The sequence below is a fragment of the Oryzias latipes genome, chromosome 23 (assembly GCF_002234675.1).
Source record: "Oryzias latipes chromosome 23, ASM223467v1".
Classification (NCBI taxonomy): Eukaryota; Metazoa; Chordata; class Actinopteri; order Beloniformes; family Adrianichthyidae; genus Oryzias; species Oryzias latipes.
In genome coordinates, this window is record NC_019881.2 from 1,576,785 (window position 1) to 1,817,666 (window position 240,882).

Sequence of the window (240,882 nt, forward strand, 5' to 3'; positions counted from 1 at the left end):
CATTTGTTTGATTTACGATTTATTAATGTTTTATTTATTGATGGGTGGTTTACAGGATCTCTTCCTCCATTAAAGAAAAGATCTCTACGTCTGAGGAGGAGCACTTTCTGGCATTTTCAACATTCTAATGTTAACATAACTATTTCCATTCCTCTTTGTTGTTTTATGTTGAAACAGGACGTTTCATCTGGAGGAGGGGGCAAATGCAATTGTTTACTTCCGCATTGATGTTGGGATGACCGGTTCATGACGTAAGGTGACAAATTAACTTCAGGTTGTGTGAATGAAAAGGAAAATAAAGGTTGCAGCGATTGTCTACACCCAAACGTGTCTCTAAGCTCCTTATTTTACAGATGACACTCCGCTTTGCCGACACCTAACCCCGGAAAGGCGGCTTCACTGAAAATAATCTGATTTTGAGTCGCTTAAAGGTTCCGAATCTTCGTGTTTTTTTAACCTATCCGGAAATAAAGCTTCACAAAAGGCTCCACGTATTTCATCGTCAAGCTAGACTCAGATAAACGAAAAACTTCTGTGTTTTTTCCTCATTAATCTATGACTTTTTTCTCGTAAAAGCTCGTCAATTTACGAGATTTTTTTTCTGTAAATTTATGACTTCGTAATTTTACAGTTATGTCTGTTCTTGTAAATTTACAACTTAAAAGTCGTAGTTAAAGACATTTTTGTTGGGGTAAACTGGCCCTAAAACTCCGTCGTAGAACTACAGATAGGGTGCACTTAAAAGCCACTTTTTTATTTTTAAAAAAATGGCTCTATAATCTGGAGTTCCTTAAATATGGATTCATTCTGGTTGTGTTTTTGATATCAAAGCGAATTTGAGGGAAACACGGTGGTTTTGTGAATACGCTAATGCGGTTAAAGTATCCTGGTGTGTTTTTATTAACAAGGCTGGGAGTTAGTGTAGACGCCCAAATATTTTTTGTGGTATTAGTCTGTTTTATTTACATGTTGCAAACTAGGGTTGTGTCCGAATTCCCACCCTAACCTCTAACTACTATAAACTAAATAGTGTGGGTCTATGTAGTGCCCTGAATTTTAAAAGCAATGCGGAGACCACGCTCACTACTTCTTTTTTTCAAATGCCGGATATGACATCATCGATTTCACGAAGTTAAAATCTTTTTTATAAGAGTGTTTTGCTACGATTATTTATGATTCCACTGTCTTCTGAAGATAAAAACGTTGATAGTTTGTTTAAAAAATACATTTAAATAAATTTTTAAGGCAAAAATTGTTCCTACGCAATGCATTGTGGTCTATATCCACTATGTGAATGGTTCGCTGTGTAGTGCACCACATAGTGCACTAAATGCACTGTATAGGGGTTAGGGTGGGAATTCGGACATAGCCTAGGTTTGGAGTTACAGGTATTGTGAACACGCTAACGTGGCTAACGTGTAGCGGTGTCAGACTGTATCACTAACAAGGTTGGGAGTTAGCGTAGGCACAGAAACATTTGTACGAGGTGAATCAGTCAGTAGTTTTACGTGTTGCAAACAAGATTGGGATTTACACGGATTCGGAATACGCTAACCTGGTGTAACACGTCTAACAGGGTTTTTTCACAGTCACTAGTTCTTACTTCGCTAAAACAGAAAGTTTCATGTTTTCAATTGTTTGACTAAACACTTTTCCTGAGACATTTTTCAAATACTTTTTTTTTATTTCTGTCTTCGATTTTAACTTAGTTTTTGATTTTTTCCATTTCTCATGACTTTATGTGTCGTTTTTCTTTTTTCCTGACCTTTTTTTTCTTTTTCATGGTTAACGTGTTTGTTTGTTTCTTTACTTTTTTTGTAATATTTTTTTATTTGTTGTTTTCTTAAGGGTGTTGTGACGAAGCAGCGTCACGGTTTGCAGGAAAGCACCTGAAGTTTTTAGGATTTTTTCTGTCATCGCTCAGTCCAAATAGTCTGTGTAGTTCCCACAACACACCCATCTCTCACACGCACACAAAAAAAAAAAATCACATTTCAGCACACAACTGACATCAATGTTGTTTGATTCTAACGGCGGACACTTGGTTCTAAATAGAATTAAACTCACCGTCTAGGATTCCATCCACATACTTTCACAGAGGAGCATTTCACATGTCATCATCTACATCGCTTTACAACAGGAAACAGGAAGTGACTTCACATGTCAGAACTGTTGGGGCTTCTTGTCTTTTTGTCCAAATTATTATTTTCTTTCTCTATCTTAAAATTTAAAATCCTGTTTAAAAATATTTTAGTTTTTGATTTGTGTGAATATTGTTTGGATTGGAAGGTAGAATTTGAAGACTTTCTAGGTTAATTGGCCTGTGGGAGGAGCTAAGCCGTACATAAAGGGGGAACTTTTCCCAGGTAGGAGGTAGAGCATTCTTGGCTACAGTGATGGTTATAAGCTCTACCAGAATGATGCATTCTGGGTTTTGCTTTGGAACAATAAAATACCATCATGTTTTTAAGGGTCTTTATTTGCAGATCAGGTTTTGTCTCTCCAGGATAAAAATGCAGAAACGCTGCAGTTTTCATTTATGTGTCCCCCTTTGGACCCCTGTCATTTAAAAAAAAAATAGAGTTACTGAGGCTCGGAGATGCCTTGAGATGGACTGGCGAGCAGTCCAGGGTGCCCCACAGTGGGCAGGGATAGGCTTCAGCAGCCCTTTGACCCCAAACGGGATTTAGCTGGTTTGGAAGATGGATGGACGGACGGGGCTTTAGGATGCCAAATAATAATCATAACTCAGCAAAAACTAACATCTTTGTATGATGGCTGCGGGTTTTTTTTCATCTGAGAAGCACAAATCGAGTAAAATGCGTTCAAGTGCTTAATGGTTTCCTCCAAACGGCAAAAAAAGACCTTTCAGCAGGTCTCTGATGTTATCGACAGGAGCCAAAGCACAGCCGAGGGCTCGTGTCTCCTTCCCTCGCAGTAAGACGCTTGCTGTGCAGCTACCTTCTCAGGATTTAGCAGCTTCTGCCAGATCCCCCGGGGACTTGAAGCTTAAGAGCCTGTCCAAATGACAAGGACGGGTCTTTGCACCGCTGTACACCAGGGGGCCTCACCAGAAAAACTCAAAATGAAGCCAAAGGGAAACAAGACTACCTGAGAATCAGTTCTAAAAAGGAACAGTTTCAGCATCATTGGAATGTGCAGTAAAATTTGACCAGAATAAAACTTTGCAGTGTTTATACATCTATGATTTTGCAACTCAAATGGAATCTATCGGATCATATTTTGGATTATATCATACTTGACATTTTTGTTTTTTAGGTTTCTACAGCAAAAATAGCAGAACTGGACAGTTATAACTCAAAAATGCATTTTAAAGTGGCTATAAACGACATAAAAGTTGTACAAACAGATTCCACTTTATCTAAATATCAATGAAATTGACAGGGTTGGATAAAAAGTCAACAGTGGTACCTTTGGATGAGCTCTGCGGGGCATTCCCGCTCACATTGCTCAGACTTAACCTCCCTCTAGTGTCTGAAACGGGAAATGACACCGCCAGCCTTCCCTCATAAAGGAAGCAGAGACTATTTCTACACATGTGCTGAGCCAGACAAATATATCATGATGCAGCCATGCGCCGGCGGGGCTATTCCATGCAGGAGAAATACAAGAGAAATGCAGGAAGTTGTTGGAACATAAACAAGGCAAATGGAGGAAGCAAGGGTCAAGGCAGCACTTCCTGTTCCAGCAGCCCCTCTGCGGGACCATGAATGCACCGCAGGCAGACACAACCTGGAAGGGCCAGACCTCGTCAGGGAGGGAGGGTTTTCACTTTTTAGAAACTTTATCTTTTTTTTATCTTTTGTTAGTTGCAACATTTGATGACAAATGAACTTACCATATATTCTGCATTATAAGACGCACCCTTAATGAATATTTTTAAACTTGTGTCATATTTAAGACGGACTGAACTATAAGGCGTGTTAAGTGAGACAAAAGACTCAGAGTTAAGTCGGTCAGTCAGTCAGACTCTCCCAACTTTGTTAGTAACACAGAAAAAACACAACACTGCTACACATCAGCTGCACTGTTCACAAAAACGTCCAACCTTGTTAGCAACTCCTAACAATTAGACTAATACGGCTAAACAAGCGTTATTGGGATTACGCTAACTCCCACATGTTAGTAACACGTAAAATAACAGTACGGCACCACTACCTCTCAACATGTTAGTAACACGTAAAAGAACACGTCTGACACCGCTACACGTTAGCCACATTAGTCTATTCACCGTAACAAATGTTAAAGAAAACAGACTGACATTTTGACAGAGCACCGTGTATTTTTCAAAATCGCTTCAGCATCAGTGAAAACATTTTTGAATGCTATAAATCCTTCAACCGTTGTTTTCCTGTTTCTCTTTTATTCTACTATCTTCCACCATTTTCTGCTGCTTAACTCCTACAATTGTTCAGCTTTTTCCAGCTGTGACTTCTGCTCCTTCAAATCCTTGAACTTTTCATAATATTGCAGGATTTCCAGGATTTCTGCCTCCATTGAAATAAATGGGGAATCCTTGGTGTAGAAGCTCGCTGGTTCGATACCCGACTCTGGCATTTTTCACAAACATATCGTTTTCCTGTTAATGTGCTGTTTTCACTTCATTTATGGTCAACTTTGATCATTGATTTATTTTCTACCAGTTATTTCCTTTAAAGTTTTATTTTCATTCAAGATAGCATCAACCCTGCAGTTTCTTCTGGAAATTCAGCTCCTTCTAGTATTTTTTTTATTTTTTATAAAGGCTTTGAAATACGTCTTATAGTGCAGGAAATACCGTCATTTGGTCTGAAAATGTTAAAAATCAAAGTTTTTCCGTAAATTACTATCTGGGTTTTTTAACTAAACCTTTTTTTTACGGGGCTTCAGCCTTTATTTAGGTCAACTAATCGATTTAATTTGACGAACAATCTTTTAAAACTATATAACGATATTAATGAGTATGTAAGCTGTGGAAAACAGAAAGTGAGTCATTTTTTATCCCCTTTTGATTCTGTTAGATTCAAACCACTCCCTGTGATTTTTTTCAGGATATAATTAACATTTCAACCACTGAAAGGGGTTCAAAGTCGTTTCAGGATTAGGAAACCTCCATTGTGGCATGCCCAGCTTGGATTAGGCGGAACTGCTGGCCTAACAAAACCACAGCATCTGGCCAGCATTATCATATCCCAATGATTTTATAATCTGGTATTATTTGGTATTATTCTCCAACTCAATTACAGTAATAGGAGCGTAATGACTTCAAAGGTTTTACGCTGTTCTCACAGAATTATCTCGGACAAATCCGTCCTGTTTCACCTTTGATTCTTGCTTGGAAAACAATTTAAAGAGGAAAAGATTTCAATATTTTGTTCCAGCCCATTCCATATTTTGAGATCAGAAACGCAGAGGAAGACATATGGTCCTCTGGCGAATCGTCTCAGCAGACTTTTGTTGTGTGTGCACAGAAGCATCTGTATCCTAATAGTCTATCAAGGCTTGTGAAGAGAGAAAATGAAAGCTCTGAGGGATTTGGGGAGAAAAAGATGAGATGCATTTATGTCCCATCAGGCAGCTTGCTGGATCCAGGGGAATGCCTAATATATCTCAGTATTTGGTCGCCAGCTTACATCTGTCTGCTTATGGATTTATTACTTCCAAACTATTTGGGAGGGGGTGAAAAAAAGGCTGCTCTCCGCAGAGCCACTGACTAATAACTAAAGCCGACGGGGATGACAGGCAAACAGTGACGGGCGCGTGGATAGACATGACGGCGAGCGCGGCGACGGCGAACAAAGGACTGCAAATCTGACACATTCTGTCTGACAGTGGGAGAAAACTCACTCGCCCCTCCAGCCACATGCACAATCTATGTCTTCCTGTGTCGCACACAGTTTGGTTCGTTCCAGTGGAAAACCGTCACATTAGACCTTTAGGAGCTTCGTACAAACATGCAGGTAAACGAGTCTGTAAGCCATCAGCGTGGTTAGCAGTTCCAACCAAAGGAAGAAACATTCATTTGTCTCTATAGTTTGTTCAAGTGCAGCTGCACTAAACACGTGTTTATGTCCTGAAGCAGTCCCGATGTAGGTACCAGACCCGTTCGGCCTGCAACAAGAGTTCGGGGGCCTGACACTAATGATGATGTCACACTACGGTATCCCCACTTGGACAAACTACGTAGCGTGGAGATCTGATCGACCTCTACATGTTTTTTCATTTCACGTTTCCTTTTGTAACCTAAAGTTCTTTTCCCTCTCAGGTTGTGTCTGACATTATTCTTTGTAGTTTTCATAAAAGGATCTGTGGCTGTTAGAATGAACCTGCAGCTCCACGTTAGCTAGCGTGTCTTTGAGCAGAGCAGCCGGACTCGTAGCTTTGCGTTTGATGATAAAGCACTGAGCGCACGGATTTAAAAAGCTATAACTCAACATGCATTTAATGATAATCATAACAACAAAAAAAGCTCGTTCAGAAGATCATCTCGCTCTATGCTGTGGCTTTGTTCGTTTGTTTACGACGGATTACAACGCCATTTCTTCTGCTACTGCTGCTCCGTAGTTTATCCAGACCAATCACTATCTGACACGTCATGGGACCAACGGACAGCCAATCAAATAATGTGATGTCATCATTGGTCGCAGGCCCCCGAACAGTTTTGGTACCTACAGCGGACTGCAAGGGCCAGATTGCAATTCCTCTTCATACCGTGCGATTGAGTGAAATTCTGACCCACCCCTCCAAATCTCATCATAATGGACACATTGAACATATTGAACAACCCCCCCCCTAAAAAAATATGATACCATCACAGCAGAAGAAACAGTCAACAAAATAAGAGGGGCCAAAATCTCCTAAGGAGTTCCAAAAACCCCGAAGAAACCAAAACACACTAGTCAGGGGTTCCAAAGGGAGTTTGAAATTATTATGGGATGGCCACAGAAACTACGACTTGGCTACTTTTTGGTGACAAAAAAGTTGTAACTTTTAATGAATCTGTCACATGCAGGAAGGGGCAGAGGGGCAGGGGGGGGGGGGGGGGTGAGGGGCGTGTAGCAGCGGCTCAGCCACTGAGGGTGGTCAAAAGGGGGCAGCATGGGCCGGTTGCCCCTGCAGGCCATTGTCAGGTGGGGAGGGCTGGGGAGCATGAAGGACCCAAAATGCAGAGACGGGAGCACACAGTTCCTGACCAAGGGATTTATTAACTTAACAAAAAGCGCTGCTAAGCAGGGAAACAAAAACCAAAACTCACTGTGGGCGTAGCATGATAAACAGGCCAGAAGACGTACATGGAAGAGACATTAATGACGTTAATGGACCAACACAAGAGGAAGGCAGAGACAAGACTTATATGCAGACAGGACACAGGTGAACATGATCAGGGCAGATTGGGACCAAGGAAGTAAAACTCAAAAACATGACACAACAGGAAACCTTTCAAAATAAAACAGGAAACAGAACTCAAGCATGACAGTGACAAAAACGGAAAGAAAAACCAATACAAAGAAACCCAAACCATGACAGCCATACAACAGAGCACACCACTGTTTTTCACGACAAACTATCTGATAAAGTTTCTCAACACGAGGAAACAACCATTTCTACTTTTAGCAGTGGGTTTGATCAAAAATGTTTTTTTTTTAAATGACAAGGTTCGTATAAAAACAGATGTTTTGTGACGTTTTCATTGCATTAAGCCTCAGTTTTTGGGATCAGATGTTTTATATCTTTTGTTAAGGTTACAATTCAAATCAAAGTCCTTTAAGGTTAATAGAGAAGGTTTTTTTCAATATACCGAGCCCCAAGTGGAAACTTGGTGAATTGACCTGGTTTCAGTTATGATTTGTTTTCAAATGTGCTTTAGATCCAAAATTCACTCATTTTTAGACTGACAAAGGTTTTGCACTTGAACACAAAAAATTGGTTTGTGGGCAACAAAACCTAAAAACAACAAAAATATTAAAGCATGTTGAATATTGAAGGCGAGGGCAGCCAGCTAACGAGGAAGGAATTCTCACTAAACCGTTAGGATTGTTTGCCAAAAGTCATGAATAATGGAGAGTCATTACAATTTAGAAAAATCTTCATTGAGAGTAAAAACATTTTCTGAACCTCTTTTGGGGTCATGGGGTTGCTGGAGCCTATCCCAGTTATTGTTGGGCCAAGGCAGGGTGCGTCCTGAACAGGTTCCGTGTCTGTTGCAGGGCCGCACACGCTAACATTTACACCAATTTCTAATCAACAATTAAACGATGAAGTGTATTTTTGGACTGTGGGAGAAAACTGGAGAAAATCCACAAGGAGAGCAACCAGAAAAAACCCAGCTGGGATTTGAACCCTCTTGGTGTAAGGTGAGAATGCTAACCACTACGCCATCGTGCAGCCTAGAATAAACACGGGAAGAAATACAGATAAGTCCAGGAGGTCAAAGGTGTTCAGGAGACACCTGTCCATTAGAAAACGGATCCTGCTGGCAGCTGTTCTAGACAGATGTGGACGACGGTAAACGGGTGACCTGGCGTCCTTTCAAGCGCCGTCTACAATCAACACAAGGTAGCGAGCTTGGTTTTGATCTGTGACAATCTAATTAAGTTTTTCTTTTAAACTAGTATCCTCTGTTAAATGATCAGATATTTCACTGTATTCCCTCCTGCAGCATTGGAGGTTGATGGTGAAGATGTCTGGATGGATTTTTGTCCACTCGTGTTTAACAGAAACTCTTTTTCTGCAAGAAAATTGTTTTAGGGACAGTTTAGGGCCTAAACCTCCTTACCATGGATGGCGTAAGTATAGCCTCCAGTTCCACAGTTAGAAAACTGCATTTTTTTCAACCCGTGAAGGTTCTGGAATATGTTTTTTCCCAGAATCGTTTTAATTTTTACTGAGAAGGAGGATCTAAAGGCAGGAATGCCCAGTTAACTTTAGTCTGTTTAGCAATCAGCTATTATATTTTATAATTGATTTTTATGTTTTGTACAATTAGAGAAGGCCGTTGAGACGGGCTATAAAAATAAAACTCAATTGAATTGAATCGTGTTGATCCTAAAGGTTCTGCGTTATATTTCTCTCCACATCTGACAGATCCGACCACGTAGTTTGGTTTACGCCACCTGACTCCTTTGTCCAGGCATGGGCCTTTTTTATTCTACTCTTCTCACCATTGCTTGTGCCACTTTCCATCCATCCATCTTCAGAACCTGCTGAATCCATTTCAGGGTCCTGGGGCTGCTGAAGTCAGCCCAGCTACTGTTGGGCGAAGGCGGGGGGCAACTTGTTGCACTGCTCAGTAAATACCTCTGTGTTGAAGTTGGAGGGCAGGGGGTCAAACTCATTTTCACAGAGGGCCACATCAGCATAGCGGCTGTCCTCAAAGGGCCAGATAGAACTTGTATATATAACATGTATATGTAATGAAAAATAAATGTAACTGCTCCTTAATGTTAAATAACTCATTATTTATTTACTATAACCTTTTAAAGTGACAATTACAGTTGCATAGAAAACATGTGTTTAAATTTGATTCTGTCAGGTTAGGTTATTTTGACAGTGTTTAAGTTCTGAATTATAGTTGTCCAATCCGATATTTCAAGTCTGATTCCCCCTAGTATTAAAAAAATACACATCAATTTTTTTTTTTATTATAAAAAATTAAAAACTTTTATGCTCTCGCGGGCCACATATAGAGGGCCACATTTGGGCCCCGGGCCTTGAGTTTGACACATGTGTTGTAGGGGATTCAAAGCCCTGACATTTTCCTACAGACTACTCAACTCAAGCCCCGTCCAAGAAATACCCCACCTTTGCCCAAGAGTTGCTGGGATAGGCCCCAGCAGCCTTAGGACTCCAAAAAGGATTAAGTGAGTTTAGAGAACGGATGGATGGTCCAACTTGAACTTGTTCATCCAGGTCTGCAGTCAGTCCTGATCATCAGCTGATGATTGGTGGCATCTGGTCCGTCAGCTAAAGATCCCAAACTAAACTCTCCTGCTCTGTCAGAGCTCTCTAACCTCAAATGCACAGTGGCTTCACTCCCACCATTGAAAAAAGGCTGAAGCCAAAGCTTCCTCTGCACTATCTACTCTTTGACATTTCTTTCAACTTGGGTTATTTTCCCACAGCGCTCAATTTACGCGTTGACGCTGACTGAATAACTTCTTGTTTCGTACCTCATCTGTGAGGTGTTCTGCTGAATGACTGGACAAAATCAAACAATACTTCTTTTTGTCGTCTGTCACATTCTTGCATCTTTCACCATTTTTTGACAAAGTTGTTTTTTTTACACTTCAGGCGCCGATACCTTGTTAATCTATCATCACTGGTTCCATTTAAAGGTGGAGGATTTATTGTCAGCTCAGACGTGGAGGTGAGGTCACGGCGTATCGGAGCGCTGAGGTCGGCAACAATAGCTATTGTCTGTAGGACCAAGAGGAAGTGCCTGCGCTGGACTTCCTGTCACAGATAGTGTACCTCCAGAGAGCAGAGGTGTGTGTGTGCATGGCTTCATTATTTTTACTTTCTTAGCCCTTAAAAACTGGAGATTTAGCTCCAATGTTGACATGCTTGCGACTACCACAATCTTTAACACATTTAATAACATCGTTCTGGCAGATTCTTAACTTTTTGGAGAAAAGCAGCTTTTTTGCTGATATGCACCACATTTTTAGGTGCTCTCCCAATCAATACAAATCAGCTGATTCATATTGGTCATGTAAGCAGTTGTTATGTCAAAGAGCATGTGTTCTTTAGGGGTCTCCGCTGACATCTCCTGTGTTAGAGGGTAAGTGCATTTAGTGTTTGCAATTAAAAAAAGGTGTTTTTGTTGGTTAATGATGCATCTGTTGTGAGGGTGGAACAGTTTACGTTGATTTTCTCTATGTTTTTGGTCTTGTATTGAGTTGTCCCCAGTCAATTACTTCAGGTTCTTGTTAACAATCATCCACAGCAGTGGGGGTATCCGGGGATACGTTTATGTTCCCTGTCTAGTTCCTAAGAAGAGTTGCAGGGGCCGCTCCTCTTCATGTGTCTGATCCTGCGGAGGTGTTTTCCATTTAACCCCTCACCGCTGCTGGCCTGCAGGAACCTTCACTGTTTTCGTTCTGTTGCCCCTCCAGGTCCCTTCCTCCCAGGGGTCTTGTCTAATAGGGCATCTGTGGGGGGGGTGCTGTGAGGGACGTACAGTTTAGTTTATTTTTTTAGTGATGTCTTTGGTCGTGTTTTGAGTGCCGTCCCCTGTCAGGTACTACAGGTTACATCATTGTCAGTTTGTCATTGTTGGGTGACCAGTTCTGTTTCTCTGCGGGGTTTTATCATGTTCGAGTTTGTGAAACGTTTACGTTTCTGCATTTTAAACGAATGCCATAAAACAAAACCCTAACGATAAACCGGATGGAGAAATGTCTGACAGAGCAACAGACAACATGAAGAAAATAAACCGTCTTCAGAGACGGGTAGACCTTGGCTACTCAAACCGAGTTCAGATGTATAAAAGAGTTGATATGATTCTGAATGGGTAAAGTCACAAAACATTTTTGAAAGGTTTTCTGAAGGAAAAAAAACTATTGGCAACCCAACAAAATTGCCACTTAACAGCTACAATACGACAGTGTTGGATCTGTCCTGGTGCAACAATGGGCCTTTCTGCACCTGCTTCGTTCTTAGTGCCTCTCCCTTGAAAATTACAGGCACAATCAATTTTGATAATGCGAGGGAGCAGTGGTATCCTGTGGAAGAAATAACCTTGATTATTCCTTGGCAAGAAGAACATTTTCTCCACTCTATCTTTTGGCTTTCCAAGGTAATGGTAATAATTTTCCCTTGTCAGTCTCGCTGGAGGCCTTCGTGTAGAACTCAATAGAGAAACGCAGAGCCGTTGTACCCCCCCCCCCTCCATAGACACACACATGCACACCTCCCTGTCTTCTGCTGCTATGCTGAAAGCCTTTTGACCCACAAAGTAGGGTTTTGTTGACAGATTGATGCTTTCACACAGTGACATTAGCTGAATCACTGACGTTCAGGGGCCTGCAGTGCCACTCTGGAACAAATGCCCTGGAATTTTCCCAAATAATCCCCCTGTGTGCCTGTCCATGTGTGGCACGGAGTTGATCTGAAGGGAAAATAGAAAGCATCTATTCTCTATCTGACTGTCTGCCCGGCTGCCTTTTGCTAATAGTCGTCTCTATCAAAGGGGGAGGAGGAACGGAGCCGTGGTAACCTTTGATGTAACGGGGTTGGAGAGGAGCGGAGGAAGGAAACGTGGGATTTGGTGATGACAGCTGAGGTATTAATACTCGGTGACACTGGTGCAACCTGGTATTACATCCTGACAGAAGCTAGAGGAAAGGATGGGGAGAGAAATTATGAAAAGGAGAAAACGTTGAATAAAATGTGAGTAAACATTTTAAAAGCTTCGTACAGGCCGCCACTTATCTACACCGTATACGGCATGCTACCACCGGCAGAAAAACCCACCTTCTCAGGTATTTAATGGAAGGGTGGTTTAAAAAAACTGTTTATTATAAATACTGATTTCTTTATTTATTAATTTAGTACATCTTGTTCTGATTCATGAAATAAAGGAACATTTATTGCTTTTATTTGAATGAAATCGAAGGAAAACCACTGTGATATTTGTGTCCAATTTGAACATTAATGATGCTTTGTGGAACAATGAAGCAAAATATTCTAATAAAACTGGTTTTTAAGAAGAAAATAAGAACAATTATTGAATTAAACTAACATTTAGTTTATCCTAAAATAACCCATTGTTCCTCATTTTTAATGAGCTCCTGCTACACTGCAGAAAATCTCAAAATGATGCAGGCTTCTTGATTTTGGCTAAAAACTGCACAGAATGGCGTCCGGCATTAAGGCATCTTAACCGTGAACCCTAACCCTAAACTTAGGCCGTCCTCTGGCTAAAGGGAAACTTTGGAGAATCTAGACTGTCGGTCGGTGTTAATACCCCCCCCCCCCCCCCCATGTCAAACTCTTCAGTCATGCAAGAAAGGGAGGGGCCAAGGGCGGGGCTACTGAGCTCAGTACGGATGATGACATTATGACATTTAGGTCCTGGGATTTTGAAATCACACTTTGAAATCATAATCAGAAACCACTTGGAACCTTTTTATTAAAAAGAAGACGATCATAGGGGGACTTTAAGCATAAATACTTTAAATGCATCGTTAAACTCAAGTCTACCTGTTTATAACCGTTTACGGAAACAAAGTTTCAGTAAAACTTTTATCTTGTAATCAGGCTGTTCCATACAAACAGGTCTTTTGGGCTGTTTCAATAACATCCCAACTTACATGGTCTATGAAGGCAACAAAGACTGGCTTGTGTGAGCTTTTAGCAGAATAGTACAACATTAGCATTCAGCTGAAGTTGTGTTTGTGCCGTTACAACTAAAGAAACACCTAATTGTCTTTGCTTTTGCCTTTATTTATGAGCAACACTTGTCACAGGCTCAATGCACCACCTTGCGCCTAAGCTAGCAGCTAGCTAAAATGTGGTTTCTTTTTTTTTTAATGAACTTAGTCATTTTCTGTGGAAAAGTACTAATGAATGGAAAAGATGTCAACGTAATACCAAAATAACTCCTGGAATGCAACAAAAACCTCACTTAAACTGATCGGCGGCAACAAAGATGCACTCAACTAGCTAACAGCCCCACCACTGTGTCGCTAAATGCATGGCTGTGTGGAAATAGACTTCTCTCTTTGGCTTTTTGATTCTGTCCCAGGCAGGCGGAGAAATGTTGTCTTTATACACATACAAGGTATTGTCGAGCTTTGCTAGCGGTGGGTCACAGTTGAGGGGAGTTCAGAGGGTCCAAGACCTGAGCTGGCAGCCCCCCTTCCACACCGCAGCGCCTTGTCAAAGGACTCTTTGTGTGCTGTTGCTTTTCCAGGAGAAACGCTCTCTTTATTCCTCTTTGGAGAATACATAGAGAGCACTGATCACCTAATCACCAGAGCTCCACACAGAAAAACAATCAAACGTACAGAACAGACAGTGAGCCTGTCACATGTTAACTAGAAGGTGCTCTGAAAAACCTTGTTGTTTTTTTCCAAAAATGACAGTGTGCCTTAGAATCCAGAGTGCCTGAATTACTTGTTTGAATGCTATAAATCCTTCAATCCATTGTTTTCCTGTTTCTCTTTCTTTATTCTAGCATCTTCCACCATTTTGTGCAGCTTAACTCCTCCTACAATGTTTCTGCTATTTCAACCTTCCAACTATTCAAATGTTCAGCTCTTTCAGTTTTTTCCAGCTGTGACTTTTGCTCCTTCAGATCCTTGAACTTTTCATAATATTCCAGGATTTCCAGGATGTTTGCCTCCATTGAAATACATGGGGACTCCTTGGTGCAGAAGCTCGCTGGTTTGTTGGATATTTCACAATATTCTTTATTTTTTATTTCTTGTCAAATATTGCCCTTAAAGTTTCATTTTCATTCAGAAATATAGCATCAACCCTGCATTTTCTTCAGGAATTCCGCTCCATAGTTCTGGTTGTGTCACTGATGTTGAAGCGATTTTTAGAGGCACATGGCGCTCTGTCCAAATGTTTGGTTGGGTGTAATTGTAAATACGCAGCTAACAAGTCGGCTCCTTTTCAACCCACGGAGGAGCCAACCGTTTTGACTATGAAGGAGACATTGACAATAGCAGTTTGTGTCCGGACGCAATTATATGACACCAAGTCTTTTATATATCGGAATAAAGTTGGTGCAAAATTTGTGAGATTTTGCACCGCTTTGACATTTTGTACCAAACGTCCTCCAACAGTAAGTGGTGGAGATGCTCTAGGCTAGTTTGTTCTGTGCGCCTTATATATTACACACGTTCTTAAGAAGACCAGTTACTGAAGGTGCAACCTATGGTGCGTAAAGTACAGGACTTTTTGGTCAAAAATGTGAAAATTCATGTACTTAATTGGTCATTTTGGTCAATTTTGATGTGGGTGAAGACTCGGAAAATGAATCAAATGCAAACCTTTTGTACCAATTGTTACAGTTCCTGAAATAACCACTAGAGGCTGGTATCACAAAAGAGCAATTTGCCATTGATTCCCATGTTAAAATGTCAGCTTTTTGCAAAACAATTAAACCATTTTGCATTCCGTTAATCGTACTTTAAGCTTAACTTTTGCTGTGTGAGATTAGAGTGTGTATATTTATGAGGAAAATGATTGAAACTCTTGTTCCCTCAAAAGAGGAATTGATTCTTCAAATGCAGTTAGTGGGCAACATTTGAAAACTCTTCTAGGAAAACTATAGAAGGGGGGGGGGGGGGGGGGGGGCAACAACAACTACTAGAAGCTGTGAGGCTGAGCACTAACGAGTTTGTTTTTCCGTTCATGCGATCGCTTTTGGATTAACAGAAGAGGTCCTATATGAAGGAACGTGTGAGCGGACCGCTAAGTGCTCTGCTCTCCCACGGGAGCACAAGCACAGCTGAGAGTAAACGGCAATTACCGTGTTTAACCGTTTCATCCGCGCTCTCAGGCGACCGTACACGGCAGATTCCACACGGCATCATTAAAACGCACGTTACCGAAGCTGGCACACCCACATCGTCACGTCTGGTGGGTTGTTCATGCCTGTCACATCGCCGTTTCCTCAGCCGTGATGGAGTGATACAAACACCGGCCGACATATTTCAATAATCTGCCGGAGCAAACTATGATATCTGATTAGCAAATGATGGAGGGGGACGTGATGACTGCGCAGACACACACAGCAGTGGCTGAAGCGCACACGCCTGGGGTTCATTGTGAACCTCGCAGCTGATGGATAGACCCGTCACTTAAGTCTTATGATGTGCTCATTTGCTGTGATGATTCGGGATGCCTGGGCACATTTGTTTGTGTCCATCTTTGTTAGTGCTTCTGGTTTTTACTGAGGCATCAGAGCTCAACCAAATGACAGCTCAACGTTTTCATGGAAAACATAAAAAGACTCATCATTGTACAGCACAAAGCTCCTATGAAATTAGAATATGACTAAACTGCTGTGAGGGACGGACTCCCTCGTAGCCACACAAATATCAAACATGTGAAAGTGTCTTGTGTGTGACAGGATGTGTGTTTAACCGGCTTCAGTCAGCTTTCTATGTTTTTTTTTTAATACGTCTTTATAGTCCCACTCTGATCATCCTTTGATCTACTTTCAAAGCGTTCCCAGCAGTCTTTAAATTAAGATTATGCCGTTTTTAGCCACCATCCAACAACCTGTGTTGTTTTTTAGGACGGGTTCTGCAGGGCCGTAGTAGTTTTTTTAGCCTCTGAACTGTGGCTGGGAGTCCCCCCCCCTTCCCGTCACCCATCTGTTTAAATGCTGGCTCAACACCCCCAACCTAACAAACCGTACGGTTTGGAGCCAGATGCCGGCTCGGACGAGGAAAACGATGATTCACACGGATCCGTTTGTCCGGATGTGTTGGAATGGACCGGAGCGGGGAACGTGTTCCACCCAGCGTGTTTCTACGACACAAATTTGACATTTTACAAACGTCCAATGCTTCCCATTCACAAAGATTTGAATAGAATCACTAAGAAAAATGTAACTTTGAGCTTAAAATATTTCAGCAATCCCTCTTCACACTCGACACACCGTCACAGGCCTCCAGTTAAGGAGAATGTATTACTGTGGAAACATAACCAAAATTATGATGTCCACACATGTAATTTTCTAAATATATGTCCTCCATTATGCAAAAAAGACACTAGAACATGTTTAAAAAGCACCAAAAGCACAATTTTATTGCCTTTTTTTTTTAAATCAAATTAAAAGAAACTCACTTTACTTGTTTACTTTGTAAGAATTTAACAACAATGATAATGTGGATTTTTTAAAAATGTTTTTCAATTTAAAATTTGAGATAGAAATGATTGTACAAATAAAAGTTTAGGTTGAATCAAGTCATTATATCCTTAATCCATTTGTATGAATTGATTCTGTAAATTAGTGATATTGAATCATTCAGTCATTAAAAAAACCTTTTCTTCAAAAAAGCAACAGTTTACAAATAAATAAAATGTATTTTCCCATATAATAAAATGATTTACTTAGAGAAATGAATATACATTGCATGTCACCAAATCAACGCCATGATTTTGAAGAAAATTGATTTTGTTTGTTCACATTGTATGAGTTTACATCAGATGGTGATTTTGAGCTGAAATTTCTTTATATTTGTCCACCATCGTCAGAAAAAAGCCCCAAAACATGTTAAAAGCACCAAAAATAATTATTTGTATTGTAGCCGGAGGCAAAAATGAAGCCAAAAGAAATGTAACAAGTTGATGTTTAACCAACGTTTGACAGGTAGGATCTGTCCACCTAAACACACGCTGGGATTCAACACTGACTCACTAAGTGATGTCAGTGAATAACTTTAGATATTTATAAATGTATGTGAGCATATCTGCTGCTGCGGTTTCCGCTGCCCCACAGGCAGACAAACAGGCTGGCACCACGTGTACATGTATGTTTGCGCGAGTGAGGAGAGCGTGTGCGCGTTTGACTCACTCCCACCGGCAGGGAGATGAGGGAGCAGCGCCAGCCGCCGGTCCTGGAGAACATTACTCACCACCAGGACCCACGTCTGCATGGAATTCACACGCAGTCGCAGCCGGGCGGGCACACGCACACGCAGGCACATGGAGGATAAGATCAGACTTTATTTATCCCTCGATGGGGAAATTCTTGTGTCTGCAGCAGCAAAAAAGAGCAAAAAGTGACATTCAGGCAAAATCAAAGTGACCTCCAGGTTCAACAACAGAAGAGCATCTGCAACCTGCATAACAGTAAATTAAATCAGACCAAAAGAGAAATAAAAAATGCACCAAAACAACCGTTATAAGAACAAAAAAACAACTAAAAACAACAACTGTGACAATAAGTGAATAAATGAGTGAAAGTGTCACTCTAACACGGTGTTGTACAGTCTGATGGCTGTGGGGGGGGAAGACCTGCAGTAGCTCCTTCTTGCACTGTGGGGGTAACAGTCTGGTGCTGAAGGAGCTGCTCAGCACCTCTACAGTTTGGTGCAGGGGGTGGGAGGGGTTATCCATGATGGATGTTATCCTGCCTGTACTGCCCCCCGCCCAGCACACGACCCCATAAAGGACCACTGTAAAATATTCTCACTCCACCCCTGGCTTTTTCAACACATTTTGAACACCTTCATCGACTCAATCTTTACATTTCTAATATACTGGATTTGATGGATCTCTATAATTCCTGCATTTTTTTGAAGAATAGGAATTGATCTTAAGTACGTTTTACATGTGTTTCCCCAAATGTCAACACAGTAATTTAGTTATGCAATAAATGCAATGTTTTGTTCTCAAGCTTAACTTTATGTAACACAGCAGTTTTTGTGTGGATATTATTAATATGGGATTTCTACGTAATCACTGATGACACCAGAAATGTCACTTCCTTCACTCTCAATATTAATACCATCTAATTCATTTGAAGTATTTGGATTATCCAAGCACTTCAATGCAAATAGTGATGCTTTTTTATACATTTTCTTTGCAGTCTTGAAAAAAAACTCATTGAAAACATCCCACAGATGCAGTTTTTCTTCCTTTTTTGGGTTCCAACTGTTAGAATTTAGCGGTTCTGTGAAACTACAACCACGTCGTGGTTGTAGTCCACGGCGTCTTCCTGGCGGGTCAGAAGGACTGGATGTTTGCCTGACGTTTTGGTGCATCTCTATTACCAGCACTGGTGAGACCTAAAACAGCTTTTTTTTCCCCACAAAGCACATCAGGCTTTGCAGCTGAGGCCCTGTGAGTGACACTGATCTCCTTGTGCGTGTGTGTGTGCGTGTGTGTGTGCACGTTTGCATGCCTGATCTTCATCCATCCATCTACCCATCCATCCATTTACTCTAAGCTCTTAAGCAGCGCTGCTGTTGAAAAAGTCTCCTAAAACTCTAAGCCAAGAGTGATAACATGAGCGGCAGGAGGATAACGCTGATGTAAAGTCAGACACACACAACTGACACCCAGTGTTACTCTCGTGTTAACAAAACCCATCACTGTCCGACTGAAGGCGCACTAATCTGAGCTTAATCGCAAGCTCTTATTTACAAAAAAAATGCATTTTTTATTAAGGCATTAGGGAGGAAGATGAGGATGATGGTGACAGTGGTGATGGGGATGATGATGTTGTGATTAAACGATGCCGCCGTTGTGCTGGTGGATTAGGATGACCGTAGAAATGGATTCGTTCTGCGGTGGTTTCTCATGGTGACTGGCAGCTCTCCAAAGGCTCCGTTTCTCCACAGATCTGCCTCGCAGGAGCCGCTTCCTCCAAAGGTGTGTCATTTGTAGGTGGGCAGCACCACCGCCTGGTAACCAGAGGAGCAGCATCTCCGTTGTGCAGCTGCTGTAGCCCTGCATGCGTCACTACAACAAGTCTGCAAGGTTACAGAGACTACAGTGTTTTTTAGTGACTTCACTACTGGAAACCTGTTTAATAATAAACAGAAAGTGATGCACAATAGGATTTTAGTTTAACAAGGAAGGCAAATCTTACCCAAAAAAGCATCAATTTAAGAAACGTTAAGGATGTTTAAGGATAAAAGGCTGTCTTCAACTGGTCTTATAATGCAAATATCTTTGTGTGTAAGTTAGAAGCTGTGGACAGATGAGACCCAAAAAAGTCATTTTGTAATATGCATTTTCAGTTAGCCCTGGAGAATCCAGGTCAGTTTTCACTTGAGTTTTTATCTTATTTTTTTACTTTTTTTCAAGTTTTGGTGGAGGATAATTGCTGCTACCCAGAATAAACAAAAAATGAAACTGTCAAATTAACTTTAAAAGCCCAGAAGAGAATTGTTCTCAGGTTCAAATAATCTCTGTTTACATCAGTTTAGTAGGTGAAAACACGGAGTAAGTTCTGATACTCATGTTTACATTTTATTGTAGATTTGAAAATAGCACATGAAAGTAGCTATCATGCACTCACCAGCCACATTATTAGGTCCACCTTGCTAGTACTGGGTTGGACCCCCTTTTGTCTTCAGAACCGCCTTAATCCTTGGTGGCGTTGATTCAACAAGGTTCTGGAAACATTCCTCAGACTTTGGTCCATGTTGACATGACAGCATCACAGTTGCTGCAGGTTCGTCAGCTGAACATCCATGATGCTGGTCTCCCGTTCCACCACATCCCAAAGGTTCTCTATTGGGTTCTGGTGACTGTGGAGAATGTTTGAGTCCAGAGAACTCATTGTCATGTTCTAGAAACCATGGAACCATGCTCAGTTGATACTAAGTGGCCCAAAGTGTGCCAAGAAAATACCCCCCACACTATGACACCACCACCCTTAACCGTTGATACAAGGCAGTATGGATCCATGCTTTCAAATTTTGACCTTACCATCTGAATGTGGCAGCAGAAATGGAGACTCATCAGACCAGACAACGTTTTTCCATCTTCTATGGTCCAGTTTTGGTGAGACCGTGTGAATTGTAGCCTCAGTTTCCTGTTCTTAGCTGACAGCAGTGGTACCCGGTGTGGTCTTCTGCTGCTGTAGTCCATCTGCCTCCAGGTTGGACGTGTTGTTCTTTCAGAGATGCTCTTCTGCAAACCTCAGTTGGAACCAGTGGTTCTTTGAGTTCCTGTTTTCTTTCTATCTGCTGGAACCAGTCTGACCTCTGGCATCAACAAGACATTTCTGTCTGTCTGTAATTCTGGTGCCTGGTGGCCAGCGATCAATTGATCGATCAATCAGTGGCAGATCCACCTGTCTGTCTGTTACTCTTGAATAAAGACTATGTAGTTAGATGTAATGTTTTGGTCACATGTACCTGTAAGGAGACTGAGTCTTTTCAGGTTATAGAGGGTTGTAGACCGTAGCGGCTGTACCTTAGAGGGAGCGCCAGCGTGTCTTGAGACTTGTGCGTTCACCCTAAGGGACATCATGAGAATAGAACGTACTATTGCAGTGCGTGTGATCTATTTGTAAGGATAATGTAATCTACACACAGTTATGGCGTACTGGGTATGCCGTCGTATGGTACTCTAATGCAGCAGTCTGGTCATTAGTAAGGTCCACGTAACGGTTTGTTACTGAGCACGCACAATGCTGAACTCACAGAGTGTGTATCTGATATGCTGGTAGACACAAACTACACTCGGATTGTCTGATTTTCTCACTTCTAACAGCCGGTTCAAGCACAGAGTGTGCAACGGGCCTGCAAGGAGGGCTCGCTTATGATAAGCACTGATGGGCTCAGTTTGGGTCAGCACAGTTTGGGGAGGATTGAGAAAATGAGAAATCCGTACGACACACCTGCGTCTCACCTACGCCACCCTCATGTGTTGCATGAGTATTCGCTATAACCTGTTGCCCACAGAACGCCTGTGGAAAAAAAAGTACGACATAAAAATGAATTAGCAGTGCATCATTCAGTCATTGAAAACAAGAAGTTATAACCAATTAATAAGCAGCTCAATAAAAAATGCATCATGTATGTAAAAAAGTGTTAAACACAGAAAGTACTTGAAAACATCCCATGACCACAGAACAGTGAAATGTAAAAACGTCCGACACTGAACAGCTCCAGTAGGTCCAGATTCAAATGTTCTACTAACCATTCCAGCCCAACAGAACTTCTGAGTCTGTCCAGGTCCGTTTGGTTCTGCGATAAATATTAACCATCATCCCAGATTTTTTTCTGTCAGAGGTGAGACGACTTAAAAGTTGTGGAAAGACAAACGAAGCACTGCAAAGCCCTCAGCGTCTAATGCTGATCCTCATTAAAATAAGGAGACAAACAAAACCAAACCAAACGCTGATCCGGCACGCTGCAGGACCACAATTCCCCCAGAGCGACCTGCTGCACACTGACACCGCCACGACTAAAGGAGACGGAGGAGCGAGGGAAGGAAGGAGGAAGGGGGAGGAGGAGAAGACCAAGTACACAACAAAAGAAACACAAAGTGGCGCAGAGTTCATTAATTAGAATTTCAAATTGGACAAACTCAAGATGACAGCGGCGCGCTTGTCAAATCAGATCATGCCCCGACCGAGTGAGACAGGGCGATGGGAGCGAAGGAGGCACGCCGCTCTGAGCCAAACAGCACTCTTAGTGGCTGAACGGCTGCCATGTATCTCTCTCTTCTCTTCCCTCGCTCTTTCTCTCCATTTCCTCTGATTATGCCCGCCGCCTTCCCTCTGTCGCTGCTTGAATGTCAAGACTTTTTTAACGAGAAGTGACAATTAAAACATCGTTTGTGTCTTCAGGGCTGAACAGGAGGGGTCTGCCGGGCCCCGGGGGTTTCGTGAGGGTGGGGTGCTGGGGTCTTTTGTGTGGTGGGGTAACAGGATGAGGATCAAAGAGGGGTCGATGAGGAAATACTCTGGTTACATATCTAAAAGGCTTTTACACCCCGACAGTCCAGGGACGTTTGTGGTTAGCGGCTCGATCCAAGACTACGTGTTGTGAAAGGCGTCTGATGGCAAAGATCTTTAGAACCGTGAAGATCATTCTCTGGAAAAAGATTTTCAGGAAAACCATCTTTTGAATGTTGTTGGACCTGAGTTCAAGTGAATTTCTAATCTTGACACCTAAAGCCTTCTATCCAAAAAGAACAAGCTCTAGTGTGGACCAGACAGCTCAGTGTGAAAGAGTCCTCTGTGTGAAAAAACAAATAACTGCTCATATTTATGTCCCATGGTAGACTTGCCTCTTGAGCCAATCTTAAGCCTTAGTCCCAACTGCCCTTACAGGTGGATATGGGCTGTCTGTGGGCAAAAAATGGGCAAATGTGGTGGTCTGCATGAAACCTTAAGATCACAGCCCACTCAGGGAACCAGTAGAGTAGATAAAGTCCTCTCCTTCCTCAGTGACTGCTTGTAAAACGCACCTTCTATGTCATATATGTTGACGTATTTTCTTACTGTGAACGTGCGTTATCCCACGGGCATGTCCCCTTAAATATGAGCTAAAATGTAAAATTTTGAAAGTACAATGGAAGTGTTAATTTTGAAACCCAGACATGTCGTGCGGAAAAGTATGTGTGTATGTCCTTCGGGCACTTACCTGTACACGCCACGTGTCCAGCGTGTGCACGTGGTCAGAAAGAAGCCAGTGCTAGCACCTCACTGACGACTGCTGAGTGTCGTAAAGGCACCAAGTGAAGGCAGCAACTTACAGCAAACAGGAATAATATAATGGCCAAAAGAAGAGATACAGACCACGGAAGTTAAAACATGAAGCTCCTCACCATGCATAGAGGGTTCCATCCCAAATCCAGCACCCTGAGACTGTATGCTAGCCGCAAGGAAGGAGGCCGAGGACTAGTGAGCGTAGAAGCCACTGTCCAGGATGAAACATCCAAGATGCATGAGTACATCAAGCTCAAGGCCCAAATGAGGCCTGGAAAGACCTCAGACCTCTCAGTCCAGAAAAGAGCAGTGCTAAGAACAGCTAAGATACTGCAGGACCCTCAAGCTCCCAGGCCTCTGGTAGAGGACCCCAGCTTGGAGGAGAAACCACCCGCAGAAGGGTGAGAGGGGCGTTTTTTTTTTGTTTATATGTATATATATATATATATATATATATACATATATATATATATATATACATATATATACATATATATATATATATATATATATATATATATATATATATATATATATATATATATATATATATATATATATATATATATATATATATATATATATATATATTTGTTATCCAACTTAAATTACTTTAATTTTAACACGTTATTAAAATAAAAAAAAGTTTTACAACTCAAATTTACATATTTATCTAACTAAATGTCATATTACACAAATTCAATTAAATGTTTTTCCATCTTAATTATTTGTACTTCTTGAACTCTCATATGTCTACTTTTGAACCTGCAGATATACCGGTACTCATTTTTATAACAACAAAATGAATGAAACAAACAGATTTGTTACATAAATCATAATGTCTTATAATATTTTTCTGACTTTAATATACTCCACTATGCACTAGTGGTGCTGAATAAGCTCATCATGCTCTTCCTCCCTCTCACTCATGGTGCAGAAAGAATTAAACATAACAGGACAAATAACTAGACAAAACACAGTAAAACAGCTAAACACATTTGGTCAAAAACCCACACTTGTATCCAAATCCGTCCAGACAGGCAAAGGGAATGGTATCCCACAATCCCTTGCGGTGCCGATCTAACAGCAGCACCAAAGTTACACCTACTTAATTGAATTAATTTGAATGAAAGTAAAACAAATGTCTGAAAACTACGTGTTATTTTTAAGCCGACTTAACTAAAAAAAATGATTTATCTTAACTGAAGCAAATAATTATGTTGGATCAAAGTAAAAAGTTTATCTTTCCAACATCCATATGTGGTCTTATCACCCTTTCATGGTGGAAAAAGTATTATCTGAGCTTCTTCATCCACTAAATCATCTTCAAATGGACACGCCATGCTGCTTCACCTCTCTTTAAACAAACTAACCTTCAACTAAACCTGCTCCAGACCAGGTTATGTTCAGAGCATGAGTTGCTATGGCAACCGGACATACTCTGAAACATACCTCTGTTTTTGGAACTGAAAGCTGAGGTTATCCGCTTCTTTAGCCTCAAACTTACCGTGGGAGCTAGCATAACCTGCTTTCTGGAATACCCCCCTGTATTTGTTGTTGTCTGTTTTTGTCGTTTGCATAAAGCGACTTCCTTCCTGGGCGTGGCCAGCCAATCAACTTGGAGCCCATACGAGGCAGAGGAGCTCAGTGTGAAGAGAGGGCTGAAGGGGGGAGTGAGCTGTGCAGCCAATGTGGGTTCGTGTCAAATAAAGAAATGTTGTTCCTGAACTTTCGAGACATCTGCCTCCAATGCAAACCAGGTCACACTCCATAGCAATGGGTCTGAATAACCCAAAATCCCTTAGCCCCCGTGAGGGTCAACCCCTGTACGAGTGCATGTTTCACAATCAAAGTCCAGGAATAGATGCTCAAATTTTCCTTCTCTGTGCTCCAGAGGTATTTTGGATTTAAAGCCATCTTACAACATGTCAGTGTCTAATCTAGACACAATTAGGGAGCCTGAGAGGCTAATTTACAGGGATTGCTAAACAAATAGGTGGGAGTGAGGGGAGCAAAAGAAAGCAGGGCTGCAACCTCACAGAAAAGTTCTGTCACTCCCACTGCAGTCCAGATGGAGCAATTTAGAAATGTGAAATGTGTTTGTGCATCGCACAGGAAGGCTCTCCACCGGCTGTGCCAAACAGCCGTTGCCAAAATGAGTCGTCTTCCTGCAGACACACGTCCCCCTCCACATGACTGGGCTTCCCCTCACATTCTACAAACTGGAGGGATCAATGGGGCATTGATTTGAAAAAAAAAATACAACTTACCTGTTAGTTCTTCATTTTTAAGGCTGAACAGAGACCAGTTGCTCTCTGGTTTGATGGTTCGGTGTTATGTTTTCATTATGCGGATTGCTTTGGTTCTGTTCCAGATGGGGGGGACTCAGTGTGTGTGTGTGTGCAGGATGACCGCCTCTCCACAGCCCCAGGACTGAGGAAGCTGCCTTTGGTTGTGGAAGTGGTCTGACCCCCGGGAGGATTAGGAACGTCACCGTACTCTCCACAGTGTGCTTACTGCACAGACAAACGTCTCTGCTTGTGTACAAGTCTCTCCATGGCCGAGCACCAAAGTACATCTCTGACATGTTAGTGCCATATGAACCATCTCGTACTCTGAGGACCTCAGGGGCCGGCCTCCTGTTGATTCCCAGAGTCAGAACTAAACAAGGGGAATCAGCGTTTCAATATTCTGCAGCTAAAATCTGGAACAGCCTCCCTGAAGTCGTAAGACAGGCCTCTTCTGTGTTCATGTTCAAATCTAGACTTAAAACATTTCTGTTTAGCCGTGTATATGACTGAAAGGTCCTATCTGCACTTTTCCTTCCTTTCCTTCCTTTATTTTTGAATCAATTTTCAATTTTTTTTTCTTTTCTTTTAAAGTAAATTTTACGTTGATTATTTCTATGATGTATTGTGATTTTAATGCATTTTTCTGTTTTGTGAAGCACCTTGAATTACTTTGTGTACGAATTGTGCGATACAAATAAACTTGCCTTGCCTTGCCCTTGAGGCATTAAGATCTATTTTAGAAATAATCAGTTTAGGTTGTGGGTGAAACCATTTGACCTGAATTGGTTTTCTTGTATGCAGTTAAATTTGTGTTTGCAGAAAGTGCACAGGTCATGTTGCACTTCATACTCTGAATGGACACATGAGGATTCACTTAGATTGGTACAATAATACAAGATGCATAAAGTCCCACTTACATCATTTCTTGATCAGTGTAAACCTGTTCCCAGTGGTCTTTTAATAATAATGATGCCCTTTTAGGCGGAATCCAAAAATCTGTGTCGTCTCCTAGGACATAGTCTCTGCAGAGCAACAGTAGTTCATTAGAAAATTCACCTCTGAACACACAAGGAAGGTGAGGCATCTGATCTTCTGTCCCCCCAGCCCTGGTTGAGGGACCATTGAGTTCTGTGGCGCTGGTTCTGGTCTTTGCCCTCAAGTGCTGGGCCTCTCCAAAATGCTAACAGTGGGGGAGCCTGGATGGGCAAGGTGGGGACCCCCACTTCTCTTGGACATCCTGATCCTCTTGGGCGCTGGGGCCTGGCCCCTGCCTTGCTCTCTATTGGACCTCCTGTGGGGTGGGCAGGTGGTTGCCTGGAGCATTGGGGAGGGGCTACCTTGGGGACCCCTGGATGGTTGTAGTGTGCTTGTCTGGGGTTGGGGGGGAGGCACCCCGGTGGATTGGGCCATGGACCGGGCCCCCTGGCGCAGCAAAGGGCTGTTCTTCTGGCTGGGCTGGAGCTCCTGTGGGGTCTCTGCTGGTCCTGTTCTGGGTGGCTGGGGTGGGTTACCTGGCGTGGAGACCTCCTTAATCTACTATCCCATGTGAGTGTTTGGGTGGGGTGTGGGTACTGGTGCTGTCTTGTCTTCGGTGGGGGTCTTGGTGTGGGGGTGCACTCTCTCTCTCTTTACATTTCATCATACACCACAGTAGCTCAGCTGAGCACAGCTCCCAGCTCACATTACACTAATGACAGAATGATATGCTTGGCATGTGTGCGTTTGAGCAGTAGTTGCATTGTGTACTTGTTGACATGTTTGTGTGTGAAGATCTTTGGAGCCAACAGGTATGTTTGTAATACTTGAGTATGTCACTGGATAGGCCCCGCCCCTTGACTAACATCTACACCTGACAGTTGTGGTTCACCTTTCCGTCAGGCCGTGTCGCTGACACAGCAAATCAGCATTCACCACTTCACACGGGTGGTTTTTGTTCTGGATGCCCTACAGGCCTGAATTTTCAAAGCCCAGACAGATCCAGATCAGCAGTGGCAAGAAGGGTCTTACCTAAGAAAACACTCTGGGTTTTAGCTCATCCTGGGAAGCAAATGTTCTAATCCAACCCCTTAAGGCTGACTGTCAAGCAGGGAGACATTGGGTCCCTGATGAGATTAGTCGAATGCAAATCTATGTTAGTGACCACTTCTAATTCTTTAACTGTAACCTTTGGTCTATCCTATGCACTTTAACATTGGGAGTTGGGTCATCTAGACCCACTAGACAGTGCTCTGAACCTTTTTTCTTCAATGATTTGTGATCTTCACTGGTGTCCATGGATTACATGAAATCTTTCCACCTTTATCCACCTTTGTCATGGTAGGGAGAACATGTCAAAGTAAGGGTGGGGTCATCTAAGATAGCACGAGGGTTAAGTAGTGCTAACGTTTGGCTGATTCCAAAGTCTTGATACCGTTCTATCCTCCTAGCAAGGTTCTGCCTGCCAGTCCCTGAACAGGAACCACTCTGAATCATTTTCTGGCCTCAGGGTTGAGTTGCTGGTGCCGCTCCTCGTCATGTCTGCTGTTTCTAATGAGTTCATCAGGGCTGCTCACCTGTCCCTAATGGGGGGGTCACTGGGACCACCTCTTTTCTATTCCCTCGTACTCGTCCCAGGTAGAACTGGGCTTTATCTAGGTGTTTGATGACAAACATATTAGAAGCATTTTAGAGTAGTGCATCTGTTGCACAGGTGTTGATGGCAGGAACACGTTTTCCAACTAACCTGCATTGTACGTTTTCATGGAAAAAGTACAATGCAGGTTATCAGCAGCAAGTAGGACCGTGTTTCTAAAATCCACCTCTGTTCTATTGTGATCTGTTGCAGAAGGTTGTCTGTTTTAGTTTTTTTTGCAAGAGACAAAATATGTGAGACTAATTTAAGCTCTAAAGTGGTAAAAGACCCAGCAGCAATTTAAACTTCTGCAGCCCGTTTCTGTTCAAATGAAAATATTGCATGAAGATTATTTTGTTATTACTGCATGCTGACTGGGTTTGTTGCATAATGGCGTCTTTCTTGAGGCACGCTGAAGATTTTATCCTTTTTTTTACCAGGAAAGTCTAGTTGCCAGGGAAGATGGCTAGAAAGTGTTTTATCTTTTGGTCCTGTGGGGACCAAGTTTAAAGAGAGAAAACAAAATATTTCATAATGTCTCAGCGTAAAGCTTTTCTCGCTTTTCCACTTTATTGCGAGCAAAAGACAAATCAAAAAACTTAACTCAAACATCCATAAGCAAATCTGCAAACTCTTTCACTGGTTGAAGGCAACACAACAGAGGAAAAAAAAAGAAAAATAATAAAACTCAAAACAAAATGCTCCCCAATCCATGACAGCCGCAGTGACAAATCCAATTATTTGCGTCTCATGTTGCAAATTTGTTCTAATGGTCGAAGTGAGAAAGTAAATAAACGCCTGCGAAGGGGAAACAAAAGGATGTGATTTCTAATTAACTTGAAAGTGGAACAGCAGGGCGACTCAGTAAACCCATCTTTCATCTTCTGCCTCAGACCACTCATTTGTTTGTTGCACAATGTTGTCTTCAGGAGGGGGGGGAGGGACTGCGCGGTGGCGGCGGTTGGGGGTGGACGTCTTCCCTCCAAATGAAATGTCAACAGATTTAACGGCACTGTGGAAGAAACGCAGCGTTTTTCAGCGTTTTGTCAATTTTATTGTTCATTAAGCTTTGCAGCTTTCCCTAATTCCCCCTCAAATCTTCTTCCTGCTCTTCTCCCACTTGTTCGAGGCTTCACTTGCTGCTTCGTGGCTTTGAAGATCACAAAAGGCCGAGGCATTAATTGGGTTTGTGCAATTACAACAAGCTTAATAAGATTCAAGAGTAGTTTTCAAGCTCTGTCCTCCAACTTTTTCTAGTTTAAGTCCAACATCTGCAGCTGTCAGTCTCCCCAGATTACTCACTTTAGACAGAGAAAGAAGATTTACCACAGAGTACGGATAGAAGCCCCACATTCACTGTCGGTTACTGACTTGTTTTTGTTGTCTGCATGTTTTACTGCTACATTTGCACTTGTTTTACTTGTTTAAATAATAGTGTTTCTACCCTGCGACAGACTGACGACCTGTCCAGGGTGCTCCCTGCCTTCACCCACAAGTGGCCGGGATAGGCTCCAGCATCCCGTGACCCCGAAAGGGAATAAACGGAAGAAGACGAATAAATGAACAGTGTTGACCTGCAACAGACCTGTCCAGGGTGTGCCCGCTTCAGAAAATGGATGGATGGATGGATGGATGGACGGACGGATGGATGGGTTGATGGATGATGGATGGATGGATGATGGATGGATGGACGGACGGACGGACGGACGGACGGACGGACGGATGGGTCGATGGATGATGGATGGATGATGGATGGATAAACTTTCTTAATGGATTTTTCCAGCAGGAGAATCTGATCAAGTTTGACTGAGTAAATTGTTTTCATTCTGACTCTACAGACCAGCGGTCAGGAAACCATTCGTGGCCTTTTCAACTGTTTCATGTGGTCCGCCAAACTGAAATAAATTATTTTAAAAATCTTTTTTAATGTTTTTTTTTGTGGTCCACTACAAATAAATTGACCTTTGTTCAGGGGAAGAAAGTTGTTCTGCATTCATGTGGTGTTGAAAGATTCTGTTGCTTTGATTTGATTTGATTTGAAATGCTTTATTTCAAGCAATCAAGGCAAGAATAATGCCCAAAACAGCACAATTATCAGGTATACAGTCATACAAATATGTTTCAAACGTATGATAATTAGACATAACATTAAATATTGCTTGAAAGGGAGTAGAAGGAAGTGAATTTATATAACCCCCCCCATTCTACCGTAACCATTTTTTTACATGATTTATCATTATCGGGCCCATCAGTCCAGATGTTTGGCACCAGGATGTCAGAATAGCCTCCCCAGCTGCTGGTTGGATGTGAACTGCCCTCCACCTTCAGAGATATTGACTGAGGATGCTCCAAAGGTTCTAAATATAGGTTGAGGTCTGGGGAGGATGGGGACCTCAGCATCCGTTTATCTCCTTCTATGCCCACAGCAGCCAATGATGCTGAGGCAGCCTTTGCAGCATGAGATGGTGCTTTGTCAGGCATGAAGAGGATTTTGTTACAGACGGACGGTTCTTCTTTTTGGAACACAGAAGAAGGTGGTCGGTCAGAAACTCCGCCTACTTTTCAGAGGTCATTTTCATACCTTCAGGGACCCTAAAAGTGCCAACCAGCTCTCTCCATATGATTCCAGCCCAAACCATGACTCCACCACCTCCTTGCTGACATCACAGCCTTGTTGTGACATGGTGGCCATCCACCAACCACCCACCACTCCATCCATCTGGACCATCCAGGGCTGAACAAGCTCTCATCAGTGAACCAGACTGTTTGAAAAGGAGTCTTCATGTGTGTCTGGGTCCACTGCAACCGTTTCTGCCGGTGGGGGGGTCGTTTAGGGGGACTGAAGAGGTTTACATTTTGCTGTTTTCCTAATCCAAAGTATTTGTTCCTCCTCGTTCTGCCTTTATCTGCATGACCTGTGTGTGTCTGAATCAGCCTTAAATCTCTCACAGTGCGATGATCATGCTAAGGTTTTGGTGAAATATCCAAGCTTTTCATACCTTCTCTATATCATTGAACTATTTCATGCTTTTCTGCAGCAGAGATTCTTTTTTCTTTGCCACATTACTTGAAAATGTTGGTCTGCTTAATAACATGGAACGTCCTTCTTTAGTTTTTCCTTTAGTTTAACTCACCTATCAAAGAATGATCCCTTCAGTCCACGCCTCAGCATAGCAAGATCAGGATGAGGTCGCTGTAAAGCTTGCAGAGCACCGCCGCAGGGGGCTGGACAAGGCTGGGCAGGGGTCCCACTAGTGGATCCCACCCCGGGATATGAAACTCTAGAATCTCTCTATATTGTTAACTTAAAGTGTACATAAAATGTCTGCTTTAAAATGTGTTTTTTTAAGCTAAATCGTTTTATATGTCGTGCTGAAGATGTTACTGTGCCTCACAGCATCAGTGTAGCTTCAAATCGAGCTGTACTATTTTCTTACTTATATTTGTAATTAGTTATTATTTGATAATAAGGAAATAAAAAGGATTTAATATCATGTTTAATTCCTGTTGTTCTTTTGAAGAGCTTTGCAGGGATGCCTCCCTTTCTTGGATTGGACAAGTAATGAGAACGTTAAGACACCAAGAACAATCACATCTTTGATTATAGTTTTGCTTTTTATTCAGGAATGAAATGACGCCATACAAGTGATCACTTAAAATACCATAAGTTTCTTATTTATTGACCAATTCCAATGAATTTGAAATGTTTTGTCACGGTGCCTCTGTCAGCTACCTTCCCCCTCCCCTCTCTGCCCTGATCACGACCAGCTGGTTCCACTCACCTCATCAACCTGCAGCATTCTTAAGGAGCCCTCGGATCATCATTCGACGCCAGTTCGTTGTTCCTCTACGGTGCTTAGTCTGGTCGACTCATGTTCTTGCTCTTGTCTGCCTTCGCCTCGCTAATTGCTTCTGTGCTGCTCACCCACAGGAAAAAACCTCCACGGGTGCTCCTCTGGTCGCAGACCGCTGTTCATGCTCCTCGTCTGTTCCTGGGATCCAGCTTCATCCGAGCTCACTGATTTCTGCCTCAATACCCTCCAGCCTGCTGCGCCTACGCATCAAGATCCTTCTAACCTCAAGTCTGCTCATTCACTGGCTGTGAATGAAATCCCTCATACTTACCTGACGATTCTTTGAGTTTTCTTCCGGGTTTTCAGCATTTGGGTCTGCTAAGTCTCACGAGATCATGACATGTTTAGTCCAATACCTACAATACGGTGTCCAACTTTAGGCTCCTTTGTAGCACAGCGACTCTAGCACATATAAGTCATGGCTGTGGCCTCTGCTCAAGCAAGACATCCTGACAAAAACAGGAGGACCTAGCGGGAGGAAACTTAAAGGCACGCGGACATCATTAGCCACAACCAGAAGTTTCTGACTGGAACAGGAAGTGCCAAACTCTCACCCTTCAATTTTAGTTGAAAAACACTTTTTTCTTTGTAAAAATTTAACCCTAACAGTTAAGTTTTCTTTCCCCATTTTAAGCTTTAAAGCTTCAACACCAGAGACGTCTCTGTCAAAACCGATGTGCCCTTTGACCATAACTCCTTTTGCGATCAACGTGAATCAGCTGATTCGCAAAGAAAGGTGGCTTTTCAGCGATATGCAACACACTGCTTATTTAATATGTTTCATACCGGTGCAAAGCCGCTCGGAGCTGAAACTCCAGTGTAAAAGGGTTTTGCAAACCTGAACACTTGTTTATATCCCTTTTTGAAGGGAATACATTAAAATAAGGACATTTCTGGTCCCATGTTAAGCTTATCTTGCACGCTTAACCATTTTTTCACATCAAAAGGTTTTAGTAAAAGTGCTTTAATTCTGAAAAACTGTGGAATTTCCATTTCCTGCTAATAAACATCAACTTGTCTGCAGCCAGGCCCCCCCAACAGAAGAGCTCAAACTTCAGCTAAATTAAGACTTAAAAATAAAAACTAGAAATGTTATGAAATATTTTGCTCTGGACGCACTATAGACAGTAAACAAGTTTAGCTGAACTCTTTTTTTTTTTTTTTTGTTGAATACTTCTGCAGTTTTATTGAAAAAAAGGCAACAAGCTTATGTTTCCTCAAAACTTAAAAGTAAAAGTGCACAATTATTCCAGTTCCTGAAATCACTAAATGCAACAGCAGAAGAAGAAAACAGCAACAGCGTTAACACCGAAGCCTTCAGCCAAATCCCCATGAAGCCCTTTCCACACACACTGCTGAGCAGACTCATCAGGACATTTGTGGAGCCGGCTTTGTATCGACTCATTACTCACTTCCTAATAAGATATCTCACTAATTACACCATTTGAGGAAATTGATGCACGCACACATTAAACATTAACTAAACTGGGGTTTGTTCGTAAAGTAACGACTCCATAATTTCATCTCATTCAGTTACATAATAAGCACTCAGATAATGCAATTATGGACACGCAGGAGGAAGCGGCGCATGTGAGGGGGCATTCGTTAAAGTGTCGCCGCACATCAGACTTATTCATCATCCTAATAATTGACGTTAACTTCTCATCACCATAAGAAGAAACAATAACATATTGTTTGTTGATGTGCTCTATAACTGTACATCAGTGAAATATAATGATTCTCCACTTGTGACACAAAGTGTTATTATGAAAGGTGGAGACGCAGACTCTAAGACACACAGTTTAACTAATTTAGTTTATTTTTGTTAATCTTCCAAATTAAATAAATTATGGGGTGCATGTTGAAAATAATCTGTACTCATTATGCAAATGGAAAAATGAGCCTGAAGCATCTGAGGAGCTTTTAAGGAGGAATTCCATGATCAGGTGTGGCCACAGGAGGCTGTGAGGATCATTAATCACAGCAATCAACCTTAGAGAGTTAGAGAAACTGTTTAGGCCGTTTCTTAACTAAAGTCCTGGTAATATGGCTAAAGGAGGAAATACATTGATACAGCCATACTTGGAGTATTTATTTTGAAATGTATTGCAGCCATTTAAGTGAAATGTCTTGATTTGGGTGTTTTTTAGCTAAGTCTCCTGCTGGAATTTTATAAATTATAGCAAAAATATTCCAAAAGTCTATGTTCTTATCAGGTGTACTTCCTAGTATGACTTGCTTCTTGACTTGTTTCATCTAAGACGCACAAAGCCCCCAAAGTCATAAGCTGCGTTCACATCGGTCTCTGGACCTGGCGATCAAGCGCCGCTTTCATAAGAAGTCTATGTAAACACCCGTACATTCTGGTTTCCAGCTTCTGGGTTCAGAACTCTCATAGTCTTTAAGTCCGTTTTCAGGCTCTACGTACAAACCGGATGGTTTTTGAACACATGCTGGACGTCAATCCGCTGAACTTTGACCAATCAGGGACTCAGATTTGGGTAGTTTCCTTTTCAACGGACGGAACCGTTTGAAAATTGATCATGAAGGGAAACCAAATGGCTGCGGTTTGTCGGTGGCTTGTATTATTTGACTCTAAGTCTTTCTTACACGGGACAAGAAAAAGCTTGGAGCTAGATTCCCGAGGATTGCATCGCTTTGACATTTCGCTCCAAGCCTCTTCTAACTGCAAATGGCAAAACATTTGCTTGTAAACAGCAGAAAAAGAAGTTATCTGGTGACAACGCCCTTCACACCACAGCCAATCTGACGAAGGGCATCTACCAGGCAAAGAGGAAACTCCCGGTGCATTTTTCGCATTAAGATCAGGACCCGGCTTTAGGTGATCTTAATGCACCGGAATGTTCCTTTAGTGCCCTCGCGAATCAGAAGCTGTGAATCTCAAGCCAACTTCAGCGTCGTCTGACTGCACGGATTTAAAAACATATGATCAAGCAGGCCCTTAATATAATCATGACTGTAATAAAAGCACATTATGAAGATAGTCTCCTGCAGCTTCGCGCTGAGTGAGTGTTGGTCCAACCGGCAAACGTTAGCATGGAGAAATCTGTCTGCTAAGCTCCACTGCTCCTAGCATGTCTGTGTCTGTTAGCAGATGGACACACGGAGAAAGCAGTGACGTCATCGCCCCGCCTCCCCTCTGGAAATGCTTTTTCAAATTGAATTTTGAGACAATGTTCGCAGGGTGGATTTGAAAATGCAAATGCAATCCCCTCTTTGCATTTCCGTTTTAATTATGACACAGAATAAGCGGTTTTTAAGTATAAAATGAAAAAGCTTTTTGAAGTAATGCTTTTTCATTTTAATTTTGAGTCAAAAAATGCAGATTCATGTTGAAAATGAAAAAGCATTCCTGCTTTTGACTTTCTTTCCCTGTTTATTATTATTTCAGAACACTTTTATTTTCGTAAATATTTTTTCTAAAATGTGTATTTGTTAATTACTGTCTGTACATACTTGTGCCAAACTCCGTGCTACTGTGACGAGGAAATTTCCCATTCGTGGGATTAATATACAAATCTAATCTAATCTATTTTTAATTATGCTACAGAATCGCTTCCATATAAAACTGTGTTTCTGAGTATTTCCTCAATTAAATTTTGGTGAATCACAAGCAGACGAGGATTTTTAGGAGCTGTAAGCTAGTGGGAGAGAGCATTAAGAAAGGGATGATGGGAAATAACCATAGGCTCACTTCTAACCAATGGTCCCACCCACGACTCAGAGGTACGTTTCTAATGAACACCTGCCGCTCTGCAGAATATATTTCCAAAAAAATGAGCCAGGTTTTTGGTTTGGTCTAAAAAACTTCATTAAAGGACCACTGGGAACGCTTCTACAATAGATCGAAAGATAATCAGAGTAAATGTTTGTCTAAAAGGGGCGGGGCCTGTCCACACACGCACTCCAATACATATTACAAACCTACCTGTTGCCCTGCCCCCGTAGAGCCCCCTTAGCCCCAGATGAGCAACCCACCCCCACCCAGGAGTTCTGAGCAGCCCCCTACCCCGACCCCAGGCACGTGCCCCCCAAGGAAGACCCGCCCCATGGTCCAGGCAGCCATCCACCCACCTCGCGGGAGGTTCAGGAAAGAGGGAAGCAGGGGCCACCCACCACCCCCGCCCAGGAGGAGGAAGCCCAAGAGAAGTCGGGCGTTGTAAACACGGGCCGACCAGGCTCACCCACTGTAGGAATTCCGGAATGTGACCATATTTGTGATGCAGGAAAAATGCTGGGCGGGCCACAAAGTCCCGTTCCGTTTTATTTTGATGCATCCACTCGTCTTCATCTTCCTCGTTCGAGCTGGCCTCTGGATGGAAACTGTACGGATGGATGGCTCCGAGATTGCTCACTACTTTTGTTTTGCAGCAGTAATATTAGGTGGGGGTTGTGAGGGGCTGTAGGCTAGAGGGGGAGCCTGTAAACAGATGGATTATGGGAAGAAGGGGCGGGCTTGCACGCCAACGGTCCTGCCCACAACTCAGAGGTGCATTTGTGATGAACTGCGGCTGCTCTGCAGAATCTTTGACCTAAATTTTAAATCATAATTAAAAGACCACTAAGAACGCTTTGAAAATACATCACAAGATATTTTTTTGTAGATTTAAAACTCAATTTAAAGTATTATCTTTAACAAATAAAGGATAGACTTTGTTTTGAAAATGTTGAAAATGTAAAAAAGCTTAAGGTCCTCCTGAACCCCATTTTGGTTGGTTACTCAAAAAGTGGTAAACACAACGAGACAAAGTAATCCCTTATCTCACTCTGTTTATTTACCCAAGATCATATTTATATCTGTGTAATCCCAGTCACACTCTGGCTGTCCTGTTTTTGGGCTAAAACTGTGAAGGATTATGGGTAATTACAAGAAATACACACGACAATCTCAACTGCCTCACAATTATTTTAACAACTGGGAAATGTTGAGATTTTTTATTGCGATTAGGATTTTTTTTTATATAAAAAACTTAAAATTGAACAACAACAAACAGAGGAAACTTGTAACAATCTAAAGAAAGTGGCACCGATCTCACCCCCCCCCCCCATTTCCTCATTTGCCCTTACCCCCCTCTTCTTTTCTGTCCTGTCCAAGAAAAACGGATATAAATATAATCAACATAAATAAAGTTAAATTAGAAAAGGAGTTTATGCAAATATACACCTTGTGTATCAGAGGATTCATAAGAGTAAAACAACACAAGAGGCTCTCAGCTCTCATCTCTTTGCTCAGCTGTTGGACTGGACAGGTAAAAGAAATGTTTTTTTGTCTGCTCTTGATTCACAAGAATTTGAATAAAATAAAATAAAAACTGTCTTTCCTGGTCATTTCTACGTACAAGAAATGAAAAGCCAGCCCCGTCCCGTGTGTGAGTGCGTCTGCACATGTCCTGTCTAATCTCCATCTGAGCCTGCTGTCTCCTGCTCAGACAATCAGGGTCAGAAAACAGGCACCGCTCCAGCGACTTAGCGTGAGCTGGGAAAGTGGATTGTGCTGAGCGGGTTGCACCGGAGCAAGAGGAGGACAAGTGGAAGACTGCACTTGGCGTGCTCACACGACCCGTCCAGACAGACGCCAGGATGGAGGCGTCGGTGCTGCAGATGGAGCTCAGAAATAAATAGAAACCTCACAGGACGTGTGGCAACAAGTGGACTTTACCAAGACCTGTCTTTTCTTCGGATTAGCTTTTACCTGCTTGTTGTCACGGTAACGGGACCTTCCATAGAGGCCCTCGAGGCCCCTCGACATGAACGCCCCAACATCTCCCAAACGGGTCAACGGGGGGCATTTCTGAGTGTCGGGGAGCCATCGAATCATCAAAATGCTACACTTGGAGAGGCTTTGGAGGGTAAGAGCACAGCTTTAGATGACGAGGTGAACAAATCAAACTCACCTCAAAGCCATTTAGGTTTTAGTTCACCATGGAGGTCTTGTATTTGATTGACAGAAGCCAGTTTGAGTGACTCAGAAAAGGACCAAGAAGACCCTGCAGACATGTGACTGAGCCTGTCTTTACTTGTATTTCTAATTGGTTTTGAAGGAGCCTCGTCTATCAGGATTTCCTTTTTCGTCAATGGATGCACAACGACGACTATGGTGCTTTCCAGGTGTTTGAAAGAATGTATGAAAGTCAGGGATGGAAATAAAAATAGAAAAACTAAATGGAAATTTAGTGGAACGCATGTTAATGCGGTCTAGATTCAATGGAAACGACGAATGACCTAAAATAACTCTACTTTAGTCCATAGATTTTAAAGTTAAAATATACAAATGAGTGAGTAAATAAAAACGTAAAGACAGAGCAGCAGATTGTGATCGTGGGATAAAGTGTGTGTGAACGTGCTTTAGGGTAAAGTGCTTACAGACTGCTTTCTTGGAAACGTTTCTACTGACACCAAAAAAACAGACATTTAATAATCTACGCTCCTTGTTTGGAAGTTAATCTAAAGCTGTAAGTCAACGCATTCTTGTTATAAAAGCACAAACTCATCTGGAAATAAAGTTTCTCACCTAATAAGCTAAAAATAAAACTCAACAACAAGTCAACGTTTTGACCTTTTTAAGGCCCACTCCGATAAATTTTGATCTATTGTAAAAGCCTTCCCAGCGGGCTTTTAATTATTATTATGCCGTTTTTAGGCAAAATTCAAAAACCTGTCGGTTTTTTTAAAGGACGTAGTTTCTGCAAGCCACAATAGTTCATTCAAAAATCACCTCTGAGTTGTGAACGGGACGGTTGACACCGAGCAACGGCAACCAAACGTCCCCTGCCTGCTGCTGGGAGTTCTCTGTTTACATGCTCTCCCACTAACTTACAGCCTCTCACGCCCCAGACACAACACTAGCATGGAAAGCAATTTTATAGCCATCCAACCGTACATTTGAGCCAAATAGTATCTCAGACGAGGAAAACAAGACGTACATGGATCTAGTCATTTACAAGTGGATGCATCAGAATGGGGCTTGTGGCCCGCACAGCGTATTTTCTATGTCACAAATATGATCACATTCCCTATATTTAGAAGGTGAACCTAAAAGTCTTGCTATTTTTCAAAAAATTTCAGTGTGTTTTATAATCTGAAGCCCCTTATTTATGGATTAATTCTGCTGCAAGAAATGTTGGTGTTGGCGTAAATATGCTAACGCAGCTAACGTGTAGCAGTGTTGGACTGTGTTTTTTTTTAATGTTTTGCTAGCGAGATTGGGAGTTAGCGTAGTCACAGTAAAGTTTGTTATAGTGGTATCAGTCTTTTTATGTGTTGCAAAGATGGTTGGGAGCTACAGGATTGTGAATACGCTAACGCTCTTCTAATGCGGCTAACTCTTCTAATGCGGCTAACTCTTCTAAGGTGACTGACTTGTCTAAGCCGACTAACTCTTCTAATGTAACTAACATATAATGAGATACAAACAAGTTCTAGAGTTATCTCTGACCCTTTTGTCTCACTTAATGCACCTTAGAGTTAAGTGCACCTTATATATTTACCTTATATATTTCAAACTGCTGTATAAATTGGAAAACAGGCCAGGTGCACTTTATAGTCCAGTGCAGCCTATAGTAGAGAAAATACAGTAAACTCTTTTTTGTGTTGATTCACAGCAGTGTGAATGCAGAAATACTCGGAAATACAATTTTAAGCCTTTTTGTCCTCCATCATCAGAATAATGCCACAAGAACATGTTAAAGACTGTTTCCTTGAGAGTGGGACTGGAAATGACCTTTTGTGGGTTTAATGTCCCAGTTCAACCACGGGGAGGCAGTGTTGACCCGTTGAGCAATTCTGCAGGCTGCAGCCAGGGGTAGTTGTCTTTCTCAGGATTAAAATCAATCATCCGCGCGTGCTCGACGCTCGCGCTCTTCAACTGAGAATTGGGTCAAACATTTGACGGCGGATATTTGCTCTTCTGGAGTTAAAAGGTAAAAAAAAAACGGATTTTCTGCGCTTTCACGGCTGTTTCACGGCGGTCAGGTGTTTTCGTCATTGAGTTAATTGAGGAAACACAAGCGTTTGGGTTTTCATTATTATTTCCTGTACTAAATGTAAAGTGCCAACTTAAACAAAAGTTCTTAAAACTGGGTATTGGACCCAATTAAAAGTATTTCTCGAAATTGTGTCGTAATTTTAGCTTTAAAGGCGTAATTTCGATAAGTTTTATTTTATTTTATTTTTTAGCTAATTTAGCAGCTGAAGTGTTTGGCAGTGAGGGAAAAGTTAAGGGGAAACATGAACTGAACGGTTTTATATTTAAGTTATTTTTGGATAATCATAAATGAAGAGTTTAGTGTTCATTTCAAAAGAAAGTTATATTAAAAAATAGACTTGAATAACCCAGAACCTGGCCCCAACATCCCCTCATTAGTATTACATTCAATCAAGTATTTTCATTTGATGAAGAATATTCCAACATGTGACTGAAGTTAATGAGAACAAAAGTCATGACCCTGTTATGTTAATGTGGAAAATGAGCAAATGTTCCTTAAATCAGAATGTTTTTACTCATCAGCTGATTGAACAGGTAAACTAATGGAAGCAGTATATTATTCCCAATCCCAACATGAACTTCTCTTCAAAAAGTAGCCGTTCTTTTGAGATAATAATTTCTGACCTTTTTATAAGGTGGGTAATTTTATAAAACGAAACCGATGACTTTCCGGATTCAGAGGTACACACAGGCTCCGTTTTAAGACAAGTTCCAGTAACTCCATGTTTTCAGTCTGACCTTAAAAATGTGTTGCTGTGAATCGACTTTCTTAAAGTTTTGGAATACTTAGTTAACAGAACTGATCAGTTGAATACAAAGGTAAAGTGCTACATAAGCATGGTTTCTATGTGTATTTGGTTTCCTGATACAGAATTTAGAATTTGGAATGACCATAGACCTGTGGTCTCCAACCCTTCAGGCCACGGACCAGTTTAATGACGGATCATTTCACGGACCGAGCTGCACGAGGCTGAAGCGGCCGTCTGATTTATTTACTTATTTCTTTTTTCAGTGGCTTCCAGATTCCTTTAACTTGTGAAGGTAAAGTTTGTCTTCATCTTCTTTTAATGATCTGCAGCTGCTTTAAACTTTATTTTTACACTAGATTTCGTGTAGAAACCATACAAATGTGATATAGGATGTCCTTAATCCAAAATGGTCAGAGTGGACCCAAAAAAAATCAGAGCCCGACTTCAGCCTCGTCCAAATATTTAAGGTGCGACAGATAAATAACAGAAAGTAGTATTCTGTAGTTAATGAGTGTGAATCCGCTGTTTGATCAACTTTATCCTGGTAACGTTAGACAGCCGGTTGCTGAATGTTCTGTAGGCGATAACGAGAAGTGGACGACCCAAAGACAGAGTCTGTAGATGTAACGGACACTGCCAAGGGCGTTATCCTGCGTGTAGCGTAGTCATTCACCAAGGAAATAAGTATTCAATCAAATATTAAAACTTTCATTTGTTTAGTTGAAGCAAAGTTTATTTCAAAGGAACAAATCCTGCAAGTAGTTTGACTGAAGAGCTCTGGTCATTAAATATGGCTCAAGAAACAATTTCTATCAGTAATTGATAACCATGAACACATTCACTCTTTATCAAGCAATAAGGTGAGCAAGACGGAAAGACGGTGAACTCTTTCAAAATAAAGGCAACACTGCTGTTGATGGTCAAATTTGAGACAGATCTGGACATGTCCGTCATACAGTGTTTTCCAAATAATTACGCAAACGGTGCCAAAAAGATCATGATTGGTTTTCCTGGGGAGTCAACTACAGGAAAAACTCCAAAAGGAAGTTCCACATTATTCGGCAGACATTTTCAATTAATATACGACAGACAGAGAATCTCTCTGCTGCTGAAAAACGTTCAATGCGTTGGACAGACTCAAACCTAAGCCTGATCATCGTAGTGTTAGATCTGGAGCGGATTCAGATACACACCGGTTGGTGAAGGTAGAATGAGGAAAGTTTCTGCTAGACAGATGACCATCACAAAGCAGCACATTTGAAGCTGCCGCGGTCCCGCCAGCATCCAGGTGTGGGATCCTCCAGAGGCCCAACGATGGACGCTCCAGATGCTTTTCAGCTGCAGCTGTGGATGGACGGTCCGTCAGTCGTTCTACTCTTTTCCTAGACTGCAGCCTCTGCTCCCCCGCGGGCCGACCCCCAGCACCATGGACTGCTGCACGCCTCAGCCGCCGCGCCGTCACAACCCCGTGGACAGCATCTGCCGAAAACTCCAGACCATCCAGTGGCGCGGTGACCGAGAACCCAACTCGCCTTTCCAGATCCCCAAGCTGTCCTCCAGCAGCTACGACAGCCCGCAGTGCAGCCTGAGGAGCAACCTGGAGGCCATCCTGAAGAAAGGGGCGTGCCACGGAGACGGCGAGGGGCGGGGCAGCAGGAGCATGGGGATGCCCAGCTCCGTGGCGTCCCAGAGGAGCGGCGCCGGTCACTATAACCCGCCCTGCACCCCCACGCACCACCGCGCCACCCCCGCTAACGTCACGTACACCATCACCAGCACCCTGGGGGAGAGACATCGGGGGGAAGGGGGCGATTTAAGGCAAACCAGGACGTGGCAGAGGAACCACTCCACGCCCTCCACCCAGCCTCAGGACTCGCCTTACTTCACCTTCACCAGGGGACCCCAGGAGGAGCAGTCTGAGAGCAGCGGAGCAACTCCCAGCCCCCACCTGTGTCGTACTTTCACGCCAAGTCAGAGCAATTTCTCCTACGACCTGAACTTCTGCCCTGCCGGGGCATCTGAGGGCGAGCTGCCCTACCCCGCTCTCGTGGTGAAGAGGCTGTCCATGGGAGACGGAGGTATGAGTCCCGCCAACATTCTAGTCTGAACATTTCTGTCCTAAAACCTTTTGGTTCAGTCCCGCTGCTTCGGTAAGCGTGCCCCCCCCCACAGTCCAAAAACATGCCTCTCAGGTAAACCGGGTTCTAAATGTCCCTGGTGTGTGTGGGAGGGGTTGTGTGTCCCGCCACAGACTGGCGACCCGCCGTCACCCCACAGGTCCCAGCAACCCTGTGACCCCGAAAGGGATCCAGCGGTTTATGAAAAGTGAGACGTTAAAGTCACCAGAGGAGAATAACATTCACCGACAGAATAACAGCAGTCGCAGTTTTAAATGTTTTTATAGTAAAATCTGTTGAATGATTTTTTATTTCTTAATTGATTCAGTTTTTTCCTCAAATATTTGCCTAACTAGTGTTCAGTATTAGCATGGCATACATTTTTATGTCCAATAAAAGTCCAATAAAAGTACTTCTCCTCCAACTTCCTTTATTTTCCTGTTAATGTTTTAGGAATTGTTTGTAATCAGAGGGTAAAGAATGAAGCGACCGGCGGTTTCTGCAGAGCAGTGATGGTGTTTGCTAAAGCTGCTTCCCTGAAGGAAACACAGTCATGTGCTCGCTCTGCTGCACACTTCACTCCTTTGTGTTTGTGCTGCGTTCGTTCCTCCAGGAACGTCCGTCGCCTCTGAGAATGGAACTGGCATGGCAGAAATCAGCCTGATCTGTGAGGAGAATCTGCTGGACACCATTTTCCACGCCTGTGACACCCAGCGCAGAGGTACGCCCTCAGAAGCTCGGACAGTCTGTCTAAACCGGATGCTGCTCAGACTGTAGTTCAATTCCTCTTTTGTTGGTTGGAAGTTTATTTTTTCTGAAGTTTGTCTAAGATGCAGCTGGAAACTGCTGAGATGTTATCTTTAATGAAACCGTAGAGAACGTCACACGACTCTGACAAATTCTGTCCATAAATATCTCCGCTGGCAGTTTTGGCCTGAAAAGGATTTTAGAAATGACAGAATAAACATTTTTTAATGTAGAAAACACACTTCTGTGGGTTAGGAGGCGTGTTTGACCCTTCATAGACTGAGAGCTTATTTTTAACGTGCCTCTGCACGTTAACGTTGGGAGTGGGGTCATCTGGACCCACAAGATGGCACAAAGGCTACCATATACCATTCAAAAATCAAATTAGTGATCTTTTAAAGCAATCAACCTGTATGTTATGTTTAATATGAGCTCCTAGAGATTTCTCCATACTCTTCTTTATCTAGTTATCTGTTTACGCGTTCCATGAAAACAAAGTGTTCCCTAATGGGCGACAGTGGCTCAGGTGGTTGAGCGGGTCGTCCAATGATCGAAGGGTTGGCGGTTCGATCCCCGCTCCCACCAGCCAAAATGTCGTTGTGTCCTTGGGCAAGACACTTCACCCTCCTTGCCTCCAGTGTGGCTCCACTGGTGTGTGAATGCGCATGAATGATCCCGGTGATGGTCAGAGGGGCCGTAGGCGCGAAATGGCAGCCACGCCTCTGTCAGTCTGCCCCAGGGCAGCTGTGGCTACAACAGTAGCTACCACCACAAGTATGAATGAGGAGTGAATGAATAATGGACACAATGGAAGCGCTTTGGGTGTCTTGAAAAGCGCAGATAAATCCAATCCATTATTATTATTATTATTATTATTATTAATGCTAGCTTACTCTCTTTGTTGCTATTGGCGCCCCTCACACCTGCACTACTGTCTCCCATTACCCCCTAAATGCAGAGCAGAGCTCAGCCGATGCAGCTGTTGGTCTAAATCAAATCAAATCGTGCAGCACTTTTACAACTTTGGCACCCAAAGTGCTTCATACAAAAACATATTCACAGTACACAACCACAGGACCCCCCCCCCGATCTAAACCAAGAGCCAGACCCAGGAGATCCCATTGCAGCGACCCGTTCACTGAGAGGGATCAGTCACTGATGTGGAGGATCCCTCTGAGGGATCTTGTTGGTCTAGACCAGTGGCCCGAAGGCTGCTCCCCGGGGGCCAAAGGCTGGGGATTAAGTTACTGTTAAGAAAATGTGAAAAATAAATCAAATCCAGCATTTAATGTTTCAGAGGTGGTTTTTATCTTTGCACTGAATAAGCTATAAATTTAGGGAAATTCTCCCAGAAAAAGTGAAAATTCTAAGAATTTCTGGTCACCGAGAGGAACTTCTAGGATTCCTTTTCTTTGTGAATCAAGTCTCTGAAGATCTTCTAACCCAAGTATTTCCTGAGGATTCTGACCTGTAACTGGGCTGGTTTCCCGTCTCAGGTAAAGTGTACGTGTCTCACATCGTGGATTACTTGCGGCACACGACCAGCCGCAGCTCGGAGGACAGCGGCCTGGAGGAACTCTGCAACATGCTGGACCCCGAACGCAAAGACGTCTCCATCGACCTGGACACGTACCACGCCGTCATGAGGGAGTGGATCGACGACTGCCGCAATCACGGGTACTCGCTGACACGGAGTCTGTACATTTACTCCCAGCTAACGTCTAGTTTTGGGTTTGAGGGACGTTAACTCAAAAGTTTTCAAATGTTTTTTGAAATGGGAGTTCTTATCAGTATTTTTAAGTGTTTGCCTTTCTAGCATCTGTATGTTTTGTTGCCTGACAGATCTATGGATGTCCGTCACTGCTGCACCCAAGTTTTTAGATTTTCTTTTTCTAACGTTTCAAACTTTTTTTTCTTTTTTTTTTCTTTTTTAAGAAGAAAAAAGTAACGTTTGGTTGAAATTGGGAGCTGCTGTTGAAGAAAGTTCTGGGTTTTTAAGAAGATTTAAACCCATTCAGTGAGCTGGACATCCATTTGCTTCCACTATTTTGAATTTCCAAAGAAAATTCTTTCTATTTAAAGTCCCCGCTGATCATCTTTTGATCTATAATGAAAAGCGTTGCCTTTGGTCTTTTACTCACGATGATGCAGTTTTTAGCCCAAATCCAAAAACCTGCATCATCTTCTAGGACAGTGTTTTTCAACCAGTGTGCCGTGGGAAATTGCCCTCATTAACTGATCTAAAAACATTTCCCATCTCCAGGATTTCAGCTCTGTGTTCATCCAAACAGGCCCTGATAAAACACTGAGTAGTTAGGAATATAAAAGATCGTAAAATACTTTTTCTTTGCGTTTATTTTATTTTATTAAAGACATTTTGATAAGAATGACTGTACCGCGATTCAGCTGCAGCTCCGGCTGTATTTGGGAAAAGTCCCGTCCCTTTGACTGTCTCCACCAATCATTCTTGAGGGGCTTAATCACATGTCATCAGTCTGACCAATCAGAAGTGGTTAAAGTCTTCACTTCCTTGTCCCGATTTAGCTCGTAAAGTCTCTCAGTTCTAACAAAAATACCAGCTAAAGCTCGTCTTTAGCGGTGTAGCTTTCCGCAGAATCCGGTATCAGACCGTGGAACAAGTGAACAAAACAATGAAGCTCTGAAAACCGATCTCCGGCCGTTTTATGCACTACATCTCCCATGATGCATTGGGTTGTGAGAGTGACAGGGCACAAGGAGATCTGTCGTTAGACGTCTTGAAACCAACGAACACACATCAAACTGTTTTTAAATCTTCTAACTTAACTTTTATTGAATCTTTTAGAAAAAAACAGCTGCAGTTTCCAGCTTTTTCTGCAACAATTATCTCAAAAATGCATGTGAGATTGTGGAGGGGCTGTAGATCAATACAGACTATGAGTTTCTCCTTTTTTTAAATTTTTGGATGCTGGTGTGCCGCGGGATTTTTTTTAAGGTTAAAGTGTGCTGTGGCTCAGAAAAGGTTGAAAAACACTGGTCTAGGACATAGTTCCTGCAGAGCAGAAGTCGTTCATTAGAAATTTACTTCTGAGTCGTGGGCAAACCGTTGGCCTGGAACAGTCCCCTCCCCGTTGGTGAGAGCTCTCTGTCTACACACTCTTCCGCTAGCGATCCCGCCGTACAGTTTTGAGCCAGATGTCGGCTCAGACGAGGAATACAAAACCAAACATGGATCTAGTCGTCTGCAAGGGGATGCATCAGAATGGAGCGGAGCAGGAATCGCGTGCCCCCCCCCCCCAATGTAATTTCTACAATTTCTCCAAATCTTTTTCCAAAGAAGCTTCTGCTCCTGATTCACAACAATTTAGAGGAATACTCAGAAATGTCATTTTGAGCTTCATTTTCTTAATACGTGTCCTGCATCCTCAGAAAAATGCTACAAGAACATCTTAAAAACACCATCTTCACTGGAGCAGGTCTTTAACTTTGAACAAATATGAATTTATTGCACAAATGACATCATAGAATGGGCGACACCCACAAGGAGCGAAAGGCGGAACCTCAGAGGTCGAGTAGTCTTTCTTCTGGTTTGGAAAAGAGTTCAGGAAAATAACAATTTCATTTAAAAAAATCATTTTGTGTTGTGCCAACGGTAATATATGATTATATACGTGGATATAGTTTACTGTAGAATAGCATGGTAAGCCTTTTAAGTTGAATGAGGCTTTTGTGTGGCTGTGGTTGACATTTCTCCTGTGGTGAACTAAGCGCCGACACAGTTTCCACCTCTGACTGTTCTGCCTCTGATCAATTACCCTAGGATGGGTAATTGGATTGGACTGATCTAGGCTTCTTGGTAACAATCTAAAAAATCCTTTTAACCTTTCTCCAAGTCTCAAATATTAGATTATCTCAAATGTTATTAAAAACACCAAAACAGTCTTTAAAATTATGTTTCTGTTTTTTGTTTTTCAGTGAGGAGGAATCTGACGATATTACCCACGAAGACTCTGTGAAAGTGAGAGACGGTGTGCCAGGTATTTTCTCATATCAATCTTTAAGTCTATTTAAAGGCCTGAAGGGAAATAAATATATTGCAGCAGCTTAGGTCACCTCCGGGGTTAAATGGGTAAATATTTGATCTAACTATGATGTTCACTTAACAGCTGACTGTGAGCCTCACCTATAGGGCAGAAGCTTTAAAGAGATGGACTCAATGCAGCCGACTTAAAAGATTTATGTTTACTATTACCATTTATTCCTACTGCAAGTCACTTCAGAGTACAGTACAGATCACAGCAGCCAAAAAATGTACAATAATAAAGAAAAATATCATACAAGTTGCACTTTTGAGCAACTCTCACTGAATACAGTTTAAAGTCACCTCCGCCTCCTTTCTTTAGACACGCGTCAGACTTGCTGCTGCTCGTCCAACAACGTGTTCATGAACTAGACGCTACTGACGTGTGACACGTTGCCTCATTTGAAAAATATGCTGGATACATTATGCCCGTGTCATAAAAATAAAGTTTAACCTCAAACACGAGTTTATTCAAACACTCTACCTGTTGACAGAGGAGTTTATTCAAACACACCACCTGTTCAGAGTTTATTCAAACAAACTACCTGTTCACAGAGGAGTTTATTCAAACACACCACCTGTTCAGAGTTTATTCAAACAAACTACCTGTTCACAGAGGAGTTTATTCAAACACACCACCTGTTCAGAGTTTATTCAAACAAACTACCTGTTCATAGAGGAGTTTATTCAAACAAACTACCTGTTCACAAAGGAGTTTGTGCCAAACCCTAGTTGAAACAGAATCCTCTCAGCAGATGACATCATATCTGTTCTCTCAGAAACCTGTTTCCACTTATTCCACACATCCACACCAAGCACCCATCTATACAGTCCTAAATATTTTGTATTTATTCTGTTTTTTTTAGACAGGAAGTCCATGCTGCTAAATATGACCTCAGGAAGCTTGGAGGCCTTTGGAGGGGAGCCGTCCAAAGTAGAATTGTAGGTTTTTTTCTTGTTTGTGCAATTCAGCCCTAGACGATAGGTTTGCTTTATACATCCTTTGTAAGACGCTTTAAGATGAGCTTGGTTGTAAATGGCAGAGCGCTTTGTGTAAAAGTTGGAACGTCTTCCCTCAGTGAGACATCAGAGCTGGTGTACTGTGTTGCTGATCTCCAAATGAGCAACCAGAAGCTCCAGGAGGAGGTCAGGAGGCTGAAGCAGGTGGTGGAGGCCATGGAGGAGAGCAACCAGAAGCTTGCTGAGGAAAATGAGGAGCTACGCTCGCAGGCGAGGATGTAAGAAGCTCCCAGCCTGCCCCGTCTCTTCAGGCATGCTGGCGTTCACGAATGCAGTTTGTTCTGTGATGCAGAAACCAGCAGATGGCTCAGAAAGAGAAGCTGCTGGAGGAGGAGGTGGAGGAGATGAAGGCCACGCTGAGCTGCACCGAGGAAGGAAGAGCTCGAGCCTCTGCGCGCAGCAAGCATGTGGTCAGTCGTCTCGTGACTCGGAACCCCAACTATTATGTTTAGTTCAGTTTCACTGGTTTGTGGTTTTAATCGAGATAAATGTGTTTGCAAGCAAATGACAAAGTTAACCAGCCTTAACGGACCCAATGTGGCTGGTTAACCTCAAACTTTCTATCTTTTTGCATTTGCAGTTTGTGACTTTCAGTGAGCTCAAAGCAAAGCTGTAGCCACTTCTAATAAGACCCAGACTTTGGCTCTATGCACACTCACCAATGTTACTGTTCTGTGCAGTTTCAGCAAATATTACAAAAACATTTGGATAAAATAACTGAAAGGAGAATTATCAAGACGGTAAACTGGAGTGTTTGAGTTTTGAAGGTAAAGCAAGGCGATGTTTTAAATGGGAGATAGTTGAGATCATTTTGGAAGCTGGCCAAATAGGAAGTTCCCGCAAAATCCCCAGGAGATCTGACATAAACGGCTGTTACCAAGTCATTCTATTTTTAGAATAACTATTCTTGCTCCGACACCTTTTTTATCTTCTTGATAAAGTTTTTTTCATAATATTTTTTCATAAGTTATAAGCCGGCTAACCTGATGGCTTCATCAAAGTAGAGGGTCTTGTTGAACGTTTGAACGATTTCAAGTGGAAGGGGTGTGGATTTCCAAAAGCTCATTCCTGATTGGCTAGAGTGGTTGTCATAGAAACAATGACTTGGACCGAATCTCTGCTGACTGACGTTGTCTGGCTCCAATATGGTGAAGAAATGGTAACTGAATGGACTTCATTTGGTTGGAGCCGCATGTGAACCATTTTCAATGGAATGACGTCACACCCGCTCAGTCCAGTGCTCTTATACAGTCATTTGGGACTGCCGACTGCTCCCAACATGTTAAAGCCGTCTTAGGTTTGAAAAAATGTAGAGGTTGTCAATGTAGGAGCTGAAGAAGAGACGAGACATTCTCCTTGTTCTTGATTTAAAAAAACTGGCAGCAGTGTTTAGGATCGATCAGAAGGCCTTTCCAGGGCCTGCGGGGGATGAGGCTGTAATTTAGCTTTTTTCAAGAGAACCATCAGTAACTTTCTGCCTGGTCTTCTCTGCTTTTAGTCTTGTCTTTGCTTTAGGGAAAAAGGAATTGGGCTTCAGAAATGAAGCTTCTCTTCACCAAACCTCCACATCCAGTTGTAAATATGAACCAAAACTCCAAAGTACCAAATGTTGCAGTTCCTCCAACGACCATTGGAAGCTTAGTAATCTCCCATTTTATGTCTAAAAATGTAAATAGCTTCAGCATTCTGCCAGCATTTCCTAAGGTTCATTGTGTTATTTTTTTTTAAATTGGAGTTTCTTTTTAATGAACTGTTCTTATCTTATTATCTTTTGCATAATTAGGGGCGTAGGTTTGTTTGAACGGCCGATGAGGGTACCCATATTGGGGTCACTTATAATAAAAACCTCCACTCCTGGCTTTAGGGCGTTGAGAACAAAATGGCATTAAGTGTGAGGTTTCTCCGCTGTGTAATCTAGAACTGGCTGATACGCATAGCGGCGAGATGAATCTGTCAGATGAAAACATGATTAAAAGTTCCTCCGTCATTTGTTTTTCTTGTTTAATTGGACCCGTGAGTTCCAGGTTTGTCATGTTATCGGTGTGCCGTCAACAGAAACCTTCCATGTGCGTTCTGTTCACGGTTCTTTCTGAGTGACTGACCTCAGGTCAGAACATGAGGCACGCTAGCATCTCCATTATCTGCTAGGAATCCGAAAATTTAGGAGAAATTCAAACTTCTCTGTTTGGTGGAATACAGATGTGCAGTGAGAGAGGATGTTCGATCGGCCGTTCTGCATGTCAATCAGGGGATATACTTTACAGCGAGGAAGATGATTGGCTGACGGCAATTTAAAAAAAATGTCCCCATATTTCTTTATTTTTGATGACCCACAATCTATTCACACCTCCTTTGATTGTGATTACCATAGACCAGGGCCCCCTAGGTCTGTGCTCAATGAGTGACATGCTTGTGTAAAACCGCATATCATCTGCATAACTGATAAATTATGAGTGTGCATTTATATAATCCAGAGGTGTACATATTACAAACCAGTGGTCCAAGAATGGAACCCTGGGGTGCTCCCCCCGACATGTCAGTGGGTTCTGTTGTGTTTGAATTCTGCAGGTGCTACACCAAAAAATGCAAGGATAATCAAAGATGAAATCAAAGATCTTTTTTTTTTTAAACAATTTAACATAAATGATGTTGGTAAACATTTGAAAGTTAAGTTTCAAAAAACCTAAATTCTGTTCTGTGATTCCCTTTCAGGAAAGAGAGAACCAGAGTCTGATTGCAAAGATTTCCTCCCTTCAGGATGAGGTATTCCCTCACAAGCTGATTTCCTGCAACAGTCCTGTCAATTCTTTCTGCCAGAGCAACTGTTTAGGTTTTTAATTCTTTCCTCAGAACTTTAAGATCACCATGGAGACAGACGAGCTTCAAAAGAGGATAAAGGAGCTGTGTGATGTTAATGCTGACCTTCAGGTATTTGGATTGTTGCACTTTATTTTACTTTATTCTGTGATTTTACACCTTACCTGTCTTTTTTCTATGACCTACCTGTGAAGTTTATTCCATCAACTATTTTTATATTATTACCACAATATTGTTAAGTAAAGTTTCTCTTTTGTTCCTTTCAGGTACAGATTCATGCCCTGGATGTCAGTCTTCATGAAAAGGAATCTGCAATTCTGGAGGTGAGGGTCTTTGCTGTTTACAGTACATAATCACAATTATTTAGAAAAGGTGATTTAAATCCTTTTTATTAAAAAAAGTCTTTAGATTTATGCTTCAGAATATCAGAACACGTGTTCCTTAAAAACTTTTTCAGTAGATTCAAATGGCATCTCTCTACATACAAACAAAGTTAGGGTGAGCAAATTTAACATAACAATAGTGTTGATATATTTTGATAAATTACTGTAGTTTTCTTGTTTTTGTTTGAAATTCATTTAAGGCACTTACAATAATCAGAAACATAAATGTCAAGAATACCAAACAAAGGACGTGTGTTTTTTCATGTACATAAATAAAAGTGTTTACACAAAACAGGACTGATGACATGAGAAACGTCCAGATTTTCCATAAAGAAGAGAACATCAGGTAAAGAAAAAAAGAGGGAAAATTGAAAGCTTTGAGTGAATATTATTCCAGAATATGTTTATCTGGTTGCAACTATGTAATAAATGTTCTAAAGTTTCAGATAAACAGAAAATAAATGGTTCGGATTGAATCTTTTATGTAAAAAATCTCCAACCGGGTAAATTCTTCATATTATTTTAAAATGCGTTTCTTTCATTTTAGGTACAAGTGGGTATTTTGAAAATGTTTTGTCTATCGGGGGGGGGATTAGGTCGCGTCTATTGTTTGTACTAAAGTTGCAGAACATTTTTTGTTTAAAGGTTCGAGTTTCTGATTTATTGTTGCATTTTTATCTCTCATGGGGAAATCAGTAATGGGCCGCTCTGGGATTGTATTGTTTTGTAATATTTATTATGAATAAGATGAAGTAAAGCTTTGGGAATCGCTTTACAGACTTTGTTATAGCAGTTACTAGAATCATTTTCAGGGCCTACCTTCACCCACGATGGGCTCAGTGACCCTGAAAGTGACATAACGGGCTTAGAAGACGGATGGATTGCTTTAATTCAAGCAATCCCAACAAACCAACTAAAGAAGACAAACAAAAGAATTTAAATCTTGTTTATGATTATCAAATTTTTCTGAGTTTAGGTCTGCATAATTTTTCCTGAGGTGCGATGTATAGTTTGACAAATTCTACCAACGAAAGAGCTTGAAGAGAAGCAGGAAGCAGCTGAATTGTATATTCCCACTTCTTTTTCCCTCCACATAGTTACCAGTCAACTCTTGTTGTTGGTTCAATGACATCCTTGATGCACTCTTGACCTGAACAGCGTCACACTGCACCTTCCAAACCCTTTGACACTGCCTTCTTTTCAATGTCAGAACTCTTTAGTGTAAATCAGCCGATTCTGTGGTGAGGAAAAGAGGCTTTCTGCTGCCATGCAACACTTTGCTTTAGTGTTGTTTGCTGCAAAGCTGCAATGAAAAGCCACAGAAACGGTCAGAGACCTTCTGGTGTGTCACAGAGCGTCTGCTCTTTGGGTGGTGGCGGCTACATCTCCGGTGTTGAGGGGTGAAAGCTTCCAAAATGGGAAAACATAGCAGAAAAACAATTCAACCTTTAAAAAACAAAAGAATTAGAAATCTTTTGGTGGCGTTGGACTATAATCCTAGCAATGGCAGCCGTTTTTATGTTAGGCCAGTGGAAACGGCCCACAGAACGGGTCATTGTTGGGCCTTTGACTGCCTTCATGTTGTCTCTTCCTATCCACGTACGTGAATTGTCTTTCTTTGTCTTGTTATTTTACAAACATAAATCTGTTTCCTCCCACAGAGGGACCGGCAGGTGGAGGAGCTGAAGGCCACAATAGAGGAGTACACGGCCATCACACAGGTCAGGCTGTGCGTCAGCGTCCCACTGCTCTCGTTTGCTGTTTTACTTTTTCTTTCTTTTTCCTTTAAGCCAAAAAAACTGTTGTTTTTTTTTGGTTTAACTCCAAATCCAAACTGCTGCTTGTTTCTTTAATCAAAATCTGAGCAGGAAGTTCTGCTTTGAGTTTTTTATGCAGACCATTCTTCTGTAAACTGAGGTGGTCCTAAAATCGTACTTTTCGGATGCCGTAATAATAATAATAAAACATTTACGTCCTGTTTTGTGGTTTTAACTGCAATAAATAAGATGGACACTAAGTTGACAAATTGTTAGCAGACTGCAGGAAAGTATTTCCTAAAAACTGGTAGAAAGCAGTTTGAAGGGAGAAAAATGTAGATCTATTGACTTACAAGATAAGGACTGAACATGAATGATGTCTGCAAAAAAGGGAGGGAATTGAGCTTTTTATTCCAACAGCAGCATAAAGAGTTTTACAGTGAAAAACATTACAGCAAAGGGTTGTGTTGAGTTTTATGTGGGTTTTTTTGTCTGTTTGAGTTGCTTGTTCTTGGTGAGAAACCTTTAAAACAGTTTAGGGCAGCAGAACAGGTTTGAGGTTTGACTCTGGGACACAAAGCAGCAGCAGCAGCAGCAGCAGCAGCTGCCTTGTTGCCCAAAGGGTTGATGGGAAGACGCCCGTCCGTAGAGCTCCTGCTCTCATGTTTGAGTGACGGCTGTTGGGTTGTGTGTTGTGGCCTCCAGCTGCTGAGGACGGAAAAGAGCAAACTGGAGAACCAGATGCAGATGATCCTTCCAGACCTGGCAGGGTAAATTCCAGAAGAACAGATTCTACGTGTTCTTGAAGAACTTGTGTCTCAAACGGGTGAATTATTTGTCTTTTCCTCCGGTTGCTCCCAGGTCCAGCCTGTCTCTGTGTGGAGCCTACAGGCTGAATCAGAGCAGCTCCGGATCCCTGCAGACGGAGCTGGCGTTGGCACAGTCGCCACTGGAGGTCAGCACCTCACTGCTCCTCGCCACCTTCTGCCTCACTTTGACTTTACTGCATCTCCTCTCATTCCTCGCTCCACTGATATTAGTCACGCCGCCTGCAAAACCCATTTGTTGGGGTTTGAACCCAAACAAACCTGTGATGGCGCTGATTAGAGCTGGAGGAAGACGCCAGACGAACGTCAGTCAGTGCTGGAAAGGGGAGGATTCTACATTAAGACCAAGCGAAGGACGAGAAACGTCTGGCTAAACTCTAGCAGGAACCTTCCAGCTTTAAAATATCAAGAGAGACTTTAAGATAGAACAGATTTTTAAAAAAAAAAGGTGATTCCAAACAAGATAAATGTCGCCCTATGCAGAGGAAGAATGTGGAGCCATCTCTGCAGGAAGTTTTTCTCAAGAGTTCTGGATTAGTAAAACATAGAAACACCACAGCAAAAGGCAGATGACCACTGAAGGTCAACTGTGATCATATTAGCAACCAGAATAAACCTAGAAACTCTGTTTTCTATCTATGCAACTTTCCCTGGTTTTGTTGTTTTAGTCGTCAAGTTTCTCCGAAGATTCCCTCCATCAGCATCGAACCTCCTCCTGTGGTTCAAGCGTCACAGAGGACTCTGAGGGAAAGAATATTAAAGAAATCTGGTTCCCTGAAGCCCAACTCCTGCTCTGGTCTTCCAGGCTCCTCATCTGTCGGCAGCGACGAGTCAGGCCTCTGCTTTGGACGAGACGCTGGACAGGGAGGTGCTGCTGCTCCTGCAGGGACCCGACCCCGAACACACGGCTCTGGAGTTCAGAAACCTCCTCAACAAGATGGTAACTCTCCCAGATTAGTTCAACTTCTGAGCTTTGATATCAAAGTGCTGATGTTTGCAGTCAAAGTGATTGGAGGGATGGGAGTCAGACCCGGAGGTTGCATTGAGGGTTTCATGCTGTGGTCACACCGGGCCGCGACGTGCGGTCAGGTGAGGCAAGTGAGGCTCGGCCTCCGTCATGGGGGCCCCAGCCCCACTCATCCCTGCCTCCTGCCGTCTCAGAGAGGAGCTGCAACTTCTGCACATCTTGAGGGTCATTTGTGGGCCTTTGCACTCATGACCTGAACCAGGATGTGGGGCAGATGTTACCCTTGGTGGGACATTGTTTTATTATTTGGTGGTCACGGTGAGCTGGAAACTGTTGTCAGGTCTCACTTTAGCATAAACTATTTTTTTCAATGAAACACTTGCCAACAAAGAATCGCCTTCTGCTTCCAGCTGGTTTTGAAGTTCTGACATGTTGTTCCGTCCTTTGATTTAAGTAGAAGGTCTCTGTTTTTAGCAGAGAACAGGCTGATCTTCAGTCTGGAGGAACTGCGTGGGGGCATGCAAGTCCAACAGCAACTTTCCTTTTATCGCCTCAGTTAGTTACTGCAGTTCTTCTGCTTCACATGAGTGTTTTGCTGCAGTGGGAGGGGCTTATGAGGACTTCAAAGACTTCTTTGTTTAGGACTTTAATGAAACGTTCTGATCAGAACAAACTCTACCTCCTTCAGCAGATCTGCTCGTTTCCTTTTTTTTTGTGGAAAGAGCTTTTAAAAATGCTCTCCTCTATGTTCACTCTTCCAAAAAGGGGTTTATTTAATTCTTTTTAAAAAATTTGTTCATTTACATAAATTCCCAAATGCTCACATCTGAGATTAATGACGCTCTGAATTAGTCACAGGTGCTTTTTTTTACACACCAATAAAGTAGAAGGTCAGCAGAATTCAGCTCGCTCAGATTTCCATCCAGCTGGATCTAAACGGCTCGTCTTCGTGTCAGAATGTTTTTTATCAATGACATCAAAGTAAAAAGCGTTGAAGTGTTGTCTTCTGTCATTTTCTGTTTTTAATAGTCACTTTTACCTTTTAAGACATCATACAGAAGTAGAGAAAATATAACATTTGCCAAACATCTGTGGCCAAAACCAAGTAAAGTAAATGTCAATAAAAAAATGTCCATGATGAAGAGAAATTGATTATTTATTCAGTCATGATTGTTTTAAAGTTTTGTTCTAGTTGGATTTTGAGTAAAAAGTTACAGAATCAAAGTTTTGTCATTAATTTATCAGTGGGTTCGGATGCCTGAAGGATTTGGTATTTAGACAGAAAAACCAGGAGTTTGACACGTTTGTGACTTTGGAGTTTGCTTGTATTTCTGGATTTATCTTTAAGAATTTCTTCTCTTCTAGAAAAAGGATTTGGAAGAAGAAAGCTGCTCTGTTGTTTCCACTGTTGGGAGCTTTTTGGGAGAGAACTCAACGGCGGGCAGCGGCGTGGACCCTCGTCTGCAGGTCAGAGCCTCTTTAAGGTTCAACATTTGTTTAGATTGTTTATGTTTACAGTTCAGTAACACTCGTTAACACAACTCGACCAATCATACGGCAGCATCTCGATGCATGTAGACGTGGTCCAGACGTCCTGCTGCTGTTCAAACCGAGATCAGAATGAGGAAGAAAGGTGATTGAAGTGACTGAATGTGGTTGTTGGTGCCAGATGGTCATGTGATTGTAGAAACTGCTGATCTACTGGGATTTTCACCCACAACCTTCTCTAGGGTTTACAGAGAATGGTCTTTAAAAGAGAAAATATCCAGTGAGCAGCAGTTCTGTGGGTAGAAATGTCTTGTTGATCCCAGAGGTCAGAGGTCAGACTGGTTCTAGCTGATAGAAAGACAACAGGAACTCAAAGAACCTCTGGTTCCAACCGAGGTCTGCAGAAGAGCATCTCTGAAAGAACAACACGTCCAACCTGGAGGCAGATGGACTACAGCAGCAGAAGACCACACCGGGTACCACTGCTGTCAGCTAAGAGCAGGAAACTGAGGCTACAATTCACACAGACTCACCAAAACTGGACCATAGAAGATGGAAAAACCTTGTCTGGTCTGATGAGTCTCCATTTCTGCTGCCACATTCAGATGGTAAGGTCAGAATTTGGGGTCAACAACATGAGAGCATGGATCCATCCTGCTTCGTTCAGGCTGGTGGTGGTGGTGTCATGACCACAGTGGACCATCTTCTGATGCTACTTCCAGCAGGATAAGGCTCCATGTCATAGAGCTGGAATCATCTCTGACTGGTTTCTAGAACATGACGATGAGTTCTCTGGACTCAAACGGCCTCCACAGTCACCAGAACCCCATAGAGAACCTTTGGGATGTGGTGGAACGGGAGACCAGCATCATGGATGTTCAGCCGACAAATGTGCAGCAACTGTGATGCTGTCATGTCAACATGGACCAAAGTCTGAGGAATGTTTCCAGAACCTTGTTGAATCGGATCCACCAAGAATTAAGGCGGTTGTGAAGACAAAAGGGGGTCCAACCCAGTACCACCTTAGGGTCCTACTAAAGTGGCCGATGAGTGGACGGTACCTGTCGTTTTAAAGTGAAAAGTCTGGCACCAAAACAAAGTGATGCAGGTGATGTTTTTGTGTTTTTTGTTGTTTTTTTCTAGCGTGAATCACAGATTTATATAAAGTGAGCTCAGTCACCCCCCCCCCCTCTCTCTCTCCACATGTTGCATTCTTCCTTACTCTCTCTCTGCTTTTTCTCTCCTTTCCACCCACCGTTTCTCCTCCAGAGAAGCCACTTACATAACTAACTCTGATCTGTGCCGTTTACTCTGCACTGTCAACGCGGCCCACTCCCCTCCTCCGCCACTTCTCCCACCCCTCCCCTCCCCGGTCGCCGCTTTGCATTCATTAGCACCAACATACAGGATTTAACGCATCAAATGAGACGGAATGCGGCGGCCGCGGGAACTCGCAGGGATGCCGCTGAAAGGGTTTTCTGTCGGGGTGTTCGGAGCGGACCGTAACCACAAGCGGGCGACCGGCTGACCCTCCGCCTCTTTCCCACCCATAGACAGTGCGGGCCGAGCTGGACGCCCGCAGAGCGGACTGGGCCGCCAGCCTGGACCAGCTGGCCGGGTACACGGACTCATTAGAGAAGGAGCTGATCAAAACGGCCAGCAACATGAGGAGGTCCCGCACGGAGATCCTCCACCTGTCAGTCAAGTGAGTAGATGGCATCAAATACGTTTCCCTATTTAGTACTAAACAAAAGTGTGTCCCTGAGTGACACCCACCCGTGTGAGGTCCAGCTCTCCCTGCTGACTGCACTGACAGAGGAGGAGGCCTTTAGGCAGATACAGGCCTCGCTCACCTCTCAAGACTCGCTTCAGTAAGTCCAGAGCCTTTTCTGGATTCTACTCTGAGGCGCGTGTTCACACACCTATAAAAGGTCCAAACTGGTGCAGCGTCTGACCAGACGAGCTGGACGTTCCCTCTCACTCCGGAACGGCGTTTTCTTCTGTGTTTTCTGACCCACAGAGGCAAAACGGCTTTCTGGATCGTCCTTTTTCTAGAGTTTGGGACTTCAGTTCAGCTTTAAAAGTGCTGATAATTCTAGAATCTTAGGGCTGAAGCTCCAGACAGAATCGACCGTCACCCTGGGAAACGGAATGGGACACTGCATGGGCCTGCGGACGGGGTACAGTTAGCCCTCCTGGAATGGCCTTTGGATTGACCGCTCGGCGCCTCTGGTTTGTTGTTTTGTTGCGTGTTTTCTTTCTGAAGTTGATGAGGATTGTGTCTCTGCAGGGTGCAGGAGCAGGAGAGCCAGAAGCGGCAGCTGTGCGAGGAGCTGGAGCGGCTGAAGGCCCCCCCGGACGGCACCGAGGTTTCCTGCCAGACTCCAGAACCAGAGGAAGAGGTTTGACAGAAAAGGAAGCATTTGCAACAAAATCAAGCTATGAATGTAGTGGGGGGGGCTTTGTTGGTGACTGCTGCAGATCGGCAGCCGTGACGCAGATCTCAGATGGAGAAGCTGCAGAGGTTCCAGCGCGAGCGAGTTGGCGTGTTCCCACACAGACCTTCATGCATGTATTCATGCGTCGGCTTCACGCAGCACCGCTTTTCAGAAAATGAAGCTTTGGGAGCAAAACATTTTCATTTTGATCCAAGTGTTCAGTCAAATGATGGCGGTTATCTTAGCGACCATGTTTTCCACACCATAAGGTGCACCCAGGAGCCCTAATTCAATTTCATTTTTTTGTAAGTCGTTGCGCCTAACAGTCCGTTGAGCTTGATGGGTGGATTCCTTCTGCTTGTTGTCACTGATGTGGAAGCCACTTTGAGATGTTTCTCTGGATGTTATTGTGAACACGCCAACTCTGTGTTAATGTGCTACTAACAGGGTTGAGAGCGTATGAGAAGTGAACTGAGTGACCCCTCCCCCTTCGCGTTGAAAACAGGAAGTAGCTGCTGGTCCCAAAACGCCGAAACCCAACAGACTTCAATAGAGACCTAAACAGCTGTTAGTCAGTCGTTTTATTTGTCGGGATGATCATTCCTGATCTGCTACATTCCTGACACATTCTTTTTCAGCCTTTTTTAATGATAGTTTTGCGCAATTTATTCCAACTATGAGCCGACCAATCGCCTCAATAAAGGTCGGTGGCCTCTCGTCGGACAATCAAAGGGTTTGATTGACAGATTCTCCTGAGACTGCTTTCAATAGAAGGGGTGTGGCTTTCTAATATGGTCACTCCTGAGTGGAGAGAGCGGTTGCCACAGAAATGCAGACTCAGACGTCACAGACCGATCGCGGTCAGGGTCCAACATGGCAGCAGACATCACGAGAAAATGGCGACGGAACTGAACCTGAATGATTTAGTGACATCACACTGGCAGTTCTCATTCACAGTCAATGCTTGGAGTGATCATCTCCCCACTAATGTTTGGTTTAGTGGTATCCGTCTGTTTTTCTATGTGTTGCTAACAGGTTGGCTAACGTTTCTAACGCCTGTAATGCGGCTAACGCTTCTTTCGTGGCCAGCATGTGCAGTGAGGGTAAAAAGTATTTGATCCCTGGCTGATTTAGTAGGTTTGCCCTCTGATACAGACATGATCATTCTACACTTTTAACGGTAGATGTATTCGAACATGGAGAGACGGAATATCTAAAGGAAAATCCAGAAAAGAACTTTAAAGAACTTGTACAAATATATTAGTATTTCTCTGAGGGAAATGAGTATTTGACCCCCTAGTAAGCATTAGGAGTTCTGGCTTTCCCCAACCAGTCAGACTCTCCCAATCAACTTGTTACCTGAATGAAAGACACCTGTTCCCAGAATCAGACCCTCCAACACGGGTTAGACCAAAGAACCCTCTCCCCCTCAGAGACGGGAGTGTTGACCTGCACAAACCTGGAATGGGCTACAGAAACATTAGCATGATGCTGATTTATTAAAGGAACAACCATTGGTGCAATTGTGAGGAGTAGAACAACATGACCATCAACAGACCTCGGTCTGGTGGTCCACAGAGGATTTCACCGCGTGGGGCGGCAATGATCACGAGAACAGTGAGAAACCGACCTGCGACCACACAGCAGGAGGTAGTGGATGACCACAAGGCAGCTGGGACCACAGCCACCATGAAAACAATTGGCAGCACTTTAAAATCCTGCAGTGCCCCAAAGGTACCCCTGCTTCAGAAGGCACATGTGGAGGCTCGCCTGAAGAATGCCAAAGATCACCTCAAGGATGCACAAAGTGATTGGGAGAAGGTTCTGTGGTCAGACCAGACCAGAATCCAACTATTTGGCCTAAACTCTACTCGTCATGTGAGGAGGGAGAAGAGTGCTGCCTATGATCAGAGGAACACTGTTCTCACCGGCAAACATGGAGGTGGAAACATCATGGTTTGGGGGCACAGGGCTGCTGCAGTGCATCAGTCCTGAGAGACAAGCTCCTCCCCTCTGCTGGGAAGCTGAAAACGGGCCGCGGCTGGCTCTTCCAACATGACGATGACCCAAAGCGGACAGCAAAGGCAACAAAGAGGAACCATGCTAAGGTCATGCAGTGGCCCACCCACTCTGGACCTCCATCCAATTGAAAATCTATGGAGAAAGCTGACGGTCCGAGTTGCTAAGCAACAGCCCACCAACCTTATTGATCAAGAGGATCTGTGGGCCAAAATCCCCCCGATATGCGTGTTAACCTTGTGTTTGACTACATCAGACGTTTGACGGCTGTGCCTGCAAACTAAGGCTTTGCCACCAAGTATGACATGCTGTTGGATAAAGGGATCAAATACTCATTTTCCTCAGTGAAATACTAATACATTTATACAAGTCACTAAATCAGCCAGGGATCAAATACTTTCTACTCTACTGTAGTGACAGACGGACCTAAATCGGACTCTTTTGACCCGCTTAATGCGTCTTACAGTGTGTGAAAATGGTTCTTAGGTTTGAGGCGGTTTCTTTACATGTGGGTACACTCACCTGCAGCTTCAGGTGTTCTGAAGTTTGACCTGTCGTGTCTTCCTTAAAGCTTCTAGAAGACTTGGACTGGGAGGAGGAGGAGTTTGCCCTCCAAGACTTCCTGAAGAACGAACCGGCAGAGTCTAACTGTGGAGCCCAGGAGAGGGAAATGTCCAACAGCCGGCCAGAAGCTGCAGGAAAACCGCCTGACAGGTGTGACGAGGAAGAGGAGAAGGAGGAAGAGGAAGAGAGGGACTCCTCAACTCCTCTGTCTGCTGTCCTCCTGGCAGCTCCTGCTGTTCAGGCCTCTGTGGAAGACGATCGAGGTGAGAAGCGAAAACTTGATTAAGAATCAGTACGGATTTTCTTGTTAACGATCTATTCAATACAAATGTTTATTATTTGCATAATTTTGTGGAATATTTGATGCTCAGAGGATCAGCTTTTATCTGTGAAGCAGCCAAACGGATCAAATGAACTTATTTGCATCAAGTGTTTAGTAAAACAAACACATTTTTGTCGTTTTTTGACTTTAACCTTCAGATAAATGCTTTAATAGCACCGGTGACCTAAAAGAGAGGATTGTGGGTCGGTAATTATCTTCCGTATGGACGCCGTAGAAGGCAGCAGCGCCTCGCTGCTGCCTTCTACGGCGCCTCCGGTTTGGGGCTCCAAAGGTGGAGGAGCAGAGACTGCTGGGAAAACCTTTTAAGGACAGCTGCAGCGGTCTGAGGCTGTAATCCTCATTCCCGTCTGCCTCAACGGATGGAGGCACAGAAACCCAAAACAAAGGCGTGAGAGGCTCATTAACGCCTGCCTCCCCCTTTCCTTATTATGGTAATGATGAGGTTTGAACCATCAACCCTGAGATCAAAGCTTTTCTTCAGAACGACCCGCCTGATTCGGTCTCTTTGTTTCTGTGGTCAGAAGCCTTGTTCGCTCACGGTAACCGTTTCCAATCGTTTTGTTTCAGACGCAGAGCCAGAGGTGAACCATCAACCTTTGCAGGTACGAGACAGCCGCTCCATCGTTTAAACATCCTTTTCTTCTGAGGACGCTTCATTTTTTAACCTGCGAACTGCATTTTTTTTTAAGCTTAAACGGCCAAAACAAACCAACCAAATCCTCTGGATAAGTTTGAGTTTTTCAAGTTTAGCATCAACTTATGTTTTAATTGGATAAACTCAACATTTCAATCCAACAATTAAGTTCAGAAAATATTCATTCATCAAATCAAATGACTCTGCTCCCTGACTATTGCTTTAGTGCCTTTGAGCAAACTCTCTTTCTGTGAAAGAGTTCACAGAAAGGTTCTTATTTCAAAGCTGCATCTGATTTTTACAGCATAATCCTGCATCTGTTGCAGTTTTTCAGAGTAAAGCTCCAGACTGAAGCATTTTTCTCTTGAAGATCCTTTTTTGTGTCACTTCTGTGATTAAACACCAACTGCAGGCAGGAGTTTGTAGATTTTTAGATTTGTCAAAAAAACCTTGAACCCCTTCATGCTGTAATTCCCAACGTACCGTTAAATCAGAATTCCACTTAATCACCTGTGAGGAATATATTTTAATATAATTGGAAAATAGAAGGGTTAACCGTTTGAGACTTTTCCTTAAAAAAAACGGTGAAAATGGTATTTTTGTTATTTTTAACGTGTTCTGGAGGCTGAAGTAAACATATAAAGAAAATTAAGATTAAACCTGCACTTCTGAGTATTTATCGTTCAAATCAGGGGCAGACGGAAAAACAATGAGCCTTATTTTGATGTAGAAAATACTCTGGGCGGGGCCACAAACTCTCTGCTCCGCCCCCTTTCTGATCATCCTCCTGCAGACCAACAGATCCATGAACGGCTTTGTTTTCCTGGTCTGAGCTGGAATCTGGATCAGAACTGGATCTATCTAAAATAGATAGATACCATGTTGGTCACCATTTTGTGTTGCTGATGTGAGGGGCTGTAAGCTGGAGGGAGAGAGTAAACGGAGGTGGGAGTGGTTTCATATCACGCCAACAGTTCCTGCTGCTCCATAGAAACTATGTTCTAAAAGAAGAAGTTTTTTATTTGGGCTAAAAGCCACGTAATCCTAATGAAAAGACCACTGAGAACGCTTTTAAAAATGGCTAAAAAGCTGATTGGACTGGGACATAAAAATGCAAACATGGATGAAGAAGCGCCTGAGCGCTGCTCCATCTTTAGAACATGCATGCATGTTTGCTCTGCAGCCGGCGCTCAGCCGTGACTCATGACAGCCCGGCAGCTATTTGGTAAGCAAATGCTGGAGACAGAAATAAGCAGAGGGAGGATGCAGAGAAAAGAATCTGATGTTCAAACACATTTACATTTTTCTGAGAAAGGAAAACAAAAACCGGATATGGAAATGACTTCACTGTAAGCAGCAAAGCGCATTTCATTCAAAGTTCAGACAGAATTTAAAGGTCAACCTTTATCTTCTGAATTATGGTGATGCCGTTTTTAGCCACAGCCCAAAAAAACAGGACATAGTTTCTGCAGAGCGTCAGCAGTTCATTAGAAATCCACCTCTGACTGTTGACACACAGCGACCCGCCCCTCCACCCCCCCACGTTACTGCGACACCTCAGTTTGTGGCCCCGCCCAGCGGTTTTTCTACGTCACAAACACAGAATTTTCTCTTCTGCTTCTGATTCTCAGCGAATGTTCAGGAATGCAGTTTGAAGCTTCATGTTCTGCATACGTGTCATCAGAGAAATGCAACAGGAACATGTTAAAACGCCAAAGCCACCATTTATGAAAACGGCAATAATCAGAATCTTCAGTGCTTCACTTTTTCACATCAAACCTTTTTATCTTTTGATGTTTTCTCTCATCTTGCTTTGAGGTGATCATCTTTGCCTCTGCGATTTTTATCGTTGCATGTCAGAAAACGGCGCCTCTCGACGCCCACGCACAAGCTGTCGGCGTGAAACACCCCGAGGCGGACGCGCTCCCCGATCTGTCCCACTCTGAGGAGAGCGGTGAGAGCCCCCCCCGTCTGTTTGTTTCAGTTTCTTCTCTGTGCTCGACTGAAGCGCCGCCGCGTCCACAGCCGAACCCCGAGTGACTCATTTCCTCATGCCGCTTGTTGCACACAGACGGCTTTTCTCAAACTCCTGCGAAAGGCGGCGAGTGTTTGTTGACTCTGTTGAGGCGTTGGACCTGCAACCTCTCGGCCTGTGTCCTTCAGCAGATGAGGCCTGCTGGAGGCCAGAGTCCTCCTCCTGTGGAGCAGCACCACCTCTGAGACCATCATGTGAGCAGGAGCGCAGCATCACGTCTGCAGACGTGCGTCCACCCCACAGTGCAGCGGCCGACCCAGAGGAGACGTCCAGCCACGCAAAAAGGTACTTTGTCACGAAAACACACAACTTTTGTTTCTGTTTGCAACATTTTTCTGTGGATTTCATTCAGTTCAAGAGTCTTTCTTGCACACTTTGTTCACTGAGCAGAGGCCGTAGTGAAGCTGAAACCTCCTCACAGCTGCAAGTGAAGTTACCTTTTTCCAGAGTAGAACAACTTCCTGAGACTTTCCCGTATTTGTTAATCAAATGAGGGTTCTCTGGCCGTGGGAGGGGGCTCCATGGGGCTGATTGTCCTCTTCTGGGCTGTGCTTTGCATAAACACATGAAGGCTGCTGCTCGTCTTCCTGCACAGAAGCGGCTGCAGCCCCATCATGCTGGGCTCCCTATAAAAGGGCTCAGACGGTTTAACCCTTGACCTTTCGACTGCTCTCAGCTCCTGGCTGACCTGCGAGGAGCCCGAAGGAGACGAGGAGACGAGCGCCGCGGGTTCGAGCGCCGCAGATATGCGTCGTCACAAGGTTAGTGGCAGAAGGGCATCCAGCTTCCTCTGTTCTGTACCCACGGCTTCCTCTTTCGGAGGCGCTCTGCGGCCGCGGCGAGGCCGCTCTGAAGAGACGGGAGGTGTGATTTAAAGGAGAGGTGTTCTCAGTCCTCTGCAGCAACGGACAAACTCCAGACCTGAAGCTTAGACGCAGGGGAAGGTGCAGAAAGCCTAAAACCACCAACAATAAAGACTCGCTGCCATCTTTTGGGTGTTTTTGATGTTCTTATAGCTTTTCTAATGACATATTTGAAGGAAATTATCTTATTTATCAAACTATAAGTCACTCCAGAGTTGCAGATGCTAAAAAGATAATAAAGAAAAATTATGTATAAGTTTTATTTTTGGGGAAAACGTATTTAACAGGCTACAGAAACAGACCTTTTTATCGTGAAAGGCAAATCAGAATGAAAGATATAACAATAATTGACTAAATATCTTCCCGCTTCACTACCGTAACACTGATTCCTATGGAGCTTCATGAAACATGGTAGGAATCTAGTAAATTAGAGTTTTTCAGATGATCATGGAATAAAAACACGCTAACAAGCCAACTCCTTACATCACTTCCAGTCACTATGTCGGTTGAATTCTTCCTCTTCTGTCTCTTTGGAACAATGCCTCTCAGTCCACCGTAAGACTGAACGCCACGTCTTCTTCTTCTTCTGTGTTGCTGTCAGGAGCAAAGACTGATGCTCACCTGCTGTGGCCTGCAGTGGTTGCTGCTTCTTAGTTTTTAAAGACTCCCTTATAGGTCACATCCCTGACCAAACTATTCAACATCAAAAGAGCGACTTATTGCATTTCTAAAGCTTTCTATATTAAAATTGTTGTGACTCAGGAGCAGAAAAATGCAGTTTCAGGCGAATTGTGATGTAGAAAATACGCTGTGGCCCCGCCCCTTTCTGATCATCCACCTGCAGACCAACAGATCCATGAACGTCTTTGCTTTCCTGGTCTGAGCTGGAATCTGGATCAGAACTGGACGGATGGATGGATCTGATACTGCTGCCATTTCTGTTACAGTTGTGTTGGGTTGGGGGTGTGAGGGGCTGCAAGCTACCGGAAAAGAGAAAATGGGGAGCTCTCACTCCTGGTTGACGGGAAGGGGGGTGGGGGTCCCAGCCACAACTCTGAGGTGAATGACTTCTGAACTCCTGCTGTTTTTCTCTGTTGGATAAAAACATTAGAATCATAATTAGATCAGAGGTGATCGGGACTTCAGATCTTTTCAGCAGCAGAAGTAAAAGTTTCTCTTTTGAGAGATCTCACACATTGTTCAGGTGTTCCTCTTCAAAGAACCAACAAGTGGTAAAGCTGTGAGGTTTAACTCAAAAGAAGTTTCTTCCCCGACAACAGGAGGATTTGGATATATTCAAATTGTGTTTGGACATGGAAATGAAGGCAGCTCTGACGGCCTTTAGTCTGTGCTTTAAACAGGTGAGACTTTATCGTGTTCTCTTTCAGAATTATGATGAAAAGTGCTGCTTTGGTTCAGGGAACATTTACATTTTAGTGTAGGAACACCCCTCCAAAGAACTGAAATCATCTGAAGCTGAGCTCCAGGATTTTAGGTTTATTTCCAGCTGCGATCACTCGCTTTTATTATATAGTGGACGCTGACCTCCCGCCCATTGGCGGTATAAGATACCCAGACCCCCCCTGAAGCAGCAGGCGGGTCCACTTTTATGGGCGATCTGGGCTGAGTAACATAAACAGTTGACGGCCTCATTGGTTTAACTGCAGCTAGCAGAACTTTCCGGTCTTTGTGCGACTTCAGGACTCGGGTGGTTGTTGAGTCTCCGTTGGTTATCTTCAAACCGCGTGTTCTGCAAACCGTTGTTTGTTGACAATCCTATAGCTTTTATACCGGAAAGTAATGACGCCGGCGAACAGGAAGTGGCGCTTTGATGGATCATATTCATGGTTGTCCTGCATTTTGATTGGTTGGATGGTGTCGGATCAAACCGACGAGGAGGGGGTCGGGTGTTGTGCCGACTGCGCACATGGATGCACACATACAGACGGCGATGGCGGAGCGGTCTGTGTCAACAGGCTTTATCGGTTTGTGGGTTGATTTTTTTATTTATTTATTTTTCACAAGTCTCAAGTCAAAGTCTCAAGTCATGGCTCATGATGTCTAAGTTAAGTCATCAAAAGTCAGACGGGTGCAGACGGAGGAAAACAACTTGGAGCTGCAGAGGTGTGAACAGGTAGAGAGGTGGGGGCGGGGCTTAGACTCACAGTTTCCAGACAAACTATCAGCTGCTTCCTTTATAAAAAATAGTTGTCATCCATAAAATTAATTTACTTTATTGGGTTTACTGGATTTAAAGACAAAAACTAGAAAGGAGTCTGCATCAAAGTGAATTTGTTTCCATCATCTGAACTCTGGTGTTTGACAGACAGAAAAGTCTATTCAAGGTTGTGGAAAATGGACAAAAGATGACAGTAAACATCACACTCATAAAGAATTAAATAGTTAAATAAAAATCCTGACAGCATTTTGATCAATAAAGTATCACCAAATGAACCATTGTGATGTATGGGAGAAACCATTTCTTGCTAACACCGTAGTGTTTTGGCTCCCTGTGCTTTCATGTCTGTGGGAAACGGATCCAAACGGCTCTTTGAGAGGTTCAGGTTGCCGACCGCTGGTTTACTGGGATCATACATGTGCAGAGGATGTTTGATTGGGCAGTCTGCATGTCAATTACATGATGTATTTCAGTCAGTTGGCCGACAGCAATGTCTTTTAAACAGTGTTTTGGTTTATTTTTGATGAACTGCGATCTACTCACACGCCCTTCTATTGCAGCTTTGACGGTACCTCGATCTATGCTCTTAATCGAAAGGTGAAGAAAATACCTCAATGAGTGACAGTTGTGTGAAACAGAGTATCGTCTGCGTAACTGATGAGCTATGAGTGTGCATGGATGTTCAATTCAATTCAATTTTATTTGTACAGCCCAAAATCACAACAACAGTCGTCTCGATGGGCTTCGAAGTTGTTTTGGGTACTCCTGTCTTAAACCATAGCTAATCACAGACTTGCATTGTTGGAGTCTTAAATCTTTTGACATTTATCAATCACAAACCACGGCCTCTGCTATTTTTACAAATAAGGACGATGTTAAAGTTTGTAGCTGATTTTCTGTTGAGTCCGAAACTGATTCAAAAAGTGAAGTGAATAATTTATTGTCCTGGATAAACTAATTTAAATTGGTCTGAAGTGCCTTCAAATTGTGTTTTCTTTTAATAAATAAAGTACTCTTTCAAAAATATTTATGTTAAAAAGGAAAGAACCGGATGATTTGAACACTTGCTCCTCCAGATGGAAACTCTCGCCTTGTTCAGTTGTTTGAGTTTTGGCACAAATGTGTGCACACCGCCCGCCTCCACCACTTCAGACTGCTATTTATCCACACACTTCTCAAAGTGCAGGGCTCTCCACCATTATGTAAGGAATCAGCTGACTGCAGCTGCTGTCATTTCACTGCTTTTCTTCTTTCCACTTTGGTCTTTTCAGAGTTTGATCCGCGACAATTCCACCGAGAGACCAGGAGCTGAAGACGGGTGAGTGTCGGCATCTTTCACCTGCCGTGAAGGCGGAGGAAACGTCCCGCTGAAGGGTGGAGTTTGTTGTCTTTAGCTCCTGCCTGTTGCCTGTGGTGGTGGAGGAAGAAGAGAGCGCACAGGACACGGCTGCGCAGGCGGCAGGTAGGCGGAAAAACCCGCACGCCATTTCATTTTTTTATTTTCACTCTTACATCTTTAGCTTTTTTAGTTTAGCTTTTCATTTTTCTTCCCCTCTACAAACTTTTCCAGGCGTGAATCGCCTCCCCAGGAGTGAGAACCTCGTCTCTCCCAACAGCAGCTCTCCATCGCCAACATCCATCACACCCGACAACCAAACGGGGAGGAGGGGGAGTCGCTTGACCTCTGACCCCCCACAGCCAGAGGCTAACCAGGTAAGAAAAGGGAGTCGCTGTTAGGTGACCTGCATCGGCATAAACTGGAAGGACCAGAACCTTTTTTTTTCTAAGATCCGTATTTGTCGCCCAGATTGATTATTCTGTATTTATCCTGTTTTGGGTTTTTTTGTTCAAAACTTGATGAAATTGTGAAAATAATTCTGAAAATGTCAGATTAAATTTGAGGGTCATGCTGGGAGATTATTGACGGATGATGCCTCACAGAACCGAGTCCTTCTGTTTGCTACAACGCTGGTATTATTGTGCTGCAACCTGGATGTATTTACTAACTGAGCAGAAATGCTGTCATTCCTGCTATGCTGGCTTATCTGTGGGGGGGGGGGGGGGGGGGGGGGGTTACTTTGATTTTGAACCCTTCCTGCTTCTTGCATCATCCTGGATGCAGAAGGTCCAGACGCTGCTGGGATTCTCCTCGTGTAACGACTTGTTTGCCGGAATGAAGGAGGAAACAACGGGACTGAAGGAAATGTTGGTTTGTTTTCTGCTCGCAGGTTTTTATGCGAAACATGTCTGCAGCCGTGGAGCACCGAGTGACGGATGAGCAAAGCCAAAGCAGCAGAGGTTCTGAGCAGGACTGTAAGCGTTTCCACGTTCTCTGATGAAAGGCACAAAAATGAAACGAAAGAGACATTTCACATTTCTCTTTTTTTGTTTCACTATTGCCCTTTTTACAGTGTAAAATAAATATATATTGATAAATTCTTACCTGCAGCTGAGACATCGGTGCTCTCTGACCAAAGTGATGCCTTTAAGGAGAAAAGAAACAGGTAAGATGAGAAATAATGACCTTAAATTCCCACCTGTTCATGTGTGCCTTCAGAAATGCGTCTCACTGACCCTAAAAATGGTTTTGTCTGCAGCTTGTCACCTAACGACAAGGAGATTGAGGTATTTGCAGCCATTTCTAAATCATGCTGTTGTAAAACTGAAGCAGTTAGATTTTAAATTAGAAAGTCGTTTTCTGACATTCCAAAGGCAGATTTTAAAAAGCAAACCACAAATTCTTAACCCTCCTGTTAAGTTACGGGTCAAATTGACCCGGGGACACCATTTCTGTTCCTCACAAAGGAACAAAACAGGAGGGTTAAGAAAGGACAAAGATCGTTGTTTCAAGAAAATTGGCCTTTTTTTTTCTCTGGCAAAAAAAAAAACTCTTAAGAAAAGTTTCAATAGCAAAATAATCTTTGAGAAAAAACGTCTAAGTTACTAGAATCTCTTTTCCCCAAAATAAGAATTCTTGGGAAGACTATTTTTCTTACCCCACTGGCAAACATTTCTTTGCTTTTTAAATGTTTTTAATTATAAGAACGTTTGACTTATTTCAACGGCACCTGTTTTTGCAGTACAAATGTCATTTTGGAAGCAGCTTCTTTAGTCGTTTGCTTCTGAAACATAAAGACTGCCCCTCCAGGGAAGGTCTGTAACAGGCCGTTCTTCCTCTAGGCGGAGTTCCAGCGCCTGTCCCTGGGGTTCAAGTGCGACATGTTCACACTGGAGAAGAGGCTCAAGCTGGAGCAGAGGTCCCGGGACCTCGCCGAGGAGAACATCCGCAAGGAAGTGTCCAGCTGCCAGGGACTACTGCAGGTCTGCGCCGTGGGGGGGCGGAGCGTTTGATTCGAGTCCCGCTCCAACTCTATTGTTTCTATTGTAAAATCCTCCCCAGTGGTTTTTGAATTATGATCAGCAGTTTCAGCTCAAATCGAAAAGTCTTTTTTTAAGACATTTTCTCCACATCGGCAGGAAAAGTTTGGGATTGTGGGTGGGACTGTTAGTGTGGAAGTTAGCCTAGCTAATTTCCCAGCATGCCTTTGTTTACACTCAAGCCCAAGCTAGAAAAATACAAAACGGCGAGTAATATTGGAGATATCCAGCCGCACAGCTTAGAGGCAGATGGCAGCTCAGACGAGGAAAACGCACAGGAATCTGGTTGTCTGCAGGTTTAGAATTGGAGCAGAGAAAGATGGATTCTGGCAGCAGCTGTGTCAGAAATCCAAGCTTTTTTAAACATCCACTTTGCATCTGCTCCTGATCCATTTGCATAAAGGAATACTCAGAAACACAGTTTTAATCTCAATCTTCTCTCTATATATACATGTTCTCCATCATGATAAACATGCTACAAGAACACGCAAAAAAACGACTTTTTATTGGACTGGGTCTTTAAATAATGTGTGTTTGGACTTTAGCATGCAAGACTTATTGGTTCACAAACGAGTGTCAAAGTTGAACTGTTGTAATGTTACAGTTTCTATTAAGTGATTTTAGGGTTGGGCGATGTCCCTTAAATTGGCCGTTGACGATGTTTGCTGTCAACCATCGGGATGGACGAGGATATCGTCGTGGGGGGGGCTATTTTTAATATTTCGGTCTTATATAATTGCTATTCGTTATTTTACTTTATTACTTTATTTATTTTATTTCCCAACTAATGACTCATCCGCAGTACTGAGGGAAATAACTTTAACTCATGTTACATGAGCGGTATGTGGGAGATTTAGAACTGCGATCCGTTCCGCAGCTCTAGGGGAACGGCCTACCGAACTCAGAACCGGGTCTAAAAGTGTGTGTCTGAGCAGAGGATCTTGAGCACACACACAGCGCTTTGGGGCGGTGTGAGCTTTAAAGCAGAAAGGCCGCTCAGTCCTTAGAAATCGTTCAAACAATCACGTGGATTTGTGTTTCGAGTCGTGTCCCGACTAAATAAAGGCTGATGTTATTCCCACATGTTTAAATGCAGCCAAGATGCAGATTGCAGCACCAGCCAAAGCTAATGTTGTTAGCCCGTGTTAGCATACTGCTAATTCTGGCTTCTTTCCAACTCCGTTTTTCAACAGAAAAAGCAATGACCACACGGATTAAAATTAAAACGATGAGCGAACAGGCGTTTCATAATAATCGTAACATCATTAAAAGCACGTTTAGAAGATCGTCTTGTTACAGAGCTGACATATCAATGTATAAAGCCCCTCGGCAACATTGTTTTGTATTGAATTGTTACATTCAATAAAGTTTGAGAAAAAAATAGCCGCTCGGCGGAACTGATATCCGCTTCCGGTTTTTCAAACCCTACTGCGCATGTGCGAATGATTTATTCCGACCAAAAGTGTGAGCCATGTGAAGGTTTTTTATATTCTGAAAACATTTTTCTGGAACCATGTACACTGTTGGATTCTAATCCGACCATTGATCCGGTCAATATATTATTCACATGTAACCGCGGCTTATGGTGTCGACTCGCAGCGTGGTGGGGGCGTGGCATCACGATGGTGTCTCTCCATCGGGATGTCAGTCACCCATCACGATGGACGATGGTATCGTCCATCAGCACAACCCTAAGTGACTTATAGCAACTGTGTTTCTACAAAGTGCGTCTTCCGTTCCATACAAACTCATTTGTCTGTACAACGCTTGCAGTCGGGTTTTTTCAGCAGACTCCTGGCCCATTTAAGTAGTTGCTGACCAAGAACCAAGAGGAATCTATTCATTTTTCAAACCCACTTAACAGCTTTCTGGTCACAGAGGTTGCTGGAGCCTATCCCAGCTACTGCCACACCTTGGACAGGTTGCCAGGGGCCACACACTCACCAGGGGACAGTTTAGATTCAGTCATTAACCTATGAAGCATCTTTTGGGACTGCGGGGGGAAACCAGAGTGTCCAAGAAAACCCACACATTAACCAGGAGAGCATGCAAACTCCACACAGAGAGATCCCAGCCGGGATTCAAACCAGCGCCTTCTCACTGTGAGCAGAGTGCTAACCACTACACCAGAGTTCGGCCCTAAGATGCAATTTTGTGACAAATCCACCTTCATCCAAGCTGGCCTCTGTTGGGTCAAAAAAAGCTCATCGACCTTCATAGTTTTGTTTCTGTCCAAACAAAAACACGCTGCGTCCGCAGCTGTCCAGCGTTGGTAGAACCGGAAACGTCTTCCTTGCAGGCGTCTTGTTCCCCAAGACACACAATTTTCACCTCCTGAGTTCTCGGACAACGACACTGTGGTGTGTGGCTGTAGCGCCACCTATGGCCATCGTAGGTCATTAAAGACAAACACCTCAGGGGTTCAAAGCCTTTGAATGGAACGCAACCAACTGAAACGAGGTCATTCCTGCAAATAAGACCTTTTTTCTTGGGCCACATTTATTATTAAGAAACATTACTTACGCTCATATCCATCTTTAACTTTGAAATGATGGCTGATAACTGTTTGAAATTTAAATTTGAAATTGCGACAGTTTCCGTGTGACTTTTCTTCTCAGGCGCTGACTCCTCTGTGTGAGGATGAAACCCAATCCATGGAAATCATCCAGAGGCTCCAGAAAAACCTGGACATTCTCATCCAGTCCACAAACCGGGTGTCAAGCCGCTCTGAGATGTTGGGCGCCATTCACCAGGTCTGCATCAGACGAACACTGTCTGTGAATAACTTTATGCCGGTCGGGATGGTGAACCTGCGGATTGAGGATCCAGCAGAGTTTGGTGTTTTTCCGTAACAGGAGAATCGTATCGGTAAAGCCGTGGAGGTAATGATCCAGCACGTGGAGAACCTGAAGAGGACGTACACCAAGGAGCACGCCGAGCTGCTGGAGCTCAGAGAGGCGCTTGCGCAGGGTGAGAGGTCCTTTGGAGGAGAAAAAGGTTGGAGCCCCTAAATACATACGTAATCGACTTCATACAGCTTTTTTGTCCTTAGAAGGTACTTGTTATTCCAGCTTTTGTACTGAAATTAACCAAATCAATCCAACTGTAAATTTGTTTCAACCAGAGAACTGGATGTGGTGATTCCCTCCCCCCTCATTAGAAGTATTTCTTGGTTCCAAGAGGCCAAAATCCCACAGACTTCTATTGAGACTAAACAGACTTTAGTCAATTTAAATGAGAATTACCATGAAAATCCACTCGTTTTGTAGTCATTTTACCAAATGAAAGCTAAACTCAAGGCTTTCTTTTACAGCTTTTGTGATAAATATGTACAAACATTGTTTGTAAAGGAGTAATTTTCTCTTTTCAGATAAACGGGGCATACCAATAACACGTGACACCAAGGTGAGTTTAAAATGTGTAGGTTTTTATAACATTGTCCATGTAGAAGTCCTTATGATGTCGTTGTTGTGTAGTTGGCCCATTTCTTCCATCTTTTTTGACAAAGTTCTTCTTGAGTTCTCATCAAACAGTTCAGCAGTTCCATCAAAAGCATTTCCTTCACAACCTTTCCCATTCCTGTGGTGTTGTCAAATCTGTCTTGAACCACTGTCTGGTGATTGCTTTCTTGCATGCGGCTTGAAAATTTGACGTAATATCTGTCAGTTTTAAGAACATTTTTAGATATTTTGCCCAGATAAAGAAATAAGCTTGTCTTTGGTATATTGCAGCCCAGGATCCTGGTGATGTTAGGGTTAATGGCCAACGAAGTGTGTATTCAGAAAATAACACACGCAGTGGAAGCCGGCTTCGTGAAGTGCGAAGCTCTTGTTTAAAGTCATGTTTGAGGTCCTTCAGCTCTTTTGAGAGTGAGGTTAGCGCTTGGAGCAGAACCTGTTGGTCGGGCTAGCTGCTGCGTTTTCTGTTAGCATGGCTACTTAGCATGGTTTTCCTCGTTTTCGCAGTTTTGTTGCGTTTTACCTGTATTTTTCAGACTCCTGAGCAGTTTGCCTCCTGACATACTCAGCTTGCAAATGTTTTATTTTTTAATTGCTGAATAGGAAGCCCGTTGCAATGGGAGCTCACTGTCCTTCCTTCGTTGCCCTCGGAAAACCCCAATGTCATTTTTAATGCTAACGACAGTCTTTCCTTCTGAAACGTCTTCACAGAAACCGGGCAGACGCGTTAGCATCACAGGCATCCCATTTTCATCATACAAGCACTGCGAAAACGTAAGAACCGCCAACCCTTTCAGTTTTCCAAACTGTCTGTTTAATCCCGTTTAGCTGCAAATTAGCTTAGCTAAAGGTTTTTTCACATGAAAACTGTCTCTAGAGTAATGTCCTTGGATGTTAGAGCAGCTTTTGTTTTGTTCACTTTTATCATCCAAAGTTGAAAGTCTCTGTGGTCAACCCCAAAAACAGCTGATTGGGATGTGGACGGCCTCCTCTGGTTCTACCGTTTGCCTCTGAGAGTCGATTCAAACTCGTTGGGAGCCGCTCCTGTTGATGTAGAACTTTTTCCGGTTGCTAAAGTGGAACTTCTCTGCTCCTGCAGGTCCAAGAAGAGCCAGAGGTTGATGTGGAAAGCCTGAAAAAGCGCTTCTCATGGTAGGTCCTGGAACCTGCAGACGTGTGTTTATGATGAACTCTGCTGGACGACTTACTTCCACTCCGCCATAAATTATTTTATCCAGTGATATTTAAACATAATCCCTTTACCTTTTAAAATAGTACTACATCTGAACTGGTTATAACTGCAGAAGTAGTTTATCAGGCAAGGTGGAAATCCACGGTCTTCATCTTCATTTTTACAGATGTATAACATGTTAACAGCTGTAAAACCTCACACTGAACACTTCATACACTTTTCCCATACCTACATAAACAAAACATGCAAAACTTTAACCAGATTATAGCCTGGGAGCATAGTATAATGTACTTTGATTTTGGTAAAGTAAAAGTGCAGGAAGCTCAGCTGGAGGCTCGACCTCCAGCTTTAATCGGTGTCGTCCATAAAATGTACAGGCTCTTTATTTTTAAAAAAGAGGACCAGAGTTCAGTGATAAAGTCTCTGCACCGCGTTTTTAACAACACAGACAGAAGTTGGAATAAACACACAGTATTTTCACACTGTAGGGCACAGATTAGAAAGCGCACCATCGATGGATGGTTTATTTTCTAAATGAAGAGATATATAAGGCACAATAATGGAGACAAAAGAGTGAAAGATAAGTCTGTCACTCACTTTACACAGTAATTCGAGAACATGTTAGTAACCTGCTACACGTTGGCCGTTTTAGGAGGATTAGAAATGTTAGCTGTGTTAGAAGCGTTAGCCGCGATTAGCTGCGTTAGAAGCATTAGCTGCAGTAGCGTATTCACGACACCTGTAACTCCCAACATTGTTAGTAACACGTAAAAATACAAGACATATACCATGTAAATGTTACTGTGACCGCGCTAACTCCCAAACCTTGTTGGTAACACATAAAACTACAGTCCGACACCGCTCCGTGTTAGCCGGGTTAGCATGTTTCCAGTAACTTTAACTCCCAGCTGTGTTTAGAAAAAACCCAAACTGATGCCGCTACAACAAATGTGACTAATTTCCAGCCTTGGTAGTAAAACCTAAACAAACCACAGTCCGACACTGCTACACGTTAGCCACATTAGCATTTTTCCAATAGCGCCTAACGTTTTTTCCAATAAAAACGCCCAAAGCAGAATAACGTATTGACGGAGCGCCGTGTAGTTCTCAGAACCACTTACCCATAAGGCTCTCTGGATTATAAGGTGCATTTGTGTTTTTTTGAATGTTTTAGTGGCTTATACCATTAAGTGCACCTTATAGTGCAAAAAACACAGTATATGAAATACAAACACTGCAGTTTGGGTCTCTCAAAAAACGGTTAAGTTTAGTTATTTGAAGTCTGAATTCTTTTTTGAAAAAAGCTCAAAGTGAGTGCTCATGAGCGAACAAAGATTGTTTTTAGTGTTTTTAGTGTTTTCACATTCTTGCCTCATTTGAACATCGGGTGCATGGCAGCCGAGCCTCAACGTTGTTGTGATCATGGTGGTTTCCAGGAACAAGGCGGCGAGGGGCGCAGCCCGCCACCCTCTAAAACGCTTTGGTAGCTCCGCAGCCCGGTTCGACTTTGAAGAACCCCCCGACCCAGCCAAGGGGTAAGGCACGCCGAGGAGGTGAACTCTCACTAACTTCTGTCGCTCCTCGCCTCGCGCAGAAAGACGGAATTAGTTCAAACTAACGGGACATTTTCATGGGATAGACAGGAAGACAGACTGGTTTTTCAAAGTAAAACAATGCAAACACTATACATTTATATTTTAATGCCTCAAAATGTTTTGAAATGCACAAATGTCACTTCATAAAAAGTCCCTCTCCAGTAATCTTTTGATCTATGTAAAAGCGTTCCCAGTATTCTCATAATTATAATTATTATACATTTTAGCCAAAATCTAACTGCTTGTTGTATTCTAGGACATAGTTTCTGCAGAGCAGCAGGAGTCAATTAGAAATTCACCTCTGAGTTGTGGGCGGGACCGTTGGCGTGCGGAGCAACCCCGCCCCCTTACCTTCCCTGATGCTGAGAACTATCTCTCTCCCGCTAGCTTACAGCCCCTCACACCCCCAAGCTAACATTAGCGGTGCAATAAGAACAGCAGCAACATCAGGCCTATTTATCCGTCCAGTTCTGATCCAGACTCCAGCTCAGACCAGGAAAACTTTGATGCTCTCGTGGGCCACGTAAAATGACATGGAGGGCCACATTTGGACCCCGGGCCTTGAGTTTGACACGTGTTTTAGGGTTCAGGGAGCAGTGAGGGATTTATGAAACAACCTTCAAATATGTAGCACTCTTCAAAATAGTCCTAAAATGAAGAGCCCATCCCTGATCGGGAGAAAACATCCCATTTGGATCGAGTCTGAAACTATGATCGGGCCCAATATCGGATCATGTGATCAGATCGGGGCATCCCTAATTTGAAGTTTTTTTTTCCATCAATGACAGCTTTTTTAATCATTATTTCTCTGGAGTTTAGTAAATTGGCCTCATTAAAAAAGTGCTGCAGCTGTGCTGTGACTCCCTCTGCCTGCCGCACACGCCTCGCCGCACGCCGTGTTGACGCATGCTGCTGTGAGAACGCAGGCGAGGAATGTGTTTGTGAATGCCTCACCGTGCACACCACAGGCCCGGCGAGCCCCGAGCAGTGGTCCAGGAGCAGCAGGAGAAGACGAAGGAGACGAAGCGGAGGCCCAGCATCATTGAGCTGGGCAACAAAATCAGCGCCCTCATTCTGCCCGTTAAGACGTTAGTCCCACCCTAAAAGACGGAAACCACACCCACCAGCCTGTGTCTCTGTGTGATGGAGGAGGGGCTTCCTGCTGATGATCCTAGGAATTCTAACGCCGCGTTCACACCAAATCTGCTGCTGAACAACGTGTTTATAAACCAGACGCTCCACAGGTGTGGGAGGAGCTACTGTCCAAAGTTTAGCCTCATCGCCACACGGCAGCATCGACTCTAGATGTGTTTAACACGGATGGCGTTGAGAGATCCGGTTAATTTCTTTTTAAATCTGTATGAAAACATACCCCGTCTCCACGTCTGCGTTCATGACATCATTCAGAGATTGTCGCGTTACGGCGAGCTTCACCGTCTGCTGCAGCAGCCGCCGTCACCGTGACCCACTTTGACGACCTGCTGTCCCGCTTTAGTCAGAGGAAGAAATGCAATTAAACTCAGGATATAATAAGAAATAAGAAAACATCGTAAAGTTTAGGACAACTATCAGATTCTCCTCCATCTTGGTTTTAGACACGCCTTCAGAGGCCAAAGCTGAGTTCCTGATTGGTTGACGTGATTCTTCTCCAGAGTTTAGATTTATAAACGTATTCAGCCAAGTTCTCATTGCGCCCCCTGGAACGTACCGTGGCTGGATCACACCGTTAGTGCGATTCACGCGGTTCTCGTGTCGGGCTTCCAGTTTTAATGGTAAATAAATGTACAGACGACCAGAGTGCTGCAGCGTGGGTGCCGTGGATTAGCAGCAGCACCGTTTCAGAGTTCAGATATCTGAACCTTTTGACAAAGCATCGCGACAATGAGGAACTGTGCTTTTGGCGTGTGACGTGTGGAAGACTAGAGACTAAATCCACCAGGAGGAGAATTTGTCTTTGATATCTAGACATTCAGTGTCCCATTTTCATCTTTTTATTTTTTCCCTTCTTTGATGAATGCGGGACAGGAAGTCATCACAGAGAGGAGGAAGTAGCGCTGAAGGCGTCCGTCATGCAGACGGTGCAGCTCGCCGTCCCGGGAGAACCTCTGAATGATGTCATGAACGCAGACGGGGAGACCTGATTACCTGATCTCTCCACATCATCCGTGTCGACGCAGTCATGCTTCCATGCAGCGAGGAGGCAGGAAATGTTTGACGTTGGCTCCGCCCACACACGTCAGTGTCACATTTATGGACACGTGTCCAGCAGGGAATTTGGCGCTCATCAAGAGAGACACGTCGACAGGAATTGGACGTGCCAATCGTGTTTGGTGTGACGCAGCGTTGAATGCTTTAGAGGTCGTCGGCGTTGAGTGACGGTTCTAAACGTGGCGGAGGAATCTCCGGCGCTTCATCACAGGGAGCCATGCTGGTGCTGCTTCTCTGGTCTTCAGGCTCGGGGGGCTTCGGTTCAGTCCAACCTCTCTCTTCCAGTGTTTCCTGCAGCTGCTCCCTGGATCAGTGAGGGGTCCAAAACCCCATTGGGGGGTGCATGGAGCTGGGTTCTGACTTGCTAACGGGTTCTGCCTCCCTCACAGCAACTCCTGTGTGTTGTGAGGACTCAGGTGCCTGGACTGTCTGTGGTCCTGCTCATGTCGTCTGTCCATCATCTCCACGCCTGCTGCTGTTTCTCTGGATGACTGACTCTTGATGGGGGGGGGGGGGCATTTTCTTTGTCTTTAATCTTCATCTTATCGCTCGCACAAGTTACCACAAATGAAAGAGCCCCGCCTCCCTGTAATGAGCTCCCATCACGCCCCATTTCTGGTACCTTGGCTCCGCCCCCATGTTTCTGCTGATGCCGGTGTAACCTTTTTCTTTTGCCGCTGTTCTTTCCTTCCAGTCCCAGTCCTCCCTCCACCCCCACAGTCTCTGATCAGAATCCGGTGCAGCCTCCGACCCCCATCCCGGCCGCCTCCAGACGAGCCTCTGCGGTCGCCCCCAAAGCCAGCAGGGGGGTCTGGCTGTGGCTGGCCATCATGGTGGTGCTCGCAGGTACGGCTGCTTCATGTTATTAAGTCTGTTGTTATAAAAGCCTCTGAACCAAAATGGAAAAGATGAAATGGCTGATCAATGTGAGAAACGTCTGGAAAGACTGAATCTGTTCAACATTTTAAAGGAAATGGGAAAAGAGGAAAGCCTGTTGTTGACGGAGTTGAGGGATCAAAGTCCCCCCTCCCTCCTTTTTTTAATGTTTTTGTTCAGTCATCCACTGCAGAGTTTCAGTTTGTTCTTTAGTTACAGAAAGTCTTTAATCCCAGAGAAAGGAGGTGAGTTCTTTGGAGACCCGGCTCAGGATTTTGGATCTGCATCACAGCTTTGACCCTGAATCCTCAAAAATCTCAGATCTGATGTTGGGCGTCGCCTCGCTTAGAGCCAGAGTAGCGTTCTTAAAATATCCCGCGATAGGTAGTCGCCTTTGTTTTTTCCAGTTTTTAGATTGTAAAACTCCCCACCACACGTGTGATGCACTTCAACGCTTCAATAAAGCTCTCTTACTGATTCACCAACGAGAATCAGCTGAATCTGACGCAGAGAACGGCAAAAAGTGGACTAGTGGTGCGGCGCGTTGTCACAGCAAAGGAAAGCGACATCTATGCTGATGACCACGATGTGTCAGATAAAGCATCAGTTCTTCTCTCACCGCTTGTTTCTCTCCGGATGAAGATAAAGTTTGTTTTAAAGAAGCCAGCGCAGTGATACAGAACATTTCAACTATGTGACCGGAACTACTTTTTTAGGCGTGCGTTATCACTTTTTAATGCACACCCAGCAGCCAAAAAGGATTGAGAATTCACCTGGACTGTGGTATCATAACCATGAATTTACTGGTAACTAATGCATTAATCCACTTAGTGACTGTTTAATAGTTAACTAATGCTTAATTATGCGTTAATATTAACTCTTTTTGTAAAGTTTTACCCAAATACTGACGGTTTTTTTCCCTTTAACTCTCTGATGTTCAGTCTACAGACAGCCGAATCCAAAAAACGATGTTGAAAAGTGTTTTTGGGTGGCGTGTCCCATCAGGTGGACAGGATCAGATTTTCCATCTTCCTGTCGTTCGCAGGTCTCCTGGCTCTGTTGGCCTGCCTGGTGATGCAGCCGGCTGCAGACGCCGCCCCCATGGGGACGGGCGACTCGTGGATGACCATCCAGCAGCTGCTGTGGCCCTACACCGGACTGCGGCACAACGCCCAGCCCCCCGTCTAACCCACCCGGATGCTGGGAAAGCCGACATTTCCCCAAAAAAAGACTTCAGAAAGCCGGAACGAAGAAACTTCCACCGAGGATTTTACGTACGGGACTGAGGACGAACGCCGTGTGTCTGACGATGGCGCTTTTATTTAACCGTTTCCTCTTTGAACACGGAGGATTTTTTTATAAGTCTGGTAGAAACACTGAGGACAGAGTTATGAAAGTGTCCGAATATTTAAGAGTTTGTTTGTTTCTGAAGGAAACTTGATCTACTTTTTCCCTTAAACTGTGCAGCTTCAGGGATCTGAACCTTTTCTGCAGATTCTACTCATAAGAATTTCAGCATCAAAGTTTGTTTTTACTGTTTTCTGTAACTTCTACACTTGTACGGTCCAAAGATGGCACGGGTCTTTGCACAAATAAAGTAGCCTGTTCCACCTGACGGCCCTTCTGTTCTGTTCAAACCTTTTCACATCAAGAGGAAAACCGCAGCGGTCTGGTGGAACAGAGGAGGCTCTGCACGGCCTCCACGAACCGGTAACCGGACTCTCTGGTTCTGGCCGCTCCGTCCGGACTCATGGTGTCCCGAAGCATGTGGACCAAGGTGGAGTGGAACTCGCTGTCAGGATGATGATCCAAGGAGAAGGTCTCACTGTTCTCCGTGGCCTCCAGCCTTTGGACCCTCTGAGCTCCCAACAGGTACAGGCTCCACCGTCCTGCAGGTACGGCGGTGGGGGGCAGGTGCTCACACACCTGAGACGGAGACAGATACTGAATCTTTGTCCATGTTTGAGTCGCTGTTTTCTGTCAGGATGACTTTGATTTGAATCTGGTTTGTGAACCAAACTGAAGCAGTTTGCAGTGAACCTGCAGATGTTTTCTCCATCCTCAGCAGTTCACAAACGAAGTTCAATCATAATCTTGCAATTCCTTAAAAGGCCACTAGAGGCTGGTGGCAAATTAGGATGTTGTTCGATTTTACACTAGAAAAGCGTGTAATCTGGTTCTTTGGTCTGCAACCTTTGGTACTTGGAGCCATTTGGTTCAGTTTCTTACAGACCAAAACCCAGTGAGAGTTGCCCCGCCCACTTCCTCCATTAGAAAAATACACGTAGTTTTTGTGTCCATTAAGCCATTCATTTAGAAAATGTGGCTTTGAAATATTTACAATTGTTTCTTTTCAGATAAAATACTCCGTGTGTCAAATGAGATCCAGCAGATTTACTTCAATTAGAAATGCAAGAAGGTCAAAGGTGACGTTATGACTTTGCTGCTCATTTCTCTCCTTTTACTGCAGAAGAAAAACGTGACATCATCGATGTCACGTCATATTTACGAATAAATCTGTTTGTCAATGCAGTGATGATCAGCGTTGTGTCTGACCATCATCCAGCAGAAGAGAATGAAAAAAGCACAGGGAGTGGCGTTTTAAACGGCTCAGAAAGGCGACTGCAGAGGACTTCAGCAACGCCGCCGGTTCCTCGTCTTGCTTATTTGTCCGTTTACAGGAAAAGCTGCAGGTTCTGTCATCTCATCTTTATCCGGAAAGTCACGATTTCACTAATTGCAAAGAAGCCAGTTGTTGCCCGGCAACATTTTGGAAGGGGTGGAGCTCCAGCCCGGTCATTTACCTGCATGACCAGGTGCTCGTCTCCACACTGTGTGTTCCATTTGCTCCAGGAGAACGCACAGGCCGATGCCAGCAGAGCCATCTGCTGATAGGCGGCGTGCTCTGTGGTCGGGTTCTGAGGAGACATGAGCAGCACTTATGCAAAGATCTGCCGTTTTAGGAGAGAAACAGAAACTGAGCTTGTGGAACATTGGAACCATTTCCTCACTGAACACTGAGGATTCCTGTTTCTACAAACTCAGGTTGAACCGTGGTTTTGCCGTCACCTTCCTGCAGGTGTGGACGTATCGGTCGGTGTGTTCGTTCACAAAGATGTGGAGCCCAGCTTTGGTCATGGCTCTCTGCAGGGCGGCTCTGCTCATCCACCTCCCCAGGATGTGAGCCAAGCCTTTCCTCTGATCCGACTGCAGCATGCACAGGTTTTCCTGTGGGGCACGACAACACAACACTCTGCAGTCGCACTTTAGAAAGAAAAGATTCAATCACAGAACACAGCTGGAACTATCAATAAAATGACTAAACTAGGGCTGTGCATCTGTTTCTCTCTCATGGTTTGATGTGCATCTCCATACGTGGTCCACAAATCAATACAAAAGATTCTGTGGTGATGAGATAAGATGATCCAATCTAGATAGTTATTTATTTGGCATTTAAAACTATTAATGAATATGCTTTAGATACAATCTATATTTTAATCAACAAAAACAAAATGTCTAACGGAAATGGCAGAAATTCATTATTTACCTTTTTACCATTATAACCTTGTTTATATCTGTGGTTTAGACTAGACTGATTGTTCTATCTGTATCTGAACGTATCTTTCACATCCCTATAAAAATAAAATTAACATTAGGTTAAGGAGCAAGAGAAAAAAGAAGAGGGCCAGAGAAGTGAGCCCTGTGGGATCCCACATAAATATCAGGGGCTTTAAAAAACATTAGTTTCTGAGCGATTTTAGCAACAATCGCGTCTTCAGATCCGTTTCTCCTTTATGCAGCTAATCAATTAAAAACCTTAAGTCAACGGAGTGCTGAGTCCATCTCGCCACTCACTGCTGACCTACCTGTACGGTGATGCTGAGGTGGAGGAGAGCGCCGCTGATGGAGAACAGGGCGGAGTTGTCGCTCAGCGCTCGGAGCTCCCAGCTCTGAAACGGGAGGTTGGCGTACGTTTCCTGCATCAGCACAAACGGTCGAAAGGAGGGCATCCTGAAGGACACTTTGGCTTCGGTCTCCTGATAGGTCAGGTCCATGACTCCGCCCACCCACCGCGTTCCTGCGTAAATGCTGGTGAAGTCTTTGTCCTTTTCTGAAGGCGTCATCTTGACTGGTGCTGGGCACTCGTACCTGCAGCGTCCCAAAGGGCCACTTTCGGCGTTTTCAGGAACCGCGCCCAGTCGGGCAGAGTCACAGACACCCCCACATGAGGGTCACTGGGGGCCTCGCTGTCATCTGAGCTGGATGTCTCCGCAGTGTAGGGAAACGCCTTCAACCCCGAGTCCACAATCTGAAGAAAAAACCCCAAAAACAAAATCACCACCAGACATCTGAAGTCCAAAATGAAGCAAAAAGGATGAAGAAGTAGAAAAGTCACCTCTCGCACTTCTCAATGACTGACCAGATGAGCTTGAGGAGGAAGATGAAACACGCCATAGTAGAAAACGCCGCCCAGAGGCGAGTATTTCAGTAGATCAACCACCTCATCAGAGCCCATCTCTGTGAGCCGGGATTCAGTCAGGTGGCTGTTATCTTAGAGACAAACAGAGTCTACATTCATTTGACGTCTAATTTTACCTGAAAGTGTCGCGATACGTTCCTTCACAGCTCTATTCTGACATGTTAAAGACTTGGTGTCCTTTTTCCAGTCGGATACAAACCGGGATTATGAATGTCTCCATTATTCATTTTCTAATTGTTGACACTTCCATCCATACATCTCCACCAAATCCGAGTCCCTGGTCCAATTTCAACCTGGTTTAACTTTTTTCAATGGTTCGGTTTGAATGTAGAGCCCAGAATCAAATCATAGAAACTTAGGTGGCACAAGAGTTTTGAACACGGAAGTCTAAAACACACATGTACGCGTGGAAGTGGCCGCTTGAACGGGCGTTGAAGAGGACGTTGTGGATGAAACATCAGATGGAGCTTCTCACCTTCAATCATCTCCATCTGAGTGAGAATGTGGCTTCTCCTGCTCTCCAAAGAGCCGGAAGTGGTTTTAGATGATTGCAGACTTTCTGTACTCTGTGAGGAACAAAAACGTCAAACGTCATCGCTGATGAAGCACCGACAGGAAGCCCCTCCCACATCTCACCTTCCCGTCCTCTGACCCGGGGGTGGACTGTGTCTCATCTGATTCCACTTTTAGGATCTCTTTCTTCTCCAACACAGATGAGGCCACACCTCCCAGACCTTTGCTCCTCATGGGAGAACTGAGGATCCACACTCTGGAGTCAGCAGAGTTTACAGTTTGACGTGTTTTTTATGTAGAAGACTAAACTGGTCACCTGCTGCCAGACTCGTGTGTCGCTTTGTGAGTCATCCTGGCCAGTACGGACAAGTGGTCGTAGCGCGTGTGGAGGATCCCAATCGCGACGTCCTTCACAGCCAGAGACTTGGGGAGCTCAAAGCTAAGACCTGCTTTCTCAAAGTGGAAACCCTTAAACCTGAAGAACTCAGACGATAAGCAGATGATCAACCACCAACGACCAACAGTTTGGGATCAATAGATACAGTGGAGGAAATAAGTATTTGATCCCCCAGTAACCATTAAGGGTCCTGGTTCACACAGACCAGTTAGACTCTGCTGATCAACCAGTTGTCTGAACTGAAGACGCCTGTTTGGACTGATCACCTGTAGAAAAGACACCTGTCCACAGAATCCGTCCATCAGTCAGACTCCAAAGTCTCCGACAAGCTTTCAGTGGATTTAAGGGAGAGGATTGCAGACCTGCACAAGACCGGAATGGACCAAAAGCTAGAAGCTGGAGGTTACCATGACGACTGTCCAACATGACCATCAATCCACCTTTAGGTCTGGGGCTCCAAACCAGATCTGACCTGGTGGGGTTTCCATGATGATGAGAACAGAGAGAAACTGGTCTAAAACTAGACGGCAGGAGTTAGTCGATGATCTCAAAGCGGCTGGAACCACAGTCACCAAGGAAACCATTAGAAATACTTTACGCAGCAATGGTTTCACATCTTTCAGTGCTCCCCCTGCTTTAGAAGGCAGATGTGCAGATCCGCCTGAAGTTTGCCAATGAAGACCTTCATGATGCAGAGAGGGACTGGGAGAAGGAGTTGTGGTCAGATCAGACCAACATGGAGCTCTTTGGCATCAACTCAACCCATGTGGAGGAAGAGAAATGCTGCCTACGACCCCAAAACGCCATCCCCACTGTCAGGCATGGAGGTGGAAGCATTATGCTTTGGGGGGGTGCTGTCAAATCCTGGTCCTGGGGCGGTCCAGCCGGTCTCCAGACCTCAGTCCTTTAGAAAACCCATGGAGAGAGCTGAAGCTGAGAGTTGCTAAGCAACGGCCACCCAATCAGAATGATGCAAAGAAGAGTGGACCAACAACTACAAGAAAGCTCTGACCTCTGTGAGGTTTTACCACAAAGCACTAAGTCTGTCCAGCAAGAAGGTTCAAATACTTATTTCCCTCAATGAAATCCAAATACGTTGATATAAAAGTGGATTTCTTGATTTTCTATCTCACTGTTGAACCGACCATTAGGATGACAGACGGTCATTTTATGTGTAAGTGGCCAAACCTACAAACCAGCAGGGATCAAATACTTGTTTCCTCCAGTGTGGTATTTAGATCTGGATCCTCAAACCTCATTCTCTTCCTCAGGTTGGCCCACAGACACAGAGTTACGTTGTCATCCGTGATCACCGTTTGCATGTTTTCCGTTTCGGGGTCGATGTTTTTATTGGCTGCCTGCGATGGCGGACAAAAGTTACATCATCAACCAAACAAAAGCACAAATACGAGGGAGTTTTCCTCCTTCAGACCTTAAGGATTTCCTCAGCAGCCAGATTGAGTTTCAGGTGGATTATCTCCTGCAGATTCACAAAACTCTCCTGAAGCTTTTCTGCCTCTTCAGGATCAGAAACTTCTTCCAGCAAAACCTCCAGCTCCTCAGTCAGCTACAAACCCCAGAGAAATGCTAGTGGAAAGCTTTTTGATTTGTTGCTTTTTACTCATAAATACATTTCTGCACAGACCTGCAGAGCACAGCTGCACTGCTGGAGGACCTGAGAGATGTTGACCTCGGGGTCATCCCTCCACAGGCTGATGTAGGTGTTGACGTGGCGCCGCTCAGTCAGGTCTGGAGTGCCGTCGCAGCGCATGTATCGCTCCCACTGAACGAGAGGAGACGCCGATCAGCATCCGGAGGACAAAACCAGTCAGAGTTCTCTCAAAGAAAGAAGAAAAAGGATGAGATTGGAATCGCTGGCGTATTCTGGTCCTTCCAGCCCTGAACGGCGAGGACCGGATTGTTACCGCGCCACATCTGTCAAAAAAAGGAATGGGGCCAAAAAAATGTAAAATCTGCCACAGAACCAAAACACCTGATGGGGATATCCAAAGGGAGTTTTAAAGGTATTATGGGATGGCCTAACGTACCGCTTGGTAGCGTGAAATTTTGCAAATTTCCCCCCAATTTGTTCCAAAAACATTCTCTGACACAGCAGCTTACATGACCTGAAGGTCAGTTTGCCGCCGTTTTTGAGCGTTTTGAAGGATTCTGCTGTCGCTCCAGCTTCAGAGACACGACTTTCCAACCTGCCTGTCAGTTCAAAACGGTTTGTGTCGATAAAAACACAGCAGAACGACGCACCTTGGCGGTCTCTGCGGCCTCGCTTCTCCATCGAGTTACTTTCTCCTGGTTCTCCTGCAGGAGGAGGCGCAGCTCCTCCAGCTCCCCGTCTCTGCGCTCCTCGTCCTGCCGGCAGACATCCATGGAGGAAACGTCCCTTTTCTGTTTGTGACGGTTCTGGATCTCACCTTCAGCTCCAGCCGCCGAACCTCCCTCTCCTTCTGCTCCCTCCTGAGTCTCTCCTGTTCTTGTCTTTCTGCCTGCAGCCGAGCGTCTTCTGGAAAAACAAAAACATCACAAATAGGAGCTGGAAGCTAAAAGGAGATCATCCGGTGTCAATCATCCAATGACCTTCTTCTCGCAGCTTCCTCTCCTCCTCCTCTTGTTGCTGCCTTGCTCGCTGGGCCTTGGTCAGCTTGTGGCCTTTTTTGGAAGACTTGAAGCAAAATCAAAACATTAGCGGATAACTGTCTCATGGTTTAGCTTTTACTCACAATGTGACTTTGCTTCAGAGAAAGACAGATCTGTTCTCCTGCATTTGTCCTCAGATGGGACGATACCTCCAAAAAGTGATCAGAGGGGAAGTGCTGCCTGCCTTTATCATACCTTTTTTGTCTGGGACGGCTATCATTCACAGAGAAAAACAGGAAAAAGGTTACAGAGAGAAATGCTTCACACCTTTTAGAAATTACGTTTTTTTTTAGTTTTTTAATTATTTGTTTTTAAAAGTCTTTCATTCCTAACAATCATTTAAGTTCATTCAGAAAGCAGAGATGAGCCACGTCACGTCATTTCCGGGCCTCAAAAATGAGAATTGGCAACGTTCAGGAGTCACACTCACAAGGAATAATGTCATTATGTCGAATTTCTGACCATAAAGCTGTTGGTTTAGGCTAAAACGCAGCCTGGGCTATAAACTTACCCGTTTTATATATATTTAAATTCTTAAAACTTTAGGAGATGTGATTAATAAGGGAAAAAGACAGAAAACAGGTAAAAACGCACCATTTTTGCTCTCGAGCGTCCGGTAACCATAGAAACCTCTGCGCATGCGCCTCTGGCTATTTCATGCGCGACACTAGATGGACGCATTATGGCAGTAGCCAACAACTGAGCTAAGGACGAATAAAGGAGACGTTTCTGTCACGTTTCGTAATAACACGCTCATTTAATCATCGCGCTGGTACGATGCGATTTTTAAATATGAAACATTAAATGTTTATTTGTTGTGTAACACGTTTAGAGGCGGAATGCTAACCTTCAAGCTAGCTCTGAGTTAGCCGTATCTTTGCATCAAGCTAGGTTTCTGTTTAGAGTTTTTTTACCCCGTCATGTGTGTTTCATTGTGTTGGTTGTGCAGTCAGGAGGGCTTTCTGCGGGTTTTAACATTTCTTGTTAAAGCCGTTTTGAGTCTCACTGTTGCATGAAGAGTGTTTTATAAATAAAGTTTGTTTGGTTTTCATAGGTGGGCGTCAGTTTGTGACATGGCCAACCTTTTGAGGGGGGAGGTGTTCAGGCTGTACAAAAATGTGAGTATCTGCTCATGAGGATGGAAGTGTATTATGTAGTGCAGAAAAAGGTTTAAAACGACGGAATGAGAAGAAAACAAATAAATACAATCGTGGCACAAAGTCAACGTTTAACCACAATAATTTGGGGATTTAAGATGGTTATTTGTCTTTGTTGAAACAATTCAAAACCTAAATATAAGATACTTGTAAAATGTTTCCTTTTTCATCATTTTGTGTCTCTATTGTCACACATTTGTTCATGTTTTATTGCAGCTGTAAAACATACATGTTCATGTCTAACACATGTTTCCGTCTGAGCAGCTCCTCTATCTGGGCCGAGAATACCCCAAAGGCGCCGCTTATTTCCGAGAGCGCCTCAAGTCGGCCTTCATGAAGAACAAAGACGAGACGGATCCGGAGAAAATCAAGGCTCTGGTGGCCAAAGGAGACTTTGTCATCCATGAGCTGCAGGCTCTCTACTACCTGAGGAAATATCGAGCCATGAAGAAGAGATACTACGAGGAATAGAGGACCCACTTCTGTCTGTGAGCCTGAACCAACAACACAAACACCAAAGTCTGATTCTTTGAGTGAAATGAATGTTGGTGAGTCGTTGGTTCTGTTCAGGACTCTAAATCTGTATTTGAGCTCAAAATTGCTTTTTATGCTCCGATCGGGAATAAAATAAGGAGAATAAAACACTGTCATGTATAAGGAAGGGTCACATCAGAATGTTACAGAGACTTCATTGTAAATAAATGTCTGTTTTCTGTAAATATGATGGATTTGCTTGATGAATGAATGTACTCAGTTACATGTGTGATGCCAAAATAAACGTTTCATTTACAAGAAATACTGTCGACTTGTGTTTTCATTTGATGTAATAATACACCAATCTGGGAATGTTCCATTATTTTATTGATCACTTTACGTTCTCCTCTCACCTTCAGCTGATGCAGGTTTTAATGGTTGATGAGGTCAAGCTTCTCCTGAACCTGAGACCATCGGAGGCGTCTGAACTGGACGATGTCCCGGTAATCCTAAAGTGTCTCTTGTCCTAAAATTTGCATTTCTTTTTGCCTTTTTTCAGCTGTTTGAGGTCCAGTAAAAATATTCATTAGGTTTTGGTTTAGAGATCCTTTTATTTTTCCTTTCAGATTTTATTAAGACTTTGTCAAAAAACAGATAAACACAAAGGGAAGAGTTTACATATTTATTTAACATGTACCAATTAAATCACCTGTTAACCCTTGTGCTATCTTAGATGACCCCCCCCCCCCCTTCCATTGAGGTGTTCTCCCTACCATGACAAAGGTGGATAAAGGTGGAAAGATTTCATGTAATCCATGGACACCAGTGAGGTTCACAAATCATTGAAGAAAAAAGGTTCAGAGGACTGTCTAGTGGGTCTAGATGACCCTACTCCCGTAGGTGTGCCGTGGGAGATGGTCAAGTGTGCGGTGAGAAATTTCCCTCATTAACTGATCTAAAAATATTTTCCATCTCCAGGAAATCAGCTCTTTGTTCATCCAAACAGGCCCTGATAAATTAGGAATATAAAAGATCTTAAAATTACTTTTTCTTTGTGTTTATTTAATTCTATTAACCCTTGTGCTATCTTAGATGACCCCCCCTTCCATTGACGTGTTCTCCCTACCATGACAAAGATGGATAAAGGTGGAAAGATTTCATGTAATCCATGGACACCAGTGAGCTTCACAAATCATTGAAGAAAAAAGGTTCAGAGCACTGTCTAGTGGGTCTAGATGACCCAACTCCCAATGTTAAAGTGCTTAGGATAGCACAAGGGTTAAAGACATTTTGATAAGAATGACTGTACCGCGATTTACCTGCAGCTATGACAGTTTGCGGAAAAGTCCCGCCCCTTCAACAGTCTCCACCAATCATACTTGAAGGCTTAATCACATGTCATCAGTCTGACCAATCAGAAGTGGTTAAAGTCTTCACTTCCTTGTTCTGATTCTCTCATAAAGTCGCTCAGTTCTAACAAAAATACCAGCTAAAGCTCGTCTTTAGCGGTGTAGCTTTCCACAGAGTCCGGTGTCAGACCGTGGAACAAGTGGACAATACAATGAAGCTCAGAGAAGAGAGTCTGTCTGCAATTTTTCGGCAGTTTTCACACTACATCTCCCATGATGCATTGGCTTAAAGGGCCAGTGTCCCAGCGCACAATGAGTTGTCCTTGTGAAACGCCTTGAAGCCACAACAAAAAAAACAGTTTCTAAATTTTCTAATTTAACTTTCATTTCATCTCTTAGTAAAAACAGCCGCAACTTCCTGCTTTTCCGGCCACAATTATCACAAAAATGCACGTGAGATTGCGGGCGGGGCGGGGGGGGGGGGGGGGGGGGCTGTCGATCAATACAGACCATGAATTTCTGATTTATTTATTTTTCTTGGATGCTGGTGTGCCGCGGGATTTTTGTCAAGGTTAAAGTGTGCGTGGCTCAAAAATGGTTGAAAAACACTGCTCTAGATGACCCCACTCCCAACGTTAAAGTGTCTAGGATAGCACAGGGGTTACAGACCCAATAAAAATGGCGTTTTGCTGTTTTTAACATGTTCTTGTGGCATTTTTCTAATGAACACAAACATTTCATTTTTGAGTATTTCTTTATTCAAATCATTGAAGTTCAGGACCAGATGAAAACATGCAGTTTGAAAAAGATCGTATTCGTGACGTTCCACTTGCCCCGCCCCTTTCTGTTGCATCCACTTGTTGACAAGTGGATCCATGAACGTCTTTGTTTTCCTCGTCTGCGTTTAAAACTGGACGGCTGGAGGGCTCCACCATCGCTCGCCATCAATGTTAGGTTGGGGTTGTGAGGGGCTGTAAGCTAGCGGTACAGAGAGTGTAAACAGAGAGCTCTCAGCAACAGGGTGGGCTTACTCCGCGCCAGCAGTCCGGCCCACAACTCAGAGGTAGATTTCTGATGAACTGAGGCTCTGCAGAAACTATGTCCTACAAAACGACACAGGTTTTTAATCCGAGCTGAAAATGACATCATCGTAGTAAACAGACCGCTGGGAAGACTCTGACAAACACATAAGAACATAAAAATCGAGGAGTTGGTAAAAGAAAGGATTCAAATAAAAAGAAAATAAACACATTTAACTGGATTTGTCTAACTGGATTCCTGATCCGTCTTCACGAATCGCAGCCTCGCATTTCAGAGGAAGTGGAGGTTTTAAAGCTGGTCTCTTTGACCACGGACTCCCCGTGGAGCGTCTGCTCGGACCGGAAGCTGCAGACGTTGTTGCTCTGGGATGTTTCTTCGTCTCCTCTTAAGGTCCTCATGAGAAACCCAAAGACATGGTACAACGTAGAATCCTCCTTCTGAAAGGTCAGCGCCGGCTCCACCGTCTGCTTCAGGCCTCCTGAAATAAAACACGAGGTCATCCGAGGTCCCTCCAGAGAGGAGAGACAGGCGTTTGTGTTCACCTGTCAGGAGGCTGACGATCGTCCCCACGGTCAGAGCGGTCACCACCCCGATGATGTTGTAGTAAAGGTAGGACGGAGAGAGCCAGCCGACGGCCATCGGATGTCTGACATGTAGAGAGAAACATCGTTTCTGTCCTCCATCCCCACAGGATTAACAAAGAATGAGTAATGGTTATATCTCCATAGCAACCATTTGATGTTTTGGTCACCTGGGGATGACGAACACGTTGGTGTCATTTTTAGAACAATCGGCTAAACTAAATTGTTGGATTTCCTTGGCAACGGAGGTTTTTTGTCAGACACACTATTCTATTATAGTCATAGTGTATTTAATGATTGCTGTTTCCAAACTAGAGGTTGCATTTGTGGGCTGCTTACGTCACGGCGCCGCGACAAGTGCTGTCCAAATTCAACGACTCTTTCAAATGCGGCCGACAAGTACGGCCTTCTTTTCCATATCCCAAGATGCATTGCGGCCGAACTTTTTCTGACGACAATAGCGGACCGTGAAGCGGGACCCAGAGTTGGAGATAATTGCACCTTTATATTATTACTCCTCTAAGGTTAAAAGTTGCATCGAATCAGCTCCATGCCCGATTCCCTTCTCCTCTCTGTTCGGGACTAACCGTTGCTAGGCAACAGGACATTTGCCAAGGTATCTTTAAAGGCCATACTCGTCCAAATTCACAGCTGTTAACATCCAGTCTAGCCGCCAGCCGCCATTGAAGGACGCCGCCCTCCATTTTGGACACACCCACTGTTTCATTCAACTCAAGCCGAGGATTCATGTAACCCATTTTCACAATATTCCGGTAAAACACGTGTGACCAACAGAGGAACAGCCCTTTTTGGAGCTCGCCATGCTAACGGCGTCCATAATCTAGGACTTCTCATTGGATCCAAGGAGCTTCCCAATGATGCTCGAGTACGAAGGAGGAGATCGAGCCAAATTAGGAGGAGTTTAAAATGGGATTTTATTCTCAGGAAGTTCCAGACAGCAGCCACTTCCTGAGGTCAAAGGTCAGTGAGACTTTAGTTTTGGGTTGTAGACTCGTGTGTGAAATGTTGTGACGATCTTTTTGACACATATTGTGTAGAAATGTAAAAATTGCCACATTTCACATTTTCCCCCAAAAAAGGGCAGAGATCCTGTGGGCATCCCATAATATTTTCAATCCTTACTTTGGAAATTTTACAATCATTTATATGTGTGTGTGTGTTTAGGGGGGGGTGTCATTCACTATAACCAAAATTCATTTTCAGTGGCTACTTGGGGTGTGTACAATTTTTGTTAGATTTTTAATGGAAGTTTCACTTAAAGACGCTGAAAGAAAGAAGACTTGGAAAATCAAACTGGTCCTGAGAGTCCAGGACGGCTGTGGGACGTGATTGTGTATTTTACTTATTATATGAAAGTGTTGTCATGCCAGTAGGTGTGAAACACGTGTGTGTCTTCATCAGCAGTGCCTCTGCAGGCTCACATGTTCCCGCCGCTCTGCTCGCCTGTCGTAAAAACCAAACTCGTTGCTTCTGGGGCGGCTGTGGTCCAGTTGAGTTCTGGAGCGGTGCTGAAGTTGCAGCCCGCCGTGCTCAGGGGCAGAGGTCGAGTCATCTCCAGGGGGGAAGGTGAAAAGACTTCCCCAAGACTCACACAAAGGGCTGCAATGACCCCTGAGATGAGGCCTGACAGTCCTCCCTGAGGGCAAAGCACACAAACCGGAGCAAAAACTGCATTTCTCATCCTTTGATGTGAGTGTTTCACTTTTTCTGTACTATTGTTCAAAGTCACCGGATTATTTAGTAATATTTTAATTCTAATATGTTTACAGTTTTTATAAAAACAAGAAAGACTTCATCTTTAGGTACATTTAATTCAAGTTTGACCATGAAATTGACCAAAAAGTTAGCTTCAGGGAGGAACCTAAGCAGTGCATCATCTGTGATGTCCCCCACATGGACATGGAAGCATTTCTGTAGCAGCATTAAAAATAAAAGTCAACACCAGAAGTGCTTTTTCATTTTCAAAATAAAGCTATGCTACAGAAATGCTTCCATATATGGAATTGTGCTAACGCTAAAATGATAAATACATATAATAACGTGAAAATAATGCTTCTTCCTGGAGTTGTATCTTTGTCATCCATTAAGCCATAAATTCTGGAGTTGATCCGTTTTTTTCCACTTACTTTACAGTTTGCAAACGGACAAAGAATTCCCAAAGAGAAGAGGCCAAATAGAGGACCCGCAGTGACCGAGCCGATGACGATGTACGCCTGTGGACCAATGTTCACACGCCGTCAGAGACCCTTCACAGACGGTCTTGAGTGCCGGGACGGATCGGTTTTACCTGCAGCATCCCTCCCAAAACCGATGCCAGTCCTGCCATGGCGATGAAGACGAGCCCAAAGAAGAAACCTGCGCCGGCACAGGGTGGGACACACATTCCATCCCATGTCCTTCAATCATGCAGCACTTCTCAGACGAACGCGACGGACTCACTCAAGGCTTTGGAGATGACGAGCAGCTGCCTCTCCGACCTCCTGAAGTACGGTTTGATCAGGTCCTCCACGGTCACCGCAGCCAGGCCGTTGATCAGAGACGAAACGGTGCTGAAGACAAAGCGGTCAGTAGTGCTTCACTGAGGGTTGTACGTCCCGTTTCTGTGGGATTCAAACCTCAGGGAACCGCTGTACACAGCAGCGAGGAAAAGCCCGGGAAGACCCGGGTTGACTGTCAGGATGTCCATGACCAGGTTCGGCATCAGCTGTGAAAGAGGAGCGTTCACTGATGTCAACAAATGACAAAACACAGACGCTGAGGATTCTGTGCTTTTGGTTGAGTGGGAAACCTGATCAGGAGAGGAGATCAGGCCTGCGGTCCACGGGTCACAGTCCTTATAGACCGAGTAGAGGCACAGGCCGGCAAACACAATGCAGACGAAGCAGGCCCAAATACCCAACAGGTTGATGTACAGAGCTCTGCAGATGGAAACAAGGAGGTCCATGCAGCTTACTGCGTCTAAAGGGATGCTACCAGTCCAGGACTACGACGGAGTGTAAGGGCCACCAAAAAAAAAGGAATAGTACGAGATTTCAGTCACAGTGAGCATCAGAGCAGCAGGTGAACGCCACGCAGCAGCAGAGCAGACCCACTAAACTTAGTTGAACAGTGAGCTGAATGTTCATTGATAACGTTCCAAACGCTTGATTTATAAATTTATTCATGTTTCATTCATTGATGGGGGGCTTGCAGGATCTCTGCAGCCGCTGATGAAGACTTCGGTGTCCCTGCAGACGTCCACTTCAGTCCTTTCTTCTGGTTTTGAGTCGCCAGAAGGTTCAGAATTTCGTTGTCTTTGAAACTTCACAAAATGCTCCACATCGTTCATCTTCAAGCTAGGCTCAGATAAACAACGTTGGAGTTTTTTCTTTTTAATTTATGAAATTTTTTCTTGTAAATTTACGAGATTTTAAGTCGTACATTTAGACTTAAAATCTCATAAATTTACGAGAACAATTTAGCCCGTGACTTTAAAGTCAGAAATTTACGACTTTATTCTTCTAATTTAACAGTGATGACTTTTTTCTCGTGAATTTATGACTTTAAAGTTGTGATTGCAAAAAAAAAGTTTTTGTTTGTAAACTGGCCCTAAATCTCTTACAGGAAAATCTAAGTCACATGATTTGATTTTCTGTCCTGTTTTGATCCTGTTTGTTTGCAGATACTTCACTCTAGAGGGAGCTGCACCGTGACGATTTAGAGACACTAATTAGCCTATCAAGCTAGTTTGGGGGTTTTTGGACTGGGGTAAGAAACCGTAGATCCCACAGAGACTGGTTTTCATAAACTGACCTCTCTTCCTTTGTGGTTTTTGTTTAGTCCTATGTGCTTCACACGGTCGTGTAACCACACCAGGGTTTACCTGCAAACATATTCAGTCCTTCAATTCTAGATGGATCAGAGTTCTTCTTTTTTGGTATTGAATTCCAAAGTCACATGAGTTCAACACTTGTCAAATGGATCTACAGCTTTGGACAAAAAGTGCTTTCAGATCCACCTTTAAGTTCTCTTCCATTCATTGAAATGTAGAGGCAATGAAAGAATGTTGCAGTTGGGTTTGTTGTAGTTGCAAACAAAGCCAAACCATTACCCACCACCGCCATGCTTGACAGTTGTTCAGCAGATATTATCCAAACCTGACCATTGGTCTCCATCCATCCATCTTCTTAACTCACTGTATATATTTCAGAGACAGGGGGCTACCAGAGGATAATCTGGTTACCGTTGGGCAAAGGTGGGGTACACCCTGGGCAGGTCCCAGCCTGTCGCAGGGCCACACAATCACACACCCACACACGTTTTTGGACAGTGGGAGGAAACCGGAGTGCCTGGAGAAAACCCATAATTCCACACACAGAGACGTCCCAGCTGGGATTTGAACCTGGGCCTTCTCAATGTGAGGCGAAGGCGCTAACCACTGTGCAGCCCTACACTGATCTCATCAATCCAAAATACTACATTGATTGAAACAATCTGTAATTATTGAAGTTTTTGGGTCCATGCATTTAAATTACTAACTTAAGATCACACCGTTATTTGGATTGATTTCAGACGGCAGCGTTGGGACTCACAGTCTGGCCTGAGTGACGCTCCTGCACGCAATATATCTCTGAACTGAAGTAGGGGTGACCCCATAGCCAGCGCTGCAGATACTTGTCCCTCCAATGACGAACGTCCAAAACGTGTGTCTCCTCAGGGGATTGACATCAAAGCTGCAGAGACACACGTTGAAAGGAAAACGCGAGAATTTAAAATACTTGGATGCACAAATTCACACATTTAAATAAGCAGAAACGGTGTTTTATTGAATATTTACTCCCAAAAGTTGAGCCTTCCTCCTTGTTGTGCATCTGAAAAGATAACGGAGAATCCTCCTTGGATGATCACAGCTTTGATTATAACGGCCAGAAAACCTGAGAGCATAATTCCTAACTAAAACATCAGGAAAAAAAGCTTCAGTTCTTGATAAACTTCTTCAATTGAGACTTTTAAATCTGAATTTTTTCTCAAGAGGATTCCTAGTAATGAATAAAGTTGATTGTGTAGCGAAGACAAAAAAGTTCTGTTCTGCACATCGGCCTACCTGGAACACATCAGTCCACACCACGGCTTTGAAGCCCCCCTGAGAAAGCACAGACCAATGCAAAGACCACCTTTAGGAAATCTGAGACAAATGTCCAACACACTAACAACACAGAAGTGAAAAACATTGATATTGCACAAATAAACAAACATAAAAGTCAAACATCTTGTGATTGAGAGGTGGGAAAACTTAAAATTACATCCATCTGGTCGCTGGAGCCTATCCTAGCTATTGTCGGGCAAAGGTGGGGGTGCACTATGGACGGGTTGCCAGCTTGTCAGAGGGAGACACACACTCACAGTTGTGCCCCCATAGACAATTTAAAGACACAGATGAAGCATGTTTTTGGACTGTGGGAGGAAACTGGAGAAAAGCCATGCAGGTTCCAGCGTCTGGGTCTCTTCTGCTTAAGCAGATCATGACAGAACGAACTGGCCAAACTCCAGACCCAGCTGACCCGGAAGGTCTCCGCTTCACAGTTTCCCAGCAGGGAGTCATTCCTGGGTCGCCAAGCCGATGCTCTTTCTCAGATGGCTTCAGCTCAACATGACCTGTTTCGCCGTATTGACGGGACATCACAAACCCTGATGGGTTTGACCGGACAATTCTCCGCTAATCCCACAGCTACAGCTTCACTTCCGCCCTCTTGCAAAAGGACCGTCATCGCTTCTGCCAAGTCACCGGAGAACGTCCGGCTACAACCAGAACCCCTTTTCGGTGACGTAGAAGCTTATGGAGGCTTCCTCCTACAATATCAATTGATTTTCCAACAAGCCCCCAGGTACTATCAGACAGATCACAATAAAATCACCCTAAACTTTAACTGACTCAGAAACAAGGCTGTGCAGTGGGCCCCAGCATGCCTCTTTTCCAATCCCAAATCTCACCTACCTTTTGACCGGTTCATTGGAGAATTCAGGTTAGTTTTCGACCAACCTCACAAGGAGGAAGATGCCATCGATTGCTGAGCCTCAAACAACCCAATCCTCCTGTCAGTGATCATGTAATCGATTACCGTATTTTGGTGGTGGGCTTTAAAAAGTCTAGTGGGAATTGGGTCTAACAGACACGTTGAGGATTTGGAGGACGTAATAATTGATGTTATTTCCGCTTGATCCACAGCAGCGAAGCAGTCTAATGTTACAGAGGTTTCTATGGATGCCTCCATTTCTACCGCTTCAGCCTGTTCTGGGCTGATAGTAGGAATAACTTGATTTAACTTATGTCTAATATTTGAGATTTTACTGTCGAAAAATGTAAAAAAATCCTCAGAGCTGAGAGAAACAGGAACATGTGGTTCTACTGAGCTCTGACTGCGAGTTAATTTAGCTATAGTGCTAAAAAGAAATCTTGGATTATTTCCATTCTCTGATATTAAGGTTGAATAGTACTGGCTTCTAGCTCTACGCAGAGCTTTTTTATAATTTAATAGGCTATGTTTCCAGATATTCAGAGACTGCTCTTTCCAACTTACGGCTTACTTGTATTAGAGAACGTGTTTCAGCATTAAACCTCAAGAAGTTAAGTTTTTTTTTTTTAACAGAAGTTAAAATGTGACCTAAATTGTCTCTTACAGCATGACAATGACCTCAGTTCAAAAACTGTAAAAGATCAAACAAAAACACAAAAAAGAGTAGATAAACTGGGAAAAATAGCTGTTAAAGTCACAGCACAAAGGTTGGAGACGAAAAGACGACCTGTCCAAAAATGTACCATCCTTTTTATGGTGAAGACCTAAAATGCATCATGACCTGCTGTAATATTGGATTTTAGTTCAGGTACGGACTCTAAGACACAACAACACAGACTACATCGTAGACCATTAAAGGAGAACTGAAAACCACATTTAGATCAAAACTGAAAAAGTTGCTCATTGACCCAGTCGACCTCATGATGAACCCCCCAACAGGTCAGCCTTCATTTACTCATTTACTCACCAACGTGCAGTAAAATGTACAGACAGCGGCTGTTGACGAAATTCCAACCCAGAGATTCATGTTAATGACTGCAAAGAAGGGAAGAGACACAAAACTGATCAAGATTGGGCATTTTTAACGGTTGCTGTGACTGATAAGATGGAGATACCTTTGTTTAATGCTAACGCTGGACCATAAACGGTGATCCCTCCGACGAGAACCTGCAGCAACAAAGGAGTCAGACGCTTCCAACGTAAGACGGCCTGAAGAGAGCAATGCGTCCTAACTTACCATCTGAAACAAGAATATTCCAGTTCCCAGCAGACGGATGGTTTTATTAAAACGGAGCTCCAAATACTTGAAAAGCACAAGAAAAACAAATAAGAAGTCAAATCTTTGATGTGTTTAATGCAATATTAAGCTGCTGTAAGACCCACTCAGGGTCTATTTTCTAAGTGGTCTTTAATTATGACTGTCATTTTTCACCAAAATCTTTAGGACATAGATTCTGCAGAGTGACAGGACTAATTAGAAATTCACATCTGAGCTGTGGGCGAGACTGTTGGTGAAGAACAACCCCACCCTCGTTCCCCACCCCACAACTGGGAGCTTCTGACCCGCTGAGAGTATTTTCTACGTCACAAATACAATCTTTGTTAAACTTTTTTTGTCTGTTGCTGATTCACAACAATTTAAGTAAAGAAATACTCAGAAAGTTTAACCTTAATTCTCGTTATAAATTTCCTCCATCATCAGGAAATGCTACAAAAACATGTTAAAAACACCAGAAATGTGTTTTTTATCAGAGTAGGTCTAGAAAAGGTCATTGTTTAAAAAAAAAAAAAAAAAAGAAAATGATGCCCCACATCCAAAAGACAAGACTCACCTCATAGGTGCTGGTAAAGCCCAGCCTGTAGAAGACCGGGAGGAAGATCTCAGACGTTATGACTGCTCCCAGAAAATAGGAGATACAAAACAATCCAAAAATGGCTCCGAAGCGATAGACCTACAAATGCAGTTCTCAGTCAGTGATAACAAATAGAAAAGCTGTTTTCCCTCCAGCAGATAGAGTCAAGGCGAACTTTGCTGATTTCCATACATTCTAGACAGTTAAAAAGATTTCTATTGCTTCAGTAAATCTCCCTCAACAGCAGTTAGTTCAGTGTAAAAATCAATGTTTGTATATAAATGCTTGTCAGTTTGGTAAAAGATAAGTCTAGTAATCTTGGTTTATGCTATAAAGCATCCAAACAGCAGAACTTCTAACAGAAGCCTTAGATCCTAACATTGCTTCTCATTAAAGTCCCTACCATCATCTTTTGATCTTTTGTTAAAGCGTTCCTAGCGGTGTTTTGGTATGATTATATTTTATTTTGGGGATGTGCTTTAAAAGGGACTTTTCTATTTAAAAAGAAGGAAAAATGATTAAATACCTTATAAATTCTCACCCCCATGCCATAGACCAAATGTATTACCACTCCCAGTGCATCCAATAGATATTATGTTCCCTCTGTTCCCTCTCTAATAATACCTTTTCAATTCTAGATACTCGTAAACACACATGTAACTACACATGTAGATAAAAATACACATAGAAACCAAAATCCAATACACATTTGTCGTGTATAAACACTCATTTGGTTCCATTCAAACATTAATCTTTAACACAACCAAATGTACTGAAATGTAATGTACAGATTTACTTCATTTTATTTACGGTCTGTATCTGTATATTATTATCAGTAATTATATCTCTATCTTGGTTCATGAACTCCTTTCTGTTGGGACACTGGTGTTCTGTTTCACAGCTGTGCTCCACATATGCATTTACAAAATCATTTTTAGTCTGCTTTGTGTTTAATACATTTACTCTTTTTCCCGGAAGTTATATTTTTCCTCTCATTTGTAGAATAATGTTTGTATATATTTTTGGTAATAAATTTTGAATTTACCTTTGGATATTATTTGAGCTATTTGAGTATTATTCTCGGAGGCAATGGGGCAATTACCATATCAATCGTGAGCAGATAACATCACCCAGTGAGGGCCCTTGGGCAAGGCCCTTAACGCTACGGCCTCCTGAGCGCGGTTCGTCTGCAGCTCACTGCTCCCCCAGGGGAGGGGTCAAATGTAGAGAACAAATTTCCCCATTGTGGGATAAGAACAGTAACAATTATTATTATTATTATTATCATCATTCTTTATTTTGTTGTAGTACAAGTACAGTATTGAAAGCAAATGTAGGGTTGATTTATTATTATCCCCCAAAATTCTATGCAAAAGGAAGCATATAATCATATTAATGCACAATATCACGTGTGGAGAGATTTAATGTCCAGAACCATCTTTGTTTAAAACCGAGAGGCTTCTAGATAATTTAGATTGCAGATATCTGACATGTGCTTTTAATTATTATTATGACATTTTTAGCCAAAATCAAAAAACTTCTGTCTTTTCTGAACCTACTTTTGGGGTCATGGTGTTGCTGGAGCCTATCCTACTGTTGGGTTTAAGGTGTAGTTTCTGTCTGTCGCACAGACCGGCTGTTTTATAAATAAAGTTGGATTTGATACTTAGCGCTGCAAAATATTTTTCGATTCTTAAATTAATCCAAAAAGAATAAAAGTTAGGCTAAGGGTCTCCATCTGTTGGGAAATCTTTTTTAAGTATACGTATAAAACATTTTTCTTACATGAAACACTGAGCAATTGTAACTATTTACTAAGTACTGTGGGTATATAATTTATAATATATGTCTTGCAGACTTTGCCGATCTGGTGAGCATCGATACACGCTGGTTTTTTTTTGAGACTTCTGGGAAATTTCTAAGGCACTGGATTACGGAATTGTAGATTTGGACAGCACTAGAAAATGGTGAACATGCTTTAGAGTGAGTAGGGATGGACTTTGGACAAAACCCCGGTGTTGAAGTAGTAAAATAGCCTGTGGGAGAGAATGCTAATGGTTATAAACTCAGCCTGTGTCCAAATTCCCTCCCTGCTTGGTCAGATAGTCCGGGACTTTCTAGTGCCCTGGATTTTTAAAAGCATCCAGAGCACCAAGCTAACTTTTTTATTTGGTAAATATGACATCACAGTAAAAACTAATAAAAATTCATGAAGACTGTTTATGAACCCACTGATGAGGAAAACTGGGTTGATTTTCTTTTTTTTAATCACTGTAAAATATTTCTTTAAATGAAAGATTTTTAAATGCATTCTGGTCCATATTTGCCTGTCTTGGCATCTTCAACAGTCACAAGTTTTTTGCAGAGACTTCTGGGATTTTTCCAGGGTCCTTGATTTTGAAATTGTAGATAAGGACACAGCATTAATTTTTTTAGAGTAACTGTAAGAAACTAAAATTATCCTCATTTGTTTTGATCTTTGCTAAAAGCTGTTTTAAGCAGAGCTACAGGACGATCCAAACCCTGTTTATTTGATGCTGTTAGTTTGTTAAAATGTTTACTTATGTCATATTTTAAATAACTGATTTAAACTCAGAACTGCACATTAAGAAAATCCAAAAAACCCTACAGAAATGATATGAAGTCACAGGTTTGAGTCCCGTCTTCCTACCTCTGCAGGGTTAGACAACACTGCTATCGCTGACATGGTGCTGGCAGTCAGGGACATGGAAACGGGCAAGGCTGTCAGCGTGCGACCCCCGGTCAGAAAGTTCCCAGAACTCTTTTTCCTCCTGTCCACCCAGGCAAAGTACACCCCAATGCAGGCGGACGCCCCCAACATGAGGGTAAACACCACGTAATCTGTTACTCCAAAAGAATTGGCCTCCTTCTGATGGACTGACATCTTTTTTTTTATTCTCAGTTTTGATCTTTCTATCTCTCCTTCCCTAAAAGTCTATTGAGTTTCCCTCCTTTTTGAGGATGAGGAGTAGTCTCCAGTCCGTCTTCCTCCTCGCTCTGCAGGAACTCTTTGTTCAGGGTTGGATGGCACTACTCCAGAATGAACATAGGAGGAATTATAACCGTTCCCTAGGTGATCATTAACCAGAGTTTGACACTTTTTAATGTACAATTGTACTTTTTAGTCTATTGCTATTTTGACTATTTTATTGTTTTTTGATGTGTGTGTTTTATGAGTGTGAGCAGATGGGATTATTAAAGACCTATTCTATTCTATTCTATTCTATTCTATTCTATTCTATTCTATTCTATTCTATTCTACTCAAATCATTGATAAATACTAAAAACCACACATTTATAAAGCCAAATTTTATTTATTTTCAAATTCAGTCATTTTTTTAAATGAGAGCAAAAGAATTATTTCACTATTAGATTGTACAAAACTCTAAAAGTAGTCATATTAAAATTAAAAATACAAATAAAATAACAAATATAAAAAGGGATTTAACAAACCTTAAGGGAAGAATAAAAACATTTTTAGGTCAAATACATTTTAAACATCCAAATTATTACATGAAACAATTTATTTTGTACTCAAAATGTACACAACTTTTCAAAGTACACATTAACACTGTTCAAAAAGTTCAATAATGCAATAGTTATCAAAAAGTATAAATACTTTATTTATGTGAAAGTACCTTTAAAATGTGCGTCCTAACAGGAAAATGATTAGACACTCCTAAATTAATTATATTTTATTTTTAAATGATGGGGGAAAAAACATTTTAAGTTTTGAACAACAAATAATTTTACATTTTGTTGTTGTCCAAATAAGCCTAAAATATGATTTTAGACAAACAAAAACACATCACTGCAGCCCAAAGCTCCTTAGTAGAACTTTTCATTGATTTTATGACCATTTCCTAAAAAAGATTGCTCAGTTTGCTCAATAAAAACAGATATTGTTACAAACAATTTACTTTACCTACGGCAGCAAAGCTCCATATTAGTTTTCTATGCATATATTCTTTGCTCAAAAACATAATATTTATATTTAAAGCACAAATACGACATCTTTTGTTTTTACTCCCTGGAGCTGATTTTTGTTAAATCCAGCTCAAAATCAATAAAAGCAGGATTAGCATTCCCAGATTTCTTCTCCTGGTTCTTCAGCTTCAGTTTCCCGCTTCGTTTCTTCACCTACAACGAAACAGAAACTCAGGAGCTTCTCCAGAGTTGGTGTGACGCGTTGCAGTTGGGGTTTTACTACTTACGCCTCCCTCGAAACGCTTCATGAGGTGGTAGAAAGTTGTGTCCTCTTTCAGTAGCATGAGCTTCGGTTCCACTCGCAGTTTACATCCTCCTTAAATCAACAAAGCAAAGGTCATTAGAAGACCAAAGGAAGAAAATGTTTTTTCATTCAAAAGTCTTTTTAGGTTTGAAGGATTTGCCTGTTAAAATGCTGACGATCAGTCCTACAAAGATGGCCGTCATGGTTCCAACAGGACTGAAGTACAGGTAGGACAGGGAGTACCAGTCTGCCATCGCAGGCCTAGTGACGGAAGACAACCATAAAATCCACCTGAACACGTTACAATGCAGTGTGGCTGCGTTTATTTAAGCATGCATGCACATTTATGCCTCAGTCACACGGTCAGGGGGGGTTGCTGCAGGTTTTTGGGGCGTCCGGACCAGTAGAGGGGCGTAGAGCGGGGCGAGCACATCGTCAGGAACATCATGAAGACAAAACAGCTGTGTGGTAAGTGGAGGTGGCGGACAGGAGGATGTTAGCTAAGATGACATCCATCATGGATAACCCCTCCCACCCCCTGCACCAAACTGTAGAGGCGCTGACCAGCTCCTTCAGCACAAGACTGTTGCACCCTCAGTGTAAGAAGGAGCGCTACCGCAGGTCATTCCTCCCCACAGCCATCAGACTGTACAACAACGTGTCAAAGTGACACTCCACGGTCCCAGGGGTGTTTTTCTGTTTAGTCATTGATACATTTACTTTTTGTTGTAGTTGTTGTTTTTCAATTTTAAATTGTTTTTTGTTCCTGAACAGTTGTTTGTTTTTGTTCTTGGTGTGAACTTCATTAGTTATTTCTGTATTTTGAAAAAATTTGTAATGTTTTTTTTACAGTTTACATGTTTTGCAGACCGCATGTTTTTTACACTTTTGTAGCTGTATTTATTTATTTAATATTTATTTGTTTATTTAATAAGAATCTCATTTTTGATAATAATTTTTCATAATAATTTTAGTAATATTTTTAATGATCTAATATAAATGTCATTTGTGATGTCCTTTATTGATGTTATATTATATAGATTATTTCTGAATGTCGTGTTGCTGCCACAGATAAATGAAATTTCCCCATTGTGGGATTAATAAAGTCATCTATCTATCTATAAGTGAAGTATTCACACGGCTAATGGAAGTGACACGCACTGGTGATCAGGCCCGTATGGATCCAGCCCCAATGTGTGGTGCATGTAGAATATGGGGGGTTGGGGGGGTGCTAAGATTTGGGGGTTTCTGAGCCCCTAAAATGCATAGAAAACTGTGCTAACATGAAATCTCCTCATCTTCCCGTAGATCTAAGTCTCAAACGTCTCATGCTGAGTGATCCTCCTCTGCACTTGTCCGGGCTTGGGACAGGCACAAGAAGGACACCGGTTTGTACCCTGTTACGATTTGTTTTGTCTTTTTCTTTGTTTGCCCCATAAATGCTGTAACTGCCCCCCCCCCCCCCCCCCCCATGTGATGACCCGCAAAAATCCACAATTAACTAAAGAAATAAATGTTACAAAAAATAAAAGACAAAGAAACTTAAGGATATATGAACAGAAAAATGTACAGATAGACATAAAAAGAGAAGAAAAGAAAAAGCCTCTCTGTTGCTGAGAGCTCTCTGTTTACATGCTCCTCCACTAGCCAAAAAAAAAAGATTTTAAAAAATCCCCCCAAAATATGTAAGTATACAGTTTGTCCATTTTTATCTTACGAGGGAATTAACTTCTCTGCAGAGTTGGCAACTTTGACAAAAGCAAATTAACCACAAAATGAGTCAAAAATTTAAAAAAAATGGAATTTTAAACACGGTTCAATATAACCTTGTTAAAGAATGTTGACTATAAGGTTCAGTAAATTAAGGCAATGATTTAAAAATATATTAAGATGAAATTCTTCCACAAAGATATAAATCTTTTTTTTAACTAATAAATCTACAAGTTGTTCCTTATGAAAGACGAAACATGAAGCTAACAGCAGAGACTCAAACTTTAAGTCATCAAACCCAAAATATCTTGACTTTTCGTTAGCATCTTTGCAAGTGACTTTTTACTCACTTTATGGTGAATTAAGTTTTAGTTCAAACTAAAACAGTTTAAGTTCAAACTAAAACAGTTTTAGTTCCCCACAGTCCCTGATCAGTGGAATACCCACCTGTCACTGGTGTGGATCAGGGTCGTGGTGACGTTTGGTTGCTCTGGGAAAGGAGAAAACGCCAAGCTATGGTTGTTTGTTACGGTGAAGTTGCAGCCCTCAGTGTTCAGGGGCAAAGGTCGACTCATCTCGGCTGGGGGAGGGTAAATCTGAGCTCCAATGCCCACCCAAAGAGAAATGGTGAGCCCTGCCAGCAGACCTGACAAAGCTCCCTGAAACAGTCAGCAGAAGACTTTTACATAGTTATTGTAAAACTTAAAAAAAGTCCTTAAGGACAAAAGAGTTTTTTTGTTTGTTTGTTTATGTGTGTTTTTACGCATTTTTATGTCAGGGATTTGCTAGCGTTAGCATCAATGACAAGAAAACAATTAGGCTCCAACAATTCTTTTGACAATATTTACAAAATTAATTTCAAAATAATAATTACATGAATTAACCACATATTGGACAATTTGTGTAATTCGTTAAAGAAATTTTTTTGTCAAATTAACGTTTTTCTGATATTTTATAGCATAGCAAACATTGCTACAACTAGCATACTCGCTACCCGAAGTGGTCAAATGTTGATGTGCATTAGCTTAAAGACTGAAAGCACCATAGAAGAAGAAAGAAATCGGAAACTTAGATAGAACAAAAAAAGATTCATTTGAAAAAAATTCACAAAAACCTAAAATAACAGATAAAATACAAAATGTCTTGATATTATGGCGGACAATTTGGGACACCTTAAAGAAAAACAAATACAGTCGTAAAATTGAGGGAAAAAGGTCAAACTTTTACGAGAATTAAGTCGTACAATTATTGTGAAGTTGTACAGTTATGCTTCAGAAAGTCTTGATTTTCCAATAAATAGGTGTGCTAAACTAACAAATTCCACTTTTAAAATTATTAACAGTCAATCATAAGCGGTCTCTGTTATGTTGTGGGACATCGCACTGCTCAGAAATCTGAATGAATCTCCTTTACTTTTTTGTAAATGTAACTTTATTTTCATAAAATCATAACTTTGTTTTCAAAAAAGTAAAAAAAAAATTGTACGGTTTCCTTGTAAGTTTATGATTTCATTCTCGTAAAATGTTGACTTTCTTGTTGGAATTTTTACTTTTCTCTCATAATTTTTAAAAAATGTTATATAATTTTGAAACTTTATTCTCTGTCTTTTTTCATTTTTGGTGGCCCTGATACTCTGCCATAGAACAAAGTATTTTAAAACAACATTTCTTAGCTTTTCCCCAGAAGACTCGCCTAGGCTAGAGATGCTTTGTTAGACTCTCTATCCACGAACAGGGACATCTAGTGGCCAATTGACGTTATAGCAACCTCCCAAGGTGCAACTGGATCACTGGCACAGTTTAGTCCCATGTAGGCAGCACAAATGGGATCCAGTGCTCATGACAAAAATGGGCGTGGCCAATGGTGCTGAATGAAATGACCTTTTTATGACATTTGTTCTTTTTAAGAAAAATGGCACAGGTACATGTTAAAAACTCAAAAAACATGATTTTCATTGAAGGGGGAATTTAAAACCCTTGTGCTATCCTATAACCCCCCCCCCCCACCCTTGCATTGACGTGTTCTCCCTACCATGACAAAGGTGGATAAAGGTGGAAAGATTTCATGTAATCCATGGACACCAGTGAAGATCACAAATCATTGAAGAAAAAAGGTTCAGAGGACTGTCTAGTGGGTCTAGATGACCCTACTCCCAATGTTAACGTGCCTAGGATAGAACAAGGGTTACGGAAAATTTGAACCACTAACCAAAAACCACTCACAAGTTGGAGCTCCACCCCAAAGGCAGTGAATAATCAATTAAATATCAATGAATATGTAAACTAGCAATGTAAGAAAAAAACTCAAATATATTGAGTAAAGACTTACTTTTGAGTTTGCGAACGGACAGAGGATACCCAGCGTGAACAAACCCAGTAAAGGACCTCCGATGACCCCAAAGATACTGATAGTCGCCTAAACAGAAAAGGACACGCAACTGCTGAAAAACCAAATTCCGATAACTTAATCAATCTCCTCACGAGATCCACAATACCTGCAAGATCCCCCCCATGAGTGAGGCGATCCCGGCCATCCCAATGCACAAGACTCCAAACAAAAGACCTGCAACAAACAGGGAGGTTGGAGCCGGACGGCTCTGGCCTTCACCAAAGCAGAGGGATCTACTTACTCATCCCCTTCGACAACCAGGAGAGCTGTTTCTCCGACAGGTTTGTGTGCGGTTTGATGAGGTCCTCGATGGTCACTGCAGCCAGTGCATTGATGCTGGACGACACTGTGCTAGACGATTAGGGACAACCGTTACATTCAGCACCTGTTTGAGGTGGAGCTGCTCAAAACAGAGAGAATGTTTCACCGATAACCTTAGAGATCCACTGTATGCAGCTGCAACAAAGAGTCCAGGCAGACCTGGGTAATCTCCCAGGATGTCCATCACCAGATAAGGCATCAGCTACAGAGAATCAGGGTTGAAGATCAACAACATCTTTCAAAACGTGAACAAGAAACACCTCAACCAGCTTCATACCTGATCTGGAGCAGAGATCAGTCCTGTGGTCCACGGGTCGCACCTTTTATAGACCGAGTAAAGACACATTCCTGCAAACACTGAAGACAGCAAGACGGACCACAGGCCCAGCAAGTTCATGTACAAAGATCTGCAAAAAGACAGCAAAGAGAGGAGCATCGTCTGTCACTGCATCACAAAGGAAACATGGTAACCGTTTTGACCTCGAAAGGGTCAAAACAAGGTCGTTTGTCGGTTCATGATGCTGTTGGGAATGGCGTCGGCCCGAGAAGCCGGACTCACAGTCGGGCGTGAGTCACGCTCTTGCAGGAGATGTATCTCTGAACCTGGGCCTGGTTGATCCCGTACACGCTGATCCAGATAAAAGTCCCCCCGATGCTTAAAGTCCAGAAGGTGTTTCTCCTCAGGGGGTTTGGATCGAAGCTGGTGAGACAGAATTCCAGCAAACCATTACAGCCTGTTTCTGCTGCCAGGAAAGCAGCATTCTGGAGAGCATGGTCTTTTCACAGAGACCCACTCTGATCGTCTTTGGATCTGTCGTGAAAGTGTTTCCAGTGTTTTTTTTTATTAGGATGATGCTGTTTTTAGCCTAAATCCAAAGATCTGTGTTGTTTTCTAGTACATAGTTTCTGCAGAGCGGCAGTTTTTCAACAGAAATTCACCTCTGAATTGTGAGCTGGACTATTGGTGCAGAGCAACCCCGGCCCCTCTTCCCCTCCCCATTGCTGAGAGCTCTCTGTTTACACTCTCTCACTAGCTTACAGCCTTCACACCCCCGACCTAACATTAGCAGTGCAACAAAAGTGGCGAGCAAACTTCTTAGCCATCCTACCCGTTCAGTTCAGAGGCAGATGTTCAGACAAGGAAAACCAAGACGTTCATGGATCAAGTCGTCTGACAGTGGCTGCATCAGAATGGGGCGGAGCAGGAAGCTTGTGGCCCCGCCCAGTGTATTTCCTGCCACAAGCAGCTTTTTTTGTCTGCTCCTGATTTACAATTTGAATAAATTATAAATAAATTTGTTGACGTTCCTTGGAAGCACGTTAATGTTGGGAGTAGGGTCATCTGGACCCCACTCCCAACGTTAAAGTACATCGGATTACACAAGGGTTAAGCAGCATCTGGACAAATTCTGCACAACAACAAACTCTTGTGTGTTGTGTTTGTGGCACACGTAGGATTTCTCAGCTTTCATCTAAGCAGGAAGTTGAGACTTTTAACTCGTTTAGACTCATGGAAACACCCAGAAAGTGAGCTGTGTCAAAGGTTAGACTGTTTATGACTTCAAATGAGTCTGACCTGCATGTTACACCACTGCTATCCTAGACACTTTACCATTGGGAGTTGGGTCATCTAGACCCACTAGACAGAGCTCTGAACCTTTTTTCTTCAATGATTTGTGATCTTCACTGGTGTCCATGGATTACATGAAATCTTTCCACCTTTATCCACCTTTGTCATGGTAGGGAGAACACCTCAATGGAAGGGGGGGGGGTCATCTAAGATAGCACAAGGGTTAATTGCTTATTTTTTTTTAAATCTACTATTATTTTGTAATGTAATGTAACCCTTTACCACTGAAGCTTTAGCTCCAGTGTTTACATTTTTACGACTTTGACACAATTAACAGTATTTCATCAGATTCTAAAATATGCAACACCTGAAGCTCCGTTCACGCCGCCCTCTGCAACGCGTGTTCAAGCAACCACTTCCAATGAAGTCTATGGAAACGGATGCAACTATACACATTGGTACGGCTGGTGTGACCTTACCTACAAACCCACAGCCATTGAACACGCTGGGAAATTAATAGTTCCGATTTGTAAATTCGTTCATTATGGAAGCATATGGGTCTGTATGGAGAGAAATTAGACTCAGTCGGATTTGTGCGTGCGTAATTCTTGATTGAATTGATCCGACTGAGTCTAATTTCTCTCCATAGGTCTCATATTTCAAAATAAATGTCAATACCAGAGCGCACACCGTTAACAAAGCACCCTCCCCGCCGCAAACACAAAGCTGCGAGTCGGCTCCCCTCCTCGGAGACACGCTTAGCTCATGTGGACCGGTCAACCGGTCCTGTTCGCGCTCCAAAACCTCCTCTAGATCAGTGTTTTTCAACCAGTGTGCCGCGGCACACTAGTGTGCCGTGGGAGATGGTCAAGTGCGCCGTGGGAAATTACCCTCATTCACTGATCTAAAAACATATTCCATCTCCAGGAAATCAGCTCTGTGTTCATTCAAACAGGCCCTGATAAAACACTGAGTAGTTAGGAATATGAAAGATCTTAAAATTACTTTTTCTTTGTGTTTATTTAATTCTATTAAAGACATTTTGATAAGAATGACGGTACCGCGATTTAGCTGCAGCTATAACTGTGTAAGGAAAAGTCCCGCCCCTTTAACTGTCTCCGCCAATCATTCTTGAAGGTTTAATCACGTCATCAGTCTGACCAATCAGAAGTGCTTAAAGTCTTCACTTCCTTGTTCTGATTCTGCTGATAAAGTTGCTCAGTTCTAACAAAAATACCAGCTAAAGCTCGTCTTTAGCGGTGTAGCTTTCCACAGAATCCGGTATCAGACCGTGGAACAAGTGAACAAAACAATGAAGCTCAGAGACCCGAGTCTTTCTGCCCTTTTTCGGCAGTTTTCACACTACATCTCCCATGATGCATTGTCTTAAAGGGAAAGCGCACAATGAGTCGTCCTTGTGAAACGTCGTGAAACCACAACAAACAGTTTCTAAATGTTTCTAATTTAACTTTTATTTCATCTCTTAGAAAAAAACAGCCGCAACTTCCTGCTTTTTCTGCCACAATTATCACAAAAATCCACGTGAGATTGCGGGGGGGGGGGGGGGGGGCTGTCGATCAATACAGACCACGAATTTCTGCTTTTTTATTTTTTTGGATGCTGGTGTGCCGCGGGATTTTTGTCAAGGTTAAAGTGTGCCGTGGCTCAGAAAAGGTTGAAAAACACTGCTCTAGAGCGCCACACCGTCTTCTTTTAGTGACAGAAGAAGACGAGTGAGCCCTGACGTCATCGCCCCGCCTCCCTCCTGGCTGACTGGAAATTATTTTTGCAACACGTTTTGCACAGTGGATGTGAAAACAAAAATGCAGTCCCCTCTTTTGATTTTCGCTTTAACTACGTCACAGAATGAGAGATGTTGAAGTAAAAAATGAAAAAGCATTTTGGAGGACTTATTTCTAAATTGCATAAACAGACTTATCGTGTGTCAAGGAGTGTGTGTTATTTAAGCAGCTGCTACTCGCTCTCATCCACTCACTCCAGGAAGTTCAGTCGTCCTCCTTGATGTGAGTCAGAGATGATGTTAAGGACGCCGCCTTGTACGACCACAGATCGGATGATGACAACCAAGAAGCCTGCCAGCATGACACCAAGCTGTGGAGGGAAATGCCCATAATGACAGCCTGCTCATCAAACATCATCTGTTTTTCCATCCCAAACGGTCATTTGTTTGGTTTTCATTTTCGGAGCAGGAGCTAAAAATGTCTTCATGGATCCGTGGGTCATCTTTGCTCTGAGCGCTCAATGGAAACCACAAAACATGGTGACTTAGCCACAAGTCAGTCTATGGCTTCAGGAGAACTCTGCTTTAGGTGTTTTGTTTTACCTGAATGACATCGGTCCACACCACGGCTCTGAGACCGCCCTGCCGTCATGTAAACAACAACAAAAAACATGACCAAAATGGACGTAAACCAGCACAAATGAGGGTTTTATTTCTGTATAGGGGGAGTTCCATCCTCACCATTGTGCAATAAAAGGTGCAAACTATTCCTGTTGAAATGACGGCGCCCCACAGATCCATACCGGTCACTGTGGAGGGACAGGGGAGGGGGCATGTGGTCAGTGAGCCGTGCAAAGCCAAGCAGCAAAGAGCTCTTAGGTTTAAGCATTTCAGGAGGCTGAATGACGCAGCATACCTTGGTTTAAGGCAAGAGCAGGAGCATAAATGACAATCCCAGTGTAAAGGATCTGTGACACAAAATAACCACAAGAGGACAAATTTGAGGAATTAGCAACAGAAAACCTGTAGATGTTGGTTGACCTGACTGTTATTCACCGTTTGAACGATGAAGAGCAGCGTTCCCAGCAGACGGGTGGCTCTATTAAAGCGCAGCTCCAGGTACTTCACAGAGACAGAAACAAGAGCATTGGTCACGTGGCGTGGAAGACCTGATGTCTGTCGCTGTTCAGCTCAAATCCAAACATCAAAGACCATCAAGTCCAGAAAAAGTGAATGTTGGTGCTTTAATGAGGTGATAGCAGAAACACACTGACTGCATGTAGAGCGGTGAGTGTTTAAGTGCTTCAGATTTTAGGTGAAGTCCGGATTTCCATGTAAAAGCAACGTGATAGCCAAGAAAATGTACAAGCTAAACTTGGTCCACATCTACAGACAGTTTAGCCTTTGATGCTAACCCGTTCTGGCACAGGTTAACCATTGATGCTAACCCATTCTGGCACAGGTTAACCATTGATGCTAACCCATTCTGGCACAGGTTAACCTTTGATGTCAGGTAATGTCCAATGTTGTTTACAAAATGTGGCAGACGGCTCTTCATTTCTTGGTTTACAAGAAACCAGGATAATTCTACAATCGAAGTTTCCGTCAGAACTCAAATGTGTCTCAGTTCAGTCTTTGGATCCGAAAGTGCAGGAAAGGGGGGAAACTTTGAATAGATGCAGGACTGCATGACTACATTTTTAAAGACAGAAATGTAGATCTACAGTTTTACGCCTTAAATGTGTTAGAAGTTCAAAGTATCAAGTAGGTTTGCAGAAAACTGCAACAACCACACGGCCTGTCCAACGTAACAACACTGAAGCTGTTTTGTAGGAAGTTGTTGTAAATCTGAGACACACACTTGTCAAGCACCCTCTTTGATCATATTTTGATCTATTTGTAAAACTTTTCCCATTGGTCTTTTAATCAGGATTATGCAGTTTTTTTTTTCCAAAAAAAAAAAAGCTGTGTCCGTTTCTATGACATAGTTACTGCATAGCAGCAGGAGTTTATTAGAAATTTGCCTCTGAGTTGTAGGCAGGATCATTGGCGCAGACTAACCCCCCCCCCCCGTCTGCGAGCTCTCTGTTCACACACTCGTTCTTTCTTCATTTATGTCCTCTGTCATCAGATGTCAAAAACACCAAAACCAACTTTTTTACCGTAGTGGATCTTTAAGAGAGCTGACTCCACGTACTCAGCTGAAAACTCAGGGTTGATGCATGAACTTTTATTTTGTAGTCCTGCACAGTTTTAGCTTCAACAGAAAACTATTAATTTCTTTAGAAAATACATCTACTTAGTACTTTTCTTGCAAAATACTTTAATCTCTTGCAGTATGCCAGTATGTCACATTTCAGTAAAGGTTAAATTATTTTCAGGTCAATATCATTTCATTCTAGCCTAAAAGGATTTTTAGTGTCCTGAATTCAAATGGATTTCTAGAGTAGTGAACTGTTCACACATCAGTCATTTCTACCAAACACTTGAATGTGGTAAACCTACCTCATAGGTGCTGGTGATGGCCAGTTTGTAGAAGACTGGCAGGAATACCTCCGAAGTGACCAGCATGGTCAGCGCATAGGCCAGGGCATAAAAACCAATGTTGGCGCCATAGCGGTAGACCTACAGGAATCAGAGCTTTCTGATCAAGACCCCCCCACATCCAGGATGTTGTGAAGAGAGACAGTTTGGGTGAAAGGAGTCTCACCTCGGCTGGGTTGGACAGCACTGTGATGGCTGACATGAAGCTGGCGGTCAGGGACAGGGAGACGGGCAGGGCCGTCAGTCTGCGGCCCCCCGTCAAGAAGTCCCCAGAGCTGCTTTGACTCCTGTCAGTCCAGGCGTAGTAGAACCCGACGGCGGCGGACACCACAAGCATGAGAGCAAACACCACATAGTCTGCCACTGCGAAGGAAGCAACCGCCACAGACCCCCCTGACATTTTCCCAGAAAACCAAGAAACAAAGCTACTCAGAGGGTAATTCAAACTGTCCCGTGTGCAGCCCGCAGAAACTGTGAGTCCTCTGTGACTAAATGGACGTCCTGGCACATCACCTGCTCACTCAACACTGAGCTGAGAGCAGGACTGCAGCCTTTTATGTGTGTTCAAGTGTGTGCATGCATGTGTGAGGGGGAGAGAAGAAAAGAGAAACAGTTCTTGGGAAAGTACAGGTGAACTCTGCAGAAATATTTGTGATATCAGGGATTCCTCCAGAAGCATGGGATAAAAAAAACTTAATCTGTAGAATTTGTCAAGGAAAGTATATTTTTTTAATTTGAAAAATCTGTGTTTAACCGGGTTGCAAAGGATTCAGGGGTCTGAGGGGAACAGTTTGGTGGGTCTGGTTTCAGTGGACAGATGACGCTGATGTTTGTTTTGGTTTCACACTGCGCTCTTGAGAGTGGATCACCGTGCAGTTACAACAATGTTTTTTTTTCCATGGTGTTGTTGCCCAAACTGGTAAAAAAAATGCAACCAGCTTCCTGTCTCATAGGGCAGGCGTGGTGCAGAGGTAGAGCAGTCTACCTCTGATCGGAAGGTCACAAGTTTGGTTCCCACTTTGCCCACCCATGTGTCGAAGTGTTCTTGGGCTACACACTAAACCCCTCGTTGGTCCTAGTGGTTTTAGGTTGGGACCAGCATTCAGGGTGTGAATATGGGTGACTGGGACTGGGACTGAGACTAACCCTGGGACTGGGACTGAGAGATGGACTGGAAAGCACTTTGGGCCTTCAAGAAGGTAGCAAAGTAAGTATTTACCATTGACAGTACGTACCAACAAGCATGTTCCTCCTTGCTTCACCTGTTCAATAATAGGACATTTTACTACTTTGTTACCTTTGACTGTATATGAGAGCTGGACTGAGTGACCCCTCCCCCCTCGAACTCCAAAAAGGACGTACCCACTGGCTAAAAGAAGCCAAAATCCTGGAGACATCTATAGAGAAATAAACAGCTGTTAGTCAGTCGTTGTACCTGTCAGAATGACCGTTGTTGATCTGCTACATCTTTCCAACATCTTCTTGTTAATCCTAAAAAATGTTCATGATATTTTTGCTAAATGCAAGTTATTCAAGTTATAAATGGGCTCTTTGATAGTACCTTCAGTTTTACGTGTTTTTCAAAATAGTGAAGAGGACATGGGTTCCCTTCAAAGACCCACGATCCGTTGTAGGTGGAACAGGGTTGGCTTGTTTGCTCTGAACTTGAGCTCAGATGAGTGATCACATTTGCCAGACTAATGAGCTGCACGAAGACACACCAAACAACCACGAATCAAACACCTCTGCTCTGCCAATGGCAAGTTTATGTCTCCACAATTCTGTTCCAAACACTTTCAGAAGTCTAACCAGTGGGGGGGTTGAAGAGGTAGAGCAGTTGACCTCGCAAGTTCAGTTCCTGCCTTGTTTGCCCTTGTGTCGAAGTGTCCTTGAGCAAGACACTGAACCCCGCATTGCTCCTGGTTGTAGGTTGGCGACTGTGTAAATGTATGGGTGAATGGGACTGCGACTGTAAAGCGCTATACAAGAATCCTCTATTTACCAGTTTTAGCAACATATCAAAGTCTTTTTGAGACATTTTACACCCAACAAAGTTGAAGAACTCAGAACACAGCAATGTGTAATAGAAAATGCCCCAATTTGCACCAGTTTTTGAACCTTTCTTCGTACCCAGAATTACTGAACAGAACATGTGTGGCAGTGGTCCCAATCTCCGGGCCAGCCTCCTGCTGGTTTTCCAGAAATCCTGACTAATCTGCTGCTGATTACCTGGATCAGGTGTATTTAGCCAATAAGGAGGTTCTATGGCAAATGGCTTGGTTGGAAAACATGTTGGACACCGACCCTCGAGGCCTGGATTCTGACAATCCTGATCTATGGCGCCACCAGCTGGTTTCTAAAAGAAACCTAAACTAGGAGGGGCATGTTGACCCAAGTTTGCTCCGCCCATCTAAACACCATGCTAAAAGCGGCATATGAGGTGAGACACAGAAAAGTAAAAAGATTGTTGAAGCCACCGACCTCCCAATCAAAAAAGGTAAAACCCTTCATAAAATACAAATTTGGGCTCTGATAAAATCCAATTGGAAGATTTTTTTACCAAGTTTTTAAAGAGTTGAAATAAGCCTCCAAGAACGCGGCTGTGCCTTTGTTTACTTTGGGTGTAAAATCAGTCATTTAACTTCAGAGTCAGTGGGGAAGTTGTTCCTTTCTGGAACCAGCCTCTTGTGGTCATTTAGAGAACTACAGGCTACTCCTAAATTAGCATTCTAGAACGGAAAGTGAAGTATTGGATAAAAAAACAGCTATGAATCATGTCCAAAAACAGTTTTTGAAAAAACTGTTCTTTTTTGTGTTATACCTTATTAATTAAAATAACTATATTTTATCTAATATTAAAAAAAATATTTGATTGTTTTTAAATTACTACTCAAGACTCCCAGCTAGTGCATATATTTGAAATGTGGACAACCAGAGTCTCTAAGATGTTTTGGATTTTACATAAAATTTGAAGTTTTGTTTTAACCTTTAAACTGTTTGAGTTTGTTTTTTATCATATGTTCTTGAAGAATTGAAAAAGAATGGAAAGTTTCAATAATAGATTAACTAAACTTTATTTTAAATAAGCAGTGAGAGATTTCTTCCCTTTTGTTTCCTTCCAGTTCTTGTACGTTTTGTATTTTCTTGGTGAATGGGATTGGACCATTCCAAGAGAACAGGTGACATCAACACACTAAACCAGTTTTTGTTTTTTGCAGTGATGTTTTTGGGCTTTTTCTTTTTCTTTTTTAGAATCCCTATAGAAATGTTCAGCTTTTACCGTTCGGCTGCTTCTAACATGGAGAAGAAAACCAGCAGCCCTGCAGCCACCAACACACTACGATGTCAATTCTGAGAAAAAATAGTTTCCAGGAATTTCAAAATGTTTAGTCATCCGGTGACAAATGTATCAGTAAAATAACGGTTTACTCAGTCACCTTCCTAAATGGTAAAAGTGTATTTGACTGGGTTCTTATCAGCCTTTCAAACACACATTGCAGTGTGTAACCCAAAGTATTAAATATTGTGATATTTGGGGGGGTTAAAGCTCAACTATGTTTCTAAAATTGATTTGAGTTCAGAATAAAAATTGATTCAGGCTTCTTGATGGTGAGGTGGTCCACTCCATCACAACTGATGCCAAGGTTCTGGTATCTTTATTTAGTGACCCCAAAGACTGGATGATACCTGGAAGTGACTGGTAGAGGGAAATATTTTTGCTTTTGTTTTAAAGACCCACAATTTTTCCATATTTGCACACTAGAGCAACTAGAGCCTGGTCCTCGGACTCACTGTCCCCTGGCCTTGTCTGGGGCCTCTGCTGGTCACTGGTGCCCACCTTCCCGGTTTGTCCTCGGTGGGGCTGGTGGGTAGGTTACACAGGTGTCCACTGCGGGCTGACCATGTGTGGTCCTGGCCTGTCTCTGGGGGTGGGGACTCAGGACTCCCAGAACTTAATGTCAGTGGTGCGCCCTGTGAGGTCAGTCTTCTATGTAAGAATATACTTCAAACCTCTACATTGTTGTGTGCAGACTATTTGTTGGTGTGCTGATTTGTGTCTGTGACAACTAAGTCATGCAATTTACTTATGACACTCTTATGCTATGACTCCCCCACCCACTCTATCTCCCCCATCTTAACCCCTTACACCCTCATCTCTACCATCCCACTCTCTCTCTACCTGTTTTCCATCCCAACAAGGAATGCAAATAAACATAGTACTTGTAACGTTTTGCCACAAAGACAAAAAGGGTTTATACAAATATAAACCTCGTGTGTCTGAAGATCCATAAACCCCCATTGAAACAGTAAAATCTGCCCAACACAAGAGGCCTTCAGCTTCTGGACAGGACAAGTTAAAATGAATAAATAAACAAATAAACAAATAAATAAAGACCCACTCCCATGAAAATGGACAGTGGGTTAATATGTATCTATGTATATGTGTGAAGAAAATGAAGCTTAAAATTGCATTTCTGACTATTTCTTTAATAAATTCCTTGTAAATCAGGACCAGACCCAAAAAGTGTTGTTTGAAAAAGCTTGCAGCTGAAAGATAGAAGCTACTCCGGCAAACCACATGCTGCCAACTCTGCTCCATTCTGATGCATGCACTTGGAAAATAGATTGAACTGTGTCTTTGTTTTCCTTGTTTGAGCTGGAATCTGGATCTAAACCGTATGGCTGGATAGCTTCAACATTGCTCGCCATTTTTGTTTCACTGGTAATGTTAGGTGTAAACAAATGGGTGAGGGGAATGGGAGCGGGGTTGCTCCGACCGACCCAGGGGTGTACTGGTATTGCATTGGCATATATTACTGGACACAGCGGGGTGTGAACATGTCTTAACTTTGGCTACAGCAACATGAAGCCAGTTCAGTCACCATTTGGAGCGATTGGTCCGAGTAGGTATGAATACCGATTCTAGGGCAACTACTGTCACCAATTATGAGGAAGCTTGTTTGAAACCCTTTTACTAAAACAGAGGAGTATCTGTCAATCAAACGGTCGAGGTGGGGGCCAGCGAGCACCAGAGGCTTTTACTGAGGCATCTGATTGGTCAGTTTATAACTTGTGATTAAAAAAAGATATAATGAAAAAAAAAAACAGAACCAGCAAGAAGTTGTTGAGAAAAAGGTACCAGAGTAAGAATGGTTATTTTGACGAATTTAATGACTGAGTTAGGCTGGTATTTCCTATTTGGAAGGCGAGGGGGAGGGGTCGCTCAGTCCAGTTCTCATACACAGTTAATATGTAAAACTAAGACAAAACCGGAAGTCATTTTTTAAATTCTTTTTTTGTTTTACTTTTTTTTAACTTCAGTCGAAATATTAAAAAAAGATAAAAGTAAATGAATAATTGTAGCAGAAAAACAAAACACCGGAACCGAATAAACGTTTCGTTTTCTTTTTTTCTTTTAGTATTTATTATTTAACTGTATATTTGTATTTTTTATTTGTTATTTTAGAATAAACTAAGTTTTTGTAATGAAAAAAAATGGACGGAATTCGCCGGAAGCTCAAAGCCAAACCGGAAGTTGATCACCGATGTGCCTCTTGCGCTGCTATAGTCTTTCGCGTGTTCACCACGCGGATTCCATCTCCCGGCATGCTTTGCTCCAGCATGGTTGCCCCCTGAAGTCGGCGTGTGTGTAAACATTTGTATTTTTCCGGTAAAGAAAGCGGCGGTTTTCATGACACATTTTCGGAGGAGAACTACGGTTGAATCAAACACGAGGCGAAGATGAAAATCAAATCCAAGTCTTCGTACCACAAATCTGAGAACACCTTCAGGGTAAGAATCCAGAAACCGAGCCGAGCCGGGCGAAGTAAAGACCCACTCCGAGCAAAACTGTGTTTGTGGCTTGAAGGAGGACATCTATCAGTAATCTATCAGTACCATCAAGCTTCAGATCGCTTTTCTTACTCTCTGTATTTCTTTGAATCAAGAGCAAACGCTAATGGCGCGAAAGATGGTATTTGTGACGTAGAAACTACAAGCTTCCTGTTCCGCACCATTCTGATGCATCCACATGTAGACGACTAGACCCATGAACGTTGGAAAGGAGATTTTGGCTCCTTGGAGGGAACCGAATCTTCTGGATCTGTTTACAGAGTCTCAAAAATATTTATTCACTTGTTGAACCCAACCCAACCCCCCCCCCCCCCCCCCCCCCCGGAATTTTTTTGTTCTATCCTGGAAATAATCCCAGGCAGGATGGTGGTTGGTCTGAGGTATGGATCAGAATAATTCAGATTTCACACCAACAGTTGAGTTTCAATTGTTTTGGAAATATCAATGATAGCTTCATGTGACACGTGTGGACGAGACGTTAAAGTCTGATCTGGATTTATTGTAAATATTCTGAGTATTTGTTCTGTATATGAAGAGTGTGTTTGTGTTCTTTAAATGGTGTTAATGCAGCAGCTAAACCAGGAGTCTGCGACCTCTACAACCATCAAGTCAGTTTCTTACTGATAAATCAGAGTCGGAGCCGCAAAATCTCACCAAAGCGTTTAGAAAAATACACTTTATTTATGCGTTTGTGGCCATGAAGCCGTTTATTTTTAACACATAACTTTAAATATTTACAAGAACTAAATGATAAAAGTATTTTATTTTTAATTTCTTTTCCTCCGTACAAATCCCCCTTCAAAATAAAATTCCATCAAAACTTGTTGATTCTGCAGATTTTCTTTCAGTTGTCAATCATTGTGATGCAGTTCTGTGATTGAGGATCGTTGCTTGTGAGCAGAAGCTACAGACTGCAGTGCTGACATGAGCTTTAACCTCACTCAGATGATACAGTTCTGACCGTTCATGCAGTCGTTACCATCTGAGTGATGCAGCACATCTGGATCATCAGGGATGACTGCACTCGCTGCCACTTCACTTGGGTTCTCCTTTCCTGCGTAAACTATGCCTGATGCTGCGTTGGTGTCGGACACGCAGCGCACGTTCTTGAACGCTCTGTCAGCGTGAGGTCTTCACTCTGGACAAGGAGGGAACGGCGGATTCATTTTTCTTGTTCCTTTTCAGTCGGAAGAGCCTTGGTGTGAACCGTGTAAATGTAGTGAATCTCGCTCCAGGCTTTTTCTTTCTCAGCCCTATTGGGATAAATGAAAAAGTGGGCGTCGTCTTATTCCGGCCGCACACGAACGGCGATGATCAACTTCTCCTTCATGATCAATTTTCAAACGGTTGTGACTTCTGTGAATTAAAGGGGACGGCGTCCATCCTGGTTGAACAGAACCTGACCTGGTTTAGTTTACAGCAGGCGTGCTATGGCGGCGTGTTTTGTACACTGAGTTTTGAGCGCGGAGGCCTCGCTTTTCATGGGAAGTTGTCACTTGAACTTGCATTTCTGAGAACGTGAAAAAAAAAACAACATTAAACCTTGACCTGCTAGAAAACAAAGAAACATGATATAAAGTGTTCACTCTGTTTGAAGTTACCTCATCCTCTCTCTCTTGTTTTTTTTTTCAGTTTCTCACTTTTGCTGAAAGACTCGCCCAGGTCAACATCGACGTCATCCATCGTATCGACCGAACCGGATCGTACTCAGAGGTTTGTTCGGACATTAATTCCCCTCTTTGGTTCAGGAATGTCCCCGTTTCCATTGTTTTCTGTCGTTACAGGAAGTAGAAACCTACTTTTCGGAAGGGCTGACGAAATGGAGAGACCTCAACCTGTCGGAGCATTTCAGTACGTATCCATCATCGCCCGCCGCCGGTTTCCCTCTGCGATGGAGGTTTGAGGAGTCCTGTTGCCGTCTCTCTGTGCAGCTGCCTTCCTGAAAGAAGTGTCCAACAAGAGCCAGTCCTTCAACCTGCTGGTTTTCCACCAGAAGTCCGTCGTGGAGAGCCTGAAGACTCACCTGGCGGTCAGAAACAGTTTGGCGTTCCAGCCCCTGCTGGAGTGAGTGAGCGTGCAGCGCCTGCTTTTCCCCACAGCTAGGGTTAGGGTTACCGTTTCAGTCTCCCGCCTTTTCCCCAGCCTGGTGGTGCAGCTGGCCAGAGACCTGCAGACGGACTTCTACCCGCATTTCCCAGAGTTCTTCACTCTCATCACCGGTCTCCTGGAAACCAAAGACACAGAGCTGCTGGAGTGGGCCTTCACCTGCCTGTCCTACCTGTACAAGTACCTGTGGAGGCTCATGGTGAAGGACATGACCAACCTCTACAGGTGAGGCGGAGCCTGCATTTGTTAGTGGAATCGGAGGAGGAAGATGGTCTTTTGTTTTCAAGATGTTTTATTCACATATTGATGAACAAATCCAGTTGAGAGATACAGTTTACCATTTTTACAAAATCAACATACTTGTATAGAAAATACAATTTCAGAGAGTGTCCCCTGTGTAGGACCTGTGTAGGACCTGTGTAGGACCTTTGTGGGACTTGTGTAGGACTTGTGTAGGACCTTTGTGAGACTTGTGTAGGACCTGTGTAGGACCTTTGTGAGACTTGTGTAGGACTTGTGTAGGACCTTTGTGGGACCTTTGTGGGACCTGTGTAGGACTTGTGTAGGACCTGTGTAGGACCTGTGTAGGACCTGTGTAGGACCTTTGTGGGATTTGTGTAGGTCCTGTGTAGGACCTGTGTAGGTCCTGTGTAGGACCTTTGTGGGACTTGTGTAGGACCTGTGTAGGACCTTTGTGAGACTTGTGTAGGACCCGTGTAGGACCTTTGTGAGACTTGTGCAGGACCTGTGTAGGACCTTTGTGAGACTTGTGTAGGACCCGTGTAGGACCTTTGTGAGACTTGTGCAGGACCTGTGTAGGACCTTTGTGGGACTTGTGTAGGACTTGTGTAGGACCTTTGTGAGACTTGTGTAGGACCCGTGTAGGACCTTTGTGAGACTTGTGTAGGACCCGTGTAGGACCTTTGTGAGACTTGTGTAGGACTTGTGTAGGACCTGTGTAGGACCTTTGTGGGACTTGTGTAGGACCTTTGTGAGACTTGTGTAGGACCTGTGTAGGACCTTTGTGAGACTTGTGTAGGACCTGTGTAGGACCTTTGTGAGACTTGTGTAGGACTTGTGTAGGACCTGTGTAGGACCTTTGTGGGACTTGTGTGGGACCTTTGTGGGACCTGTGTAGGACTTGTGTAGGACCTGTGTAGGACCTTTGTAGGACCTGTGTAGGACCTGTGTAGGACCTGTGTAGGACCTTTGTGGGATTTGTGTAGGTCCTGTGTAGGACCTGTGTAGGTCCTGTGTAGGACCTTTGTGGGACTTGTGTAGGACCTGTGTAGGACCTTTGTGAGACTTGTGTAGGACCTGTGTAGGACCTTTGTGGGACTTGTGTAGGACCTTTGTGGGACTTGTGTAGGACCTGTGTAGGACCTTTGTGAGACTTGTGTAGGACCTGTGTAGGACCTGTGTAGGACCTGTGTAGGACTTGTGTAGGACCTTTGTGGGACTTGTGTAGGACTTGTGTAGGACCTGTGTAGGACTTGTGTAGGACCTGTGTGGGACCTTTGTGGGACCTTTGTGGGACCTGTGTAGGACTTGTGTAGGACTTGTGTAGGACTTGTGTAGGACCTGTGTAGGACCTGTGTAGGACCTGTGTAGGACCTTTGTAGGACCTGTGTAGGACCTGTGTAGGACCTGTGTAGGACCTTTGTGGGATTTGTGTAGGTCCTGTGTAGGACCTGTGTAGGTCCTGTGTAGGACCTTTGTGGGACTTGTGTAGGACTTGTGTAGGACTTGTGTAGGACCTGTGTAGGTCCTGTGAAGGACCTTTGTGGGACTTGTGTAGGACTTGTGTAGGACCTGTGTAGGACCTGTGTAGGACCTTTGTGGGACTTGTGTAGGACCTGTGTAGGACTTGTGTAGGACCTGTGTAGGACTTGTGTAGGACCTGTGTAGGACTTGTGTAGGACTTGTGTAGGACCTGTGTAGGACCTGTGTAGGACCTTTGTAGGACTTGTGTAGGACCTGTGTAGGACCTGTGTAGGACCTGTGTAGGACTTGTGTAGGACCTGTGTAGGACCTTTGTAGGACTTGTGTAGGACCTGTGTAGGACCTGTGTAGGTCCTGTGTAGGACCTTTGTGGGACTTGTGTAGGACCTTTGTGAGACTTGTGTAGGACCTGTGTAGGACCTTTGTGGGACTTGTGTAGGACCTGTGTAGGACCTTTGTGAGACTTGTGTAGGACTTGTGTAGGACCTGTGTAGGACCTGTGTAGGACCTTTGTGGGACTTGTGTAGGACCTGTGTAGGACCTGTGTAGGACCTGTGTAGGACCTTTGTGGGACTTGTGTGGGACCTTTGTGGGACCTGTGTAGGACTTGTGTAGGACCTGTGTAGGACCTTTGTGGGATTTGTGTAGGTCCTGTGTAGGACCTGTGTAGGTCCTGTGTAGGACCTTTGTGGGACTTGTGTAGGACTTGTGTAGGACTTGTGTAGGACCTGTGTAGGTCCTGTGTAGGACCTTTGTGGGACTTGTGTAGGACTTGTGTAGGACCTGTGTAGGACTTGTGTAGGACCTGTGTAGGACCTGTGTAGGACCTGTGTGGGACCTGTGTAGGACCTGTGTAGGACCTGTGTAGGACTTGTGTAGGACTTGTGTAGGACCTGTGTAGGACCTTTGTAGGACTTGTGTAGGACCTGTGTAGGACCTGTGTAGGACTTGTGTAGGACCTGTGTAGGACTTGTGTAGGACCTGTGTAGGACTTGTATAGGACCTGTGTAGGACCTGTGTAGGACTTGTGTAGGACCTGTGTAGGACCTGTGTAGGACCTGTGTAGGACCTTTGTGGGACTTGTGTAGGTCCTGTGTAGGACCTTTGTGAGACTTGTGTAGGACTTGTGTAGGACCTGTGTAGGACCTTTGTGGGACTTGTGTAGGACCTTTGTGAGACTTGTGTAGGACCTGTGTAGGACCTTTGTGAGACTTGTGTAGGACCTTTGTGAGACTTGTGTAGGACCTGTGTAGGACCTTTGTGGGACTTGTGTGGGACCTTTGTGGGACCTGTGTAGGACCTGTGTAGGACCTGTGTAGGACCTGTGTAGGTCCTTTGTAGGACCTGTGTAGGACCTGTGTAGGACCTGTGTAGGACCTTTGTGGGATTTGTGTAGGTCCTGTGTAGGACCTGTGTAGGTCCTGTGTAGGACCTTTGTGGGACTTGTGTAGGACCTGTGTAGGACCTTTGTGAGACTTGTGTAGGACCTGTGTAGGACCTTTGTGAGACTTGTGTAGGACCTGTGTAGGACCTTTGTGGGACTTGTGTAGGACCTTTGTGGGACTTGTGTAGGACCTGTGTAGGACCTTTGTGAGACTTGTGTAGGACCTGTGTAGGACCTGTGTAGGACCTGTGTAGGACTTGTGTAGGACCTGTGTAGGACTTGTGTAGGACCTTTGTGGGACTTGTGTAGGACTTGTGTAGGACCTGTGTAGGACTTGTGTAGGACCTGTGTGGGACCTGTGTGGGACCTTTGTGGGACCTGTGTAGGACTTGTGTAGGACTTGTGTAGGACCTGTGTAGGACCTGTGTAGGACCTGTGTAGGTCCTGTGTAGGACCTGTGTAGGACCTGTGTAGGACCTTTGTGGGACTTGTGTAGGACTTGTGTAGGACCTGTGTAGGACCTGTGTAGGACCTGTGTAGGACCTGTGTAGGACCTGTGTAGGACCTTTGTGGGACTTGTGTAGGACCTGTGTAGGACCTTTGTGGGACTTGTGTGGGACCTTTGTGGGACCTGTGTAGGACTTGTGTAGGACCTGTGTAGGACCTTTGTGGGATTTGTGTAGGTCCTGTGTAGGACCTGTGTAGGTCCTGTGTAGGACCTTTGTGGGACTTGTGTAGGACTTGTGTAGGACTTGTGTAGGACCTGTGTAGGTCCTGTGTAGGACCTTTGTGGGACTTGTGTAGGACTTGTGTAGGACCTGTGTAGGACTTGTGTAGGACCTGTGTAGGACCTGTGTAGGACCTGTGTAGGACCTGTGTAGGACTTGTGTAGGACCTGTGTAGGACCTGTGTAGGACCTGTGTAGGACCTGTGTAGGACTTGTGTAGGACCTGTGTAGGACTTGTGTAGGACCTGTGTAGGACTTGTATAGGACCTGTGTAGGACCTGTGTAGGACTTGTGTAGGACCTGTGTAGGACCTGTGTAGGACCTGTGTAGGACCTTTGTGGGACTTGTGTAGGTCCTGTGTAGGACCTTTGTGGGACTTGTGTAGGACTTGTGTAGGACTTGTGTAGGACCTGTGTAGGACCTGTGTAGGCGTGCACAGCAGGTAGACCGTCGAACCTTGTCAGAGGCCTGTTCCCAAAAATCAACATTCAATGTTAACCCCAGCTCCCTCTCCCGGTCCTTCTTTATCTTGGTGCTTGATAGACAACATAATGGAAGAATGAAACCATATATTTTTGAATTTAAACCCTTCATGCTGGGACAGTGTGAAAGCAGAGCCTACCAAGGTTGATTTTGTGGAACTAAACTAAAATCAAAGTACAAATCTGAAAATAGGGAAACAGATGAGTACCAGGGAGATTATGATTAGGGGCCAGACTGGTAAAACTTGCCAAAACACCATCTTCATAGAGATCCTTAAATTGTTTAATGCCTTTATCTTCCCATACATGGCTCTAATAAAGATGGAGGGAATCGGTGGTTATTGCTCAAAGGACCCAAAGGTGAAGCTGCCACAAATTTCAAACGCTGTCAGAACTGAAACCAAACCCTAAGTGTATTGAGGACCACTTGGTGTATAATGAACATTTGGTGGGTAAGGGGGAATAGAGCAGAGCGGGTATGGAGGTCCCGGTGCATGATGGTAATTCCAGTTTACACCATGGAGAGTGGGGAGACTTTAACCAATAACAGCTTTTGGATATGAGCAGCTCAGTAATAGGCCTGCAAATGAGGCAATGCCAGACCTGCACTAAGCCTTTGCAATAGTGTTTTACAATCCTCGGATGTTTTCCACCCCAAATGAAGGAGGATGATATTCTGACAGAAGTTCCCTTTTTCTCTTTATCCACAGTTTGTACAGCACACTGCTGGCGCACAAGAAGGAGCACATCCGCAACTTTGCCGCTGAGAGCTTCTCCTTTTTGATGAGAAAGGTGCTGCTCTGCTTTATGTTAGATTTCCTCACAGCTGGAGGTCATGTCTTTATTATTCTCTGCCTTTCATCTGCATTCTTTCAGCTTGGAAAGCTAAGAGAAAGAAATTCTATTTTGGATTCAAGTTTTGTTAAATTAAAAACTTACTTTTATCAGCTATCTTGCTGTCTTGGTGTTTGTTTTACCATTCTTTCTTTCTGTACTTTTCTTCTTTTTCTCCGACATCCGTTTAGCTAACCTACGCTAACCTATACTAACCCAAGCTAACCTATACTAACCCAAGCTAACCTACGCTACCCCAAGCGAACCTATACTAACCCAAGCTAACCTATGCTAACCTACGCTACCCCAAGCTAACCTATACTAACTCAAGCTAACCTATACTAACTCAAGCTAACTTATGGTAACCCAAGCTAACCTGGGCTAACCTACGCTACCCCAAGCTAACCTACACTAACTCAAGCTAACCTATGGTAACCCAAGCTAACCTATGCTAACCTACGCTACCCCAAGCTAACCTACACTAACTCAAGCTAACCTACGCTAACCCAAGCAAACCTACGCTAACCCAAGCTAACCTATACTAACTCAAGCTAACCTATGCTAACCTACGTTACCCCACGCTAACCTATACTAACTCAAGCTAACCCACGCTAACCTATGCTTACCTACGCTAACCCAAGCTAACCTTTGCTAACCCAAGCTAATTATTGTCCATAAAAATTAGCTTTGTCCATGTGAGCATTGTAGGGATGTAAATGTGTTTTTTTTTTTTGAGTGATGATATTTCTTTTATTTTTCCTGTTTGCTTTTATTGGCCAAAAGTTTTTTTTATTAGTATAATTCAGTGTTTTCAGCATCTTTGAACTACTGTATGCTAGCTTGACTGCTGCAGAGCTTGAATTACCTTTCTTTGTAGAATTTTTATTGTTTGCAGAATATAATTTGTAGATTTTTTTTTAATGCCTGGCTTAAACTTCCACTTTGATACCTAGAATTTACATTTCAGTCCAATTAAGAGGCCAAGATTGAAATGAGCTGCATTTGCATCTAATAAACATTTAGGAAGTCAGAAAATTGCCACTTTCCCTTTCTGTGGACCTACTAAATGATGGGAAATTGCCTGTTTTGGGTGCTGAGTCGGTGTTCTCCCTGCAGGTCCCAGATCTGGACGCCTTGCTGACTCACATGTTCTCCGATCTGGAGCAGCACCCGGAAAAGGTGGAGGGGACGGGCCAGCTGCTGTTCGAGATGTGCAAAGGCGTCTGCCACATGTTCCACTCCTGCGCTGCCACCGTGAGCTGTGCATGCACGACTTTGCTGCAGCTTTGACAGACCGTGCAGACGTTAACGCCGTCTTTCGCCGTCCCAGGCCCTCCCCGCGGTTCTGCGGAAGCTGGGCCCCATAACCAGCCCCGGGGCCCCCCTGCCGTTGGATGCCGTGCGGGATGCTGTAGATCACATGGCTCAGGCCGCTGCCGGTCACGTTCACAGAGAGCACTTCCTGGTTTTGTGGGAATCCCTGCAGGTAACTCCGAAAGCCTCATTCCCCGTTTTCCCGGGAACGTCCGTCTATCTCTGCGCTCTCCCTGCAGACCAGTGTGGAGGACGTCTCTGCCGTTCTGGAGGCGAAGCCAGAGGACACCAAGCTGGCGATGGAGCAACTGGAGAGGCTGCTGTTTGTTCTTCACACCCTGGTGTCCCACAAGGGCGGCGCCAAAGTCACACAGCCGGAGTCGGTCTGCCAGGTGGGGGAAGGCCTCAGGTTTGTCCGCCTGCGTCTGAAGCAGGGCGCCGTTCAGCTCGCTGCCTCTCACTGAATCTGCAGATGGTGCTGCGGCTGATCCAGAGCGCCTCCTTGGGGACCTCCTGCTCCCGTCTCCTCCTGCAGATCACCTCCTCGCTGCTGCTGGGGGAGAACGTGACCCTGCAGCCGGGGGTCGTAGCAGAGATGATCCAGAAGGTGGGAGGGTTTTTATCTCACAGACAGACCACACGCTCCGCATGGTGAAGGTCTTTCACCGTCCTCTTCCTCAGGTGTTCAGCAGCTCCGTGGGGCAGGATTTGATCTTGGAGTTCACCAAAGAGATGCTGACCATGAACCAGTTTGAACAGGTGTGTTCTCGCCGCGGCGGCGGTGGTCGCTGTTTCTTTCGGCCTCATGCTAACAGACGTCCCGGTCCCCGCAGCTCTTCCTCCCTAGTCTGCTGCGTTACACGGCTGCTCTGTTCGGCCACGGCGACGCCCCGTCTCGCCATGGCGGTCTGGAGGCGCTGGTCCATCTGATCCTCACCAAAGCCCCGCCCCCGACGGATGGCGCCCTGGCTTTTGAAACGTACCCGCTCCTCTTCAGCGTAGCAACCACAGAGTGAGTTTTGGATCCTGCCAGTCTAACAGGAAAAGGTTTTCTCCACGGACTCATTTGGGTTTTTCGTCCTCTGAAGAGCGCCCCCTGGGGAGCAGCTGAGCGTACCGCAGCAGGTGCTGGCGCTGATCCCAGAGGAGCAGAGCGGCGCCACATCCGACCTGTCGCTGCCTTGGGCCGCACTGGTGTTGCTGCCTCACCTCAGGTGACTCAATGAAATGATCTGTGATCTGACCATTGGGTGCCATATTAAACATGGTCTCAGACTGACTTGGACCAAACGCCACTTACATGGACACCTGGCTCCAACATGGTGGCGTCCTTATTGAAAATAATCAGTGACCGGATCGGCTCCATATTGTGGAGCTGGGAGTCGGCCAAGTGTCTGAGTGACATCACACTCAGTCCATCCAGTTCTCATGTACAGTCGATGGATGAGCCGTAAAAGGTTTAAAATTGAGTATTTACAATTTCTACAGAGATCAAATCTTCGTTAAGGTCAGTTTTTAAAACAAAAATTTGATTTTTGTGCTTGTGATTCACTGATAGGTCAGCAGTATGGGAGTGGGTGTGGTTAGTGTCCAAGATCCTGACCAATGACTGTATATAAGAACTGGACAGAGGGAGTGTGACCATACCTGTAATAAATGGTTTCCTACCTGTCCCGAGTAAATTAAGTCGATTTAGTCGCCATTTTTTCGTGGTACGTATGCCGCCATGTTGGAACCAGACATCGGGAGTAAGCAGTGATTGGTCTGAGTCGGTGTTAGTTTCTATGGCAACCATTCTCACCAATCAGGAGTGAGCCTTTTTGGAAGGCCACACCCCTACCACCGCCCTCTCAGGTGTTTGTATGATCTGAACGGGTTGTTCTTCTGTCGTTTCTCCAGACCTCTACCTGCAGCTCAGGTGGTTCCAGCTGTGGCCGCTTTCCTGAACCGCCTACTGGATCAGATCCAAGCAGACGGACTGGGAAAAGGTTTCAACCTCTTTTTATCATATACATAGTTAAAAATCTGTGTTTACCGTCACTGACCAGCAAATCATTTCATGTTCATGTTTAATGACTTAATAGAACTAGACGTAGATTTCTTCAGACTTTTTTTTTGCTCCAACCTGTTATTGTCACAGATACATGATGATTATTAATAGTAATAATTGTGTAATAATGACAAAATAAAAGTGTTTATTTTTGATATGAGGAAGACGTGACCGGCTGACGATCTGAATCTAGGAAACATTTTTTATTTCTTTCATTTTTTCTCTTCCTTTCTTCCCTTTCAAATTAAAAGAGTGGAAATGTACAAATTGAGTTTATATCTTATTAATCATCCCTCAGTTCCAAGTAACTTATCCCATAAAAAGAAACATATAAACGGAACTTTAAGACCCGTTTGCCTAAAAAGACCTAAAACCTTAAACATTATTCGTTTTTCAGAATAAATGCACGTAGAAATAATGAACTAAAACAAGAAATAAGCGAACAGGAAATGTATCTGCAGGATTCAAATAAAAACATTTTAAAATGAGGGATTGTTGGCAGAAGACGTTTTCTTCTTGTTGTGTTTAGTTGAGTTTTAGAGTTGAACCATAAATAAATCTTCTGGTTTTCTTCCCGTTAAACTCTTGTGGCGTTCATAAATCCTGGTTTGGTGCAGTGAAGTGTGCGATTGGGTGAGACTGACTCCCCCGCTGTCTGCCTCCCCCCTCAGCTGGTCTGTTTGTGGCCCGGCAGGCTCTGAGCTGCCTCCTGTCTCTAGATGGCTCCGCCCACATCCTGTCCTTGCTCCGCGCGGACGCCGTCAACTCGGTCTTGCGGTGAGTTTTTTTTTTTTTGGGAGAGTCGTCGTCTTTTATTTTGTAGGGAACGCTGAAGTCTGCCGCTCCTTCCAGGAAGTTCCCATCGGACGCGTCTGCGCTGCTTCTGGGAGACCTCTATTACACTCGCCTCTCGCTTTGCGGCGTCTCCGAGCATCTATCCCACAATGCACTGCTGGAGCTCTACCAGCTGCTGCACGCCAACTTCTCCTCCAATGTTTCAAAGGTTGGTGTCTCAAAAACAAACCCAAGTGCTCGGCGTTTTGGTGGTAATCGAGTTTCTCCCGGCTCAGATCCGCCTGCTGACTTTGAGGATCTTCTGTCAGTTTGAGGCGGAGCTTCCTGCACAGGTGGAGGTACGAGCTCGCCCGGAGGCTCTCGTCCATCTTAGTTCAGGATTTGGTCTTAGTTCTGCTCGTCTCCTCCACCCAGGGAGAGGAGAGCGCGGAGGTGCAGCCGGTGTTTGCCGTCTGCATGCAGGCAGAGCTGGTTCCGGCTTCGGTGCAGGACTACAGAGACAAGCTGCTGCACCTGCGCAAGCTGAGGCACGACCTGGTGCAGCGCAGCCTGCCCAACGGGCCGCCGGGCACCTTCCAGCAGGTACGGCCCCCGCCTCTGACAGTTTACCAGAAAAAAGGAGACATGCAAACGTCTGATTTCTTTCCTCATTTTGTTTCTAATAGTTTAGGTTTACAGATGATAAAAATTACAGGCCTCTCACGTTTTTAAGAGGGAGAACTTCAACAATTGGTGTATGACTGAATACTTTTTTATGAGTAATTCCACACAAAATGTAGTATCATGAATAACTGAAGTTTATATACTTTGGTACAGAAAATCTACAAACTTTAATATAGATGTAAAAAAAAAGACTGGAGACGGTTTTTGGGTTTTATTTTTGTTCATAAGAGTTTTGCACAGATTTGACTTTTTCATTTCATTAGAATTGAACCTTTAAAAGAATATATTTTGAGTTATTTTGTTCATGTGCTCACTACTTTGTTGTAGTTTGTTCTATGAAACAAGAAATGTAAGAAAATAAAAACAGTGTGACCATGTTAAACACTGACTTCCTGTTTGTGCTTCTCTGACGTCAGCAAAGCATTCTGGGTATGAAAATGGTTTTCTTTGTCCGTCTGCAGGTTCCTCTGCGGTATCTCATCGCTATGCTTTTCGTTAACTTCCGGCCGCTTTGGGACGCGGTCATTGAACTCATCGTGTGAGTCCAGCTGTTTTCAGAACTTAAATAAATCAGCAGGTTTTTGGGTTTTGAGTCTCCAGAATCACAGTTTAGTGTCTGAATTTGTGGTGGTTGAGGACTTTCCTGTAAATGAGTTTCCTCCGGCGCTGACAGGAGCCATGCTCGGGGGATGGGCAGCAAAGACTTCTGGGAAATCTTCCATGAACATCTGGAGATGGTTGCAGGCCTGGCAGGTAAGGAGGTCCACGGCGGCGGTGCCGGACGAGGTCGCCGACGCTCTTCATCGGAAACGTGCTGATGTTACAGAGAAGGAGCTGAGGGACGAGGAGGAGGAGGAGGAGGAAGATGAGAGGGGAAGGGAGGGGCCCGGCTGTGATGTCATCGAAAGCGGGGAGGTGGGGGTGCTGTTTCTGGAGCAGCTGAAGCTGAACTCCGACCCCTACGACCGGACGGACTTCCCCAACTTCCGCGGCCTCCTGTGGCGAGCCATGGCTCAGTTCCCCGACCGGGTGGAGGCGCGCAGCCGCGAGCTGAGCCCCCTGCTGCTCCGATTCATCAGGTGGGACATCCGTCCGTCGCTTCTGGAGGGGAATCCATCATCTGTGAGGTTCACGCCAAGATCTCGTCTTTTCTGCTCCAGGAACGAGTTCTATCCCGCCGACCTGCTGGTGGCGCCCACGCAGGACCTGAGGAAACTGCAGGACGCTGCCGTGGAGGAGTCGGACAAGGAGGAGGAGCTTGAAGAGGAGGTGGAGGAGGAGACCAAACGTCCCAGAAAGGCTCTTCCAAGAAGAGCTGCTGCGAAGTAAGACATGGAGTCATAATGATGCTGATTTATGCATCAAAATGCTTCCAAAAGCAAAATCCAGTGGATCTTTATTTTCAAATTTTCAGTTAAAGTACAGAGATCGCTGTTTCACGCCCTCCCCCCGTCCCCGTCCCCCCCTCCCGACACACCCTCACTGGCTCTCCCCCTCTACTCCCACAACCCTGGTCAGAGCTGGACATACCAATAAAAAACGCCCACTTTTTTCAACATGGCGGCTTTTCTTTTGGTTTTATCTCCATAGCAACATTAGCATTTTTTCCCTGCTCGTCCCCCCAGGAGAAAATGTGCCAGCAACGGGGGAGGGGGGCACGTTTGCGAGCTCGCCATGCGAACGCTGTTCTAAGCTTCCTAATGATGTTGGAGGAGTTTCACCGACTGAAATTCTTAGTTTATATTTGTACCTGTTACTAAAAGAGATGGCAGCCTCTTTCCAGGGTTAAAGGTCAAGGAAACTTCAGTTTTGGGTCGGAGACTTAGGCTGATGACGTTTTTTTTTACCCGCCTATTGTGCAAAAATGGGAAAACTGGCAAATTTCACTGGGTCTAAAATTCCTTTTCACTGAGTACTAAGTACAAGTCAGAGTTTTTTTAATCTCAGATGCTTGTGTTCTAAAAACATGGATGTATAGAAAAGCGCAGAATGAACAGATGTCGGTGAGTCTTCGTATTTTCATGTCTTGTTTTCTTCTTCCGTCCACAGACAGCTGATTACCCACCTGAAGGTGTTTGCTAAGTTCACCAACCCCAGAGCTCTGTACCTAGAGTCCAGCCTGAGCGACCTCTACCACCAGGTCCTCCACCTTAACACCACTTCCACCTTAAATGAAGGAGCTTTTCGTTCTCCGACATTGTCGATTTAACTCCTCCCACCCGTTAGCGAGATGTTGAGGGAAGAGGAGTCACTGAAAAACCTTCACTCATAGAAAATCTTTTGTCTGTTTTCAGCTGCTCTGCCATCAGGACCAGCAGATCCAGCGTGCAGCTCTGGAGTGTTTGTTCACATACAAAGACCCAAACGTCCTTCCATACAAGTAAGAGAAGAGCTGCTGTTCACCCGCTGGGAGAGAGTGACGGCCGGTTAGTGACGGCGGGTCAGTGACGGCGGGTTAGTGACGGCGGGTTAGTGACGGCTGGTTAGTGACGACTGGTTACTGACGGCCGGTTAGTGACGGCGGGTTAGTGACGGCGGGTTAGTGACGGCGGGTTAGTGACGGCTGGTTAGTGACGGCTGGTTAGTGACGGCTGGTTACTGACGGCCGGTTAGTGACGGCCGGTTAGTGACGGCGGGTTAGTGACGGCTGGTTAGTGACGGCGGGTTAATGACGGCTGGTTAGTGATGGCTGGTTACTGACGGCCGGTTAGTGACGGCCAGTTACTGACGGCGGGTTAGTGACGGCGGGTTAGTGACGGCGGGTTAGTGACGGCTGGTTAGTGACGGCCGGTTAGTGACGGCCGGTTACTGACGGCCGGTTACTGACGGCCGGTTACTGACGGCCGGTTAGTGACGGCGGGTTAGTGACGGCCGGTTAGTGACGGCCGGTTAGTGACGGCGGGTCAGTGACGGCCGGTTAGTGACGGACGGTTAGTGACGGACGGTTAGTGACGGCTGGTTAGTGACGGCGGGTTAGTGACGACTGGTTACTGACGGCCGGTTAGTGACGGCTAGTTACTGACGGCGGGTTAGTGACGGCGGGTTAGTGACGGCGGGTTAGTGACGGCGGGTTAGTGACGGCGGGTTAGTGACGGCTGGTTAGTGACGGCTGGTTAGTGACGGCCGGTTACTGAAGGCCGGTTAGTGACGGCGGGTTAGTGACGGCGGGTTAGTGACGGCTGGTTACTGACGGCCGGTTACTGACGGCTGGGTAGTGATGGCTGGTTACTGACGGCCGGTTAGTGACGGCCGGTTAGTGACGGCGGGTTAGTGACGGCGGGTTAATGCCGGCTGGTTAGTGACGGCTGGTTACTGACGGCCGGTTAGTGACGGCCGGTTAGTGACGGCCGGTTAGTGACGGCCGGTTAGTGACGGCCGGTTAGTGACGGCCGGTTAGTGACGGCCGGTTAGTGGCGGCGGGTTAGTGACGGCTGGTTGGTGACGGCTGGTTGGTGACGGCTGGTTGGTGACGGCTGGTTAGTGACGGCTGGTTAGCGACGGCCGGTTACTGACGGCCGGTTAGTGACGGCCGGTTAGTGACGGCGGGTTAGTGACGGCGGGTTAGTGACGGCCGGTTAGTGACGGCCGGTTAGTGACGGCGGGTTAGTGACGGCGGGTTAGTGACGGCGGGTTAGTGACGGCGGGTTAGTGACGGCGGGTTAGTGACGGCGGGTTAGTGACGGCGGGTTAGTGACGGCTGGTTAGTGACGGCTGGTTAGTGACGGCCGGTTAGTGACGGCCGGTTAGTGACGTTAGTGACGGGTTAGTGACGGCGGTTAGTGACGGCGGGTTAGTGACGGCGGGTTAGTGACGGCGGGTTAGTGACGGCGGGTTAGTGACGGCGGGTTAGTGACGGCGGGTTAGTGACGGCGGGTTAGTGACGGCTGGTTAGTGACGGCTGGTTAGTGACGGCCGGTTAGTGACGGCGGGTTAGTGACGGCTGGTTAGTGACGGCTGGTTAGTGACGGCCGGTTACTGACGGCCGGTTAGTGACGGCCGGTTAGTGACGGCCGGTTAGTGACGGCGGGTTACTGACGGCTGGTTACTGACGGCTGGTTACTGACGGCCGGTTAGTGACGGCCGGTTAGTGACGGCCGGTTAGTGACGGCCGGTTACTGACGGCGGGTTAGTGACGGCGGGTTACTGACGGCGGGTTACTGACGGCCGGGTAGTGACGGCCGGTTACTGACGACCGGTTAGTGACGGCCGGTTAGTGACGGCCGGTTAGTGACGGCCGGTTAGTGACGGCCGGTTAGTGACGGCGGGTTAGTGACGGCGGGTTAGTGACGGCGGGTTAGTGACGGCGGGTTAGTGACGGCGGGTTAGTGACGGCGGGTTAGTGACGGCTGGTTAGTGACGGCTGGTTAGTGACGGCCGGTTAGTGACGGCGGGTTAGTGACGGCTGGTTAGTGACGGCTGGTTAGTGACGGCTGGTTACTGACGGCCGGTTAGTGACGGCCGGTTAGTGACGGCGGGTTAGTGACGGCGGGTTAGTGACGGCTGGTTAGTGACGGCTGGTTACTGACGGCTGGTTACTGACGGCCGGTTACTGACGGCGGGTTACTGACGGCGGGTTAGTGACGGCGGGTTAGTGACGGCCGGTTACTGACGGCCGGTTACTGACGGCCGGTTAGTGACGGCGGGTTAGTGACGGCTGGTTAGTGACGGCTGGTTACTGACGGCTGGTTACTGACGGCTGGTTACTGACGGCCGGTTACTGACGGCGGGTTAGTGACGGCTGGTTACTGACGGCCGGTTACTGACGGCCGGTTACTGACGGCTGGGTAGTGATGGCTGGTTACTGACGGCCGGTTAGTGACGGCTGGTTAGTGACGGCTGGTTAGCGACGGCTGGTTACTGACGGCCGGTTAGTGACGGCGGGTTAGTGACGGCGGGTTAGTGACGGCCGGTTAGTGACGGCCGGTTACTGACGGCGGGTTAGTGACGGCTGGTTAGGGACGGCGGGTTAGTGACGGCCGGTTAGTGACGGCGGGTTAATGACGGCAGGTAAGTGGCGGCGGGTTAGTGACAAACAAAACACTGATAGTGATTAAAATCACTTAAATCAATAATATCTATAAGTTTAAATTTAAGTACCAGTAAAATTCCGCATTCAGAACTCCCACCTTCACGCGTCACTGTAAGTCTACCACTTGCACAGTGACGACCTACAAAATGCAGTCATTGGACGAACCTCAAAAGTTGAACGGGGTTGCAATTTGACCATGGAGGAGAAATGAATAGTTGTGGTTTGTGTCCGGTGGGAATTAAACGACACCAACTCTATCATATATCATAATAGATCAGAAAAAAAGCCTAGAGCTAGATTCACCAGATTCCCGTTGGCGGGCGTCTCTGGTCTCTCACCCCTTCAAATACACACCCCTACAGGGCCCTCTAGTGGCTGTTGCCATTCAGTTAAAACATTTGGTTAATAAATACTAAGTATATACCCCACCCCCCCACCAAACTCTTCAAAAACTGTGACTGATACTCCAGAAAATACCAAATTAGCATAAATGGAGCTGAAAATCCGTTTTTCTAAAGACTTGGGATGGTTGGAAGGAGGGTTCTGTCCAAACTCCCACCATAAATGGCCACATTCGTCCTTTCTTTCATACGGGTCAGTCGTGCCCTGAAGCTGTAAAGCAGCCCCAAACCATGATGTTCCCACCTCCGTGCTTCACAGTGGGTGTGGTGTTCTTGGGATGTAACTTCCATCTTGGCCTCATTTCATCACATGACATTTTCCCAGTCCTCCTCTGGATCCTCTCGATGGCCTCTGGAGAGCGTTAGATGGACCTGGACATGTGCTGTTTTAGCAGGGGGGGGCCTTTGGGGCACTGCAGGATTTGGACAATGTGGTGTGTTACTATGGTAACCATTGTCTATGTAGTTCTGCGCCTGTTCCTCTGCGTTCCTAAGGGTTTTTGCAGATCTTTCATGAAGCTCCAGGATCTCGTCATCAGGCTAGAAGGATACAAATGGAGGGTTTGTCGTTTTCACAACAGTGCGGATTCTTTCTGATATTCATTTATTCCTCATGATTCCAATTACCCAGCATTCCACCAAGCTGCAGACAGCAGGACAGTCCTGCGTGATGAGTGGACATTTAACTAAATGTCCTTTCACATCTACAATTGTGGGACCCAAAAACGCCAAACAGCAGAGTTTTATGGAGCAGAAGGTGATGAATGCCTGTTTGAGGGTCTCTCTGGGTGGTTTGTTCAGGGAGAATCTGGAGCGGCTGCTGGACGACAAACACTTCAAAGAGGAGATCGTGCACTTCAACATCTCTGAGGAGACCGGAGTGGTGGAAGCTCCTCACAGAGGCAAGCTGATCCCGGTGCTGATGAGGTAAGAGAGGCAAACACAGTGGGGGGGTGCGGGTGGGGGCGCAGACGGTCATGCTGGTTTTTGTTTTGACTCAAGTCGATTTATTGGGTTAAATGATCATGTTTTAGTAGTTTTAAATGTGCAATTATCGCTGATAATATTAAATACATATACTTTAAGGGTTTGAACAAACTTTATTTTAATGAAAACAAAGGTTTTGAAATGTAATAAAAGGTCCTGAACTGATGCTCGAGGCTCAATCCCTGAATCTGTAGATCTTCTCCTCAAAGACGGACTTCAGTTTCCTCCGTTCCATCCGTGAGAAACAGGAAGTCATGGATTCCTACTGAACTTTAACAACAGCCACTGATGCTCAAATATTAAGAACAAATAAAAAGGAAAGTAAAAAAAACAACACAAGTAATTCAACACTAAACAAGTTCTAGTTTAACTTATTAACCCTTCATGAACAGAAAGTGGAAATTGTTCTTGTATTTTAACTTTTTATGACTTTAGGTGAGATAAAATAAAAACAAATGCTCTTTTGAAACGTAATAAAGAGTATTGGATGTTTGAAAACCTGTTCCTGGGAACTCAAACTATACAAGTGTTAAATAAAACATTCAGAACTAAATCAATTATCTCCTGAGGTGATTCCAAAAAGTTCTATTGGTTTTTATAATTGTGCAACAGTAAAAATCCTCCAAAAACATAAAAAAAGCTCTGTTGTTTTCTTGTTTTCAGCACAACTTCATGTCAGATCTGAAGTGAAAGACATGAAATATCATATAGAATATAGGGAGGACAAGGAACATGAATGTCTAGAATGTTGAAGCTTTACATTATTAGCTTAAGCTGAGGGAACTGAAGGAAGCATCAACCTGACGTCACTCAGGAATCTCTCCTGTGGCAGAGCCTGCAGCCAAACAGACTATTGTGAGGATAAAAACCGTTAGACATTGAACACATTTAGTCCTTGTGCTATTGTGTGGGGTCCAGATGACCCACTACCAAGGTTAATGTGCTTTCGAGGCACTTTACCGTTGGGACTGGGGTCATCTAGACCCACTAGACAGTGCTCTGAACCTTTTTTCTTCAATGATTTGTGATCTTCACTGGTGTCCATGGATTACATGAAATCTTTCCACCTTTATCCACCGTTGTCATGGTAGGGAGAACACCTCAATGGAAGGGGGGGTCATCTGGACCCCATAGGATAGCACAAGGGGTTATTTAAATTCAGTAGGGTTTACATCTCGTGGCTGCAGGTGAGGAAGACGACAGGTGAAGCCCTGCAGGCCGCACATTTCTGCTTGATGCTGCTGAACCACCTGGAATCACCTGACGACCCTTTTTGTCTGAAGTGACGTCAGAATCTTTGCAGTTTTAGAAAATCCGCTCAGGTTCTTTTCCGGTCCACAGGATCCTGTTTGGCCGCCTTCGCAGTAAAGCTGGCAGCAGATTCCAGGGGAAGTCCAGCGCCGGCGTCCGCTCCTCCATCATCCTGCGCTTCCTGGCGGGTTGTCAGGCCGAGGAGCTGGGAATGTTCGTGGACCTGCTTCTAGAGCCCGTCCAGCATCACAGCCGAGGTTGTTGGTGGATCTGCTGCAGGATCGAGCCGACGCTCCGACATTTGTCTGAACCCTCGTCTTCCTCAGGTTCCTGTTTGGAGGCAGTCCAGAGAGCGGCGTCGGACGCGGACCCGGCCGCGGTGCTGCCTCTGGGCCGCCAGCACAGCCTGCTGAACGTCCTGGACGTGGTGATCCACAAACTGGGCCACCTGATCCACGCGCACCTCCCCAAAGTGCTGCAGGTCCTGCTGTGCGTCACGGCCTCCGTGTCCGCCGTCCTGGACAACAGGGAGCAGGTAACCTGTCCCAGCGCTTTGCTGCTCCAAACGTGCGTTTTGGGAAAAGTAACCCCTCCTTCCTGACAGCTGCGCCCCGGATGCATCAGTCCTCTGAAGAACCTGAGGAGGCTGGGGGTCCTGAAGATTCAGGACTTCTTCGATGGCTTTGATTCCTACGACTTCAGTTCAGTGGAGATCGATGCGGTCTTCCAGGCGGTGGTCTGGCCTCAGGTGTGCTACAGTCTTTTGTTTTGATCTGTCTCAAGCAAATAGCAAGCTGCCATGATGTCACTTCCTGTGCGCTGCAGGTGTGTCGTCTCCCCACTGAGAGTCCGTACTCCCCCACACCTCTGCTGAAACTCGTCCACGTTTGGTGCAAAAATGCCAGGTCAGTTTTTCTCAGTGCTGCCGATATGACCCTCATCCTGGACGACAAGCCCGGTTGTTTTGGTCGTTCTTCTTTCTCACGGCACCTTCAAGCAAAAGCTCCGCCCCCTGTCACATCCCACCCCAAGGGAGGGAGAAAATAGGTAACATAAAGAAAATAAAGTTAAGCCGGTTAAAGGCTGTCAGTGCAGCCATCTATTTGAATGACAGCTGCAAAGCTGAAAGAAGGTAACTTAAACAGACTTAAATGCTCAGGCACTAATGCAACAAATAATAAACCCAAAGAGGGACTTTAAACTAGCAGGACATCACCAAAACACTCAACATAACTGAAAACAAAGACCAAAGAGGGAAATCCAGGCCGTTTCCACAGGCTTCTAATGCCAACAACAGGAGGCAGATGATGAAACGGATTCCTCCCAGGAATCCAGCTGCCACTGGAACAGGCGCTGGTGAGGCCAGCCTGGTGATTGGAGGAGGGAAGGCGGCTGCAATCATCTCCTGCAGGAGGTGGAGTCAGGTGGTGGAGGCTTCTGGAAAGGACACACACACACCACACACTTCACACACACCACACTTCACACACCAAGTACCCGGGGGAAAATGAGCTTTGGGCGAAGTGAACGACCCCCCCCCCCCCCCCCCCCCCCCCAAACAAACGATGACATCACAGAGATTGTCAAAAGCTTTTGAGTCCAAAATCCTTTCAGCTGCTCTAAAAAATATTTGAAAACCAAAACACTCGTCAGGGATTTCCAACGAAAGTTTTGAAATTATTATGGGATGGCCACAGGAACTATGACTTGGTGACCATTTGTATCATATTTTCGGGGGGGGGGGGCTTTCCACGGAAACAAGTGGGTCCTCGTATTGTTATTGAAGAACAGCCCCTTCCAGGAAGAGTGCTGACTCCGCAGCCTTGACTTAAAGACTCTGCAGGGAAAACGTATCGCACTGCCATCAAACTTCAAAAATGAATACATGAATAAATAATATTTATTTTATTTTTATTGACACGCCCACTTTCTCAGCAGAGCTAGCGGAGGAAGACGTTTTTATAAGCCTCCGCAATCTGAACATCAGATGATCTGAACAAAAGATCAAATGTTGCTTGTTTTCGTGGGTGAAACACAGACGCCACAGAGGCCGACTCTAGGATGATGTCATGAAATGGGCGGGAACCTACAAGGAGTGAAAGGCGGAGCCTCAGAGATCGAGTCGTCTTACTTCAAAAATAGCTCAAATTTCATTAAATAAGTTCTTTACTGTGCCGAAAGTAATGTTATCATAAATATGCATATCGTTTACTCTGAAAGGCTTTAGAAAAGCATGATGTAGGCCCCTTAAAATCTACAGTTGACCTTTGACCTTGGAAAAGTGGCTTCAATCTTCGAAAACATAAAATTGTTGCTATGGAGATAAAAAGAGCAGAAAAGCCGCCTTTTTGAAAACAGTTTTTGACTCTGGATTTCAGAGCTGCACGGGGGCCATGTGGGCGGGACGGGTAGTTCCCACAATGCAGTTGGAGGCTTTCAATTTTCTTTTTTTTCTTACACGACCTTGTTTTATAATAAACAGCCGCGGTTTCTCATGGCTTTCTCAGGTATTTCCCCCTCCTGGCCAAACAGAAGCTGGACCAGCCAGAGTGCGACGTCCTCCTCAACGTCTTCGCCCTCCTCTCCGCAAAGAATGCGTCCCCGGCTACCATCGCCATGGTGATGGACATAGCCGAGTCTCTCGCCACGACTGAAGATTTTGTTCACTCGGAAACGGAGAGGGCACTGAATGTGGATGGCTGCGTGTTCCCGCAGCCTGAAGAGGGCGCTGCTCTGTCTGCAGGTGATGGACGGGTTCTGTTTTTTTTTTTTTACTATTGAATATTAATCATTACTTTTGTGTGAAGTCCGTTCTTCACTGGTTGACGCCACAATGTGAGGAACCGCTCGTTTTTTTGAGATGGGAGGGGCTGGTGGTTTTTAGATAAAGACACATGTGAATGCACCAAAATACCCCTTTGGGTTTGTTTATAGCAAGGATTGAAGATTATAAAACACTATAAAACAAGTGTATTTTTCATAATATAGGCCCTTTAATGAGAATCCTTCTCTAATAATCACTAGATGGCTCCATGTTTCTGTCCTTTAACACATTTCACTAGTAAGTTTTCATTTTATAAAGTATAAATAAATAGTCATTTTAAAATTATGTATTTATTTTTATTAAAAACATTTGAAGCTAAAATGATTTAAAATACAGATTAAAGATTCTTTTTTACTCTGACTTGATTTATTAATAAAAAAGAAATAATTCTTTAAAAATATTCAGTTGAAGTTTATTTATTTTTTTTTAAAAACAAAACTGGAGTTTTGTTTCATACTTTGGATGTTTAATAACCTCCAGTAATAATCAATACTGGGTTTATATGTCAGACATTGGCAGACTATACTATTTAAAATAAAAAGAATATTATTTATTCACGTATTCCTTTCTGAAGTTTCCTGAAGGTGTGACGTGTTTTCCCTGCAGACTCCTTAAGTCAGGGCTGCCGGCTGCTGCTGCCCCACATCTCCACCCTGCTGCACTACTTCAGCACCGTCGTCTGCAACGCCGACAGACTCAGGAAGAAGAAGTTCCGAGCGCAGGTCTCCAAAGAGCTCAACATCCTGTCCAAGTGAGTCCCGGCAGCAAAGCCTTTTGGTCCGACGGCGCCTGGTTTGTAGGCGGGGTCAGACGGCCTCTTTAGGACAGTTGCTGAGCGACTTTCATGTGAAGGAAATCCACGGTTCCAATCATCGACTCTGGAAGTGTTTTTAGATTTTAGCCATAACTGTGTCATTTTTTAGGACATAGTTCCTGCAGAGCGGCAGGAGTTCATTAGTGGGCGCCACTGCTGGCGCGAAGCAACCCCGCCCCCCTTCCCCTCCTGTTGCTGAGAGCTCTCTGTTTACACGCTAGCTTGCAGCCCCTCACACCAACAAGCTAGCATTAGTGATGCAACCCCTAATGGCGGTGCAGCCATCCAGCGGGAATGGGCGGAGCAGGGAGCTTGTGGCCCCGCCCAGCATATTTTCTACGTCACAAATAGAGGCCATTTAAATCCTAATCTTCTTATTTGTCCATCATTTTCATGAGAGGGGGGCTCTAACTGTTTCCTTTTGGACGTCTCCCCCTGTTTCTGCGTCAGGATCAGTCGGTTTGTGAGCGATAAGGAGCAGAGCTCGCTGCTCGTCAGGCTGCTGCTGCCGTTCCTCCTCAAAGGCCACAACGCTCAGGTGAGAACCAGCAGCAAACCTTCACCTTTAGGCCGCCTCCCACTGTTGCAGGGACGTCAGGACTTTGCCTCTTTTCCGTCTCAGGAGACAGAGATCGACATCCTGGCCACCATCCAGAACCTGCTGCGTCGGTGTGAGCGTCCGTCCGCCTTCCTGCGGCCGCTCAGCAGGCTGTTCGCCGTGGTTCACAACAAGCTGCCCCGGAAAGCCCTCACCGCCGTCTTCCAGGTGCAACAGGGGGCCAAAACATGATGAGGATTATGCTGAGTCAGCATGAGTCCAACATGCTGACTCTCTGTTTTTCCACATCCGTACGTTTGTAGGTGTTTTAACAGCAGAGCTTTAGCTCCAGCAGGGACGCCGTTTGACTCGTTTGAACTCGTGGGTCGTTTACGTAAATCACCGTAACTCCAGCAGATTCAGAAATGCAGCTCTTTACGTTAGTGATGTGATGCACGACGACGCTAAGTCGACATGAAAAGCCGTCCTTCTCTGCGTTACAATCGGCGTGTTGGCGGCGTCGGCGGTCCGAGTTACGGAATGTCAAAGATCGTCACGTCTGAATTCCTTCACTACGCACTATATGGTGTGTTTGCCATTTTCTAGTGCCGTCTGAATCTACAATCCAGAACCCTAGATATTTCCCAGAAGTCTCTGTGAAAAACCAGTGTGCATCAATGCTCACTAGACCGGCGAATATAGACCACAATGCATTGCGTCGGAACAATTGTTGCCCAAAAAAAGTATTTAAATTAGTTTTTTTTTATAAACCATCAATGTTTTTATCTTCAGGACTATGTAGACTCATAAATAATCGTGTAAAACGCTCATTTTATTTAGAGTTTAACTTTGTGAAATCGATGACGTCACATCCGCCATTGAAAAAAAGAAAAGTATAGAGCGTGGAGTCTGAATTACTGTTAAAATCCAAGGCCCTGCGTAGGGCTGCACCATCTAGTTTTTTAGAGGTTGGGGGGTTTATTTCAAGCAATTAAGTAGAAATAACACACAACAGCAATATAATCATCAGTTATACATTCATACAGTAACTAATCAAACTTAGGATAATTAGACATATTAATAAATATTTCTTGAAAGGGAGTGGAAGGAAGCGAATTTATATAATCCCACCCCGTTATACTATAACCATTTTATTACATGAATTATCAATATCCGGTTCCTGGCTTTTATCAGACAGAATTAAGAATCCTAAAATATCAATATAGCACATGACAAAGATGAATTACTTAACTATTATGCAAAAATAACTATTTTAGAAATCAACAAGGCAAATGCAGATCAGTCATCTAAAAAAAGGGTTAGGGTTCATGTTAACGGGTTAAGAAGCCTCTTAAACCAACGCAAAGCTGCTTTTCTACACTGGAATTACGTTGGTAAACAGTTAAAGAAGAACTTCCTGTTGGCGGGACAGCTCTGGTGTTAAAGGGTTCATTTTTTAAAGGGTTTGATGCTTCTACTAAGCAGCACAGCAGACACACTTGGTCATTTCACCAGGTGACTGCGGTTGCTCTGTACTGCCACCTTTAGGCTCACTTTAAAGGAATGTACCTGACATCAAACGTTCAGTGTTCTTGAGAAAAAGTCGTTCATCTTTTAAAGTTTTGACCTTTTTAATGTAAAAATTATTGAGAAGCAAAAAACAATCATGAAGGTTTTCTTTTAATGTCCATGTTTGAAGAATCATTTGGGGGTTTAGGGTTGTATTAATGAGGAAACTGTTGACTTTCTGCTCCTTTTGAATCTTCTGTCAGACTCTGTCAGATCTGGATCCATCGCTGTCCTACATCACCGACATGACGGCAAAGGTGAGCCTGTTTATGGATTGTCCTTAGTTGTGAAAATTATTTATTTGGTTGAATGCTATAAATCCTTCAATCATTGTTTTCCTGTTTCTCTTTCTTTATTCTAGTATCTTCTACCATTTTTTCTCCCTTAACTCCTACAATATTTCAGCTCTTTCATCTTTTTCCAGATTTGTCTTTTGCTCCTTCAAATCCTTAAACATTTCCAGATATTCCAGGATTTTTGCCTGGAGAATCCTTGAAAACTTTTGCTTCTTTCTGTGGTGGTTTCTGTGTCGCTGGTTCGATACCCGGCTCTGGCATTTTTCACAAACATATCTTTTTTGTTATTGTGCTGTTTTCACTTTATTTATGATCAACTTTGATCGTTTCTTTATGAGTTATTATTTTGACCCTTGAAGTTTCCTTTTCGTTGCACTAAAGTGTTTTTCTTCTGGAGAAGCGGCTCCTTCTCGTTCTGGTTGTTGTTTTTCATTCTGAAACGTCTGTTTTCAGCTCAACGCCTTTGACAGCCGCCATCTGGACGAGATCTACTTTGATGTGCGTTTGACGGCCTTCCAGGACGCCACGCGGCGCGTCCGAGACCTGCAGACTCTGGACCTGGACTTCATCAGCACCGTCGTGTACAACTGTTTCCACACCTACGAGGTCAGCAGACGTGCGGACACGCAGTTGCAGTCGGACATTTCCAGGTTTTCACGTGTTTTTTTGTGTGTGTGTATTTTGTTCGCTGTAGATCGGCGACATGTCTCTGGCGGACAACGCCACCCTGTGCCTGTCCACGGTGATCGGCCGGCTGGCGGCGGTTGGACCTGGAGAGCAGATTTACAGGGATCTGATCCAACATACCATCCTGGATGCCGTCCTGAAGGGGCTCCGCAGCAAGACGGAGGTCTCCATCTTGGTTTGATCGAAATCCGAAGCCTTTTCAGGTCAAGAAGACCTTCTAGAATACCTTTGCTCTCCCCTCAGAGTGTGCAGCACGAGTACACCTCCATCCTGGCCTGCCTGGTGAAGAACTTCCCCTCCAGGAAGGAGTTCAGAGACCTGGTGCAGCTCACCGACTACAACGACCCGGAGTCGGATTTCTTTGAGCACATGAAGCACATCCAGGTCAGAAGTTCGCCTCCTTTAACCCTTGTGCTGTCTGGTCACCAGACGGCACAAGGGTTAAGTGACGGAAGCCCTTCAGAACCTGGAGCGTCTGTTTGTGTCGCCTCAGATTCACCGGCGGGGCCGCGCCCTCAGGAAGCTGGCCAAGCAGCTGACGGACGGCACGGTGGCGTTGACGCCGCGCTCCCTGCAGAACTACATCATGCCGTACGCCATGACCGCCCTGCTGGACGAGAAGATGCTCAAGGTTTCCCCCTTTTTTTAATTTTATTTTTCACGTTTGTGTCGCACCCGTCCAACCTGCCGGTTTGTCCCACAATGCAGCACGAGAACATGACCTCGGCGTCCGTGGAGGTGGTGGGGGCCGTGTGCCGCCAGCTCACCTGGTCCAAGTACCTGTACTACCTGAAGCATTTCATCCACATCCTGCAGACGGGGCAAGCCGAGCAGAAGCTGGCCGTCAGGTTGGTTTTCGGGGACAAAAACTCAGCTTTTCCTCATTAAATACTACTGAGGTTTGGGTCTTTGTTCTGTTTGAAATGTCAGAGATGAGCAACCCCACCCCCCTTCCCGTCCCTGTTGCTGAGAACTTGGAGCTCGCTGCACATTTTCTACGACTCAAAAACACATTTTTTCAAACTGCGTTTTTTAATCTGGTTGTGATTCACAACATAAGTAAAGATTTACGGAGAAATACAATTTTAGGCTTTATTTTGGTCACATGTCCTCCATAAGAGGGAAAAGAATGTCTTTAATCTCTTTCTCTGCTTAGATTCAGCTCTTTTATTTCTGAGTGCAAATGTGAACCCAAAGCTCTTTAAACCGGTTCCCCCTTGTAGAATGATTTATAAAAACCAGGCGCACACACCTCGGCATATGTGTGCTAGCGTACGCACACACGGGAACACAAACGTCACGCTGTAAACCGTCTGGACGCACTAAAGTGCAAATGGTGCCAACCTGTGACTTTTAAGAAAAATGTGGGGTTCAGGGTCTGTGTGGACACAGACGGTCAGGACGGGAATCGAACCTGCGAGGTGCCGATCAGAGGTGGGCCGCTCCACCTCCGCACCGGGGTTTAAAAATAAAGTGTTGTCTGTCGTTTGACACAAAAGTAAAAAAAATAAACTGCCAAATTAAACCATTGCTGCTCTAGAATGATGTCACTGTTCTTTAGCTCCGCCCCCTCTTAAGGCTTAGAGGTAAACAAAGGGGCATAGCTAAAGATGAAAGTTGTTTCAATTTATGCATATTTGTCCCTTCATATGAATCAATGTGACAGAAATGACCGTTTGAAAGTGAATTTCTCCTTTTTGAATTTTCTGTCCCGTTTATTTTGCCGTTCCTTCACTTCATGCATTATTTCAGAACATTTTATCTGAAGGAGGCTGTCATGCTAGAAATGTTCCTGACGTTTCCTCTGCTCCTCTCTTCCTCTCCGTCAGTCTGCTGGTCGCCGTCCTCCAGTCTTTCCATTTTGACCATCAGACCCTCAGCAGAGAAATGGAAGCCGCCAAAGCCAGAGAAGGTCACTTTTCTCTCTATCTGAAGATGTCTTTTTGTCATCAGTGCATGAAAAATGATTTATTTTATAATGTGTGAAGAGGGGATCGCTGAGGAAGAGGAAGAGGAAGCAGCAGACGAGGCGGATGGGAGCGACGAGGAGGAAGCAATGGAGACGGATGGGAAGACGGCTGATGTCCCCATGGAGACGGACGCTACAGAGGGGGGCGGCGGCCCTTCAGAGGCAAAGGCCAAAGCTGAAGGGAAAGGGGGGCGGCGCGCCCCGCCCAGCGGACTTCCTCACAGCAGAGAGGAGCTGGAGGCCCTCGTCGCCGCCATCCACCAGACCGTCAACGACAGCGTGCTGCCGCGGCTGCACAAGTGTCTGACGGCAAAGGTGCGGCGTCGCCTAAAACCCTTTGACCTGAGGAAAGCTTCCTGCAGCGCGTAGCCTCACGTCAGCGTGTTCACGTGTGGAGCGGATGACCTCAGCTCTCCCCTCCCTCTGCTGCAGGTGCAGCGGGATCAGGAGCACAAGGCGGTGAAGTCCAAGGACGTGAAGGAGGAAGAGGTGGCGCGCGTCCCCATCGCGTTCGCCATGGTGAAGCTCATGCAGACGCTGCCGCCGCACATCATGGAGGCCAACCTCCCCGGGTGCGTCTTTCAAAGTCTGCCAAAGCGCCGACGTACGTACCTGTGGCGCGCGGGTTCTAACTTCCTGTTCCCAACCAGGATCCTGATCAAAGTGTGCGTCCTGCTGAGGAACCGCTTCCAGGAGATCCGGGACGTGGCGCGGGGAACGCTGGTGAGGATCGTGGAGACTCTGGGCTGCAGGTTCCTGCACTACCTGCTCAAGGAGATGCAGGCCGTCCTGGTGAAAGGCTACCAGGTATGCGCCGCAGGGACGCGCCGTCATAACGCAGGCGGCGAGCTCCAACGTGACTTCCTGTGTCGTGTGGTTCCAGGTCCACGTTCTGACGTTCACCGTGTTCCAGCTGCTGTCCGTCCTCAGTCCCACCCTGAAGGCCGGAGACCTGGACCCCTGCATGAACATGCTGATCGACGTGAGAACCCGCCCCCCCTGCAGCGTCGCGCCTCGTCTCGAGCGTCCCGTCACACGCCCCTCCCTCCCTCCCTCCAACAGGTTTTCAACAACGAGCTGTTCGGGTCGGTGGCGGAGGAGAAGGAGGTGAAGGGCATCGTCTCCAAGCTGATGGAGGCGCGGCACAGCAAGAGCATGGACTCCTACCAGCTGCTGGCTCGCTTCTGCAGCCGGGACAGCATCACCAAGCTGCTGCTGCCGCTGAAGGAGGCGGGTCTGCTTCCTGTTTCTGAAGTCCCCCCGAAAATGATGACATCACAGCGGGCGACGCCGTTAAAAAATGACTAATGCAACCAAAACACCCGTTATCACATTTTCCCACGATACGGAAAAAGAAAAGTTTTGTTTGAGTAATTACGGTAAAGGTCAAAGTTTTGTTGACCTTTGACCTCAGGAAGAGGTCGCCATCTTAAGGTTTCACAATAAAGGAACATCATTTTTTCTAGTAGCAGCTACAAATATCAACTTCTCCTAGAGGTGTCGATCCATCGCCTCCTCGCCCCTCACCGTCTTTGAGGGGCTACTCAACAATGCTGCATGGCGAGCTCGCAAAAGCGGCATTTCCCCGTCGCTCGCGCATCTTTCACCTAAATATTGTATAAATGTAATGTATGAATTTCTGGGTCAAGCTGAACAAAACGATACAACATTAAATATGACCATGTTAGGAATGTGGGCGTGGTTATCAAAAAACCTTTGTTGCCAAGGAACTCCTTGGCAACAAAGGTTTTTTCCGATTGATCTAAAAACGACATCGACCGGTCCGTCACCCCCAGGCGACCAAAAACTAAAATGGTTGCTATGGAGATAAAACATTTAAAAAATGCGTTTTTCTGTCATTTTCCACGCGCCGGTCTGATGAAGCTCCCAGGGGCAGTGGGGGGGAGGGAGGGAGGGGCGTGCGGCGGCTACTTATCGGGGGGGGGGGGGGGGGGGGGGGGTTGAGTAGGATTGCGGTTTTTTTTGGGAGGGTTTTAAATCTAGGTGTGATTTCTAAAAGGAATTGTTTCGGAAGTTGTTGTGAGCTTTTATTGTGTTTCTGCGTTGTGTGATCTGTTGTCGTACCTCACTACTTCCCGCTTGCTGCACTTTCTCGTTCGTTTTTTTTGGGTGCCCTGGAAATTTCCCAGAAGTCTCTGCATAGACGCAGTGTGCATCGATGCTGACTGGTTGGTGAATTTGGACCACAATGCAAAGCGTTTGAACGACTTGTCCTCCTCCAGATCCTGGAGACCACGTCCAGTTTGAAGGTGTGTAACCGGGTGACTGCCGTCCTGCGGCGCCTGGTTTTGGGTCTGCTGGTCAACGATGGGATGACATCACAGGACCTCCTGCTGCTGAGCCACGGCCTGATCAGCCAGAGCCTGCCGCTCCTCACCAAGAGAGACCGGTACGGACCGCTGCGCCACTGCTCCGCCCGCCGCTCCGCCGCCCCGACCGCCTGTGATGGTTTTGTCTTTTTTTTCAGTGAGAAAGCGTCGACCAAACCTCCCCCTGACCCCAGACTCCCCCCTCCCAGCTGCTTGCTCCTGCCTCCTACCCCAAAAAGAGGAGGAGTCAAAGCTCCCGTCAGCAGCCGCACCAACATGCACATCCTGGTGGACGCCGGCCTGAAGGTGCTTCCTCTCCCCGCCGACTGTCAGGACGTCCGGTGGACAGTTTAAAACGTTGATCCGTGTTTTCCAGCTGCTCCACCTGAGTCTAAAGAAATCCAAGGTGACCTCGTCTGAGGCGTCGGCGCTGGAGATGCTGGATCCCTTTGTGCTGCTGCTGCTGGAGTGCATCGACTCCATGCATGTCAAGGTAGGAGCGCGTGATCCCGCTGTTGGCCGGCATCGTCGCCCGCTCTGACCAGAGTCTTCGTCGCCCCCTCCAGGTGATCACAGAGGCTCTGACGGCGTTCACCTGGCTGCTGAGGTTCCCTCTGCCGGCGGTGGAGCAGAACGCCGGACAGCTGACCAAGCAGCTCTTCGTCCTGCTGAAGGATTACTCCAAAGCCGGAGCGGCCCGAGGCGAGAACTACCTCCTGGTCCAGAACTGTTTCAAGGTGGGTCCAGAAAGGTCCAGAGACCCAGGACAGAAAGCTCTTTAAAAGCTGCTCTTCCTCGTTTCATTGCAGGCCGTGACTATTTTGGTCAAAAACGTCAAAAGCAACAAGATTTCTGAAACGCAGCTGCAGGTGCTGCTGGGATACGCCGAGGAGGACATCTACGACCAGTCCCGCCAGGCCACCGCCTTCGGTCTGCTTAAGGTGACTCTTGAGGGGATCTCGCCGTGTCTCCCCGCCCCCTTCAGGCGGCGGTCTCACCTCTGCGTTCGTTTAGGCCATCCTGTCCAGGAAGCTGGTGGTGCCGGAGATGGAGGACGTCATGAAGAAGGTGGCCACGCTGTCCGTCACGGGCGCCAACGGCATGATCAGGGTTCACTGTCGACAGGTACAGATGGCGCCCGCTCACTGAAACCACCTGTACACGCCTCCTTACAGACCCGCCGCGATAAAAAATAGCGTTTTTGGTGTTTTTCAAATGTTCTTTTCTCGTGATGGAAGACAAATGTCAAATAAAGTTGCATTTCTGAGTTTTTATTTATTCAGATAATTGTGAATCAGGAGCAGACGAAAAAAGGCAGTTTAAAAAAATAACCTATTTGTGACAGACAGTACGCTAGGCGGGGCCACAAGCTCCAAGCCCCGCCCCTTTCGTATCATCCACGTGCAGACAAACGGATCCAGGAACGTCTTTGTTTTCCTGGAATCTGGATCAAACGGATGATGCCTCTGATGTCGCTGCCACGTCTGTTACACCGCTAATGTTAGCTCGGGGGTGTGGGGGGCTGTAAGCTAGCAGGAGAGAGTGTAAACAGAGAGCTCTCAGTGACGGTGACTTTTCTCTGAGCTGTGTGTTGCCTTGGGTGCAGATTTACCTGAGGTACCTGCTGGACTATCCTCTGGGGAAGAAGCTGAAGAAGCACCTGGACTTTGTGGTGGCGCAGCTGCAGTACGACCACGACACGGGCCGGGAGTCGGCGCTGGAGATGCTGGCCTACGTCTGCCAGACGTTCCCCCAGGTCAGACCGCCGCCCCGCGTTTACAGCCTCATCTGTTAATCCTGCTTCTCTGAAGCCTTTCATAGTAAACCTTATACATATGGTTGATCATATATTACCTATTTATATATATTATAAATTAAAACATTAGTTCTTTTTGCAGCTAATTTTCCTCCTCTGAAGTAAGACGACTCGATCTCTGAGGCTCCGCCTTTCTCTCCATTTCATGACATCATCCTAGATCCTGTCTGAGTTTCTGCCACGAAAACAAACATCTGAACTTTTCCAAAGATGGATTTGCAGATTGTCCACAGAAAGGCGTTTGGCCGATCACCGCTAACGCGGGTGTGTCTGTTAGCCTGGGGGCGGGGCTTGAAGTGTCGACTCTTCCTGGAAGGGGCGGTTCTATGAACCTGAGAACCTGCTGGTTTTGGTGGGTTGGGAGGATCTGGTGCTCAGAGGGTTTTTGAGAAAAACCTGAACGGATCAAAAACCACTTTGGTTTTGTTTATAGCCAGGAATGAAGATTAAAAGAAGCTTTAAAGCTCAAAAAGTAGATGTTGTATGCTATAGACCCTTTAAGCTAGCTCTGGTTTTCTTTTAATTTTTGGTTAAAAAGTCGTCACAATAAAAAGCATCATTTAACTCGTTTTTGTTTGATATTAAATTAGCTATTTTTTTAATTGTTGTTCTTTAAACATTTTCTCAAATGTAAAGCATTTAGTGTTTTATGTTGGCGTTTGTCACTTTTATTAATCTAGCTTTGTTTTTTGTTTATCGTTTGTTAGCATAAATTAGTTATTTTTAAATGCAATAACCAATCAGCTTTTTATGTTAGTTTTTGAAGTTATTTACTTATTTTTGTTTCTTTTTACACTTTAACCAATTTATTAGCATTTAGCAGTTTTGTCTTTTTTATTACCTGGTAATTCTATCTTTGATCAAACAGAATTAAAGCTTTTTAGGGTTAACTTTCATTTTCCTACTTTCTCTTCAAATCATTTTGGTTCATTCTTTGTTAGCGACTTATCAAGTTTTTGGTTCACTAAAGATATTGCAATTAACCGTTCATTTTAAACCTTTCATTTACTAATTAGCATTTAGAATTTTGTGAGCTGTTTTCCTACATTTTAATAAATGTGTTAAATTGATCTTTTTATTTTGTTGACCATATTTGTAAAGAATTTCCATTTCTACACTTTTTCCCCAAATAATTTGACTTATATTCACATATTCAAAGATCTCATCATAATGTGGTTTTCTTACACATAAATTTATAGATGATTGATTCCCCTTTGACGTTTATTAGAAGGATTCACAGATTTTAAACATGAGCTTTTCTGCATCTCGTTTAGAGTTTAGCAAATATTTCATCAAAGTTTGAAGAGTTTAAAACCTAAATAAGTTTTTATGATCATTTCTTTTATTAGTCTTTCTTTCATTTTGGACTTTAAGACGAAACAAACATTTTTAGACATGAGGGGAGGTGTTTTCCTGCTTTATCATCTTTCTGTAATCAAATAAAACACACTCCGTCTATTATGGGATGGACATAACATTCCTTACATTGCAGACGTCTCGTTCTCTGTAGTAACCGGGACGTTTCTGTCTTCCCTGGTTCAGAACATACTCTTCAATCACTGCAGTCTCTTCTTCGTCCCTCTGGCCCTCGTCGTCGTCAACGACGACTCTGCAAACTGCAAAAAGATGGCTGCCATGGCTATTAAGACCCTGCTTACTCATCTGGACCTGAACCACCAGAACACCTTGTTCTCCTTCGTCACCACCTGGCTGAACTCAGAGAAGGTTAGTGAACACAAACGGGGTTAAGCGTTTCCGTTACCGGGAGCAGCAGATGAGCGGCTCTGCGTCCTCAGACCAGCCTGCGGCGCCTCGGGGCTCAGATCTGCGGTCTGTACGTGGAGGTGGAGCGGGAGGCCTTCTCCTGCCGGCTGGCCGAGCTGCTCCCGCTGCTGGAGAAGGAGATCCACCCCGACAACTACGAGGACGTGAGTAAACCGAAGGCTGCCGCAGCCGCGCAGACGCCGCTCAGGAGTGACGCCGGTCTCTGTCAGATCGAGGACGAGCAGGACGAGAGGGGAGCGGACCGCCTCCTGTTCAGCAGCCTGACGCTCCTCGCCAAACTCTGCAAGCACGCCGGCCTGCTGGAGCTCAGCAAGCCGCCGGAGACGCTCTGCCGCATCTGGGGTAAAGCGGAAACCGCCGCTGCTGCACGCCGGGGGCCGCCGCGCAAACGCTGAGTCGGTGTTCGATTCCCCTCAGGTCACATGGAGGCCCACCTGCGGCACCCTCACTGCTGGGTGTGGCTGACCGCCTCGCAGATCTTCGGACAGCTCTTTGCAGCTCAGCCGGCGGAGAAGCTGGTCGCCGCGTGGAGAGGAGGAGGAGGAGGAGCCTCGTCGACAGCGACTGACTTCATCACCAGCAGCCTGGACAAAAAGGCGGGGCTTAAAGATCTGGCTTAGACACGTGCAGAGCCCCTCCCACGTCTCACTGGGTTCTTTTCTTCCCATTTGCAGATGAGGGAGTTGGCGTTGGCGTTCTGCCATCAGCTGCAGTCCAAGTTCCTGGACACGTCCTCAGGAGAGCAGGTGCTTCATCGCCCGCCTCGTCTGAGAGCGGCGCCAACGGCGTTTTCAACCACGGTTCTCCTTCCTGCAGGTGATCAAGAACCTCCTCTACGTCGGAAAGGTGATTTACCTCATCTCCTCCGAGTCGGATGTCCAGGACCAAGAGCAGGACGGGCCGGAGGTCGGGAACGGTGATGAAGAAGATGAGGAGAAGGAAGGAGAAAAGGAGGAAGAGGAGGAGGAGGACAGAGACAACAAGCCTCCGTCTCTGCTCTGGCTGATGAAGAAGCTGTCTCTGATGGCGAAGAGGGAGGCGGCGCACTCCCCTAAAGTTCCTCTGAAGGTACGCACGTGTTGACTTGTTGTAGCTCCGCCCCCTCTGTGAGCTCATCGCCCTTTCTCCTGCAGAGAAGCTGCGTCTTTAAGTTCCTGGGAGCGATGGCCATCGATCTGGGGAAGGAGCGGCTTGGACCGTATCTGACCACCATCCTGGCTCCTCTGTACCGAGAGCTGGACAGCACGTACGCCGAGCAAGGTGGGCGCTCGCCGTCTGACCACAAAACATGTGAACAGATCAGGAATGTGGGCGTGGCTAACAGAACACTGCCGTTGCTAAGGAAATGTACTTTTGTAGATTCTTCTAAAAAGTACTTATGGAGTGATATTTATGGCACCCCATGGCAAACAAAACCATTTAATATAGAAAAGAAAATATTAAATATTTGCTTTCAAATACTTTTCTGCATACATTTTTTTTGCGCTCAAATTTTGTTTGCTTTTTTAAATCTTATTTTTGCTTTTAAATTTCTTTTTGCAACACAAATGTTTTCATGCGTTGTCTCATCTCCCTTTTTTCCTATCTTTGATTTTAAATGGTCTAAAAGTCTCAGTTTAGCTGACAAAGCTGCTGATTGGTCCAGATTCTAACCAATCAGGTGTCTCCGTCTCGTGTTAACGGTGCTTGGAGGCAGACATGGACTTTGTTTGGGTTCTCTTCTAACGGGGTTCTGCCGTTTTCAACCATTCTGACCCGTTTCAGAGCAAAACCCAGAAGGAGCAGCAAAGCAGATAAAATCAAACGGGGGTTTATTTATTTCCCCCCCCAGGCCACCAAACAGTCGTTGCTATGGAGATAAAACCAATGAAAAAGTGTTTTTCTTCTAATGTAACGAGAGGGAGGGAGGGGTAGAGGGAGGGGCGAGCAGCGGCCGCTCATCCAGTGAGGTCAGAAGGAGGCGGGGGAAGCGGGAAGCGTCTGCAGGCCGCTCTCCTCTACGGCGCCGCTCTGCTCGTGTCTTGATGCCCCTCCTTTTTGTCGTGCAGACCCCACCCTGAAGAATCTGGCGCAGGAGCTGATAGAGCTGCTGAAGAAGCAGGTGGGGCTGGAGGCCTTCTCCATGGCCTTCTCCGCCGTCCAGAGGGAGTTCGCTCAGCGGCGAGCGGCACGCAAACGCCACAGAGCCGTGCAGGTAAGCAACGAGACGAGGAGCTCGCCGCTCGCCAAAGAGTCCGTGCATCTAAACGCGTCTGAATGGCTGCTGTGAGCGTCTCTGGACTGGATGAGAAAAAATTAAAATCTGTATTTAAAGACTTAAACGGACAAAAGAAAGAAATCCAGGTTTTAGATGAACAGACTCTCCGAGCAGACGCTCCAGCACAGAACATTTTTGGAATCCCAGTTATTTTTTAGTCAAATTTAAAACCAAAATTAGTTTGAACTCATTTCAATAAACTGAACTTCCGCGTCATTTTCTGTTAGCTTCACTTTGAAAACCAGAACCTTCAACGACACTTTAGTTTGAAAATCTCTGTACTTCCTGTGACCATAAGTTTTTGGTTTGTTTATTGTGTGTATGGTAAAGTTAGTCTAGACCAGCGGTCCGCCGCCCAAAGAGCCGTTTGGATCCGTTTTTCCCGCAGAAAGCCGGAGTTTCCAGCCGGTTCTGATCAGAACTATTTCCCCAGAAGCCACAAAACCAGCAAATGTGGGAATGAAGCAGCAGTTGAGCTGCTTCTCCTCTGGATCGGGAGGTTTTTGGGAAAAGCTGCCTGTTTATTCTGGGATGTCTCTCCACTAATCTGCCCAGCTGCTGTTTTCTTCAGGAACTAACGTTTCCTCTAAACTCTCCATCGTTGGGTCAGAACTTTGTTGGGATCACATGCCGGTGGGAGTCGTGGCGGTGACGCGGGTCCATAGGTCCATGTTTTAACCGAATACTCAGCCGTTAGTTCTCCTTTTACGTTTATGAACTGTCCTGTTTACCGCCTGCTGGCCGTAGTCGTCGGCACAGGCGAGCCGCTCCAGGGACGATCGCCTGGTTCCGACCCGCTCACTGAAATAGAACACTTGGTGGACAGACGACCTGGAGAGGTTCTGCATGGTGAGGCTTTGATTCCATCCCATAATAGACGGGTCACCATGAAAATCCACAGAGAGCTGCAGGTTGCCGTCCTAAGTGTGTATTTCTAAAAATTGCTGAGCTCTGACGTCACAAATGTTCAGACTGGATTTTTCGGTACCAGACGGCAGATATTCCAGGATCCAGATCCTCCTCCCTCCCCCCCTCACTCCCTCCCATCTCTGCTCTTCCTTCCAGGCGGTTTCCAACCCCGACATCGCCGCCAAGAAGAAACTTAAGAAGCACAAGAACAAAATCGAAGCAAAAAAGCGCAAAATCGAGTTCCTGCGGCCCGGATATAAAGCCAAGAAGCAGCGCAGCCACGCCCTCAAAGACCTCGCCATGGTGCAGTGAGGAAGGAGGCTCCTGCAGAGCGCCGGTCCAGCTCCGAGTCCGTCTGGAGGGTCCTGAAGAAGAGTCGTAGAGGCGGCTGCTGCAGGAGGAAGACGACCTACAGACTCTTGAGATTAAAAACTGATTCTGAACCTGCAGACGGGACAAAACATCTGAATGTTTTCCTTCAGGCGTTCTTTCTCAGAACATTTGCCGGGGCGGCGATGTGGTTTTTGGTCCTAAACGGCTTGCCGTACATCAGGAGCACAGCTGATTGAAAGGCTGGAAGCTGAATTTTACTGAGGTTTTTTTAACGTCGGATCAGACGGGAGGACCCGGCTGCAGACATCAGCGGCCAGAACCGCAGGTCCTCCACCCAGACTGATGTTAAAAAAAACACTATTAACTGGTGACCCCAACAGTTACAGGACGTCCCATTTTAAACTTTAAGTTATTTTTTACACTTTCAGGGTAAATTGTATAATTTCATCTTCCGCTCACTGATGTCATCCTGTCTGCAGCCTGGTCCCCATAATGGATGGATTTTCAAAATAAAATGCTAAATGAGAATCCCCCCCACAGTATCTTTGAGTTGAACAGGAGTAACCCTTGGGAGTGGGGTCATCTAGACCCACTAGACAGCGTTCTGAACCTTTTTTTGTTTTTATTTATGCTTTCAAAGAGTTTTTTGCGTTTGCAACACAAATGTTTTCATGCGTCGTGTGTCATCTTGCTTTTTTCCTATCTTTGATTTTACTCTCAAAGGTTCAGTTTAGCCACAAAGCTGCCGTCCAACAGTTGTGGCATAAAAACGCCTCCATCCTTTTTCCGTCTGTTCCTGATTCTCAGCGATGTGAAGAACTCGTTCTCTGTCTCCAGCTCTCGTGAGCGGGCGGCTCTGGGAAGCAGACAAACTTCAGGAAGTGTCGTACGTTTCTTTACTGAGAAATGATTGGACTGTACAGGCAGATATAAATACACAAAGATCCAACGTTAGTGTTCCTCTACACGCTGCAGCTGCATGACGGAAACCTGAGCGGGAAAGAAGAGAGAAGAATCCCAAACTCACACAAAGATGTTCAACCAGAGAGCTGCAGGAAACCGGTGCTCACTCTGAAGTTAATTTGGCAAAGTCGCCGCCTCACAGAAACAACATTTTTAGACTCCTGATGCCACCAAGTCCTGCGGCCGCGGGTTTGATTTCCGGGAGGAAACCCGTCAGCAGCTTCTGCAGGCGTCGGTTCAGGCGTTCCCAGGAGGCCATCCCCCGGTCCAAAGAGAAAACGACGCAGGAGGGGCCAAAGCAAGGCTTCACACGGGGTCAAAGGTCGGGAGTATGTACAGAACAGCCGGCTTTTCCTTCTTTTTACTGCCGACTCTTGAGAGAATCCACCAACCTGCAGGAGAGACGACAAACACCAGGAGGCTGAGCCACCGGCGGGGAAGTCATGTGACCTGGTGCCGGCGTCCGCCTTACCATTCCATGGCCTCGTCCAGCCCCGTCCCCTTGGTGGCGGAGGTCTTGAAGATCTGCCACTTCCTGTCTTTGAGGGCGGGGAGGCCGAGCGCGTTGGCGACCTCGGTGGGCGTCATGGCCTGGTCCATGTCCTGTTTGTTGGCGAACACCACCAGGATGGCCTTCTTCAGCTCTTCTTCCTGGAATCAGACGGACATCACACCTGCGCCATCCTGGGGGGGCTGCGTGTGTGTGGAGGGGGGGTCTCGCTCCTACCTCCAACATGGCCACCAGCTCCGACTTGGAGATGCCCATGCGGTCGCGGTCGCTGCTGTCCACCACGTAGATGACGGCGTCCGTGTTTGAGTAGTAACACCTCCAGTAGGGCCTGTGAGGGGAGGCGTGGCCACGGTCAGGGGGCGGAGAAGCACCATCAGCTGAAGGAAAGGTCCCACCCACCTGATACTCGTCTGACCCCCCAGGTCCCACACCTGGAACTTCAGGTTCTTGTACGTGACCGTCTCCACGTTGAAGCCGATGGCTGCAGACAGGAAGAGGACGCTCAGCGTCAGGGGAGGAACGGAGCGCCGCTTCCTTTCACAGTAAAACCTTTTCTACGGCTCTAAACCTCGTTAGGAAAATATTCATTCTATACAAACTTTGAGAATAAATAGGATTTATATTGTTTTTTTTGGCACAAATAGAACTGTAATGTGATCAAATGTGAAATTAGTTTAGACTTTTGACTGAAACCGGTATGACTTCCTTTCAAAATAAGACTTCCTGTGCCAAACAGGAAGTCTAAAGAAGCACTACGACAGGTTTCAACAACGCAAAGCCGTCATCCTTTTTCCTACTTACTGCTGTTATCCTGAACATAAACATGAATTCACCGGTTTATGATCCATGGTAATTATTATTATGCAACATAAACGTCAGAAAAGATCAAACTTTTTCACCTCAGTAGTTGTGCGTCCCGGAGGAAGAGTTTTTGGTTTTATTTTGAAATTTAACTCAAAGGGGGCGGGACTTTCACAGAGGCTTGTTTGTTTTACCTTTATGGCACATTTTCAGGAAAGCCTGGGATGATGTCAAATCTTATAAATATGCAAAGAGCTCACATTGGAGGGTCACATGACCTTTGGTCAGACCGGAGAAACCGGTTTGCAGTGAGCTCATGAAGTCTCTACAGGTGCGTTCAGGTAAAGCCTGCAGACTTCCTGTTACCAGTCAGGAAGGAGCAAAGTGCGACTCTGCAAACATCCGCAGGCAAAGCGTTCTGATTGGTCCACACCGCATCAGCCGAACCCTCCTCCTGCAGACGTACCGCCCCCCTTTAGCCCCACACTGGTGGCTGCCAGGTATGTGGCTGAACATCCCTGATCTAGAGCAGAAGCTGAGACTCTTCTGATCACAGCTTCCTTCTATAAATGCCTAAAATCCATCATGTCGGATCTTTCAAGTGTTTGGAATCAGAACTGAAACTCCTGCAGCGACGCTTCCTGCCTCTGGAGTTCCTCCAAACTCCCCTCATGGATGTTCTGACATGTTTTAAAGGCTTTACAAGTCTCCTGATAGAACTACAGGATGTGAGCGACCTTCACATGGAAGTGAATAGAACCAGACCTGATGTTTGTGCAGAAGGCAACAACCAGGAACGCAAACCTGCTGCTCTTTTTCATGGATTTGCTTTTTCGTTTTGACTTTTAAATGATGAAGATGGTGTTTTAACGCGGTCCTGTTGCATTTTCTGATGCTGGAGGACTTATATTAATACAATTAAGCTTAAATGGCATTTCTTTATTCAAAGTGTTCCAGAAAGGTTAGCTAGCGAGAGAGCATGTAAACAGAGAGCTCTCAACTCAGAAGTGAATTTTTAATAAGTACTGCCGTTCTGCAGAAACCAAGTCCTAGAAAACCACAAAGGTTTTGTTGATTTTGGCTTAAAAAAAGCATAACCAGAATCAAAAGGGCACAGGGAACACCGACGATAAATCAAAACAGGTGGGACTTTAAGGAGGGACCGCAGACGGTGTCACTGCACACGTTTGCGCCACCATTGAAAAACTTTTGGTGGTTTCTGCGTTTGGAGAATCGACGGTGTTAAAATATGTGCTGTGGTGCTTATTGGGATAGCTTATACTTTGATTTAGATGCGGAAAAAGGTCAAGTGGACTTAGCAGACATTTGTGAGCCAACGGCAACTTTTTCAGGACTCTGGTTCCATTTCACAGCTACGTCAAAGGTACAAGATAAATAAGGTCCCCCAAACATTGAGGAAACTTGACGAAGCCCGCAGCGTTAGACATTGCAGTCTTACGTATCACATCATGATGAACAATAAAGTGCTGTAAGGAGCGGTCACGGGTTCAAGCCCTTAACACGGCATAATAAACTGCAGCCAGAGGACACGAAGCATGTTATAACACTAAATGAACAACTTTCTAAAAAATACTAAAACCTTGAGAATCCCTTTTACCATGTCGTGTTACACATTGATGGTGTTTAGAGCACAGATAGGGAAGGTGTAGTATCAAAAAAGACCAAAAATCCTTGATGTGTCTAGCTGTGATGAGCAGGTTTGCCCATTGTTTTCTACCGGCTAAACAAAGGCCATCAGCTAGGCGTAAAATATTAATAAGTTCTCTGGACCTTAGAAATTTGTGTCTTGCTGCTTTAAAAGCGGCATCCACAAAGCACCTCAGAGACATCCAATATTTGGAGGTCAAAGCCCAATCCTTCCACTGCAGCAGCCATGCAAACTTTTCACACAAACAGATAAATGTGCAAATATTCTGCACTTAGTGTAGAAGCGATCACTCCTTGTCGTCACACGACAAGAATCAATAAATGTCAGTGCGAAGAGGAAAGCTGCAGTGTTTTCAGGAACCACCACATACTTGGGATCGTCGTGACAACCTCTCCAACCTGCAGTCTGTACAGGATTGTGGTTTTTCCAGCACCGTCCAAACCCAGGATCAAGATCCGCATCTCCCTGGTGCCGAAGAGGCCAGAGAAGAGACTGGAGAAGAATCCACCTGAGAGATGGAGACACGCTCCTCAGTGAAGCTATAACAAACCCACGCGAGACCAGGTATACAAACGGGAACTGATCGGAGGACAGATTTAAGTTTTTAAAAAGATATTTATTTTTCCCCTATAACTTTAAATCCATGAACTGTCAATCAGGCAGCTGACGTTAGCATTAGCGACCAGTAACATGGCATGACCGACCATGCTAGCTAAAAATTCAATAAATGAATTACTTCTACTATATTACTTAACTATTTTATATATTTCCATATTTTTAGGTAAGTTGTATTGCCGTATATTATTGGGGTAAAAGGTAAAGATGGGGATCTATGCTAATTGCTAGCTAGCTATCTAGTAACTTCTAGCTTCAACGACTAAAGCAGAATCAAAACAAAACCTAATAAACGCTCCATATGTTGGAAATTACATTTCTAGAATAAAAAAAAAAGTATTTTTAAAGGTGATATTTATTTAAAATAATTACCCATTTTGCTTAAACCGCAGCCCTCGACGCACCAATACAGTGGCTGGTTGGATATGCGCAGTTCTTCCGTGTGGTTGACGTGTCGCTCCACAACGTCAGTTATTTACATTAACTGCAAACTTACACCACTTTCGCCACAAACACACACACTCCTTTTTTAGGCAAATATTTATATGTATAATTATTATGCTTAGTGTTTTTATATTTCAACCATTTAGAAGTCTAATATATAAAAGTAGATAGGAAAATATAGTAAATTTTGGTTCGAAAGTGCGGCGGCTGAAAATAAGTCACGGAGGATGCTCCCTAGCGAGCTGCATTCAAGAGCACCAAACTTCCGAAGAGCTTTGAAACGCTCCTGAACCATTGTTGACAGGCGGGAGGGCACTCTGGATCCGAACGTTGTCGTGAATGCAGATCGCACTAGTAGGAGTTGCCTAGAATCTAGCATGAAATTTATGATTACCAGAGATTATAAAGGTTTTAAAGCGGAGGTTAAAAGGTTTTTTACGTAACAACAATTTAAAGAAAAATGCAGCTTTTGTGAAACGTCGCGGAATCATTTTAGTAATGAGTTCTTGGAGGATGGAGCTGGCGCCCGTCGCCTGCTGAGACGACGTTTACGACCGGCGGTGACACCAAGGAGGGCGCGCCGACAGGATGGTGGAGCGGTCGGACCGAGCCCCTCTGCTGGACTGGGAGGAGGCTCCGTCGGCGGAGAAGCCCGGCGAAGCGGCGGCGGCCGCGGACGACGCCGGGGAGGAGCGGCTGGCGAGCCCCTCGGGCAGCAGCCGCTCCCCGGCGGCGGGATGCTCCGTGTCTGGGTGGAGCGGTGGACCCGGCTGGGGCGCCCCGCCCGCCCCCCCCAGGACCCCCGCCGACCAAGAGCGGCCGCCCGGCCAGGAGGAGCATCTGTCGGATTCCGAGGCGTCGCTGGAGGAGAGGATGGTGACATGGGAGGAGAAGGACCAGATCGTGTCAGTTTTCGTAGTTACATTTAACACCAGATCAGGTGAGTGGGTTCCCTCCAAATGAACAAAAAACATAAAATAAAATAAAAACATGACAAATACTGAATGCGCGCGTGCTTTCCTTTGATTCAGAGAGATCAAAGCATCAATCACTGCAGGAGCTTCTCCTACAGGTGTGGCTCCCTCTGACCTGATCTCAAGTTTATCCATCATAGTCACGACATCCTCCACAGGAAATTCCCCTGAATGTCAGAGGATGGGAATCAAGCTCCAAACATTTAAAAAAAAAACATCATCTTATGAGTTAAATCCAGATTTGAAAATGAGGCTAAAAGCATACAAAAGGACTGTCCCTGCAGGGTGGAGCAGGCTCTTTATGGGTTTGCAGTATGGAAGGTGGACATAAAGGAGATGGGACTGAACGGGTTGTTCTTTGCTTTTATGAATGCCAGGGTGAGATTTCTGCTCCTGTGTCACAACCCATCAAGGAGATGTTTGATTTCTAACAAGCAGGACTTCAGACGCATTAGGTGGATCCACGTCTGCCTGGGGAATCAGATCTAGAATAGAGGAGCCCTCAAAGACTGGGTTAAATTAGAAAGAGAGGGAGTAAAAAACCTTTCCACCAAGTTTCTAGACACATGACATTTTAACATGAGCTTCAACAAAGAGTGTGTTATAGCACTGTTAGTACTACATTTAAAATATTATTCTAGTAATTGCAATTGAGTTTCTTTATTCTTTGAGGTTTAGAGGCGTTTTCTCTTTTTTCAATAGCAGATAACATAATGTTTAAAATTATTTACATATTTACTGGATGTCATAAAATGTATTAATATTATGTCTTAAATTGCTCACAATGTTTAGAGAATCTGGTCCGATTAACCCTTGTGCTATCTTAGATGACCCCCCCCCCCCCCTTCCATTGAGGTGTTCTCCCTACCATGACAAAGGTGGATAAAGGTGGAAAGATTTCATGGAATCCATGGACACCAGTGAAAATCACAAATCATTGAAGAAAAAAGGTTCAGAGCACTGTCTAGTGGGTCTAGATGACCCAACTCCCAATATTAAAGTGCCTAGGATAGCACAAGGGTTACAGACCACTGACTGAATATGAGAACTGAGTGAGTGTGACAGGAAGGGGGGGTGGGGTAGCTCCACAACTCGGAGGCAAATTTCGTATGAACTCCTGCTGCTGCTCTGCAGAAACTATGCGACACAGGTGACCCCTGGGATCACTTGTACAATAGAGAGTCAACAGGAATTTGTTCCCTTGTGACGCCGGCCTCCAGTGGTCATTTCAGGAACTGCAACCTTTTGGTACTTCCTGGTCGGCTTCAAATTTAGGAACAAAGTTGGGCTTGATTGTGTCCAAAAAAAGGCTTTTGTTTGAAAAGAAGCAGGAATATAGTTTTTTGTCCATCTGCGGTGGAGTGGTCGACCTCTAATCAGTGGTTCGATTCCCACCTTCTTTGTCCATGTGACAAAAAATTCTTTGGTTAGACCATTGGCTGTACATGAGAGCTGCTCTTTGTGAGTGTGACGTCACCCATAGAAAATGACTTATTCCAGCTCCAACCAAATGAAGTCCATCCAGTCGCCCTTCTTTTTGCAACATGGACGTCGTCATGTTGGAGCCAGAAATCGTCAGTAAGCAGCGATTGGTCCAACCACTCTCGTCAATTAGGGATGAGGTTGTGTGAAGTCCACACCAATACCACTTGAAAATCTGTCACTCAAATGTTTCAAACGTTCAACTTGGGGGGCCATCACCTCATACATTTATCGAGGCATCTGATTGGTCAGCATATTACTTGACAAATTTGCAATAAAGAAAATTATCATTAAAAAATTTGGGTCATCAAGAAGGTTTTTAAAAAAAAGTATCAGAGCAAGAATGATTACTCTAACAAACAGAATGACAGTTTATTTCTGTATAGCAGTCTATGGGAATTTGGGGTCTTGGAGCCAGCAGATACTCCGAACGCAATGGGGTTGGGTTCACTCAGTTCAGTTCTCATATACAGTCTGTATCATGGACACATAAACTCTGGATGTATAATCTGTGATTCCCCAAACAGTATTCTGAACATTAAAATGAATTCTGGAGTGGGAGGGGCTTATGCAAAAAGTTAGTTGTGTCCGTTTTCCAACAGTGTTCAGAAAATGAGACTAAGGAGAACAAAGGTAAGGGAGAGTTTTGTTGAGTCCACGCCAAGCTCTCACCTTCCAGAGCTGAATGCAAACCAGGAAAAAAACAAGTGTTGCAGTACCCAAAACCACCACTGGGGGTCGGTGTCACAAGGAAGCACTTTCTCATTGACTTCCTTGTGAAAAAGTTAGACTTTAAACTAAAGTTGAGCTTCTACACAGCCTGATTTACAACATTTCCAATCTGTCGCTTTAATATCTATTCATGACAACTTAGAGGGGGAAGCGTTTTTGTTAGATTAGCTGCTTTGATTTTATTAGTGCTCAAATTGTGTTTTATTTGGGACAGTTCTCTGATTGGCAGGTGAGTGGAACTTAACTTGGACTCAGAAAATTCCAATTTTTTTGTAATGTTGTTCAGTTAGAGGCCAATGTTCAGTGGCTGAGATTGTGTGGAGAGAATCACCAGTTTCAATCCCGGGACGCGTCTGTTCCTGGATATAAACGCTGTCAGAGGAACAGCTCATCATGTTGTTTTGTAGATAAATGTAGGGAACCAGATGGAGATGTATGGACACGTCGAAAGGAGGGACAGTGAGGATGTTGGTAAAAGGATACAGGAAAGAAGTTTAGAGGCAAACCAAAGAGAAGGTTCATGGATGTAGTCAAGAAGGACATGAGGGTGGTTATATAGGGTTACATAGAGGTGGATGATTCCCCGTGGGGCTCCTAAAGATCATCCATTCACGATGATCTGTCCACGAACACAGAGACTACAGCTATCATGACTACTGACTGTGGTCTTGCTACAGGACATCCTTACATAGAATATCTCTGCTTAGTTTCCCAGCCGGGAAAATACTCCTGAGGGTTGTCCCCACATCCCAGAAGATCGTCACTTCCTCTTCTGGAGGAACTATTGTCTAAGGAGAGCCCGGAACGCTCTCAGAGATCCAGTTCATCCTGGAAATGTTCACATTTTACACTAAACTAGCAGCATTTTAGGATTCGTATGTATTTTCTTTTATGAATCTTAAATATTTCTATATTTTAGTGTTCTTATAACTTGTAACCAACTTATAAGTTGGTTAACTTGGTTAAGGGCTGGACTAGCACACAGGAATTTAGGATTCAATTATCAGGGGGCACAGTGTGGTCACTTAGGCAAGACCCTTTACACTACTGCCTACCCCATAATCATTGACTGTACATGAAACCTGGACTGAGTGACCCCTCCCCACTGACGTTCCAAACAGGAAGTACCTGCTGGTTCCAAGAAGCCAAAAACCCATAGACTTCCATAGAGAAATAAACAGCTGTTACTCCGTCATTCTATTGGTCAGAAAAACAATTCAAAGCATTTAATCGACAGATTACACTGAGCACTTCTGTAAGTGTTAGGGGGTGTGGTTTTCCAACAAGCTCACTCCTGATTGTCAAGAGTGGTTGTGATAGAAATATTGACTCCAGACTGACTCGGACCAATCACCGCTTAATGACATTGTCTGGCTCCAACATGGCATCGTGAAAAAATGGTGCCTTCATTTTGTTGGACCAGAATTTAGTCATTTTCAATTTTCTAATATACAGTCAATGTTCACAACTCTGTGTTCTCTCTACCTGAAGGTAAAATGAGCTCGCTGGCTCTCTGCTCTACACCTGTCACGCCGTATTTGCTCAGCTGTCCTCAAACTGCGTCAATGAAATTCCAAGGAATCTTGACAAATGACTCTCTGGATATTTGCCGTGTTGGCCCACTTGTGTGTGTCCACAGGGAACATGCTGGAGTGGTGTTTGCCCAAAGACATGGACCTGGAGGGAGTGGAGTTCAAGGCCATCGCCAGCGGCTCCCACAGAGTGACCACGGACTTCATGTGAGTTAAGTGGAGCCTGAATGGACCTCCAAGTCTTCATCCTGGCAGATCAAGGGTGGAAAAGAACAACCAGGCTCCGCCGTTCGCCGTGTCTTCTGGGACTCATCTGTTTCCGCTCTCCTTTTCTTCCACAGATACTTCCGGAAGGGCTGCTACTTCGGCCTGGCCTGCTTTGCCAACATGGCAGTGGAGAGTATGGCAGAGAGGGGAGCCAGAATGAAGTCGGTAGGGATCTTGTCTACTTCCTACACCCTGCTGTACCGCTACATGAGCTTCCTGGAGCACCAGGTCAGGTAAGGGTTATTAGTTTTGGAGTATTTCTGTTAAAGCTATGTACACACCCAGCATTTGACATGCATTCAAGAACCCACTGAACGCGCTTTTAGTGTATGCTGTTCACACTGACTGTCGCTACTTCATACTAGCTTTTGTTCTCACAGTTGGAAGAGGCTTGGTGTGAAATCTCCAAACAAAGCAAATCTCGCAAATGCGAGAGTTTTGATTGTGGAAGCCCGAAATACGCAAAGACACGCGTTTACGTTGAGTTTTAATTGGAAGCAGTCACTTCTGTAGCCTTACAGTAACACTTTAAGGTTAGTGGTCACTTGGTTTGAATCCTGGGTGGGTTCTTGTGTGGAGTTTACATGTTCTCCTTGCGCATGTGTGGGTTTTCTCCCACAGTCCAAAAACCTGCGTCATGGGTTCATGTAAGATTCTTCAGTGTGCAGACATGCATGTATCATCTGCTGACCGCGGCAGAAAGACCGCACTGGCGGTCACATGGCGGTCACGAGTTCTCTCATTTTCTCTGCTCTACCTCACATTTGTTTCTTCGCATCAACTAGAAGTTATTTTACATGCTCACATGAAAAAGCAAAGTTTTAATTTGAAAAACAATTACAAATCAGACATTTTCCCAGCTTTTAGAGAAAGAAAAGAAAAAGGGGGGAAACTGTGTTTAACAAAATGCCAAAATATATATATATATATATATAGAGAGAGAGAGAGAGAGAGAGAGAGAAGTAGAGAGAGAGAGAGAGAGATCAATATTAAACATATATTTAATTAAAAAAACCACAAAGAAATAAAACATTATTTATTTATGAATCTCAGCCATGGTAAAACAGTCAATCTTTGAATATAAACCTTTAATACATTTTTAAAGATAAATTTGACTTTACAATGAAAATGTTCTCACTACAAATCAAATAAGCAGAAATAAACAGCAGAAAATCACAGCCTGCTTTAAAAATATCTTTGGTTGAATTGAGCTGAATAACTCATTATAACGACAAGTGAACCAGTTAGAATATTATAAATGATTAGCATCTGAGATCCACAGATTTTCATTGGACATTGTTTCACCAGAGAATAATGAGCTGTTTTTTATGTGCATGTTTGCAGCTGATATCCAGTGTGATGCATAAAATCAGCTTCTGTGTCATAGAATCTGCAGATCGTTTGTTCCAGACGCGTCTGAATTCATCTGTCTGTGTCTAAATGGATTTGTGAAACGTTTTTGTGCTGCACAGCTTTATTCTGGACTATAAGGTCTTCTTCTGTGAACTTCTGTGAATTTAACCCTTGTGCTTTTCCTATGACCCCCCCCTTCCATTGACGTGTTCTCCCTACCATGACAAAGGTGGATAAAGGTGGAAAGATTTCATGTAATCCATGGACACCAGTGAAGATCACAAATCATTGAAGAAAAAAGGTTCAGAGCACTGTCTAGTGGGTCTAGATGACCCCACTCCCAATGGTAAAGTGCCTAGAATAGAACAAGGGTTACAAAGTACAAGTTACAAATTGAAACTCCGATGGAAAACTACGTAGGAAAACATGCAGGTTTTGAACGGCGTTAGCGTGGCGAGCTTGCTGCTCGCACATCTCTGACTTAAATATTGTGAAAATGTAACACGTGAAACTCGGGCTGGAGCTGAAGAAAACCATCTAACATAGGATATGAAGATACGAGGAATGTGGGTGTGGTGAACAGAAACCTCTGTTACTAAGGAAATCTAAAGATCTACTTTTGTCGATTCTTTTGAAAATCACATCGTTCTGTTCGTCACCGCCAGCCGACCAAAAAGTCAAATGGTTGCTATGGAGATAAAACCACCAGAAAAGCAGCCTTTTGGAAAAAAGACTTTTTTTTCATGAGTTTGCAGCTCTGGCCAGAGTGACGGGGGCAGGAGGGGAGAGTGAGGGGCATGTAGCTAACGGTCAGTCAGGGGGGGGGCAGCGCCTGAACTTGAACTGATTTTGTGTTTTCGGCTCGAGTCACGGTTTCATTCTCCGTCCTTCAGGCTCCAGCTCCAGTCCCCGGGTCACTACTCCCCCCTGGAGGCTTTTTATGAGGACAAGAGAGCGGTGCTCCCCCCTGATGGAGGTGATGCCGTGACATTCCCGCCCGGCGTGTGGGGAAGTGCCATCAACCACAGCATGCACCCTGAGATGAAGGTCAGCGATCCGTGGCGAGTCGTGTTTGCGGTGACGCCCCCCCCCCCCGTTTGCTGCAGACGCCTTTCTTCCTGCAGATCACCCACCCGGCCGGCTGCATGTCGCAGTTCACCCGCTTCTTCGGGGAGCAGATCATGGTGCTGTGGAAGCTGGCTCTCCTGCGCAGACGCATCCTCATCTTCTCTCCTCCCCCTGTGGGCGTGGTCTGCTACAGAGGTGCATCGTGGGTTTTCCTCTCAAAGGTTTGAGCTGTGGGGGAGGGTGAAGTCCTGACAGTCTGGATCTCCTCAGTGTACTGCTGCTGCTGCCTGGCTAACGTCTCCATCCCCGGGGTGGGCGTGGCCGTTCCGGAGTTCAGGCCCTTCTTCTACGTGAATGTCGCCGACATCGGCGCCCTGGAGAACGAGCTGTCCTACGTGGCGTGTAGGTGTCTGTCTCCACGGCCGCGCGGCACAGATTCCCGGCCCTCAGCCTGACCGTCCGCCCGCTCCTGTGCAGGTACAACCGAGAAGATCTTCGAGGAGAAGAAGGACCTGTACGACGTGTACGTGGACAACCAGAACGTGAAGACCCACAGAGACGGCCTGAAGCCGCTGCTGCGCCTCAGCGCCGCAGACCGAGAGAAGTATCGCAAACTGACCGAGCAGAGGTAGGAACCACGGAGAAACCGCCACGTTACACGTTCAATAGTCCTATTCCTCTATTCGGTTTTATACTTTTTAGTTCAATCCATTCCAGCTCCGGTTTTCAGCAGAAGATGTCTTCCTAAAAGTCAAAGGTCATTTAAACACTATTTTTCTAAAATACAATTATAAGCTGTGGTTGTGTCTAACTGGATCTCATTCATATGGAAAGACAACAGCAAAGGTGTTAGATTTGTTTTTTCTGAAACATTTTTATTTTGTTCTGATCCACAAGAAAGTTTTTTTATTCAGACTTTAAGTCTCCTGAGTGATAAACTCAAAGAAATGTTTTGTATTGGATGGAAGTGGATGTGATAAGTGAGTTTGATAGCTAGCAATACTACAATATTTTTAGGGTTTTTTGTTTTAGGCCATCATAATAAAAGATCATTTCCACCCCCCCCCTCCAAAAGAAAAACTGCAAATACATACAGTTGTTAGGATCCAGAGGAAAAATCCTGACTTCCTGAATGAAACCAGTGTAAGAATGAATGAAAGTAAAATCAGGTTAGTTCATCGCGTGGCCACAAGATGGCAGTCAGCTCCCAAAATAATGTCTCCGTAAAATTAAGCTGAATATTTCTAGAAGGTGGTTCCAAAACCTTTTTTAACCGCTTTGGTAGATTTCAAACGAGATTCAAAAGAATCTTTAAGTGTGAATGTTTTCACCAACAAACGTGCATGTGTGTGTGCACGTGTGGATGCGCATGTCCGTGTTGGGTGTGTGTGCAGACAGATGTTGCTGTATTCTCAGGAAGAGAGTGGGGATTGTGCGTCCAGTGAGGAGGACCTGTTTATTTTGTAAGTACGACTTTTCCTGCTTCTGCGCGAGCGCGGCCTCATTGACTGTATATCAGAACTGGACTGAGTGGCTCCTCCCCCTGGCATTTCAAACAGGTAGTACCCATGAAGCTGAAATCCAGCAGACATCTATGGAGAAATAAACAGCAGTCTATGTGTCCGAACAACCTTTTCTTGTTCTTTTTAACATACTTTTTATTTTTTCATAATTGACCAATCAGAAGCCTCCATAAAAGTAGGCGGCCTTGGGTCGAACGTTTGATTTACAGATTCTCCTGAGCCTGCTTTCAGCGGAAGGGGTGTGGCCTTCTAGCATGCTCAGTGCTGGTTGGAGAGCGTGGTTGCCATAGAAACGTAGACACAGACCGACGGACCAATCACAGCTTACTGAGGACGTCTGGTTCCAAAACGGTGACGGACACATAGCAGAAAAACGGCGACTTCATTTGGCTGGATGTCTCAGTCGCTCCGTCCAGTTCTCTATACAGTCAATGCGTCTGCCACTCGTTCTCGTTTCTTTTCCAGAGGGTCAATAAAGTTTGGATCCATCTATCGATCCGCCAGGAACCTACAACCCCAGAAAGAACGACATTTAAAGCTGAAACCGTTTGTTCCATCAGGTTTTTCTTGGAACAGAACAACAGGATCTTCCAGACGCTGAGCGAGGTGGCGGCGAGCCCCGACCCCACCGTGACCCAGGACAGCGTGAGGGCCATGGGCCTGGACCCCCACGGGGACCGGCTCTTCCTGCTCCACCTGCTGGAGATCTACGGCTACGACACCCTGATGGTTTCAGAGCAGCTGTGCTGCAACTGAAGGACGTCAAACATCCAGCTGCTGCCTCTCCGGGACGCCGTCCGGACCCGCGGCGTTCATCCTGGAAAGCAGGCGCATTTTTTAAAATCACTTCAGCTGTTTGGACATTTTAGCCTCACAGGAGACGATCACAGGCAGGAAGACGGAAGGAACGTTTCTTGGAGCAGAAATCCTCGTGTCTGTGGGATCAGCTGTTGCTTTTCTGGACATTTTCAGTTTGTTTTAGGTTTTTCATAAACATCTTTGCACAGACGTGAAGTTGTTCTCATAATGAACACGCTTCACGAGTTTTCATGCTGGAAAATCCTCTTCAAGCAGCCGAGGCCGCCTATCGACGACAACAGCAGGAAGTAGAAATCCTACAAAATAATGGCCCCTAATGTTACGTAAATGCGACGTTAGCTTGTTGCGTCTGAGTTTCAGTGCAGAAATAAACGGCTTTAACTGCAGCGGCTTCATTCCAAGCATCACTACCGGAGCTCAGAGTTTGCCAACTTTTCCTTCCGTTTTTAAAGCTGTAAATAGGAATTTTCTGCAGTTACGTGACAGAAACGAGCTCAGCTGAATGTGTTTTATACTGCAAATATCTTTATTTCCAGAACATGTTAAAAACTTCATTTTATTTATTTGAACTGTAAACCATTTCAAAATAAAGCGTCCCACCAACGCCTGCCTCCGGCTTCCAATGAACTATTTTCACGGCTTCCTCAGACGTCACGGATCGGGGATTTCTCCGTCTGCCTCGGAGCTGGGTGCTGTGGTGGAGCGGCTGGAGGCAGTGGGGGTTTGAGCCCACCCCATTGCGGTGGTTTTCAGCAGAGTCGTCCAGCTCTGCTTGACCTCCAGACTGTCGCAGGAGAAAGTGTGCAGCGTTTTGAAGCGTTTGACGCAGAAAAGGTGGCGACTGGAGAGTTCTGGAGAAGATGAGGTGATGACGGCGTCCAGGAGGGGAACGGCGAGCAGAGGCGTCGTGTCCTGCAGAGGAAACGGAGGCAGGACTTAAACCACCGTCTGCTGGATTTAGAGACCCCCTCCAACGACAACTGTGTTTTTAACAGGTTTGTGGCATTTTCTGACAATTTTAAGAAAGTTAGACTTTGATTTCTCTCTAATCATCATAAATCAAGATGCAGCAGGAAAAAGCCTATAACTGATGTAGAAACTCCAATCAGCAGGTTTTCAACCACCATTTAGGCTCAACAGGACTCGATCATAACTAAAGACCACTGAACGCTTTGGAAATGGAGCAGAGTGGGACTTTGGGAGCAGAAAAGGCCGACAGGCTCACCTGTGGAGCTGCAAACACCTGAAGGCATGGAGGAAGACTCCGGGTCAGAACGCACCACGCCTGCTGAAGAACCATGGAGGCGTCCTCGTACTGCAGGAAACCACTCAGGACGGTCTCACCGGACCGCTCCCCGAACTGAGATTAAGAAAAAAGAATTCCAAGATAACAACATAGAACATAGAATCGTTTCCAACAGACAGGCGATCCCAAAAGTCTCCGATTAGCCAAAAACTCTTAACTGCTAAAGTTCTTGAAATTCAGGTCTGATGAAAATTTAAATGAATCTTAGCGTTTGGAGCTTCCTGCCCCCGAAAATACACGAGAGTCCCAAAGCCGCTCCTCTGCTTGGAGATACAAATTCTCCTGGGAGACCCGGTTCTCCTGAGTCCGGCTGCTCTGCTCAGAGACACGCTAGCTAACGTGGAGCAGCAGGTCCATTCTAACAGCTACAGTTGCTGTGGCAACCAGGCCTGAACCATCCAACGCGTCAGATGGTTCAGGCCTCCAAGGCGTGCCTCAGTTTCTGTTTGTGAGTGCATGAGTCTGTTTGAGAACATGGAAGTCCAACTGTTAGAACTTTGATCATGGAGGAGAAATTCTGACCCCAAGTCTTTCATCCATCAGGATAGAGCCGTGATGAAAAAGCCTGGAGTCTCCATCACTCTAACCTCTTCTAGCTCATCCAGTAGCAACAGTCCAGCGTAACTCCCTCCGCTAAAGGCGCCTTCAGGAACGCCCGTTCACCACATTCTAGCACGCCAATCACACGCTTGGTGTGTATGTAGCTTAAGCGGCAGTCAAATAGAAAAAAAAATATACTATGAGAAATACTATGATCTTCTTCATGATAGGTTTTCTGTCCTGCAACTTACAAACTGTCCAGTCAGATGCCTCGATAAAAGTAGGTGGTCTCACGCCAAACATTCAAAATATTTGAAAGCATGCTTTGAATGATCTGTCAAGTGTTGGGGGCGTGGCCTTCCAACAAGCTCACTCCTGATTGGCGAGAGTGGTTCCCATAGAAATGTGGATTTGGGCCAATCGCTGCGTACTGAGTTGGTGTCCTGAACAACTGGAGACCAAATCCACTTCACCGTACCACTGCGGCTGTGGTGCAGTGGTAGTCGACCTGAAGGTTTGATTGGCCGCCCATGTGTCCAAGTCTCCTTGGGCAAGGCGGGGTTAAGTGTCTTGCCCCGTGTGTGAATGGGCCTGTGGCTGTAGATGTTCCCTTTCATTCGGATGGAAGAGAGTCATTTCCCATGTGTGACGTCACACTCGCTCCGTCCAGTTCTCACATACAGTCAATGGTTTCAAAAGCACGTCACCTCCGGCAGGAGTCTGTCCTCTTCCTCTCCTCCTCTTGGGCGAGTCAGGATGGGGAAACAGGCTTTGCAGACTTTGTTCAGCTTGTTCCCATCGTACTCCAAGGCCACCTTGTTCTCGGAGCACCTCCAGCACACCACCTACAGGGGCCCACAGAGCGTGAGCTGCAGCTGGAGTTCAGGTCAGGAACACGGTCGTCATGGCAACTCACGTAGCCACAGGCTCGGCAGTGATGCCTCCTCCTGGTGAGGGCGTTGAACGGCTCCTGGCAGGTCATGCAGTGGCTCACCTCATTGTCCCGGATCCAACGAGGCGCACACTTGCCAAGCTCCTTTTTCTGACAAAAACAGCAAAAGTTGGACGCCTTAAGATCCTTTTGGGTAACCAGCGATTCCTGGAGTTGGTGTGATCCAGCTTACCGGTTTCTCCACACAAAGATCCTTAGAAGCCAACCTGAAGGTTTCATGTTTCTGCTGGAACTCTGCTATGGCGTCCTGAATGACCTGCAACGTCGCATTTACTTCACTAAAAAAAAGCCTCAAAAGCTCCGAAAACATGTGGCTTAAAGAAAATACCTTGATCCATTCGTCACGGTCCTGCTCAGAGCTGGAAACACAAAAGAATTCAGATTCAAAGACTGTTGGGTTTGATGGATCCTTCTTTTTAAGACCCTTTCATAGTCAAAACAGAAAAGAAAGGTCCAGGTGGATGTTCTGACGCTCAGGTGTTGAAAGGTTACTACTGTAGGTGACGTTTGTGGCAGCAGATTTTCTCTATAAATCAGTTCGAGTTAAAGGAAAACACTGCAAGATAAAATAAATGTAAGATAAATCCATAAACATGGAGGTTTATTCATAAAACGATGACCAGCATCTTTATATAATATATATATTTTGAAACTTCAGACTTCACTTTGATTCATAGATGCATTTTTTTAATCCCTGATGGTTGGAAATCTCAGCATGTAATGTGCTAAGCGAGTCACTAGGGGGCAGTACAGCGTCAGGTGATCGCTGATGAAGATCCTTGACTGGATTCATCAAGATGTAGAAGTGTGAAGGATGGCCGAGTCGTATTTAGTTTATAAAGTGTTAACAGGTAGCAGTGGATGCGGTTTATTTTTCACAAACAACTACACAAGATTAAAATGTTGTTAGTTTATCCAACTTATTGACTGCTCAGGAGATCTGATGTTGGCCTGGAAAAAGATCTGAATGCACGTTTCACAGATTCAGAAAAGGAACAGAATTCTGAATAAATGTTTTTAAAATGTCAAGAGAGATCAGAACAAAGACCGTTTCAATGTAAAAGTTGGAACTGAAGGTTTTGGACAGCTTATAAATTCAGCAGGTTGTAATTTGCTCTGTCTACTCTGTCCCTGATGGAGATGAGGACGGGAGGACACGGAGATCCCTGACGCCAATCTGTGATGTATAGAAATCCAATCAAATTCTAAGAATAGAAAAAGCTCATGTTTCTTTACAGATATGTTTGGTTTAGGAAACTGAAGCTGAATTTAACAAATAAAATTAAAAATAACCCAAAAAACTGCCTCTGAGTCAGAAGCTAGCCAGTCAAGTTTGCAGGTTTGACAGATTAAGCTTCTACTTCCCGTCAGACGGTTCAGGCTTCCAGGGCGTGCGTTAAAAAGTGATAATGCATACTTCGTCGACCATTAACCCTTACATAAAGCACACTTCAAAAGGTCATTATCCCACTCGTTGTGACACCGTCACATTGGAAAAAAGTAATGAAAAGTATGATGAATGAAAATGTAAAATATAAGGAGAAACGAAAGGGAAAATGCATATGAAAAGAAAATGTGGGAATTATAACAAAAAAAAAAATCCTGTGTACACTGCCTATGAATATGAAAATCGGCGTCATTGACTATGGGGCTTTTGACTGGGTGAACCTTCATAAGAGGCGGAAACCAGAGGTGATTTAAAAAAAAGAGGAGCGGGAGACGCGGGAGAGGGACGTCAGACGCTGAAGGAGGGGGGTGTGGCGGTGCCAGACGCGGAAAGTCTGCAGCCGCAGCTTGTCATCTCTTCGTTTTCATCCAACAGTAGTGGAAGAATAGCGGGAGAGTAATTAAATATAACCCTCATCTTGGCGGAGCGCTTGCGGGAGGACCGGGTCCCGGAAGCGGCGTTCTGGACGGGAGGAGCGTACCCGAAGGAGCAGTTCTGGATTCCCTCTGGGAAGCGGTGAGATCGACCCTATATTCATTTTTTTTTGGATGTACTTTTTTTTTAGTCATGGTACCATGTGAAGATTGAGACTTCATTTTTCCGTTTTGGAGAAACTTTTTTTTCCACCGGATTATTCTATATTTTTTTGTTTTGCATCATACCAGGAGCGGACGGAGAACTATTGACTGTGGATCTCTCTGTTTTTTTTTTTTCTTTCTTCTTGTTTCAACGGGTTCGTTTGTTGCGGGAAAAAGGATGTTTATTTATTAGGGGTTTTCCTGTGGGAGTATTTTGTGTTTCTTCTGGGTTTTTTTGGTCAAAGGATTGTCAAAGACAATTTCAGTTTTCTGTCATTATAAAAACGTGGTTTTGTGACTAGCAGATGTAGTGGCTGGTTTATTTTGTTTGTGTGTATCTGGGTGTGTTGGCTTGCATTACATGGTGAGGAACCCCTTGGTAATGTAACCATCAGAAGACCTTGTAAATGGTTTTTTTGAGTGTTACATCGTACCATGGTCACTTAAACAAAGAAATATTCAGTTTTTAGTACTTTTTTTTTTTTTTTTTTTTTAGTTTAGATCACTTTTTTCACACAAAGCGGAACATTTGTTATGTGGAGCAACGTGCTGAGCCGGCATAAACCTGAACTGCAGCAGCAAAGGAAAGCGATATCTATGCTGATGATCATGATGCCTTAAATAAAGCATCACATCAGAGAAAAAGTCCTAACTGCTTGTTTATGTCCAGATGATGAAGATAAAGTTTGTTGGAAAGAAGCTAGTGATACGAAACATTTAGGCTATGTGACCGGAACTACTTTTTTAGCCGTGCGTCATCACTTTTTAATGCAAACCCAGCAGCCAATCAGGATGAAAATTCACCCGGACCATGGCATAAAACCTTAAGGGGGTGTGGCTTTGTCATCAACTGCAGGACATTTATGGAGGAATGAAAAGGTTAGCAGAGCGACAAAAAGAACAAATTAAGTATAAGGCGTTTAAAAAAGAATCCTCATTTTATGTCTTAATGTTTCTGTTTTTATTCTTTAACGACACGTTTTGTTTTGTTTTTTATTCATGCTTTTTATGCTTCAGTTTTAATGTACTTAAGTTCTGAACGGTTTAAACATAAACCACATTACTAAAAGACATTATTCCTAACATTCAGTTTGGATCTCCACAGAAAGAATCCGTCTCGTCTTCGACTCTGCTCTCAGGTGAGCCCTCACCTACCTGGCCTGCAGCTCCAGAGTCCTCTCCTTTCCGGAGACCTGGAAGGTGTGCGGGTGGTCTTCGTTGCTGGTCTGATGGACGCGCATGCCGTCCACGCCGATCCTGCAGCGGACGGTGAAGCGCTGCCCCACCAGGCTGAACCTCGGGTAGCAGCACAGCAGGAAGTTGTTGAACTGAGGACAGACGTTAGCGCACAGCCCTTTAGCAAAACCCCTTTACATTGAGTGCTGCAGAGGAAAAAGTGAGGACAACAACCTGAAGGATGATAGAATGTTGGTTTCAACTATCTTTGCATGATGGGAAACTACAGGATCCCAATTGGTCCAAACTACTGCAGACCAACGCAGATTCATCCAGTTAAACTGATCAACCAATCAGAGGATGATGGGATCACAGAGGATCCTGGTGTTTAATGACACAGAATCATTTGCATGTTTTGGTTTGACGGACGGCAATTATGGGGAAAAAAACGTCAAAACGTCACTTTCTGCTGTGACTCAGACTGTTGAGTCTGGTCAGATATTGAAATAATGTTCCCTCACTATCGTTCTTCACCTTTTGCAGTCTCCTCCCTTCCTTCAGGGAAAACGAACGTCTTTTTCTTTGTTTTAAACAGCCCACTGTTCTGCGTCCTGATTGGCTGCTGAATTTGTCAATTTCCTCTGTGCATCACCTCAGATGCAGAATACATTCAGAGTTTACCAGATTTACATCAATCTTTGTTTTTTATTCTATGAAACTGAATGTATTTTTCTGCAAAGGTTTGAACTTTTAGAGTTTAAGAGATAAAAGTTCAAATGTGTCTGAGAAAAGTGAATCAAGTCAGGAGTTTTACAGAAAAGCTGTAAAGCAAAGACTTCTGGGATTTCACCTTTCGAAAGGTCATTTTTAGAGCATAAGTGGAGCAAAAAACAAGGAAAAACTACAAAAACCAGCAACAAAAAAACTGGTCACGCTCAACCAGGAATAAAGGAGTTTCTGCTAAAATCAATCTGTTCTTTGAGAGTTTAAATAAAGAGTGAAACCATAAAGTTTTGAATCTTTTTAGAATCCAATCTGAATTCATTTTCATTCTTTGATCACTCCGCTGCATTATTCAGCTCCACCTCCTGCAGATTCCCGTTTTCAGTCCTCGGTCTGCGCTAAACGCAGCGTCTAACCATGAACAGATGTCTTTCCATGGCCAACGTGTTCCTGGCAGCGAGTTTGAGCAGACGGCCTTCTTTGAGGAACTCGTTGGTCGGGTTGACCACCTCCTCTTCTCCCACCATCTCGTAGATCTCCAGCTGTCGTTTCAGGCTCTCCTGCAGGAAGGCGTTCATGAAAGAAGATCATGCTCAAAGATGAAAATGGTGATTTTTCTGATGATGTATAAAAATAAAAAAGGAGCTTAAATTGTATTTCTTCATTTCAAACTTGAGTCAGGAGCAGACAGAAAAAATTATGTTTAAAAGACTGTATGTGTGACGTAGAAAATACGCTGGGCGGGGCCACAAGCTCCTGGCTCCGCCCCATTCTGATGCATCCACTTCTATCCGTGTCCGTCTTTGTTTTACTCGTCAGAGTTGGAATCTGCCTCAAAACTGCTCGTCATTTTTGATCCACCACTAATGTTAGGTGGAAGGTGTGAGGGGCTGTAAGCTGGTGGGGGGTGGAAACAGAGAGCTCTCAGAGATGGGGAGGGGAAGGCGGGGCCTATTCTGTGCCAGTGGTCCCGCCCACATTTCCTAAAGAATTCCTAAAGAACTCCTGCCGGCCTCCAGAAACTACACGGGTTGTTGGAATTTGGCTAAAAACAGGATAATCAATTAAAAAAAGAAAAAACACTTTGAAAATAGATCAAAGATGATTGGAATGGGATTTGAAAATTATGAGGCCAGATAAAAAAGAAAAAGAAAACCCTGAACCTAACGAGGTGAAGCGGTAAAAAGCGGTTCATGGAGTGAGAGGACGTACAGCTTTCTGGATGGCGCTGTTCGAGTGGATCGCCGCCATGGAAATGGCCAGCAGGGATTCTGCGGGAGAAGACAGTAAAACAATAATAATAAACTGTATTTATGTCACACTTTTCAGAATCCGGATTACAAAGTTCTGTACAATAAAACAGAAGACCAGAATTAAAAACAGGATTGAGGCGTTTGACAGTACGACAAAAAAACAACAGAAAAAAAAAAAAAAAATCTAATCATTAAATCAATTCACACACTGGTCGGGACTTGGCGAGCAGCATTTCTTCTGTTTCAGAGCGTTGGGGCTCTTACAGCAAAGGCGCCGTCTCCACTGGTCTTTAATCTGGATTATGGGATTGGTAAAAAGCGACCAGCTACATAAGGGACCAGGAGGTCGGCTATAGATTTAGGGGCCAGACCACCGCCTGCTTTAAAAGCAATCATTAAAGTCTGGTCTAGAACGGACCGGGAGCCAGTGTAGAGACTAGAACTGGAATGATATGATCTCAATCTGGTTTTGGTTAGGATAGAATAAACAGAATGGATAAAATCCCCGTGAAGCGGCCGTTACGGCAGAGTCCTCACTCTGAGAAAAGTGGAGGTCGGGGTGGTCTTCTGGAAGGTTCCTCAGGTAGTCCTTCAGGAGCATCTCGTAACGCGGAACCCTCTGGACCGGTTCCAGCATGTGGTGCTGCAGGGTGAGGTTTCCACACACGTCCCGACTCTGAGGCGGGAAAGCTCCAGATCAGATACGACGGTGGGACGGACGTGACGGGGTGGGGGTGGGGGGGCATGTCCTACCTGCACGTCGCTGATGACGCTCCTGAAGGCGGAGGAACGCTCAGTCCAGGTCTTCAGCAGCTCCATGGCGGCGTCAAAGTTCCTGACGTAGTCGGCGTACATCCTCAGGAAGGGGGCGTGCTGCAGGAGGGCTTTACCCAGACCGGGACCCTCGCGCCTTCAGACGGGACAGACGTGAAGGCGCCGTCACAGCAGGAAGTGACGCCGCCGCAGCGGGAGAAACCATCAAAGAAAACTAACGGGGCCAAAATCTCTTATGGGTTTAGAAAAATAAATAAATAAATCCACTAACTAAACCAAAACGCGTATCCAGGATATCCTGAAGAAGATTGGGAATGATTATGGGATGGCCAACAGCTTGACAGGAAGTTTATGGTAAAGTGTGAAATTTGGTGTTTTTCATGTTTTCTTACAATATGGGAAATAAAAAATGTTCTTAGAGTGATCTCCATACACTACATCCATACGCCACCAGTGTAAGTCCACAACCAGACATGTTTTGTTGACCTTTGACCTCAGGAAGAGACGGTTGGGGGGGGGGGGGGGGGGGTCCCCTGTAGTTCCAGCTACAATTTAAACTTTGGATTTGGATTCGTGGCCTCCTAACTCCACCGGGAGGCTACGTGATTCTGCCAGTCCCTCGCCGTCGCGCCATGGCAGCTGGACTGTGTGAACGTAGTATTGGATGTAGATTTTGAACTAGCGTGGCGAGCTCGGAAAAGCGGTGTTTGCCTTCTGCTCTCACGTTGGCCATTTGGCCAAAATGGCTGAAAATGTCCCACAGGAAGCCCTGGTTCAAGCTGAACATCATGACATGTGAAACCAACACTTTACAAAAGTGGGCGTGGTCAACAAAAACCCTCCGCTTCTTCGCCGCATAAGCTACCAAAAGTAATCTATTATCACAAACACCGAACTCCTTTTTGAAACCTTTTCTGCAAAGGAATCCTCCTGCATGTCAGTCTTCATACATGTTGGTTTTTATCGTGCCATCACCGGCTTCATGGTCGTGCGGCGACTTATCAACACTCGACACACAAACCGCGTCCGGTGTGAACGCAGCTTTACCGTTTTCGTTAAAATGAAACGGCAGACATAACTGCCGGCGTTCCTGAAATCTCCAACTACGGTTCACTTCTTTCCTTTCAAAATGTTCCTTCAACAAATGTCTGAACAGATAAGTTTGTGTAAAATTGTAACCGTCAGGCTGCCGGGCGGCTGGCGGCCTTTGATGTGGACGGCCGCCGTCCGAAGACATTCACACATCGTCCAATCAGAGCTGCTGCCGGCCGTCATCCTCGTACGACTGCATTCATGACCGCGTCAAGGATTTTCAAAAACAAAAAAGCGCGCGCCGGAAGCTAACGTTATAGCTTCTGCCGATCCCTCGCCATCGAGCCATGGCGTGGGACGTGTGACCGTAGTGTTAGACTCACCAGTGGCAGATGCAGCTCTCCAGGTCAGGCAGAAGAAACTGACTGTGGAAAGAATAAATGGATGAAATGTTGGAGAAGATCATTCTGACGACTTCTGGAGGAAACGAGCCTCTTTCTGCTTCTTCTGTGAGCTGCAAGCAGAAGACCTGAAGGGAGGAGACAAAAACGGCAACCAGTCAACCAAACACAGCAACAAAAACACGCAGCAAGCTGGAGTGATGCTCTTAGATGTGTAGAAGTCAAACTGCTCCAAATGATTCACGCAGGTTCTGACATTTCTGCCACACAAGCAGAACCGGGTCCACAATAGTCAAACGATTATCAATTTGTTTCTAAAATGTCAATTAAAAAGACACTTGGGTTATTAAAATCCAACTTTTTATTCAGATGTAGATTTTTGCCAACAGGCTGAAGCCCGTCAACAGGCGAATGGACAGACTTCACATTCTGTAAAGTGCTGCATATCAGTGCAAAGCTGCTTTTCTCCGCTTCAGAATCTGTTGGAATTATGTTAATTATTATAGAAGAGCGCGATTTTTGATTTTCTTTCAGCAGCAACAGCTCCGTTAAGAAGTTACAGAACAAATTTGATTTTAAAGAAAGAGTAAAACCCTGACTTAACCCCCCACCATCATTACAAAGAACAGAAACATTTCCTTTTGGTTTAAAATCTGATTCTGACAGGATTTGCTCTCTTCTGACTCCAGTGGTCAACAAAGGAACTGCACCATTTTGGTACTTCCTGGTCAGCTTCAAACCCAAACAGAAAGTTGGGCTCAACTGTTTCAAATGAAAAGAAGCAGCACTATAGTTTTTGTGGTCCATCACTCCTCTGGGGGGGCAGCTGTGGAAGAGAGGTTGACCCCTGACTGGTTCGGTTCCCGCCTTGCCTGCCCATGTGACTCAACGTTCTTGGTCAAGACCATTGACTGCATACGAGAACTGGACTGAGTGAGTGACGTCACCCATAGAAAACTTTACTGGCGGCTCCAGCAACACTCGTCATATTTTGTGACACGGACATCGCCATGTGGGAACCAGATGTCGTCAGAAAGCAGCAATTGGTCCAAGTCGGTCTAAGTCAGGGATAGGCAACTCCGGGCCTGGAGGGCCGACGTGTCTGCATGATTTCCAGATTCCAGATATCCAAGATCGATTACCTTGATCTGGTGTGTCCGGCCAATTAATTAGTTAATTAATTAATTAATTAGTTCATAACATTCACTAAAGAAAAAACATGGAGGATTATCAAAAACATTTTTTTTTAAGTATAAGAGCTAGAATTGGTATTCTGAGCAGAAGAATGAGTAACAGCTGTTTGTTTCTGTATACAAGTCTATGGGATTTGGCTTCTTAGAACCAGTAGGTACTTCCTGTTTAGAACACCTGGGGGGAGGAGTCACTCAGTCCAGTGCTCTTGTACAGTCAATGGGCGAGACGCTGAACCCTACATTGCTGCTGGTAGGTACAGTCTGGCGCTAGTGTTAGGGTAGAGGTGTGAATGTGTGTTCAGGGCTGAATGGGGCTGTGACCTAAGCGTCTTTGGCCTTAAGGCAGAGAAGCGCCCTCCAAGTATACGCCATTTAACATGTTAGGTTGTACCTGCTAAACTGGTCTGGAGTCAACCAAGTTGGAACTAACCATTTGGCAAATACAGTAAGTTTTCTTCAGCTGGAAGTCAAAACGGTCCTGGAACCAGACAGAAGAAGGCTGCACGTACCCGATCAAGCAAGTGCAGTCGAGCCACATAAGCCCTCTCTGTCTGCAAGAGTTCATTAGCGATGTGGTACAGTCTACTTTCAGCCTCCTCTCCTTTTGGTTCTCCACCTTCCGCCATCTTGGCGTTTTCTTCCGTCTCAGGTTCTGTGGTCATTTTGGTCCATTCACAGAAAAACCTGGAGCCGCACTTTATGGGCGTCTTCTCTTCGGTTTCATTTCCGACGTGCGCCTCCTCTACTGGTGCCCCGTCGCTTCTGTGCACGGCCCCGTCCATCCGAGGTGGGGAGGGCTCCGTGTCACTCTTTGCGGTTGGACTGAGTTTAGGGTCAGGAGGGGGTTCGATGGTGATGCCTGGTCCATTACAGGTGGTGGACTGCAGCAGCTTTAGAGGGGAGCGTTCCATTATCATACAGGGAATCCTAATAAAGCAAAGAAAACAACATTTACTCAATGCAACCAAACACCAGAGCCCGCAACACCTAAATTATACACGCAATTAACTTCAACTGTTGACCGTTTCCACAATAACCATAATATGAGTAGATTTGAGGAACGTAGATTTGCACCGCAAAGGCACAAGGCCACTTTTCTTCACATCAGAATCAGCTTATTTACACACAAACAATCAGCTCTAGTGTGAAAAGGAAGAGGCCATTGAGTTGATTTAGGTTATGGAACGATCAGATCTACCTGTCCATGTCCCCACAAGTGGTCAGATCAGGGACACTCCCATACTTCTGGGCTCTCTTATTCCGTTTCTCCATTTTGTTCGGGGTTCTGCTAAGTCCTAGAACGGGTTTGGAGTATTTAGGAGAAACATTTGTGCCGCTCCTCTGAACAGGGCTGGGCGTCCTCAGTTTCCCCATGAAAGGACTGCGGTTCTTTGGGGACAGCTTGGCAGGGCTGTGTCCTCCGTCCCTCAGTGGACTGCAACTTTGAATGCTTCTTTTGCCCGGACTGGGAGATCTGAGGAGCGGACAGCTGGAAATCTTTGGTATTCCTTTGCTGGCTGGACTAATCTTTGCCCTATAAGCTGCCAATTCATTTATTTGGCCTTGAACTGGACTTGGTGAGCCTCCGCAATTTTGAGATGGACTGAGATGGGTCAACCAGACCCTGTGATCTCCATTGGTGGTCTGATCTGGTTTTGTGGGGTTAACTTGAAGAGGTTTTGGGTTTGCTGCTGCAGGACCAGCTTGATCTTTCAGGCAAGTTGGTTTAGGGGACCCTAAAGACATTTTTCAACAAGTCAACATTCACACAAATGGCACCTTTAACTTGGTAAAAAAAAAAAAAAACACAATCTGGAGGTTCCCGGTCTCCAACTACCTTGTGGAAACGGTGATTTTGTCTGCTGGCTTTTTTCATCTTCCACATTTGGTTCCACTGCAGAGTCGCAGGCTTTGTCCCGAGGCTCGCCATAGCTGTAGGAGCCACACACTCCACCGGCTGCACCTGCGGACGACAACAATCGTACACCGAATGTTCTGTTCAGAGGACTCCATGTTAACCCTTTAACATCTGAGCCGTCGCCGGGGACGCCTCAAAAACACACGCTCTATGACAACGGCAACTCTTGAACAGTTTTGTGCAAAAAACGCGAATCGTGTGATTTTGACGCATTCTAAATAATGTATTTCCTCGTTCCCACTCAAAAATCCAAACTGCAAGATCAAACAGATGCATCGCGAAAAAGTGAGGATCCACAAAAAGAGAATCTTTCTTAGTGATCATAAAATTTAAACTTTAGACTTTAAGAAAAATCTCCAAAATATCCAACAAAGCTGGTTTTCCATTGAGTCATGAACTTTGGGGGATCATCTAAACCCACTGCACTGCAGTTTTCTGTTATATAGGCTGTGTTCCTTCTAGATTTCTGCTAAAGACTTTTCTACCATTTGCAGTGAACCAATATATTTTTTTAATCAATCTTGGCTGCTCAAATTGCATTGTGGGTCAGGAAATCACTGCCAAATTACAAAATAGTCTATTTCAACGTATGAAGGACATTAATTTGTTATGTGGAGTTCCACAGGGCTTAGTGTTGAGCTCTTGTGTTGTTTTCTTCAAAGTGTATGATCATTTTTATGCAGATGATGCAACTTTATTGTTGTATTGACTCTTGTGCAATTGTATTGTTCGAGTGGTTTTCAGATATTGAGATTTGGTTCAGTGATAATGTTAAACAGGTAAATGCAAAAAAATAAGAAAAAAAAACAAAAAAACAAAAAACTGATGTGAAAATGTCAGCCATCATATATCTGCAAAAATGTAACATTCGAGTTGACAAATCCTATCGATTTAACGCAGAAAGTCAAACAAAATGAATTTTTTCAATGCTAATAATCAAAAGTTCATTATTTGACTACAGTCGATCTGCTTTTTAAATCATTTTTAAACCCCTTACTTTGACATAATGGAAATACTTGTTTTCTTACCTGCAGTAACAGCGGTTTAAGATTATCCCTGACTAAAATCAGTCAGTAAAGCTTCCACTGACACCGCTGTTCTGGTCATGCGGTCAGTCCGTTCCCTCAAAGCTAAACTTCCTTTTGCAACTTCCGTTTTGTTCACAGTCTAACCTTTGCCTGACTCGCCTGTTACACCAAGACCAGAAGCTGAAAGTCTGAAGGAAAGTGTTGCTCCAACAGCAAACATGAACCAATCTAACAACCATCAGCTTTTGTGTGCTCTCTCTGATGTAAACCCTTTTGCAGTATTTGAGGTCAGAAAAAGTTTTTGCAGGAACAAATTATTCATTTACAACATTTAAATATCTTTAAAAAAAGGAAAACGAACAGATCCTAAAGAGTTTTACACGTGCCTTCCTTTAACACTTAAAAGTACATTTATACTAACATGGTATGACCCCGTCCTATATCAAAGACCTCATAGTCCCTTACCATCCAATCAGAACACTTCACTCACAAACTTGCTGTTTTCTAGAACATAGTTTCTGCAGAACGGCTTGTGGGCGGGACCGTCGGTGTTGAGTAAGCCCAGTCCTGCTTCCCATCATCCTCCTGCTAGCTTACAGCCTCTCACACCCCCAAGCTAACATTAGCAGTGCAACCAAATCAGCCGGTGTAGGTACCATAACCGTTGGCCTGGAACTTCCATTCGTGGTCCTTTGGACTGAAAGTAACGTCAGACTATGGTGGCCCCACTTAGACAAACTCCGTAGCGTGGAGATCTGCTCAGGCTCTACATATTTCCATTTCATGTTCCCTTTTGTAACATAAAGTTATTTTCCCTCATAGATTGTGTCTGACATTATTCTTTTTAAAGACATGTTGCCACAATCTGCTTGTTATTCCAGTTTAAGTTCAGCCGTGGCTGAAAATGTTGTCTGCACGGCTAAATGTTGTTATTCTGGGTCCGTTCTGCCAATAATAAAGCACGTATTAAAAAACCTATAAGCTAACATAATAATTATAACAATAATAAGGGCACGTTATGAAGACAATCTCGCTCTATGTGGGTGCTCTGTTTACAAGAGACTCGTCATTTGTCCAGACCAATCACTATATGACACGTCATCGGACAGCCAATCACATCGTGTGACGTCAGCATTAGTCCCAGGACCCCGAACGGAGGTTCCAGGCCAAACGGTTATGGTCCCTGCAATGTCGGAGCTCTCCAGCCGCCCTGCAGTTTGGAGCCAGGTCCCAGCTCTGACGATAAAAACGCAGATCTAGTCATCCACAGGAAGAAGCATCAGAATGGAACAGAGCAGGGAGCTTGTGGCCCGCCCAACGTATTATAGACACTAAAAGCTTTGTGTTTGGGGGTGACAGAGTTCACTCTACAAACAGTAACACAGGCACAGTTCAGTCTTAATGAGTGGAAAGAGATTTTACTGCAATAATCCTCCATGTGTTTAAGGATGTTCATGTATGCACAAAGAAGCTTTCTATTCCCAAGCAGGAGACTTTAAGTGCTCACCTGCTGCCCTGGTCGCCCTCAGACAGACTTATGACGTCAGGAGTCCCAAACACTATTAATTATGACTCATGTTCTTATTTTGTTTTAAAAAATCCTCTTATTCTCCCAAAAATCTTTGCTAGAAACATTCTGCTGTCATTTTAATATTCTGAGGTTATTGACCTGAACCTATTCATAATAGATGTTTTTGGTGACATTTAGTGGAATCTTAGATAAATAAAATGTATCTAGCCACACAACAGTAATGTTAGCAGCACACTTTCACAAATTAATTTGAAACTTAAATTAAAAGCATTAAAAATTAAACCGAGAAACGACCGTTCAAGATTAAAAATAACAAATCCGAATATGAAAGTTGAACTTTTAATTTAAAAAAAAAGTTAAGGAAGATAACCAAAAGAATTTAGAAGAATACATTCGAAATAAATAAATGGCTGAATCTTTTTTTTCTTTCTATTAGGAAACATTTTTGGTGTTTTTATTTTTTTTGACCTTTCACATTTTTTCCCCGGCGTCCGGTCCTCACCTGCCGCCACCGCCGCGCTGCTTTTCCGTCTGACCGCCACGCGCCGGAACTCCTCGGTCTCGCGGCAGTCTCTGAGGGTCAGACTGCTCCTCTTCTTCAGGTCAAACATGGTGAAGAAGCGGCGCTGCTTCACGGAGCAGACGAAGCAAGCCAGCTCGGGTAAACGCAAACCGGTCCGGCTCACCTGGACACCTGCGCAATCACCGCCGCTGATGTTGGAGCAGCTGCGACCAAACCCCGCCTGCAACTTCAACATCAAAGCACTTCCGGAACCACGCTGACCAATCAGCGAGCACCCAAACTGTCGCCGTGAAGCTGCAAGGATGCTCCAAAGTTTTCACTTTTCACAGTTTTCGGTTATTTCTTAAGCTACTTTTCACGTTTTATGTATTCAAATGAAAGCAAACGTGTACAGGAAACATTTGCCAACAAACACGCAGAAAGAATTTAATTTAGCCAAAAAAGAAAAAAAAAACTAGCATCAAAAGCCTAAATATGGAACGTCACTAAAGAAATTCATACCTCGCTTTAACCTGTCCAACAGCTGAGCTGAAGGCCTCTGGTGTTGGACAGATTTTACTTTTACAACACTGATTCTGAATCTTTTGACACACTGGGTGTATATTTAAACAAACCCCTTTTGTAATTCACGCTAAACTTTATTCATCTGAATTATATTTGCAACCGTTCTTCTTGTTGGTCCAGTCGGAAAAGAAAAGGAGGGAAGAAGAGAGAGAGGGATGTTAGAGAGGGGGGGATAGGACGGGATAAAAGAAGGCGGGTTCCCAAGGGAGACCTGCCCCGAGCTACAGGCAGCCCCCCACCCAGCCCATGGTTGGTCCAGGAGAGAGTAAGGCAGGGAGCCGGCCACCCCTGTCCCGGAGGAGGACGGCCAAATACACAAATGTTGTCGTTGTTCAAAGTGACGCAGCTTTTGCTGGTGGTTCGGTGGAGGTTTTATGCAGGACGCTCTTCCTGACACAACCCTGTTATCCGGGCTGGGGACCGGCACAGGGAGACCCAGACTTTGGTCATCTTGTGACTACATAGGTGGGCAGTGGCGTGAAGGGTCTTCACGAGGACCCACACTAGATGAAGCTCATTGCGATCCCGGGAATTTGTCATTTTTAAGCAAACATTGAGCCAGGTTCTTCAGAAACCAATCTGTTGAAAGCCAAGACATTGTAATTATTTAAAAAAATGTTATGTGGTAATACATTCTTAGTGTTGACCTAGACACAACTTCATGGAACTGGGTGTCTAAACTATCTTCCTCCAAAAAATAAAGATCACCCAAATGAAAAGTAGAGGGGAATGTGTGCTCTACGTCCAACTGGTGAGCTTTCTGGGTGGAATATATGATGTTTTAATATAAAAGGTGATATAAATAAACAATGGAATGGTTTCGTTTCGGCCATGAGGTAAATAAAAACATTCGCCGACAGAAAAGGGCTACAGAACGATAACGGGGGAAAAAGTAATACTGTCAGAAGTGGGATTCGAACCCACGCCTCCAGAGGAGACTGCGACCTGAACGCAGCGCCTTAGACCGCTCGGCCATCCTGACATGCTATGCTAGCCGCCAAAGCTGATATTTGAAGAAAAGCAAATGGAGTTTGTATCTCGGTGGGTTGAGTTGAGGGGTGAAGTGGAAATTGGAGTCGTTTTTTCAGTGAAATACATCACACCTGTATCTGCCTAATAGTCCAGCAGACTGACTGACATGAAGACGCAGACGAAACGCGCTAACTGTGCCAAACAACCTGGGAAAGAATGATGCCGTCTTTAGATGTAAAATTCACAGTAATTTGAGTAAACATGCATTTAGCTGTTTATCTGTTCTACATAAAGACATCAAAAGTATGCCATTGAATGAAATTTACATTTAATAGTTTACTGGCATTTAGAGTCACAAGGGCTTTAAGAAAGCAGGCTAAACGGCTGGCCCTCACAAATATTCACCTCACCAAATCTGGCCCTCGTTGCTCTTTTGTGATCGTGGCCCTGTGACAGACTGGCAACCTGTCCAGGATGTCCCCTACCTTCACCCACGAGGGGCTGGGATAGGCTCCCGAAAGGCACAAAATGGGACAAATGATTGTAAGAGTAATCTATTACAGTAACTTCTTTACACACATTCCCAGGAACCTATCTTTTGGTTTCTTCATGGACGTCTGCCAGACCCCAATATTTCCAAGCATTCCTGATAAACTGACTGGTGAGGTGGAACAAAGACTGTGCCGCAGCAGCCGCCGCAGACGCAGCAGCCGCAGCAGCCGCAGCAGCCGCCGCAGACGCAGCAGCCGCAGCAGCCGCAGCAGCCGCCGCAGACGCAGCAGCCGCAGCAGCCGCAGCAGGCGCAGCAGCCACCTGCTGCTGCATCCTTGAAGGTCTAAGCCAGGAACGTGTAGAATGAACATTCAATCCGTCCCTACAGAAGTGTTAGAAAACACATTTTCTACAAAACATTCATCTTTTTTCAGAAGTAGCATACCAATGTTTGCTTCCAGCAGAGATGATGAACTTTCAAGTCCATCGCATTTCAGCAACATTTTGGAAAAGCTGGAAAATCTCTCTCGTGAAAATGTGAATGGAATGCGAGAGCCTCCACGGAGAAGGGAAACGTGTTCTGTGCTGCCCTCTGCCGGGTGATGTGAAAAACTATGACACCCCCTTTCAGGTAAAACCAAAAACAGTCGATGGGTCAAACATACAACGTGGCGGTTTCTTCTGATCCACCATGGAAGGATACGTGTTTCCAAGTACAGTCTTTAAAAACTTAAAGAGCAAAAGTTTATCTGTCAGAAGTGGGATTCGAACCCACGCCTCCAGGGGAGACTGCGACCTGAACGCAGCGCCTTAGACCGCTCGGCCATCCTGACATGAGCGCAAGTGCCACCCAACTTGTTATTTGAACCTTCCCAGACAGGGGAAAGATTAAGTTATGCCTGGCTTACGGCTGCATGCAGCACTTATTAAATATTTTGATCCAACATTTTTGGTCTTCTCCCCTCCTTGACACACAAAGCGCATGTGCGGAAGTGCAGTTTTCTGACAAACATCTAGAGGCAAAACGTAGGTATTTTTCATCCAATGTGAATTTTTTTTAACTTAAATATATTTTAAACCAATAAATATGACAACTTTCCAAAGGCAAAACGTTGGTTTTCTATTCGTTTTTATATCAACTCAGTGGAACATTATTTAAATAAGATTTTAAATATATTTCTTTCTGTTTTGTGTGGAGTCATATTTCCACAGAAAAACATCCTAAAACCTCATTTATTTATTTATTTATTTTTGATATTATTTTAATGTTATCATCGCGGCAGCAGCGAGCACCCTCTTGCTCACGAGCGCCCCCTTCAGTCCTGTCTGTTTAACCGCGAGAGTTTCTGGGTTGAAAAAAAAGGTTAATCGATTGGTAGTTTTGTGGAAAATCCATAAATTCATACTCAAATATAGATTTAATTTAATGTAATTTATTAAAAAAACGTTTTTGGATTTCATGTTTTTGTGACTCAACTATAGAATAAATAAAAGTTTAAAAATATTTATTGTAGTAGTTTTAAAGTTTTTATGACAGATTGTAAAGACCAGGTTATGTTTTTACGTCAAGACAGGTTTAAAAATGCAAACATATTTGCACATAAAAGGGATGGGAATGCGTGCGCGTGCGCAGGCACAGAGGCAGCCAGTGAGAGGCCGGTGCAGCATTCAGCGGCTCCCCTCCGCAGGCGGCAGACGGCGGCCCATCCCTCCGCTTCTTTCCTACTTTCTTCCCGCTCCGTCGCTCAGCCAAGGCGAAGAAATGTCTGCCAGACAGGGCTTCTACCGGCAGGAGCTAAACAAGACGGTGTGGGAGGTTCCGGAGCGGTACCAGAACCTGACGCCGGTGGGCTCCGGAGCCTACGGATCCGTGTGGTGAGTGTATGTGTGTGAGCGCGCGCGTGTGTGTGCGCGCGCTGGGCGAGGCTGCTCTGGTGTGTGGATGCTGTTTGCTGCCTGTGGCACTGACATTTTCATACGTTTTCATAAAAAAACAACAGCAAATGTGCCCGTTTGAAAGAGGAAGTCCGGTCAGTGCAGGAATCTTCCTTCCCACCCCCCTGCCTCCGCCTGCGCGCACAGTTTAGAAATGTCCCCCGCATCCGCAGATGCACCCCCCCCCCTTCATAAACCAGTCTGCAGATGCTCCCCCTCTTTGGGTTGATAGCCTTCTCTCTGTCTGCAAACTCAGTGCAATCACGCAGCTGGTGCAAATAGGGAGTTCATAACGTGAGGATACTGTTGCCATGGCGATGCATCCTGGTGACAACCTGCCCTTACTGGCAGCATCATCCAAAGAGGCCGTTGATGGTAAAGCTGCCTCTTTGGTGGAATGGGAGACCCCTGATGGATGTGTGGTCACATGTGCAGCCGGACAGGTTTCACTCCAGATAATCTGGATCTTGTCTGTGAAGCTTTAAGCCGCGCAGCAATTTGAGCTGTTACTCATCAAAAGCAGCCGCCAGTTTACATAAAAGAGGCTTTTTGTAGCTTTTTTTCCCCCTTTGAACAGATGTTTGTGTAAAAAAAATGTATTTTTCTGAGGAAAGTCTCATAGGTTGAAGTGACTAATTATTCACATTTAACAAAGAAACTTTCTGTAATAAAGTGACACTGTTTATTTCAGAAGATTTAAGATGAATAATCCACGAAGCTACAAGTAGATTTGCACTAAGAGATACCTTTTTTTTGTGGAAAAACAAACTTTTTTAGTTTTTAATCAGGATTTTGTTCATATTTAAAAATTTTCCAGGGTAAATTTTAGTTTGTCTTATTCCTAAATCTAACCTCCACAGAATTTAACTACAATAATTTATAAATTGGCGTTTCACAGTTGTATGATAGGACTGTCATAAATAATTTAATTTTTTAACTTGGTTTAATATTTTTTCTTCCATTTTTTGTGTTTTTGTATTCAAACGGTCAATTAAAGATAAAAATAGACTTACTTTAACACTGCACTTTTGAGGGGGGTCTAAACCGCCAGGATACAGCAGCCTGTTTGAGGGCGTGGTCTCATGCCAAATACGTGCACATTTGAAAAAAACAAGAGGAGGAAAACTCTTAAGTCTACCCAGTAATAAACTGATATTGTTCACTGTGTCACTTCAGAAGTAAGAAAAGTTTTAGCCAAAAAGAATTTTGTTCTTCTCACAATCCTGCATGCAAGAACAAATGTCTTCCAGACTATAAACAAGCTGCAGTTTTGTTTTAAACTCTATTAAATCTTGTAAATGCTACTTATAGTAACTTGTTTTGCTTGGTTTAATTATTTTGTTCTTTCTTAAAATTGTGAGTTAAAGCTTGGGAAAAAAAGGGACTTAAAGTAAACTAGACTTATTTTAACACTGCACTTTCGAGGGTGGTCTTAACCGCCTAGAAACAGCTGCACATGGGTCTGCACTCAAACCTGCAGTTTAGAAGAAAAAAACAAGAGGAGGAAAAACTCTTTAGTCTTACGCCTAATTCATTGATATTGTTAAATGTGTCACTTAAGAAGTAAGAAAAGGAATTTTGTTCTTCTCACAATTCTGCAAGAACAAATGTCTTACAGACGTATGGAGCAGCTGCATGGTTTTCTTTTGAAATTCTCGACTTATTCTTGGAAACACAAAGAGAAACCCAGCTGTTCTTCGGTGAGACATTTTTTACTGGAAGCTGAACAACACATTGTTTTTGGAGCTGCAATAGAAGCAGAACGCAAACTTTAGTAGGAAGTCTAAATATATCCTATCCATCCAAGAGGAGAAAGAAAGAAAGAAAAACTCATCAGCTATTAGGGGACATTCAAAGTGTGGGGGGAGCTCCAACAGCTGCATGCTTCTTTCATTTGGTACCAATGACCCCCCCCCCCAGCATTGTGGTTGACTTTCTCATGGCTGAACTTGATCAGTTAAGGGGGGGTGAAGGGTGTCTATACATGCATTGTCAGGATTGGGGGGTTGTGCTGTTCCTGTTGTAGGACAGCTCTGATGCTTTTCCCCACAAAGAGCTTCTTCTCCTAGCAAACGTCACAAACTCACAGGCTTGTGTTGGAGAGTCTGATTCTCCACCGAGGGCAGAAGAACCAGACGAGAAGACGGACGGGTGAGAGGCTTTAGAGCCGCAGAGGGGAAACTCTAAAACAGGAAGCCTCATGAATACAAGATCCATTGAATAATTTAGCAACCCGCCTCCTCAGAAAGTTTTCAGACCGCTCATGTCAGTATCTGTGAATAATTCAGCCTGGAGGTCTATTCAACTTTCTCCTTCCATTGCATTTTGGACGCTTAGGTCCAGACGGATTTACGGTTTACCCAAAACCACTGAAAGCCAAAGTTATAAAGAAGACGAAGCAGTTTTATCCTTGTCCTCCTCCACTCGTTTGGACTGTTGGTTGGACATTTGAGGAATTGGATGAAGGACTTAACAGACAGAACTGGTAGCAGTTTGGTTTCAGGAGAACACAGACACACTACAGGGCGGACTTTAGTCCAGGTCAGAGTTTAAATACAACAAAATGAGTGCAACCCATCCGGAGTGTACCCCACCTCCACCCAACAGTGGCTCGGATAGGCTCCAGCAACCCTGTGACCCTGAAAGGCATAACGTAGGTTTAGAAAATGGATGGGTGGAGTCTTCAAGAGAAAAAAAAAGTTTATTGACCAGTTGTGGCAGTAATGCTGATAGCAGGTGAAAAAGCTTTAAGCAATCAGAAACAGAGCAATAATTTAACAGGTAAGTATATTAATGATCAAAAAAATGAAACCAACAGGTTGTCAACCAAAAAACTCTGAGTTGGGACATTGTACAACATTGATTTACTTTGGTTTACGCGATACAACGAGACAAGCAGTAAAAGGTCCAGCGTTGAGCTCACCAGTAGCCCAGCCACACAGTAGTTTCACTTGGAGTTAACAGATAAGCTGCCGTCCTCCAGCTCAGTTGGATCAAATGGCAAAAATCTTTTTAAACTGTCCCCAGTTTAAGTGCCGATTACCTCAATTGAGTTCAGCTGGTAACCCGCCCCGCCTGCATTTACGGCGTGATCACGTGTGAGACGCTGCGCACTCCAGGAGACAGCGAGACGACCACGCCTCCGCTGATCAGCGTGACGCAGGTAATGTAATAGTCAGGGAGCAGCTCAACAAGAAAAATATTCTGTCATAATTAATCCTAAAATTCAAAATCCTGATGGAAAATCTCCAAACATCAGTTACCTAAAGCACACTATCAAGTCCACCTTAAAAACGAAGAGTTTCAACTCTTCAGGAAGATTTGGTTTGGCCTCAATCAAAAGTTTGGGTTACAGTCTGACCAAGATCCAGTTTATTCACCAGAAACGGGAAGTTTACACATTTAAGTGTTTTCCAATGTCATCTTCCTTTGTAAACGAACTTCCTGTATAAATAGGAAGTTTCCACAGGAAAAAGCTCAAATGGGTCTGTGATAAATCCGTTTAGATGTCTGGAACCAACCAAGATAGGAAGCGGATTTACTGACAGTTGTGACAAACACTTGACTACAGTTGTTGCTGCCAAGAGTGAGTTAACAATGTTTAAGGTGACAACGGCTTTTCCACGGAGGATCCAGAAGGTTTGGACTCTCCGGTCTGAAGTTAGCACGTTATTTAAATGCCTGTTTTCTGATAGAAGACGTTACATAATATACAAAGATGGATGGATGATGGATGGATGATTGCTAACTATCTAGCCAGGTAACTAGATAGTTAGACAGATGGACGGATAGATATTGCATTACAACAAAACCGCATCAGGAAAAATATATATAAATATACATCTATAAAATCCATAAACATCGATAGATTACTAAAAAAGTGTTTGAGGTAAGTCTGTTTTTTATCTTGTTTGTTCTAAACTTCTGAGAGATTTTCATTCTACATAGGAGTTATGAATAAAGGCTAACAGACAGCAGAGGCTCACTCAAGAATAACCCGATGCAGAAAACAGGAGAAATCCACCTCCATTTCTAAAAATATTTACAACTGAGATCTCTTCTGTAGATAAGCGTCATTTCTGATTTCAGCTTCTCCTCTTTGTTTCCTCGGGTTTGAAATGTGATCCGGAGACGGAGGAGTTATTAGGACAGAAAACAGTGAGATAAATGGGGAGAAAGAAATCGATGCCTCTTCTCCGCTGAGTTGGAGGGTGTGTGTGTGTGTGGGGGGGGGGGGGGGGGGGGGGGGCTGGCCAGAGCCTGGAAGGGACATCCGGACCGCCAGCAGGTGATTTCAGCCTGAAGGACCACACAAACAGGAAACACACATCATTTGGTAGAAACCACATCCATCAGAAGGGAACTTGATTTAATCAGCTGTTCTGCTCCTTATCAGTCTCATCTTTCCCTTCGGCTCTTCTCTTTTATTTATTAAATATCATTAAACTCAGAATTGTAGCAACGGCGGCGAGGCTGAAAAGACCTCACAAAGGAAGCGGCCGAGACATTTCCATCTCAAAGGAGGTTCTCCTTTCTCCTCTTTCCGTCCGTCTCAGTCAGCTCGTCTCCATCCTGTCTGTCTTGGTTTTCCTCTCCAGCTCGGCGTACGACGTGGTCCTGAGGCAAAAGGTCGCCGTGAAGAAGCTCTCCAGGCCTTTCCAGTCCCTCATCCACGGCCGCCGCTCGTACCGCGAGCTCAGGCTGCTCAAGCACATGAAACACGAGAACGTCAGTGCTGCCTTTTAGAGCGCCGAGAGACGCAGATGCTCGGGCGCCGTTATTGATCGCTGTCTGCCTCTGCAGGTTATCGGGCTGCTGGACGTCTTCACTCCTGCTGCAACCTTAGAGGACTTCAACGAGCTGTACGTCTGTTTTTCTTTACCAATAAACGGACTTATTAAGGGGCTGCATATGGAAGCAACCTTAGGGCGATGAAGGCCTGCAGAGATGGGCGATGGTTGCCATGGCAGCATGACCAGATCCTCTGAAACGCGCCCAAATCCTCCCCCAGCCCTCACTGGAGCCTCCTGTCTTAACTCTGCAGCTACCTGGTGACGAACCTGATGGGTGCGGACCTCAACAACATCGTCAAGTTTCAAAGGCTTTCTGACGAGCACGTGCAGTTCTTGATTTACCAGCTGCTCCGCGGGCTTAAGGTAAGGTACAAAAAGTTGTATTTCCTGTCTTTAAAAATATGTTTGGTGCATTTTCTCTGACCCATAGTGTTATTGTGGCCAAAAATGATAAAGTAGATTATTTCTAAACCAGAATCTGTTTTCAACAGGATTAGATTAAATATTTAATCTAATTTTAACATTTCTATACTTCTATACTTTTTGGTTTTTAAAATCCAATTGCCAATTTTAAAATGATAAATTTTATTAGAATGTACTATAAAACTGTTTTCACATTGTATGATTTGCAGAAATGGAACTTTTCTTCATAAAAGGATATTTCTTTAATATTAGCGACTAAGAGAAAAGCAGATTTTTGCTTTAAAAGTCTCAAAAATGGCTTTAATAGAAAACTGTGTTGTTGATTTGATGAATTAGCGTTTGTAAATAAAGATTGATTTTATTGTTTTTTTAAATCTAAAATAATGCTGATTTCTAGGACAATAACAATTATTTATGCAGAATACACGATATTATAAAGATTAAAACTTAGAATGAGATGTTTTAGGACCAATAGCTAACTAAGTTAGGTCACTTTTTTGGTTTAAGTCTTGATACTACCATCTAGAAGACGGTGTTGAATTTCATTGAAGCCTCTCAGAAACCCCTCTGCTGGAATTCATGAATGGGTCCAGCTGCTTGGTTACCATGGAGAAGACAAAAGCAGCCTTCTTTTAGCAGGAGCTAATGTGCTAAGATGCTCCCTTGACCTCTGCCTCCTCTCTGTCCTCCCCTTTCCCCTGCCCCCGCCCTCTGGCCCCGCCCACTCGCCTGTTGGACAGTACATCCACTCGGCAGGACTGATCCACAGAGTGAGTGCATCTTTTTCCTCACTTGTTGCAGTTTTGACCAACGACTGAAAAAAATGGATGCATTCTGTCGACCCAGTTCACATTTTGTCCTTTATTGCAGTCATCAGCATCTTCCGTCTCTGTTAGCAGTTTGAACTTGACCCACTTTAAACTCCTTTCTAAAGTCCTGTAGGGTTTTCACCATTGACTGTATCCAAGAACTGGACTGAGTGACCCCTCGCGTTTCAAACAGGAAGTACGCGCTGGTTCCCAAGAAGCCAAAATCCCATGAGCATTTTTAAAGGACTTGCATAGAGAAATAAACAGCTAGTACTCAGTCATTCTTTTTATCAGAGTAATCATTCCTACTCTGATACAACCCCCCCCCCCCCCCCCAAGATATTTTTTCCTGTTGTTCAAGTTATTCAAGTTATAAACTGATCAATCAGATGCCTCAGTAAAAGCAGACAATCTCATGTCAAATGTTCAAAACGTTTGATTGACAGATTCTCCCAAGCCCGCTTTCAGGTGGTAGGGGGTGTGGCCTTCCAACATGCTCACTGCTGATTGGCAAGAGTGGTTGCCATTGAAATGTTGACTCGGATGCACTTGGAGCAATCACTGCTAACTGACAATTTCAACAAAGAAATCATGACCAAATTGACTTTATTCTGTTGGAAGTAAGTCGTTTTCTATGGGTGACATCACAGTCACTCTGTCCAGTTCTCATTTACAGTCAGTGGTTTTCACCAACGTCCAACAAGACATTTATTTAGACAACTAAATAAGAAACCAGATATCCTCACTGCTCCACACAGACGCTCCACGACCCAAAGAAACCACTCATTCAGCAAACGGGGAGATGATTGGCTGCTGATTTTACCTGCATTCCACCATAGCTGCTTATTATTTGGTTTCTTTGAAAAAGCAGTTTGTAGATCCCCGGATGGAACTACCCAAATGGACTCTCCCTGCATTAGATGTATCTCTTTTAAAAGTAACTGGAAACTGGCACCATTGTGGAGTCATCTAACCAATAAAAAATGCAAGCTAACATAACGTTATGGACGAGCAGGGTTTTACTCCTGGAGCTAGCTTAGATAGAAAAACAAGAGAAAGGAAAAGGGTAAAAAATTGAACTACTGAACGGACGCATTACTACATCAAAAAGTACAGATTTCCAAAGAAGGTTTATTTATTTACCTGTTGCTATAAACCTATGGTTTTACAGTGCTCATCCATACATCATGGGGCAGCCGTGGTGCAGCGGTAGGGCGGTCGACCCATGATCATAATATTGGAGGTTCGATTCCCGCCTTGCCCATTAGTCAAAATCCTTGGGCAAGACACTGAACCCCACATTACCTCTGGTGGGAGGTTGGTGCCAGTGTTTGGCAGCGGAGCCGCCACCAGTGTGTGAATGTGTGTGTGACTGTGTGTGTGAGTGTAAAGCGCTTTGGGCCTTGTAGGTAGTAAAGCCCTATATTAGTATACGCCATTTACCATACCCGAAGTCCAGTGGCTATAATGTAGTTCAACTTTTGCGGTTTTTATTAGTGCCATTTTGCATTCCTTAATTTTCACAGTGCATTGTGTTCTGTGCTCTGATTGGCTGTAGACCATTGTCCATCAACGTCCACTGTGCCGTATCTCCTCTACAGAATGCATTCAGCTCTCCAAATCTACATAGATCTTAGATCGCGATCAGATCTTTGTTTTCATTCTATTAAACTGGACAGTTTTTCTATGAAATTTTGTTCAAAAGTTCATGTCTGTCTGAGAAAAGTGAAGAAAATATGTAGTGAGGAGTTTTACAGACTAATAATAATATAATAATGTCTCATAAATAAAATCAGCTGATGGCATAAACGGTCCAGGAGTTACAGGAGATCACAGAGTGAGTTATTTAGGTATCGCCACCAACAACTCCACTGTTAAAGGGTTAAAGCCGTGTTGTTTATCCCAATTTTCATTCACCACATGTTAAAAGAGAATAGGAACTGAACTTGTGTTGTTTTTCATTCCTTTTGTCTTATCTTAACTTTCCTCTCAGGACCTCAAACCCAGTAATGTTGCAGTAAATGAAGACTGTGAGCTGAGGGTAAGACCGGCCTTCAGTTTGAAGCAACAAATTCCTCCCACTGAAGGTTTTTTGTATTTATTTATAAAAATCTTTCAAAAACAGATCCTTGACTTTGGGTTAGCCAGACAGACGGACGACGAGATGACCGGGTACGTGGCGACTCGCTGGTATCGAGCGCCTGAGATCATGCTGAACTGGATGCACTACAACCAGAACGGTGATTTTGCCGTGAATTCAGACGACACCTCAGAGGCAAAGTCCATCAACGGCTGCAAAATGAAACCCTCTGTGTTTCTGTTTCAGTTGATATTTGGTCTGTGGGTTGCATTATGGGAGAGCTGCTGAAAGGGAAGGTCCTCTTTCCCGGAACGGACTGTATCCTTTATGGTGCTGGCTCGCGTTCACAATGGTTTTTAGCTTTTTTACTGCAGAATGTGGAATCTTCCAGTCAGTGAAGCGTCCCTGAATCAAGACCTCGCATTGCTATCATTCCTGTGCCGAAGCTGCAAGACAGAAACAATTGGTGCAATGTAGAGATGCAACCTAGAAAGACAGATTTGACTTGACTTTTGATGGATTTTATGGTTTTATGATGAGTTTGAATCTCTTAACCTTTGCTCTCTAAGACATTGATCAGCTGAAGAGAATCATGGAGGTGGTTGGTACTCCTACACCAGACCTTCTGAAGAAGATCTGCTCTGAACATGTGAGAAGTGACGGTTTTTGTAGATGAAAACAGATTGATCCTTTTGTGTTGTGAGAGGGACTGAAAGCTGATACTCTGTGAAATTTGGTATTTGCAGGCGCAGAAATACATCCAGTCCCTGCCCTTCATGCCCCAGCAAGACCTGGCAAAGATCTTCAGAGGGGCAAACCCCCTGGGTGGGTGATGTCCCACAAATGTCATTTTCAACCATTTTAGTTGGGTTCCAATGGTTGGTCTTTAGTTTATTCTGTGCATCAGGACTGTTTAGTTTCAATGTTAAGTTAATATACAGACAAACAGTAGAATTTAAGCCTTGGGAGCGCTGAGCTTCAAAAACATCAAAAATGTTAGCATACAACACGAATTATCCAGACATGAATATCTGAATTTTGGGGAAAATGTGCATCTTATAAGCCAGTTAGAAGCTCACCTTCAATGGTGGCTTGTTGACGATGTTATCAATGGATAATCTCATGAACCCAGACATGGAGAGGCGATTACCAAGAATTTTGTCGAGTTTTTTAGGTTAGCGACAGCTTTTCCTCACACAAATTAACGTCAGGGGTGTCAGGTGTTTGAACACTCTTTCAATAAGCATCTAGCAACAAATTTGACCCGGGTTAAGAGTTGTGGCAGACATAATTTTGTGTTTGGGTGTAAGTCTTCAACTTATCCTCAAGACTAGCACTGCAGCTAGCTGTTTTTGCGCAATTGTTGGTGAAATTATGGAAGTCAGTTCACACAACACCCACGGGAGCAGACTATTCAAGACTTTGTGTACAATCTAAAAACGCACTCCAGCATTGCAGAACTAAAAGAGTTGTGACTTTTGAGACACCCCCTTGGGGTCAAGCAAAAGGTTTTTAAACATATTTTAGCACAATGAGCTTTGCTGCTAACATTTTTGTCGTTAGCGTCAACCAGCTAGAACATCCTCATGTCTTACCCCAGATTGACTCTGGTCCGTCCGCGGCGCATCTCCATTGCGTTGCGTTGGGACGACCGTCAGTTAGTTTACATTTGTCATCCAAAATGGACGAAAATGGACGCCAGTGTTTTCTGCGGTATTAACATGTGTTATCGTGTGGGCACGTCACCTTTAATCTAAAATAAAATGTTATAAAGTTTTATTTGAAAAGTACAACAGAAGTTTGTTAAAAATTACCTGTTTCCTGTTTTTCCAGCGTTTTGCTGCTACATTGATACGTCAACAGACTGAAAATAAAAATTTTGCGTAAAGCTTGCGGTGCAGAGGGACGGATGTGAGACGCAGACATGGCGGAGGCGATGTAAACATTCAGATTGATTTATGAATGTTCTGTTTTTCTGTGTTTGAGACGCACCGCAGAGGACCGGTGGAAATCAGCCTCAACTGTTACAGACAAAACCTGTTCGGCTTCCTAAAGCAGCTCTGTGACGTTATCTAGAACAACTAAACATTACACTATTGTAGAAGAAGCCATTACACTCAACACAGGGAGAAACATCTAGTTAGCATGGTGGGAAAAGCTGAAAAAAAAGCAGAAAGAAGACTCTTAGGAACCAGGATCGATTATCATTTATGTAGAGGTTTGACTTAAAGCCTCTAGTTATTACAAGCTCTTTCCAACCTCTGTGTTTGTCTCTGCGTTAGCCGTTGATCTACTAAAGCGCATGCTGGTTCTGGATTGCGATGGGAGGATCTCGGCTAGTGAAGCCCTGTCCCACCCCTACTTCTCCCAGTACCACGATCCAGACGATGAACCAGAGGCTCCACCTTACGACCAAACGCCGGAGAGCAAGGACCGAACTTTGGAAGAATGGAAAGGTGAACTCGAAAAGGATTTTGTTCTTGTTGGTTTTAAAAGGAAGTGAAAGACATGAGTTAGGCTGTGGAAGCATCACATTGGGTAATGATGACTAAGCCTGGATTGTGTCACAGTATGGGTTCAGTTGGGGTTTTTGACACCCTACCAATTATGACTTTTTCATGTGCTGAACAATGTCTTTTTTCTCTCATATTAATTTATAGAGTTGGTGTTTGAAGAAGTAAACAGCTTTAAAACATCTGGCAGCAAGACGGACAGCCTTCAGGTGGAGCAGTGAACTTCAGCTTTGCCTTATTCTCCACCTGAAGAAGGACCTCACGTACTTAGAGAACGAAAGAAAGACTTTGGAGATGCCTGTCTTGAACTGAGTTGACTTGATTGAAGCATCACGGAGCAAAGGTCCATGTGGGATCAGATAAATAGAGGATGGATTTCAGAATCAAGGACCTCTGCCCCGCAGACACTAGCATCCTGTTGTGTTTCCCCTCAGAGACGGAAAAAGAGGAACCAGCCAACATCAGGGACATGTGAGGATTCATATAAGGGGAGAAATATAAGGCAGCTGTGTAAAACAAGTGAAAGAAGGGAAGTATGATAAAAATGCACTCCTAGCTTTTCAAAGCAACAGGGAAATTTTGTATTTCCTTTTCACCATCATAAACGCTAACTCATATTTAAAGGCTCACAGCAACGCCATCTCACATCACAGAGAATCAGCTTAGCTTGCCTACTGCTGATGCATGACTAGTGCATTTAACTGTTTCAGCATACTACTGGTACATGTATCACAATAATAAAACATTCACTAAGTGTTATAAAACACTATTATGAAGGAAAGAGACGGACGCTAAAGGAAAATGGACCAAACTCATGTACAGACTATGATTTCGTACATGTACACAAACTACCTAATGCATTCGCTGCTGCCTACAAAATAAAATCCCAAACTCTGCTATTTATGCTCAAGCTAATCAATCACCGGTATTCCAGACAGAGTGTCTGGATTTAAGGCTTTTGTTAATATTATTCTTCTGCTTGAGGTTTAGTTACTGGAGAAGCTTGATGATCAGGAACTTGTTGGCTTTGTCAGAAACCATTTTTGCTTTAACATCAAATTTGTTTACAAAAATGAGGGTTCAAGAAATCCAGAGGTGTTCTATGAGGGTATCTAATGCTGGAATCAAATAGTCTTACATAACTTTAATAAAGCAGGAACTGACCAAAAACCACAGGCTGGTGACTCATACTAGGTGACATTGTGTGGCCATTTGGAAAAACAACAACAACCTGCTTGTTCTTTCTCAAGTTACTACAAATGTTATGTAGCATTGTTATCCCAAAGAAAACCGGATGAAGATCAAGAGAAAGGTCAAGTGTTTGCCACAGACAGGGACAAAATTGTTGATACTGTTCTGTTAAGGCCGTCTCACACAGCCTATATGTACATTTAGTGCATATTGCACGGATAAAAATTGGTCAAACATGAATATATGTGTAAAAAGTGAAAATATTTGTGGTCTGTACGTGAAATTTTCATTCATGTACCACGTTAAAAACCACGGAAGACGTACGAATAAACCGAGCAAAGAAAACGTAGAACTACGTAAAAGCCAAATCTGACCCAAAATTTGTGTGTCAATTATGTCATTTTATCGGGATATGTGCTACGTATACACGATATTAAAGTTATAAATCAGTGGTACATGCATGCATTTCGCAAAAATCTCGCACCATTGTCCAAGACTTCTGTAATAAATGTGCAAAAAATATGCACAAACTGTGTAATTTAACCGACCAAACATGTTGATCATATCCAAACCGAATTTACGTAAAGACCCGTCAGCCGAAACCCTCGATGGACATCTGTGCATATTGACATATGCTAGAAACACTAATGAATTACGAATATCACGCATGTATCACAAAAGACCAGCATTTTAAATTTGGAAAATGCACAAAATGTACATAGTGGCAACTGCTTTTGAATCGTTGTGAAAGAGAACCATTAAAGAAAAACAACCAATTAAAATGGGGTGATAGTCCCACAGCTCCATATTTGGCATTCTGTGCGCATTAATAAGTATTCTGGCCAACCTCTCTTGAGTAAACTGCTCCAATTATCTCAGGTTTTGAAGGAGGATTTTAGCTAGCAAGTGGTTAGCCAACATGCTAACTCTACACACTAACCTATAATCCAAGCAGCATTCATGATAAACTATAATTTAGCACAACACATATTTAAGCACATTTAGAGGTTTAATTATTTAGACATTCTGTAAGAAGTGAACTTAAACATTTTGGATTTGTGTAACAGGTTGATATCAAAATTAGCATTTTTTCTGTTATGCTAATTAAGTTTGAGCTCTGAAGTTTGAACTCATAAAGTTAAGTTTAACTTTACTATGAATTTACTTTAACTGAATAATAAATTCACTCCCTAGTAGCCGAATAGTTCTTGAAGATTGTGAGGTTTGTTTTTTTTCGGCGTTGTTTTCTCCTAGAATGCTACATGTAGCCTTGTGTGTGAGTTGTCTGTTTACAAAAGCAAAAAAATGATTATTTAATATTCAAGTGCATCCGAAGTGTCCTGGTAAGAGTTTATTAGAGCTCTGAATGTTAAAGTATCGCGTGCTTGTCGATGTTGTACATGTGGTGGAAATGACTAGCAATGAACTGCACACTGAATGTTACAGTGGTTACACGACTATATGTTGGCATGTGAATCTGTTTCTGAAATGAATGTCGGTTCTCAGTTTGCAAATGATGTTGTTTTTCTGCAGATAGATTTGCAGGTTTCAACTTAAAGTATTTAGTTAGACGTTCATACATGTTTAATATAAAAGCCGTAAATGGAATGTTTGATTCCCGTTTGATTTTCAATTAATGTTCAATTACTCATTAAAGGGCCAATATCATGCTATTCTAAAGCATTTCTTAGTAAATTATATCCATATATGTTATACTATATTACCTTTGGGACACTGAAGACATTTTACTACCCCAATCCCATCTGCTAAAATCCCACATCAATAAACAGAGGTGTGAGCAAAACTTTCACTACAGAAAAATAAAATCATGAAGTAAAAGGAGGATTATCAATGTTAAAAAATGGTAGCAGAGCAAGAATGATTATTCTGACAAATATATTAACTAAGTAACATCTGTTTATTTTGCAATAATTTTGGCTTCTTGGAGCCAGTGCGTACTTCCTGCGTGGAACGCCAGGGGGGAGGGGTCACTCAGTCCTGTTGTCTTGTACAATGGTCGATGTTAAAACAGCTTCTCTTTTAGTTTTTTTTTGTTTTTTGTTTTTACTGCTCGACATTTCCAGGTAATTTGATCCACTCTCAAAAGTGCAGTAAGAAAGTCAAGAAAGTTAAGGGTGTATTCAGACTGAACACAATTGGTTTACTTTAAGTGAACCGGAGTTTGTTCCCCCTGATAATCTAAAACAAATTGAATGCACCCAAGCGGACCCTGTTCCAGGACCAGGGACCGCTCTCGGACCCTATCCAGGACCAGGGACCGCTCTCTGACCCTGTTCCAGGACCAGGGACCGCTCTCGGACCCTATCCAGGACCAGGGACCGCTCTCTGACCCTGTTCCAGGACCAGGGACCGCTCTCGGACCCTATCCAGGACCAGGGACCGCTCTCTGACCCTGTTCCAGGACCAGGGACCGCTCTCGGACCCTATCCAGGACCAGGGACCGCTCTCTGACCCTGTTCCAGGACCAGGGACCGCTCTCGGACCCTATCCAGGACCAGGAACTGCTCTCTGACCCATCTTTCAAGGTGGTCTCAGTTTGTGTCCAATCAGGCTGAGCTCCAGTTCGCTCTGAGTTTTTCTCAGTCTGAATATGCTTTGTGCTTGGAGCGGAACAACAGGACCAAGTGGCCACCGTTACCGGACATTATGGGATGTAAACAGAGTAAGAAGAAAGTAGCAACCATGACAATGAGAGACAGCCACTCAATGAACTTTGGTCAGATGAAAGCAGGCTCACTAAAGCAACGTGATACGCATTGCTTCTGATACCCATAATCGATAGGTCATAAACACTTAACACACGTTCCGTCTTAGTCGTCTTCTCGTTCGCCTTCCAGCATAGCTCCGCCGTACCAAAGCAGCAAATAAAAAGGGTTGTACCTGACGTTAAGGCAGATGATCAAAACTGATCTGTGAAATATAAAGTTTGAATAAGTGAACTACTTAGACCAGGATTGCAAGGCGCAGGACTTCCATTGTTCTCTTGTTGCTGTGGCTCGCCCTCGCAATTCCTGAATGACTGTAGAGATCTTTAGTCTTGTGGTTCCGTTTACAGGCTTTAGTTCGAAACTGAAAGGTCTGGTTAAAAGGCAGTCTGAATACAAACCAAACACACGGTTCAGGACTCAGCCCGGACCAAAAGACTTTTCCAGTCTAAAAACACCTTAAAGAAAGTTGTGATAATTTACCACTGGAAAATTCTCTCCCGGTTTAGTAAAAGCAACAAATCATCCTTCAGAGATGTTTTCCGACTAAAGCATATTAACCTGGTCAATATTTTTACAAAAGTTGCCTAATTTATCAAATTTTTCGTGTCAAATAGGGGTTTTCTTCTATTGTAAATGAACATGTTTGTTTTTAATATTTTAATGTGTGGTCAGGCCCCGCCCCTTTTAGATCTACTATACATCTAAACTTGGTAGTAGTGATAATAAACATCCAGCAACTTGTTGCTATATTATTTTAACCCCCCCTCCCCCCCCCAATTCTATAATCACCCTCCTACACCCCCCCCTTAAATCCCAAAAATTCAGACATACCTTTGGTTTGTCAGAAAATTCATAACCCCTATTGTTAAAGTAAAATATGTCCAACACAAGAGGCCTTCAGCTCTCATCTGTTTGCCTAGCTGTTGGACAAGTCAAAAATAAAGATGACACACTAACCTACTCTGTCAGTTTTGAAAAATCAAAATTAAGTGCCAAACATAAAAATGTATATTTAAACAAGTTGTAGTATAGTTCAACATGGTCAATGTGATTTTAACAGTTATAAAGCACCTCTGTGACGTCCATGAGTTTGGACGGGCAGATGTCCCCCTCCACACACACACACACACCGAGCGAGGACACACCCAGACGGAGCCGTGACGAAGCGCGCGCGCAGCTCCTCCGGCTGCGCCTGCAGGAGCTCTCGGCTGCGCAGAACTCGCGGCTGCGCTGCCCGCTGTGCGCTGCTGTTAGTCGGCGGGGAATGGCCATCGCCGCGCGGTCCAGGAGCGGGTTCTACCGGCAGGAAGTCAACAGAACCGTATGGGAGGTTCCGGAGAGGTACCGGGACTTGAAGCAGATCGGAACCGGAGCTTATGGGACCGTGTGGTGAGTTCACTTTGGACTGTTGCTGCAACATTAGAACATCTAAACTGGAAAACGGTCACAGACATTATTACACAGTTAGTCTTTTTGTGTTTAAGTCTACTAATATGTTGATTTTGTTACAGTATCTAAATGAGCACTTCAACTTTTTAACAGACAAACTAAAGCAGTGTTTGTTTGTGCACAGCTGGCCCCTCAGTGGCCCCTGACTTTATTGTGTTTCTGTTGGGGTCCATGAAGAAATCCACCCCCCCAGTCTCATTGTTCAGGACTGGAGGACAGACATTTACAACCCTTTCAAACTAGAAAACACTTGATTGTAATGTTGTCTACACAATATTTAACTGAAAAAAGAAAAGCAGAAATATTTTCCATTTAAGTTATTTAATGTAAAAACCAATTATTTTAAGGAGTTTTTTTTTACGCTAACCATGGTTATTTTTTTAAAACAAATCTAAAAATATTGAAATATTGATGAACGTTAGCTGTTGTTTTCCACGGTCTTTGTAATTATTGATTTTCTAATATTTAAATTTGGCATTTGTGTAAATTGTAAAGCTAAATTCTTTTGAAACTTTTTGCATTTTTAAAAATCAAAATAATTCTTTTTTGTCATCCAGGACTTTGTTCCTTTTAGGGGGTGGAGTTAACCTCTGCCCCCTCCCTGGGACTGGCCGTCTTTCATTCTGTTTTAGCGTTTTTGTGATGCCCCGTCTTTCAGGGACGGTGATTGTTGTCACAGTTCTAAAGACTCAACAGCTTTAGATTCTGCGTGATCTGAGTCTGTGATTTCCCAGAGCTAGACATCCTAGAGAGCTCATTGAAGAACTTTGGTCTGTTCTTCCTTCTGCAGTCCTGTCACAAACCCAAATATTTGTTGTCAAATAACTAAAATAACTAAATAACTAAAAAGCCTTTAATTTTTTTAATTTAAAGGCTTTCATAGATCTGAAATAAGCTTACTAGTTTTACTGAAAATCTATGTTAGGAAGCCGGATTGAAAAACTAGCTCACCAACTTATTAAAAAAAAAACGGAAACAAGGTTACTAGCTTATTTAAAAAAAAAATTCTTAGTAGTTTAACTGAAAAATGAGCTTATTAGCTTAACCAAAATACTGACTCACTAGTTTAACAAAAAAATAAATAAATAAATAACTAGCTTACTATTTTAACTGAAAAAATACTTTACTAGCGTAAGTGGGAAAAGGTAGCCTATTAGCTTAACCAAAAACTTGCTTACTAGCTTAAGTGAAAAACTAGTTTAAGGGGCCCTATATCCTGCTTTTCTCAAGCTTTTTCAGAGTAACTGAATACTGAAATACGAGTTATTTTTGCGAGAGTTTTCCTACCCGAGGACTCGATCTCCGAGGCTCCGCCTTTCTCTCCTTGTGGGTGCCGCCCATTTCATGACGTCATCCTCTGTGTTTCTCCCACGAAAACAAACATCCGAACTTCTGCACAGATGGATGTTCATATTGTCTACAGAAAATGAAAGCGATTAGCTGATAACTGAGAAAATGGGTGTGTCTGTTAGCCTGGGGGCGGAGCTGGAAGCAGTGACTCTTCCTGGAAGGGGCTGTTCTTCACTTATCTAATGTGAGGACCCACTCGTTTTTGTGGATGGGGGGGGCTGGTGCTCAGAACGGAGGTTTTTAGAGAAATTCTCTAAATGTGTCTGGATCAAAATACCACTTTGGGTCTGGTTTTTGTGATGAATTAACAGGAATTTAAATCAAAAGTTACTATGTTAACTGAAAAACTAGTTCACAAGTTTATTTCAGATTACAGTATTCAGATCTTGAAAGATTTGTAGAAACTGTTTTCTAAGTGTGAAATGTTGTCCAATAAACAGAAACTTAGTTGGATTCAATTTGCGTGACTGAATTCTTGATTTCACAGCCCAGAAAATCACAGGCCTCATTAAAACAGGTGTTATCGAACGCAGAAAAGTTAAGAAAACAAAGTGTACTAGCTGTGTTTGGTCTTTGCAATCGTGTCACAAACCCAATTATTTGATCTGAAGCAGAAAACAACTGAAAAGTATGTTGATTTTTTTATTTTATATTAAATACTGTTTTGGATGTGAAAGATGTATTGTTGTTTTTTAAGTTACATGAGTTCTGTTTCTGTATTTGTCAGTTCTGCATGGGACCGCCGCACAGGAGCACAGGTGGCCATCAAGAAGCTACACCGGCCCTTCCAGTCCAAACTTTTTGCCAAAAGAGCCTACAGAGAGCTGCGGCTCCTCAAACACATGAGGCATGAAAACGTGAGGTTCTTTAGATTTGTAAGGCGTGGTTCCTTCTTTGCCACCGTTGTTGATTTCCTCGCTGGCTCCTCCCAGGTCATCGGGCTCCTGGACGTTTTCACGGCGGAGATCTCTCTGGATCGGTTTCGGGACTTGTGAGTTCCTGCCTTTCCCCACACTCGCCTTGCATTAGGTGGTGTTTACCACTCCTCTTTTTCTCCTCCCTCTGCAGTTACTTGGTGATGCCTTTTATGGGCACCGACCTCGGTAAGCTAATGAAGATGGAAAAGCTGACGGAGGACAGAGTTCAGTTCCTTGTTTACCAAATCCTGAAGGGCCTGAAGGTGAGATTGAAAACAGGAAATACTGCTGAAAGTGAGGAGGGGGGCTTTGTGTGAGCTGATGCCGTTCGTGTCTCTTCACAGTACATCCACTCTGCAGGGATCGTCCACAGGGTGCGTGAACTCTGACCTGCCAGACTTGAAGGTTTTGGGGGGGGCAGTGAGGCTTTTTTCTTCTTTCACACTTAATGCTATTCTTGTCGATTCCCACACAGGCAGCTTTGTTGTGTCTGTGTGTGGTTTGAGCCTTTATCTCAAGACAGGAGGTCTGGTTTTTGTGTTAGAAGATGGCCTGGACAATAAAGGCTGTGTTTTTTCTCAGGAAATGTATCTCTGAAGGTCAAACATTAAATTCAACACATGTTGGTATTAAAACATGCATCCTACACCATTAAAAAAAATATTAAACCATAGATGTTGACACATTTTGTAAAGTGAACTAAATAAATATTGAATGCACTGTTTAAAATGTATTTAATATTTTAATATAAAATATATAAAACTGTGCCTTTAGTACACCAAAGTCTTCTGTCAGCTTCAGAAAGCCTATGTAGAAACAGGTAAACTCTTGTTTATGTAGTTTTTTTTGACCAAAAAAGCAAGCCTCCTTGAGGCTATGTCAGTTCATCAAGTTAAACCAAAAAGTCAGTGCACGTTTACTCCCATTGGACAATACAAATCTTTCCGAAGTGCTAGCCGGAACTGACTCATGACTGTCAAATCCTCTATTGCCAATGTTTTAATAACTGTCAGGCTAATTTATCCTGGATGTTTGGAGACATTCCATCCATCTCATGGCAATTACCAAGAAGCTGAAAAACTGGCCTAACTGAAAAGCTAGCGTACTAGTTTATCAATCTACAGTTTTTAAATCTTGAATGATTTGTAGAAACATTTTAAAAATGTGATATTTTATTCTAAAAACAGAATTTAGTTGGTTTCAATTTGGGTGATTGGAAGGTCAGAGAAGACCAAAACTGAACTCTTTATACTCCGTAGTTTACACCATGTTTGGAAAAAAAAAACTTCCAATCCCACTCGAAGCACCATAAAACCTTTAAAAGTAGAAACATCGTGGTATAAAGTTGTTTTTTAATTAGAACAAGGTAGTGTGCAGTACAGCCCCAAACCATAATGCACTCACCTCAAAAATGGTGGTCCTTGGCAAAAATCCTGCCTCATACGATGGGAAAACCCATTATATTATAAAAAAACAAACTCAAAAGTTCACAGAGACAGGATTAAACGTCAGGAGAAAACAAGACGAGCCGACACTGAGGCTACAGAGAGGGCTCTGAACATGAAGAGATGATAAAGAGAAAGTGCAGGCAGCTGTGACAGCTCAATGGTCCATAGGTGGATGGGCGGAGTCAAAGCTAGCATGCAAATAAACTGAAGGAAAAATGAAATGTTAGAACAATTAATCAGAACTAGAACTGAACAAACTGATGCTTATTGGCACCAAGTAGGAGCAGGACTGTTTTTTTTGGTCATTGATGAACGTTAGCTGTTGTTCGCTATACCAGCCTCTCTGAAGCTCACTTTTTCCTTGCATCATTTTATATTAGTACCTAAACCTAATAGAAATTGACGGTGGGTTTTTGTGTGCGTAGGGAAGTCCACTATTCTTTTAAGTTGACTGTTCTTACACTTCCCTCCTTCCACAGGATCTCAAACCTGGAAATTTAGCCATAAACCCAGACTGTGAATTGAAGGTAGAGCGCACACAAACACAATTGTTTTTCAATTGAAAAGCTTTCCTGTTGTTTCTGCATTCATGCTGTCTTTTCGATCTGCTTTAGATTCTCGACTTTGGTCTGGCGAGGCAGGCTGACGCAGAAATGACCGGCTACGTGGTGACACGCTGGTACAGAGCGCCGGAGGTTATCCTGAACTGGATGCACTACACACAAACCGGTAAAAGACGTGTGCTCATTGTGGGAATGCTGTGGGATGTGGGATGGGTTTTTCTTGAAAGAAAAACTTTATTGTCCGGTGTTGCAGTGGACATCTGGTCTGCCGGCTGCATCATGGCAGAGATGCTGCTGGGAAAGCCGCTATTCAAAGGGAGTGATCGTATCCTTAACAGTCGGATGTCCAGAGAAGTTGGGTTTTGGGTTGCGGACAAATTATCACTGAAGAATTCTGGGCCTTGTATTTAGACACGAAGCAGTTGATTCTTAACTGTAACTGCTGTCAGACCTGGATCAGCTGAGAGAAATCATGAAAATCACTGGAACGCCGAGCCCTGACTTTGTTGTCAAACTGCAAAGCCAAGACGTAAGAAAAATTTAAATACTTTTTCAATTCATGAAACACAGTTTTACATAAATGCTACAGACTTTCAGGCTAGAATGAGATGACATCTGATTTAGGCAGGATCTTCCTCTCTGATGCTGCGTACACAGCATGTATGTGATGCGTGTTCAACAACGCGCTGAATGCGTGCCCTTGAACACGCTTCTACCATACAGTGTTCACACTGGACTGTTGCTACTCAATGCTAGCGTATGTACCAGCAGTTAGTAAAGGCTTGATGCGAAATGTTCAAAGCAAACCTTGTGAATCTTTTTTTTTTTCACAGCTTTATTCAGATATATGGAAGTCTTGGTTACGAAAAACCGCAATTATTAATTTCTGCTTGATGGTCAATTTTAAAACGGTTGCTACTTCTGTGTTTTTAAAAAGACGCTACCCATACAAAACTACCAAATCAGAGTCCCTGATTGGTCAAAGTTCAACTGGTTTAATTTTTTCACGCACGTTCAGTGGCCGTGAATTTTGTATGTACAGCCCAAAAACAGATTTAATAACTTGCGTAGTGAAACATTAAAGCAAGAGTTTTGAGCGCAGACGACCAAAATACACATATACGTGTGTTTATGTAGCATGAACATGCATTTCCAAGCCTAATGTGAACGTAGCATCAGTAAACAAGAAGCCCAACACTTGCATTGTTTTATCTTTTAATGAGGCTTATTTCTTAGTTAAGGTATCTGTGTTTAACTGTAAAACTTTGTCTTGCTATGACGCTAAAAATGTTATTAATGCTTTAACCGCACCATCTGCCCTTCAACAGGCTAAAAACTACATCAGAAGCTTACCAAAAGTGCCAAAAAAGGATTTGCACTACATTTTCTCCAAAGCTAGCTCTAACGGTACCGTACTCCTATTTGTCCACTTATTGGTTTTGCCCCATGATGCCGATTTGGACGTTTATTTTCCCATTGCAGCTGTGTGCGTGCTGGAAAGAATGCTGCTTTTGGACCCTGAATGTAGAGCGAGCGCATCAGAAGCACTGGAACTTCCCTTTTTTAACGAGTTCAGAGACATAGAGGAAGAGACCGAAGCTCTTCCGTACGACCAGACCATGGACAACACGGACCTGCCACTGGACCAGTGGAAACGTGAGCAAGAGCCAGCCTGGAGCTTTTGGCCAACACGGCACAAAATGGGCCTTAATTTCAAATCATTCCACATTTTCTTTTAAATTTAATCGACATTTCCACCATTTATTAGAAAATTCAAGTGAAATTCTTCTACGATTTCTTGACCTCAAATAATACAAACCTTCTATTTGAACAGTGAAAATGGAAGCAAAAAACCTGCTGTTAGCAAACGTTGCTTTTAGCTAGCATGCTGCGTGACTTTATATCACTCCAAATTTTGTTTGAAATTTAAACTACATTTTCACGATTTATTAGAGAATTCAAGTGAGATTCTTCAATGATGTGTTAACCACAAATAATGCGGGCCTTCCATTGGATTACTGAAAATGTATAAAAGAAACTGGCCTTTAGCAATCGTTGCCTATTGCTAACAGGCCACTAAATGGGCGCCAATTGTGTCTTTTCAAATTTAGTTAGAAATTGAAAGAATATTTTCACCATATGTGACTTTTGGAATTCTTATGATGTCTTGACTTCATATAACACGAACCTTCCATTTGAACAGTGAAAATGGAAGCAAAAAACCTGCGGTTAGCAAACGTTGCTTTTAGCTAGCATGCTGCTAAGTGAGCGTGATTTTATATCATTCCAACTACGTTTCCACCATATAAACCTATTTAGGATTTAGAATTTTTTTATTTCTGAAGGCCTGTTCACACCGGGACGAATTTCGCCGGCGATTTTTGCCGACGTTTAACGCCTCGTGACTAAACAAAGGGCACCAATGTGAGTGTGCACACCGACGCGAAAAAACGCCACGCGCCAAAGCGTCAAAAAAAAAAAACGCCTCGGGTTCGTTTTTTTTTTTTTCGACGCGTCACGTCGAAATCTATTCGACCAATGAGAATGCCGCTTTTGCACACGTGTCTGGAGCTTCTGAAGTTACAGTAAAACACAACTTGGGGGCGCTCAAACACAAAACTGCCTTGCTGAGCAAACATACCAGCGAAGAAGATAGACGCCAAGTAGCGTCTACACTGCCGCGGAGAAATAATGACGGACATTCTTAAATATCCCCGAACCAAGTACCAGTTGGAGCTACTGGTGCTTGAAATATTCATGTTTTCTTTGTATTATTCTGACAAGCGCGTAAATACTTGCTCTCTTCTTCTGAGTGAAAAGCGACTTTAAGAATCGTAAAGTTGCGCAGCGCCACCTTGTGTACAGGAGTATTTCTGTTTACATTAAGCGCCATCTAATGTCAGGGAATGAAATTGCATGTTCGCTCGGCTCATCGTCAGCGAAAATCGCCTGGGTGTGAACACAAAAAACGTGGCGAAAAACGCTGGCGAATAACGCCTGGCGAATATTCGTCCCGGTGTGTACGGGCCTTTAATCTCAAAAATTATGTACTTTCCTTTGGAATAGTAAAAATTTTGTTTTTAGCTAACGTGGCGCAAAGTGGGCACTTATTGCATATCATTCCAAATGTTGCTAGGAATTTAAGCAACACTTCCAACTTATATGTATTTTTGAGATTCCAATAGAACTTCTTTTAGGGTTTCTTAACCAAATTCATACCACGGTCCGAGTGAATTCTCGATTCTGATTGGCTGCTGGGTGTACATTAAAAAGTGATAATGCAAAGTGATATTGCACACCTAAAAAAGTAGTTCCGGTCACATTGCATAAATGTTCTGTATCACTGCGCTGCTTCTTTCAAACAAGCTTTATCTTTATCATCTGGACAAAAACAAGCGGTAAGAGGAGAACTTTCTGAACTGATGCTTTATTCAACACATCGTGATCATCAGCATAGATATCACTTTTCTTTGCTGCTGCAGTCTATGTCGGTGCTGACTCAGCAGTCTGTCATGTTACCGTGACAACGCGTCAGGTAACAAAACGTAATTTCCAGGAAATTTTCATCATGTGGATTTATTTAAATCTTAATCCTTTTTAGACCTTAAATTCCACAAACCTGTCACTTAAGCAGAGGAATGTTAAAAATGTAGGGTGTGGATGCTTCTCAAAAATATATATATTTATCATTTATTTTTTTCATATGCAGTGTTCAAAGAAGTAAAACATATGTAAACCAAATATTTTTCTTTCCCCAGGTCACACATTCACAGAGATCCTGACCTTCAGGCCACCCAGAGACTCAAAAGGGACATCGCTTTAAAGAGACTTAGTCGCACCCGAATATATATATATATATATATATATATATATATATATATATATATATATATATATATATATATATATATATATATATATATATATATATATATTTTTTTTTTTTTTAGTATAAAGGTTAAGTTATTAGTATATTGTGTTTAAAGCAAAGTGTCAATAATAGAAAAGATAATTTGTTCAAATTTTCAAATTCCAAAATATTAAAAATGTCCTGTTTAATGCTACAGCTTCTGAACCAAAACATATTTTTCTGTCTTTCTGGTTGTTTTATATCCCACAATGTCAAATAAAATCATGGTTGCTTTTATACTTTTAGGTCAGTTTGTTACAAAAAAAACAAAGGAATTAAAATCATGTTATGTTAACTTTTTCATTTGCTGGTAAACTCTGGTTAGGATTTCAGATTAAAGGCCTTTCTGTTGGATTTCTTTGCGTTAAAACTCGTGAAATGAAACAAAGAGATGATGTATTGGTTTCTTTTTTTCACTGATCAAATTCAAATGATCTAATCTGCAATAAATCAGTTCAAAGGTGGAAAACAAAAAGCAACTTTATTAGTCTGACTTCTGCAGATGAAACACGGATGTCTGGACGTTTTACTGCATTTCAAACGACAAACTTACAGTCCAGCTCAGGTTTTTCAGCCTGCAGAACTGCTTTCAGTTCACATTCACCATCAAATCTGCTAAATAAGCTCAGGAGTTCTGAAAAAACGTGCGGATGTTCTCCTATTAGGATCGCTGTTCATCAAACCGCCGTTTACTGATGTGTGAGTGAATGAAGTAACGGTTACCTCTGAACAATGTTTTCACGCTTCAAAATTCAAATCTGTCCAGAATTCAAGCATCACACTCCGTATTTCTTCTTCACGGCCTCCACAGACGTTTGGTCCAGCTGTGACTGCAGCAGGAAGTGGAACAGTTCTTGAATCACTAAACAGAGGAAGAGGAGGGTCAGAGAGATGAAGGTGCTGGGAGGGAAAGCGGTTCTATGCAGGGCCTCACCTTTCTTCTCGGAGGTCGACATGAACATGACCGCCATGTCGAAGCGTCTCACGCTGGCCAGGCTGCTCAGGGTGTCCAGTGTGACGGCCGGCGGCTCGTTCCTGCCCAAAAGCTTCAGTCAGTCAGTCAGTCAGCACAACGGGAACCGAACCCACATGACGGGAAACACGTGTGCCCACACAAGACGTCCATGGCAAACGCCAAAAAGGATGTTTGAAATAAGAAAAAAAAACATAAAAAAAATCAAAATGGCACAGAAAGTTACACGCCTGAAGTTGAACTAAATCTGGAATCCAAACTAAAAAGTAATAAAAAAATAACTAAAAAAGGTCCAAACTGCTGAATGTCATTGACAGACAGTGATGTAACCATTGCTATATAAAAAGAGGATTCAGCATAAAGCTTAAGTTTTATCAAACAAACTAAAAGAAGAAGTCATGACAGCTGCCACATATATGTAAAATGTATGTATTTATTGTGAATCCCAAACGTGACACCATAGCAGAGAGAGGAGCCGGCGCTGAAAGGCGGGATCAAACCAAGACAATCCTTCCGCCGCCGTCAGCTGCTCCTCAAACATCCGACTGGAAACGCACTTGACTTTTCAAAGGTCATGACCCCCATATGTGACACGTTGGGGGAAATTACGCGCATGCGGGCTTTCATACCAAAACCCCCACCAACAATAAAGCATGAAGGTGGGAGTTTCATGGTACGGGCTAATGGCAACGTCAAACTTTATAAAATGGAAGAATAATTGAAGCCGTGCACGCGTTGTGTGGGCCACAGGTGCTGCCCCCCCCCCCCCCCCCCCCCCCCCCCAATAGCTGAGTGGCTGCTTCAGGCTCCTCCCTCTCCCCAGAGCTGCACGCCACAAATTCATTTCAAATAAAATGGCGGCTTTTCTGGTGCTTTTATCTCCGTGGCAACCGTTACATTTTCTGGTCACATCGGGGTGGCGGACGAGTCTACAAACGGCGGACGAGACGAGACTCTGCAAACGTACATTTTGAAGTTTCCCTGGCAACTGAGGTTTCCTGTCAACCACGCCCACATTCCTAATATGGCGTTTTGTTCAGCTTGACCCAACGGTTCATGTGTGACATTTTCACGTGATCTTGGGAAAAAATGTGGGAGCAACACATGAGTGACACACCAGGACTGGGGTCATTACTTACGGGATGAAGAACTGGTGCAGCGTCTTCAGGATCTGGTTGAGGACGTCCGGTTCCAGGGAGGTCTGGAAAATCTCCTGGTACGCTTCAGGCTGGATTTGCTGCCAGTGAGGAGATTCAGTTAAACGGCTTCTTGAAGCTTCAAAGGCTTCAAAGGCTTCGTGTGAGGCTGCAGGTCATGTGGGCGGTAGAGAAACACGTGACGCTCACCGTTAAATATCTGTAAACGGCTTGGGGCTGGTTTCTCATCTTCCGGAGGTCGGCCTCCAGCTGGAAGCAGTTGGAAGGTGGAGGAGGGAGGTCTGTCTCTATGGAGGAGGAGGAGGCTGGCGGAGGGGGAGCGGCGTCCTCCTGCGGTGGTCTGCTGTCCGATCTGCTGAGGAAACTGAAGAAATAAACCACAGAACAACAGAAGAGGCTCAGGCGGGACAAAGCTGCACCAACCGGGCGGAGGAGCCGGTGGATGAGTCTGGGATCTCCTCTATTTTGATCATCTTGGCGATGGGGGAAGTGGACAGCGGCGATGACGCGTCCCCAGAGTCCTTCACCACTTCCTGGATGGAGGACTTGGACTCAGCTGCTGTTTGTGCAGAGACTCCGCCCACCTCCTCGATGGTGATCCTCCTCAGAGGTTTCTGGGAAATGAAGAAGACGTTGAAAGGTTGAATCTGGTAAATCTGTCAAAAAAGCGACTTTCAGATACTTTCCACACAGCAGGAAACATTTCAGGGAACTAAATGATTTGAATGTAAATGACAAACGGTCTGAGACGGTCGGTCACAGAGGGCCGCTTCCAAAACCAGAGGCAGTATTTGCTCCAAATCGCTCCGTGGATTTGATCCGGATTGAAGGAAATCCTTTCAATCTTAGAGGGAGCGCCCCACAGACACTACGTACATCCTGGACGGACAAAAACTGGTCAGACGAGAACAAACGCGGAAAAAGGGAGAAAAGTTGTCAAATTTTCACCGATGAATCACGAATGAACACTGGAAGACGTACGAATAAAACACGCAACGAACGAACATGCTAATCTACGCAAAAGTCAAAAGTCCTTAGTGATCTGTGCGTCAATCACGTCATGTGAACGTGACACGTGATATGAAAGTCATACATCGGTGGTTGAAGCGCGACAAGTCAGTTAGATTTGCATCTCGCTAAAATCACGCACAATTGCACAAGATTGACCCAATAATTGTGCATTCAAAGTTTTGAACGGCTAAAACCGAATTCACCTAAAGACCCGTCATCGAAACCCTCGACTGCACACATCGACGAATGACGATCGCAAGAAACACGCATGACTCACATTTTTCACACATTTATTACGAAAGACCAACTCTACCTACGTTGAAAGGGTGCTAAATGTGTGTAGTGCGACGCGGCCTTTGGCTACGTTCACCTCAGACTTCAATCAACACTTTCCATGAAAAGTTTGTGAACGTGCTTTTCAGGCGCCTGCGACCAAAACTCACGTTCCTACATCTGTTTTTGGGCTCTACGTTCTAAACGTGGCCACTAGGCACGCGCTTAAAGTGAAACCAGTTCAATTCTGACCAATCAGGGACTCCGATTTGGCAGTGACGTCCGGATGGCGTCCCTGTTCATTCACAGAAGTACCAACCGTTTAGAAAAGGGTCATGGAGGAAAGGCCACATTAGCGGTTTGTGTCCGGCCGGAACGATGACAACAGGACTGTCATGTATCAGAATAGAGTTGGGAAAGAACGTATGCTGAAGGCGCGTTCAGGAACGCACGTGTGCCCGGTGTGAACGCAGCATAACAGTTTTCATTTGGTCCTCATCAAAATCCATTTCCCAGAAGTCTCTGCAAGAAAGCAGTGTGCATCAACGCTCACTAGATTGGCGCATATAGACCACAATGCATTGTGTTGAAGCATTTGTTTAGATTTATTTTTTATAAACCATCCAATATTTTATCCCCAGAACACAATGGATTCATAAATAGTTTTCATAAAGCGTTGAGCTTTTGCTTTAGTAGATGGGTGTGGTCACTTTTGGAGTTTAGTGTCTGAACTGCGTTACAATCCAGGGCACCACCAGTCCTGCACGATAAGTCATGAGCTCTCCCTCTGACATCTTTCTGTGCTCAAACTACGTTTTTAACCCACTTCAGCCTGTTGAGAAGTATCTGGAGACGATCTAAAAATCCTTTCCACAGACTTCCATGTTTGATATTTCTGATTTATGGAACGTTTTTGCTCCAGAAAATACACATTTTTGTCTTTTTTTTGGTGGTTTTGCTTCTGTTAACACATAATGGAACAAAGAAAACTTGCACATTCCTGCTCTTATGATCTGTTCTAATGGGGTTTAGCTAAATATCACGTTTGGTTTTATCTCCTGAGAACCAGCACATTCATTCAGGAACCACGTAAACTCTGTTTTGTCTTCCCCAAAAAACAAACGAGACGTCACTGGAAAGGCTAGAGCAGGGCTGGGCAAACTAAGTCAAACAAGCTGGAATAAATCATACTGATAATCCCTTTTTGTGTTTTATTTTCTGGAGCAGCTCAGACAAATGGAGGGATCCGAGTCAGACAGTCACTTTTCCGATTATTCCAACAACACACAAATGCAGCATTTTCATAATCTGAGGGACATTGACCCATCGGTGTAACTGGGACTCAAATGAGAACAAAATCCCCATTTTTAAAAGAAAAACTCCAAAATGTTCTTTCAAAATGTACAACTGTGTTTTCAATGCAAATTAAAGGACGTTTCCGTCCAGGTTCCATGATGTTTCCTTCTCTTTTGAGGCCATCATCATCTTCATCTTCATCAAGGCTCTGGCAGGGGGGGGGGTGCCCCTTCCCGGTGCGCAGAGCCGACCAAAAAAACCAAAAAAACAGGGGTTTTCCATTTTTCCGGTCTTGTGCCAGACGCTCAGCGTCCTTCTCAGCAGCCCCATGAGGTGCAGCGCCTGACGTCTGCTTTGCCTCGAGGTCGTTTCCGGCCTGCAGCCCCTGGATGAAATGCCACCGAATGGCTGACGTCTGACGGTAAGAGGATAAGACGGAGGACGAGGCCCAACCAGCTGCTGCGACGTTGCACGACCAGGCAGAAGGCTTGGAGCTCTGGCGCCTTCTTAATGCGCCGTTAGAGTCGCGGTGATGCCCTCAGTGGTCATGAGAGGCTGAAGACGTCTTTTCAGGTGGATTACCAAAAACCACCACTGATCTCCTCTTCTTCTGTCAAATTTTAGAAAGCTTTGTGGTCCACGACTCAAAATGTTTGTCCCCCCCCGAGCTAGAATATCCTTTTTAAAGCACATCAGGTCCAAGTAGAGATCTTCAAATGAGTCAGAGGATAGAAAGGAATGGGAGGATATGTTCATTTTATGCTTTAATATATATTTATAATTCAAGTTCTAGTTTGCGTGAGCAGAAACAGACAAGTACAGTCAGGCCCAGAACACAATCGTCATGATTCTGGAGAAATTAGAGGTATTTATGTGCGATTGCTCCTTCTATCGGGGCTCTAAAGTAATTAGACAAAAAATAACAACTTGAAATAAAAGGTTCCTTGTGGATATTTTGTTGAGAATCCTCTGCAGGCAACGACTGCCTGAAGTCTGGAACGTCGCCGAAGGCGGAGCTTCCTCCCCTGTGATGCTTTTCCAGGCGTCGCCTGCAGACGTCTTTGGTTGTTGTTTGTTTGTGGGTCTCTCTGTCTGAAGCGTCGTCTTGGTCGAGTGAAGGTCACGTTCAGTTGGGTTCAGATCTGGCGATTGACGCGTCCGTTCAGAAACTCCTGGGCTACAGTTGCAGCATGTTTTTTTGGCTGGAGTGTCGCGCCGTCCAATCAGCTTTGCAGCATTTGGCTTCATCTGAGCAGAAGGTTTTTCTCTTAACACTTCAGAATTCATGTTGCTGCTTCTGTCTAGTGACGCCATGCATGCCCACGCCATCACGCTGCCTCCACCGTGTTTTACAGCACGTGTTGGGCTTTGGATCATCTAAACGTCCCTCTTCCATTCGTTCTGGTACAGGTTGATCTTCGTCTCATCTGTCCACAAAAGCCGCTCCACACCTGGTCTGGCTCCTTCAGGTGGTTGAGTCCGTTCCTGTTTTTGAGGCTGGTTTCTAGCTTGTGGTGCATCCTTCCTCTCATGTGGTGGACTCGGAGAGCATTCCTCACTTCAGCGGACGCTGTGAACGGGTTCTTCTTCACCATGGAAAGGGTCCTGCGACCATCCACCCTTGTTGTCTTTTGTGGACGCCCAGGCCTTTTTGGGTTCTTCCTTTCTCAGTACGAGCCGAACTGTTGACTCCCAACATTTATGCCATCGGTCTGTTTCATCCTCCTTTTAACGCATGTTGTTTGTTCTCAGCAACAACTTCCAAATGCAAACGCCACACCTGGAATCAACTCCAGCACTTTAAAACTGCTCTATTGATGACAGGATAAAGAGGGCGGAGCCTCCGCAGCTTTTGTTCTCTTTTCTGAGTCATTTGTCAAATTACTCTTAAAAAGAGGCGGCTACAAATGAATTAGCTGCAAATCCTAAAACTTTGCTCCAATTTGGATGAGGATGATCTCATTTTACATTTAAGGTTAAATAATTGAATCATGATTTTGTTTTTCCTGAATATGTCTTTGTAAGCAGCTAAATTAACAAAATTCTGTCACTGTCCAATTACTTGTGTGTGCTGCCACCTGCTGGACAAAAATATATAGCGGGTTGTTCAGACCTGAAGTAAAACTAAACCTATTTTGTGTTAAAATCATCTGAAAATAACAAGCAAATAAGAAATTCGAAACTCACAGTTGAGCGTAGATGTTCCGGTTTGTCGACTGGCTCCACTGTTCTCCTCTGGGATTCTTCGTCTGCTTGAGGAAGAGCGCAGGAATCTAACTCCTGACAAAGAAACACAAATATCAGAGGCATTCGCGGACAAGAAGCATCTTAAAACTCATTTTCCCATCAGGCACAGCGGTTTCCTCTGCTGCACACCTCAACAAAGTCAAACCAAAAACCCAGACTAAAACAATCCACACGGACAGGACCCGCTTAAAAAGAAAGAAGATACAAGTTCAATTTCTTAGCAGACTGAGGTGAAATAAAAAACTCAAAGGAGTTGATGTGATTCTGTGACAAAGGAAGGGAACTCCAAAGACGAGGAGGGACAGTATAAAGGCGAGATGGACTGCATTTTAGAATTTTTCAAAGGTTTTGGTTTGCAGACCTCAAGGATGGAGCCAGAGGTCGGTAACGAATGTTGGGGGTTTGTCCGGGCACAGCTGAATTTAACTGGAGGAGAAAAGCGGTTCTGTGTGTCTGTTTACTGGCTCCATTAAATAGACCCCTCCCTATACCCACACATAACCCCCCGCCCCCTGGGAGGGGTCTATTTAATTTCAGTATTTGTTTTTTTTATTTTTGTCCTTTTTTTTATGTGGAGCACTTTGTGTTCTGCTATATAGATAAAGTTTGATTTGATTTTTTATTTATTATTTCCAGGTCTGATTGGAAAAAAAAATGTCCTCGGGGGATGTAAATAGTTTTAAACCATTTAAAACAGATTTTAAAAATATATATATGGAAATTGTATCTAAATAAAAAAATTAGAGACATTCAACGTTTTATTTCTACAATGTGAAACAATAGTGTATAATAGTCATGTCTGTCAATTTTATTGATCTTAAAAAAGGTAAACAAAAAAATAAAGCTGTTTTTAATTTTATTTTTAAAGTGATATTCAGCAGAAATCTTTATTTTTGGAGCTTAGTCTGGATATTTAACCAAAGAGCTTCCTCCTCGTTCTGTTGACTGAGCTAGAGTCTGCTGTAACCGATAAGGACGCGTCTCTGAAGCTCTCCGGCTCCACGTCAGGACGTCGGTACGTACGCGCTGGAGCCTCTGGAGTTCGTTCAGCGCCTGCTTGTTCCCTGGTTCCAGTTCCAGCAGCCGTTCAAAGTCTGGGAGGAAGCAGACACGTCAGAGCAGCTCCACCTGCTGGACAGAGTCTTCTACTGCAAGCACGCCATCACCTTGTTTGGCCTCCAGCGGTTTCCGTAGCGCCGCTCGGGCCGTGCCGCGGCGAGCGAAGGCCTTGGAGTAAGTGTTGTCCAGGGAGATGGCTCTGCTGCAGTCCTCCTCTGCCTCCTTGAACCTGTGCGCGGGAAAGAGAACGCTGCAGACGAGGTTTTTGGAACGTTTTTGGACATTTTTCCAACGGAGACGATGGCGCACCGCTCCAGTTTGAGGAACGCCATGGCTCGGTTTGCAGGGAGAAGGACGTTCATGCAGTCGGCCTCCATTCCTTTGGTGTAGCACTCCACGGCCGCCTCATACCTCCCCTCTTTAAAATAGGCGTTCCCCTTTAAAGATCAAAAGATTCCACGTTTGAGAAAACTGACAACAAATCCCAGCAGGTTTTCTTTCCCCACCAGCAGCGAGACTCACCCGGTCTTTGTGCACAACTGCCTCCTGTTGCCTCCTCTGCTCCTCCAGGAGCGTCTGGTGCTCCCGGTTTTCAACAGGAGCCTCCTGCTGCCGCTCGCTCCGTTCATCACCCGTCTGCTGCCCGAGGACCTGAGGAAGGTAGAGCGTGAGGAGGAGGAGGAGGAGGAGGAGGAGGAGGATAAAAACACAAATAGTACCGCCCACCTCTTGGATTTTTTTCACTTCGTTCTGGGCTTCCACATTCCCGGGATCCAGTTTCAAAGCCGCCTGGTAATCTGTTAGGAAACAGAGTCACGCCGTCACGCAGACGCCCCAACATTAGAAATGCTTCAGTCAGAGCCGGCCCCCCTACCCTCAAGCGCCGGCTGATATTTCTTCAAGGCGAAGCGAGCCGCTCCCCTCCGGCAGTACGCTTTGACGTATCGGCCGTCCAGAGCGATGGCCAGGTTGCAGTCGGACTCGGCTACGGCGAACCTGCAGAGAGACGCCGCGTCGCCAGAATGAGAACTTCCTGGTATGAAGCTGGTTCCCCTGATCCTGAGGAGAACCGGCCGATCTGGGTCTGGGTTCTACACCTCTAGAAAAGAACCATCGGTTCACGAAGATCCCAGAACATTTTCCGCATTTTTGAACAAATTCATGAGATGAATTCATTTGATGAGTTTTCAAGGAAACTGACATTCATAATGAATATCATTTGTGGCTAGCAGGGGCCCCCGCCGCCCCCCATTGCTCCTTTTTGCTCGCCCCTGCTGACTGAGCGGCAGCTTCAAACCCATCACTCACTTTTTCAAAATGCCAGCTTTTCTGGTGGTTTGATCTCCATAGCAACCATTTGATTTTTTGGTCGCCTGGGGGGGACAAACAGGTCCGTGTCATTTTTGGAAGAATCTGAAAAAGTAAATTTTTGGATTTCCTTGGCAACCAAGGGTTTTTCTAAACCACGCCCACATTCCTAATAGCTTCCTATTATATGTTATGTCGTTGTTTTCAGCTTAAACCAGGGACCCGTATTTTACACTTTCACAATATTTGTGTGAAAAACGCGGGCGCCACTTTGGCTAGCTCGCCATGCTAACTTTTAAAAAAATCTAAAACTCAACATTTTCCCAAAAAGCTTCTTAACAATGTTAGGAGTTAGGAGGCGATGGATCACAATCCACCAATAAAACCAAAACACACGTCTTACACATCCAACAGGAAGTTGTGAAATTATGGGATGGCCACAGGGCCCACAGCCTGGAGTTTCCCTGTTTCTTGCATATTCTTTACAAGAATATAGTGAAAATTCATTTGAACAATCTTTGGCTGGAGCTAGAGCTGTGACGGTGTGTGGTTTTTGATCACCACGCTGATGAACCAGCAGGGTGCGTGGTGTCAGGAATGTGGGCGTGGTTAACCAAAACAAACCTCTGTTGCCAAGGAAATCCACAAATGTACTTTTACAGATTCTTCGAAGGATAACGTCGATCTGTTCATCACCCCCGGGCGATCAAAAAATAAGATGGTTGCTATGGAGATAAAACCAACAGTAAAGCTGCCATTTTGAAAAGTTATTTTTTCTTTCATGAATTCGTCACATGCTGATCTGACCAGGAAGCAGGAGGAAAGAATAAGGCGCGTGGGTCAATTATTTTAGATTGTCCTGCTCTCCATAACAATAGACCAATATTTTTGGAAAGAGTGCTATAGTTTGCGGTGGCTGGAGGTCAAAGCCATGTTGGACATTCAGCTGAGCGAGAGTCAATGTGAATGAGTGAGAGAGAGAGAGAGAGAGACTGACCAAATATTTTCTCATTTCAACTCATTTTCAAAAGAACATAAATCCTTTTGTACCAGTGCATTGTGGTTATTTAGTGCTTTTGTCATTTTTTTTCCCAAAGAAAACTATTAAATAATACTTTTTACATCCATTTATGAAGGTAAATATTTTCTAAATTCTGTTTTGAAAAAGCTTTTGTAGAATTCTCTTTCATTTTTTTCTAACACGTCTTACTTTTTGAGCCGGAAAAAGGCGCTGGCTCGGTTTGTGGGAAGCACTGGATTGGATGGGTCTGCATCCATCCCTCTGGTGTAGCAATCAATGGCCTCATCGTACTTCCCCTCCTTAAAAAAGGCGTTGCCCTGAAAATACGGAGCAAAACTCAGTTATCTAACAGGCATTTTGACTGATGGCATCAACACAGAAGAATTGATTGAGGACAAATTAATTTAACGCAAATGTTTCCATGGAGACCAGTTTGGATCAAAAGTAAAACATTTTTATAAACCAAACAAAGGACAGTTTGTGGCGGTGCTGATCCATATCGCTCTGAAGGGGTTTCAGGAATGTGGCGAGGAGGCGGACCTTTTCCTTCTCTGTCAGCGCCGTCTCCGGATCCACCGCAGCGTCCTCAGAGTCGGACTCGTGGGACTCCTCTGGACCCCCGTCTTTGTCCACTTCCGCGAGGGCTTTGTCCTGAAGCCAGAAACAAGGAAACGTCCACTTGAAGCAGCAGCTTTTTGGTAGAACATCATTCTGAAAGCACAGCTCACCACATCAAACTTGTCCCAGGAGCGATAGTCGTATGCTTTAATTCTGGAAGCCTCCTCTGCAGACGTCTCTGCCTTGGAGTGGCTGTTGCTCTTCTGTTTCTTCTTCATCTTTGCTCTGTGGTCCTTGTTGCGCACAGGGGGGAGCTTTTTCTGTGACACCAACACCATGAGAGTCCAACATTTGGAGGGGCCTCCCTTCTTCACCTGCAGAGACCTACCTGGACCTCCTGAACTCCTCCTGTCCTCAGCTCGTTGTCCTTTTTCTTGATGTCTGCTTCCCAGCTCTCCAGCTCCCTCATGAAGCTGTGAAGCTCGTCTATGTTCTGCCTCATCTGGAGCGGAACCTCAGCAGCTTTGTTTCCTCCGGACATTTTACCACCTAGGACATGACAGAGGTTACCTTAGTTAAAAGTCCGGACAGCAGGAACCAAAAAAACCCAAGTCACACCGTCTAGCTTTTGTTACTAGCAGCTAGCCGGCTGGTAAATGCGTATTTAAGAGAGTCAAATGAAAACTTAGCTTCGAATAATGTTTTATTCACATTTATATGTTAAACATTTAAAACCCAGCTCAACAAAAACGTAAAAAGGCGCCAATGCTTACAGTTTTCTGTTTATATTCGCAGCCATGACAGCGTGGTACCACAGTGCTTTGCGTCCGTACGTGATGACGTAGACGTAGTCAAAGATCGTTTGTGTTCAGGTCGATGAATTCGGTGATCGTCAAACCCGGGTTTCTCCCAGCTGTCATCAGCAACTTAAGAACGAAATAGAAAAAAATGTTAGTGATAGTATTGATATTTATAAAACATACATGTCTGATGAAAAAAACACGCTTAAATCAAATATTTTCGATGTTTTAGCAGTCAGGAATCTAAAAACTGCCGATTAGCGTCATGTGCATGCTTACTGTTTTCCCCTCGAGTGACGCACTGTCCAAACCATTCTGAATAGACGATCTTTGACAAATAAACCCTAGAATTGTAAATTAAACGGAGGAATTTTTTTTAGCTTATTGTTGCAAAATAACGGTAAATAAAAAAATTGACGTATATAAGTTGACTTAGTAAAAAATTGTAGTTACCTTTGACCTCATGGTACCACGTGAGCTTAAAAGCAAGAATGACCTCTGTTGCTAGCTAGTTCAGACACGATTTATGCCCAGACTGCGCTAATGAAACATCATGGACCAAACTAAGCAAAAAGAGGAGTTTGGATACGATCTATTCCCGGAGAGAAATGAAGGAAAACACAGCAAAACGTTGCTCAAAGACAGCCTGCTTGCATTTAACCACAAGTGTCAATTCATGTTACACGTCGCAATGGAAACTAGTGAGTGCTGGGTTCGGGTCGTGGTTCGATCAGAATGGTTTGCTCCAGTTTGAGCGAAAGGCTCGCGGAGGTTTGCTTCTTTTGAAGTTGAGCGATGTCTGTCTGTTTCTGACAGGTCCTTACGCCAAACTGCTCCTGACGGCCATGAAGAGCTCCGGCTGGTGAGTTTTAAAGCTTCAGCGCGTTTTGTCTGGCGTTTACAGCAAACATTCCTTGCACTCCAATGAAAATCGTATTTTTGGTGTTTTTAACTTTAACATGTTTTTGGAGCATTTTTCTCACGATGAAGGTCAGATATTTGTAGAAAATTTAAGCTTGAAAATGGCATTTCTGGGTATTTCATTATCCAAATCGTTGTGAATCAGGGGCAGATGAAAAAATGCAGTTTGAAAAAGCTTAGCTGTGAAGTAGGGGCAATTACTGGGCCACCAGCTTCCTGCTCCGCTCTATTCTGATGCATCCACTCGCAGACAAATAGATCCATGATTAGGCCTGCACAGTTAATTGCAAAAGACGGCAACAATTGCAATAAATGTTTACCTTAAATGTGCTGAAACAATCTTATTTTAGCTTGAAGCATTTAATGAATCAAATAAATCCATGTATGCATTTGACCAATCAGGTAGACGCCTTCACGCTGTTCACCAGTCGGATGGAGCTCTTTTACCGTAGATGTTCAGTGATTGGGAGTATAATTAAAGTCATATCGTGCAGCCTTACCCGTCTTTGTTTTCCTGGTCTGAGCTGGAATCTGGACCTAAACTGTATGTCTGGATAGCTCCAATATTTTTCACCATTTCTTTTGCACTGGTTATGTTAGCTTGGGGGTGTGAGGGGCTGTAAGCTAGCGGGAGAGTGTGTAAACAAAAGGATGATGGGAAATGAGGGGAGGCTTACTCCGGTCCCGCTCACAACTCAGAGGTGAATTTCTAATAAGCTACAGCCGCTCTGCAAAAACTATGTCTAGAAAAAGACACTGGTATATCATCTTTGGCTAAAAGCGGAATAATCGTGAATAAAATGCCCCGGGAAGACTTTCACAAAACATCAAAAGTTGATTGAACTGGACTTCAAACTTGCTGATTTCAGACTTCATAATTTGCAACATTATTTCATAAAATCCTTTTGGATTTGATCGTAATATCAGAGCAGTTTCCAGTTCTATCTAGATTTTTCCAAAAATACCAGGTTGTCCTAATTGTATTGACACTATGGCCAATAAGTGACAGACTGCATCATGGGTATTTGCTGTAATTCTCATGCTGAGTAACCAGTTACAATGGAGATAAACACTCCCTCTAAACGGAGGATTAGGAAAAAAAGAACCAGTGCTAGTGTTGACATTGTCTCCACTCCCATAACTCTACAACCGTTTACGCAAATACCATATTCCCGGTGGATTCTGAAGTGGAGAAAAGCAGCTTTTCACTGATATGCAACAGTAATAATAGTGAATTGTTTACAAAATTAACACAAATCAACGGTTTTGGAGTAAGCAGCTTTTTGCCGATATGCAAGGTTTTTGGAATTTGTTGGAGTTGCAACAATCGCATAAACGGTTGAAGAGTTATGGTAGTTCGAGGAGCGTGTTATTTAGGTGTTGCTGTCGACATCTTTGGCGTTAAACTATTAGTGCGTTTTGCTGCTTGTATTTACGTTTTTCTATTATTTTGTTTGTTTGTTTGTAATGGTGGTAAACAAAACTTTGTCAGTAATCAAAGACCTGTAGCCGGCATCCGGGTTTATTTATTTCAATCCTTTTTAAAGCAGTGTTATCAGAAATGAATAGACGTCTTACTGTTTGCAGTGAAGTGTTGAAAGAGCGGCATTTCTCCTGCGAGGACTGCGACGGTACGGTTAGCGGTGGCTTTGATGCGGCGTCCTCTCAGGTATAGTGGCTGTAGACCCCGGTGGTTATGGCGCTCACTGTGCCGGTAAATCCAACCTTCAGCGGGAATTCTGCTTCTCCAGATTGTTTTGTGCCAGAACAACATCCATCAGCAGTCACACATGAACCGAGTGGTCGCACACGAGCTCATTCACGCCTTTGACCACTGCCGGGCGCACGTGGACTGGTTCAACAACTACAGACATCTGGCCTGTTCGGAGGTAACCTTTTTGTAAATTGTAATCACGTTGAACTTATTGAACATTCATAAAATCTTCTATTTTTTTTGTCTTTAGATCCGAGCGGCTAACCTCAGTGGAGACTGCTCCTTCGTTAGTGAAGTTTTCAGGTTAAACTTTGGGTTAAAGCAGCATCAACAGGTACTTCAGGGCTTCATGTTGCACTTTGTAAAGAATATTTATGTATCTGCTCTTTTTGCATTATTACATTTATTATCACAAAGGAGCAGCACAATAATAATCTTCTCATTTTAAGAAGGCAATGGAGCCGGGATCGTCTGTACCCACGGTTGTGGAAAGGGGATGTGTATGTGCTGGGGCCGCGGGCGCGTGTGTGTAAGAGAGAGGAGAGAGCGCGTGCAGCGCTGGAGGGAGTGAGAGGGGGCAGCGGAAATGTGTTGGGGGCGCATTTCTGTTGTGTGTTACGGAGGAAGGAGAACGGTAATAAAAGAAGGTTTCCCCCAGAATAAATGCTATGGACTCTTTATTAACCCGCTCTGGAGAATCTGAGGGTCTAAACAGGGAAGTGAACCCTGGAGGAGGATCCGCCTTCGGTCCCCCGCGCTTCTGACCACGGTCGGAAAGGGAGAAAAGTCATCACGGGAAAGGTTCAACACCACGCTCGGCCATTTTGCTGGAAATCTTTACAAACACCGCCCGGTTGTGATAAGAGCCCTGGAGTTTGGCCTGAATAGAGCTGTCACCCCAAATATGAATCCAATGGGTGACCTCGCTTCCCTTCCACTGACTGGTCTCAGCAGCATCGTCCGCCATGGTTGATGTTTATGTTCTCGTTCCCGCCTACTTCCACGCAGAATCATGACGTTTGTAGCGTATTGATGATGTACGGGTCGGATTCATGTGGCCTGGCCGTTCAGACGGAGGTCGCATTTGAAAAGATCGGATACGTGTCGTTCATACTGTCATGAAAAGATCAGATACAGGTCGCATGGGGGCAAAGAAATTGGAATTGGGTCGTTTCAGCCTGCAGTGTGAACGTAGCCAATTGGACTTTACTTTTGCACTTGGAGTTGTTGTTGTTGTATCTTAAATATAAATGTGTGTTGCACCTCTCGGCCACCATACAGAGCCCTGGAAAGACGGGAATAATTTCTGGATATTTAAAGGAAACAAAAATCCTCTACACCAGACTTCTATGTCACAATTTGTTGCAGTTCCTGCTTTTTTGTTTTTCCAGCAGGCTAACAGTTTTCCCAGAAGAAGCTCTGGGGGCAAATCTGAACTTCACATTGACTACAGGAACTGTCATATTCTAAGAATTGAAGAAGAATTGGGCAAAATAATCGAGGCACAGTTTTTCTGTGGATCAGAAATGTTCCTAAGTAAATGAATCAGAGTGAACTTGTGTTTTCTTCTTCCAACTTTTAGGGTTTGCATCTCAACACCATTTATCGCTAATTCACAACATACCATTTAATCCATGACTATTTAATTTAGCATCACCTTTAAGGGTAAAAATAGTAAAAAAAATATTTTTATGTCATTGGAAATAAATTCAGCCCTGAAGTTTGAATGTATAACAGTAAAAGAATCATTTTTAAAATCCTGTGAAATGTGGTGTTTGGCGTGCAGCTTTGAGTCAACGGTTTCCTGTTTCAACAGGAGTGCGTTCGAGGTCGCGCGCTGCGCTCCATCTTGGCTGTGAGGAAGATCACCCGGGAAGAGGCGGAGAAGTTGGTGGATTCCGTCTTCGACTCGTGTTTCAATGACCACGCCCCCTTCGGACGGATCCCGCACAGTAAAAAGGACGCCAAGTTTGCTCACAGAGATTATGCTAACAGGGATCGCTATTACGCAAACCTTTAGTGTCCGCTGTGTGAAGATTTGGGTTGGAAGGCTGCTGATGCTGCTGGCGAGGAAGACGACCAGCTGGCCGTTGAGGCGTGCTTCCACAGCAGCAGCAGCAAAGACCGGACAGAGCTGAACCCATCATTTCCCTGAAGGGATGTTCAGGGACATGATTTGTCTGCGGGACAGTGACTAGAAGCAGAAGCCGCAGAAGATTTCATTTTCTGTCATTTCATTGGTTGTTTGCTGATGAAGGGAAGTTGGGGTTGAAGTTGCCCTTGAAGTGAATCATGAAATGAGGCGTGACTTTTTTAGGTGATTTATTAAAATAAAAGGATTCTGGTTTGTTTTTGTTGATCATATTGTCAGGAAAAGTGCAGCTGTGACAAACATGGATGTTTGTTTTTCCTGCAGTGGTTTTTCTGGACGACCTCCACGTTTCACATATTCAGAACTGTTTCTGCCGATGGCAGGCGCAGGTTTGATTAAAGTTTCATTTGAACTTCTTGTGTTTAATTGTTTTGTTCTTAAGTTCTTTAGAGTCCATGTTGTGCTACTTAAACTCATGTGAGGCGCATTCAAGCGCCCGCGTTCAGCACGCTTTTAGCATACGGCATTCACGCTGGACGTGGGATCTAGTTCATGTCCTCACAGTTGGAAGCAGTTTGCTGCGAATCTCATCATTTTTGCCTAACCCAAAACACCCATATAAGCATGTTTACATGGACTTAACTCTGGAAGAGGTCACTTGAACGTGCGCTGGAGAGGCTGGTGTGAACGTAGTCTTAAGGCGGATTTCCACCGATCCGACAGCGGTGCGTCTGCTCTGCACCCACACAAGGAAATAAAACACCCATCATTCAAAGGAATGTTTACATTGCCTCCGTCACGTCCGAGTCCCGCCTCCGTCACGTCGGAGTCCCGCCTCCGTCACGTCCGAGTCCCGCCTCCATCACGTCCAGAGTCCCGCCTCCGTCACGTCCAGAGTCCCGCCTCCGTCACGTCCAGAGTCCCGCCTCCGTCACGTCCGAGTCCCGCCTCCGTCACGTCCGAGTCCCGCCTCCGTCACGTCCAGAGTCCCGCCTCCATCACGTCCGAGTCCCGCCTCAGTCACGTCCAGAGTCCCGCCTCCGTCACGTCCGAGTCCCGCCTCCGTCACGTCCAGAGTCCCGCCTCCGTCACGTCCGAGTCCCGCCTCCGTCACGTCCAGAGTCCCGCCTCCGTCACGTCCAGAGTCCCGCCTCCGTCATGTAAGAGTGGGACGAACTACCTGACACAGGGAGGCAGGACAAACCACTCCTTCGGGGGGCAGCAGGAATGAACTAGAGACAATAGCCTACGTGCACGACAGAACTTCCGGTTAACTTCCGTGTTTCGAGTGTGAGGCCGACAACTTCCTGTTGGTCGTGTTATTGTTGTGGGGAGTTTTGTTGAGTTGCTAGTTTTGAGTAAATAGGAGCGGATTTCGGGTAAAAGAAAGGCGTTTGGTGTTTCAACGCGTGACAAAGACATCACAACATTGTTGTGTATACCCGTGTGCGAATTTGTCAAAGTACAACAGTACTAATATAAGCTTTCATAGCTTTCCAGTAGATGTGTCGGTGAGAGCCGAATGGATGGTGAACACGGCGGGAGGACTTCACCCCAAACAAGACGAGTCGTGTTTCGTATTTGCAGCAATCGGAAAGAAAATGCGTCATGTAAACACGCCGATCAGAATACTTTGCCCCGGTCAGACTCGTTCGGATCAAAATTTCTTTCCGATCGAGATAGCTGGGTTATACCGATCGTTTATCCGATCGTGGAGCATGTAAACAGTCATTCCGATCGTGTGTCACTGTTGCTCTGGGTTACGTCATGCATAGACGGTGTTTCGCTGAGAGAAAGCTTGTGAGCTCATACGGGACCGACCAGCGGCTCTGCGGACGCCCCGCGTAAAGCGCCGCTCCGCTCTCGCCCCGCTGGCTCTCCCCTCTCTTTCCCCCCTCACGAGGGAGATGCGGGGGGGGTGCGTGCTCACTGACGTCTGGACCCGGCATCCGAGCTCTGCGTTCGGGCTCCGGTGCCAGTGGACCGAGTGAACCTCTCTGAGCAGAGCAGCTGGATTTATTAATGTGTTTGAGGGGAGGGTGCTTTGTTACGTGTGCGTTTTGTTATGTGTGAGAATTCGGACTGCGAGCCGAGCCGCCACTCTGGGTTAGCGGCTGCCGGACTCGCGAGGACAGAGCAGAGCACACAGTGTGTGTGAGCTTTTCAGAGCGGAAATGCCGCTCAGTCCTTAGAAACTGTTCAAAAAATCACGACACATGGAATTGTGTTTCTAATTGTGCCCCGACAAATAAAGGCTGATGTTGTTAGCCAGTGTTGTTAGCCTCTCCTAACACTGGGTTGTTCTTCAGTTCTGTTCTTCTTCCACAAAAAAGCACTGACCACAAGGATTAAATATAAAATGATGAGCGAACAGGCACTTCATAATATTCATAAAATTAATAAAAGCACGTTTGGAAGATCGCCTCGTATGTTACCGAGCTGCTGCATAATATGTGACAGCACAGGTTTGTTTACAACGGGACACATTTCCTTTCGGTATTTTCGACACTATATATTTTAGACACGATATTTTGCCCATGTAACCACGCACTGGTCGACAATCCTGTAGATGTCGTTCACGTCGATTTTCGGGAGACCTTGTAGAAAACGGGTGAAATATACCATCTTTCGCAATCAAAATCTGCCGTGTCGCTGCTATAGAAGTCGTAAGCCGGAAATGGTCGGCCTCACACTCAAGGCGGCGGAAGTAGAACTCCTTACTTTCGTGCACGGAGCCTATTAAAACCAACTGTTGTGAGATGAACGGAGATGCAGACGGACAATCAGGGTCAGAGATGATCGTAGCAACCTTGATGTCTGATTGGTCACAAACAGAAGTCACTATATGATGTCAAATCCATTCTGTGTGAAGGAAATGTCAAATAAACGTGTGTTCCACATGTATGTCCGTCCCTTCACACCAGAAATAAACGTGAAGTCTGGTTCCAAATCCTTCTTTACTGCATAATAGCATTTAAACAAGATGGATTGTCTTTCAGTGTACTTGTGACGGTGTGGCACCGTCAGATGGCGAGGGGGCCCACACTGTTTTTATTTTGTGTATTTGTGTATATTTTATGTATGAAATATCTACCTGTGGTGCCACCTGGAAAATGATGAAGAGCCACGCCCAATGGGAGGGGCTCATCATTTAAAAGGGTGCATCACAGGTAGTGAGAATGAAGGAGTGAGACGGAGGTGACAACCTGTTGTGGCCCTGCATGGAGCAATTGTGGTGCTCACGATCTGAAATAAAGACCGAACCTCCTCACCTTGGCTCCTCTGCATCCTTTCTCGGTGGGACCCCACCACAGTACTTTATATTTAAAAATCAAATTTAACCTCCTGACAGCAATGCTAATGTATCCTCTGTAGAGGACACATAAACTTGAATATCTTCCAATCACTGCTGGATTAACTCCTTAGAAGACATTTGGAGCTTTTCATTGATGCCACATCTGAAGGGGTGGAGCTTCTGGAATTGTGGATTTAGAAAAAAACATTTTTCTTTACTCGTCGGGAGAAAAAGAAAAACAAAAAGAACAAGGAACACGAGGGGGTGTGATTTCAAGACTGTGTGACCATCAACCATTATGGGGTGTGGTCTTTTGACAAACAGGTGAGTGGAAAAATAAACTGCATCCACTGCTTTACTGCAAAGACAAAGACTTTCATGAAGGAAATCCTCACCAGTAATGAAGTCAGAGATTCTCACGACTAGGGATGGGTACCGAGCCCCGGTACTGAACGAGCCCATTCTTCAAGACCGCTGTATCGTTAATCTGACCTCAGCGGTTCTATCGGTACTGGAGAAGTCACTGTTTTTTGTGTCCCACAAGATATCAACGTTATCTGCCATATTTAACTCACCAAGTCTGTCAATTTTCTGTTAATTAATGATGATACTAATTTCGTCTGTCTGGCTATTTGTGTGGACGGGGGGGGGGGCTGTTGTTCAGACAGCACGCGGCGCGCACGTAAAATTAACTGCGCTAGAGTGCCCCGACCATCGTGTCAACCTATTATGACCGTATTTTGCGCTCTCTGTGTAGAAAACACTGGAGGACGCGGGAAAAAACAACTCGGTGCTGCAGAGGATGTGAACATGGGAACAGGTAGAGAGGCGGGGGAGGGGCTTTGGCTTCAAACTGTCGGAGAGATGGAAACATCAGATCGTCAGATTTAGAGACCAGAGACTTTCTCTGGGATGATCTTATGAACTCAAACATTTATTTAATTTGTTTTATATTTAAGTCATGACAGCAATATGACAAAAAATTGATGTTTCTTTTTCTTTTTTTCTTCGTTTTTCATGTATTTTACTTTTAAAGTTAGTAAATGTATAAAGTAAAATGTTTTGTTAAAAAAACATTGTTGCATAATGAGGAAATAAAACACTTTATGTTCTTAATATATTATTAATCTATTTATTTTTCGTCCTCAAAAAGTATCGATAAGAGTATCATTAAAATACCGAATTGATAAGCAGTATCAATAAGAGTAGTAGTACCGTTAAAACCTTAACGATACCCATCACGACTCTAGTCTTATATGTCACCATACAATAAAAGCTGCCATTTAATTACTCGATAAAAAGGTATAAACACCCATTTTTTATCTACACATCCTGGTACTGAACAAAATGAAAAGGCTGTTTTTCCAGTCACGCCTGGGTTCACATGTGGGTGAGGGGTTTCTTCTTCACATCCCAGCATAAACCCGTTATATGGAGGGTCGTCTGTGAACCTTTGGTCTGAGTTCTGGACATGTCGCATCACCAGATGGTTTGACGGCGCCTGGAATTCACCAAAAACACCTCCAAAGGACCAGAACAAAGTGACGGACCAGGAGAAAAAAATTCAAATGGGCACATGTGGAAATGTGGGTGGAGCTAGTTTATCTAATGACCACAAACGAATCAAACGTTAATGTCGAACATTTGTTTTAAGTTTTTCCTGCTGAGCCACTCAGGAAACTTTAGAACAGTAGCATTGATATGTTTCATTTACTGAAAAAATGTTTATAATGGACATTTCTCATCAATATTTTGTACTCATAAATAAATAAATATTTAAATAAATAAATAAGTAAATGCTTTTATTTTAATTATGATTCATAAATTCTAAAATTCTTTTTTTTTCTGTTGTATTTTTTATTTCAACATTAGAAATCACTAAAGTTTCAGATATCAAACACACACAAATATTTTAAACTCTTTTTTTATACGTTTGATTATAAATGATGGAATGAGGGCATTTGTGTAGGAACTGATGTGGTGGTGGTGGACATCCAGGGGGGACAATATAGAAGGACGGACTGAGCTGCATGTAATGAAGCTTCAGTTGGACAGCTACAAAGGGCTCCTGAATTCTTGGTCACGCCGTGCCTGGAGACTCAGAAAACCGGTCAGTGTCTGTTGTGACCACCATTTACAACACGTCTGCAGTGATGTGACGTTTCGCCGTAGGTGAAGTATCGAGGCTTCGATGCGTGTCGAGGAGTTTTTCCACAAAGGTCAGATCGAGGCTCACTTCCTTTACGAGACGAGCCGAAAAAGATGACGTCCGAAGCTTCGCCGCCCGGCTGTACCACGTGACTGAGTCATGAAAAGACGCTTCACGAAGCATTGCACTTGAGTGAACCAATCGGCGGAAATGCTTCGTGAAGCTTCATCTGCCCATCACTACATTTCAGAGTGGCCTTTTATCTTTGGCACCAGTCTAGGGCACACCTGTGAGGTGGGATGGAT

The 240,882-nt window shown here is 44.2% G+C and overlaps 13 protein-coding genes, 1 long non-coding RNA gene and 2 other non-coding genes across 31 annotated transcripts; 7 read left to right on the forward strand and 9 right to left on the reverse strand.

Moving 5' to 3' along the window:
- The first annotated feature begins 37,688 nt into the window (after positions 1 to 37,688).
- Positions 37,689 to 82,227, forward strand: LOC101158652 (lymphoid-restricted membrane protein). 9 transcript variants are annotated; one of them, XM_023952288.1, is made up of 40 exons: positions 39,592 to 39,836; positions 40,914 to 40,942; positions 42,037 to 42,728; positions 43,381 to 43,488; positions 45,011 to 45,191; positions 47,469 to 47,530; positions 48,441 to 48,516; positions 48,654 to 48,812; positions 48,887 to 49,004; positions 51,307 to 51,357; positions 51,445 to 51,522; positions 51,678 to 51,734; positions 53,456 to 53,515; positions 54,257 to 54,321; positions 54,413 to 54,506; positions 55,184 to 55,318; positions 56,711 to 56,812; positions 58,387 to 58,538; positions 59,124 to 59,235; positions 61,862 to 62,117; positions 62,759 to 62,799; positions 64,692 to 64,785; positions 64,995 to 65,151; positions 65,543 to 65,627; positions 69,180 to 69,226; positions 69,303 to 69,370; positions 69,479 to 69,621; positions 70,137 to 70,221; positions 70,358 to 70,412; positions 70,506 to 70,533; positions 71,089 to 71,229; positions 73,905 to 74,039; positions 74,142 to 74,283; positions 74,657 to 74,691; positions 75,456 to 75,518; positions 75,844 to 75,896; positions 77,373 to 77,471; positions 78,500 to 78,619; positions 80,434 to 80,585; positions 81,661 to 82,227. In XM_023952288.1, exons 3-40 carry the CDS (start codon positions 42,077 to 42,079, stop codon positions 81,801 to 81,803), a joined length of 4,404 nt encoding a protein of 1,467 aa, XP_023808056.1. In that variant the 5' UTR covers positions 39,592 to 39,836; positions 40,914 to 40,942; positions 42,037 to 42,076; the 3' UTR covers positions 81,804 to 82,227. The 9 variants fall into 9 exon arrangements, with proteins under 9 accessions (XP_023808057.1, XP_023808056.1, XP_023808055.1 ...); XM_023952289.1 differs by lacking the exons at positions 39,592 to 39,836; positions 40,914 to 40,942 and adding an exon at positions 37,689 to 37,766; XM_023952287.1 differs by lacking the exon at positions 40,914 to 40,942.
- LOC111946921 lies at positions 70,104 to 70,435 on the reverse strand. The gene is made up of 2 exons (XR_002872734.1): positions 70,352 to 70,435; positions 70,104 to 70,240 (listed from the first exon to the last, which is right to left on the reverse strand). It is a non-coding gene; the product is annotated as an uncharacterized LOC111946921 (long non-coding RNA).
- Positions 81,918 to 89,338, reverse strand: casc1 (cancer susceptibility 1). The gene is made up of 17 exons (XM_023952297.1): positions 89,252 to 89,338; positions 88,853 to 88,870; positions 88,598 to 88,682; positions 88,435 to 88,523; positions 88,268 to 88,372; positions 87,651 to 87,788; positions 87,438 to 87,572; positions 87,260 to 87,363; positions 85,925 to 86,083; positions 85,732 to 85,849; positions 85,571 to 85,661; positions 85,036 to 85,166; positions 84,765 to 84,924; positions 84,482 to 84,693; positions 83,685 to 83,843; positions 83,420 to 83,533; positions 81,918 to 82,541 (listed from the first exon to the last, which is right to left on the reverse strand). Exons 1-17 carry the CDS (start codon positions 89,336 to 89,338, stop codon positions 82,263 to 82,265), a joined length of 2,184 nt encoding a protein of 727 aa, XP_023808065.1. The 3' UTR covers positions 81,918 to 82,262.
- On the forward strand, positions 89,300 to 90,610 carry etfrf1 (electron transfer flavoprotein regulatory factor 1). Its single transcript, XM_004082841.4, has 3 exons — positions 89,300 to 89,429; positions 89,712 to 89,775; positions 90,079 to 90,610. Exons 2-3 carry the CDS (start codon positions 89,731 to 89,733, stop codon positions 90,283 to 90,285), a joined length of 252 nt encoding a protein of 83 aa, XP_004082889.1. The 5' UTR covers positions 89,300 to 89,429; positions 89,712 to 89,730; the 3' UTR covers positions 90,286 to 90,610.
- A 1,762-nt stretch (positions 90,611 to 92,372) lies between these two features.
- On the reverse strand, positions 92,373 to 104,197 carry LOC101159150 (sodium-coupled monocarboxylate transporter 1). 2 transcript variants are annotated; one of them, XM_004082862.4, is made up of 16 exons: positions 103,858 to 104,197; positions 101,166 to 101,285; positions 100,571 to 100,636; positions 100,449 to 100,500; positions 100,301 to 100,368; positions 98,364 to 98,402; positions 98,097 to 98,212; positions 97,852 to 97,992; positions 96,069 to 96,198; positions 95,896 to 95,984; positions 95,720 to 95,829; positions 95,568 to 95,635; positions 95,407 to 95,493; positions 94,702 to 94,916; positions 93,221 to 93,324; positions 92,373 to 93,156 (listed from the first exon to the last, which is right to left on the reverse strand). In XM_004082862.4, exons 1-16 carry the CDS (start codon positions 104,089 to 104,091, stop codon positions 92,927 to 92,929), a joined length of 1,869 nt encoding a protein of 622 aa, XP_004082910.3. In that variant the 5' UTR covers positions 104,092 to 104,197; the 3' UTR covers positions 92,373 to 92,926. The 2 variants fall into 2 exon arrangements, with proteins under 2 accessions (XP_004082910.3, XP_020569919.1); XM_020714260.2 differs by having other exon boundaries at positions 95,896 to 96,198.
- Positions 104,198 to 104,501: 304 nt separating this feature from the next.
- LOC101175040 (sodium-coupled monocarboxylate transporter 1) lies at positions 104,502 to 116,348 on the reverse strand. Its single transcript, XM_004082842.4, has 17 exons — positions 115,879 to 116,348; positions 115,674 to 115,793; positions 114,225 to 114,290; positions 114,085 to 114,136; positions 113,910 to 113,977; positions 113,772 to 113,810; positions 113,424 to 113,539; positions 110,417 to 110,557; positions 110,135 to 110,264; positions 109,971 to 110,059; positions 109,778 to 109,887; positions 109,643 to 109,710; positions 109,477 to 109,563; positions 107,596 to 107,807; positions 105,599 to 105,699; positions 105,422 to 105,510; positions 104,502 to 105,347 (listed from the first exon to the last, which is right to left on the reverse strand). Exons 1-17 carry the CDS (start codon positions 116,110 to 116,112, stop codon positions 105,231 to 105,233), a joined length of 1,839 nt encoding a protein of 612 aa, XP_004082890.1. The 5' UTR covers positions 116,113 to 116,348; the 3' UTR covers positions 104,502 to 105,230.
- A 4,941-nt stretch (positions 116,349 to 121,289) lies between these two features.
- On the forward strand, positions 121,290 to 159,965 carry utp20 (UTP20, small subunit processome component). The gene is made up of 61 exons (XM_023952286.1): positions 121,290 to 121,505; positions 123,198 to 123,278; positions 123,350 to 123,416; positions 123,497 to 123,629; positions 123,708 to 123,896; positions 128,697 to 128,778; positions 129,937 to 130,074; positions 130,151 to 130,306; positions 130,374 to 130,526; positions 130,607 to 130,741; positions 130,816 to 130,893; positions 130,968 to 131,146; positions 131,223 to 131,348; positions 132,034 to 132,122; positions 132,856 to 132,961; positions 133,037 to 133,187; positions 133,255 to 133,317; positions 133,394 to 133,561; positions 134,104 to 134,180; positions 134,316 to 134,395; positions 134,469 to 134,721; positions 134,803 to 134,967; positions 135,692 to 135,782; positions 135,937 to 136,022; positions 139,874 to 139,999; positions 141,401 to 141,567; positions 141,637 to 141,845; positions 141,915 to 142,058; positions 142,136 to 142,215; positions 143,818 to 144,053; positions 144,741 to 144,885; positions 145,399 to 145,486; positions 145,571 to 145,714; positions 147,259 to 147,312; positions 147,805 to 147,957; positions 148,046 to 148,201; positions 148,282 to 148,422; positions 148,532 to 148,669; positions 148,747 to 148,886; positions 149,868 to 149,950; positions 150,027 to 150,322; positions 150,440 to 150,579; positions 150,658 to 150,814; positions 150,891 to 150,989; positions 151,070 to 151,237; positions 152,251 to 152,417; positions 152,496 to 152,643; positions 152,714 to 152,830; positions 152,904 to 153,074; positions 153,147 to 153,278; positions 153,352 to 153,462; positions 153,944 to 154,093; positions 155,696 to 155,878; positions 155,950 to 156,081; positions 156,148 to 156,280; positions 156,356 to 156,534; positions 156,613 to 156,684; positions 156,755 to 157,006; positions 157,072 to 157,198; positions 157,987 to 158,132; positions 159,261 to 159,965. The coding sequence occupies exons 1-61, from the start codon at positions 121,455 to 121,457 to the stop codon at positions 159,414 to 159,416; spliced, it is 8,337 nt and encodes a 2,778-aa protein (XP_023808054.1). The 5' UTR covers positions 121,290 to 121,454; the 3' UTR covers positions 159,417 to 159,965.
- Positions 159,966 to 160,319: 354 nt separating this feature from the next.
- arl1 (ADP ribosylation factor like GTPase 1) lies at positions 160,320 to 164,626 on the reverse strand. Its single transcript, XM_004082843.4, has 6 exons — positions 164,369 to 164,626; positions 163,752 to 163,889; positions 161,311 to 161,392; positions 161,128 to 161,239; positions 160,873 to 161,051; positions 160,320 to 160,792 (listed from the first exon to the last, which is right to left on the reverse strand). The coding sequence occupies exons 1-6, from the start codon at positions 164,370 to 164,372 to the stop codon at positions 160,762 to 160,764; spliced, it is 546 nt and encodes a 181-aa protein (XP_004082891.1). The 5' UTR covers positions 164,373 to 164,626; the 3' UTR covers positions 160,320 to 160,761.
- A 94-nt stretch (positions 164,627 to 164,720) lies between these two features.
- On the forward strand, positions 164,721 to 174,793 carry LOC101159630 (protein LCHN). The gene is made up of 9 exons (XM_023952299.1): positions 164,721 to 165,380; positions 169,268 to 169,367; positions 169,502 to 169,660; positions 171,674 to 171,827; positions 171,905 to 172,043; positions 172,119 to 172,250; positions 172,326 to 172,476; positions 173,243 to 173,311; positions 173,932 to 174,793. Exons 1-9 carry the CDS (start codon positions 165,029 to 165,031, stop codon positions 174,125 to 174,127), a joined length of 1,452 nt encoding a protein of 483 aa, XP_023808067.1. The 5' UTR covers positions 164,721 to 165,028; the 3' UTR covers positions 174,128 to 174,793.
- On the reverse strand, positions 174,696 to 190,815 carry LOC101159874 (FYVE, RhoGEF and PH domain-containing protein 4). The gene is made up of 16 exons (XM_004082865.3): positions 190,545 to 190,815; positions 187,403 to 187,528; positions 186,764 to 187,301; positions 186,075 to 186,492; positions 184,355 to 184,500; positions 182,919 to 183,075; positions 182,703 to 182,841; positions 182,125 to 182,183; positions 181,329 to 181,472; positions 180,169 to 180,341; positions 177,317 to 177,347; positions 177,161 to 177,244; positions 176,953 to 177,078; positions 176,744 to 176,881; positions 175,416 to 175,550; positions 174,696 to 175,102 (listed from the first exon to the last, which is right to left on the reverse strand). The coding sequence occupies exons 1-16, from the start codon at positions 190,798 to 190,800 to the stop codon at positions 174,842 to 174,844; spliced, it is 2,931 nt and encodes a 976-aa protein (XP_004082913.3). The 5' UTR covers positions 190,801 to 190,815; the 3' UTR covers positions 174,696 to 174,841.
- A 1,213-nt stretch (positions 190,816 to 192,028) lies between these two features.
- On the reverse strand, positions 192,029 to 192,111 carry trnal-cag. The gene has a single exon. It is a non-coding gene; the product is annotated as a tRNA-Leu (tRNA).
- Positions 192,112 to 193,343: 1,232 nt separating this feature from the next.
- trnal-cag lies at positions 193,344 to 193,426 on the reverse strand. The gene has a single exon. It is a non-coding gene; the product is annotated as a tRNA-Leu (tRNA).
- Positions 193,427 to 194,232: 806 nt separating this feature from the next.
- LOC101175696 (mitogen-activated protein kinase 11) lies at positions 194,233 to 208,010 on the forward strand. The gene is made up of 12 exons (XM_004082845.4): positions 194,233 to 194,468; positions 199,127 to 199,256; positions 199,332 to 199,390; positions 199,573 to 199,684; positions 200,485 to 200,514; positions 202,547 to 202,594; positions 202,679 to 202,793; positions 202,880 to 202,951; positions 203,203 to 203,282; positions 203,380 to 203,458; positions 204,916 to 205,089; positions 205,294 to 208,010. Exons 1-12 carry the CDS (start codon positions 194,356 to 194,358, stop codon positions 205,365 to 205,367), a joined length of 1,086 nt encoding a protein of 361 aa, XP_004082893.1. The 5' UTR covers positions 194,233 to 194,355; the 3' UTR covers positions 205,368 to 208,010.
- A 2,125-nt stretch (positions 208,011 to 210,135) lies between these two features.
- Positions 210,136 to 218,635, forward strand: LOC101154993 (mitogen-activated protein kinase 12). Of its 2 annotated transcripts, XM_004082846.4 has the most exons (12): positions 210,136 to 210,455; positions 212,593 to 212,722; positions 212,798 to 212,856; positions 212,934 to 213,045; positions 213,127 to 213,156; positions 214,710 to 214,757; positions 214,845 to 214,959; positions 215,047 to 215,118; positions 215,243 to 215,322; positions 216,122 to 216,200; positions 216,276 to 216,449; positions 218,552 to 218,635. In XM_004082846.4, exons 1-12 carry the CDS (start codon positions 210,151 to 210,153, stop codon positions 218,614 to 218,616), a joined length of 1,269 nt encoding a protein of 422 aa, XP_004082894.2. In that variant the 5' UTR covers positions 210,136 to 210,150; the 3' UTR covers positions 218,617 to 218,635. The 2 variants fall into 2 exon arrangements, with proteins under 2 accessions (XP_004082894.2, XP_011489153.2); XM_011490851.3 differs by lacking the exons at positions 216,122 to 216,200; positions 216,276 to 216,449.
- A 529-nt stretch (positions 218,636 to 219,164) lies between these two features.
- rpap3 (RNA polymerase II associated protein 3) lies at positions 219,165 to 230,885 on the reverse strand. 5 transcript variants are annotated; one of them, XR_002293031.1, is made up of 19 exons: positions 230,686 to 230,759; positions 230,380 to 230,532; positions 229,995 to 230,155; positions 229,777 to 229,926; positions 229,589 to 229,699; positions 229,238 to 229,365; positions 227,594 to 227,715; positions 227,446 to 227,516; positions 227,242 to 227,370; positions 227,029 to 227,156; positions 226,827 to 226,948; positions 226,684 to 226,754; positions 225,601 to 225,693; positions 221,257 to 221,447; positions 221,023 to 221,197; positions 220,816 to 220,913; positions 219,638 to 219,738; positions 219,427 to 219,565; positions 219,166 to 219,337 (listed from the first exon to the last, which is right to left on the reverse strand). XR_002293031.1 is itself a non-coding variant. In XM_011490852.3 (19 exons), the coding sequence occupies exons 4-19, from the start codon at positions 230,145 to 230,147 to the stop codon at positions 219,480 to 219,482; spliced, it is 1,929 nt and encodes a 642-aa protein (XP_011489154.1). In that variant the 5' UTR covers positions 230,148 to 230,155; positions 230,380 to 230,532; positions 230,686 to 230,750; positions 230,860 to 230,885; the 3' UTR covers positions 219,166 to 219,479. The 5 variants fall into 5 exon arrangements, 4 of the variants coding, with proteins under 4 accessions (XP_011489155.1, XP_011489154.1, XP_020569693.1 ...); XM_011490852.3 differs by adding an exon at positions 230,860 to 230,885 and having other exon boundaries at positions 219,166 to 219,565; positions 230,686 to 230,750; XM_011490853.3 differs by lacking the exon at positions 230,686 to 230,759 and adding an exon at positions 230,860 to 230,874 and having other exon boundaries at positions 219,165 to 219,565.
- Positions 230,886 to 230,918: 33 nt separating this feature from the next.
- Positions 230,919 to 235,545, forward strand: atp23 (ATP23 metallopeptidase and ATP synthase assembly factor homolog). Of its 2 annotated transcripts, XR_002872730.1 has the most exons (7): positions 230,919 to 231,107; positions 231,223 to 231,268; positions 232,915 to 232,996; positions 233,079 to 233,216; positions 233,292 to 233,375; positions 234,858 to 235,456; positions 235,523 to 235,545. XR_002872730.1 is itself a non-coding variant. In XM_004082848.4 (6 exons), the coding sequence occupies exons 1-6, from the start codon at positions 230,960 to 230,962 to the stop codon at positions 235,059 to 235,061; spliced, it is 702 nt and encodes a 233-aa protein (XP_004082896.1). In that variant the 5' UTR covers positions 230,924 to 230,959; the 3' UTR covers positions 235,062 to 235,545. The 2 variants fall into 2 exon arrangements, 1 of the variants encoding a protein (XP_004082896.1); XM_004082848.4 differs by having other exon boundaries at positions 230,924 to 231,107; positions 234,858 to 235,545.
- The last annotated feature ends 5,337 nt before the right edge of the window (positions 235,546 to 240,882 follow it).

Coding starts and splice junctions, on each gene's coding strand:
- LOC101159630 (XM_023952299.1), top strand. CDS start 165,029: ATGGTGGAGCGGTCGGACCGAGCCCCTCTGCTGGACTGGGAGGAGGCT. Junction 169,368..169,501: donor AGAGTGACCACGGACTTCAT/GTGAGTTAAGTG, acceptor TTTCTTCCACAG/ATACTTCCGGAAGGGCTGCT. Junction 172,477..173,242: donor CGCAAACTGACCGAGCAGAG/GTAGGAACCACG, acceptor GTGTGTGTGCAG/ACAGATGTTGCTGTATTCTC.
- arl1 (XM_004082843.4), bottom strand. Junction 161,393..163,751: donor GGTTGTCACGACGATCCCAA/GTATGTGGTGGT, acceptor TCCTGTCTGCAG/CCATCGGCTTCAACGTGGAG. Junction 161,240..161,310: donor GGGGGTCAGACGAGTATCAG/GTGGGTGGGACC, acceptor CTCCCCTCACAG/GCCCTACTGGAGGTGTTACT.
- LOC101159874 (XM_004082865.3), bottom strand. CDS start 190,800: ATGTTGAAGTTGCAGGCGGGGTTTGGTCGCAGCTGCTCCAACATCAGC. Junction 186,493..186,763: donor ACTTGTGGGGACATGGACAG/GTAGATCTGATC, acceptor TTGCTTTATTAG/GATTCCCTGTATGATAATGG. Junction 176,882..176,952: donor ACTGCCGAGCCTGTGGCTAC/GTGAGTTGCCAT, acceptor GGGCCCCTGTAG/GTGGTGTGCTGGAGGTGCTC.
- atp23 (XM_004082848.4), top strand. CDS start 230,960: ATGGACCAAACTAAGCAAAAAGAGGAGTTTGGATACGATCTATTCCCG. Junction 232,997..233,078: donor TTGATGCGGCGTCCTCTCAG/GTATAGTGGCTG, acceptor CTGCTTCTCCAG/ATTGTTTTGTGCCAGAACAA. Junction 233,217..233,291: donor GACATCTGGCCTGTTCGGAG/GTAACCTTTTTG, acceptor TTTTGTCTTTAG/ATCCGAGCGGCTAACCTCAG.
- LOC101158652 (XM_023952289.1), top strand. CDS start 42,077: ATGGACTGCTGCACGCCTCAGCCGCCGCGCCGTCACAACCCCGTGGAC. Junction 70,413..70,505: donor TTTAAGGAGAAAAGAAACAG/GTAAGATGAGAA, acceptor TTTTGTCTGCAG/CTTGTCACCTAACGACAAGG. Junction 77,472..78,499: donor CCCCCCGACCCAGCCAAGGG/GTAAGGCACGCC, acceptor TGCACACCACAG/GCCCGGCGAGCCCCGAGCAG.
- rpap3 (XM_011490853.3), bottom strand. CDS start 230,147: ATGTCCGGAGGAAACAAAGCTGCTGAGGTTCCGCTCCAGATGAGGCAG. Junction 227,517..227,593: donor ATATCAGCCGGCGCTTGAGG/GTAGGGGGGCCG, acceptor GTTTCCTAACAG/ATTACCAGGCGGCTTTGAAA. Junction 225,694..226,683: donor AACTCCAGAGGCTCCAGCGC/GTACGTACCGAC, acceptor TTTCTTTGTCAG/GAGTTAGATTCCTGCGCTCT.
- LOC101175696 (XM_004082845.4), top strand. CDS start 194,356: ATGTCTGCCAGACAGGGCTTCTACCGGCAGGAGCTAAACAAGACGGTG. Junction 194,469..199,126: donor GGAGCCTACGGATCCGTGTG/GTGAGTGTATGT, acceptor TTTCCTCTCCAG/CTCGGCGTACGACGTGGTCC. Junction 200,515..202,546: donor CGGCAGGACTGATCCACAGA/GTGAGTGCATCT, acceptor CTTTCCTCTCAG/GACCTCAAACCCAGTAATGT.
- etfrf1 (XM_004082841.4), top strand. CDS start 89,731: ATGGCCAACCTTTTGAGGGGGGAGGTGTTCAGGCTGTACAAAAAT. Junction 89,776..90,078: donor TGTTCAGGCTGTACAAAAAT/GTGAGTATCTGC, acceptor CCGTCTGAGCAG/CTCCTCTATCTGGGCCGAGA.
- LOC101159150 (XM_020714260.2), bottom strand. CDS start 104,091: ATGTCAGTCCATCAGAAGGAGGCCAATTCTTTTGGAGTAACAGATTAC. Junction 98,213..98,363: donor TGTGGACTGATGTGTTCCAG/GTAGGCCGATGT, acceptor CTGATGTTTTAG/TTAGGAATTATGCTCTCAGG. Junction 93,325..94,701: donor GAGCAGAGCGGCGGGAACAT/GTGAGCCTGCAG, acceptor TCTACATGTCAG/ACATCCGATGGCCGTCGGCT.
- LOC101175040 (XM_004082842.4), bottom strand. CDS start 116,112: ATGTCAGGGGGGTCTGTGGCGGTTGCTTCCTTCGCAGTGGCAGACTAT. Junction 113,811..113,909: donor GCACCTTTTATTGCACAATG/GTGAGGATGGAA, acceptor ACATGACGGCAG/GGCGGTCTCAGAGCCGTGGT. Junction 105,700..107,595: donor CTGATCCACACCAGTGACAG/GTGGGTATTCCA, acceptor TTCCGTCACTAG/GCCTGCGATGGCAGACTGGT.
- LOC101154993 (XM_004082846.4), top strand. CDS start 210,151: ATGAGTTTGGACGGGCAGATGTCCCCCTCCACACACACACACACACCG. Junction 213,046..213,126: donor AAATCCTGAAGGGCCTGAAG/GTGAGATTGAAA, acceptor GTCTCTTCACAG/TACATCCACTCTGCAGGGAT. Junction 213,157..214,709: donor CTGCAGGGATCGTCCACAGG/GTGCGTGAACTC, acceptor CTCCTTCCACAG/GATCTCAAACCTGGAAATTT.
- utp20 (XM_023952286.1), top strand. CDS start 121,455: ATGAAAATCAAATCCAAGTCTTCGTACCACAAATCTGAGAACACCTTC. Junction 133,562..134,103: donor CGCCGGGCACCTTCCAGCAG/GTACGGCCCCCG, acceptor GTCCGTCTGCAG/GTTCCTCTGCGGTATCTCAT. Junction 150,580..150,657: donor ATGGAGGCCAACCTCCCCGG/GTGCGTCTTTCA, acceptor GTTCCCAACCAG/GATCCTGATCAAAGTGTGCG.
- casc1 (XM_023952297.1), bottom strand. CDS start 89,338: ATGCGTCCATCTAGTGTCGCGCATGAAATAGCCAGAGGCGCATGCGCA. Junction 85,167..85,570: donor TCAGATGGAGATGATTGAAG/GTGAGAAGCTCC, acceptor TTTGTCTCTAAG/ATAACAGCCACCTGACTGAA. Junction 84,694..84,764: donor GGCCCTTTGGGACGCTGCAG/GTACGAGTGCCC, acceptor GCATTTACGCAG/GAACGCGGTGGGTGGGCGGA.